This window comes from Macaca thibetana, chromosome 8 (assembly GCF_024542745.1).
Source record: "Macaca thibetana thibetana isolate TM-01 chromosome 8, ASM2454274v1, whole genome shotgun sequence".
Taxonomy (NCBI): Eukaryota; Metazoa; Chordata; class Mammalia; order Primates; family Cercopithecidae; genus Macaca; species Macaca thibetana.
The window spans coordinates 126,304,899-126,588,006 of NC_065585.1; the positions used below are offsets into that span (position 1 = coordinate 126,304,899).

Sequence of the window (283,108 nt, forward strand, 5' to 3'; positions counted from 1 at the left end):
AATATCATAAATAGGGAAATGGTACCGCATAATGGATGTTTTGTATCTCTCTCTCTCAGTTCAGTTGGAGCTAAAGATGGCAAATGCACACCCAACACCGTGCCAAGGGAAAAGTGTCGCCTCCAACAGTGAAGTCGCAGGTGGATGTGAGATGCCTGACTTAGTAGCGCACTTACCAGGGTGCTAACACTGCTGCTATTATTTCCATCCGCATCCCCCGTGCTATGCCGGCCGCGCCTGGGATGAAACACACACATCGAGCTCACGAGACCGTCCTGGGTCTGGAGCGTCTGTGGCAGCCTTTTCCGCCCCACCCTGAAATCCTACCTATCCTGGGACGCCCTGGAAGGAAGCCTAAGGGCGGTGTGGAGCAGCGTGTACTCCCCATCTCTCTTCCAGGAGGCCACACCCAAAACAAGGCCCTCTTTGTGTCTTGGGGAACAGTAGCCGTATAGTGCTTCGCCGACTGCCCCTCTTAAGAGAGAGCTACCAGCCCTCGCCCCGGCAACCCCAGGCAGAGGCCAGTCGCGGCGGCGGCGCAGGTGGGCGCAGGCGCAGAGGTGCGCTCTCTAGGGCCGCGCGGGAGCCCAGGCTCCGCACGCCGCGAGCGAGGCACCTGGGGGCGGAGCCAAGCCCGCGTCCCGCCCACGCCCGGGCGCGAAGCCCCCTCCCCGCGCCCCTCTTGTAGCGCCGCAGACGCGCGCAGGTGCGTGAGGCCGAGCCCGCCGGGGACCCTGCAGACGTGGGCCCGCCATGGAGCACATCCGCACGCCCAAGGTTGGTGGCACCAGCCCGGGCGGAGGAGGCACGGGAGGAGACGGGGGAGGAGGAGGGATGCTGAGCGCGCGGGAGGCCGACTGCTCTGCGGGGTGCCGGCGGAGCCTGGACCGCGGGCTAGGGAGGAGCAGGCAGTGCCTGAGCATCCCGGGGTCTCTGCGAGCCCGGTTGTTCTCTTGCTACCTCCCAGGCCTAGCGTTAGCTGCTGCTGGGCCTGCCCTCTTGGTTTTGGGGGTGCACAGTGGACACAGGGGTGGACGGGAGGGAACCTCAGTTGTCTGCTAATAACTGGGTGTAGATCATCGCTTCTTTCTCCTGGCACGAGGCTTTCTCTTTTAGCTGTTGGCCGCTCAGAGTAGTTGAAAGGGAAATAAGCCGTTCGGTGACAGGTGCAAGGAAAACGAGCTGAATGCAGATGGGCTCCTGCGCTTGGAGGCTTCTTAAATCTAGGGTGTCAGGCCCACCCGATTCGGCCTTCCCAGTCCCCATCCCCATCCTTAGCGTAGCAGCTGCAAGGGGCCTGATACAGAACGGATGATCAATATTCATTGTAGATTGAATGATGGTGTGTTCTTGCCTTTTCCAGTCTGTTTTGTTCGTTAGAGAAAAGGATGCAGCTTATGGATTCGTCACGCACTGGTGTGTTTTAAACAACACGAGCTTTTGCTAATCAACAAAAGCAAATGGCCCCTGATCACTCCAGTGAATTAACATTGGAAACGTTGACCGCTGTACCAAATCTTCCTACTCAGTTGTACTGATAATCTAATTTAGAACGAAAATGATGATCGACGTTACTGCCTGATAACCCTAAACGAGTGAAAGAATATCTTTACAAACCCTATTGGCTGTCTGTTGTTACTACCACCACAGCTCCTTGCGTTTTTGCAGGATGAACTTCCATTCAAAATGTAGGCCCCTGACAGGTCAAAGCTAGGTCAGAGTGGCCATAGCTCAGGTGGCTCCAGGGATCCCACACATTTAAGAGGGGTGGAGTCAGTTGCTTTATGTCCAGAAAGAATTCATTCCAAGATTTTGGACTGGTTCCTGAGTACCTTTTTGTAAAAGCAGATTAAAATGATCTCTTGTCATTGGAAGAAGAAATCTTTTAGTTTGCTGGAGAATGTCAGTTCCGACAGTAAATTTAAACTGTATTGATTTTGCACTAGGGAATTAAATTGTCGCTTCACAATCAGGAAATTGGAAACTTAGAAGACAGTGCTGTAAACCACAGGATAGGTAACTCAAAGCTTTCAGAGTTTAAGTGATACTAAATAATTTATTCCAGACGGATGAATTTAACTCATGGACTCTGCCCTTGCCAAGGGCATTCTTCCTCCTTCCATAATAAAGGGGGCCCTTTGTAAAAGTGATATCTGATGTGGATGTCGATAGCAAGAATGATAGGGTGATATGGCAGTGGATGCCACTTTGTTATAGAATATGAATTTGGGGGAGTCAAGGCCATTTCTGTTCTGTATACAAAGACACCTGGTACAAAGTCACATGTAAACCTGAGTCTCAAGCAATGTTCTTACTCTTAAAATTGGCATTTATAGATACCCTCTAAGCAGTGCAGTACTCGAAGTCAGAAATCGTTATTTATCTGAAAGTGGGAAGAAATTGGGGGAAAATGGAAAATTGTCAGAAGTGTTATTGAATTGAGTGGGTCATTCACATTTGGGATAATGCCGGTGAAAAAAATAAGAAATTACAGAGGTTGGATGGATCAGATTCATTTATTCATTTATTTTATTCCACAAGCATTTAGAACCTTTCATGTGCCAGGCTCTGTGTTAAGTGCTGGGAGCATCCAGGAACTCACAGTCTGGAAGGGGAGGCAGTTGTAAATATGTCAGTGTATGATAGAGACATGTGCCAGGTGTGGTGGGTAGAGAGGGAGACTGGATAGAGGATCAGCTTTGCTCTCAAGGTCAAGGGAAGTCTTCTTGGAAGAGCCCTCTTAACCTGGAAGGACTTAAGAAGGACTAGGAGCATTTTCAACAGTGGTCATGTAGTTGTATAAATATATATTGTAATAAATAATGACAACCCTAAAGAAGCTGAAAAGAATAACAGCGGTCAAAGATAAATGATTCCTTGAGGTTAAATAGCATCCTTCTTTTGTTTTATATTTTTAAGGGCAATATTAATTTTCACAGTCTAAAAGAAAAAGAGAACAAGATTACTTCCAGAGCATGCGGAGTTAAATACATAGTTGTTACCGGTCATATCCATCTTTATTATTTGCTTACATCGTACCTGGTGAAACTATATGTAAATTTCCTTCGATTTCATGGTTTCATGTCTTGGGTTTGCCAGGAGTATATACAAAGTTTGATTATCTGGCCCATTGTGGATTTAAAGCAATATTTACCATGTGGGTAGGTAGAGTTTTAAGAGGAAAAGAATTGTATGCGTGTATAATGTACAGTTGCTTTTCTGTTACAATGGAAGTCATTCACTCGCTGTAGACTGTGTAATATCCATGACAGCCTCTGTGATCTGCTTGAGTCTCTGGAGTGCAGTTTAAGGAGACAGATGCACGTGCATAATCTGGAATGCTTTGCACATATTTCTTTCTGGGGGTGCATGTGTGTTTAACTGAAGCCTTTAACAGAGCATATGCTAAGCAGAGTGCCTCTCTTCCAGAATGGTTCCTTTAGAGGGAAAAAAAAGTTCCAAGGACAAGCTGGTTTGCAGTTGGGTTAAACGGGGGACACCAACTATTACCTGTGCTCATCCCAGTGAACTTCTAGGTTTCTACTTCACTATCTGGCTTTATTTACCGCTCTGAAAACTTGCTGGAAGCTTGGGCATAATTTGGGTTCAAGTACTGCTTAATTAAATGAAAAGACTTCAGGGCTCCTGGAAGTAGCTTGAAGTGTTTGTAGGATTTAGTTTGGTACTAGATTGAGGCAAAAGTTTCCAGGACCTGGTAAATGATCTCTACTTTATATGCTTTGGTCTTTCTGGAAGGCGTTTTTCCCACATGTGTAAATTTGAATTATGAAATAGAATATGTGATAACCTCCAAAACAGACCTTGCAAGTGTCTTCTCTTCCTTTCTACGCCTACCCGCTAGTCTGACACTGACTGATCTCCTGATTTATTTATTTTGCCCTTCTCTAATCCCTTTCTCACAGAGGGGCCTGGATGATGCTTTTATGTCTCAAATTGATCATGCTACTTCCCTTCTAAAATTCTTGAGTGGCTTCCCTTTTTACCCAGGATGTAAGGTCAGAATCCCCAGAATGGCTTGTAATGCCCTGTGTAGACTGAGTCCTTCCTACTTCTCCAGCCTCATTTTGTGAGTCTTCTCATCCACAACCCTCTGACCACAGCTTGTCTTCACAGAGTTCTCCAGTGGGACCGATTCTTTCCTGCCTCAGGACTTTTGCACTGCTGTTCCATCTGGGGGGACATGAGTTCTCACTCTTCACCTGACTAAATACATCATCTTTCTAGTTTCAAATTGTGATTTCTCAGGCTATTGTCCAGCTCCCCATCTAAGTCAGATCTGCCTGTTGTGTTTTATCATAAGACCTTGTGTTTTCCCCTTAGGATCCTCATTACAATTGTTACATTTATTTGAGTTATGTTCATTTAATGTCAACCTCCCCTGCTTGATGGAAGTCCTACGATGGTAGGGATTATATCTTGTTCGCCCTTTGTAGCTATAGCACCTAACACAGTGCTTGGGACCAACTAAGCATGCAGTAAGTAAATTAATTGAATTAGTGAAGAATGCATAATTAATTCATTACTTTTTGTTTGTTTGTTTTTGACACGGAGTCTTGCTGTGTTGCCCAGGCTGGAGTGCAGTAGTGTGATTTTGGCTCACTGAAACCTCCACCTCCTGGGTTCAAGTGATTCTCCTGCCTCATCCTCCCGAGTAGCTGGGACTACAGGCACGTGCCACTACACCCAGCTAATTTTTTTTTTTTTTTGAGACGGAGTCTCGCTCTGTCGCCCAGGCTGGAGTGCAGTGACGTGATCTGGGCTCACTGCAAGCTCTGCCTCCCGGGTTCACGCCATTCTCCTGCCTCAGCCTCCCGAGTAGCTGGGACTACAGGTGCCCGCCACCGCGCCCGGCTCATTTTTTGTATTTTTAGTAGAGATGGAGTTTCACCGTGGTCTCGATCTCCTGACCTTGTGATCCGCCCACCTCGGCCTCCCAAAGTGCTGGGATTACAGGCGTGAGCCACCGCGCCGGGCCCACCCAGGTAATTTTTATATTGCTAGTAGAGACGGGGATTTCACTATGTTGGTCAGACTGATCTTGAACTCCTGACCTCAGGTGATCCACTTGCCTCAGCCTCCCAAAGTGTTGGGATTACAGGTGTGAGCCACTAGTGCCCAGCCTCATTACTTTATTTTTAAGAATTTGCTTTGTTGATCCAGGCCTCTTGTGCATTGTACAGTTGTATACAATTTTACTTGACAGTATAGTGAATCTTATAGTATTAGTGTTAAATATTTGTGGATGTCAGTGTATCTGACATGTGAGATATATATGAAACATATTTTGCAATTATATATATTTTAATGAGATAAAATTGAAATGCAAAATTCACAATTTTTATTAAAGTGCACAATTCAGTGGTTTTAGTATATTTACATATTATGCAACCATCACCACCGTCTACTTCTAGAACACTGTCATCACCCCCAAAAGAAATCCATTAGTAGTTAGCCCATTAGTAGTTAAACTGATGATGTCCATCGAATTACCCATTAGTAGTTAGACTTGATGATAATATCTTATACTTATCTGTGTTGAATATTATCTCACTGAATTTAGACTTTTGCTTATCTCTTAGTCTTTTTTGGTTGCTGATACACGTCTGCTGTTCCTGTCAGTTTGGTACCGTCCACTATTTAATCAACTTGCTTTCTATTACCTCATTCATTATCTTATCCAAGAGCAGAAGTGACTTCTTAAGCCACTTGCCCCCATCTCTCAGAGTCTTGATCCTGATAGCAGATTCACTAGTTCTCTCAGTTTGATGTCATCTAGCAGTTGATAAGTTTGTCCTTCATCATGTCGCCAAAGAGCTCATCCAAGAAAGAAAGGAAGTCTTCTGAAATGATGACAGCGAATCCATGATATTCTTGCTGATGGATGGTTTCCAGTTTTTAGGTTCGTACAAAGTTCCAGTAAATAACTCATTTTAGAACCCTGCCAGAATTAATGTTGAACTCACTGACTTACAATTATACAATGCTGTATTCACCATGGGAAAATAGTGGTCTCATTTTCAAGTTCTGTCTGTGATGGAGGGACATCAGTAGATCCATGAGGCTTGCTTTTTCTTGATCATTCACTGTCAGTATACCATCAGCTCCAAGGGCTAGCTCTTCTTTTCTCTTCCTTTAGCAAATAATAATTTTCTGGTTATAAAGGTAATATGGACTGCATGTGGAAATTAACCACTGTTAATATTTGGGTACATTTTCTTCTGGTGTTTTTTTCTTTGCATACACTAAACATTGTTTGCTTAGAAATTTAGGACCACCCATTCAATTTTGCAGTTTGCTTCTTTAAACGTACCATATTGCAGTGTTCAAAACTTACTTTTAGAAGATTATGTGGGGCTCTTTTTTTAATCCTATGGAAATTTCATCATATTTACCGTTTCCCCATTTTAAGGCTACTATAATACTGTCATGATGAACATCTGATTGTTATCAGCATGTGATTTCTTCCCTAGAATAGAACCCTAGATGGAATTACTGTGTCAAATAAGATGAATGGTTTTATAGTAGTTATATATTACCAAATGACTTTCCAAAAATGTTATGTCATTTAACACTTTCAGTAATAGAATATAGACTGTCTTTCTTACTATACCATTGCTTTATTATTTAAGGTTATTTTTCGCTAATTTAAAGGGGAGAATAGCACTTCATTCTTTTAGTGTATTTTTTTTTTTTTACTAGTGAGGTTGAAGCTTTTCCAAAAATATGTTTACTGACCCTTTTGTTACTTTTTGAATTATCTATATTTTCCCCATTTTAATAATGGGTGATTTAGTGTATATGTATAGTGTATGTATTTCAATAGTTTTATTGAAGTATAATATAATTTATGTAGCATAAAATTTACCTTTCTAAAGTATGCAATTCTGTGATTTTTTTGTATATTCACAGAGTTGTATCACTGTCATCATTATCTAATTTCAGAACATTTTCATTACTCCAAAAAGAAACCCTATCCCTATTAGCAATCAGTCTCCATTTCTCCCTCTCCCCACCCAAGGTAACCACTAAATATACATTCTGTCTCTATATATGCTTGTTTTTCTGGACATTTTAAATTTAATCATATAATATGTGGCCTTTTGTGACCTCTTATTTTCACTTAATGTTTTTAAGGTTTGTCTAAGTTGTAGCATGTACCAGTACTTCATTTCGTTTGATCTGTTCTGTGGCCAATACTGCATTTTGTTTATACATTTATCAGTTGAGGGAGATTCGTGTAACTGTTTTTTGGCAATTATGAATAATGCTGCTGTGAACTTCGGTGATAAGTTTTTGTGTGGACATATGTTTGTATTTCTCTTGGATAGAATTTCATTTCTCTAAGAACAGAATTGCTGAATCGTATAGCAACTTTGTGCTTATCATTTTAAGGCACTGCCAAATTATTTTCTGAAGTGGCTGCACCATTTTAGAACCCTGAGAATAATGTGTAAGGGTTCCAGTTTTTCCATGTCATCCCCAGCTCTTGTCATTGTTTTTTATTTTAGCCATTCAGGTGGGTGTGAAGTGGTATCTCGTCCTGGTTTTGATTTGTGTTTTTCTAATGACTAATGATATTGAGCATGTTTTCATGTGCTTATCAACCATTTTCCTGTCTTTTTTGGAGAACTGCTTATTCAATTCCTTTGTTTCTTTCTTAATTGAGTTTTTTGTCTTAAATTATTGGGTTGCAAAATTATATAATCTGGATACAAATCCTTAGTTATATGACTTGTAAATGTTTCCTCCCATTCTGTGGGTTTTCTTTTCACTGTTTTTATGTTCCTTGAAGCACAAAAAGTTTTTAAGTTTGATCAAGTCCAACTTATTTTTTCTTTTGTCACTTGTGCTTTTGGTGTCATATCTATGTATATTTTCTAGAAAGCCTTTTTCTGATTATAAAAGTCATACATTACAGGAAATTTAGTTCAAAGGAGCAGAAAGAAAATAGCAATTCTGCATAATTTCAAAATCTGGAAAAAATTGCTGTGTATATATTGGCGTTTTTCTTTATATATATATAAAGCAGTGCAACTTAAAAGAGAATAATGTCCATTTTCTCTGTGGGGGGTGTGTGTGTGCATAGTTTTGGGGAATGAGAGCTTGGTTTTTAGTATGTCAAAATATTTTTCTCATGTTATTAAACCTTCTGAAAAGTAATTTTTTTTGTAACCACATAGTCCACATTGTAATGATGACCATATGTTATTTAGTGTCTGGAGGCAATTCTCCATGGCCTTTTGCAGTTTTGCACTTTTGTTCTGAACTATCTTTTCAAGGATGACTTTAGAGTGAACAGCCTTGAAAGAAAGGAATAGCTTCTCCCTTAGTAGCGGAGGGCAGGTTTATTTGCTGTCCAGGGTAATAAAGATAATGTTATCCTCAGGGACAAAGGATTACTTGCATCCTGTTTATGTGATGGGCATTTCTTAACTCTGAGTCTCTAAGGTTCCTTATCTAGGATGCAGAGCCCTGCTGTGTGCAGCATCCATATGGACTGCTCCATATTGCCCCTTAGACTAGGGAGGAGGAACATGGAGACGTAATATGAAGATAAAGCTTATCCCTCCTGGTGCACAGAATACTAATGTCCTTTGTCTCTGACCCAGAAGTCTTGTGTCTTCTGCCAGCAATGAAACACTGGGAGGCTATTTGTTGGGTTGTAAGCAGGCTAAAATTTCAAACACTTCCTAGTTCTTGACAGTTAATCCCCTAGTATTTGATACTTAATTTATCTCTATATTGTCACTATAATAAATAACTGATAGGCCGGACGCCATGACTCACGCCTGTAATCCCAACATTTTGGGAGGCCAAGGCGAGAGGATCATTTGAGGTCAGAAGTTCAAGGCCAGCCTGGCCAACATGGCGAAACCCTGTCTCTACTAATATACAAACCTGTCTCTACTAATATAAAATACAAAAATTAGCCAGTCATAGTGGCAGGTGCCTGTAATCCTAGCTACTCGAGAGGCTGAGGCAGGAGAATCACTTTAACCTGGGAGGCAGAGGTAGCACTGAGCCGAGATCACGCTGCTACACTGCAGCCTGGGCCAGAGAGCAAGACTCTGTCTCAGAAAAAAACAAAACAAAACTAAAAACCTGATAAACACCAGTGTATTTGAATTGTTGTGTAAATCTCTATTACCTCAGATTAAATTTCTCAGGTATATTTTCTGGTTCCATTTCTATATATATTTTAAGGATTTTTGATGCTGTTTGTATGTTTTCCTCTAGGATTGTGTCTGCTAGTATGGCAGAGGAATACCCTTTAAAACATTCTTGAGAATTATAGATGAAGTATGGTTTCTCATCAATTTATGTTTATTTATTTACTGTTGAGATTGAATTTATTTTTTGCAATTATTTATAACAAGAGCAATACAACAGTAGCACTGATAATACGGATAAGATCCATAATATCCATAAGATTCATAGTACCTGGATCTTATTAAGAAAATAATTTATCTAATAGGTACCTCAGTTTCACTATGTCCCAAACTGACCTGATTCCCTCTCGCCTCACACCCAATTTTCTCCTCTTGTACTCTTTCCAGTCTCGGTGATCCACCCTTCCAGTGCTGGAGCCAGTAACTTTGGAGTTATTCTTCACTCCTCTTTTTCTCTCCTCCCGTATCTATTCTAATAGTAAATCCTCAGCACTCTACTTTCAAAATATATCCAGGTTATCCTACCTCCATTCCTACCACCCTGTTCTGAAATACTGTCAGCTCTTGCCTGGTCCCCTTTCCATTTTTGCCGCTCCCCCACCAGTTTATTTTTGCCAGAGATACTGTTAAATATAATTTGGAGCTTGGACTTCTTTCGTGAGTCTCCTTACACCGAGAGCATCCAAACTGGAAAGGAAAAAGTCAAATTATCCTTATTTGCAGATGATAGGATCTTATATTTGGAAAAACCTAAAGACTCCACCAGAAAACTATTGGAACTGACAAAGAATTCTGTCAAGTTGCAAGATACGAAATCAAAATACAAAAAACAGTAGCGTTCATGTGTGCCAACAGTGAACAATGTGAAGAAATCAAGACAGCAATCCTATTTATAATAGCTACAAATAATATAAAGTACCTAGGAAACAATTTAACCTAAGAAGTAAAAGATCTCTAAAAGGCAAACTATAAAACACTGATGAAAGAAATTGAAGAGGACACACAAAAATGGAAAGATATTCCCTGTTCATGGATTGGAAGAATAAATATTGTTAAAATGTCCATACTACCCAAAGCAGTCTACAAATTCAGTACAACCCCTATCAAAATGCCAATGCTATTCTTGACAGAAATAGAAAAAAAACCTAAAAGTTATATAGAATAACAAAAGACCCAGAATAGCCAAATGTATTATGTGAGAAAAGAACAAAACTGGAGGAATCACATTACCTAAAAGGAAATCAGTATGTCCAAGAGATACCTGCACTCCCATGCCTATGGCAGCATTATTCACAGTAGTCGAGATTTGGAAGTAACTAAGTGGCCATCAACATGTATAAAGAATGTATAAAGAAAACATAGTACATATATACAATGGAGCAAGACTCTGTCTCAAAAAAAAAAAAAAAAAAAAAAAAAAAAAAACCCTGATAAACATCAATGTATTTAAATTGTTGTGTAAATCTCTATTACCTCCGATTAAAGTTCTCAGGTATATTTTCTGGTTCCATTTCTATATATATTTTAAAGATTTTTGATGATGTTTATATGTCTTCCTCTAGGATTGTGTTTGCTAGTATGGCAAAGGAATACCCTTTAAAAAATTATTGAGAATTATAGATGACGTGTGGTTTCTCATCAATTTATGTTTATTTGTTTACCTTTGAGATTGAATTTATTTTTTGCAATTATTTATAACAAGAGCAATACAACAATAGTACTGATAGCACTGATAGAAGAAAATCCTGAAATAACACTATAGCTATTGTGATAGGCACCATTCTATAGATTTACATTAAGACGCTTAGACCTCACAATCACCCTAAGAGTTGAGTGCTATTGTTATCCCCATTTCACAGATGAGGAAACCAAAGTTAAATAAGTTAGTGAGCTGTAAGAGGCAGAGTGAGGATTCAAAACCAGGCAGTGTGGCCCCAGAGTGTGTGTTCTTAACAACTCTACCATTTTGCATTTTGATGTTGAGAACAGGAAAGAAAATGCAGTTTAGGTTCCCAGTGGCCTTAAAATGCTATTTCCAGGCCCTCTGGAGTCCTGTTTGCATCCTTGTCTCTAGAGTAATGGGCTGCCTCTATATTATCAAGCATTACCCTTGGTTTTTCTTGTCGTTGCAATTTGATTTTATCAAAAGAACAAACCTCAGTATTGTTTTGATTTAGATCTGTTTAAAGATGGATTATTATCTAATTGTCAGACTTTTATTGCACAATATTTAACAGCTGTTGAGGAGGTGGTCACTGTAATCAAATATGCTCTTACTCCAAAGACAAGGCTGATACGTTTGTTGGAATGAAGCCATCCACTTAAAAGTGTAGCTGTGGCAGTATTTTTTTTTTTTAAGTTTTCCAGGTAAGAATAGATTGTCTAAGCCAAGTAATCACAGAAGTTGTGATTAAACATTCCTCCAAAATCACCCACATTTCATGAAATCCTCACTTCTAACAAGTCTAGCAAAAGTTGAAGTCTGGTTGTCTTGCGTGGAGGCTTGGGTGTACAGAACACACGGTCTGTTATAGAACTTAATAATTCTCATTCATTCATTCATTCGTTCAGTGTTATATATAAATGCAGCTAGCTGTCAGTTACCTTTCTAATTCGGGGGATATGGACTGTTTCCATGTATATGGTATGTGTATGTATGTTACAGAGAAAATGCTATGGAGAAAAATATAAAGAGATAAAGTATGGTGGTTGGGGTGAGTTAGGATTGTTATTTTATATGTGATGATAACTTGGCTTTCTTGATAAAATAACTTTTGAGCAAAGACCTAAAAAAGTGTGGGAACAAACCATCTGCATATCTAAGGAAAGCAAGTTCCAGGCACGGGAAACATCTCATGCAAAGGTGTTGAAAAAAGAGTGTGCCTGGTATCCAGGGAGTAGTGGTCACGCAGTGAGGTCCAGGAGCAGGGAGTGGGGTAGTTGTGGGAAATGAGATTGGAGAGGGAGAAAGGGCAGATCATGTACAGAATTTCCCTCTGGGTGTGAGGAGACCCACGAAAGAAGTCCAAGTTCCAAATTATGTTTAACAGTATCTCTGGCAAAAATAAACTGGTGGGGGAGCAGCAAAAATGGAAAGGGGACCAGGCAAGAGCTGACAGTATTTCAGAACAGGGTGGTAGGAATGGAGGTAGGATAACCTGGATATATTTTAAAAGTAGAGTACTGAGGATTTACTATTGGAATAGATATGGGAAGAGAGAAAAAGAAGAGTGAAGGATAACTCTAAAGTTATTGGCTCCAGCACTGGAAGAGTGGATCGCCGAGATTGGAAAGAGTACAAGTGGAGAAAATTGGGTGTGAGGCCAGACAGAATCAGCTCAGTTTGGGACATAGTGAAATTGAGGTACTTATTAGATATACAAATTATTTTCTTAATAAGATCCAGGTACTACGAATCTTACGGATCTTATGGATAAGTTCCTTATCTTAAGGAACTATGGAATGACAATACAAGACATATTTTATAGGATTATTTTCAAAATCATGTATACTTTACAAAGGTCTCAAATTCTTTTGAAAGTAGTCTGATATAAATAAGTCATAATAAATTCAGTCAACCAATAAAATTCTGGAAAACTCTTTTTTTTTTTTTTTTTTTGAGACGGAGTCTCGCTCTGTAGCCCAGGCTGGAGTGCAGTGGCCGGATCTCAGCTCACTGCAAGCTCCGCCTCCCGGGTTCACGCCATTCTCCAGCCTCAGCCTCCCGAGTAGCTGGGACTACAGGCACTGCCACCTCGCCCGGCTATTTTTTGTATTTCTTAGTAGAGACGGGGTTTCACCGTGTTAGCCAGGATGGTCTCGATCTCCTGACCTCGTGATCCGCCCATCTCGGCCTCCCAAAGTGCTGGGATTACAGGCTTGAGCCACCGCGCCCGGCCTGGAAAATTCTTTAAAAATTTTTTTAAAAACTTTTGTGAGCACATAGTAGATCTGTATATTTATGGAGTACATGAGATACTTAGATACAGGAATGCATTGTGTAATAATCACATCATGGTAAATGGGGTATCTAGCTCCTCAAACATTTATCCTTTGTGTTACAAACAATCCAGTTATATTCTTTTAGTTACTTTAAAATGCTAAATTATTATTATTTAGTAAATTATTATTCACCCTGTTGTGCTATCAAATACTAGGTCTTACTCATTCTTTCTAACTACTTTCTGTACCTGTTAACATTTGCCACTCTCTGCCCTCACCTGCCCCAGACCCCACTCCCTTCCCCAGCCTCTGGTAACCATCCTTCTACCCTCTGTCTCCATGAGTTCACTTGTTTTAATTTTTAGCTCCCACTAATAAGTGAGAATATGTGAAGTTTGTCTTTCTTTAGCTGGCTTATTTCACTTAGCATAATGACCTTCACTCCCATCCATGTTATTGCAAATGACAGGATCTCCTCCTTTTTTAATGGCTGAATAGTACTGCATTGTTTATGTGTACTACGTTTTCTTTATACATTCGTCTGTTGATGGCCACTTAGTTTGCTTCCAAATCTTGACTACTGTGAATAATGCTGCCATAAACATGGGAGTGCAGTTATCTCTTGGACATACTGATATATAACCAGCAGTGGGCTTGCTGGATTGTAGCCTAGCTCTAATTTTAGTTTTTTGAGGAACCTCCAAACGGTTCTCCATAGTGATTATACTAATTTACATTCCCACCAACAGTGTATGAGAGTTCCCTTTTCTTCTTAACCTTGCCAGCATTTGTTATTGCCTGTCTTTTGGATAAAAGCCATTTTAACTGGGGTGAGATAGTATCTCATTGTAGTTTTGATTTGCACTTCTCTAGTGATTCCTGATGTTGAGCACCTTTTCATATACCTGCTTGCCATTTGTATGTCTTCCTCTGAGAAATGTCTATTCAGAAATTTTGTCTATTTTTAAATCAGATTATTAGATTTTTTCCTATAGAGTTGTTTGAGCTCCTTATATATTCTGGTTATTACTCCCTTGTCAGATGGGTAGTTTACAAATATTTTCTCCCATTCTGTGGGTTGTCTTTTTGCTTTGTTGGTTGTTTCCTTTGCTGTGAAGAAGCTTTTTAACTTGGTAGGGCAAGAGATATGGGTCTAGTTTCATTCTTCTGCAATATGGATATCCAGTTTTCCCAGCACCATTTATTGAAGAGACTGTCTTTTTCCCAGTATATGTCATTGGCACCATTTTCAAAAACAAATCCACTGTAGATGTGTGGATTTGTTTCTGGTTTCTTACTCCGTTCCAGTGATCTACATGTCTGTTTTTATGCCAATACCATACTGTTTTGGTTACTGTAGCTCTGTAGTATAATTTGAAGTCAGTTAATGTGATTCCTCCAGTTTTGTTCTTTTCTCACAGAATACATTTGGTTATTCTGGGTCTTTTGTTATTCTATATAACTTTTAGGATTTTTTTCTATTTCTGTCAATAATGGCATTGGCATTTTGATAGGGATTGTATTGAATTTGTAGATTGCTTTGGATTGTGTGGACATTTTAACAATATTCTTCCAATCCATGAACAGGGAATATCTTTCCATTTTTTGTGTGTCCTCTTCAATTTCTTTCATCAGTGTTTTATAGTTTGCCTTTTAGAGATATTTTACTTCTTAGGTTAAATTGTTTCCTACAAATTTTATATTATTTGTAGCTATTATAAATAGGATTGCTTTCTTGATTTCTTTTTCACATTGTTCACTATTGGCATACGTGAACGCTACTGTTTTTTGTATTTTGATTTCGTATCTTGCAACTTGACAGAATTCTTTGTCAGTTCCAATAGTTTTTTGGTGGAGTCTTTACGTTTTTCCAAATATAAGATAATATCATCAGCAAACAAGGATAATTTGACTTTTTCTTTTCCAGTTTGAATGCTCTTTATTTTTTTTTCTGTTGTCTGATTGCTCTAGCTAGGACTTATAGTACTATGTTGAATAATAGTAGTGACAATGGGCATGCTTGCTGTGTTCCAGATCTTAGACAAAAGGCTTTCAGTTTTTCCCCATTCAGTATGATAGTAGCTTTGAGTCTGTTGTATATGTGTTTTATTATGTTGAGGTATGTTCCTTCTATCCTCAATCCTTGGAAGTTATCATGAGGCTTGCAAATACTATCATCTGTTATTTTAAATTGATGACACACTAGCACTGACTGCTTGAGCAAACAGATGTGCAAAAAGAAAACTAATAAAAACTCTACACTTTCACTTCATACTCCCCTCTTTTTAACTTTTTGTTGAATCTCTTGATGTCTTATTGTACTATGTCTTGAAAAGTTGTAGTTACCATTTTTGATTGGTTCATCATTTAATCTGTCTACTTAAGAGTAGTTCACATACCATAGTTCTTTAGGTTGGGACGTTCTTTGTTGTTATCCCTTTGAATACACTTTATATTCCCATTTCTTTCTCTGCCTCCTCTGAGACCAATAACTCTTAGATTTACCCTTTTGAGGCTTTCTAGATCTTGTAGGCATGCTTCATTGTTTTTACCCTTTTTTCTTTTATCCCCTCTGACTGTGTATTTTCAAATAGCTTGTCTTCAAGCCCACTAATTTTTTTTTTTTTGAGTTGGAGTCTCGCTCTGTCGCCTAGGCTGGAGTGCAGTGGCCGGATCTCAGCTCACTGCAAGCTCCGCCTCCCGGGTTTACGCCATTCTCCTGCCTCAGCCTCCCGAGTAGGTGGGACTACAGGCGCCCGCCACCTCTCCCGGCTAGTTTTTTGTATTTTTTTTAGTAGAGACGGGGTTTCACCGGGTTAGCCAGGATGGTCTCGATCTCCTGACCTCGTGATCCGCCCATCTCGGCCTCCCAAAGTGCTGGGATTACAGACTTGAGCCACTGCGCCCGGCCGTTAATTTTTTTCTTCTACTTGATCCATTCTGATGTTAAGAGTTCTGATGCATTCTTCAATATAGCAATTGCATTTTTCAACTCCAGAATTTCTGCTTGATGCTTTTTAATTATTTCAATCTATTTGTTAAATTCATCTGGTAGAATTTTGAATCCCTTCCCTGTTAATTTGAATTTCTTTGAGTTTCCTCAACACTGCAATTTTGAATTTTCTGTCTGAAAGGTCACATACGTCTGTTTCTCCAGGATTGTTTCCTGGTGCCTTAGTTCATTTGGTGAGGTCATGTTTTCCTGGATGGTCTTGATGCTTGTGGATGTTTGCTGGTATCTGGGCAGTGAAGAGTTAGGTATCTGTTGTAGTCTTTACACTCTGGGCTTGTTTGTTGTCATATTTATTGGAACTTTCCAGGTATTCAAAGGGACTTGGTACCAAAGCCCAATAATGCTGTGGTTTTTGCAGACTCACAGAGGTACTGTTTTGGCGGTTTTAGATAAGATCCTGAAGAATTATCTGGATTATCAGAGAGAGAGAGAGAGAGTCTTTTTCTCTTCCTTTATTTTTTCCCAAACAGATGGAGTCTCTCTGTGCTGAACTATCTGGAGCTGGGAATGGGGTGACACAAGTACCCCTGTGGCCACCACTACTGGGACTGCACTGGGTTAGACTTGAAGCCAGCACAGTACTGGGTCTTGCCCAGGACCCACTGTAACCACTACCTGGCTACTTCCAATGTTCAGTTAAGGCCCGAGGGCTCCACCATTAGCAGGTGGGGAAGCCAGTTAGGCGTGTGTCGTTCCCTTCAGGGTGTTGAGTTCCCTCAGGCCCTGGGCAGGTCCAGAGATGTTGTCTGGGAGCCAAGGATTGGAGTCAGAAACCTTAAAAACCTACCTCATGTTATATTGTACTGCAGGAAAGTTGGCCTTCAAAACCCAAGATGTAGTCTTTCCTGCTCTTCCCTCTCCTTTCTGCAGGCAGAGGAGCCTCTTCCGGTAGCCACCACCACCATTGGTCCGTGGAGTTTCTGCTGGCCACCACCAGTGTTCACTTAAAGCCCAAGGGCTCTTCAGTCAGCTTGTGGTGAATGCTGCCAGGCTTGGAACCCACCCTTCAGGGCAGTGTGCCCCCCCGGCCCAGGGCAGGTCCAGAAAGGATGTCAAGAGCCTTGGCCTGGAATCAGGGAACCCAAGGGCCCACGTAGTGCTGTATCCCACTATGGCTGAGCTGGTACCTAAGGTGCAAGACAAAGTCCCCTTTACTTTTCCCTCTGTTTTTTTCAAGCACAAGGAGTCTCTCCCCATAGCCCCCACAGCTGCAAATATATGCTGGGCTCACCTGAAGCCAGCACACCTCAGTCTCACCCAAGGCCCACTGAGTACTACCTGGGTATCACTGCTCATTATTCAGGGCCCAAGAGCTCTTTTGTCAGCAGATGATGAATCCTGCTAGGACTGAGTTCTGCTCTTCCATTGAGCAGGTTTCCTTCTGTCCCAAGGTGTGTCTAGAAATGTCATCTGGGAGCTAAGGCCTGGAATGGGGGCCTCACAACTAACTCTGCCTCGTGCCTGATCCTTTTGTAGCTGAGTTGTTATCCAAGATGCAAAACCATCCTTTTTACTCTTTGCTCTCTTCTCCTCAAGCAGAAGGAAGGAGTCACTTCCATGAGGCACTGCCTGGGGTTGTGAGAGGGGTGGCACAAGCATTCCCTTAGCCACCCCAGCTTGTGTCTCCCTAGGCTACATGCTACCCCAATCCACTGACTCTAAAACCAGCCCAGCACTAGGACTTGCCTAGGAGTTGCAGTCCTTGTGTCCTGGATTGCCTTTCAAATTTACTGAGGACCTGGGAGCACTTTAGCCTGCAGTAGTGAGGCTTGCCAGAATTCAAGTTCTAACCACTGGGACAGGCGATTTCCCTGTAACTAAGGCTGGTCCACATGCTCACTGAGCCCAACACAGCTTTGCTCTGCTATGATAGGGTGGCACTGAATTGAATGCCGCGTCCCCAAGTAGCTGTGCTCTCCTCCCTGCAAGTGCACAGATTCTTTTTCCACATAGGAGAAACGATCTGTGGACTTGGTCACTGCCAGGGGATGGGGGACAGGTTGCCTTGGCAATTCAAGACTGTCTTTCTTGCCCTTGTCAGTGCCTCTTTCAGCAATACGAAGTTAAAACCAGGTACTTTAATAGCTCACCTGATTTTTGGTTCATATGACAGTGCTTTTGTGTGTGTGTGTGTAGTTGTTAAAACTTGGTGTTCCTGCAAGCAGGATGATCTGTGGAGGCTTCTATTTGGCCATCTCTCCTTCCATCCCCATAGTTTCTCTGGAATTTTTTTTTTATGGTATGATCAGCCATATCTCCTGATGGATATTATTATATTATTTAACATTGAATATTTTATTCTATATCATGTACATAAATATACTTATTTCCAGTAGTTTAATCTTTGGTCTTTGTCATCTTCCCCTATCATCTATTAAGATTGAAGTCATAGAGTCTAAATACGTTTCCCAGTATGAGAAGAGTGTTGTATTTAAGAGTATACTGGATGGCTCCTTTGTAATATGAAGATTCTGCTTTGCTTTTTCTGGTTCCTATGTTTAGGTGTTTGCATCTGTTTAAAAAAGCAAACAAATATATATTTGTATACTTACGTACAGCACCACAACCAACCCAATTTAAACAATGGGCAAAGGACTTGAATAGACATTTCTCCAAAGAAAATATACAAATGGCCAATAAGTACATCAACAGATGAATAAACAGAATGTGATATGTACATGCAATGGAATATTATTCAGCCATGAAAAGGAATGAAATTGTGATACATGCTACAATATGGGTGAACCTTGAAGACATGATGCTAAGTGAAATAAGCCAGACAAAAAAAGGACAGATAATATATGATTCTACTTATATGAGGTATATAGAATTCTTAGAAATAAAAAGTAAAATAAAAGTTATGAGGAACTGAGAGTAGGAGAAAATAAGGGTTTTTGCTTAATAGTTACAGAGTTTTTGTTTCAGGGATTGAGAAAGTTTTGGAAATTGATAGTGGTGATGGTTACACAACAGTGAATGTACTTAATGCCACCGAATTATGAAGGGGTGGCCTGCCCCTCCACACCTGTGGGCGTTTCTCATTTGGTGGAACGAGAGACTTGAGAAAAGAAATGAGACACAGAGACAAAGTATAGAGAAAGAAAAAGTGGGCCCAGGCGACCGGCGCTCAGCATACAGAGGACCCACGCAGGCACCGGTCTCTGAGTTCCCTTAGTATTTATTGATAATTATCTTTACCATCTTAAAGAAAAGGAAGTGGCAGGATAATAGGATCATTATAGGGAGAAAGTCAGCAGTAAGACATATGAATAAAGATCTCTGTGACATAAGTTTAAGGAAAAGTGCTGTGCCTTGATATGCATATGTAAACATCTCCATAAACCTTTTTAGTGCATAAAGAGCAACATTGCGCTAGCAAGCAAGCTGCCTTCAGGCACTTGTTTAACAAAGCACACCCTGCACAGCCCAAAATCCTTTAAACCTTGAGTCACCACAGCACATGTCTCTTGCAAGGACAAGGTTGGGGGTAGGGTCACAGATTAACAGCATCTCAAATACAGAACAAAATGGAGTCTCTTATGTCTACTTCTTTCTATGTAGACACAGTAATAGTCTGATCTTTCTTTCTTTTCCCCACAGAATTATACACTCAAAATGGTGTATAGGATATCTTTTATGTGTATTTTGTGACATTAAAAAAATACATTTCCTGGCACATAACCAGTGCTCAGTAAATACTTATTAACTGAATAAATTTGTCGAATGAACTAATACTTAATTTGGCAAATGTATATCAACTATTAGCCTGATAGTGGGTGGCATTGTGGGTCTGAAGTCAGATACTCAGTTAAAATTCTTACTCTGCCACATATGTATATTTTTGATTTTGACATAATTAAAACACTAACATATTTACATATTATAAAATTCATTTAAAAGTATATAGTTAAGTAGTTTTTGATATATTCACAACATTATGTAACCGTCACTACTATCTATGTAATTTCTGAACATTTTCATCACCCCAAAAAAGAAATCTGGTGTTTACTAGCAGTCATCCCTCCTTTCTCTCTCCCTACACCGTGGACAATCTCTAGAGATTTGCTTATCCAGGACATTTTATATAAATGGAATCATACAATTTATGGTCCGTTGTGACTGGTTTCTTTCAGTTAAGCATAACTTAAGGTTTTCAGGGTTCATCCATGTTGTAGCATGTATCAGTAGTTCATTACTTTTTATTGCTGAATAATATTCCATTACATGGATATACCCCACATTTGTTTATGCATTCATCAGTTGATGGATATTCGAGTTGTTTCTACTTTTTATTAGGAATAGTGCTGCTATGAACATTTATGTATAAGTTTTTTTTGTGTGTGAAAATATGTTTTCAGTTCTCTTGGGTATATACTCAGGAAATTGTTACATCATATATGAATGTATGCTTAACCTTTTGAGAGGCTAACAGTTTTTCCAAAGAGACTGCACCATTTTATATTCCCAACAGTGTTGTGTGAAGGTTCCAGTATCTCCATATCCTCAACAACACTTGTTATTATCTCTTCTGATTATAGCTATCCTAATGGGTGTGAAGCGGTATCTCATGGTAGTTTGAGTTGTATGTCCCTGGTGGCTAATTATGTTGAGCATCTTTTTATGTGCTTATTAGCTATTCGTATGTCTTCTTTGGAGAAATGTCTATTAAGATCCTTTGTTCATTTTTATTTCATTATCTTCAACTTTTGTGTTAAGTTCCGGGTTACATGTGTAAAATGTGCAGGTTTGTTACATTAATAAACGTGTCAGAGTGGTTTGTTGTAAAGATCATCTCATCATCTAGGTATGAAGTCCAGCATCCATTAGCTTTTATTCCTGATATTCTCCCTCCCCTTACCACCCCTCTGACAGGCCCCAGTGTGTGTTGTTCCCAATGATGTGTCCACGTGTTCTCATTGTTCAGCTTCCGCTTATAAGTGAAGACATGGAATGTTTGGTTTTCTGTTCCTGCATTAGTTTGCTGAGGATGACAGCTTCTAGCTCCTGTTCGTTTTGTAAATTGGGTTATCTATCTTTTTAATGTTGAGTTGTAAATGTTCTTTATACATTTTGGGTACTAAATAATTAGATATATGGCTTGCAAATGTTTTCTTTCATTCTGTAGGGTGTCTTTCTCATTGTTATCTTTGAAATACAGGTTTTTAATCCTAATGAACTACAATTTATCTATTTTTCTTTGGTTGCTCATACTTTAGGTGTCATGTCTAAGAAATTACCTAATCCAAGGTCACAAAGATTTACACTGTTTAGGTCTTTGATCTGTGTTGAGTTAATTTTTGTATATGGTGTGAGATAGAGGTCCAGATGCATTCTTTTGCATGTGGAATTCCAGTTGTCGCAGCAGCATTTTTTGAAAATAATTTTCCTATTCCATTTAATTGTCTTCGTACCTTTGTTGAAAATTGATTCTCTGTAGATGCATGGATTTATTTCTGGACTCTCAGTTCTATTCCTTTAATATCTATGTCTATCCTTAGGCAATACCACATAATCTTGATTATTATAGCTAGGTATATGATCTTGAAAGCTTTGGTTTTCTCATGTATAGCTTGTTAGAGACTAAACAGAATACATTTAAAGCACTAAATAAAATGGCACATAGTACATTTTAGCTGTTTTTAAGTTATTTTTATAATCATCATCATTGCAAAAGGATGTGGCCACAAGTTTGTATGCTGAAAGAACTTCCATGAAATTTGAGAATAAAAAGAATTTTCTAAATCCAAACATTTCATTTGACCTACTCATTCACTGCCCGCTACACAATGAGTTTGAATATTTTTTCCTCTGGAGGTTCTCTGTAAAGAATGCCTCCCTGTAACCCAACTCTAGTTCACACCCAGACTTTGGAGCACATTGTTCTGTAATAAAAACATTGATCTCATCAAACACATGGATTTTAGGAAAGGTGTCAGGTTTCACTCAGGAAGCCTCTGCAGTGGCCTATGAGACAAAGCCTCAGTGACATCGCCCTAGATTCCTGAAGGAGGGTTTTTTTGGAATGGAAGTATGGAGAAGAAACTGGGAAACACACTTTGACTTTTTAGTGGAGGAAAGTAAGAGGGTAACATTTGTGCTGCCATGAAAGTTTTAAAAAGGGATGCAATTAAGGCACTATTCACCTTGAAACATTTATAGGCTTGTAAGGAATGATAAAGACATGAAACCGTAACCTCCTATGTAAGTCTACTTGAGCCATTATTTATTTATTAGTAAATTTCGACATTTCCCTGTTGAACTCACGTTATTAACTGATTAGGTTTGGTTATCACTTCTGTCTTATGTCTGGAGGCAAAACAGCATTTGGAGTGCTTGTTTTCACAGATGTACATATATTTTCTCATCCTTATTTAAAGCTTATTTTTATTGCTCTTTTTTTCCATTCTGAACAGGACAAGCTGTGAAGTATGCTTGAAATTAAACCTCTTGACCAGACACCCAAGATTCCGTGACTTTGTCCGTGTGATGGTTCAGTTTTATATTCTCATACTGCACTCAGAGGGAGTCCAAGAAGCTCATTTTGTACCATATTTCTTAGGCCAGGAAAAGTCTAAACTATTTTTCGTAATGCCCTTTCCCCTGGTGGACAGCTAGTTGAAGCCTCTGGGAGTAAAAGTACTTCCCAGGACATAAACCCAACCCTTCCTCCCACAACCATTTAAAATGGTTTAAAAATAACCCCCACTTAATGTTTTGTGGCAGGCTATGACAACTTTATAAAAATTGTATGTTTACTTTTCTCCACTTTTTCATTTATTAAAACACTGCTTATCATAGATTCCCGGAGAAATAAATTTATTGCCAAGCTGTGAAAGTAAATTTTATTCCTCATGTAACAAAGCACACATTATTTAGAACATTCAAGGTACAGTTGAACTGTGCAAGTTGCAGTGAACCATTCACCCGGTTTGAGTAGTGGTAGTTTAAGGAAGGGATTCTGCCTTTTAAGCTAAACAGATAAATTTAAAGACACTATTGATGTGTATATTCATTCACTTGTACATTCAGCAAGTATTCCTTGAGTGCTTTCTATATGCCAGATACTGTTTTAGGCCCTGGAGATCCAATGGTGAAAAAGACAGACAGGGGCCCTAGTTTCATGGAACTTACAGTGTAGTAAAGAATTAAAAATAATATTGCAGTTCTTTAAAACAATATACATGTCATAACTGTAAGCCAAGATTTTGGAAAGTCTCCCATTTTTAGAAGATTTTCCCCAGATCCTGCCATCCTCCCCCTATAAACCTTCCAGTTGCTCCCACCCTACTTGGAGTGAAAGTCAAAGTCGTAACATTGTCCCAGAAGGCCCTACAAAGTTTATCCATTTAGTAGGCACCTCATTTCCTACTCCTTTCCCCTCACAGATGCTGATCCAGAAGTCCACACCTCCTTGTAGACCCTTGACCATATCCACCTGTTCCTGCCCAGGGTCTTGTCATTTGTTGTTCCCTCTGCCTGGGATGCTCTCCCCAGATATCCCCATTGCTGGCTCTCTCGCTCACTCTGGTCCCTACTGAAGTATCTAATTATGTTATTAGAGAAGACTTCCCTGGGCACCTGATATGGCTCCATGTCCCCACCCAAATCCCATCTTGGATGTAATCTGCATTGTAATCCTCACATGTTGGGGGAGGGACCTCATGGGAGGTGATTGGATCATAGGGATGGTTTCCCCTTACTTTTCTCCTAAGTGATAGTGAGTTCTCGTAAGAGAAGACTTCCCTGGGCACCTGATATGGTTGGCTCCATGTCCCCACCCAAATCCCATCTTGGATTGTAATCTGAATTGTAATCCTCACATGTTGGGGGAGGGACCTCATGGGAGGTGATTGGATCATAGGATGGTTTCCCCTTTTCTCCTAAGTGATAGTGAGTTCTCGTAAGAGAAGACTTCCTTGGGCACCTGATATGGTCTGGCTCCATGTCCCCACCCAAATCCCATCTTGGATTGTAATCTGAATTGTAATCCTCACATGTTGGGGGAGGGACCTCATGGGAGGTGATTGGATCATAGGATGGTTTCCCCTTTTCTCCTAAGTGATAGTGAGTTCTCGTAAGAGAAGACTTCCCTGGGCACCTGATATGGTCTGGCTCCATGTCCCCACCCAAATCCCATCTTGGATTGTAATCTGAATTGTAATCCTCACATGTTGGGGGAGGGACCTCATGGGAGGTGATTGGATCATAGGGGTGGTTTCCCTTACTTTTCTCGTAAGTGATAGTGAGTTCTTGTAAGAGCTGATGATTTTATAAGGGGCTCTTCCCTTTCCTTCTGTACTTCTCTCTGTTGCTGACTTGTGAAGAAGGATGTGTTTGCTTCCTCACCTGCCATGATTGTAAGTTTCCTGAGGCCTCCCCAGCCATGCAGAACTGTGAGGCAATTAAACCTCTTTCCTTTATAAATTACCCAATCTTGGGTACTATCTTATAGTAGTGTGAGAAGGGACTAATACAGCATCCTGCTGACCCTCCTCACCCAACTGCTTATCCTGCTTTAATTTCCTCTCTAGGAATCTTCTGGCACACATACGTGGTGATGTGGTTCCACCGTATCTTATGCCAAGTTGTAATCCCCAATGTTAGAGGTGAGGCCTGGTGGGAGATGGTTGCATTATGGGGGTGGATTTCATATGAATGGTTTAGCACCATCGCCTTGGTGCTGCTCTTGTGATAGTGAGTTCTTTTGAGATCTGGTTGTTTAAAAGAGCGTGGCACCTCCTCCCTCCCTCTTTCTTGTTCCTGCTCCCACCATGTGAGAAGCTTTACTCCCCCTTTGCCTTCCACCATGATTGGAAGCTTCCTGAGGCCTTCCCAGAAGCAAAAGCCACTCTGCTTCCTGTACAGCCTGCAGAACCATGAGCTGATTCAACCTCTTCTCTTTATAAATTACCCAGCCTTAGGTATTTCTTTATAGCAATGTAAGAACAGACTAATACACGAGGGATTTCTTTTCTTTTCTTTTTTTCTTTTTTTACATATTTATTCCCTGTTTCCCTGCTTTCCCACCTTCAAGTAGAATATAAACTCCATGTGAGCAGTGACTTTATCTTCCCAATTCATGTGTCCCTAGCACTCAGAACACTCTATGTCTGGTACAGAGTAAAGGTGCACAATAAATATTTGTTGTATGAATGAATAAAGGAAACGGTTTAATGTGACTTGGTGTCGACGCTTCAGTATCTTTCAATATCTTTCAACAGCCATGTTTTTTCTTCTCCTCCAGTATTCTCCATTTTAGTTATATGGCCCTACTTTTCACATTTGCAGATGAAGTTTTGTTTTATTTTTTTTTCTTGTCTCTGCTCTGTTTCCTGTATGTGCAACATCTTTCACAGCTGAATCTTAACTTCCTGTCTGAAAAGTCAAATTCAATAATAAAGCATTCTGGGTTAATCATACTTGATTCTACCTACAAGCCATCACATAATTTATTTTTACCATAGTACTGTTAATTTTCATTCATTGGACAAATACTTAGCATCTGTGCTTGGTGTCACGCTACAAAGATGGACAAAAACCTTAGTGCCAATCTTTAAGGATCCTGCCATCAAGGGTTACTGTGATGTTCTGAAATGTGATCATTGTTGTTTCAGGAAACCAGTAAGCCAAGGACCGTGTGTCCCTTTCCTTTCTTCCCACAGTTCTAGTATGAGTGTTTGCCTAGCATTGTTCATTGTGCTGCAGGGAATATTAGGAATAAAATAACTTGGGTTCCCATGAGAATATGATTTTGGTAATGATTAGACTGTACAATAAAGATAGTATGTAATGAAGTAGTGTAGGATAAGTAGAAACCAAGTAGTGATCAGAGATGTCACAGCGATTCAGAGGGCAGTGAATGATCCCAGTGGACTGGGGTAGTTGAGGAAAGGTGTTGCTAAGGAGGTGGATCTTGGGTGTCAGGCTGGAGGGGAGTATGTTGCGCTAGGTAGGTGACAGTGTCCTTTTCTTACTGTTCTTGCTGACCTCAGAGTGCACTGTGACAGGCAGTCGTGCAGCTTTGCTTATTGGGCCTCAGAAGAGGCCTCCACATCATTGGGTCTGCGAGGCATTCTGCTTTATACTCATTTCCCAGAGTGGGAATGAGGGACACTTTAGGGCCGGACTGTAAGAGGAGAAAGAGAAAAATATGATGCCAATTATGCAGTCTGTCCTTGGGGGCTTTGAAGCCGAGGAGGGAGGCATGGGAATGTGTAAATGAGCTGGAACCTGTCCTTGGCCTGGGTGGACGGAGTGTACCCCTTCGTCTTCTGGCACTGGCACTTGCCAGGGGTTGGTGGGAGGGAGAGCATGAGACTTGGGTCTCTCTGTGCCTGGGCTGTCTCCTCCCTTTGGACCAGTAGTTAGTTAGTTCTATTTGGCACAGCTTGCCCTTGGAAAAATGTTTCCCCATAGTTCCCAAAGAGCTATATAAGTAGATGGTTTCGTCCTTTCTGTTAGTGCCTTTGTCAAAAATAAGTCAAATTCAGAATCATTTTAGAATTTTAGAAATATTGTTAAAGGAAAATCATAATCAAATAAGCCTTTGACTTCCTGTATTGCTTCAAAGCAAGGTCTTATTCTCCCAATACTAGTATATGTTTTTAAAATGACTTTATTGTTTTGAACCCAACTATCTTTGGTAGGTCATTCCATACATTTACTCTTTGAGATACAAAGCATCGTGTATTCACCGAGTTACAAAGAACCAGCATCTGTTCTGAATTTATTTTTCTTTTAACCTCTTTTTTCTTCTTTTTCTCTTCTTTGTGCTTGTTGAAAATGGTATTTTTGGTTGGGGTTATTTTAAGGTGGTGTTGAAATAAATCCTGGGACTTTGCTCTTGTTCAACAGTGCATGTTCTTTTAAGCCTACATATCCAGGGTCATCCTATCAAAATAAATTATATGGGCCCTTTGCAAAATTCTCAAGTGCCTGAATTTTTATTTATGAGCGTTGGCTGCTGGCATAACATTTGTAATTTCCCCTGAGCAAAAATCGGCGCTTTTTGCTTTGTTCTGCCTTTTCTAAGAATTTCTTTCACTCTTACTTCTTATGTAGCTATGGCTGTGTTACTGTTTTAGCTTAATTATTCCCCTAGTAGAATGTTTAAAATTTCCTTAAACGTCAGTCAAATCTACTGTTTTAACAATTGTATTGGTAGATGGAACTCAACAACCTGCCCATTTATAACCACTCAGGGTTATCCAAAATCATCAAGATATTTTCTTTACTTTTACCTAAACTAGATACAATAATCCTTATCTGTATAGGAAGTTCGGATGATTTATTTTTCTCCTTTTAAATGCAAATTTCTCAAAGCCCATATTTTTCTCTGATGAGTATAATTTTACATATAGAATTAGAGATTTTAAGTGGCTCAAAAATCGATAGAAATGTGTGTATCAAGTACCCCATTTCCCATGTGGAGGAAGGACTTAAATTTTCCGTCAAATTGGGAAATACATAGATTCTTCACTTTGGACACTGATATACTAACAATCCTTCTGACATGCATAGAATTACAAGATCTTTATTCATCTTTAATGTCTTTTTGTGCAACCAGCATAACAAAACAGTCTAGATTTATTCATTTATCCTTTCCCCCTTTTCAAAGTTGTGTCAAGATTACTGGGATGAACTTTTCTACCAGTAGCTCCACCTGGGTCTGTCTAAACTTCTTGGAATGTGAGTCTATTTGAAACTGGGTCTTAGTCTTCAAATCTATACCTTCGTACTTCACTTAACCTGGCTGAAACTGGCTCTGTCCAGAGTTTGAAGTATGATGATATGGGCTCTCCAGGCTAAATAGATATTGGTAGAGGAAGAAACAGATGCTGGTACATCAGAATACCTGGGATATCTGGGATATCAGAATACCTGGGATATCTTCACATGCACAGATGCTGGTACATCAGAATACCTTGGAAGAATGATCAGTGATGTCTATCATATGAGACTGGTGACTGCTTTGGGAATGAAAGGAGGAACCTGTTTAGCAGGTAAGGTGGGGCCAGGTTGTGGAAGGCCCCGTCAGCAGCAGGGGGAGACCCTGTAGCGCTGAACAGAGAGTGACTGTTTGAGTGCCAACCTGGGGACTAGACTGTGTGGCAGGATGTGCTGGGCTTTGGCTACCCATCATCTACTCTCCCGGGCTCCCTCTGAGGAGCCATGCCTGCTCTATGCTCAGTTTGTATGTTTTTTTGGTGCGTGGCGTACTGCCAATCCAGCTACCCAAATCATGTCATTTCATGACCATACTGAATGGTTTCAGGATAAATGTATGACCAAGTGAGATGCAATGAGACTTGGCTTGGACTCCAAGGAGGGCAACTGGTGCTTTTCTTCATGGCCATGAATGTGGCAGGAGATGGGACAGGGGTAGCTGGAGCCATCATGAGCAGAGCCTGCTGAAAGCCAGCACTGAGGGCCCAGCCAAGAATTTGAGGGTGAGGAGCTAAGTGTTTTCAGCCCCCCTGCCCTTCTGAAGCCAGCCCTATCACTGACCTTTATAGACATATGATCCAATAAAAACCCTTTTGGCTCAAGCCATATGAGGTTGAGATTTCTGTCTCTTGCTCCTAGAAGAGTGCTAGGAGATAGAGGTGGAATCAGATCATCTGTGGGCAGTATTACCAGTTAGGAAGTTTTTGTTTTATTTTTGAGACAAGGTCTCACTCTGCTGCCCAGGCTGCAATACAGTGGCACTGCACCCTTGACCTCCCCGGCTCAAATGATCTGCCCACCTTAGCTCTCTGAGTAGCTGGCACTACAGGCCTGTGCCACCATGCTTGGCTAATTTTTAAAAATTTTTGGTAGAGACAGGGTCTCACTGCATGGTCTGAGCTGGTCTCTGACTCCTGGGCTCAAGCAGTCCTCCTGTCTCAGGCTCCCAAAATACAGGTGTGAGCCACTGCTCCTGGCCAGGAGAGTCTGATAAATAGTCTGGGTTCCTGGCACAGAGCAGGCATTCCACAATTTAGCAGATTTAATTATTTAATTAATTAAATTAGATTTAATTAATTAAATTAAAAGGGCCTAAACTGGTGGGCAGCAGCTCTCTAATTTTCACAAGGTTCTTTCACAAGTAGCTTGCCTTGTATTGTATTTGACTATTAGGCCATTCTCACATTGGTATAAAGAAATATCTGAGACTGGGTAATTTACAAAGAAAAGAGGTTTAATTGACTCATGGTTCCACAGTTTGTACAGGAAACATGGTGGCATCTGCTGCTGGGAGGCCACAGGAAACACAATCATGGCGAAAGGCTAAGAGGGAGCAGATACTTCTTACATGGTAGGAGCAGGAGCAAGACAGAGACAGGGTAGGTGCCGTATACTTTTAAACAACCAGATCTCATGAGAATGAACTCACTGTCGTGAGGACAGTACTCTATGAGTGTTTTCTCATGCTCCTAATTAAGACATACCCGAGACTGGGTAATTTATAAAGGGAAGAGGCTTAATGGACTCACAGTTCTACATGGCTGAGAAAGCCTCACAATCATGACAGAAGACGAAGGAAGAGCAAAAGAGACTTCTTACATGGTGGTGGGCAAGAGAGAAGGCTTCTGCAGGGAAACTCCCTTTATAAAACCGTCAGATCGCATGAGGCATATTCACTCTCACGAGAACAGCACAGAAATGACCCACCCCCATGATACAGTTACCTCCCACCAGGTCCCTCCCACGACATGTGGGAAGTGGGAGAGCTACAATTCAAGATGAGATTTGGGTGGGGACACAGCCAGACCATATCAAGTACCAAGAGGGATGGTGCTGAGCCATTCAGGAGAAACCACCCCATGATCGAGTCACCTCCCACCAGGCCCTACCTCCAACATTGGGGATTACAATTTGACATGAAATTTGGATGGGGACACAGATCCAAACTATATCGACTATATTAACTGTGTTTTTGAAAGAACTTAATTTCGCAGCAGAATGCATTTTTTAAAGAGTTAATTGTTTTAGGCAGCTGGAGAATAGAATATTCCTGTGTGTGCATCCCACCAGCATTTTTCTTCATTTTACTAGAGGTATCTAAGGATTTCATGAAAGGTAGCGTCTCTGTTTCTTCTGGTTATGTGTCATGTATTTTCCTGGATTATGCTCAATTCTTCTCTAATCTCTGACCTCTGAATAAAATAGTTCTGGGAAAAGACTTTCAATGGTTTTATAGTTGTAGACAGATTAAATACTCCTTTTGGAAAAACAGTTGATGTTCTTTATTTCTCTACCAAAAGGCTGAATTTAAAAACTCCTGAAGCTTCATGGTTACCACCTCTTGTTTCAGTAACTTTATGTAAATAGGAAAAAAGTGCTTTATTTTTAAATTGGAAAAACAGAATGCTTTTTTTCTGTAATTATAAGAGATTGTGGCAATTCTACATTGTTTGGAGAATTTGCTATAGCTTCAGTTTTTCTTCTTGTATGTCAGAGTACTTTGCCAGCTGTAATTGGGTAGTTTATGTTTTTTGCATACTCTGTTGTTTCTATGAGTTTAACACAGGAGAAATGAAGTCGTGGACATGAGGTGGGAGCAAGAAGTAAAACTCTGAAGTCTGTGTTATGGATATGTTTGCTAATAATTATTTTATTTATTTATTAATTTTTAGAGATAGAGTCTTACTCTGTCATCCAGGCTGGAAGGCATGGCATGATCACGTCTGACTATAACCTCAAACTCCTGGGCTCAAACCATCTGCCCACTTCAGCCTCCTAAGTAGCTGGGACTACAGGTGCCTGCCACTATGCCTAGATATTTTTTTATTTTTTATTTTTTGTGGAGATGGGACTCTCATCTTGTTTCCCAGGCCGGTCTCGAACTGCTGGCCTCAAGTGATCTTCCTGCCTCAGCCTCCTAAAGTTCTGGGATTATGGCTATGAGCCACTGTGCCCAGCCAATAACAATTATTTTTTATTAACTACTGAGATGTATGCTTTTTTCCCCTCTCTCACACGTGCCGTTCCTTATAGATGGGATCATTTGTCCAGGAACTCTGAACTCAGACTTGAAACATCTTTTTTTTAGCAACCATTATACAGACAGTGACACCTGTCATAAATAAAAGCGGCTGGAGAATTTCTATATGGTAGATGTTTCTATAATTACTGCATGGCTGGTTAGCAGTGGGACTTGGTTCCTGAATGGTTCCTCCAAAGCTGCAGGAGGCCATTGCACCTTTTGATGTGAAACATGCTGGTGCATACCTCAAATCTCCGCCCAAAGAATCCCTGGACCACTGGGAGAACCAGGCCTTTCAGGTTGAGCATGGGGGTTTGCCCCTGCAGACAAGAGAAATGAGCAAGCAGGGAGGTCAAATGGCCAACCACGCTGCTCTGTACCAGATGATCAAATCTTTTGGCTGTAGCCAGAGCATTTAACTTGTTAAACATACTACTCTCTAACTGAAATCTCAGGGACGACGGAGGAGAGACTTTTGAACCAGGATATTTTTCCTTCATTTGCAGTATTAGACCCAGACTGAAGAGGTCAGGTATGGGAGAGATCCAGGGAAGTGGACACTTCTGGTTTGAAATCTGGCTGTGCCACTTTCTAGCTGCGAGGCTTGGGCAGTTGATTGACTTTTCATGCACTTCAATTTTAGCACCTGTGAAATGGAGTAACCATGTCTTTGTCTCAGCTAAGGTTAGAAATAGCATATGGATAATATGTAGCACAGTATCTGATGCTCAGTAGTTGTGTGGTCAGTGGTAAAAGTATTTTCGTTGTTGTTATTACCCTTCTTCCTCTTGCTCCCTCTGCTCGAGGGAAAGGTTAAAAGGAACGCACCCCAGTTCTGCTGCCTCCTTTGCCATACGCTTTTCTGAAAAACTCATCCTGGATTGCCTGGATTTGGCATCAGCACTTAGTTAAGTAGGAACTGAGGGGGTAGGCACTGTTTAAAGGTAAAACAGCCTCCATGCCCAGAACCATCCTCCCAACCTTGGTATCTAAGGGCGACTCCCTTCCCTGGGAGTTTCCACATCCCCCGGGTGGTGGATGTGTCTTATCTGAGCTGCCAATAGGCCCTGGATCCCGGTCCCCATATCTCGGAACAACACCAGCCGCTTGCACATCGTTCTGTCCTAACAGTTTGGTGCCCTGTGAGTGCTTCTTACAGTCAATGCGCTGCGCCCTCGTTACATTCTCCTAATCACTGTGCTAATTATTGCACAATGTAGTAGAACTACTGTGTATTTTACCTGCTGTGTATTTTAAAGTGCAATATTAATGTACATTTTTGTGCTTTACACCTGCACATTTTGTGGCTCATATAACATGTTCTGCTCACAGTGGAAGAACATTGAGAACAAAAGGACTTTGCCTGCATTTTTAGCTTCTCATTACTGTAGTGGTCTCAAATTTTGTTTCCACACAAGCTCTCCTTATCACTCAGGCACTTTCTGACCAAGGATTGGGTATTTCATGTGAGACACTAAGATTGTTCCACATGCCATGTAGCCTGAATATCAACATTAAAGACTGCAAAAAGAAAAGAAGATGGGTGGATGGATGTGCTAAATATATAGATTTTAAAATAAAGTCAAATGAAAGTCTTTATTTTTAAGAGTACAGCAAGACACTTCATCAATTCAGTTTTAAATCCAAATGATACTTAATTATGAGAGATAGAAATAACTCAGGAAATCTTCCCAAGTGCTCTGGGGTTTCTAGCCAGTGATTTCCTAACTCTCCAACAAAAGCAAAAAAGAAGAAGAGCTGGAGATGGGGAAGGAATCTGGAGAATGAAAAAGAGCCACCGTGGCCGGGCAGCTTGTTCCTCCAGGCTGGTGGACTGGGTACCCTTGGCCTTGGGATGCTTATCTCAGTCCTTTGGGACCAGAACACTGGATATCAGTGCAGCCTCTGGACCAGCTTCAGAGGCTGTTATAGCATCATTGCTGCTGTGGCTGATGCTTCCTTTCCTCAGTAAATCACAAAAGTCGTCTTGGCCACCCAGGTTACTGAGTGGCTTAATTTCCAGAAAATTTAATATTGAGTCATTATTGTATGCATTTTCACTGTTGCCATTTTGTATCCTTGTAGGTAGTCTATAAAGTACCACTGGGTCACAACTGCAGTCTGCTAGAATGGAGAGAGACATTAAAGACCTTTTAGGTCCCTTATAGAAGTCAGAATGCAAGGATAATGTCTAAACTGCCTACTCCCGGCAGTTCCATTTCAGAACCAGAACCAGAGCCCAGGCCTTTTGACTCACAAATACTTTTCTTTTCATGTTGGTAGAGTTAGAAAATGTCATGATACCAAATTTAGCACAACAAACTATTTATCTAGCTGCTTTTCTTAGATTAGAACATAAACTTGTCTTTGGTTTTGGCTGCTGCAGAGATTTTGATTTCTCTATGTTAAACAGTCCCTGGATCTCTTCCCCCAGATGATTGACATTGATCTGGAGCCTAATTTATATGGTTTTGAGGACTTGGTCTTCGGCCTGAGAGAAGCCGGTAGCCAGTGCCACTGCTTTGTGTCCTTTTCAATGACGGGCACCCCGGCCCTGCACTTTGGATTCCTCATCCTACAGAGCAACTTTACTTACCCAAATAGTCTGAGATGATTCTGGAACCCTCAATGTTCATCACTTCAATATTTGACCTGCAGGATAGAAAGACCCACATTTTACTAAGATTGAAATTCGAAGGTGGCACAATAGAGGACCACTGAAGAAAGGCTGTGTCTCTCGGTGATTTATGAGGTGTTGCTGATGCCCAGGCAGTGAAGGGAAGGCCAAGAAGGACCTGTGTTGGGTGGCTGGGGTGGCCTCTTCAGACCTGGCCGTGTGCTGGTGGCGCCCAGGGTTTTGACTGAACATTTTCAGCCTTGGCCTAGAAAAGATGATGAAACCTTTGTTTCCTCTCAGTCTAACCCCAACAGAGGAGGGATGGGAATTCAAAAAAGCCATTAAACTGGGGCACAGTCTTTTCCATTGAATCCGTAAGATTCTTGAAGATAGACAAAGACTCTACCTTATTTACCCTTTTGCTTTTTTTTTTTGCAGAACCTGACACAGTGCCACACGTAGGCATCTTTTTGAATGGAATTAGATGTTTAGTGTTCTCTCTCTTTTATTAGTTCTGAGAATCCCCAAAGTCTGCTAGTGCCAATCTTTGGGCTCTTATATCCATTACCAAGCTTTTTGTCTTTGGGTTTATCTAAAAGAATAATATTGTGATAGTGATTTGTGAATATAGTTTTACAGTATAATTTTGTCTTACAACATTCTATTTTCAAATACTGATTTCATGTATAAGATTTCTTACAATAATTATTAACTGACTGTGCTAAACATATTAATTTTGAATAACAATTCTAGAATGACCTCAAAGGCATTTACAAGTGCCCACAGCAGCCATGGTGAAGGATGAACATGGCTTTGAAGTTAGACAGACTTTGATTCTAGTCCGTGTGTCCTGCCCTTTGAATGTGAGGATGTTTTTGCCTATCTGTGGTGGCAGATATCACGAAAATTATGCATGGACCTTTTTTTCTCTTAAGCTCATCAGCTGTTGTTAGTGTATTTTATGTGTATGGTACGGCCCAAGACAATTCATCTTCTTCCATTGTAGCCCAGGGAAGCCAAAAGGTTGGAGACCCATGCCGGCTAGGCCACGCCACCTGTTCCCTGCAAGACCTGGGAGAGTTTATCAAATCTCAAGTTCAACAGAACTATGAAATGGGGATTATGCAAGAACCTGTAATTCAGGAGGTTACTATGGGGATTAACTTCAGCTCAGGTATATAAAGTAATTGTACAGCGTATGGATATCAAATATCGAAAAATATTTGTTATTGTTTTTATTGTTATTTGGTGATTTTTTCATAAACAAACTGACAACTGGGGTTGGCCCGATTCATGAGATATTGGTGGAGTTCTTTGACATAGTTCTTTGAAATGCCTCAGTTCTTTTTTCTTTAGAAGTCCAAAGCTTTCCCCAGAATTTCTGCCAGTTCCCATGGAGGTTTGCATTTTCACAGTCCCCTCTGGCATAATCATTTGCTTCTGAATTAGTTCAGGTTGCAGATCAAGTCACCATCCATTTATGTGTCCTTGGCTTGTCGCACAGCTCTTCCTTAATTACCTACCTCTTCCTTAATTACTCTCCCCTCCTCCAAACCGTCAGTGCATTATGGTATATGGCCAACTGTTCTGAAGATTTTGGCAAAGGAAGGGTGGATACTGCAATGAAACGGTGCCATCAGACAATTTAGATTAGTTTTATTCACTCCATCCTTGGGGATTATTTCCTGTGGTGCTTCACTACCTAATTAAAACAAAACAAAACAAAACCAAAAAAAACACTTAAAATGAGGTATAGGCGTTTTTCCCAAAAGACGAACCGTGCTCGTGTTGGATTATGGTCCTAGGGGTCATTTTCTTTTCTTCCTGTTACATTTCTGAATCTTTAAACATTAAATAAGTAAGTACATGTTTCCTAATTTTTAAAAAGGCAAGTTCTAAAAGCTGGGGGTGAAAGTTTGTTAGGACTGGAGAGACAACATAAGCAGGATAAATCTTTGCTCAGTGATCCCCATCTCCTTCTAATCCGTTAAAATGTATTTCTCAATCCCGCCTAATGGAGTGATTTTATTTCCTGTGTGTATCACAAGTGCAGATGGCCTGGTTGGTAGCACTCATAGGCATCTTTCTTTAAAATGTCTTGACATGCCAGTTGCTTCTGAAAAGCTAACATGGCTCTTGCTGCTCCGGGGTGGGGTTCGAGTGGTCAGACTATCTGCTTCTGCCCACTCAAACCCCACTTTGGCAAAGAGTGGTATCTACTTTCTCAGTGCCTGGGAGTTGGCACCTCAAGCTGCTCTTTCATGGCTTCTGATCCTCGTGCTTCCAGGACCCCTCCTGCTAAGACCACCAGTGACCCCCATGTTCCTGAATCCAGTGGGCAACTTAAAGTTCTTGCGCTACTCTGTCTCTCAGCAGCATTTGACATGGACACTCCCGCTCTCTTAAAATATTCCCTCTGCTTTCCTCTTGACAACAGAATCTCCTGATTTTCCTGCTACCTGTCCATTTCTTTGTTTCTGTCCTTTGCTGATTCCTTTTCTTTATTTAGACCTTTAAACACTGGGTTTTCCTCAGATCTCTTCTCACTCTGCCTGCTCGCCCTGGGTAACCTTTCTTAGTCCATGGCTTCAATTATTCTCTTTTATGTGCTAAAGACTAAAATTTATCATATTTCAGCAAATCTAAGACATCAGTGATGCTGAGAGGCAGCAAGATTTTATGTACCACAAAAGAAGAAAGAAGCACTGCCAACGAAGTGACACAATAGCTTCTTACACATCAATCATCAGATGTGTCCCATTTTTAGAAATACCGGAATGTAAAAAAGTACATCCAAGAATTAATAATATATTGTAATATCTTTTGCATTGATTTGCATAGCCTTTTTCAGAGTACAGATACCTCCTGTGTCTTAAGCATAGTGCTCCTGGGAGCATGCAAATGAGTTGCAACAGTTTTGTTTTGAGAAGCTGGTGGTTTCCTAAGTCTTAGCTCCCCCTAAGTATAAAACTGGCCTTATTACTTTGTACTGTGTACAGCATATTATATGTATAGATGAGATAGAATTAAGTTAGCCCAATGGTAAGGCTGAATTAATGAGTCAGTGGGTCTTCAAGATGGTGCCCAAACTCTGAATTTATTTCATTTTAGATCATTTTCATCGTCTTAGTATAAACTGTGAGGTAGTCCCTGAACAGTGCTTTCTGACTTCATAACGTGTCTAAGACAACTGAATTTTAATTTTTGTAACTCATTTTTAATTGTTAGTGTCTCTGGGAACTCATACCACTGCTGTTCCCCTCCTCATTTCTTTTTTCTTCCTCTGTATCTTGAAAATTGCTTTTGACAGCTCTGGGACCTGTAGGAACTATTGCCAAATTTTGGAAAGCATTACTAAAGAATTATTTCTGTATAAAGAAGTACTATACTTGTTTCAACTAATAAATACTTTGTATCTTGAAAGCTTCCTGATTAATTGAAGTAATCATAACCATGGTTAATTCACTTGATAAAAGCAGCGTGAATAGGCTAGGGCATGCAGGTTCTCTCTTAAAAGTATAGATGCAACAGAAAAAAAAAAACAGATCAAAATAACAACTATGGCAGGGAAAATAAAAGTAATATTAAAATATCAATACATAATGACTATGTATAAATTACATAGTTGTGATTCCAAGTTGGCCATATACCAGGAACACAAGACTCCTTGAAAGATTAAGAAATCTATTACTATTATTGATAATTTAGGACTAGAGTTAAAAAAGCAAATATTTATCCAAGTACATATCAAAAAGGCATAACATTCACTTCTGATTTTTAAAAATCAAAATTCTTAGTAAACTAGGATCAGGTCACTTTCACAATGCAATAATAAATATCAGCATCAAACTCAACGGTAAAAGATGATAAGTGTTCCATTAAAAATGGGTGCACATAAAGAGATGCTCAGTATTGTTAGCTATCAGGGAAATGAAAATCAAAACCACTATGAGATCACATGCTAGGATGACTGTCATCAAAAAGAGAGATTGTAATAGTGTTAGCAAGGATGTGGAGAAATTGGAACCCTTGTATATTGGTGGGGAATATTAAATGGCACAGCTGCTTTGGGAAATAGTCCAGAAGCTCTTCAAAAGCCTTACTATATGAGTTACCAAATGACCCAGCAATTCCACTCCTAAGTATGGCCAAAATAAATGAAAACATATGTCCACATGAGAACTTACGCTCAAAAGTACATAGCAGCATTATTCATGGTAGTCAAAAGGTAGATGCAACCAAAATGTCTATCAACTGATGAATGGGTAAATGAAATATGATATATCCATATAATAGTATATCATTGGGCAACAAAAACTAAAGCACTAATACATTCTACAAATAGATGAACTTGGATTGAAACATAGATTGAGAACATGATTGCTAAGTGAAAGAAACCAGTATCAAAGTATGACAGGTTGCATGATTCCGTTTGTACGAAATGTTCAGAATAGGCAAATCTAAAGAGACAGAGGGTAAATTGATTTTTTAGGGCTGGAGTGCTAGGGGGAATAACTGGGATGTGACTGGTAATGGGTGCAGGGTTTCTTTTTGCGGTGATGGAAATGTTTTAAAATAGGTGTGTTGTTTGCACAATGATGGTGTATACAGTGCTGTGAATATGCTGAAAACCATTGACTAGTACATTTAAATGGGGGAATTATATGGTATATGAGTTGTATCTCAACAAAGCTGTTATTAAACAAGTGAAAAACAATGCAAGAGTGACTGTGGTCTCCCAGCTATTTATAGTTACTCTGAAGTTTCTAATTAATGCTATTATACAAAGAAAAAAGATAAATACTGGAAAGGAAGCAACAAATTATTACAGAAATATTTGTCTACTCAGAACATTCAACAGATTTATACTAGAATTAATAAAAAAAAAAGTTTGCTAAGGAGGCAGTTATAAAAACTCGTTGGGCCTTGGGCTACTATCCTTACTATATAAACAGTTCTTATAAATATGTAAGAAATGCTGATCATTCGGTAGGAAAGTAAACCAGTGATATGAACACCATTTGCAAAAAATACACTGTGATGGATAACCATACAAAAGAACGTGCAGCATATCTGTAACAAAAGAATACTTGTAAAAAAAATAATCATAAGCTCGTAGGTGAGGGGCACTGTTGTTGAATGAATGTCTTTAACATACATAGACTTTCACAAGTCTTCAGGAATTTCACAATGCTCTGGAGTAAATTGCATGACTGCAAATATTTATAATACCTAATTCTTTATTGACCTCAGTAGATCTCTGAAAATTGGGAGGAAGTGAGATGGGACCCTCTAGAGTTACGCCTAGAGGGCTGGCTTGGCTCTAAGGGCTTAAAGGAGACTGAGGCAATGGGAGGTCTTGGGTCCTGTTTGCTCTTCGTGTTCCCAGGAATGTTCACGAGGTCTGCTACTCCCCTGGGTCTCCCCTGGCTGTCCCCTGGAGTAGATGGGAAGTCTGAGACTCCTAAACTAGATCAGGACCACAGCTTCTATTATTTATTTATTTATTTTTGAGACGGAGTTTCCCTCTTGTTGCCCAGGCTGGGATGTAGTGGCGCCATCTTGGCTCACTGCAGCTTCCGCCTTCCGGTTTCAAGCGATTCTCCTGCCGCAGACCCCCGAGTAGCCGGGATTACAGGTGCCCGCCACCACGCCCAGCTAAATTTTGTATTTTTAGTAGAGACAGGGTTTCGCCATGTTGGCCAGGCTGGTCTCGAACTCCTGACCTCGTGATCAAAGTGCTGGGATTACAGGTGTGAGCCACTGTGCCTGGCCTATTTATTTTTTTTGAGATGGAGTCTCGCTCTGTCACCCAGGCTGGAGTTCAGTGGCACAATCTCGGCTCACTGCAACCTCTGCCTCCAGAGTTCAAGTAATTTTCCTGCCTCAGCCTCCCGAGTAGCTGGAATTGCAGGTGCCCGCCACCACCCCAGGCTAATATATGTATTTTTAGTAGAGACATGGGGTTTCACCATGTTGGCCAGGCTGGTCTTGAGCTCCTCACCTCTAGTGATCCACTTGCCTCGGCCTCCCAAAGTGCTAGGATTATAGGCATGAGCCACCGCACCAGCCCACAGCTTCTATTTAAACTGAAGAATGGAGCGAAAACAATGTATTAGTTCCTAAGCTGCCTCATGGAAGCAAATACCATTTTGACTTGAGGGATGAGTCAGTGTTTCTCTGCAGGTGGTTGATCCTTAGCAGTGGTAGGACTGCTGTGCCCTGTGGTCATTACAGGAATGTTCCTGCGGTGGTTATGGTGGATGTGTCTTACTAGAGTCATCATTGCTTCAGTTTTCTCTGGCCGGGTAGAGATTGTCTTGTCATTTCCATTGCATTTCATGTTAGGATGATCTCGGTGCACATATCCTTGAAATTACTCTGCATATAAGAGATGTATGCTTGATAAAAATTGTTTCTAGAAATCTCTTCTAGCAGTTTGGATTTTAGCTGAGTGGTGATAATGCCATTCATTAGAAAGATTGTAAGGATCTTGAAATGGTATGTTTTCCTTATATACACTTCTCTGATACTTTTTTCTCCCATATGTTTGTTTATACTTCCTACTAGTTTATATGGAAGCAAACAGCCTTAAGGCCATTTCTACAACTTAGAAACACATAGGAACATGTGCTGTTTTCTTTTTCATAGAATGTCATTCATACATAGTGTAAACTCAGAACTTTAACACATACGCTTTCTGCTTTAAATTAAAAATGTTATACAATTACAATGGAATGAAAGTGTTGACCATTGTAAAACTCAGACAGGGTATTTTTAATAGGGTCTACAAATCTTTTGTGGTACCTTTAAAGTCATATTTTCATAATTGGTGAATTTTCATCTTTTAATATACAGAATGATACTCTGAGATCCAGTTAACTTAAGGGAACATTTTTTGGCTTTTATTATTGGGGGAATTCTCAAAAAATTGTATTTTGGAGTAAGTATGGGTTTACCCTCTTATTTATTTCGTGATTTGCTCTTCTGCTTTATGGTAACTCTTTTCATCTTGCCGATTTCTCTAGGTTGAAAATGTCCGCTTGGTAGATCGAGTGTCTCCTAAAAAAGCAGCTCTAGGTACTTTGTATTTGACGGCTACTCACGTCATATTCGTGGAAAATTCACCTGACACAAGAAAAGAAACATGGGTATGCTTTCTTTATTTTTAGCTTTCCTTGTTTTGCGTTGTTTGAAGTAAAAAGTTTTTGCCCTCCATTCGTTTTTCCTCGGGGTGAGATGAGTGGGCTTTTGGTGATTGGGTGTTAGGGAACTGTTTCTGGAATGTGTGTTTGGCCTTTTTCTGTATAGTCATATCTACTTGATCTACTTACTCATTTTAAACCCGAATTATTTGAACATCACTAAAGAGAGACTTAGAAATAGCCAGAAGATACAAGTGCTTCCTGTCACAGCTGTCAAGGAGAGATTGAATAATGTCAGTAGGCCAGATTCAGCATTGCCATCCTCTGGTGCTCCATTTGCAATGTTCTCTATTTGTACGGTTGTATGATGCAGCCATTTGGTCATTTTATTATGTTGTCTCAACTTTTCTGGTAATTTTAAAAAGAAAGAAAAGCTAGAGGAGTTTCATCATCAGGTATTTCTGCTACTTATTAATGAAACCATTAGATATTTATTATTATTATTATTGAGATGGAGTTTCACTCTGTTACCCAGGCTGGAGTGCAGTGGTGCGATCGATCTTGGCTCACTGCAACCTCGACCTCTTGGGTTCAAGCGATTTGCCTGCCTCAGCCTCCTGAATAGCTGGGACTACAGTCACGTGCCACCATGCCTGGCTGACTTTTTGTATTTTTAGTAGAGACAGGGTTTCACCATGTTGTCCAGGCTGGTCTCAAACTCCTGACCTCAAGTGATCTGCCCACCTTGGCCTTCCAAAGTGCTGGGATTACAGGCATGAGCCACTGTGCCTGGCCTTATTATTTTTTCAGCAACCCAATGGTGATATCCCTGAATTGTAGATTTCCCTTTTCTATATTCTGTGCACAGTGGTACATTTTTAGCAGAAGGTGGCAGGCACTTATTAGTGGAGGGGAAACTTACAAAATAAAATGCTGCCATTGAAGACTGAGCAGAGAGCCTCCTGTAACACCAGAGATGCACTTCAGTATGATTTCCTTTAAAGTAAATCTCCTCTTTAGAGAGTAGAATGATGGTTTTACTAGACACTGGGAGTGCAGAGGAGAGGGCGGGAATGAGGAGATACTGATCAAAGGGCACAAAGTTTCCAATGAACAGTAGGAATAGTCTGGAAAATGTATTGCACAGCAAGGTGTCCATACTCAATGTATATTTCAAAATCATTATGAGAGTAAATTTCAAGGGTCTCATTGTTTAAAAAAAAAAAACAACTATAGGTAAGTGATGGCTATGTTAATTGGCTTGATTTAATCATCCACATGATGTTCATATATCACAGCATCACGTTTTAGCCCATAAATGTGTACAGCTATGATTTGCAATAAAAATACTAATTTAAAAAATAAAAAGATAAATAAATTCCTTCTTTTGCAGCCTGCCCGACCACCAACAGCTTAGAAAACAACAGTCCCATGTTGATACAGAACTCGAACATTCCATGTGGAATTAAGGAGCATGGTGGCACCTCCCAGCGGAGCCATCTCTAACTTGTATTGACTGCAGAAGTTTATTTTACTGACTTCTCATGACCTTGTTTGATTTTAGCTATAAAGTGCATTCCACATCTGACCACCAAAATGTTTCCTTACCTGGACGTGTGCAAATTTATATGCTGAATGGTTTGCTTCAAAATAACTATCCTGGATATCAGGAAGCTTGGTATTGAAAAATAAAATTATAAATTTAGGAAGTTGGTTGTTACCTGGAACATCTCAGTACTTGTCATCTGAATGCAAGGGTTGAGCTAGCTAGAGGTTGGGGAGTGCGTCTTGTCATTGTTTGAGCCACAACGAAATGTTAGTCCTTGTCATATTCATTAGTTATTTGTGCTTAGCTTATGCAAATTAACATTTGGTTCTAGATTCTTCACAGTCAGATTTCCACCATTGAGAAACAGGCAACGACTGCTACCGGATGCCCTCTGCTGATTCGCTGCAAGAACTTTCAGATAATACAGCTCATCATACCTCAGGAAAGAGATTGCCACGACGTGTACATCTCCCTGATACGCCTTGCAAGGCCAGGTAGGGTAGAGGAACTCGGCGTTTAATACGGAACCTCTCTTAAAAATTCGCAAATCCCATTCAAGAATTTGTTTGGTGCTTAGGAATGATAGGGGTTTAGGGATTGTGTCAGTCTGGTTCTCAGATGAGGACAAGCCTGAATAATCATCTGATACAGAGTTGCTTGTTTTTTAGAGTCTCCCTGGAGTTATTTACTATGTGGGTCTCTTTCATGAATCTTAGTATTCGCTTAATCTTGGTGGGGGTTATAGGATGTTTTCCTTTTGGGGTGAAATTGCGTTTAAGTTATACCCTTGTGTTGTGGTACTCAAGCCACCTTGAATGGGGCCAGTGACAGAACTGACCAGTTGTTTTGTGTGGGAAATGTTATTAGACAGTTCTAGTGCAGTTTTCTCCCTCTTGAGGCTTTTAAGGCTTAGTCTCCATTGCTTTTTTGTTTCTTGGGGTTTGTTTGTTTTTTTTTTCCAGACACTATTGCTCCATTGCCCAGACTGGAGTGCAGTGGCACGATCTCAGCCCACTGCAACCTCTGCCTGCCGGGTTCAAGCGATTCTCATGCCTCAGCCTCCCAAGTGGCTGGACTACAGGTGCCCGCCACCACACCCTGCTAATTTTAGTATTTTTAGTAGAGATGGGATTTTGCCATGTTGGCCAGGCTGGTCTTGAACTCGTGGCCTCAAGTGATCCACCTGCCTCAGCCTCAAGTGCTGGGATTACAGGCATGAACTACCATGCCTGCCCCTCCATTGCTTTTTGATAATAATTTATTTTTTCCAAGGTTGGTACAACTAGACTAGCATCAGTGCCTATTCAGAGTGTGGATCTGCTGATTCTCCTGAAAAAAGAAAAACAAGACTTGATGTAGTAGAAGAACATTTGGATTTGAAAAATATGTTCTCGCCATTGCTATCTTGTTCTAGCCATCATCTTGGGCTCTTCAGATTTATAGCTTACTGTTCGCTTCAAAAGAAGTGTTTCTTGCCTCTCTGTGTGGCTTGTGTGAGTTGTGGTGTTGTTTTCCTTAAAAGAAATATACTCTAAGTTTCTTGGAAGAATACACTGAAAAGAGATCATTTATATAACAGTTGTGTTACACAGAAGTAGTTAATAAAGGAAATAAGATATGTGCTGATAACTGCTTTGCCAAATATGTTTTGATTCAGGACAAGAAGTTCAATTATAAACTTTTCAAGGCATTTGGTTGGATCATGATTTGTCCATATTCTTTGTAGGTAGCTAAGAGCTAAAGTTACTGAATGGAAATGATGCCAGGGAGCTGTCAAAATCTGGTAATTTTTACTTTACACTGTTTCCCTCTAAAGGCAGTTGGTTGAGGCTTTTTCATCCAAGTGCACTACAGGAATGGCAGAGTAAGCCAGAAAAGCAGTTGAACTTTTTGGAGGGTGCACTAAAATTGGAACAGAAGTTCTGGGAAGATGTACACTAGGTTGCACGCAGCAGAGGATGTGAGGAGAATTCTGTGCAACAGTTTCTGTGTCACTGATTAATGGAAGTACTGAGCGATAAATGTGCTCTGAGCAGATTAATGGGATTTAGGGATAGCCCGGCGAACCAGGAAAGGGCTGAGCAGCTGGAAGAGTGAATCACAGGGACCAGGAGGGTCACGGCCCAGAGGCAGCGAGTGCCAGGATTCTTGCTGTGAGGATCCCTGAGGGGGAAATTACTATGTTCCCCCATTTTCGAAAGGGATACTTTTTCCTTAAAAGATGAAGTTTTGGGAGTTAGGTGTTAGATGTAGCCAGAGATCTGACTGGCTACCTTTTCTAAAAGAAATCATAGTAATTCATTGAATCAAAGCCATCACCTAAGAGGAGTTAAAAAGAATCGCCAGCATTTTGAAACATGGGCATTAGAAACGCCAGTTTGCCTAAAATGTAGTGCTTTAGTAAGTGAGGGAAGGCAAAATAGAACACAAGCAGTTCACAGTGCCATGTTAAAGGCAATGCTAAAATTAGGGCATATTATAGGCTGTAACTTTGGAAGCAGGACTTTGACTCTAGAGGGAGATGGGGAAATGTGGAAGGGGTTTGACATGAAACAGTGGCCTTCAGCTGGGGAATGGGGTGGCCTTTCAGAACCATCTGAAGCTATTTTATAAAATACACCCTCCACTGCCTCTAAGGATATGAGAATAAGGGTGTATGTGTGTGGTTGGTGAGGGAGGTGTACTTTGAATTCTAGTCATACAATGTAGCTCTGTCGATATTCTGGTTAGTCACCAACAAAGTTCACATATTTTCAGTTTCTTTATGGACACCCAGCTAACTGTAAGGTTCTATAGAGCAGGGGTCCCCGACCCCTGGGCCGCAGACAGGTACCAGTCTATGGCCGGTTAGGAAGTGGGCAGCACAGCACAGCAGGAGGTGAGTGGCGGGCATGCAAGCATGAGCTCCACCTCCTGTCAGATCAGCGGTGGCATTAGTTCTTTTAGGAGCATGAACTCTATTGTGAACCGTACATGCGAGGGATCTAGGTTGTGTGCTCCTAATGAGAATCTAATGCCTGATGATCTGAGGTGGAAGTTTCATCCTGAAACCATCCCCCCACCACACCCCCATCCACGGAAAAATTGTCTTCCACAAAACTGGTCCCTGGTACCAAAAAGGTTGTAGACTGCTGCTATAGAGGAGAAAACAGTTGTTTTTACATAAGAAGAAATGTTTGGGAATTCATTTAAGTCCAGGTTTCTGAAGGAGATATTTTCAAAGCTGCTGTTATTTAATATTAAAATCAAAAGTACTTTAAAAATAGAAAAAAAAAAAAAAAAAAAAAACCCTGAACCTTAGCATCAGCAGAATGCAAAGGGTGGGGAAGGGAAGAGAAAAGTTTCCAGTTGTTAGCAGAGGGACACAGAGGTGTGAGGTGTTTTAGAACCCGTGTAACTATTGAAAGCGAAATTGCTTCAGACATTCTGCTGAATTCAGGCAACTTAAAGTGAATGTCAAGATTCTCTCTTTACTGAGTTAGGATTTCTGGTATAAGGGTAAATCAAATTATTAAAAAAATTAGAGATTTTATTGGTTTGCTCTTTATGTGAATAAAGAGTGATAAGAATTTGGTCACGGACTATAGAAGATCTCAGGCAAAACATAACATGTCCAAATGCAGGAAGCTCTTTCATTCTTGGTAAAGAACTAACTTAGGTTAAAATAAGGGTGTGGCTCAAATGAGATCAGTTAACCTTGTAGATCGCATGTATTAATAAGGATCTCAGCTTTTCTGATGAAAAGACCCCTGTTTCTCAGGGGGCTTCAGCTTTTCCCATGTCCTCTCTCCTCTCTTCCCTCCAATTTGCCTCCTGCTGTTTATTTTTTGTATCAATTATCTTTCCTTCTTTAGTGTTTGTGGGCGCTTCAACACTTAAATAATCTCTTTTGTTTATTTTCCCCCTTTTCCTAAACTAGTATCTTTTTAGAATCTCACTCCTCAATTCTTTTGGATATTTTTTATTTTAAAAAAATCTCATGATTGAAGTAGTCTCATGTGCTTAATTGGTAACTTTTTATATTCCTTATCTAAGTCATTGATGTTTAAGCAATTTTTGCAGTGGTAATTTCTTTTTTATCAGAGTGTAGCACCTTTTTCCGCTGTTAGCTTTAACAGTCCTAATATTTAATTTCAACACTTGTTTGTTTACAATAGACAGATAAGGTGAGGCACCCTCATTTTTATTTTAAATATGCAAAATCCAATAATGGCTGTATTATCTTCTCACCCCACTCTAAATGGTTTTTCAACTACAGTTATTTTAAGTTGCCTGAATTCAGCATAATGTTTGATGCAATTTAGCTTTCAGTAGTTACTTTGGTTATTAAAAAAACGCTCACATCTCTGTGTCCTGATGACTATTGGTAAGTTTTCCCTTCCCTTTCCCACCCTTCACATTCTGCTGATGCTGATTCATGTTTGTTTTTTCTCTTCATTTTTAAAATACTTTTGATTTTAATGTTACATTATTTGTTGCTTCTCCCAGTTAGTCTATAATGAGAGGCAATTCCTCCATATATTTATCCTAAATATTCTGTTTTTATAACCTTTAACCCGGTACCTAGGGAACAAGCTAGGTTATTTTCCTTCCTTCCCTAATGTTTTGTTGTACCCACATCTCTCCCTTATTTTGGCAGAAGGAGCACCCTTTCCTTTATATGGGAGAGAAGGAGCAAAGGTTGTGTACGGACGCAGCCCCATTTATTCGCCTGGTGGTTCCAAGTTGGGAGTTTCCACCTGATGTCTTGCATTTTCTGTGGGAAGTAGGAAGTGGGGTTTTCTGAGAGTAAAGGAGCCAGGGACGGCAGTAGAGACTGAGCTGCACTGTAGTGCCACAGGCTTCCCTAGGTTAAGGGGAGCACAGTGAACACCGGTGCTAGAATAAAATCAGCAAAAACATGGATCTCTATGCTTGGATTGAGCTCTGCTTTCAACTGAAACACTGATTTGGTCTTCCTAGAAACAGCCAAAATGTTACTCATCCTTAATTTCGTGTAGTGTTTTAGAAATTACCATTTTGCTTTCTGGGTAGAGAAACATTAAAGCTGGACTCCTGTTTCATTAGTTATAGGATTTAAGTAGATAATATACGATACTGTAAATACCAAGATTTCCACATTAACTTTTTCTGAATTTTTTAAAAAATTAAACATGCACATTCAGTTTACTCCCACAATCCAAAGGCATTTTGAGTATTTGCTTCTTATTGGAGGAGCTCTTGTGTAATGGGGCCCCTTAGGGTGAGGCCTTCGGTGCACTTCCTGCTGAAAGCTGCTGGTCACTAATAGCAAAAGATGTTTTATGTTGGGTCTGTTGGCTCAGACTGTGATGGGAAAAGCCAGTGGAACTTTTAACATGCCTGTTTTAAGAGTGGGTAGAAAATCAGCTGAGGGATATGACCTTCCTAGAGTAGGCAAATACTTTCTCTCTGTTCAGATTCTGTAAATATTAAAGATTTGTCTAAAATATAAAAAACTTCTGCATAACAAAGGAAATGGGAGAAAATATTTGGAAGCCATATACCTGATAAGGGATTAATACCCAAAATACATCAGGAACTCCGACAACTCTATAGGAAAAAAAAAAAAAAAACAAGTACTCTGATTAAGAAAAGGACAAGGGACCTCAAGAGAGTACACAAAAGAAGACGTAGATAGCTAACAGATACATGAGCAAATGCTCAACCTCAATAATCGTTAGGAAGATGCAAATTAAAACCACGGTGAGATATCGCCTCGCAACTGTTAGAATGGTCTTTACCAAAAAGATGGAAGATAACACGCTTTGGCAAGGGCGCGGAGGAAAGAGAATGCTTGTGCACTGTTGGTGGGAATGTAAATTAGTACAGAAAACAGATGGAGGTTCCACAAAAAATAAAAAATAGAATTATATGATTCAATAATCCCACTTCTGAGTGCTTACTGGAAAGATTGAAATCTATAAGTCAAAGAAACATCTGCTCTCACGTGTTTTCACATGTTCATTGCAGCACTATTCGCAGTAGCCAAGTTGTGGAATCCACTTAAGTATCCGTCATTGGATGAAGAGATAAAGAAAACATGGGATATACAAATAATGGAATGCTATTCAGCCTTAAAAAGCAAGACATTTTGTTATTTGTGACAACATGGATGGAATTAGAGAGCATTATGCTGAGTGAAAAAAGCCCAACATAACAAATACCACATGTTCTCACTTACATGTGGGATCTATGACAGTTAAACTCCCAGACGCAGAGAGTAGAATGGTGGTTACCAGAGGCTGGGGGTGGGGGAAATGGGGAGATGATGGTCAAAGGGTGCAAAAGCCCCAGGAAGGAGGAATAAGTCTTATTATTTTGAGATCTGTTGCACAGTGTGTTGAGTATAGGTAATAGTTCAGAAGTGTAAATTTCAAAACGCTGAGAGTAAATTTCAGATGTTCTCGTTACAAAAAATGTGAAACACTTGAGGCAATGTATATGTTAATTAGCTTGAGTTAATCATTCTACATTGTAGTCAAAAATCATACCATTACTTTTTACCCCAGAAACATACACAACTATCATTTGTCAATGTATTATGTAAAAGTCTGTAAGCAAAAAAATAAAGATTCTCAAGTCCTAGTTTTTTTTTTTTTTTTAAACTTACCTCCCAGCTAATTGCTGAACATTCTGCTATGTATTTGGCAAAAGTAGAGAGTGAAAGGAACAGAAAATTATGGCATGGGAACAATTCAGTAAAATTTTCATCTGTGCTAGTGGCCCTTTTTGATTTCTTAGAGTAGGCACAGTCTGCAGGCTGCTTCTGGGCTTGCCTGTGGGTAAGAAGCTCACATGACTCAGTGTTGACTGACAAAAATGGGCTTTTCCTGGCCCTCATGTAGAATTTTCCTTAAATTGGGCATGAGGATTGGTTGATCACCCTTTTCCTTAAAAAAGAGAAAATTTCATAATTTCAGTGTCAACCCATCCTGTTGTCTCCTAGTTCAAGAGTGATCTGCTTAATGTCTGTTATAAATTATTCTTGCTGTAATTTATGGATAATTTCATTGCCTCTTCCCAGTGGAAGCAGGTATCAGCCCACACACAGAACACTGTCATAGTCACAGGATGTTTTTCTTCTTCTGCCTTTAAAGCTATTTGTAAATATTTAACAAAGAGATCTTAACTGCCATTATTACCCCGTATTCAGTAGGGCTTCTTTGACTGAGGGAACTGAGGCTTTCTCAAGAGACTCTTCTGGCATCCTAAACAACTAGCATTTGTGGTTAACATTATGGTAGCAGAAGCCTGAGTCATGAAAATGGTACTTAGAGATGGAAAAGACATGTCAGTGTCGAGCCAGCTGTTCCCAGAACAGGATCTGAAGTTTCACATGCTGTCTGCAACATAGCTACGATGATAAGAAATTGATCTGACAGAAAGCATCTGCTCTGGTTTGTGTGTGAGCGTACCTGGATGCGCGTATTTTGTTAGTTGTCCAAATAGTCTGTATTCTAAGTTTTGAAGTTTAGAAACATGACATGGTGAAAGACTGAAATAGAACATAATTTATCTGACTGACATACCACAGTTGCTTCTTACAAGAAACATGAAGAAATCTGGTGCTTAAAATATGACCCTTATCTTTCCTCTTCCATGTGGATGAGTCATCTCAAAAGCAATCAAAACAAGTTTGAAACCTGAGTTTTCATGTCAGGCTGCCTGTGTGTTGCTGCAGCCTCTTGCTGGTGGTGAGATCCTATAATGGGCTGCACATACATGTGTTTAGGAAACTTACATTCTTCACACTGACTGCTATCAGTATGCTAAGGACATAGGAGGACGTAGGAAAGCTATGAGAAAGAAATGTATTGGAGAAAAAACAGGAAGATGAAGGGACAGGAACAAGGAAGGAAGAAGAAGAAGAGAGAAGGATCTGCCTTTGAGGAGGGTGTGTTACAATTAGGAGCAGGCCTTCCGCAGCCAGATGTCTCATTTCAACCTGGACTTCCCAGTTACTAGCTGTGTGACTCTGAGTGAGGGAATGTGCCTCTCGTTTGCCTCAGATTTCTCGTAGGTAAAATGAGGACCATCAGTATTGCCTGCTAACTGGATTAATGCCCTTAATTGCAGCAGAATCTGGAACAAAACAAGGTCTGAGTATCAGCTATCCTTTATTATCATTAGAAATGCTTAGATCTGCACTGTCCAAGATGGTAGCCACTGGCCACAGATAGCTGTTCAGCGCTACTCCAAACTGAGATAGGCGGTTAAGTGTGAAATACACATGAAATTTCAAAGACAGTACAAAACAAAATGTATCAAATATTAATAAGTTTTATATCATGCAGATGTTAAAGTGATAATGATTTGGGGTATATTGGGTTGAATAAAATAGATGGTTAAATTAATTTAACTCTTTTTTAATGTGGCTACAAGGACATTTAAAATGATATAGATAGTTCACATTATGTTTCTGTTGGATAGCGCTGGTCTCTACACTTCCCTTAAATGGCAAGACCGGAGCAAGAAAATCAAATCCTAGATTTTACTGGCGAAAGGGAAACAGTGGGGCTATTGGGCTTCACAAGCATCAAAGGCAATCTATAAAGACAGAGATAACATGGCATGATTGAAAGAAGCCGCATCATGATGTGGCCTTCAATTCACATCCTGTGAGCACAGCGCTGTGCACTATGAATTGTTTTTTTTTTAATGACTCCTATGCAAATGAGCAGCACAATTATGATATTTATGTAGTTGTTTAAAGTTCAGATGTTTCTGATGCAAATGTTTAATATATTCCAGAGTTTTTTCAACTTTGTTATTTTTTCTTTTTTAACACTGTGAGCATGAAAATGTGCGGTTGGCCTGGGCCCGGGCCTGCCTCTGAGAGGCCACCCCAAATCCAAGCTTGATAGGCGTTACAAAAATAGAATCTTGATGCCTAATAAATGCATGTGTTCTGAATTTTTATGTTCCATATTTTGTGTGGTCTGGAAAATATATTTGCTTTTAAAGCAACAACAACAGCAAAAGCACAAAACGGTGATGTCCCTGTGTTCTAAAAGGAAAGAAGGTACTGCCGAGTTCACATACCCCAAGGTCATCTCGTCATTGCTGGGAGGAGGTGGGGGGCCCTGTCCACTGCACACAGGTTGCTCCGAGGAGTGTGCTGGAGGTGGGGGTTGGGATGGCCTCTCAGGGCACTCCAGATGGGACAGAATGTTTTCGGGGAGATTTGCTCTGGTTTTGACTAAGCTTGATTTAACTTCATCCTCCCTTTTCTTGCAGTGAAATATGAGGAATTATACTGCTTTTCATTCAACCCCATGCTGGATAAAGAAGAAAGAGAGCAAGGCTGGGTGCTGATTGATCTTAGTGAAGAATACAAGCGGATGGGCCTCCCTAATCATCACTGGCAGCTCAGCGATGTGAATAGAGACTACAGAGTGAGTGTGTGAAACCCAAACGCTGAAGGCACATGAAATTAGGATTTCAGCTAGCTTAGCATACCTTTATTTTTATCTCCTTTAGGTTTTAGAGCTCTTTGTAGATATCCATGTGCGGATTTCCAGGTGTCTCTTGGTTAGTGCCAGCTGTATGTCCAACCTGGACCTAGAATTAAAACGTTTGAACCAGAGAAGCATAGAGATCACCCCTTCTAGACCCTTCATCTCATGGTTGCAGAACTTGAAACCCAGAGAGGCCAGGGGGCAGCCCTTGTGGACAGGCAGTTGGTGGGAGAGCTGGCCAGGATCTCATTCTCCCATCAGGTCTTTTTATAGTGTAGTGAGTGATTAGTGGGCAAGTCAGGGAGACTCTGATGGCAGTTTGGCACCAGCTCCTCTGGGTGCTCACTGAACCCTTGCTTGGTACACAAGGTCAGCAAGAGGCTTCCCTAGAGCAATATGGCTAGACTCACAGGAAGGAATACAGAGAGGCAGGGAAGCTACAGTGGCAGAATTAATCCTCCTTAATGACAGGCTTACAGATCAGGGGTGGTTTCACTATTAATAAAATTTTAAGATATTTAAGTAACAAAAGTATTGTGAGAACATCCTAGAGAGTTTCCAAAAGGCAAAAAACAAAAAACAAAAAAACAAAAAAAAAACCCACCATCCCATTTTCACAACATTCTTATGTTTTAAAATTTCCTTCAGTTGTTTTCTCTTCTGTATAGTTTGATAACTTTTTTCTTATGTAAGTAATGCATATTCATTTATTAAAAATTGGAAAACATAGAGCAAAAGGATATTAAATCACCTAAAACTGCCATCATTCAGAGATAGCCACTGTTATTATATCTGGCCAATAGGCTTCTGGGATTTTAATGTATATATACATTTTTTATGTATGCACACACAAACCTGCTTAAACATACATAACAAAAATGGAATCATTACATGTGCCTTATATTCTGCTTTTCTTCACATACATATTGCGACATTTTTCTGTCAGTAATTATATTTTATAATATATTTAAAACACTGCATAGTATTATCTAAATATGGCTGTATCAACTAATATCTACCTGCACTCTAATTTTTAGACATTTAGATTGTCATTACTTATTACTATTTTAAATAATGGAGAACATCCTGGTAACTATACCTTTGCCCATATTTTAATTTTTTAAAAGATAGAATTTTAATATAATTTTTATGTCAAAACACCTACACAAAGTTTTGTACCTGTTGTCAAAAATAATTGTGGAAAGGTTGCACCAATTTCTATACATTCTCAGTTGTGAATGCTTGATTCCTTATACCCTCACCAGCAAAGAGTTAAAGTTTTTAAGAATCTTTTGATACCTTGATGGTGGGATGAGTGATTTCTTATTTTAATTTAATCTTTGTATCTTGATTTCTTGAGTTGTAGCTTTTTATATATTGATTGACAATTTGTATTTTATGTCCTGATAAATGACCATTTCCAGTTGCATATTTTGAATTCTGATTATTTTCTTGACCTTGTTACAGGGATTTTCTTGCGGTTCTTTTTTTGTTGGTTTGTTTGTTTGTTTTTTTAAAGAAACAGGGTTTCACTCTGTTACCCAGGCTAGAGTACCGTACGGTATAGCTCACTGCAGTCTCAAACTCCGGATCCCAAGCAGTCCTCCTGAGTAGCTAAGATTACAGGCATCTGCTGCCATAATTGCTTACTTTTTCAAAATTTTTATAGGAACAAGTTCTCCCTATGTTGCCCAGGCTGGTCTCGAATTCCTGGGCTCAAGCAATCCTTCTGCCTTGGCCTCCCAAAGTGCTATAATTATAAGTGTGAGTCATTATGCCCGGTCTCATGAGGATTTGCTACATTGCTATATGGTACTTATAACAGTCAATGAAATGATTGTACAGTAGTCCATCAAATGAATGTACTGTAAGGTACTAAAGTATTTCTTTATTAATACGCATTTAGGCCAGGCATGGTGACTCATGCCTGTAATCCCAACAATTTGTGAAGCCACGGTGAGAGGATTGCTTGAGCCCAGGAGTTTGAGACCAGCCTGGACAACATAGGGAGAACCTCATTCCCACCAAAACATTTAAAAAAATTAGCTAGGCATGGAGGTGTGCACCTGTAGTCCCAGCTACCTGGGAGGCCGAGGCTGGAGGATTGCCTGAGCCTGGGAGGTTGAGGCAGCAGTGAGCCATGATTGCGCCATGCACTCTAGCTTGGGCGACAAAATACTTTGTCTCAAATTTTTAAAAAAGGGCATTTAGATTATTACTTAGACTTTTTTTTTTTTGCCATATGAATAATTCTTGATGTAATATCTTTATGCGTATAATTTCCCCCAATTTTAAATTATTTTATAAGAAAAATCTTTCCAGAATCTACCAAAAGGCATAAAGGGCCTAAATTGCTTTAAAAAATTTCAGGCAGGTGGGACATTGATGTTTTAGTTTTTGATCAGTATTTGTTAGTTTCTAGTGCCTTATATTGCATTCAGAACACATGGCGTATGGAATTCATATTTGGGGAATGTTTTGAAGACTTATATCTTCATAAAACACAGTATTCTATTAATTTTTAATAAATATTTTGAGTCTGGAGAAAATGTGTATTCTCTATTTAGGCGTGAAATTTTCCTTTTATCTAAATTGAATTTCTTATTATTTTGGTCCCTTTGCTCAGTTGATTTCTGATAGAGGTATGTGAAAAAATTCCTGTTATGATTGTGATTGGACATTTTCTCCTTAAGTTCTAACATGTTTGCATTATATATTTTAAAGTTACATGGTTTAGTACGTAATGATTAAGGACATCTTAGTGTGTTCTTTATGTCAATTTCACATATCCCCTTTTCCTGTGAATTATTTAAACTTTTAATTCTATTTTTTTTTTTTTTTTTTGAGACGGAGTCTCGCTCTGTCGCCCAGGCTGGAGTGCAGTGGCGCAATCTCAGCTCACTGCAAGCTCCTCCTCCCAGGTTCATGCCATTCTCCTGCCTCAGCCTCCCCAGTAGCTGGGACTACAGGCGCCCACCGCCATGCCTGGCTAATTTTTTGTATTTTTAGTAGAAACGGGGTTTCACCATGTTAGCCAGGATGATCTTGATCTCCTGACCTCGTGATCCATCTGCCTCGGCCTCCCAAAGTGCTAGGATTACAGGCGTGAGCCACCGTGCTGGCATTTAATTCTATTTTATATGATTATATTTCCACTGTTTCTTTCTCTTTGTCAGAATTTGCTTGGTGGAGCTTTGTTTAACCCCTTCTTTTTAACCTTCCTATGTAAATGTTTTATCTTTTTAAGCTGAGTTTGGTTAGATTGTTTTTTACTCAACCTGAAAATCTTTTTTTGTGGTGAAATATTATCTGTGATATTGTTCTAGATATCATGTATTGTGTGTTCTGTCAATTATGCTTTTTCCTTTTTCATGTCTATCACTGGATGGTTTTTCCCTGTATTTGCTTATAATTATTTCAGAAGTGTATATCATATTGCTTTTCCTCCACTGTGTATCTTTCATTTAGAAAAAAAGTTACTTAAATCATCCCACAAAGTAGAGAAGGAAAAAAAGAAAAAAAGTTATTTATTATGGCACACTTATGACACACACAGGACTTTGAAGAATAATGGAATGAATGCTTGGGACCTGTGTGCTGTATAAGAATGAACATTGCCAGTGCTAGTTAATTTCCCAGATGTTCCTTCCAAATTGTCTCTCGCTCCAGCATCAATGTCTGCAATTTGGCATTGCCATTCCCTTGCCTTTATTATAGCATTTCTACATTTCTAAATATAGAAAGTTCTCACTTAATGTCAGCAGGTTCTTGGAAACCATGACTTTGAGTGAAACGATGTACAGCAGATCCTCAAATAACATCATTTTGCTCGACATCATTTTGTGATATCTATGAGGGAAAAAAGGTGTTGTTTTATGTTCCTTTGCTTAAAGTTGCAATTGCCAACAGCCTGTGAGCATTGTTGAGCAAGGACTTACTGTAGTAGTATGTGGTATTGTTTTGCATGTTTTTATACTGTCTGTACTTGGTCTGCATATGCTGTATAGAGTTCTCTGAAACTTGGCTTTTCACTCAACATGGTAACATTTGTATTTGTGATCCATTTCATTTGACAAATATGTACATAGTTACTACATGCCAGGTGCTGTTCTAAAAACTTGATAAATATTAGCAAATATTAATTCTATGAATAGTATTATTATTATTTCTACTTTACAAATGGAGAAAGTATGACAGAGAGATTAAGTAATTGCCTAAAGCACAGAGAGATTAATAACTGTTGATACCAACAGCTCAGATTCCTTCGTTCTTCACTAGTGGGTTGTATTCCATTTCACAAATATACCATAGTTTTAAAAATTACTCATCCTTCCCTCTTTCTTTTTTTCTTTTATTTGGTGTATTTTGTTGTCATGAATAAAGCTGTTAAGTGGCTGTATATGTCTTGTACTATATTGTGTTTCTACTTAGGAGTAGAGTTTATGAGGTAAAGAGTATATAGATTTGAATTTTACTAGATTCTGGAAAATTCTTTTCTAAAGTGTTTGCATGGACATATTGACCTGCTTGCAAGATATGAGTTCTCGTTACTCCACAGACTCCCCAGCAGTTGGTAGTGATGTGATATGCGCTGGTACTCTTCTTTGTTGACCCCACATTGCACTTCTGAGTATTTACTCTATGGATTTAATAGCATACACACACACTGATACCCAAGGTTATTTTATTTTATTTTGTTTAGTTTTTTTTAGTTTTATTGAGACAGGGCCTCACTCTGTTGCCCAAGCTAGAGTACAGTGGGGCGATCTCAGCTCACTGTAACCTCTGCCTCCTGGGTTCAAGCAGTTTTCCTCCCAAGTAGCTGGGATTACAGACACCCACCACCACAACCGGCTAATGTTTGTATTATTATTATTATTTGTAGAGATGGGGTTTCACCATGTTGGCCAGGTTGGTCTTGAACTCCTGACCTTAAGTGATCTGCCTGCCTCTGCCTCCCAAAATGTTGGGATTACAGGCGAGCCACCATGCCTGGCCCCCAAGGTTATTTTTTTGAAGCATTGTTTGTAATAGCAAATATTAGAAGAAACCCAAATATCTTGAATGGGAATCAGCTAAATAATTTTTGCTCTATCCATGTGATTAAGTTAGTGTATAACCATTAAAGGAAATGTGGAAGATTCCTATGTGCTGATAAAGACTGCTAAAATACATTGCTAGGTTAGAAAAAGCAAGGCACAATATGGTGAATATAGTATAATACCTTTTGGCTTAACAAAGGAGGGAGAATAATAACACGTTTGCCCAAAAGTGATAACCTAGACTGGTGTTGGTAATGGAGTGGATAGGACACTAGGATGAAAGTGGGATTTCTTCTTCTTCAGCGCCACTGGATGCGATTTGGCATTGTTGTTCCTTTGCTTTTATTTATAGCATTTTATGCACCTTTTTGTATTGTTTCATTTATATAACCATGTGGATTTATTAACTGATCTTAACTTTGAGCCAAACTGATTTGTATGAATTGGATCTTAATGTGGTTTTTGCACTGACCTGATTAGCTAGGGAGGTTGAGCTTGTGTTTCTTGGCCATTCATGTTGACTCTTCTGTGAATTATCTACTCACATTTTTGCTTTTTTTTTTCTATAAGATTATTTGTCTTTTTCTTGTTGATTTGTAGTTCTTTCTATAATGTAGTCAATAATTTGTTATAATTTATAGCTCTTGCAGATATCATCTCTCAGGAGATTCTGATACACCGTTCCAGTGTCTTCAGAAGTTTTGAGTTGTCAGTCTTTCTTACTATGTTTTGTTTTTTAGCATACTGTTTTTTGTTTTTTTTTTTTTAATCCTGGTCTGTTTGCTAAACTTTGTCCCAATTCGACACTGTATAAATCCTACAATTACATTTTTACCAATTGTGATTATTATGGCTTTATAATCTTGATATCTTGAAAGTCAGTTCCTTTGACATAATTCCTCAGGATATCTTGAATTTATAGATTATTTGGGCCAGAATGGACACTTTCATGATGCTGAATCTTCTTCATAATTACACTTAAATTTAACAACCATAGCGTTAATCATTATAAAGTATCGGGCTCATGTAATCAGACTAATTTGTTCGCATACTAAAGCTAACTTTTGCAGTGAATTTTTAGCCTTGAAATGAAAGAAAGGAAAATCCAAGTTGAGTAAAGAAAATTGGATACCCTTTTTGTTAATATGACACATCCTTGGGCAAGGAAGAAAATGAGGCTGAACCACATCTTGTGGAATAACGTCTCCTTGGAAATACAGCTTCTTCCTATTTTTGATGAGATTTCCTTGTAGAATTAGGGCATAAACATGACTCATATTCAGTCACTGAAGTCCTACATTGCACAGACTGCAAAACATGAGTTACTCAGCTTTTCTTTTCGGAAGCAACACACAGCAAAACAAAACTAACAAGGAACAAACTGTTTTGAAGCAGAAAAGGTAAAATCCTGCGGGATTTTCTGATTTTGCAAATGTCACTGAAATGGGGGGAAGATGATGTACCCTGATTTGTCACTAACTTAGCAAGAGAATAGAAGTTGTCTTATTTCAGAAAATTTTTGACTGATAATCCGTGGAGAGAGAGATATCCAAATCCATTCCTTTTGCTTTTGACCTCATGGCTGAGAAAATGTTTACTTTTTCCTCCCTTATTTTACAAGTTATCTTATTTCTTCTCACAAATCCTTTGAGGTTGGTGGGTCAAGAAGTGTCATTTGGTGGAAAAGAAATCATTGCCCACGGTGGAAATCGCAGCAGACGCAGAATACAAAACTTAGATTCTAGAACCAATTCTGCTGTTTTCTTTAAGTGTGGCCTTGGGCAGGCTAATTATTATTATTATCTGTATCATCTTACTACCATCGCTATTTATCAGACACTTTCTTATGGTAGTCTAAGTCTCTAAGCTCAGATTTCTTTTTATACCTAACCCTTGTGAAATGATCTTTATTTAAATAAAGTAATTGGTATTCATTGCTAGGTTAAAGTTTTAATCTAACTATCTTGGAATAAAATATAAAATACAACCCAAACCAGTGATTTTATTAAAGCTCATTTATTTCAGTTATCCACAGCTGTATTTTATGTATCGTGCATTATTTTGTTTTGTTCACATATACGTCATTTTATCCTGTTCATAACCTCCTCCTCCTCCCTGTTCATCATAAATTCCTTGAAATAAATTTTAGCACTGAAATGTTTAAGAAGATTGTCTGTGTAGATATCTTTCAGTTTCTAACAACTCTTACCCCAAAGCTCTCAGTCGAGTGATTGGTCCTTGGAGGTCTGAGTGAAACTTTTGGATTGCATCTTAGATGGCTAGTAGCCTGCAATGATACTGGAAGATTCTATCCAGGTTAACAAAGATCAGCTGTCCTGGGCGTGTGAAATCTTCAAGGCCAAAAACTCTTATTCATTTCTGCCCTTGCAACTAAGAGTAATGCCTGGCATATAGTAAGTACTCAGTAAAAGCTTGTCGAATAAGTGAAAGAATTACCAAAAGATTCCTCTTGCCAGGACAGTACCAAGGGATGTGGGCACTCCAGGAAGGTCAATTAATTTAGTGGAGCACAAAGAAAATTGGTTTGCTTATTCATTTTAAAAAATGGTAAAATGATTAAGTTACTAATCCACTTTCATTAACTAAGGCAGAGTCCATGTGAAGAAAATTCAGGAGAAAAACATTTTCCATTCCTCTGAACTTCTCATTTTCTCTCCGAATTTTGTCAGGTGGTTTTCCAAACCAGACAAAATCTTGAGAGGCATACTGAGGTGTTTGAAAATTAGTGACATATGTTGCATCATTGTGTGCATTATTTATTGTCAGAATTTTGACTACAACTCTGTGAGCTTGTTGCAAAAATGACAGCAGGCAATGTTAAGATTGTTTTACTTTTTTCATTGTGATTAAAAAATGCATAACATAAAATTTGCCATCTTAGTCATTTTTAAGGTATAGTTTAGGAGTGGTAAGTATATTGACATTGTTGTACTATAGATCTCTGGAACTTTTCATCTCCAGAACTGAAACTCTGTACCCATTAAACAACTCCCCATTCCCACCTCCCATAGCCCCTGGCAACCATCATTCTACTTCTTGTTTCTATGAATTTGACTACTTTAGATTCCTCTGTAAGTGAAGTCATACAGTATTTTCTCTTTGTGACAGGCTTATGTCACTTAATATCCTCAAGGTTCATCTGTGTTAATGCACGTAATAGGATTTCCTTCCTTTTTAGGGCTGAAGAGTATTTCATTGTATTGACATACCACATTTTGCTTATCCATTCATCATTTGATGGACATTTGGGTTGCTTCCACCTCTTGGCTCTGAATAATGCTCTGTGAACATGGTTGTGCAAATATTTCCTTGAGATTCTGCTTTCAAGTCTTTTGGACATACATCCAGAAGTGGGATTGCTGGATCATGTAGGAATTGTATTTTTCAATTTCTGAAGAGCCTCCGTACTGTTTTCCATAGTGGCTGCATAATTTTACATCCCCACCCGCAGTGCACTAGGGTTTCATTTTATCTGCATGCTCACCAATACTTGTGTTATTATGTTTTCATTCTTTCATTTTTTAATAGTGGCCATCCTAACAACTGTGAGTTAATATCTCGTTGTGGTTTTGATTTTGATTTCCCTAAGATAAGCAATTTACTAATAGTTTCTCCCATTCTATAGGTTGCTTTTTCACTTTTGGTTGTGTCCTTTGATGTATAAAAGTATTTAAGTTTGATATAGTTCCATTTGTCTAGTATTTTGTTTCCTCTGCTTTTGCTGTCATACATAAGAAATCAGTGCCAACTCCAGTATCATAAAGCTTGTCCCTTATGTTCTTTTCTAGGAGTTTAATACTTTTGGGTCTTACGTTTAGGTCTTTAGTCCATTTTGAGTTAATTTTTTTATGTAATACAAGATATGACCCATCTTTATTTCATTTTTGCATGTGGATATCCAGTTTTCCCAGTACCATTTGTTGAAGAGACTAACCTTTCCCCATTGAGTAGTCTTGGCACCCATGTTGAGGAACATTTGAACATACACGTGAAGGTTTACTTCTGGATTCTCTATTCCATTGGCCTGTTAGTCTGTCTTTATTCCAGTACCACACTGTTTGATTGCTGCAAAATAGATATGGCTTTGTACTATATTTTGAAGTTATGAAGTGTAAGTCCTCTAACTTTGTTCTTTTTCAAAATTGTTTTTTGCTATTTGGGGTCCCTGGTGAATCCACATGAATTTTAGGATGAATTTTTCTACTTCTGCAAAAAATGCCATTGAGATTTTGAGAAGGATTGCCTTGTGTCTGTAGGTTGCTTTGCATAGGATGGACATCTTCACAATCTTAAGTCTTCCAGTGCATGAACACAAGGTATCTTACCATTTACTTGTGTATTTAATTCCTTTCAGTGGTGTTTTATATTTTCAAAGTAGGATTGTTATGTTAATTTCCACTTGAGAGTGCTGTCTACTTTGATGAAATCAGGACAAATATCCATGCTTCTAGCTTGGTAAGAGGTTATATCTTCATGTGTTAACTGACATCCTGAATCTGCTCTTCCCAAAGGCATTTTAGCTTCTTAGAGTTTTCCAAGCAAGTGTGCGTCAGAATGCCTCATAACTTAAGCCCTGACCCATGGAACTTTTTCCGCTAAACCCAGTGCTCTGGGGAAGGCAGAAATCCTCATAACTGGTATTGTGTTCTTAGAGGGGAGGCCTCCACCCCTGATGCAAGCCTGGCCACTGGTGACTGGGCGCAGGTTGTTGAGCTCTTGGTCCTGGCACATGCCAAGCCATCAAAGTCTACAAATCTCTACCCTGTAGAGTGAGAGCTCTGGTGCTCTTAGAGGTCAGGAGGTGGTCTTCCTTGCTCCTTTGTGAATCAAGAGGGCCATGAATTGGGGCCAAGGAGAGCGGGCTCTGGGTGTTGATTTTCTCTATTTGGTCTCATTCCAGCTATGGTGCACACAGGGCCACGATGCCAGTGAACCTAGGTGTTTATTTAGCCTTAGAAGGCCATAAAAGGGCCTGGCAGGAGCTCCTAAGTTCCCAGCTTACCTCTTGCTCTTCAAAGAGGCTGTGTGAAATAAGCATGTTGACAAATCTTGCATGTTGCTTACTCTTACTTAATCATGAAACTTTGCAATTCCTTAGTGTTGTTACAAGGAAGAATGTAGGTAATTTCCAACTTACTGAAAACCTACTTATTTCCTTTTAAAAACTGTTGTTTTAGGAAAATGTTGTTGGTCTGGTGCAATGACTACATGTCTCTGGAACCTCAGACAAACAGGTGTGGTCCATGTCATAGTGTTCTAGCTGGCTGACTTCATGGAGGTTCAGACACCAGATTGGCATGGGGGAGGGAGTGCAGTGTTTTATGGCAGTACTCCCAGCTAAAGCTCTCTGGGTCCAAGTTGGTTGAGCCTTCTGTTCTTGGCAGATTTTCCTTCAGAGTGTCAGTGCCACAGCCCATGTTAAACTCTTTGGTAATCTTGTTTCCTAAAATGTCTGGTAGAACCCTGAAATTACACTTCAGGCCTGTGAACATCTCTTCTGTGGCCCTTTTATTTCCTGCTCTATGTTGTTCCCCATTCTGGTAACAAAGACAGTGGAGGCCAGCAAGGGAGGCATCATCACAGAAGACTTTATAAGAGGCTCGGATTTCAGTTGTGGGTTTTCAATCCCTGCAACCCCATCTTCCAGAGTGATAAAGGTGAGTGGAGATGGACACAGGACCTGCAGCTAAAGTATTTCCCCTTGATATGGGTTGCTGTGTCCCTACCCAAATCTCATCTTGAATGGTAGCTCCCATAATCCTGACGTGTCATGGGAGGGACCCGGTAGGAGGTAATTGCATCATGGGGACCGGTCTTTCCCATGCTGTTCTCATGATAGTGAATAAGTCTCACGAGATCTAATGGCTTTACAAAGGGCAGTTCCCCTGCACACGCTTTCTTGCCTGCCACTATGTAAGACGTGCCTCTGCTCCTCCTTCACCTTTTGCCATGCTCGTGAGGCCTCCCAGCCATGTGGAACTGTGAGGCCATTAAACAATATAAATTACCCAGTCTCAGGTATTTCTTTATAATAGTATGAAAATGGACTGGTACATCCCTGTTGTTACACCTACTTGAGGACTCCCTTGATATGCCTAGGAAGATGTTTGACATCCAGGAAGTAAAAAGGTGCTTGACATATCCCAGGAAACTGCCATGTGGGTGATCTTCACATTGCGAAAAGATGGATGGACTGATGTGAAAGCAAAATGTGTTGAGCAACAGTAGGCTCAACTGCTATCACTGTTGCTACCACTAACATTTGTTTTGGATTTAGTGGTTTATAAAGTGCTTTGCCATTGGTGTTACGGGATTTGATCCATCTGTCAACCCCATGAGATATTGTTGCTGCAGTATCACTTCTAGAGATTAGCAGACCACAGTGCATCGTGTAGTTTGGCTTCCCCAGGGTCATGAAGTTGCTCAATCAGAGCCAGGTTCTAAACTGCTGATTTCTGGTTCTGAATTGCAAGATCCTTCCAAGGCACCATTCCACTGTGGTAATCAATCTCAGGGTTGCGTAGAAAGAGTACATCTATTCTTACCACTTATCAAATCAACACATAAGAAACAAAAATCCAGCTGCTACATTGCGTGGTAACGTGCGGCACATTAGGAAATCTGCATGGACCGAAAGGTCAAGGAAGAAGCTTCCCGAAGGAGGTGGAACCTGGATTGGTCCTTGAAGAACAGATGGGATTTGGGAAGGTCGGGGGCAGGAGTGTCTGGGGAGGCATCAGCTTTCGTGGTGTGTCAGGGCCAGGAATGCACGCTGGGCATGTCAGAGCCACAGAGGTAACCTGCTGGCTTAACCAGTGTGCTTGTGTTTTAGGAAAACTGTCTCCCAGGGTCATTCTTTCAACCAAATCCTGGCAGCTCAGGTTTTCTCAGCCAGGATGCAGAATCGCAATTTGTCTCTTGTTGAAAAGAAGGCTTCGTTGTCACTGGTCTTGCACAAAGAGCCCTTGGCGAGAGGGGACAGTGCACGGGGACAACACTAAGGGTATCTTGCATTCCTTCAGAATGATTACATGGAATCAGCAGCACTTCATTCCTCTAAAGTGGCTTTGACGTTCCTCGAAATAACCTCCTCTGTAACATGGTTAAGAGAACTTAAGGATGTACCTATAAGCGTGGTGAAGTGGAATTTCTGGGGGCAGTTTGCAGGGCATTACTAGATGGCCTAAAAATCCCTTTGTATTTTCTGGTGACAGGTTTGTGACTCTTATCCTACTGAACTGTACGTTCCCAAATCGGCCACAGCACACATCATAGTGGGGAGTTCCAAATTCCGGAGCAGACGGCGATTTCCTGTCCTTTCTTACTATTATAAAGATAACCACGTAAGTCTCGAGGCATGTTTTTGTTTGACGCTTTGCTTTTCTTGTTTGATCATAAGCAGGCATTTTCTAGCTGCCTTCTGCTGTGCGTGTGTGTGTGTTTGGATTCTTCAGAAGGTATGTGGATATTCCTGTGCGTGGTATGACATGACACAGCTATGCTAAGTCCTTATCTCGTGTAGCCCTCCCATGTTTATTTGACAGTAACGTAATGATTCAGAAAATGACTCAATAGATTCAGAAAATCCCTAAAGCTAATCATCCAAGTGAATACTGTCCTCTTCTAAGTGGGCACCTTGGGAGGCTCATTGCTTATAATTCAGTTCTGGAGATCTGTGGCAGGCCTATTTTAGAAAAGCCCCTGAAGTCCACTGCCCATTCTTTTTCTCTCTCTCTTTTTTTTTTTTTTTTTTTTTTTTTCTGAGGCAGAGTCTCACTCTGTTGCCCAGGCTGGAGTGCAGTGGTGCAGTCTCAGTTCCCTGCAACCTCTGCCTCCCAGGTTCAAGCAATTCTCCTGCCTCAGCCTCCTAAGTAGCTGGGATTACAGGCACTTGCCAACATGCCCAGCTAATTTTTGTGTGTGTTTTTTTGTATTTTTAGTAAAGAAGGGGTTTCACCACGTTGGCCAGGCTGGTCTCGAACTCCCAACCACAGGTGACCCGGCCTGCCTCAGCCTCACAAAGTGCTGGGATTACAGGCATGAGCCACTGTGCATGGCCTTATTACCTGTTTTTACCTGTGTTCTTTTGAGTATCTTCAGTATAAAAAATCTTTGATTATAGAGAGCATGGGTTTTACTTTTTAAATATTATTTATAAAAGCCAGAATTGGGTTTGTCTGTAATAGGGACTCTAAGTAACAGTGGCTCTAATAGGATAGAAGTTTTTTCTCTTGCATAAAATGGGTGGGCAGGGTGGGCAGTCCTGGCCTGGTAGCCTGGCCCCACCCCACTTAGCCTTCAGGTACTCAAGCTCCTTCTCCCTTTCTACTCTGCCATCCCCTGGATTTGGACATGGCCTGCCTGGTGCAAGAGGTTGCTACAGTACAGTCACCACCCACACATTGCAGGTGGCAGGTGACAGAGGGCTAATGGTGTGTGCCCAGCTTTTTGAGGAAGGCTTCCAGAAACTGCCACATGACACCTCCCTTTCGTCAGAACTGCACAGGACAGGTATGAAAGTACAGCGTTTTGGATGGCCATTAAAACAGCTAAAACTCAGAGTTCCATTACTGCGGAGGATAGGAAAACAGATTTGGACGAGCAAGAATGCTCTTTGCCACCCACTTTTAAAAGGTAGCAAAAAACTACCTTTAAAAAAGGTGGTTTTAAAAAACAAAATGTTATTTGGCTCTGGCCAGGTGAGAGAGAAACTTCAGTTTTTAAGCTAGATAATACCGTTCTGGATTCAAAGCAAGTGAGGCTGTAAACAAAGAGAGGGGAGCATGTGAGTGTGCATCCACGCGCCTGCACCTACAGTCAGGGGGTAGAGCAGGGTCTCAGTCAGATTCTACAGGCTTCCAAAAATATCTTGAGCCATGCCAGCTTCATCAGAGTGAGCACAATAGCCTTCTCTGTTGGCTACTTTGAAGGAAAATATTCATTTAGTGGCGAAAGTTCTGTGAATTGGTAGGATAAAAATTATCTTATTTTTAGTTACATTCATTGCTCTTCTTCTTTTTCTAGCCCTGAATTAGGGTTTAAAGTATTTTATTAACTCCAAATATATTTCAGCCTGCACAGAGCTGGAGCACTGGTTAGAGGCAAAGGAAGATGTGATTTTTTTTTTTTTTTTTTTGCGACAAGGTCTCACTGTCACCCAGGCTGGAGTGCAGTGGCACGATCATAGCAAACTCTTGAGAGCTCAAGGGCTCCTCGTGCCTCATCCCCACAAGCAGTTGGAACTGTAGGTACATACCACCACACCTGCTAAGTTTAAAAAAATGTTTTTGTGGAGAAGATAATTTTTTTTGTGGAGAAGATAATTTTTTGTAGAGACAGGGTCTTGCTGTGTTGCCTGGGCTGGCTTTTTTATATTATATTTTATTTTATTTTTTGAGACAAGGTCTCACTCTGTCTCCCAGGCTGGAGTGCCGTGGCACAATCTTGGCTCACTGCAGCCTTGACCTCCCCAGGCTCAAGTGATCTTCCCATCTCAGGCTCCCGAGTCACTGGGACCACGTGTGTGCCCCCCTGCCCAGATAATTTTTTTTGCATTTTTTTGTAGAGACAAGGAAAGCCATGTTGCCCAGACTGGTCTCAAGCTCCTGTGCTCAAGTGATCTACCTGCCTCGGCCTCCCAAAGTCCTGGGATTACAGGCGTGAGCCACTACGCCTGGCTTTTTTTTTTTTAAGATAGAATAAATAGAGATATGAAATTTCATGATGTTGCACTTGAAATTAGGATACTAGTAACATGCACTTTTTTTTTTTGTAGCATGCATTGATTACAGAAGTAAGAGAGAAGATGAATCCAGGACAGGGAGAGAGGATCTTTTATTGTTGTTTCAGAGGTGTTTTATTGTTGTCTGTAGAATATTTAAAAAGTGAGCACAGTGTGCGTAGCACCTCCCTTTTTATATTCTTGAGACAAGGGACCTTTTGCTTTTTGTCAGTGTGAGTAGCATCAGGATTAAACGTGTATCGTCTGGGAAAGGACAGAGTTTTTAGCAATTAGACCTCAGAAGCGGCTTCTTCCCCGGCGACCTCAGACTCACATAGCTCCATGCCTTCGCCCCCAAGTGCTATTCTTGACTGAACCTCCAGGCCTGAAAATGAACTCACACAGCATAGTTAGAGCTTATGAGTATTCATTTCCCATATTTAAGATTTTAAAGCAGAAACGACTTGAAGCTCTAGCTTCAAGTACTTCTTCTGTACTTCTTTCAAGGTACAGAACAGAGATGTGTTTCGTAGCAGTGCTGCGTGATCGGGTTACCCCAGGGAAGTCCTGAGTGAGCACACACTTGCCCACCCACTCTCCTACCCCGTGAACTGAAATCTATTTTGCAGGTAGAATAATGATCAAATTTGTGTTTTGTAACAATGTTTACATTTTAATATCAAGGTTACTTATATAAATGCTTCTGACTTGACTAGGGCTTTTCCTAAAGGGAAGTTTTATTACCAAAGGTGTGGATTTCTGCGCTCATGGAAGACACTGAAACACCAGAGTAGTTATCTGTGCTGCCATTGCTCAGGGATGGCCGAATAGAAAACAGATAGTCTCCCAGAAACAGTGAACAGGTACATATTCCACACATTTGCTGATCTTTCTTTCTTCTCTTTGGTTATTTGAGACATTTTAGGCTGATGAGTATGTATTCCTACCCCGAAAGAATTTATGCTTATGAATAAGGATGCTACATTTTATAGTGAAGATACTGTTTCCCGCGTACGTTACCAAAGGCACCCTTTTGATTGTGGTGGTGAGATGACGTGCCTAATGTTGGCCACTGGGAATTGACTAGATTAGGAGAAGTTTGAAGTTTACATGATTTTACGAACCTGAAGTTCTGTTTGATATAAAGGCCCCTGCTGAGGGTCCATCTTTCCCTTAGCATCAGCTGTTACCATACATAGTGTGAGGTTGGTGCAAAAGTAATTGCAGTTTTTGCCATTATTTTTAATGGATATGATCACATTCTTTCACCCCCGTGGTGAGGGAGGGATTCCTGCTCTAGGTTATAGGGACAGCCAGACACAGCACTTGACACTGGGCAGATGAGATGAACAGCAATTTTACTGGTCACATATACTCACTGCCAAGGGGAGGAGGACACCACAGTCCATGAAGGGGCACATGAGGTTGCACTGAGGAGCAGAGTGACAGCCAGGGGCTGTGAGAGGCAGGCTGGGTAGTATCAGGAGCATGGGGTCACCCTTGGTTCCTGCCGGAGGATGCAATTAGCTTGTGTGCATCATTCCATGGCTGGCGGGGAACTGAAACCTGCTACCGAGGGACGGGCAGGAGCTGCACCTGGTCTGCTAGATAAGAATTGTTTCACTCGAGAACCTTACCTGCAGGAGCAGAGCGTGGCAGGGAACTTGCAGTGAAGCCATTTGAGACCCTCTCAGTTTTACCAGATGTCGAAGCAACCCATAATACTCATTTTAGGCCTTACCGCACGGGTTATGTAGAGCCATGTGGGCTCCCTTTGAATGTCCAGTTATTAATAGCTTTACAGATCATGGTTAGAGATGCTTAGTCATGTGTGTTCAGAATTCTGTGTATCTTTCTATGATAGTTCCTAGAATTGCTATATCCTTTGTTCTTTATTATGTTACGATTTTTTTTTTTAAGTTTTGCTTTAACATGGTACGCAGCATGGTCTCCCAAATTTACAGTACGCATTTCTAGGAAACAAAACTCTAGAAGATTTCCAGTGAGGCAACTTTCCTTAGGAAAAATACAGACCTTCTTGGTCTCTTTTTATAATGAATGCTTATTGAAACTTCCTATGTGTTAGGCACAGTGCCAGGAGTTTTACAGTGTTATGCCCCTTATCACACCCTGTAGTTTTAATATTTGACCCGTTTTATAGATGAGAAAACTGAGGATCAGAGAAGACATAAATTACCCAAGATCATACAGTGAGTGAGAGCACAACTGGGACTGAAAGCCAGGTCTTCATGCTGCATCTTTGTGTTTTGAGATGGAGTCTCACTCTTGTCATCCAGGCTGGAGTGCAGTGGCGTGATCTCAGCTCACTGCAGCCTCGACCTCCCAGGTTCAAGCGATTCTCCTGCCTCAGCCTCCCAAGCAGCTGGGATTACAGGCGTGCACCACTATGTCTGGCTAATTTTTGTATTTTCAGTAGAGATGGGTTTCACCATGTTGGCCAGGCTGGTCTCGAACTGCTGACCTCTGGTGATTCACCTGCCTCGGCCTCCAGAAGTGCTGGGATTACAGGCATGAGCCACTGCGCCCGGCTTTATGCTGTATCTTAATGTTGTATTGTGCTGCCTGACCTATTTCCCCCCATCGGGGCTTATGTTACTTTGTTAAGAATTCAGAATCAGGAAATACTCTGGATTCAAATCTTGGCTTCCCTATTTATTAACTGCGTGACCTTGAATATGTTACTTAACCTTTCCATGCCGTGGTAACTTCATGTGTAAAGTAGAGCAAATAATAGGTCTTACTGTATATGATAATTAGGCTAATTAAATAAAAATATGCAAAGTTCTTATAATAGTGCCTATCATATAAACACTCAAGAGCAGTAGTAAGCCATCAAAACTGTTGAATATTTTAATCATTAGTAGCATTGTAAATGAGTGCTATCCTTTACGGTTTACATCTGAAGAGTTTTTAATCTGGGCTCCAACATCAGTAAGAAATGCTGCTGAGCAGTAGTAATACTCGTTGGATAATCTGTGTAGGGTGTGTATAGGTGCACAAAAGCATTGAGACTGCTTACCGTTTTGCACAAAATTGAAAACCACATGTTAGCAATGACTGAGTCGAAAAATTCCATTTAGAGCATATCTTTATTAAGAAAATCTAACTACAAAATACCAAAAATGTAGTCTGTTTAATATGTGTGTTTTAATTAATCGACCACATTCCATAGTATAACAGTTCCAATATAGTTCCTCATTTAAAAGTAGCTGTTCTAAACCAGAAGATAATTTGAAATAGTTGTTGTCCCTAAATTGCTTCATTTCATAATTGGTGTCTCACTACTTTAGTGAGTTGTGGTGTGTGCGTTCTCAGATTCTCACCATTTAAATATGTCCCCATCCCCATCTAACCCTTCTGATGGAATCTAAGATTGTCTGGTGGCAGCTGTCCTTAACTAATATTTCTTTTTTTTTCTTTTTTTCTTTTTTATTTTTTTTATTTTAATTTTTGAGATGAAGTTTCACTGTCGCCCAGGCTGGAGTGCAGTGGTGCGATCTCGGTGCACTGCAAACTCCACCTCTCGGGTTCAAGCGATTCCCCTGCCTCAGCCTCCTGAGTAACTGGGACTACAGGCGCCCGCCACCTCGCCCGGCTAGTTTTTTGTATTTTTTAGTAGAGATGGGGTTTCACCGTGTTAGCCAGGATGGTCTCGATCTCCTGACCTCGTGATCCGCCCGTCTCGGCCTCCCAAAGTGCTGGGATTACAGGCTTGAGCCACCGCGCCCAGCCTCTTCCTCTCTTTTTAATTTTTTTTATTTTAATTTTTGAGATGCAGTTTCACTGTCGCCCAGGCTGGAGTGCAGTGGTGCGATCTCGGCGCACTGCAAACTCCACCTCTCGGGTTCAAGCGATTCCCCTGCCTCAGCCTCCTGGGTAGCTGAGATTGCGTGTGTGCATCACCACGCCCAGCTAATGTTTGTATTTTTAGTAGCAACATGTTGGCCAGGCTGGTCTCAAACTCCTGCCCTCAAGTTCTCCGCCTGCCTCGGCCTCCCAAAGTGCTGGGATTACAGGCGTGAGCCACCACACCGGGCCAACTAATATTTCTTTAACCTGGATAAAGTATCATCTAAAGCCAACTCAGAATTATTCTCTTTCCAGGCAGAATTCCCTCTGAGCAGGTGGCAGACCCTGACCCCTTAAAGATCAAAGCAAACAGGACCCCTGTGAAAGCCATGTGTGTCACTTGCTTTCTGGTCCTCGGACATAGCTTGCCTTCTGCTCGCCAAGTCCCTCTTGATCCCCACCTTCACTTCCCCTTGCTCCTGGCCTCACTGTTGCTTGCTGTTCTCTCTGCCGTGCTCACACCCTCTCATCTTTTTCTCCTCCCCACCAGTCAGGAGTGAGCCACCCTGGAGTGACTCTGCTGCTCCTTTGCTTTGCTTCCCACTCCCACACCTTGTCCCCCTGAATTCTGAACCTGGCTGTAGGCCTCAGGCTTCCTTTAACCCGCTCAGTGATTGTCCGTCTCTGCAGAATGGTGCTGGCGCCCTCAGACAATGGCCCTGTAATATGTCCAGCCATTCTGTGGTTCTCCAGCTTCAGAGCTAGTGAGAAATGTCCCCACCTTTTCCAACAAGGAGCACCCAAGCCCTTTGGAGAGATCCAAACCCATGTTAAGTTGTCCTGGGTTGGGCTTTAAAGACAATTAAGCTATGGTTGGACTAAGAGTTGGGGTGCCCCTTCACGGATGGAACCCTGCAGTGCAAGCACCCTGAACAGGCTGTGACATGACAGGACTATTTGCAGTGAAACTTTCCCCTCCGTATTATCTTGCGTGGAGGGGTTCTGTCACTGCCTGCATTCTTTCACACTGTGGACTTACAGTCTCAGTGTAGATGCTTTGTCATTCATGCATTTTATTGGGTGTTTTGTGTTTAATTTAAATGTTAAAACCTAGATTTGGCCGGGCGCAGTGGCTCACGCCTGTAATCCCAGCACCTTGGGAGGCCGAGGTGGGCGGATCACAAAGTTAGAAGATCGAGACCATCCTGGCTAACACGGTGAAACCCCTTCTATACTAAAAATACAAAAATTTAGCCGGGCATGGTGGCGGGCGCCTGTAGTCCCAGCTACTCGGGAGGCTGAGGCAGGAGAATGGCGTGAATCCAGGAGGCGGAGCTTGCAGTGAACCGAGATCACGCCACAGCACTCCAGCCTGGGTGACAGTGCAAGACTCCATCTCAAAAAACAAACAAACAAACAAACAAACAAAAAAAACCTAGATCCGTAAAAGTACTTTGCCACAAAAGCCTAAGTTTTATAGCTGCAAGGTCAGATTTGTACACCTGTTCATAACTCAGGGAAATGTTTCTGCTCTTCTAGATACCATCTGACAGTGCAATATACTCTTCAGAATTGCAGGGTAGGGGACTTACAGCAGAGAATGCAGACTGATTCCAAAAAAAATCCCCCTTATTCTAAATAGACTTGAGTCAGCATAGGTATGTATGTGCCTGCTGTCCTTTGGTATCAAACCTAGAAGCAACCTGGGCTCTCGTCACCGTGAAAGTTTCCTGTTTAGAAGTAGAATTGGTTTTTGGTGTTTGTGATGTTTCTAGATGGGCTAGTAAAACAAAAAAAAATAAAAGGTTGGAAAGCATTAAAAAATAATTTTTATTCTACTAATCTCGCCATTAATAGTATCCTGTACATTTGAGGAGAATGGTTATTTATTTTGTATTTCTTCTTTCAGCAGGAAAATGAAACAATACCAGTGAAAAGGAAAGTAGGTTATTTAAATGGTTTTGAATGTCATAACTTAGATCCTATCTAAACATGTCTACACATTCCTAATATTTTGCACAGAGAGACCCTTTGTATTGTTGGCCCATTAGTGGTTTCTTTGACTTGAATTAAAAATAAACAACGCTTGATTTCCAGAAAGCTGTATCACGTTTTCATAAGCCGAGGTGGACTATCAGTGAGCCAAGGGCTCTTTGTTCTGGAGACACACATAGAGCGTCTCTCATGGGTACAGTTACCTGATGGTGCTGTGTTGCTGTGACCTCTCCCCCTAGGCCTCCATCTGCCGGAGCAGCCAGCCCCTGTCCGGCTTCAGTGCTCGGTGCCTAGAGGACGAGCAGATGCTCCAGGCCATTAGGAAAGCCAATCCAGGAAGTGACTTCGTTTATGTCGTGGACACCCGGCCTAAAGTAAGTGTCACCATTGCGATGCATGTCTTTGCACCTGAGTTGTGAAACTGGAGACGGGCAAAGGCTAGCTGACTGCCATCTCTTGTGCAAAGGAGCGGTTCCTCTGGGCATAGTCAGTGTCTGGGCACCCTGCTGGCTGCTGCCTGGTGGTCTAGTGCTCCTGAAGCCTCTGACTATGCAAGTCCATTTTATATTTCTCCTGCCCCTAGCGTTGTGCTGGGCACACAGGGGCACCCAAATGAATGTGGCTTCATTTTGGAGATTGTGCTCCTAAGTATACCGTATTAGTACTTGGTTTCTTTCTAAAGCAACCCTCTCTGCTCTGACAATACAATTCAGTTTGGAGCTCCAGCAGTTCAATTGTTGCAAAGTACTCACCTATTATTTTTCAAATTCAACTTGTAGTAATCTAGACGTATGACTTGGAAAGATTTATAAAAGAAAAGGTAAATTAAAAAATGTATTTTTTTCATAAAAAGTTCCAGGTGTGTAAAAAGGTGGGTGTAGAAAAAGATCTGAAAAGTTAAACTCTGAACTTGTAAAATTCCACGGAGAAGGGAGTAGGATTTGGGGAGGTAGAAGGCTTTCTACTTGTTGATTGTTAGAAAATTATTATTTTACAATTACATATGTATTAATATATTGATTTTCTAATTTAAGAAAACCACTAGGAAATAATAGATCTAGACATAAAGGGGTGACCCATGTTGATCTTACACTTACCTCCTATTCAGCCTTTTTTTTTTTTTTTTTTTTAAGGAGAATCAGTGTTAAGTCCAGTAAAATTTCTAGTTTTTCTCCTTAGACCCAAGTCTTCTAAAACTCATCAACAAGTGAAGTCCCCAGAGGGATAGACACAAAATCACCTACAAGTGCATTGACTACAGTGGACAGAGGGAGATGACAGAATGAAACATCCCTTAGTCAGCTTGTTTGGCATTGCACTTTTCTAGCCAGTAATGAAAATGTGCCTGGACCTATGACTGAGGAGAAAGATGAACGTCCAGTTCTTTCTCCTCATATGGTAAGCGGAGGAGTCCAGGATGTCCTGTTAAGCAACAAGAGGGGATAGGGAAATTATGTTTAATGTAATCCCATTAAAAAAATTGGGGCTGGGCGTGGTGGCTCACACCTGTAATCCCAGCACTTTGGGAGGCCAAGGCAGTTGGATCACCTGAGGTCGGGAGTTTGAGACCAGCCTGACCAACATGGTGAAACCTCGTCTCTACTAAAAATACAAAAATTAGCTGGGTGTGGTGGTGCATGCCTGTAATCCTAGCTACTGGGGAGGCTGAGGCAGGAGAATTACTTGAACCCGGGAGGCAGAGGTTATGGTGAGCTGAGATCGTGCCATTGCACTCCAGCTTGGGCAACAAGAGCGAAACTCCATCTCAAAAAAAAAAAAAAAAAAAAAAAAAAAAAAAAATTTGGAGACTGTATACCACACACTGTTTACAGTGGTTTCTCCTGTGGGGTGAGAAGTTCATTTTAAGAAACTTTTCACTTCCTAAGTCAGAGTTTGAAATTTTTTTTCAATAAAAAAAGGTAAAAGAGCATAAGGACCTTAAATTTAGTTAAACATAGAGTTACTATATGAATCAGCATCTCCTTCCTAGGTATATAACCAAGAGAAATGAAAACTTATATCCACATAAAAACTTGTATGTGAATACTTCTTCATTATTAGTGATAGCCTAAAATGTAAATAACCAAATGTTCATCAATGGAGAATAGATTTATAAAATATGGTATGTCCATTCAATGGAATATTATTCAGCTATAAAAAGGAATGGACTATGGATATATACTGCAACATGGATGAACTTTGAAAGTGTTATACTAAGAGGAAGAAGTCAGTCACAAAGGAATCATGAAATGCTTTAAACAGGCAAATTCAGAGCTATTGAAAGTAAACTGATGGTTGCCTAGGGCTGTGAGAAGGGAGAGAAATGGTGGGTAGTGGATTTCTCTTTGGGGTGATGGAAATGTTCTAAAAATGAGATCATGGTGATGGTTGCACAACTCTATGGCTATAACAAACACCATTGAGTCATATGCTTTAAATGGGTGAATGGTATTACATGTCAGTGAAGGTATTTAAAAAAGAACATAGGAACTAAACGTTACAACAGGAAGGGTAAAATAGAACCAGCAGCTCACATCATTTAAAAGTGTACACCATTGGGAAGAGGTAATTATAGACACGGTCTACACTCATTGGTGATACGAGAAATCATGAGAACTGAATCCTGTCCTTTGTGTGGGTACTCAGGCCTTGGTGATTTTCACGGATTCTCTGAACCTCATGTCACCAAGTGTTATGATTTGTGTCCAGGATAATAGAATGTGATGTTTTCCTAGAATGAGATCAGTGCCCTACTCCTCCCCTCACCTCAGAACCATCCTGTCTTCTTCGGAGCAAAGCACACAGCGGGAGAGATGTGTGTGGAGTAGTGAGGATGGAGTTCCTGCTCACGGGTGCCAGATGAGCGAATCCTTCACGGAGATGAGTGATGAAACTGACATCACAGCTAGATCACACTCACATTCTACTAGATTATAAGTAAAGGATCCTTTCCTTTTAGATTCTTAGAGTGCGACACACAGATAAAAGTTTCAAACTGGGGGGAAAAAAAAGCTCCTTTGCTGGAAGATTTTCACTGAAACATACCAGAAAATCTGTGGCTTTTACTGTTCTCTTTCAATTTGTGCCTTTCTCTCTGGCTCATTGTGTTGAAACCCTTCCTTCTAATGTGACTGCCTTCCCACCTGTTCTTTGTACCCTTTGTTTAAGCAAGGTGGGGCGTTTGGAATCTCCTGATAGTTACAGATGATTTAATGATTAGCCACTTAGATATACTGAAGACAAGATAAGAAAAGGAAGAGAAAAGACAGGGGCTCTACTGAGGAGAGATTGAGAAGCCCGTTTCTTATCCTGTTTTTTTTTTTCAGATTTAAATAAAGCCAGACAGATTCACCTACTAATTTTAGGAGCAGTGATCCAGATATGTACTGTGTTGTGTAAACCTTCTAGGAAACGTGGCAGCTGTAGAGCCAGGCATATTCCAGATTTAAAATAAATTAATCCAAAGGATTTGATTCGAAGGATATATTTAGTGCTAAGTGTGTTTACTCTCCGCGATGAGTTTGACACTGATCCATTAAAGAAAAGTGGGGTTTCATACAAGCCATGCCCTCTTCTCATGTTTATCCATGCACGCATACTTCACGTGAGTTTTAAACTGTTTGCTTAGAGCTTTTATTCTTTTAAAGATTGTGTTTGTTGATTTTTGTTCCAGAGTGTGTTAGGCCTCCTTGGTAGCCAGGAGACTGAGTTTGCTCTAGAAGGTGTGGACCATGGCAAGCAGGCACTTCCAGGTTTGCTCACAGGTTCCGTTAAAAAGAAAAAGGATTAGGAGGTGACCTGGATCGTTCTTGGCCTTTGAGCAAGGCTAGCCCCACATGGGAACTTCCAGAGCTGCCTGTTCAGATGAAAGCCTCTGAACTGCTTGTTGACATTAAGATTTGGGGAGACACCAGCCTGGGCAACATAGCGAGATCCCCATCTCTACAAAAAACAGAAAAAGAATAGCTGGATGTGGTGTCATGGGCCTGTAGTCCCAGCTGCTTGGGAGGCTGAGGTGGGAGGATTGCTTAAGCCCAGGAGTGGGAGTCTGTACTGACCTGTGATTGTACCACTGCACTCCAGCTTGGGGTACAGAGTGAGACCCTGTCTTGAAAGAAAAAGAAAAAATTGGTAGACAAAGTCAGTGAAGTCTTCAAGCATGTATTGAATGGCAATTCAAAAAAAAAGTATGCTCTGCAGGGCACATATTACTGCTAGGGTCTGGTGCTTTAAGAACATATGAAAGTGTTGATGCAGTATTCGTTGAATTTTCAAATGAGGGCTAACTCATTTTATTGCATCCTTGTTCATTACTTTATGATTAATTTGTTCTGGGACTTTGCTGAGCCTGTAAAAATGCCAGGCACTTTCTTTTTTTTCTCTTTCTTTCTTTCTTTTTTTTTTTTTTTGAGACAGTTTTACTTTTGCCCAGGCTGGAGTGTAGTGGCATGATCTTGGATCACTGCAACCTCCACCTCACAGGTTCAAGCAATTCTCCTGCCTCAGCATCCCTAGTAGCTGAGATTACAGGCACCTGCCACCATGCCCGGCTGATTTTTTTTGTAATTTTAGTAGAGACGGGGTTTCACCATGTTGGTCAGGCTGGTCTGAAACTCCTGACCTCAGGTGATCCACCGTCTGGGCCTCCCAAAGTGCTAGGATTACAGGCGTGAGCCACGGCGCCCGGCCAAGACACTTTCTCATTTAGTTCTTTCAAGAATCCTGGCAAGTTGTGAGGGTTTTGTTTTGTTTTGTTTCTTTTCATGGATAAGGGCTAGAACTTAAAGAGGTTCAGTAATTTGCCCAGGGTCTCTCAGTTCAGGGCAGAACCCAGATTCACATCCAGGCTTATCTAACCCCAGAGCCCACGCTTGCTCCGTTTGACCCAAGGTGTTTTTTCTGTTTACGAAAATTCTCCAGCAGAGCCTCATTACCACGTGGAGGCTCTGTGGGGGTTACCACCTCTGAGCACACACCTGATGAGGCCAGAGAAAGCCCCAACAGCTCCTCTGACGTAGCCAGGGCCAGCGGAGGGGGTGCTGAGGCATGAAGAGAAGGCACTTGCCTCCGTGATGCCCAGCCTTTTGTCCTTGCTTCTTCTCCAGAGACTGCGCTGTGGTTCTGCCCCCTGATTTCACCAGGTCAGTGAGTTTGTAGTTGTGTAACAGGATGTCATGTGGGATGTTTTTCTTTTTCTCTGGAATTAGTGAGTGGGTGGTTCCTACTTGCTGAGTCCTGGGAGGGGTCAGTGGTAGAGATGAGGGTGCCTGAGAGAGGGGAATCTGGGGTCTCACACTTGCTGATGGCCGTCATGGCAGCAACCAGAGTGAAGAGATCTGAGGCGAGGGCAGTGTCCAGTGGCCGTGGAGCAGTCTGTGCTCCCTTCTTTTGGCAGGGCAAGGGCGGAGAAGTTTCCTGTGGGTCAAGTGGACCCTGAGGAAGGAAGTTGAGCATGAACCATCTTGCTTCAACGTTCTTAAAAGGGCTCAGCCGCCAGGCATCTTCAGCTCTGGGTGACTTGGGGTGGGTATGCTGGTGAGGGAAGTTGAGCGGATTGGAATAGGATCAAGCCAAGGTGGATCTCCCATGTCAGTGAGATGTGTACTCTCCACCTCCAAAAACCTGCATCTATACCTGGGGAGATTCAGCGCTTGGACACTATGCCAGAGAGGGAAGTGGTGACCAACTCACGTCAGCCAATGAAGAGAACTGCAACCCTGCCTAGCTTTCCAAAGAGAAATTTACCTCTTCTCTTATCCCTTCTCTGCACCCATCCTCCCAGTACACAGTTAGGGCCTACAAGAAAGACGAGAGGGAGGGAGGGCCGGAGCAAACCCCTCACCAGTCCAAACAGCCTGTAAGGCGGTGGGGGGGAGGAACTAATTTTGCATCATACACGGGACTGGAATTCTAAGTTACGCTGGATAGAGATTTTCCATCTGAATATACGCCTGATGCTATTGAATCTGCCCAAGAGGTCCTTAGCGGATAGAAAGGAGGATTTTGACTAGCACAGTTGTAGAGAATAGTTGCAAGGAATAAAATCAACTCACAAGTTTGTATTTGCACCACAAGTGAAGTTTTTTCCTTTAACCAGTTATATAGGAGGGAGAGAGAAAGACCATCATTTGACAGCCTGTGTTAGGGCAAGACCAAGTCCCCCTCCTGCCAAGATCAGCTTTTATGGTCATTTCCCAACCATGTCAGCTTAGGCACTGTCATTATTCAGGCATAAAATGTAGCTGTGGAAATGGCAGACTCCAGGACTAAGGCAGTGACCACGCTGATAACACGATGAACACAGACTGAGTTTTCCTATGTTTGATTGATTCAGGGTTAGGGTGAGAATCTGATGCTGTTTCTTCAGTCTTGGCCTGCTCTCCCCTGACCTCATTCTGTTATCCGGTCATTTATGCAGTTGCTCAGCCGCTCAGTAAATCTTCCTTGAGTGCCTGTTCTGTACCGGTTTGAAGGATAGGGATATGGCCATAAATGAGAGGCTCAGGGCCTCTCGCGGAGCCTGCATTCTCCATCCCTCCTCTCTTTCAGCGCCGAGGTTTTCAGCGCCCACCCCTCTCTGCTCGCTCCTTATTCCTGTGCATCTTCTCTGTTGTGGACACTAAATCAGCCTCCAGTTTTTCAGTTAGACTTGTTCAAACTCCTGGAGTTGCTCTCCGCTGCCACAGGCGAAGCCTCAGTTCCTTGCTGGGCCTGTTGTAGTGGACCCTCAGTGCTTTCTAGCCTTCCCTCTTGCTGTAGCTGCCACACAGGAACCTTCGTCTTCACTTGGAGTGGTTAGCTCACTGGTCATCTAGAATGCCCTCCCCCCTCTCTCCATCCTTCCGGATTATGTTCAAGTCCAGCTCTAGCTTTCTCTCTGTCACAAAACGTTACCCCTGATCCCCGGGCCAGACAGTTGCCTTAGATTCCAACTCCTGTCGCTGTCACTGTGTCTACCTTTTGCTCAGCTCTTGCCCAGTCCTGGTGGAAGTCATCTGTGGCCACTGGGTGCCATGTGCTTTCCCTTCCATTGCCAGTTCTAAGCTGAAGGCCGCAGGAACAGCTTCGTTTGATTCCACTTAACGCCTGGCCTTAGTAGGTGTCCACAGAGTGTTGACTTTGCTTCATTTATTAACTTCTCTGCACCCAAAGACACTGATATTATCAAACAGCAAAAGAACCTTGTGTTAGGAAACGGTACTTTTCCAGTCCTACTTTTCACCTGTCCCTTGTGTTTCTTAAACATACATCGAAACTGAAGTGGCTTCCTTTATTGCTTTATCTACTTGAGAACTTTTAGGACCTGAAATGAATAGTTTTTCTTTAGTTGTGAAATGGAGTTCTTAGTCAAAGGGACAGAGGGCCGTATTTACTGTAGTAATAGCGATTTGTTTATGTAAGGGATGCTATATCTTACTGCACACACATACGCATAAAATGTCCAGGATAACTTATTGAATTTTTATTAATTGTAAAACCATATCTCCTGCTTTAAGGGTCCAGCTTTTGCTGCATTATCATGATAGGTCCTGTAAAAGAGGTGGAAATCCTAAGAAATTACACTTTAGATGGTAGATGAAATATTGCCACCTTCTGTTCATTCTGAGAAGTGCACACTGATGTTCAGGAGGTTATTTGTGTTGGTCCTTTGCTTTTAAGGAAGACTACCAATCAATTCTCCCAGATCAGAGATAATCAGCTATTTCATAATGTGTACATGGAGTCTTAATTATAGATTAAAGTAATAATATTCTTTTTTTTTTTTTAAATTTTAATAATGCATTATTTTAATATTTTTTCTTGATTGAGGCCAGGCTCTTTATTCTCACAGCATGCCTGGGAGAAAGATGACGCCCTTTTGTAGATGGGAGCAGTGTCCTGAGGGGCTGATGTGCCCCAGCTGATGTCACATGAGCCAAGTCATGGAGCAGGGCTACTACTGAAATGTGAGGTGTCTGCCAGCCTGGGCCCCTATGGCAACGGCTTGTCCTCTGCTGTTTTCAGTTCTAATGCACTTCATTTCTATTATTCCAATTACAAACTTCATATATGCTCTCGGTATCAATGAAAGATTACGGGGGCGTCCAAAGGAGTACTGATGGCATTCCCCTGTCGCCTGCCACGCCGTCTTTCTGCTGTAATTGCTGCCAAATTGCTACCGTTTTCTATACATTTTTATCCTGCTTGATTAACATGCAAAAACTTAAAGACATATCGCCTGCCACGCCGTCTTTCTGCTGTAATTGCTGCCAAATTGCTACCGTTTTCTATACATTTTTATCCTGCTTGATTAACATGCAAAAACTTAAGCTGGTGGAAACGTCTCTGGAGACGTGGTTGCATTCCTTCTCTTCATTTTATTCAGTAATTCCTGCTCAAGGTTTAATTGGGCATCTGAGGGATCTTGTGGGCTGATTAGAATGATGCAGCCATTCTTATTTGATAACATGTTTATTGGTCATATAATACAAGAGGATATAACAATATATAGAGCCTTATTCTGACAGCTGTTTCTGCTGATATTCTTCTGCCAACCTACGGGTTATATGTGGTATTAAATTGGACTGCGTGGTTCCATCACAGAATTCCACATTCAGTTTGGCATCTCTGACGGGGACTGCAAGAGACACCTCCAGAAGGGTTTATCAGTAGACTGCTTTCCAGCGAAGAAAATGTGACCAACACCGACAAATTCATGCTGTTGAATATAAGCTCAGCAGGAGTGCCTGAAGCTATGTAGTTCAGTGCAAGGTTGCAGTGATTCAAATAAGCATATTACGTTTCCGCACATCATTCTGAATGCTTTGATTGGGTATCCATGAAATGTTTTGGTTGTTTCTTCATTGTTTCATCAATGTAATTGATGACTGTTCTGTTTTGCTGACCACTGCAGCTTAATGCAATGGCAAATCGCGCTGCAGGGAAAGGCTATGAGAATGAAGACAATTATTCCAATATCAAGTTTCAGTTTATCGGGATAGAGAACATCCATGTCATGAGGAACAGTCTGCAGAAAATGCTGGAAGGTAAACCATTTCCTTATGCACAGCATTAAAATGCAGTTAAGTATTTTGATGCCAAAAGGGAATAAGATAGTCTTGATTTTCAAATGTTTTTTTGTTTTTTTCACATAGGTGTGATAATTTGGGAAGAATACCATGTTACAATGGCTTTGTAAACACTGAAGAACCTTTCTCTTATTTTGTAAGCATCACTGTGAGGTGGCTTTGTCATTTGGTGGTTAGCAGTCAGGACTCTACAATGATACTTAACATCTAAGGTCAAAGTGCACAGGGATGTTTTTGTTTCTTCTTCATAATGTTAGTGTGATCCACATTCAAGGCCATTTAGGAATAAGATACTCCTACATTTAAAGCAATAACCTTGTATGGAGATCAGGTTCAAAAACTGTATCCTTGCTGAATGGCCATCCGAAGGGACCCTCATTTCTAAACAGCAGCCACCACAATACACATGCATGTAACCTCCTGATACCTCCACACACACTTCGACATGTACGGCAAACACTATAAGACATGTACCCACAGACTTATATACTCGTGTGGACAGGAAGTTAAAGAGATGGATTATGTCATAGAGAAGAGTTATTCATGTAGCCAAGCCAGCCATATGCTGATGAGCAGAAATTCTGCATTTCAAGCAAAACCAGCTTAGTCTGCTGCTTCTGCTCCTTGTGATCGCAGTGACCCCGCTAGGAATCTGTCACTGTAGTCTACCACTTCCGGCTCTGTGAACTGGGAAAAGACAGAGGATGCAGAAACCATGGCCTTGTGCCTTGGCTGTCCATGCAGTGTCTGCGCTTCTGGGGGAAGCCCTGGAGAGCTGGAGCTGGGAGCCAGGGAAGTGGGCTGTCTTGATTGGAAATGCAGGCTCTGGAATGAAGAGGGACAAAAGAGGTGCTGAATTATTTTTTCCAGGAATCCACGTTTGCTCTCAGTTACCTATGCTGTTCTTCGTTTAATGAGAACACCCTAACGTTGGGGTGGGAGAAATCTGAGTGTCACAAACAGGCCTAATTTCCATTCTGTTTCCTGGACTTTCTGGTTCATCTCAGTCATTATGAAACTTTGAACACATCATTTAACTTGTTTGGGGCTCCATCACCTGCTGCAAAATGACAGGATTAGGCCAATACTTTCTATGGGTCTTGCAGCTGTGACAATTTGATGCCCCTCTTCAGCAGAAATCCCTTCCTACATCTGAAAACATCTCAGCCCCAGAGCCATTTCCATCTTCTGTACATAGTTGGCAGTCAGTCTCTCAGGTCACAGTGACAATACCTGGATATTGTCTCAGGTCACAGTGATCATATCCTGGGCATGATTATTTGAGCAACTTAAACTTTTAGAGATTATCATGCACAGTTTGGCTGTTCCTGCTATAAACTATGTTTTTTATGTGTTGAAAAACTGGACTAGCTTGGTACTATGATAGGAAAGGTAGTCTGACTTTAGTCTGAAGACTGTTCATCATTTATCAGGATCATTAAGTTACGCTTTAAAGTTTTTATTTAGTCATTTCATAGGATGACTTGGAGAACATAAATATTCTTCTATACAGAGAGTTGCTCCTACCAGTGCTGACAGCATATACATTTGGCTTTTGTTTTTAAATGGGTAATTCTATGGTTTCTTGTTAGGAGCCATTTCTCCTGCCTTTACGCCTGTGGTCTGACTCACTACTGTTTTCTAAAGGACATGCAAACTGACCAAGTTCCGGAGGGCAGCTGTCTGTTTCATAAGGGAACATGGTGCTTTCACATAACTTTTCCAGCTACGTGCAGTGCAGTAGGCAAGGATATCTTTCTGGATGCCTGTACGTGGTCTTGACCAATGTTTGACTATCTGTTTTTACCGAGTAAATTATAAACCACTGCGGAGGCTGAGCCAATGAGGAAGTGTGGCAATCAGACCCACCTTCTAAGGCTTTCCCTCCTTCAAACAGCTATCCTTGGCATCAGAGAGATATGAAGGTTCATACTGCTGGTCACTTGGTAGGCAGAGGAATGAATGATGCATTTCATTCATGATTATTATTTTCTGAATTATTTTTTTTTACCATTGTTATGGATATAATCAGAATAGATTCTGAATAACAGAAAAGTAAAATTGTTTGCATTCTGGTTTCAAACAGCTCTCTGTGAGCAAGACCTGGAAGATATTTCATCAGAAACTGAAATCTAGGACCAAGTTCACATCCTGTGTAGGTCTGCTATAGAGATGATTTAATTTTAACTTCGATTTGTAGGTTTCAACCAAACTATTTTTGTGGGATCTATACTTCCTAAGGAGAGAAAATGATGCCTTTCAGTCACATAGCAAGCAGTTTTGTAATTTAATGAAATGATTTTCACAATAGTTTGCCTTTTGATAATATAGATGATGGCTTTTCCCTCAAGTAATAAGAAGATACCCTGTATTTTATTTTCTTTTTTTATTTTAAATTTTTAAGTTCTGGGGTACGTGTGCAGGATGTACAGGTTTGTTCCATAGGTAAATGTGTGCCATGGTGGTTTGCTGCACCTGTCAACCCATCACCTAAGTAAGTCCAGCAGGCATTAGCTATTTTTCCTAATGCTCTCCCTCTGTCCCCCACCTCCTCCCAAGCCCCATCCGTCACCCCTACCCCCCACCTCCCCTTTTACCCCCACCCCCCAACTCCCAACTTCCACTGACAGGCCCCAGTGTGTGTTATTCCCCTCCCTGTGTCCATGTGTTCTCATTGTTCAGCTCCCACTTTTAAGTGACAACACATGGTGCTTGGTTTTCTGTTCCTGAGTTAGTTTACTGAGGATAATGGCTTCCGGCTCCATCCATTAAAACAGTCCATAGAAGAGCCTGGAATAGTCGCTTTCCAAGGCCAGGGTATTGTTATCAGCAGAGGTGGAGCTTTTACCTCTTCGGCATCCTGGGTGTTGGGGAGGAAGCGGTGAAGAGGAAGGTGGAAAGGTGCATGGAGTTACCTGCATGTCTCCACTTGTTGAGGTTGTGCGCCATTGGGACACCTCTTCATATCTGCTCCGAAGGTCGGCAGGCACTGATAGGAAAGACACAGCTGGGACATCTTCCTCCTCTTCCAATCAACTTGCCGTCTTTCGGAGGTCACCTAGAAAATATCACTTTCTCCCCACGAGTAGCTTTGTGCCTGCCTACCTTCCACATGACTGTTAGATTAATACTGTTGGCCGCAGTGTCACTGACCACTTATTCATCAATGTATTCATTAAACTAAAAATTGAGCAACTGCTCTTTGCCACACTTCATAAATATTTTCATTTAAATGATTGTATCTAATTTTCACAACAGTTGTGTGCAGTACGTGGTATTATCTGTAGTCTATAGATGAAGTAGCATAATTTTTAAAAGAGTAAACCGTAAGTTGAAACGAACATGTAGATAAACATGTAAACTTGCTCTGGTAATTAGAGAAATGTAAGTTAAAACCTCAAAGTACCACTTGTCACCCAATTTTTTACAAATTAAGATATTCACTACTCAAAAGAATGTGGTAAAACCAGTACCCTAAATATTTATAGTATTATTTAAATTGGTTTAGAGAGACATAATGTGTTTTGTTTAGAGATAGTTTTTTTTACCAGGTTGCTGCTTCTTAGGGACTAATCCAAAATATGTTTTCAAAAAATAAAGAGACAGGAAGGGCATGGAGGCTCATGCCTATAATTCCAGCACTTTGGGAGGCTGAGACATTGAGGATCACTTGAACCGCAGGAGTTTGAGACCAGCCTGGGCAACACAGTGAGACCCTGTCTCTACAGAAAATTTAGAAAATGAAAAAAAATCAACCAGGTGTGGTGGTGTGTGCCTGTAGTCCTACCTGCTCAGGAAGCTGATGTGGGAGGATCACTTGGGCCTGGGAGGTTGAGGCTGCAGTGAGCCATGATCGTGCCACTGCACTCCAGCCTGGGTGACAAAGACTGAGGTCCTGTCTCAAAAATAAAAATAAGATACAGACATGCCCATGTTAATAGTGATGTTTTATTTATAATATTAGAATATTGGAAGCCAAATGAATGTCTAACAGTAGTACTGATTAATTTTACTTCACCTTCTTGATAGAAAAGTTTGCATCCATGAAAAATACTAAATGTGAAGACTATATGTGCTAACACGGGAGAATGTGTACAATGTAAGTGAAAAATTCAGGGCGTAAAATTGTTTGCATAGTCTTATTCACTATACAGTAAATCATATGTCTGAAGAAAGACTAGGAGAGCATGTCCGGAATGATCATTGGATTAGCAAGGAAAGATAAGAGTGATGTTTTTCCCTTTTTCCCTCTGTATTTACAAACTGTGTGCTATGGTTGGTATATTCCTTTTTTAAAAAACGATATTTATTATCTCATGGTTTCTGTAGGGCAGGTGGATGTGTCTCAAGCATAAATGAGAACCCAGGGACCCTCTTAGCATCTTTCAAGGCTGCAGTCAAAGTGGCAGCTGGGCTGCGTTCTCTTCAGGAAGTTTGAACGGGGAAGAATCTACTTGTAAGCACTTATGGTTGCTGGCAGAATTCAGCTGAGGGCCCCACATGTGGGCTGTTCACAGCATGGCATCCTGTTTCTTCAAGGCCAGCAGGAGTGCCTCTCTCCAGTTACAGAGTCTGGTGTATTACACTTTTAAATTGTTTTTTAAAACATCCTTTCCAGTGTCACATTACAAAGCAGTATTTTAACCTAGCACTTTTTATCACATCACAGTGATCCTTGTTGAGTAGTGGTTCTGGTGTAAGACAAGCTCACAGCTTGTGACCACAAGGATCATTATATGAACCGCAAGGATCATTATAACCACCTCACATAGTAATGAAGATACATTTATGGAAGGTTTACTATGTATTGGACACTGTTCAAAATTTTTAAGCTGTATTTACTCAAGTAAACCTTATTGCACTTGTTGCTACTTTTACCTTCATTTTACAGATGAGGAAATTGAGGCACAGAGCCTGAGAAACTTGTTTCAGCTCAAAATAGTAAGTGGTAGAATCACCATTTTTACCTACTTAGTGTGAGTTCAGATGCCTCACTCTTAACCCCTAGGCTTTTCTGCCTCTCGAGATAGTGGGTTAGTGTGGAAGGTGCCCTGGCCTCAGTGTGTGAAGTCCTAGGTTTGGGTTCTTGATTTAGTTTCTGGGTAAACTTGAACAAATCTCATTTTCTGTATTTGTAAAGCAATAAGCAACATATCTTGCCCACTTTACCTCATGATCATTAAAAGGATTTCTTGCAAACTATAAAGTGCTTTCCATTGTAAGGTGGGTATACTTTCTCTTGGGAAGCAGTCATGTATTTGAAAATAAGCACTCAATGAAATGGATACGTTGATGGGTTTAGGTGAATTCAGTCAGCCAGGCAAGTATTTGGTAGGCCCCATGCCTTCCTGTGGGTGCATTTTCTCAATTTCTTTATTCAGAAGTCACGGAGTAAGAGCAGAGTTTTCAGAAGCACAGAAGCGTTTGTCTCGTGATAGGGTCTGTGTGCGATCACGCACGTTCACCAAAAATGATTTAATAAACAGCACATCAGGCCTTCAGGCATTTTCTCAGCAAGTTGTTCTACGGACTTGCACATCTTAGCCTGACAGCGGAGCAGGGGAAGCGAGCCCAGAGCATGTGGGACGCAGGCCCCATGTCAGCTCAGTTCTGTGGGCAATCGTGCAGTCAGGGACTGTATGAAAGGGGGCCAGGCAGATCCATTCTAAAAGACTGGAATCTTTTTAGCAGGCCTCAAAATAGAACCACTTAAAAAAATATTCCCTGACATGATGAGCATTGACAGTGGAGGATGTTTTGTGGCAAAGTCAGGTGGCTCTAGAGATGATACCCGATCTGTTCTTTCATGCAAAGGTTTTTGAGTCCTGATTGATTGGAATCTTCGTTCAGTGTGGAAAGGGTGGTCGGAGGCAGAGCACATGGAGTTGTCGTGGGAGGCACCATGGTGGGTACGACAGTCACGTGTTGGATGCCTGCTCTGGTGTCCCTGCCAGGTTGCCTTGGAGGCAGTCTAAAAGGAACGGCCCCGGACACACCCAGCTCCAGGGTTTCTCTGATAGTTCTCTCTGCTCGGAGAGGAGAGGTGGTGGCTCTCGGTCCCATTGTCCCTTCTGCTCGACACGTTCTTCCGTACCTCATGTCTTTAGGAGTGCTGGCTAATTCAACCTTGAGGAAACGGATGATGGATTCAGCCCTTTGTAGATATTGCAAATTTAAGCTTTTCATTTTGAAGTATTTCCTTTATCACATTACCTGCAAATTTATGCTGTGACATTCTACCAGATGTGAGCTAATGAAAAAGCTGTAAAGGTTGGTTCTTCTCCAGCTTTCTATAGTCTCAGTTTTTAACCATTATTAATTTCCTCAGATTACTTAGCTATTGGAGGAGATAACCACTAATAACCTGAAAATCTAGTCATTTTTTTCTCGGAACTTGGCACCCTGGACTAGGTTTCCACATAGAAAAATCATTTTCCCATTAAAGTGGAAACAGGTCGCTCTACAGGGAAAGAGCAGTTTGTACGGCTTTTTAACAAGTGTTCTGCTAGACCAGCAGCCTGGCAGGCTTCACTGGCTATCGGCGTGGTCATTTAGAGGAAAGAAGTGGATCAAGCATGTGTGCTTTGCCTCTCTGGTGTTGTATGAGGATTTCAAACACAGCTGCTCAAGTGCTGGATGGGATCTGCCCATCTGGACCATCATACACTAAGCACAGAGACATAGGCTACAGCGAGAGTATGGATGCATGTGCGGCGGAATGGATTCCAGCTCAGTGGTTTACTGGCTATGTAACCATGATGGCCTGGTAAACCTCTTGAAGCCACTCTTTCCAATCTGAAAATCGAGAGTGAATCTACCCAGTAGGCAGATTATGCAGAGCCTCAGGCACAATACCTGCTTGTAGTAAGTACTTAACACACAGGAGCAGGGATGGTTATCACAGACGCTCATCTATTCATCAGTGTTGGAGTGTTCTCTATGCCAGGCATGGGATAGGCAAATGCTTCATTCATTCATTCTGAAAGAAGTAACCAGTTTTGACCTAGAACAGAAATCATGGCAGGAAGAAAAGATCATGCTTGTTTATTAGTGATCTCACTGAGGGCCTTCCCTGGGTAAGTCATGGCTGAGTGTTTTAACTGGATGTCAAAGCCAAAGCATTTGACATTATCAAAGGGACAAAAGAAAAGAAGGTTTTATTTAATGAGAGAATAGTAGTTATATTTCTCCAAGCGATGCTTTATTTTGCAGTTCACTGAGACAATTCAAAGATTAATTTTAAAATGTTCACCCTCAGAATTATTGTTCTGTTAACTGTGATGGCAGATTTTCAGAGAACTAGGAGAGTTTCAAAATGAGTGCTTGTAGAAGAAAGCGTAGCCCATCAAACTCAAGACAGATGTGGCTAATGTTAGTGATAAGAGGAGCTGTTTTTCTATAAGGCTCTAGGTGGGGTTTGGCAGTTCAGTTTGCTTGCCAGTGACAATACAGTCTCGAAGTTCCTAAGAGTGTTGGTCCTGGAAGCTTTCTCAGCTGGCATGAGGCGTGCGGAACGACCCCCACCCCTGCATCCTCTACTGCATGTGCTGCTCATTTTACCACTTGAGTTATTGGCAGCCACCATCTCAGTCTTCCGGGATTCCTGGCCTTCTCTCTAGTGCCTGCTGCTTTACATGCACGCCAGACTTTCCAGCCTGTCAACCCCCATCTTTTCCCAGTCTCGACTTCTCTTGTGCCATTTGCTTGGAGTTCCCTATTTAGATTTTAGCATCCCTTAAACCCTACCTTCAGTTCAATTCCTGTTCATCCTGGCTCAGTTTGTATATTTTCTTTTAATTATTCTCTATTTTTTTAGTGAAAATAATATGGAAAGTAGAGTCGAGGGATTTAGATTTCTATCCCAGTGTATTTGCTGCATTGCTAGCATTACTCATGAGCATTAGCTCATAAATGAGCCCATTACTCCTTAATAAATCAAGATAATTCTGTCAGCTGGGCGTGGTGGCTCATACCTGTAATCCCAGGACTTTGGGAGGCTGAGGCAGGCGGATCACCTGAGGTCAGGAGTTTGAGACCTGCCTGGCCAACATGGCGAAACCCCGTCTCTACTGAAAATACAAAAATTAGCCTGGCGTGGTGGTGTGTGCCTGTAGTCCCGGCTACTCAGGAAGCTGAAGCAGGAGAATTGCTTGAATCCAGGAGGTGGAGGTTACAGTGAGCCGAGATCACACCATTGCACTCCAGCCTTGGCGACTGAGCAAGACTCTGTCTCAAAATAAATAAATACATAAATAAAATAAAATAAAAAATAGATAATTCTATCCACTCTAGATGGGAAGTTGTGAAGGTTCATTGAGAGGAAAGCACCAAGCCCCATTACATATGGCAGATGTAACAGAAATGGGCACACACATATATTTTTAAAATAAGAGAGAGGGTCTCCTTATGTTGCCCAGGTTGAAGTGCAGTGGTGCAATTGTTGCTCACAGCAGCCTCCGACCCCTGGGTTCAAGTGATCCTCCTACCTCAGCCTCCTGAGTATCTGGGACTACAGGCGTGCACCTCCACACGCAGCTTTTTTTATTTTTATTTTTGTAGAGATGGGGTCTTGCTACATTGCCCAGGTTGGTGTTGAACTCCTGGTCTCAAGCAATCCTACTGCCTTGGCCTCCCAAATTTCTGGCATTACAGGCACAACCCACTGCACCCAGCCACATGTTTTTTATTTGCTGCAAAGTTTTACACACCTCTGCAGTTAATATTCACATCTTACTGTCCTTAGCACGTGTTAAACCTAAGATAGTACCGGTTACCACCATATACTGTGAATCTGTCGTTAGACACAAAATTCACATTCATAAATACTAATAGCACATTATCCTATGAACTTGCTGCTTGATTTTCTTTAGGCCAGTGGTAGTTAGTATTTTGGAACATATGGTGATGGGCTCGTGTAGGCTAAACACTTTGATTGTACAGGCCATAATTAAGTCCTCTTTGAATGGCTTCACCTGGTGGATGTTCAGTGGAGGGACATTATCATCATTTTGCCAGTTCTCTGAAGACTCTTACAGATCTTGGCTTCATGACTCCAAAATGGGAAAAGGACACAGCCAACATTGGCGGAACTCAGACCAGTGTTGGGCTGGTAATCAAGGGAGGGCCATGTACCATTTCAACTTTAGATCTCAGGATACAGGAAAGACCAACTCCACTGGGTTCAAATGGAGACTTTTTTCGCACCCTCACTGACCCCACCCAGCAATTGTATAGGAGAAAATAAGAGTGATATAGGAAATACCTAAGGCAGATTATCTGAGGCTGATTTTCTTCTAAGTAAATTCCACATGTGCAGAGGTCCTAAAATTATATCTGTTGTCTTTGCTTTTTAATTTTTTTCCTGTAGTTTATATATATTTGTGACATATAGGTAGTCCTGTTATATAAAGCAAATATCACTAGACCTGGGCATGAAACTCTGATTAGTGAGTCCCGTTCTCTGCAGTTTGTGGCATATGTCTCTGATGTCAGCCGAAATGAACTTTGTTCAGCAAAATGGTTTGTAAATATTGGTTTGGGTTTGGCAACAAGAGTGAACAAATAAGTATTTCTACCTTATCCTGAGTTTATCCAAACAAACCCAACAGTTTTATATTTAAAAATCCAGGCGCTAATCGTTTTGGTCTCGAGTGTACCCCCATCTGCCCACGTCTATTAATCATCCGCAGACCTCTTTGCTTTTCACGCTGCCACTCAGCGCACGGGGAAGAAAACACCCGCTCAGTGGTTAACTTTGCTTGAGAACCTGGTGAGGTTATTTTACTTAGCGCACGCAATGTTAATGCTCCTGAAAGCAGAAATGTTAAACAAGGAGCCTTCTTAGTGCTGACGTGGTGAGAGCCACAGCAGCCTGTCCCGTTGCTGAGAGCTAACTGGACACAGAAGCGTGGGGACGTTCTCTCTGGCAGGACATTCTAGGCCTGGTCCTGTGGCCATCCATTCCTCTCTCGCTTTTGGCGCAGGCCATCTCCAGGTTAGCTGGCAAGCCCGGTGTCTTTATTTTTAAACTTGCAGTCATTTCCATGCCTTGTGGGAAGAGAAGGTGGTGAAAAGGATCTTTTGTTCCCGGGCTAAGCGTCAGAGCTTAGATGCCAAGATATTCTTCAGGCCCCCTGAACTTAATAATCAACAAAAATGCTAACTAGCCCTAAGCCCTGTAATGACTGGAAAGTTTGGCCTGTTCAGTGAAAAAAAGACTGCAAGAGAATGTTATCTGTGGAAGGCTTGGAGGAATCAGTTGCATCCTCAGACTTCACGCAGTGGAATGTGTGTATTTTAGGATTAACTCGAACACTTTGGGGCATGGCCTGGAGTTGAACAGAAAGCCCAAGCAGCACGCGCCCAGGGAGTGGTGAGAGCTCATGGACGGTGCTGGAATTTGCCATGCTTCCCACTGGGCCGTGTTTCAGGGCCGTGTGCACAGGCAGAAGTGAGCCTGATGCTTGGAGGGCCCGTCGGTATTGCTGGGCACTGTCATAAGGCGACACATCTCCAGAAGGGCCGGGCTTGCTCAGTGTTACCTCAGGGCTGGCATTTGGCCTTTGTATCAGATTGTGCTGTCTGTCTTCCAGTTGGGTCCATGCACCGAGTTCACAGAAAGACTTTTTAAGTACACCCTGGGTACATTTCTTTATGGAAACTGGCTTCTAGATCATCAACTTCTGTATGTCCTCCTTACGATTATATGACCTGCCTCTCAGAATGCTCCTGGGGCCAGCTTTAAGCCATCTCTCCCTTCCCAGCTCCCTTCCTAATTGCCTTGTTGCCACCTTACAAAAAAAAAACATTACCACCTCCTCAGTCTTGCAATGATGCATCATCTCAGGGTGTATGAGGGAATATGTAGTTTTATATTTTATTTTAGAGGTACATGTGCAAAAATGTTTGAAGACTTCTGATCAGATTAAGCTTCCTTGAGCAATCTAAGTTAATACTGTGCATAGAAGTAAAATGCAGGACACAAGTGCAGAAAATATTTGGAATTTTAAACTTTCTGGTGGCCACATTAAAAGTAAAAAGAAAATTTCATATGTTATATAAATATGTATATGTATATTAATTTTAATAACGTATTTTATTTAACCCAGTATATCCCAAATGTTATTTCAATGTTACCAGTATAAAAAGCTGGTAATGGGGTGTTTTTGCATTTTTTGTGTGTACCATGCCTTTAAAATTTGATTCATATTTGACACTTACAGCGTATCTATCTCAATTCCGATTGGACATATTTCAAGTGTTTCGTAGCCACGTGTGACTAGTGATTACTATAACAGGGCAGCACTGTTGTAAGTGTTAGAAAGCATAACCTTTAAGCTGATGATACTTGGGAACCAAGATTGGTTCATGTTGAATTATGAAAAAAAAACAACCTGAGGTTGAGAGGCATTAAGAGCATGAACTCTGGAGCCAGACTGGAGCCTCGTCTCACCACGTATCCATCAGCTGGGAGACGCTGGACAAGCACTTAGCCTCTGTTTGCACTGGTTTCCACAATCAAGAATGAGAATAGTAAGTGCCTTCCTCAGAATGATTGAGGATTGAAAAGCTAAAGCTAATCTATATAAAGCACTTAGTGTCTGGTACCTGGTATGTAAGTGTTACTATTATTATTATTTCTGGTAAAACCTACCAAGGTAGCCATGCTGTGGTGGCAAAAACTCTAGGTTTGTCTCTCAGAAGACTTGCATTTGGGATGTCTTTCTACCATTGATCACTTCATGCCTTAACTGTTCGGAGCTTCAGCGTTGACATGTTTGAGTGAGTCTAACACCTCCTTCCTCCAAGGACACCTGTGCTGGAGAAACAGATAATAAAATGTGTATCATAGCTACCATTTTCGGGAATCTTCTTTATGCCAGTGTAATGCTTATTTGTATTATTTCAGCTTTACAACAACTGTTTGAGGAAGGTGTTTTATTCCCATTTTATATTTGAAGGCAGCGAGGCTCAGTAACTAACCCTGGTTACCATGTTGAGCGTGGGTAGAGCTGGAGTTTCAGTGCAGCTGTGTCTGCCTCTGAAGCCCTTAAACATTGCTACATGCTATTGCCCATGCATATGTCATGATTATTACTCAGATGTACAGTACATTACTAAACTGTACATCTGAGTAATAATTTTACACTGTTTAAAATCTAAGTTAAACAAAGAGGCCTTCCTGTTTCCCCAAGAGGGCAGAGTAAGCTAATGTGAAATCCCTGCTGATGAAAACATGTGGAAGTGTCAGCGAGTTTGATCAGGGAAGCGGGACAGTGAGCAGGGCTTTGGAAAAGGAGCCTTGTTTTCAGGAGACGTTGGGGATGTAAAGGTGCAGAGCTGGGTGCCTGGAAGAGCAGAGGACAAGTCACTTGTGAAGGCCTGCAGCAGGGGCTGGAGGGGACGCCTATGGAGGCTGCTGCTTCTGTGTCAGGTGTCCCTGTGGGGCACAGAACTGGCCATCAGAGGCGGGGGAGTGAGGTCAGATGGGAGTAGGCAGGGATAGCTTCATCAGCTGCCACTTCACGTCACCTTCCACTGCCTGTTACCTTCCAAACATGCAAAATACCTGTAGCAGACCCTAACCGGGAACCATCCAGACAAGAGGATCTCAGGAAGCCTGGCTGTAGGACCTTACTGCAGTGCCCAACAGTGATTCCTCCTGGAACCACGGGAAGAGTGAGTCCAGACACATCAGGAACACCATCTGTTATGCTTGTGGGAGCCTTCCTTCCTCCTGCTCCAGTTCCAGTAACCTAAAGCCTGTTTCACATGACTGTTCTATCATATCGGGTTCTTGGGGCACTCATCCTGTAATCTTTTTTCCTCTGCCTGCTAGCCATTATCATGAGCGCTGTTCCCTGGTGTGTTGTAAACTTGTCTTCAGCCCCGCTATTTCTGTGGGATTCCACAGAATTGTGGAAGTGTTGCTCCTAAGCAGCGTTTGGTGTAAGTCTGCTGGGTGTCCGTGAGATTCCCAGCCCAAACATGATAATTCCTTATCTTGGGGGCTTCCGTGCATAAGGAAGATGTGTTTGGATCCCAAATATGTGTGAGACTAGGCCCAGGGTTTCAGCATCTCAGGAGAGATTTTTGTTCTCCTCATGCAGGGTCCAGGCAGAGATTGGCTTCCCATCATCATCCTGACGCATGAGTGGATTTTTTTTAACAGCTCAGTTTGCTGTAGGGAATCTTAGTTCCAGCTTCTGCCTTGCACAGGCCCAAAGTAATTTCTTGTTTCTGTTCCAGTTAAATACAATATATAATAACTTACCCACTTCCTCCTGACTTCCCACTAAAATGAGAATGAAGTGGAAAAAAAAAAGCAAAAATACAAAAGGATGAGAGATTGAAAGAGGAGGTGATGGAAACAAAAATATAAAAGCTGCAAAATAAATGGATGAGTGATAAGTAATGACACAGACTAGAAAAAAAAAAAAAAGCTGCAATTTATGGCAGAAGTATGAGAAACCCCAAAGGAAGCCAAACAGAAGTACAGATCCTTTGACAGTCTCTGGAATTCGAGCCATCAGGTGTCTCTGAAAGAAGAGTACTAGCCGAACATTTGCACAAGAAGTTGATTGGATCCCAGCCTCCTTCCTCCCCTGCACTGCCTAGTGAAGCCTCTTTCCACACTTCCACAAGAGAAGATGGTGATGCACTTTCTGGAAAGTCAGCCTTTCTGGAAACGTTTACTACAGGGACTCTGGGATCAGGAGTACCAGACAAAGCTGGAAGAGGGGATGGGGAATGCCAGGCCAAAGACAGGGGTTAAGTGAAAAGTGTAAGTATGGAAGAATGAGACCCATGGTTACTGCCCCAGCTGTCCTCTTAGGACACTGGCATCCAACGTGATGCACTCAGGTGTTCAGAAGATTCCATGCTGGGGCCTGCAAACATCCAAGACAAAGGACTTGCAGATGTCACATCGGCCAAATCCCCCACAGCAAAGCCCAGCAGCTAAGAAAGCCTGCCTATGCACACAGCACACGGCACTGTCAACCAGCCTCCTGTGTCTTGCTCTTACATGTGAATGGATAGGCAAAAATTAGCAGAAAATTGAGGAAAGCTCAACATGCATGACAGAGACCACACCCCCCTAACACACACACACGAGCAAGCAAATTTTAAAAAGTCTAGAAAACAACATTCCATTCAGAGAGGAAAACAAAAACTGCCATTAATATTTTTAGAGAAATAGTATAAGATTGGCAAAACGTAAAGCATCAGCAATACCAAGTATTAGTTGGGATATGGGGACAGGAACTTTCCTACCCTGCTGGTGGGAGCATAAACCACTGCAGCCCTTTTCAAGAGCAATTTGGCAGTAAAGTCATCCCTCAGTATCCAAGGGGAATTGTTTCTAGCACCCCCACCCCGGCCCCCACAGATTCCCAAATCCACACACGCCCAAGTCCCTTACATAGTAACATGGTGTATTTGCATATAACCTATGCACATCCTCCCATATATTTAAAATCATCTCTACATTACTTGCAATACTTAATACAATGTAAATGCTCTGTAAATAGTTGTTACACTGTATTGTTTTTCTATTACCATTATTTTTTGTTGTACTGTTATTTTTATTTTTTTCAAATATTTGTACTCTGTGGTTGGTTGATTCCAAGGATGTGGAACCCAAGAATACAGAGGGCCAACTATGCATGATAGAGCTGAAGATTCAGGAACTCTGTGACCCAGCCCATTTCACTTATAGAAATCCAGGTACAGGGAGACTTTCCACAAGGAGACTGTAGAAAGATTTTTTTTTTTTTTTTTTTTACTGTACTATTTATAACTATTGAAAAAGAGGAAACAATTGTCAACAGTAGGGGGATGGATAAATAATTTGCAATATAGAGTGGAATATTATATAGCTGTTAAAATTAATGAAGTTTATTTACATAATATGGATATCTAAAAGTTGGATAAAAATTGCAAAGACTGATATATATGTAAATTTTAATACCTATAAAATATATACTATTTGAGGATAATAATAGCAATAAGGGCTAACTGAAATAATAACACTTTGATACAGAGGCTATTATTACCATTTTACAGTTGAGGAAACTGAAGTACAGAGAGGCTAAGTAATCTGCCCAAGCCCACACACCTAGTATGTAAGTAGTGAAAGGACAAAAAGTTCTTGGGAATATTAACAGTCTTCAAAGGAAAGAAGCAGGATGACATGAAAACATGAGGCTTTATTTGTAACTTTATTTTTTTAGAGAGAGGATCTGGCTCTGTCATCACCCAGGATGGAGTGCAGTGGCAAGATCCTGGCTCACTGCAGCCTCAAACTCCTGGGTTCAAGTGATCTCTCGACTCAGCCTCCCAAGTAGCTGGGACAACAGGCATGTGCCACCAAGTCTCACTAATTTTTTCTCTTTTTTGTAGAGACTGAATCTCACTACTTTATGCAGGCTGGTCTTGAACTCCTTGGCTCAAATGATCCTTCTGCCTTGGCGTCTCAAAGTGCTGGGACTGCAGGTGTGAGGCACTGTGCCCAGGTTTTTTTCTATTTTGTTTTCTTAAGAGACATCTGGAGCAGTTGTGGCCAATCTGGATGTCTGTTACATTATCATGTTTTTAAAGACTCTTTTTTTTTTAAGACCAGTTTTAGATTCACAGCAAAATTGAGCAGAAGGTACAGAGTGTCCCAAGTAGCCCTGCCTGCACACATGCACAGCCACCTCCATTATTAACATCCCCTACAGAGTGGTACATTGTTGCGATCAGTGCACCTACATTGGCACATCAGTATCACTCAAAGTCCACCATATGGTTCCCTCTTGCTGTTGGACATTCTGTGGGTTTTGACAAATGTTTAATAATGAATGTAACCACTGTCACAGTGGACAGAATAGTTTTCTGCCGTAAACATTCTTGTGCCCACCTATTTATTCCTCTCACAACCCTAACCTGTGGCAGCCACTGATTTTTTTGCTGTCTCCATCGTTTTCCATTTTCTAGGTCATATAGTTGACATCATATAATATGTAGCCTTTTCAAGGAAAAGTTGGCTTCTTTCCCTTAGCACTGTGCATTTAACTTCCCTCTGTGTCTTTTCATAGCTCATCTATCACTGAATAGTATTTCATTGTCAGGTTATATTACATTTTAATCTTTATATGTTTAAATATTTTATAATTTAATGATTAAAACTGTAAGCTTGGGCACTCTCAGCCCATGGCTGACTACCCAGGGCTACAGGGCTAATAGAACCATAGATGCTGTGACTCAGTCTGTGTATTCTTCACTGGCCTTCCACTAAGTACCCTCTTCTTTACCATTCTGCATGTACTTTATCAGACACATAGCGTCTTCCTGCCTGTGACGCTTGGCCTGGGGTGCAGAAGGGGCAACACTGTGACCTTAGACAGGCAGTGCTTCGAACCAGAGCAAATTCAGAGGGCTGTCACTTTACCAACTGCATATTAGGTCTTCAGAGCTATGCTTCCAGCTCAGGGCAGGCATTTGGAAGGAAGATTTTGGAATCTTGCCTGAACATATTCATAATACGGTTTTCTTAGGTTGGGTTTTTTCTGGGAATTTCAGTGTTATTTTCTTCAACATTGTTGTCATCTATGACTCAGAATTTAACTACTTGTGCTTTTTTGTGTGTGGCTTTTATGTTGCAGGAAATCACAGTGAATCCTCTTATCTGCATTCTTGGAGGCAGGGCATCTGATAAATTAGTATTTTTGTTAATGCTGCTATGTGTCCCATATGCACAGAAATTTCAAAGAGTTCACAAAGTTGAATCTGGGGGTTTACAGTTGGAAGGATATAATTTAGTACACCTTCCCCATTTTAAAAAATGAAGAAATTGAGGTTCAGATAGTGGAATAACATGTGCAAGACTACACAGCTCATTGCTCATGGAGTTGGGGGTAGGAAAAAGGGCTCCCTGTTCCCTATGTGTGTTTACTGCATCACAGAGAACAATAAAATAAACAGAAATCTATAGATCATGATTGAATTTCATTGGTTGATTGATAAGACTCCTGAATAGGGTTTTCTACGTCTAAACCTCCACTTTGGATTGCAGTATTTGTGATATGTACTCAGCACACTAGCTCTAAAGCTTTTTAATGCTTTACATTAAATAAAAGAAGCTCCTGAGGTGAAAGTTGATGGTTTATAATATTATAGAGGTGTTTATACACCTGCCTTAGTTGTGTAAATATATATTTCATTGGGATCCTAGGTTTTCTTCATTTTCACTCAATGGGAAAGTCCCTACCCTGATGCTCTAGAATTGGATCAGAGGTATATGTTATTTCTAAGCTTACAGGCCTTACTCCCATTGGGTGGGGGTTACTGGCAAGAGGCGTTTGATCATTTCCATTTAAGAAATTTAGGATTGCTCTGTCTTGTGTTTTTACAACAGTCCTAATCTGAAGTGGTTGGGTGATGGAAACTTCTAAGTGGGTAGGTGCTACAATTACATGATTTTTTTCCCCATTGCACTCCTAATTCAATTATTCCTTAGTAGCCCATTTTTAATTACTTTGCTGGAAAGGCAAATACCTGTTTTCTGCCAGAACTCTTAATGATTTTCATTAATATTAGGATTTAAACTTTACATATATAATAGTCGTAAACAAGTGCTGTATTCCCTGTGACCGAAGAAGGTAGAAAAGTCTTACTTGACATGGTTCCATAGAATCAAGTTTAGTAAACATGGGTATTTATTTTGACTTAAGTCTTCCAGAAAATACCCATTACAACAAAGAAATCATTAGCAAACTACCTATAAAACATGATCATATGTAAAACGAGAGAGTACCTTAATTTTGCTTTTATAACATGATTTATCTTGCAGTGTGTGAACTTAAATCTCCCTCCATGAGTGATTTCCTGTGGGGTCTGGAGAACTCTGGCTGGTTAAGGCACATTAAAGCCATCATGGATGCAGGAATCTTCATTGCAAAGGTATGCAATTGCAGAGAAAATAAATTAAGGGACAGATGAGAAAACCACTGACTTCAAAATGGGTATCCCTCTGCCATGGGCTTCCCTGTCCTAAGCTGCACTGCATTGACTGGGTAGCCAGCTTTGTAGAGCTCCATATATTCTGTGCACTGAAGATGCGATTTTGCTAAAGAATATAGTGCTTAGCTGATAGTATGTCAGCACTGTGATCAAATGGTAGAATATTTCCAGAGTATTCTCTTCCATTAAGCTTAATCCTGGATGGAGAAAAGACTTTTCTGTAGAATACAACCAAATGTGAGTTACTTCAGTGGTGGGGCTTAGGGCTTACATCCAATAGATCCTTCTTTTTAGTCATGGCATAAGCAAAAGTCACATTCCTGTAGCTGGAAGGTAGAGTCCATTCTGCCATAGGAAAATGTTGCTGCAACTTTCATACAAGCTGTTTTGGAATGCAGTGTCTTTTGTGCTGTTAGGTTTTTTTTAAAAAAATAAACTCCTCGGATTTATACCTAAAGAGAACCGTATCTTCCCTGATGCCATGGTATGTTCCCCATTTTGAGGTAATCATTTATTGAAGAAATCTTTATTTAGTGCCAGGTACTATTCTAGATTTTACAGATGCGACATGAATGAGGCAGATTAAGTCTCTTCCCTCACAGAGCTTACATTCTGCTGTGGGAGACAGAGTAGTTGTTGTTATTTTGAGAGGGAGTCTTGCTCTGTCACCCAGGCTGGAGTGCAATGGCGCGATCTCAGCTCACTGCAACCTCTGCCTCCCGGGTTGAAGCGATTCTTCTGTCTCAGCCTCCCAAGCAGCTGGGATTACTGGCATGCGCCGCTATGCCCAGCTAATTTTTGTATTTTTACTAGAGACGGGGTTTCACCATATTGGTCAGACTGGTCACAAACTTCTGACCTCAGGTGATCCACCTGCCTCGGCCTCCCAAAGTGCTGGGATTACATGTGTGAGCCACTGCCCCCAGCTGAGACAGAGTATTAATAAATTAATAAAACTAGAATTTTAGGTAGTGATAAATGCTATGATGAAATCTCTCCCACGTTTCGCAGCGTATGTTTCCTGCCAAGATATTTAGCAAAAAATGATGTGCATTTGCAATAGCAAATAGATACTCTTCTTAGTGGAGATTTTCTGGTGTCATTTTTACTTTTGTTTTTTCTTCCTTTCCTCAACCTTGGATCCATTACTTGACTCTTACCTTTTATCTATAACTTCATAGATTTGTAACTTACAATTTTTTTGCCTTTTCCTTTTTGGAAATGGTTGGGGCCAGTAGCAACTCCAGAATTTCAGTAAGGCTTAATGTGGAAACTCAGAGTGGAGGGAAGAAGTTGAAGGTCCGTTTGCATAGGATGAATGCTTATATTTAGTAAGTACATATGCTTATTGGAGATGACTTGAGTGGTGGCTTCTGGATAGAATGGGAAGGGAAAGCTTTAGCTGCCAGCACCAGGCCACTCTGGCTCTGCCCTAATTAGGTAGGGCCCTAAATACATGAACGAACAAGTGTTTCGTTTTGGCTGTTTCTTTCTGTAGATATACAGTCAAACCTGGCTCTGATGAGAGGTTCTGCCTTTTTACAGCCATTCTTTGTGACTCTTTGCGGATTGTGTGTTTTCTAGGCAGTTTCAGAGGAAGGGGCAAGTGTGCTTGTTCACTGTTCAGATGGCTGGGACAGGACTGCTCAGGTGTGCTCGGTGGCAAGCCTGCTGCTGGACCCGCACTACCGGACTCTGAAGGGCTTCATGGTGAGTGTGGCCACTGGGCCATTCCCACAGGCGGTGCCTTGACCATGGACCCCTGTTTTTGCAACTACTGGCAGCTGCTCTTTTTTTTGCCAGCATTATTTTTCTTTTAGTAGCTCAGCAAGATTAAAGGGGAAGAGATCAAATAGGCTTGGAATAAAGAGATGAATTTCTGGGACATTGAAACCATTTCAAGTCAATGCTACTGAATGACTTTTGGGGCAAATATAAAATATATTTGGTAGTTTGTAAGACAATTTTATACATCATTTGCTCATAAGTATTTCAAGTTTGAGGTAATGTGAATACATAACAGAAAACTTTTTAGAAAAAATATCTGCGGAAAAATTTTTCTATATTGTGTATGCCAGAAGTCCTTGGTAGGCAAAACTGTTTTCACTTCCAGGGTTTGTTTTTTAAGTAGTCCTTCACACCCCTGGATGAGAATACTGAAAATTTCACAGCCTTTTGTTGTTGTTGTTCTTTGCAAAATGATGAGTGTATCCTGTAGAGTTTGAACTTTTTAGGTGGACATCAAAACCTAACAAATTGCTTTCACCTACAGAGTATTGTATAGTTGCCTGGGATGGTGATGTTTTCGCTAATCTGGTGTAAGTTCCTTAAAATGAATTAACCTCTTAACCATGATTTGGTAGAAAGTGCTTCAGTGAATCATGAATCTGTGCTACCGAAGATGCTGACAAAGGAGTCCTAATGGGACGTCTTTACTGCTGGGTCTCCATTATTGAGTAGTATCAGCAACACCCTCGGAAAAGAGCGAAGAGGCGGCCTCCCTCTCTGGGACGTCTTTCTTTTTTTGGAAGTGTCTGAGAACTTCCAGTGACCTGTGATAGCATTGACACCTTGAAGTGATACTCCTGCTTCAGACCCCTGCTGGACTGAGGTCAGGAGGGCTGGATTCCTTCATCTGCATTTGGAGAGTGAAGAGGTTGCCAGTCACACACTGCCCTCAGGCTCTTCTCTTGCACACATCCTTTTCCACCATCAACTCATTCTCATTGTGCCCCATTAAACTTACAACCCAAAGAAAATGTCTCGAGTTGTCAAGAACAGACTTCAACCAGTCCATATTTCTTTGTAGGGGGAAATCTCTGGTCACTTTAGAGCACTGGGGATATTGATCAGACTATCCATATTACTTGACTAAGCATTTTTTAAAATCCAGGCTGGGTGCGGTGTGTAATCCCAGCATTTTGGGTGGTTGAGGAAGGAGGATTGCTAGAGCCCCAGAGTTCGAGATCAGCCTGGGCAATATGGCGAGACCTCATCTCTACAAAAATTTTTAAAAAATTAGCCAGGTAGAGCCCACCTGTGGTCCCAGCTACTTAGGCTGAGGTGGGAGGATCGCTTGAGCTCGGGAGGTCAAGGGTGTAGTGAGCCATGATTGCGTCAGTACACTCCAGCCTATGTGACTGAGTGACATCCTGTCTCAAAAATAAATTTTAAAATATAAGACAATATAAAATGTAAAATACAAAACCAAAACAAAATTTAAAAAAAAATAATCTGGACTGCTTCAGACTTAGAAATTCATGTTAACCCTAATTTCAAAGCAGGGCTGAAGCTCCAAATATATGCCAAACCCCATCATTTTAGAATTCTTCTAATGTGTAGAGAAGATCACTGAAAAACCAACTGTTTTTTTGTAAAGAGGTTGGTAATTTACATTATACTGAGAGGCAGCATCACACATTGGCTGAGATGGGGTTTGGAGTGGAGAGAGCTGGGCTGTGAAGTGGTGTCTGCTTCCTAGTAGCATGATCTTGGGTGAATATGAAATCTCTTTCCTTCAGTTTCCCTTTCTAAAAGAGTGAGAATACCATCCCACAGTTAGATGAGATCATACGTAAAGCAATGTGAACAGTGCCTGGCACATAGGAAGCATTCAGTGGGTGGGGTTCCTGCATTTTTATACATCCATTTACACTTACTGTTCCTATGGATGACCTTCAACTTTGCCCTTGCCATGTGCATCTCTATATCGGTGGATAATGCCTGTTCACGCATTTGCAGGTTGCTCGAGGATGGGGACTTCTGCAAGTGCCTCTAAATTCCTCAACATTATTGGTATGTGGTCTCTTATTTTTTGTTTGCTTCTCTCCATGATATTTATATTCTTTCTTGTGTAGGTATTAATTGAAAAGGACTGGATTTCCTTTGGTCATAAGTTTAATCACCGGTAAGTAATATTTAAGACTGTTGTTTTGAATGTTTAGAATAAAAGCACTATTTCTGAAATTTTCAATTGAATATTTAGGGGAAAATATTCTTGCTTTTGAAGAGTTTGTGTCTTATTCAGAAAGCTAAAATTTTGTTGTATATGTCATATCATAGATAAATGAAGTTATAACTCTGATTCCTCTTGGTAACATTTGGGCAGAACTAACGTTAAATTGTTCTAGAACAGATAGAGAATGCTTGTTCATTAGTTGTCCTAGTGAGGATCAGCCCTCCCTTCCTCCTGCCATTCACATGTGACTTACTAAATTATTCCATTTTAGAAGTCCAGAGATTCACTTTAAGCTGCAAGTTGTGAACTGCCTGTAGAACAGTTTCTCTTTGATCTTCTATAATCCTAAGGCATTTGTATCAGAGTGCATTTTGTCCCAGATGTCTCTGGAGAGGTGATGAAGGCTTCAGAGCCAGATATGTCCAAGTCTAGATCTAGGCCGTGGTATTCACTGTCTGACCTTTGGTCTCTCATCTGTGGAATGGGGATGCCTTCTTTTCACAGGGTTGTAGCATGGATATTTAAAAAATGTAACTAGGCCAGCTGCAGGACTGACCTGTGTAGTAGGCTTTCAATAACTACAAGCTATTGCTTTTGGAGCCACCAGCCTCCTTTTGTCAGTGTTGATGATGCCTGTACTGTGCTCTGGCGTTCTCTACTCTTTGAATCTTAAATGGTATAGCTGTACTTAGTTTAGTCTTTGGTGATAAAATTTAAATTTAGGCAGCAAGTTTCATTAGATAGTTTGATACATATTTTCAGATGTTTTACTGTGTTTTGGTAAAATTCTAAATGCATGCAACTGCTCAAGTATATTTTTGTAGTTTTTTGCTTTTAGCATGAATCGATCACTAATTCTGTGATTTTCAGGAAGTCTATTTTTATAATTTTTTCCAGGAAAGCATAGGAACTCCATTTACAAATGAGAAAATTAAAGCACTCAATTATTAGATAAACTTCTTAACATGGCATTATTTTCAGTTTGGGGTTCTATTAATATTATATGCTAGGCAGTTAGGATCTTCAAGATAGGAGACAGATGACAGAGAGAATATGGAAATGACTGAAGATCAGCTAGATAATTGTTTGATGACAAAAAAATATTAATATTAGGCAACCCTTTTTAAAGCTACTAAACGTGAGAAACTGTAACATCTGAGAAGTTTCTAGACAATTTCCAATGTTCCCACTCTTGGGAAAACTCTGCAACTGATCATTGCTTATTTCTCTTCCTCAAGGTGATGATCCCTTACTAACATGAGGTTCTATATTGTTATTTTGTCTTTGATGACACCAAAACATCCTATTGGATTCTCTGTAAAACTCGCACAATAGTGTAAAGGGCTAAGGAGTCATTTTAAAATCAATACACATTTGAGGAAGAAGATTCTGATGTGCTCTTGAAAAGCAAAGCAAAGGGAGATAAATATACATGTGGAATCTGTGGTCACATGGAGATAAATCATGTGACAAGCTTTAACTGCTTTCAAAATGGGAATATTCCTGGCAACTTGGGAAACCACTATTTTTTTCAAGTTGTCTTTCTTCCTCATCCCTTCCCAACTAGACAGTGCAAAAAATGAAGAGCCCTAAAGTTGTGTGGACTCATAAAGTGCAACATTTATTTTAGAAGTTCTAATGTACTTTTAAGGAATCAATTTAAAAATGCCTTTTCTGTGGGAAGTGTTTTCGGATTTTATTTCTTACACTAACACTTTCTTTTGTAACTATAACATGAACACATCCCTTCTATCTAGACCTTCACTACAAAGTGGCTCTGGAAATTTGAATTTAAAAACTTACGTTTCTACTTTTTTTTTGTTATTGCAACTTTGTAAGGTAAGATTTATTTAGGAACTAGGGCTGCTTTTATGATTGTTCTTGCATTTATGGCTTTCTAATTTAAAAATAAATCTGCCTTAAAAAGTCTCTAATGCTTTGTTTTATAGGTATGGCAATCTAGATGGTGATCCAAAAGAAATCTCTCCAGTTATTGACCAGTTCATTGAGTGTGTCTGGCAGTTAATGGAACAATTTCCCTGTGCCTTTGAGTTCAATGAGAGGTTTCTGATTCACATTCAACATCATATTTATTCCTGCCAGTTTGGAAACTTCCTATGTAACAGCCAAAAGGAGAGACGAGAACTCAAGTAAGTGTTTTGGTGTTTAACTTTTATTTAAAGATTTTGGTGACTGAGAATTTTAGATGGTCTTTCATAATTTTGAAGACTTTTTTCATTTAGTCACATACCTATACTGACAGATTAAGGTTATTTTCTTTTTCCTGGCATCATTTCAGAAATGGTTTAAATGTCATCAACTGACAGATACATACAGTTTCATTTTTCCCCTCAGTTTCTGCCTGATATACACAGACAGCTTGATAGACTTGATGCACGAATACCGAAAAGGAATTTTCTGGAGTCAGAAAAAGTGGTTTTTGCATTTGAAAGGAAAAGGTTAGATACCTTTGGTGGCTATGCTACCATAATAAAAACTGCAAATTTAATTGGGAAAGCAAATATAAAACTAAAGCCATCACTTATTCAGATTAAAACTGTATTGCTTTATCCAAGGGTAAAAGTAGCTAAAATGTGGACTTTAAAATAAGTGATAGTAAAAAACTTAACAATAAAGCGATTTAGGCAGTATAAATGAGAGAACATTTTTAAAATTTTCATAAAATGAAATGATTTTAACTCTGGTGTATACAACATTATCAGATTTAATCTGGGGAATGATCAGTTCAAATGAAATGGACTCCAGTGGTTTTATACTGAGTTGAACATAAAGAAAATTAGTTTTTGTAGTGGATACTAGTTTGTTTTCTCTAAGGAAGCTCAAGTGTGATTCCTGGCAAATGGAGACGATTTTAGAAGGAGCAGAGTGTATCATTTAGGGTCACCTGTTTTCCTATACAGTTTCGTGGTTTCTTGTATCTGACTAGCCAATTCTAACAGTATCTGCTTGGGTCTGAATATGGCTTTTCCACTTACTAGCTATAGGACTTTGGGAAACCACTTTCTCTATTCCTCAGTTTCCTCATCTGTAAATTAAGACATATCTCACAGCAATTCAGTGAGGATTACATGAGAGAAAACATGTGAAACACTTAGAATTGTGTCTGACAAATTATAAATGTCCAATGACTATTTGGGGGAAAAACTTCCCCCAAAAGAACAGCTTAAAACACACACACACAAAAGGAACAAACAAGCAAACAAACAAACTACTTAAAGGAATCGAACACCTTGTCAAGGCCAGTACAGATGGTGGTGAAGTTGAGATTATTACAGTGTTCTCCCTCTGTACCATGAAGCCACCAAGATGATACATTTACCTGCTGTCGAACAGACACGTGGTTTTCAGGTTACAATTATTAGTTCCTTTCCAGCTTTAATATAACATATCTACTATGTGTAAACACCAAAATAGGTCATTTAGAGACTTATTTTCTTTATAAAACAGGATTCAAGAAAGAACATATTCATTATGGGCTCACCTGTGGAAGAATCGGGCCGACTACCTGAATCCTCTGTTTAGAGCTGATCACAGCCAGACTCAGGGAACCCTTCATCTCCCTACAGCACCATGCAACTTCATGTACAAGTATGTAAACCCTTGAGAACTTTGTAGCTATGGTATGAACTTGGATTTTGGTACCGTTTAACAATCAGAGGTCAAAATTTATGAAACACTGATCTTTGAGGCTTTTGTTGGACACAGAAGACACCAGAGGGAGATGCTTACTCAAGCATCTGATCTGGTATTTTTGCCAGTGTCTCCTCTGCCTCTTTATTCCTCCTAATTGTGGAATTTTCTTCAGGAGTTGATGTTTTATAATAATGATATCATAAAAGGTAAGTTCCACCGTATTAGCCAGGATGGTCTCGATCTCCTGACCTCGTGATCCGCCCGTCTCGGCCTCCCAAAGTGCTGGGATTACAGGCTGGAGCCACCGCGCCCACAGAGCGAGACTCCGTCTCAAAAAAAAAAAAAAAAAAAAAAAAAGGTAAGTTCCAATTTTTTAAAAAGCAAATGAAAGAGAATAATGCACATGCCTTAAGTCAAATGTGGAATCACAAGTTTCAACAGTGATCATGACTTATTAAGGTTAGAGCAAAAGTAACTGTGGTTTTTGCCATTAGTTTAAACAACAAAAAGGCAAAAACTGCAGTTACTTTTGCACCAACATAATACCTTGCCTTTTTGTCTCCACTGAATTAAGTCCTAGTGGAAATACTTCCCTTGTGGAAATTACGTTAAGAGTGTATGTATCATGATGGGGAGAGCAAGGTGGCATCCTACAGGTTCTACTAGGTATGTGCTAGATACATATGTTTTTTCCCTTGGCTTCCTTGCTAGGCTTGTATAATATGAAAAAACTCAAAGGTCAACAACAACAAAAAAACTCACGCAGAATAAACAGAAACCCCATCTCTTTCTTCCTACTCACTCCCAACACAGACTTGATGGCTTTTCTTCCTGTATAGATTTCGTTTCTCAAGGTTTTTTTCCCTCAATTATTTCAATCTAATTATTTCCTCAGAATTTATAGCAGAATATTCCATCATACTAAACAAAAGCCTCCATAGTGCACGTAAAACAAGTTTTAAGAGCTGTTGAGATATGACCAATTGGATTGCAACTGATTTATTATTAACAGCTAGTCAACACATATTTTATTGAGGAGCAAACACTGTTCTGGGCACTGCAGATAAAACAATGACACCAAGTTCTTGGCCTCAAAGTACTTTTCTACATAAATAGTGGGTCTAAGGATAACTCTATGATAACACCATTTTTCTCATTTGCACTCCAGTATGCTTTTCTGTGTAGGATAAAAAGGGATTTATTGGTCGGGCGTGGTGGCTACCACCCGTAATCCTAGCACTTTGGGAGGCTGAGGCAGGTGGATCACCTGAGGTCAGGAGTTCGTGACCAACCTGATCAACATGGTGAAACCCCGTCTCTACTAAAAAATATATAAACTTAGCCGGGTGTGGTGGTGCATGCCTGTAATCCCAGCTACTTGGGAGGCTGAGGCAGGAGAATCGCTTGAACCCGGGAGGTGGAGGTTGCACTGAGCCAATATCACACCACTGTACTCTGGTTTGGGTGACAAGAGTGAAACTCTGCCATAAAATAAAAAGAGGGGTTTATTACAAATGTAGATGTCAACTTTTAGTGGTAGTGATAAAAAAGATAAAAGCTGCAAGTTGAAGATTCCCTTTGTAGCTGAAAGATTCTAAATATACAATTTCTTTTTTTTAAAAAAATGTATTATTATTATACTTTAAGTTCTAGGGTACATGTGCATAACGTGCAGGTTTGTTACATGTGTATACTTGTGCCATGTTGGTGTGCTGCACCCATAAATACACAATTTCAAAGTTCAAAACTAACAGCCATTTTCTTAAAAGAAAATGGTTACATGTGCTATTTCAATTTTAGAAAAATGTATTCTGTGTTTTCTAATTCATATATACAAGTAGACTTTTCATAAACTTACTCTCCCCAAAGGCATTTGCTGACCCAAGGAAAAAAACATCAACATGAAACTATTACCTTAAGCAGTGGCTTTTTTGAGGCTGAAATTTGCATTCGGTTATTATTAAGACTGTGGTATCACAGATAACTTAGAAGATTTGAAATGTGAATTTTCAGATTGTGATAAGGTGGTAATGACGCTTTGCCGTCCTTTCCAGGTTTTGGAGTGGAATGTATAACCGCTTTGAAAAAGGGATGCAGCCCCGACAGTCAGTTACAGATTACCTGATGGCAGTGAAGGAGGAAACTCAGCAGCTAGAGGAAGAACTAGAGGCCCTGGAAGAAGTAAGACATACTTGCTTTGTTAATCTATTTTCTGTGCTTATTTCTAGAAGAGCAAGGCTTCATGAAAGCCTCTTAAGATTCAGTGCAACACAACCATTTCTCATGTTTAGCCAGTAGAACACCCGAAACACAACCCCATCCAGGTGAGGACTCAGATAACCGAAGTCCAAACCTAGGCATTTAATGCATTTCACACATCTGGCTTGTGGCTCAGTTCCACAAATTTTTGGTTGTTCCTTATTTTTAGGTTAACTTTTTTGATTACTGTTATTTGGGAGTAGTAAAATTAAATCTTTCTGGCAAAGTGAAAAAGTAAAAGAATAAAATCAAATATATGTACTTATAAAGATCTTTCTCCACTTTTAAAAATTATGTAACTATTATATTAATCTATAATTGGTAATAGGGGAGACTGACTATAAAGTCTATCCTTTGGCTTCTAATAACTTCCCTATACTTGGACAGGGAGGTTATAATAAAATGCTTTTCCTAATTGGATAACTTTGTTTCCAGCGGTACTACTGTAGTTTATGAAAATCTTAGGATTCTGTTAGTCTATTCCAGCAGTCTGGCTCTTTAAAACTGGCTCTTCATTATTACAAAGTCAAAATTCCTTAGGCTAGCATTTGAGATTTTCTCTTTTCAACTTTATTTTCCATGCTAACATTTAACGGTTTCTGCTGCTTATATACAATTTAGACCTTCCTACGTTTGTGTTTTTTCCTCTCACTGTCCCTCCACCTGCCAGGAATGCTTACTAGCCATGAGCAGAATGTCCAAGTTTAAATCTTTCACAGTCCTGTTAAAATGTTCCTTCCTCCCTGAAACTTAGTCTGTTCTCTTACTTCTAACTTTACCACTCCATCCCTGTTCAAGAACGTTTGCCTTTCTGAAATTCTTACATTGCATGAACTCTGCCTCTCTCTGCTCCACTACTCCATGTTTCTTAGGGCTGGGTCTGTATTTATCTCTGTTCCTCACACTGCCCAGCACAGCGCTTTTGCACATAACCCAAATGAATGCTTTTTGAATGACTACATAATACTTGATCTTCTAACACCTCCTCTAACTTCAAAACACGAAATCTGGTGAAATGTACTCTGAACCCAGGTGTTCATGACATGAATGGAAAAACAAAATGTGGTATATCCACGTAATGGAATACTCTTCAGCCAGAAAAAGGAATGAAGTACTGATACATGCTATACCATGAATGAACTTTGAGAACATAGGCTAAGTGAAAGAAGCCAGATACAAAAAGCCACATATTGTATTATTCCATTCTCAATTTATATAAAACATCTAAACTAGGCAAATCCATAGAGATAGAATGTTGATTAGTAGTAGCCAGGGGCTGTGGGGAGATAGGAATGGGGAATGACTGTAATGAGTATGGGGTTTTCTTCTGGCAGGGTAGGTGATGACAGTATTTTACAATTACTAGTGCTCGTTGCACAACCTTGTGAATATAAAAACCACTGAACTGTATACTTTGAAAGGGTGAGTTTCATGGTAAGTGAATTGTAAAAGTGTAAAAGTGTAAAAGTCAGATGATAAACACTTCATTCTTGATTTCTAAAAAATGTTTTTTGAGTTCATGGGATGAGAATCACCACGTGAAACCATGTAGGTATAGAAAGGAGGGAGACTAGGGCTCACTGGGTGCTTCAACTGTGCTCTATTGTTTAAGATTATAGAAAACCTATGTCAAGGCAGGTATTATCCTTACATTAGAGATAAAGAAAGCAGGCCCCACAGGTTTTGTCCAAGGTCGTAAAGCCCAGGTTTGAACTCACATCCCTCTGAGTCCCATGTTCTTAACATTATACCCACTTGGGAGGTAACAAATGCTAAAGGCATGCATATATAGAAAAAGATAAATTATTCATGATTTTTTCCCCTGAAATTGTTATTTCTTTCTTAGAGGCTGGAAAAAATTCAGAAGGTCCAGTTAAATTGCACTAAGGTGAAGAGTAAGCAAAGTGAGCCCAGCAAGCACTCAGGGTTTTCTACCTCAGACAACAGCATAGCCAACACTCCCCAGGATTACAGTGGGAATATGAAATCATTTCCATCCCGGAGCCCTTCACAAGGCGATGAAGATTCTGCTCTGATTCTAACCCAAGATAATTTGAAAAGTTCAGATCCAGATCTGTCAGCCAACAGTGACCAAGAGTCCGGGGTGGAGGACTTGAGCTGTCGGTCTCCAAGTGGTGGTGAGCATGCACCAAGTGAAGACAGTGGCAAGGACCGCGATTCTGATGAAGCCGTGTTTCTCACTGCCTGAAGTTTCCCTTTGGAGTCCCAAAGTAAAGGACACACAAGCAACACTTCCAAAAAGAAGGGAACAAGGTAGTTTATCATAAAAACAAGAAATGGTACATGTCATTGACAACTATTTTAATGCAGCTATGAAAAGGGAAAAAAGTGCCCAGTTCTTGATTTCTTAGATACTGAAGAGGATGTAGTAATTTTATTTATCAAATATAAGGAAAATTATTCACCATTTTGAAGCTCATCCTAGACTATGAAAATTTTATTCACTGCAGAGCAATTACTTCTGTCATTACCTGAAGTGATCAGTATATATCTTCCTTGTCATAGCATGCATCCCTCAAAAAGCCTCCACTCCTTTCCCTCACATCTGTGATCATCATCAATCTTATGATTCACTTCCAGATGCATATTTTGTGTTTTCTAAAGCATCTGACGTTATCTTCCTTTTTGACCCTCTTACACATATTTCTAAAAGCAGGCACATTGTTGAGATGGACCCTTTTTGGTTAATAGATATATTCCTAAGGAGCTTTTAATTGCTTATCTTTCAGGAATAATCATCACTTTAACTTTTCCTGAGATCATATATTTTGAATTGTTAGAATAATTGTGTTGCCTTTCTCTGAGATCTAGAGTCTGTTTCTCCTCATAAAATGTTAAACCTTGTATCTCACTTTTTCTCTAACACTAATTTAATAGCTAACAAGGTAGAAGCAACATTCATTCTCTTGGTCTTGTATATGAATTTAAGTATTAGCTTTCTCATAATAACCTTTTATTACTATTGTAGAGACTACACTATCGACAGTGTGGGCCAGCCGCCAGCCTGATCTCAAAGTATAACATTATAAAGTTAGTAGGGTAAAACATACGTGAGGGAAAATCCAGTTTCAAAGAACTAGAGAATTGGGTTGTCATGTCTGTTTAATGAAGGGAATAGGTTTTGTAATCTATTATTTTAGAAATTATGTAACTCGCTAACATGGTTTAATTAACATTAGTAACATCTCATGACCACTGACTGCTGAAAGTTCTGAAAATAATTTTTTTTTTTTTGTAAAACTGCACATTTGAGGGAGAGTTCCTCCCCTGTCTTATGAGTAAAAAAAAACTTCACTAGGCGACCTAAATGAAACTTAGTGGAGAAAAGTGGCCATGTTTGGACAGAAATAAATGGTATTCACACTGTATGGTTTTAATATATTAGTACATTCTAGAATGTAAAGGATTAATTTAAACTTTACATCAATATTTTGAATACGTGAATTTTTTTATGGGAGAATGTATTACATTTCACTGAAATGACGACAAAGTAAAGAGGGCAAGAAAGCAACACTGCTAATCTCTCTAGTATGAAAGATTTGGAGGGAGTGCTGCAATATATATAAATGAAAAAATGTAATTGTGTTCATCATATTTAAAAATAGAATATATTAGAGAACTGTGATATAAAAGTACTGTTAATGTAAAAAATAAAGCAAGTAGAATTCTTTTAGAATATAAAATTTGGGCATTCTCTGCTGAGCAGTTCCCAAATTAAGTACAAGGAATGTTTATTCATTTTCTGCAGTATACTGTATGTAGTAGGGAATACCTTGCTAAAAGGAAACATAGGATATAGTGGTAATGGCTTTCACATTTTTATAACATAACTCACTTCACAACCTTTTTGGAGCTGTCCACTCTTAGAAACTCTGTTGCCTAATATTGAGGATGCGGCTTTAATTTCTTCCATGTGGCAATGTATGTCTATAAAAACAATAAAAAATTTTTAAAAAATGACAGAGTATGCCAAACAGCACTATGCATTTATTTGAAAAGCAAATAGTATAAATATTTGATGTTTTAAAATGCAGTTTCTAATATGACATCTTCCACATCAGAGTCATAAACTTTTAGTCCCCTCAACTTTTTTACAAGACATTATAATTTATGTAACATGTTTGTCTACTTATTAGAAGTTAACCTAGCACTGAGATTTATATAAAATGTTGCATTTATTGCTTATTAAAACTTTACTTTCAGATGCTTCAAAGAGCATGGCTAACCCAACGAGACTAAAATATCTAATAATCAAACATTTATCAGGAAGTGTTTTATTGAGAGCAGTGGTTTAAAGCATAGGGAATAATCCAGTATAAAATTGATTTGAGGCATATTACTTCCCATTTAGTAATATTTAGAACGCAAATATTTTTTAAATTTGATATTAAATGAGTAAGAATTTTGACTATGACCCAGAAAATCAGTAACTGAACTTTTTATAGAATGGAAGGTGACGATAGAGACAGAAACCGTAGAATAAATTTTTATTCTTTAAGAGCACATTAGTTTACTTTCTTCTAAAAATGAATCTGAGCTGTCCTTCAATTTAAGCATATATATGTGTCATGCACCCTCTATTCCAATATCTCAATTTATGCCTAGAAATTTCTTTCAACTTTGAAGTGGGTCTCTTTAATTTATATCTCACTGATTTAGAATTTTCTGCTATTTTGAGATATTAACCATTAAATTTCCTCCTATGACAAATTCCTACACTGATTAGTAACTCCTAAGTATTCCTCTCTAATTCTGATTTCCATCTCATTTTTCCTGTGGCACTGCTTCTCCAATGTGGCCAATTCATAAGAAAAAATATATAGCCATAAAATTAGAAAAAATGGTCACTTAATCTCTGTTGCAAAAACAGAACCCACATTCATACGGGCATATTCAAATGCAGATTCTTTTCATCCTGGGTGACATATATAACCTTTATGTGAACTGATTTATCTATTTGTTAAATGCAGATAATTGTAATCTAACTCCTGTTTAATGACTGGGTTGTAACAAGGTTATCTAATGAATGAATTTTGAAGGAGAACCTAAGCTGTGTTAACTGGTATAGAATGAAACTGGCATAATAGTTCAACTTAAAAAAAAACACAGAGATGAACTACTCATGTGATTATGTAGAAGATATTTACTCCGTAAGAAAATGTTTCGGGTTTTTTTTGTTTGTTTTTGGTGAAAAGGAAAGCAGATAAGCATCTAAGCAATATTTATCTTTGTATAGTATTTCCACAGTGCCTTATTCTTAGTAGGTACTTAATCAAATAGATAGATCAAATGAATTAATCAAATGAAGGGCTGTGGTATGCTCCTCCCTTGTTATGCGATACACCTGATTTCTAGGAACCTGATTGTTGGCAAAAGATTGAGACTATTATTCCATTGCTATAATTGCTGGGAAAATTAAGCTGTGGTGGCCAGTGCAGTAAGGAAAGGTTTCTGAATACCCAAAAGACTATCATAAATTTGAAACACTCTTACCTCAGTTATCTATAAATCAGGAGTAATAATTATTCCTTCCTCATCTGGTCATTTTGAAGATTTAACTGTGCCCTTAGCACAGTGCCAGGGAGACAAGGAGAGTTATTTTCTGTATCCAACATTATATCTTAGTCCACGTGAATACTTGTCCTCCACAAACAGACTAAATATTAAGCATGTTTTAATTCCAACAAAATAATTTTGTTTTTCCTATAACTTTATTGCCAAAAACATGTACAGGAAGAACTGAAAAATATAAAAAAGAAAATCTATATTGTATGCTGGTGTTGGGAAGACAAATCATACTGGGATGACATTTAAGCGAAATTATGCATTAGTCTGTTGTGTACTTTAGATGGTACCTTACCAAGCCGGAGCTACACAGTTCACGGCATTTTCCTGTATGAGCTTTTAGGACTACTCAAGAAATATGTTAATTTTGTGACACGGTATAGAAGCAAATTGCTGAACATAGTACACAAGAACACTCAATTAAATTCATTAAAAATCAGGATTGCCTAAAAATTAAATTTTATTTATTACTATAGCTTTTCTCTTAGGAAAAGCTAACTCACAGTAAAGGTCAGAAAAGTTCATTGACTTTTTTGTGTATAGATTTACTGTTTATTAACATTAGGAATTTAGGAAACCTATCCAGCCACAAACCTACCAGATACTTATTTTTTTAAAAATTAGCATGAGAGTTTGTGTTGGACTGGTTTAAATGAAAGGCAACTTTTTTTTTTCTATTAGATAAAATATTTACTTGTATTGCTTCTTAAATGCATCTTTAGTTTTAAAAATGAAACAATATATAAGAATAGCTGGTTTATTCTTTTGATTTATTGTAGGTATTAAAAGTTTCTTTTGTGAGATGGCACATAGGCAGGTTTGGTGTTTCCTAATACTATGAATATCTTAAATTGCTTTTGAAAGTTTTATCCAGAAAGAAAGAAAAATAAGGGTTTCCTCACAGTTGAAAATAGTTTTTCAAAAAAGGTTAAGAGGAAAAAAATCTAAATACCACTCTTGATAAAGAAATGGAGCTTCAAGTTAAAAATACAAATTTAAATGAAGTTTTATAAAATATTAAAAACTAGCTAAAATTACATGCATAGGCATTTAATCAAGGTAAGAGGAACAGCAGTGGAACTTAAATATGATAGGATTTATCAACAATAAATAAACATTTCAGTGCAAATAGTGCAGAAAAATTTCTCAAAGTAAAGATCATAGCAATCATTCTAATCTGTACAAAATCAGTCTCAGTTCTGTATACAATCTATACAGGATATCTGTGAATTTAGCCACTGATGAAATGCCAGTTTGCAAACCATAAATATAAAATGGTGTTTAGTTTTGTGTCCCATTCCTCTCTTGGCAGTTCATGTTTCCAGGAAAATCTAGAAATAAAACAATAAAAAAAAGCCTTAAGATTTAAGAAGATAAATATGTATCTCTTTACGTTATCTTCCAATTAAGATTTGCCCATAGTGGCTCCCAGGCAAGATGGCCGAATAGGAACAGCTCCAGTCTGCAGCTCCCAGGGAGACCAACACAGAAGGCAGGCATTTCTGCATTTCCAACTAAGGTACCTGGTTCATCTCATTGGGACTGGTTAGACAGCAGGTGTAGCCCACAGAGGGTGAGCAGAAGCAGGGTGGGGCGTTGCCTCGCCTGGTAAGCGCATGGGGTTAGGGAACTGCCTCCCCTAGCCAAGGGAAGCCTTGAGGGACCATGCAGTGAGGGATTGCACTATCCAGCCCAGATACTACGCTTTTCCCATGGTCTTCGCAACCCGCAGACCAGCCGATTCCCTCAGGTGCCTACACCACCAGGGCCCTGGGTTTCAACCACAAAACTAGGTGGCCGTTTGGCCAGACACTGAGCTAGCTGCAGGAATTTTTTTTCATACCCCAGTGGTGCCTGGAACACCAGCCAGAGAGAACCTTTTACTCCCCTGTAAAGGGGGCTGACGCCAGGGAGCCAAATGGTCTTGCTCAGCGGATCCCACCCCCATGGAGTCTAGCAAGCTAAGATCCACTGGCTTGAAATTTTCACTGCCAGCATAGCAGTCTGAAGTTGACCTAGAACATTCGAGCTTGGTGGGGGAAGGGGCATCTGCCATTACTGAGGTTTGAGTAGTCCGTTTTCCCCTCACAGTGTAAACAAAGCCTCCGGGAAGTTCGGACTGGGTAGAGCCCACCTCAGCTCCACAAAGTCACTGTAGCCAGACTGCCTCTCTAGATTCCTCCTCTCTGGACAGGGCATCTCTGAAAGAAAGGCAGAAGCCCCAGTCAGGGGCTTATAGATAAAACTCCCATCTCCCTGCAACAGAGCACCTGGGGGAAGGGGCTACTGTGGGCACAGCTTCTGCACACTCAAACGTTCCTGCCTGCTGGCTCTGAAGAGAGCAGCAGATCACCCAGCACCGAGTTCTAGCTCTGCTAAGGGACAGACTGCCTCCTCAAGTGGGTCCCTGTCCACCGTGCCTCCTGATGGGGAGACACCTCCCAGCAGGGGTCGACAGACACCTCATACAGAAGAGCTCTGGCTGGCACTTTGCAGGTGCCCCTCTGGGACAAAGCTTCCAGAGGAAGGAGCAGGCAGCAATCTTTGCTGTTCTGCAGCCTCCACTGGTGATACCCAGGCAAACAGGATCTGGAGTAGACCCCCAGCAAACTCCAGCAGACCTGCAGAAGAGAGGCCTGTTAGAAAGAAAACTAACAAAAAGAAAGCAATAGCATCAACATCAACAAAAAGGATGACCACACAAAAATTCCGTCTGAAGGTCACCAACAGTAAAGACCAAAGGTAGATAAATCCATGAAGATGAGGAAAAACCAGTGCAAAAAGGCTGAAAATTCAAAAAACCAGAATGCCTCTTCTTCTCCAAAGGATCACAACTCCTCGCCAGCAAGGGAAAAAAACTGGACTGAGAATGAGTTTGATGCACTGACAGAAGTAGGCTTCAAAATAAAACTCCTCAGAGCTCAAGGAGCATGTTCTAACCCAATGCAAGGAAGCTAAGAACCTATAAAAGGTTAGAGGAGCTGCTAACTGGAATAACCAGTTTAGAGGAGGACATAAACGACCTACCTGATGGAGCTGAAAAACACAGCATAAGAACTTCATGAAGCATACATAGTATCAACAGCCAAATCGATCAAGTGGAAGAAAGGATATCAGAGACTGAAGATCAACTTTATGGAAAAAAGCGTGAAGACAAGATTAGAGAAAAAAGAATGAAAAGGAATAAACAAAGCCTCCAAGAAACATGGGACTATGTGAAAAGACAAAACCTATGTTTGATTGGTGTACCTGGAAGTGACAGAGAGACTGGAACCAAGTTGGAAAACACACTTCAGGATATCCAGGAGAACTTCCTCAACCTAGCAAGACGGCCTAATATTCAAATTCAGGAAACATAGATAACAGCACAAAGATACTCCTTGAGAAGAGCAAACCCAAGACACATAATTGTCAGATTCACCTAGGCTGAAATGAAGGAAGACATGTTAAGGGCAGCCAGAGAGAAAGGTTGGGTTACCCACAAAGGGAAGCCCATCAGACTAACAGCAGATCTCTCTGCAGAAACCCTACAAGCCAGAAAAGAGTGGGGGCCAGTATTCAACATTCTTAAAGAAAAGAATTTTCAACCTAGAATTTCATATCCAACCAAACTAAGCTTAATAAGTGAAGGAGAAATAAAATCCTTTACAGACAAGCAAATGCCGAGGGATTTTGTCACCACCAGGCCTGCCTTACAAGAATTCCTGAAGGAAGCATTAACTATGGAAAAGAACAACCGGGGCTAGCCACTGCAAAAACAAACCAAAATGTAAAGACCATCAACACTATGAAGAAACTGCGTCAACTAATGGGCAGAATAACCAGCTAGCATCATAATGACGGGATCAAATTCACACGTAACAATATTAACCTGAAATGGGCTAAATGCCCCAAGTAAAAGGCACAGACTGGCAAATTGGATACAGAGTCAAGACCCATCAGTATGCTGTACTCAGGAGACCCATTTCATGTGCAAAGACACACATAGGCTCAAAGTAAAGGGATGGAGGACGATTTACCAAGCAAATGGAAAGTGAAAAAAAGCAGGGTTGCAATCCTAGTCTCTGATAAAACAGATGTTAAACCAAGAAAAATCAAAAAAGACAAAGAAGGGCATTACATAATGGAAAAGGGATCAATGCAACAAGAAGAGCTAACTATCCTTATATGTACCCAATACAGGAGCACCCAGATTCATAAAGCAAGTTCCTAGAGACCTCAAAGAGACTTAGACTCCCACACAATAGTGGTAGACTTTAACACCCCACTGTCAATATTAGATCAATGAGACAGAAAATTAACAAGGATATTCAGGACTTGAACTCAGCTTCAGCTCTGGACCAAACGGACCTAACAGACATCTACAGAACTATCCACCAAAAATCAATATACATTCTTCTCAGCATGACATAGCACTTATTCTAAAATTGACCACATAATTGGAAGTAAAACACCCCTCAGCAAATGCAAAAGAATGGAAATCGGAATAGTCTCCCAGACCACAGTGCAATCAAATTACAATTCAGGATTAAGAAACTCACTCAAAACCACACAACTACATGGAAACTGAATAACCTGCTCCTCAATGACTACTTGGTAAATAACGAAATTAGGACAGAAATAAGTAAGTTCTTTAAAACCAACAAGAACAAAGACACATTGTACCAGAATCTCTGGAACAGAGCTAAAGCTGTGTTTAGAGGTAAATTTATAGCACTAAATGCCCTCAGGAGAAGCAGGAAAGATCTAAAATCAACACTCTAACATCACAATTAAAAGAACTAGAGAAGGAGGAGCAAACAAATTCAAAAGCTAGCAGAAGACAAGAAATAACCAAGATCAGAGCAGAACTTAAGGAGATAGAGACATGAAAAACCCTTCAAAAAAATCAATGAATCCAGGAGCTGTTTTGAAAAGATTAGCAAAATAGATAGACTGCTAGCCAGACTAATAAAGAAGAAAAGAGAGAAGAATCAAATAGACACAATAAAAAATGATAAAGGGGAGACTGTATAGGCGTGGTAGGTCACACCTGTAATCCCAGTACTTTGGGAGGCCGAGGTGGGTAAATTACCTGAGGTCAGGAGTTCAAGACTAGCCTGGCCAACATGGTGAAACCCCATCTCTACGAAAAATACAAAAATTAGCTGGGTGCGGTGGTGCATGCCTGTAATCCCAGCTACTTGGGAGGCTGAGGCAGAGAACTGCTTAAAACCGGGAGGCAGAGGCTACAGTGAGCCACTGAAGTCTAGCCTGGGCAACAGAGTGAGAGTCTATCTCACAAAAAAAAAAAAAAAAAAAAAAAAAAAAAAATCACCACTGATCCCACAGAAATACAAACTACCATCAGAGAATACTATAAACACCTCTACGCAAATAAACTAGAAAATCTAGAAGAAATGGATAAATTCTTGAACACATACATCCTCCCAACCAGGAAGAAGTCAAATCCCTGAATAGACCAGTAATAAGTTCTGAAATTGAGGCAGTAATAGCCAACCAACAAAAAAAAAAGCCCAGTACTAGACCGATTCATAGCCATATTCTACCAGAGATACAAAGAGGAGCTGGTACCATTACTTCTGAAACTGTTCCAAACAACAGAAAAAGAGGGACTCCTCCCTAACTCATTTTATAAGGCCAGCATCATCCTGATACCAAAACCTGGCAGAGACACAACAAAAAATGAAAATTTCAGGCCAATATCCCTGATGAACACCGATGCAAAAATCCTCATTAACATACTGGCAAACCAAATCCAGCAGCACATTAAAAAGCTTATCCATGACAATTAAGTTGGCTTCATTCCTGGGATGCAAGGCTGGTTCAACATATGCAAATCAATACATGTAATCATCACATAGAACCAATGTAATCATCAAACAGAACCAATGACAAAAACCACGATTATCTCAATAGATGCAGAAAAGGCCTTTGATAAAACTCAACACCCCTTCATGCTAAAAACACTGAATAAACTAGGTACTGATGGAAGGTATCTCAAAATAATAAGAGCTATTTATGACAAACCCACAGCCAGTATCATACTGAATGGGCAAAAGCTGGAAGCATTCCCTTTGAAAACTGGCACAAGACAACTCCTATTCAACGTAGTATTGGAAGTTCTGGCCGGTGCAATCAGGCAAGAAAAATAAATAAAAGTATTCAAATAGGAAGAGAGGAAGTCAAATTTTCTCTGTTTGGAGATGACCTGATTGTATATTTAGGAAACCCCACTGACTCAGCCCCGAATCTCCTTAAGCTGATAAGCAACTTCAGCAGCCTCAGGATACAAAATCAATGTGCAAAAATCACAAGCATTCCTATACACCAATAACAGACAAACAGAGAACCAAATCATGAGTCAACTCCCATTCATAATTGCTGCAAAGAGAATAAAATATCTAGGAATCCAACTAACAAGGGATGTGAAGTACCTCTTCAAGGAGAACTACAAACCAACTGCTCAAGGAAATAAGAGAGGACACAAACAAATGGAAAAACATTCCATGCTCATGGATAGGAAAAAACAATATTGTGATAATGGCCATACTGACCAAAGTAATTTATAGATTCTACGCTGTTCCCATCCAGCTACCATTTACTTTCTTCACAGAATTAGAAAAAATACTTTAAATTTCATATGGAACCAAAAACAGCCCATATAGCCAAGACAATCCTAAGCAAAAAGAACAAAGCTGGTGGCAGGCATCACACTACCTGACTTCAAACTATACTACAAGGCTACAGTAACTAAAACAGTATGGTACTGGTACCAAAACAGACATACAGACCAATGGAACAGAACAGAGGTCTCAGAAATAACACCACACATCTACAACCATCTGATCTTTGACAAATCTGACAAAAGCAATGGGGAAACGATTCCCTATTTAATAAATGGTGTTGGGAAAACTGTCTAGCCATATGCAGAAAACTAAAAATGGACCCCTACCTAACCTTATACAAAAATTAACTCAAGATGGATTAAAGATTTAAACGTTAAGACCTAAAACCTTAAAAACCCTAGAAAAAAACCTAGGCAACACCATTCAGGACATAGGCATGGGCAAAGACTTCATGTCTAAAACACCAAAAGCAATGGCAACAAAAGCCAAAATAGACAAATGGGATCTAATTAAACTAGACGTTCTGCACAGCAAATAAACTATCATCAGAGTAAACAGGCCACCTACAGAATGGGAAAATTTTTGGAATCTATCCATCTGACAAAGGGCTAATATCCAGAATCTACATGGAACTTAAATTTACAAGAAAAACACAACCCCATCAAAAAGTGGGCAAAGGATATGAACACTTTCAAAAGAAGACATTTATGCGGCCAACCAACATGAAAAAAAGCTCATCATCACTGGTCACTAGAGACATGCAATCAAAACCACAATGAGATACCATCTCACACCAGTTAGAATGGCAATTATTAAAGTCAGGAAACAACAGATGCTAGAGAGGATGTGGAGAAATAGGAACACCTTTACACTGTTGGTGGGAGTGTAAATTAGCTCAACCATTGTGGAAGACACTGTGGCGATTCCTCAAGAATCTAGAACTAGAAATGCCATTTGACCCAGATTCCATTACTGGGTATATACTCAAATTATTATAAATCATTCTATTATAAAGGCACATGCACAAGTATCTTTATTGCAGCACTATTCACAATAGCAAAGACTTGGAACCAACCCACATGCCTGTCAATGATAGACTGGATAAAGAAAATGTGGCACATATACACCATGGAATACTATGCAGCCATAAAAAAGAATGAGTTCATGTCCTTTGCAGGGACACAGACGAGGCTGGAAACCACAATTCTCGGGAAACTAACACAGTAACAGAAAACCAAATAACGCATGTTCTCACTCATAAGTGGCAGTTGTAATGAGAACATATGGGCACAGGGAGGGGAACATCACATACTGGGGTCTGTCGGGGAGTCGGGGACAAGGAGAGGAATAGCATTAGAAGAAAGACCTAATGTAGATGACAGGCTGATGGGTGCAGCAAATCACCATGGCTATGTAACAAACCTGTACGTTCTGCACATGTATCCCAGAACTTAAAGCATAATAATAATAAAAAAGATTTGCCTATAAAATAACTTGACTATGAGGGAATAGAGGTAAGGAATGGATTCTAGTATGTTCATATAAATGAGCAACTACTCTGTGTCTACTTCTTCCTAAGCTGGCAGATACGCAAAGTTGGTATCAAAAATCAGCCCCTACCCTTAAGGAATTTATATTATGATTTGGAAAGTAACATATAAAACAATTCATTGTGAGCACTAATGTTACAAGGAGCAGTAGTTTAACTGGACATAAGAAATGCCTGTCATTTCTTTTCCTATACCCCAGTCCTTGTTTTAGGGAACCTCTCATGCCCCCTTCTCATAATCCACTCCCTCAGCCCAGTCGACTGGGCAGAGGACCATAGGATACCAGTTGCCAGGCCAAATTGACTACACTAGGATGGATAGCTTGCCCATACTGGTTCAGTTACTTTCCCAGAGAATGTTCTGGAACTCCAGGGACTCTTGTTTATCTCCATTTGCTGCTTGAACTGTCAGATGATATAATTAGGAATGGGTGAAGGACAAGTAAGAAAAAAAATCTTTTTTTTGAGATGGAGTCTTGCTCTCTCGCCCAGGCTGGAGTGCAGTGGTGCGATCTCGGCTCACTGCAAGCTCTGGCTCCCGGGTTTATGCCATTCTCTTGCCTCAGCCTCCCAAGTAGCTGGGACGACAGGTGCCCGCCACCATGCCTGGCTAATATTGTTTTGTATTTTTAGTAGAGACGGGGTTTCACCGTGTTAGCCAGGATGGTGTCTATCCCCTGACCTTGTGATCCGCCCGCCTTGGCCTCCCAAAGTGCTGGGATTACAGGCGTGAGCCACCACGCCCAGCCAGAAAAAATTTTAAAAAAGAACAGAGATGCAGAAATAAGATATAAGCCAACAAGCAGTCTCAAAAAAGGTGTGAGAAGAGCTGTTTCGGTCACTAAGTGGCTGTTTTCACTCTCAGGTGACTGTACTTTCCTTCATTTTAACCCTATAATAAATCCCTGTCCTATCCAGTAACATAAGCTTTTACTTAAGTTTGTTGGGGTGGGAACTATTCTTGCAAACAAATGATTCCTAAAACAAAACAGATGCAGAGGAAAAGGAAAGGCATCTTGACATCAGGTAAGAGCACAACCAAAGATACTGTGGTAGAAGAAGAATGTGCCCTGTAAGACAATGCAATGTAAGGGGAAAATGCAGAGTTAAAATGGATGATCTGAAATATATGCAAGATTATGGAAATCTTAAAACCAGAGGAATTTGCCATGGATACCGTCATTACTAGGGATTCATTATAGGTTCTGGAGTAGAGCCAATTTTATCATAAAAGTGGTATTTTAGGAAGATCATTCTGTCAGTGCTGCATAGGAAAAGAACCCTCAAGTCATGGGGACGGGCAAATTATTAGAGTAATCATGGTGTGGGATGGAAATAGAGACTGGCTGGAAGTTCACTTTAGAGGAAGAAATGACAAAGGAGCCTTCTGAGAAATGTTAGCCACGTGATAAAGTATACTCTACACACCAGGTGAGAGAAAGGAACTGACTATAACTTACAATTCTATATTAGGAGGTAATGTTAAAAAAATTTCACTCATGCCAAGATCATAGAAAATATCCAAAAGATTTCTACTAGTTGTATGTTTATATTATGCTTATTATATAATACAAAGCATTCTATGTTACATAGCACAATAGCTATAATGAGAGAATTATGCTTAAGGCTGATGAACAGGCACCATTAACAACATGTTTATTTAAAGAATACTGATGCAATAACCTTGAAACTCAAACCTGAAATACAATTTACCTATAGTGGAGCATGAAATTGGCTGTGCATTGCTATTGCCTGCTGAAGTTTCTCTTCCTTGGCTCTTCTACAGTGGCAAATCTAGAAAATAAATTTTTAAAAATACCAGTCACTTTTACAAAGATATGCCTATTACTTTACTTCCTACAGTATGACAGGAACCTTTTAACTTGTTGGCACTATTTTATGTTTTGAATGTTGAAGATAGCTAATAATTCAATAGCTAAAATTATTAGATTATGAGCAAATTCATTTCATTAGCACTAATGTTACAAGGCGCAGATAATAGTTTGAATGGGACAGAAGTGCCTGTCATTTTGTTTCCTGCACGCCAGTCTCTGTTTTAGGGAACCTCTCATGCTCCCTTCTCATAATCCACTCCCTCAGCCCAGTCGACTGAGCAGAGGACCACATGACACCAATTCATTCTGAATTAGCTAGTAATCTAATTGAATGTTGAAGATAGCTAATGTTGAAGACAGCTAAGACTTTAAGAATCAAAAAAACCTCTTGCTTAGGAGACAGCCTTTGCCTGCAAGCTTCTAGAATGTAAAACAAACACTGATCCTTTATATCAATTATCTGACTATGTAACTTTAAATATCTGTGTTTTAAAAAGATGGATGTAAATTCTGCTGTTAACCAGGAAGATTAACAGATACAAGCTTCAAGGCACAGTTATATATCATTAAAGAGTAACGGACCAGAAATCAATGCCTTACTAACACTATAACCATGTCAGTCACTAACATCTCTGAACTTCAATTTCGCCTCATGAAAAATGGGAATGATAAAATCCACCCCATCTGCCTTAACAGGAGTGTGTGTGTGTTTGTGTGTGTGTGTCTCACAGATGTTTCATAAAGTTTACTAACGAAAGATTATTTTTAAAATGTGATTATTTCAGACAACTTACGTAAATATTTTGGACTGTATTAAAAGGCAACAAACTATTAAGCAGACTGTTTTGGATTTTTCTTTAAATATAACAAATATCAGAACAGAACAGGAACTGTGTCTCAATTTTTAAAAATTATTTTATAATCCCTATAGATCATTCTCTCTTTCAACAAGTGGTAAAACAAGTCATTAAGGAGTATGTTTCAACTATTCGGACTAGATTTACCAGCTGTATTACACAATGATATAGATATTACCATTTCTGAAACAACTATTTTATTTACCTGCTTGTATACTCAGATAAATCAAGTCTAAAGTGATAGGAGGATGATGCTATTATTCTTACGAGGCTTTTCAGGTTCCTCTCACAGCACTCAAAACTCCACTTCAGTAACGTGCTAATGTTTTTCACTCATGAGTATGCTAAAGTAATTTGATATTATGCTGTCAAAAAAATTTTTTTTCCCAGATCAGCACAAAGTTTATTAGCAATTTCTGCTCAGACGAGCCCCTTTCTGACCAGGACTGTTCCTCTGACATACCAGACAGGGAACAGCCACACATACAGGCCCTCACTCTCATTTACTTCTCAAGTCACATCAAAAGGACATCTTAGAGCAATGGCACTTGCCCCCCATGGGGTTCCCTGGGAATAGCTAAGGTGTGTGGCTGTCCAGAGTTCTATGACAGACCTTCAAAGTTTTAAGTTCCAGGTACCTGGTTTTTGCCCAAGTCCACACCCAAGAAATAGAAACCTTCCTTTCGGGTAAATAATATATTGTACAAAAAAAGGGAGATGACAGCATAATAGAGAAATAGCTAAGACCCAGTGCTTCTCCTCCCTATAAAAATACCAAACTTTATCCAATACTTGTCCTCAATTGACGAGTATTACATACTGTTCTCTTTTCCATGAAGCTACTGAGAAAATCATCTATTTCCATCTTTCCCTCCAAGAAGTCTTCTGCAATATTATCAGATTCTTCCTCAGCTTCATGTGCAGCTACTTTCAATCTTGCCTGTAGGGCACTTGCACTACAGCTCTGAAAAAGAAAATCAGGCACTACTTTAATTTACGATACTCACAAGAACTCCTCACAGGGAATGGAAGGAAAGTAGTGGTATGGAGAGGCAATTTATTATGTGCCCTATATAGCCTCTTTTTGAGAAAATCTGCTATCTTATAATGACCCACCCAGGTCCTTAGCTACTGGCTGCAAACTATTAAATGAGAGAAACAGAGAAAATCATTGTTCTCTCCTAAGGATTTACAAATTAAATCACTGTGGTAGATATCTGCTAAGGAGACTCTCCACTAATGACCTCACCTCCTGGCATTCCTGCCCTTGCATAATCCCACCCTTGAGTGTGGGCTGAACTTGATGACTCATTTCAATGGAATAAGGCAAAAATGATGGGATTAAATTTCACTAAAGCAATGAAAGACTGGTACACAGAAAACTGTAAGATACTGCTATAAGAAACTGAAGACATAAATTACTGGAAGACATCCCATGTTTATGGGTTGAAAGATTTAATATTCTTGAGAAGACATTACTAATCAAAGCAACCTACAGACTCGATGCAATCCCTATCAAAATCTCAATGGTATTTTTTGCAAAAATAGAAAAACCCATCCTAGAATTCATATGGAATCTCAAGAGATCCCAAATAGCCAAAACAATCTTAAACAAAGATGACTAATATTTCCTGATTTCAAGTTACTACAAAGTTACAGTAATCAAAACTGTGGTACTGGCATAAAAATATAAAGAACAATGGAACAGAATAGAGAACGCAGAAATAAACCCTCACATAAATGGCCAAATGATTTTCAACAAGGGGGCCCAGTCCAGTTAATGGAGAAAGGAGTCTTTTCAACAAATGGTGCTTGAAAAAACTGGATATATCGACAGGCAAAGGAACAAAGTTGGCCCCTTACCTTACTTAAATACAAAAATTGATCCAAATGGATCACAGACCTAAATGTAGGTACTAAAACTAATGGCCATCCTGCTCAGTGTGGTGGCTCATGCCTGTAATGCCAGCACTGTGGGAGGCTGAGGCAGGCATATGGCTTGAGCCTGGCAGTTCATGACCAGGCTGGGCAACATAGCAAGACCCCATCTCTACAAAAAATACAAAAATTAGCCAGGTGTGGTGGCACACACCTGTAGCCTTGGCTACTTGGGAGGCTGAGTCAGGAGGATCACTTGAGCCTGAGAGGTCAAGGCTGCAGTGAGCTGTAACTGCGGCACTGCACTCCAGCCTGGATGACAGAATAAGAAAAAAATAAAATAAAATAATGGCCATCCTAATGCATGTGGGGTAGTATCTCTTTGTGACACATCATACACAAAAATGAACTGTAATGCACCATTTTCTTATTGCCCTCGCCAAAACTGGTTATCTATCTTTACAAGTATGGCTCACGTGGATGTTTTATTTGGCTATTATGTGCCAACCACCGAACCAGGTACATAATAGGTACTCAATAAATATTTAATGAATAAGTAACTGGAAACTTTTGAAAATATGTTCAGCTTTACCATAATTTTTTTAAAAGCCAAATAAAACATCCACATGAGCCATACTTGTAAAGACAGATAACCAGTTTTGGCGAGGGCAATAAGAAAATGGTGCATTACAGTTCATTTTTGTGTATGATGTGTCACAAAGAGATACTACCCCACATGCATTAGGATGGCTATTATTTTATTTTAGGAATGAAACAGAACAGATTCCTCCATCACGGAACCAACGGTCTACTGAAAGTGGATTCCATATGTTAGAGTGTAGAAGATTCATCATCCCCCCAAAAATTGACTGAGAACATCTAGAAAGAAACCTAGGAATCAGTGTTTGGTGTGTGTTTGTCTTTTTTAAGTGTTTCAAGAATTGCTTCCAGCAATTCTTATATGAATGTTTAAGGATCAGAGTAACTGTTAAAGCAGAATCTTTATTGGACATTTATCTTTCTCCTTTTGTCAGTTTCCTGTTTTTTCCCTTTTCTAATAGACCACTGGCATTAGTATTTGTTGTATATGCTAAAAATATCTGTACCTTTTTTAACTTCACTTTTGATTTCATGATTTTTTAATATATCCAAATTTTCAATCTGTATAGCTAAATATGTCGAGTTTTTCCTTTATACTCATATCTGTTTTATTATGCTTAGAAAGACTTTTCCCACCATAATCTTAAAGAAAAAATCCTAGAAGCTAGTTGACTTTTTATGGTTTCCACTGAAGTTGTTTATCTGTAATACCTTTCTGTGTATTGTATGATACGATGATCTAGCCTTTTTCTAAATGGATACTAAATAGCCAGTTTTATAATTTACTGAATCCTCAATTTTTTCCAACTGATTTATAGAATAAATTATTCTATTCCATAGAAATAATTTTCTCTTCCTATAAAATTACTATACTGTTTTAAATAATGAGGATTTACAGTGTATTCTGACACTGGGAAAGGGAGTTTTGTTCATTTTTTCTTTTTGTTCAAGCTCTTCCTGACTACTTTTACTTTTACCCAGCTGAAAAAATAAAGTTTCAGATGAACTTTTGAATAAATCTGTTAAGATTTAAAAACAAAAACAAAAACAAAAAAAAACCTCTTGGCATTTTGATTAGAACTGTATTAAGTTTCTAGGTTATTTTGGGGAGAATGAAATCTTTTTAATACTGGATCTTTCTTTCAATGAATATATTCTATGCTGCTCTAAACAGTCTTAGAAAACAGAAAACTCAACTCTTCTTTTATTGAATGCCAATTCAATAAAGGTTCCTAACTTACTTCATTGGGTTCACTTCTAAGTACTTTACAGTTTTGTTTAATGAGTTGTTTTCTGTACTTCATTTTGCAGTAATTGCTGCAGCAAACAGGAAAAAGTTTCTCAGTTTTCTAGAATTTTTGATTGTTTATTTTTGGTAAACAACTGTTTCATTTCTTATTTTATACTATACCACTTTTTGTGGTCTTGTTGCAGTACTCAGAACCTCCCAAGCAATGTTAAACAGCAGTGATCATGAGGCATTCCTCTCTTATTCCTAACATTAATAGGATCCTAGACATGTTTAGTCATTAAGTGTGATGTTTACTGCTGGTTTCTAGTATTCTTTTTCAAGTAAGAAATTTCTAGTTTTAGTTTACTATGAGTTTATATAAAGAATGATGTTGAGTACTATGAAAGCTTCTTCAACATTTACAAGGTCCAGTATATATCTAACAGTACTTCAGTTGAGTCTCACAGATTTTCTGTGAAGGAGGACTGCTTAGGTTAGACTCCTAACTAATGTTTCTACTTGTATGACCTCAAGGAAGTTATTTAATCTCACTGTGCCTGTTTCCCTATCTGTAAAATGTAAAATGGGAAAAAGTAACAATACCTATTTCACAGGACTTGGTGTAATAACAGGCCATATATGTAAATAGCTTCATGCAGCACAAGACATATTAATTGCTCAATGTTAGCTATTATTTCCTTATTCTGACAAATGACCATATTATCTGAAATCATTATAAATTTATATTCTCCTTTACCATCTTTTTTGCTGTTGTTGGTTTATATCTATTTTATGTTTTATTTCACTGACTTTATCCAAAGTTCCTGATGTTATAGGAAACAAAGTATTAACTATGAGGTTACTGGTATAATACAAAGATTATGTCCTCTGTTTCCTTTTCATTTTTAAAGATTCCTTTTTTTCAGAAATATAGGTTGAATTTTATAAAATTCTTTCGATTTTCACATAACTGGATTTCTAACAAAACTTATTTGTAGCAGATAATACTACATATTTTTCCTATATTATTCTTTTTAATTTGCAAACTTTTCATTTAAGGTATTTGTAGATAAGTTTACAAGTGAGTCAAAAGTTTTTGTTGTTGTTGTTGCTAGGTTTCACTACAGGGGTTGCAATGGTTTCATAACTTACTCAGAAAAGTTATTTGTCTGGGCCTGTCATAATTTTCTTTTGGAAACAAAGACGCTCTTACATGAGCACAAATAATGTATGATGCCTCATCGAGAGCTGTTCATCTACGTTTAACGGTATCATGTCTTAAAAGGTCAGATACCTCATAAATGGTTTCTGATGATAATGAAAATAAGATCATGACTCATGCACATAAGATTAAAAAAATCTATGGCAAAGGAAAAAAACTAAACAGTCTTACCTCACTAAGTTCATGCTGCCTTTGCATCTTCTTTTCGAAAGTAGACTTCATTTGTGTAAGCAATTCATACTAAAAGAGAAAATGAAAAGGATGTTTTATTCTATTTTTAAATTATATACATTTCTACAAAATGATCACTAACTCACCTTATCTAAAACAGTTTGCCTTTTGGCTTCCAAGCTGGGCTCCAAAAGGAGATTTTTTCCTGTAAGATAAATCTCTAGATTACTTCTAGGTAAAGATCAGATTTTTTTCAGGAAATGTGAGCTGAGGAGAGGGAAAACATACTTGCTAGTTCCTCAATACTTTTTACTAAGTCATCTTTGTCAGTAATGATTTGTTTTAGTTGAGGCAAAGTCAGAAACTGTTCTAGTAATACCTCCTCTTGTTCATTCATATCTGTGAGTTGTGTCACACTAGAAAAACAAAAGAAAAAATGTTAATAAATATCAGACATCAAGTTTTTCTCCCTGACAACTATTTACAATTTTTCAGCTTTATTTTGGTTGATAGGGTTCTAAATAATTTTTACATATACACCTAAGGCTGCCAATTTTAACCTTAAAATCATATAAAACATCAACCACAATGGAACATAAAGCAGTCTGTAATATATTCTCAACAGAATCTGTAAAAGTAAATTCTGGTCCAATGGATATGTTGATGTATCTCCTCTCTTTAAAAATCACAACTGTGGGGAAGTGTTCACAGTTATCCAGTGACCTGAAATTAAAAATAAAGTCAACTTAACTCAGGTAAAGAAAAATGTATGAAACTAAGAGCTTATTCAGCTTAGGTTTCTTAAAATAGGACAGCAGTAATACAGTTCAGTATTTTTTTCTTGTTCTTAATTCTGTTTAACTTAATTGCTTGAGAATATCACTTATTTCTTAAATTTCCCTGATAGGAACCAGACTGACTGATATATAAAATTTAAGCTATTTATTTCTTCCAAGCATAAAGTTGAACATGCTAGTACTATAGTAAATTCAGATGAGTAAAAGTTCACAGACAAGCTAGCATTAGAAGAATTTCTTCCTAGTCATTTCATTGTATGTATTGACGAGAGGGAAACAGAACTGAAAAGAGGCCAGAGTAGTTACTGTAACATTTTGGCTTGTGAAAAACTTTTATGGGAAACTATTCTATCTAGTCAGCTTTAGACCAGGTCAGTGCATGATTCCAAGGATGTGTTGGCCAAAATGCAGTCAGTAAAATCTCCCAAGACTCTACAAGTTACATAGTCTCTGCTAGTGCATAATGTCAATTACTGTAGGACCAGTAAGATAGGGTGCATAAGCAGTCACAACTCCGTTTTAACCTCTCTGCCTATTTAGCTTACAGATGTGTGGCTATCACAATAAGAGTTATAGATACGTTTATGTGTGTTTATGTATATGTGTGTATAGATATTCATAAAATATTTAAAGAAAAGAAATAATGGAGGGCTAAACCAAAAACAAAAATGGGTATCTGTAGGGTGAAAGAACTAGGTGGAGCGGATATGGATGGAAGCAAAAACTTTTCTGAACGTATCTTAGTTTTGACTATGGAGCCATATAAAAACATTGGATAATTTAAAAATGAAGAAAAGAAAAAGCAGTCTTTAAAATTCCGAGAAAATGGACTGCTTTGAAAATAAGTAAACCTGTATATTCTAAGTTATATCAACACCCAGAGAAAAATTATTTGAAGAGATTAAAAAAACAACAACAACAGTATATTCTGGCATGTCATAATCCTAAAGATGACAGAACTGTAAAAAACAAAAACAAAAATTTAACCTGCATTCAATAATCTTAGTAACAATACTGGTATTGTTATTTTGGAAAAGAACAAGGGCCCTTCAGAGAAATGGCTGACTCTAGGTCTGGGAGAAGAAATGTTCATGATGAGCCCATTGCATCTTCAACTTTGCCAGAAACGATACAGAAGGCAACTTGAGTTTCTCACCCATCAGAGCAACTTTTGGAGATGGATAGCGCATCAACTCATTATTGTGAAAGCTGATACTGTAAGGGGAAAAATTAAGCATTTTTCTTGGTCCTGTATGAAGCCTATTTTAGTATAACTAAATATGTAATTGATTAAGTCAGGTTCTTCATAGAGTAATTCTGGTTAATAAATTCTGGTGGTAATGATAAAATTATTAAATCATATTTACGACCCCTGCTGAATTAATGATGGTCAATGATTTCAGGTGCTTTAACCTGATATAATCTTAATGTCACTAAAAAAAGGGCAACCAGACCTCACTGCTGCCTCATGGGATGTAATAGGAAGCATGCACTAATTATGACATAAGTATTGGCAAAAGAATTGAACCTTGTCTACTTCTAGCCACCAGCAGCATAAGACTATGGGAAATAGTGAAACGCCCTTCAATGGTACCACAAGGAGGGAATAAGGAAAAAACAGGATATGGAAGATTTCATAGGACAAATAACCAATTTAATAAACACACACTATGTCTAATATATATGTATGCATATATATACATGGATATGTATTTATTTCCATATTTGTGTACATATATATGAGCATATGTAAATACAAATATGTATATGTCGAAGTGTGTGTGTGTGTGTGTGTGTGTGTATAAAAGAGAAAAGTTGGGGAGAAATGGTTCATTATTAAAAGGAACTTAAGAGATCCACTATCCAAATGCAATAGGTGGAACCTGTTTTGAATCCTGATTCAAAGAAACTACCAACAAAAAGATTAATTACTGAGACACTGGAGAAAGAAGGTAATATTAAAGAATTACCATTGTGTTAGGTATGATGATGATGGTGACTGAGGTTATGGTTTAAAAAAAGGAAAGAAAATCCTTACCTGGTAGAAAAATTTACTGAAGAATTGATGGGTAAAAAGGATGTATTATCTGGGATTTGCTTTAAATAACGGTGACTCATACCTATAGCCCTCCAAGAAAGCTGGACAGAAGGAGGCATGAAGCACGGTGAGCAAAAGGGTTCATGGCTACTGTTGCCACATGATGGATACATGGTGGCTCATTATACTAGTTTCTTCACCTTTTTTGTATTTTTGATGTTTTCATAACAATTATTTAAAAAAATTTAAAGCAAAAAAGATAACTTTAATAAATTAGAACTACCTTATGGGTTATTGTAACCATTACAATGCATATTAACCTTTAACACGCATGCAGTATATTGCAAATATTCATTAATTTATTATAACAGAAGATAATAAATCACTATTTCCTTAAAATGACTGTAAAACACTGGTGCAAATAAATTTAAACTTTTTAAACTATAGGATTTCTCATGGGTACCTGGCTATACACCTTTGATGAGATATATCCTAAAGAAAAAAAGAACTGCAAAAAAAGAAAAAAAAAGTTTAACTGCATTCAGTAGTCTTATTAATAAGAGCCTTATGAGTATCATGAACTCTCAATGGGGGTATAAAGGGTGCAATGCTTCCCAAAACTGGCCAAAAACCATTTTCTTCATGAAGCTTTTTAGAGAAGCAAAGTTCCATGAAAAATGGCACCTTAATTGAAAAAAAGTTTGGCTCTGTAAAAACATCTAATACTTTATAACTTTATTTCTCTATACGTAAAGTTTATCTACTAAAGGAACAATGGGAGGTCTAAAACAGGCCAAGATATATTTTGAAACTATCAGGAATAATGTATTCAAAAATACTTTTCAAAGAATGCAGGCCACATGAGAGAAAGGATCTTGTTATCTTGGTAACTATTTACATCATTATAAAAATCTGAGTATGTACTAGTTACTCAATAAATACAACCTATAGAACCTAAAATTGATTTTTAAAACTTTCCCACTAAGACAACTACAGTACTGTCTAGGAATAGTGAAGATTTTAAAATTTAATTTAATATGGATATGAAATAATGATCTGGTGTATGCTTACAAATAAAACAGACAATGTCACCAACTTTACTCTCCAGGTTTACCTTAGTTCTGAAAGTTCTGGAAATGCATCAGGGACATCTGGCATCTTGTAACCAAAACCATTTTGGCTTGTCTAAAGAAAAGTTTTAAATGATATTAAATTTCAGCCATTTTTTGACTGCTCTCAATTACTAATAAATGTAATCTTTAATGTACTATATCCCATAACTGTTTGCATTATCATATTTTCATCTTCACATCTCACACTGCCTTAGTCTCCCCTTCTTCCTGCAGTCTATCTTTTTTTCAGTGTGGTATACATAGGATTACTTTTTTTTGTTGCTGTTGAGGGCCATGTGAGTACCTGTGTTAGGTAGAGAACTGGTAGTTCTCTTTCTTGTCTAAGTATATGGCTGTAGATTTCACTGGTATATATGAATATTTCTCTCAAGTGAAAGGCATTAAATATAGAAAAGCAATAATTTGGCAACAGTCTGAATAGTTACATGCCTCAGTCAGATGAGACGGTAGGGTAGATGAGTAACTGAGCCATGTTTGATATATATGACTTTTTATCCTTGAGGACCCTTGAAAAGCCCTCTTGTAATTTTGTTCATACTACTAACTGTAATTTGTTCATAACATTCATTAACACAATAAATGAAAGGTTTTGGAAAAAACCAAGTCCAGTTGGGTCTATGTATTCTAAATGATTATAAACTCTGAAATTAGTAATGTTGGATATAGTATGGTTTTATACTTGAGTAATGCTATGGGTGATATTTACTGAGGGTTGTAATTGAAAGGCTTTATACTCCTTTAAATGTTTTATGCCGAAAGTATTAGTCTCTTCCTCAGTAACATTCCACATAGCAACAGTTAAGAACAGCTTAAGAACATACAAGTTTTTAAGCCAATGGAACACTTGAAGCCCTCAGCATACATTAGCAGACCCATCATGTGACATCTGCTGCTCCCACATGATCATTCTTCTGCCTTTGCCCACACTGTATATGTCAGCCAGAGAGATCTACTATAGGCAGCTTCACAAAAATGCCATCTGCTTTATACCTCAATGCCTTTGACAATGTTAAGCCCTCTCAAAGAATGCCTTATGTATTCCCTTGTTATTCTGGCCAATTAATAATGATCTTTCAAAATCTGGCCTCGAGCATAATAAATGCATGCATTTGTTTAGCTGCCTCATTTTTACTGAGTACCCAATATATTTATCAGTACATTTGAGGCACTAAGAAAGTGGTGAAAAAACCCAGAATCACATTTTTTGTAAAGGTAACCTACTAGTTCTACCTTGGTCCCTAGGAGCACTGACCATTCCCCTAACTGTGTCTCTACCAAAACTCTAGCTGTGTCTTCTACTACACTAGAATTATAAGCTCCACACTTAAAATTATTATTTGTTGGTTACCTCTCTGTTACTTGAATTGAAAAACGTGATTTAATCTTTTCATATTTTGTCTAACTTATTGTCTGGCACACGGAGGCATGTAATAAATGTGTGTTGACTGAATGAATGTTTCAGTGGCACAAAATATAGATAACTGACGATACCAACCGGTATTGAAGCATCCATTGTGGGAATGGGTAATGGCAGATTTGAAAGGACACCAAATGAAGGAGCGGCAGGCTTGGCTGTGGTATAACTTGTTGTTGAAGAAGAAACAGTGTCAGCAACAGATAAAGAAGTGATATTCCTGTTTGCTTCTTGTGGAGGATATGGAGGAAGAAATGGAAAACCCTGAGAAGCATAAGGAGGCATCCCACTTGGGTTACTGTATAGACTGAAGAGAAAAAGAGAAGATCATTAGATTAGATTTTATGGATACAACATGTCAAATTATTTCTAAATTGCTCTAAATAACAAAGGTCAAGCACTATATAGATGAAATCTTATAATGGCAGGTGATATTTATTAAATTATATAATGGAATTAAATATTATATAATATTTAATATATAAAGTGATATATATATAAAAAGTGATAAAGTATGACCCCCTTCCAAAAAAAAGAGTTGTAGAATTGTGGTTTCTACAAAAAAGATGATGAATGCTTTAGAAAGCAAGCAATTCAACTTGTGAGAGTAGAAATGGATAGACAGGCCATTTTTGAGTTTTCAGCATTCCAGTGGTATCAATCAGTATCTCCATAGAGGGAATGGAGAGCAATATTTAATCCAGGACATTTATTGAAGTAGAGGCTAACAGCTTTCTCCGTATTTGTCAAAATCTGACTGAAAGTCAAGACTGCTTTTCTAGAACATTTTAAAGTAAAATTAAGTATGCAGATGAGCTTTTAAAATGTTGAAATATTAAAAACAGATGGATATATAAACATGCATGTATATTAGAGTTACATAGCATTATGTACTTGGGATTCAATCGTAGAACAATGTAGTCAATGTTTATTTTTGCAAGATAACAAATATTTTACATTTAAAGTATTTTTCCCCTTAGCAAAGTTTAGAGAACCAGATCATAAAAGCATTAGAGTAATTCAGACCTAGATGCAGACTGAAAATCATCTAAATACAATATATGAATCATACAGTGAGTTTATATGGATCAGGCACTCTAGTGTAAAGGATAAGGGCCTTACAGTTATGTTTTAAATATTAATATACTACTACTAAAATGTTTCCCTTTATATTGAAACATGTTTCAAAATGTAAAATTTTTTATGAGAGTACTATTATTTCATTTAATGATATAACCTGAGTTGGAAATTTTGTGGGAAGAAAACATTTTTTTTTTTTTGAAATGTACATGAATGACACTGAAGTGTATATGGAAAAATAAGCCAGAGTAGAAAGAAAAAAGCCTGAAAAAGGAAGGTACAGAAATATTAGCCCTGTAATAAAGCAAAACAAATCATAAAACCCTAATAACACAACAAAATTTAAAGCATAGTACTACTGAATGGACAGGTAGATCAATAGAACCAGATATAAAATCCAGAAAAAGCTCAAACACCTATAGGAATTGGGATATAATAAAGATAGAATCTCAAATAAATGAAAAATAGAACAGTCAAAAAGTAGTATTGAGACATCTGCCAAAAAGAGGTTGGAGTCAGATCCTCATTTTTACAATAGTGTAACAATCTAATGGATCACAGTTTAAGTTTTTTTTAAAGAACCTCAGAAGAACTAGAAGACATCATCAAAAAATTATAACCTTGAGGCAGGAAAGGACTTTCTGTGAACCCAAATTCAGAAGCCATTACATAAATAATGATAAATCTGGCCGGGCGCGGTGGCTCATGCCTGTAATCCCAACACTTTGGGAGGCTGAGGTGGGTGGATCATGAGGTCAAGAGAATGAGAATCCTGGCCAACATGGTGAAACTCCGTCTCTACTAAAAATACAAAAATTAGCTGCGCATGGTGGCAAGTGCCTGTAGTCCCAGCTACTCGGGAGGCTAGGGCAGGAGAATTGCTTAAACCTGGGAGGAAGGGGGTGCAGTGAGCTGAGGCTGTGTCACTGCACTCCAGCCTGGCGAGACAGCAAGACTCTGTCACACACACACACACAAAAAAGAGAAAATAATAAATCTGACAACACCGAAAAAAATGTACATGACAAAGTCCTTTATGAAACAAATAGCAAATTTGGGGGAAAACTTCTATCACAGAGAGAGGTATAATTTCTCTAATACATAAAGAATTCCTATAAATTGATAAAAAGACAAAAAACCCAAGAGCAAAATAGAGACTAGGATAGTATATACAGATTACAGAAAAGTAAAAGAAAAAAATCTCTGAAGTACAGGAAAAAATGTTCAGTTTAGCTATTACTAGTAAGATAAATAGAACTAAAATTATACTAATGTATTGTTTTCTGCCTATCAATTGGCAAAGATCCATTTGATAACATACTATTTTGGCAAAGGGTATTGGGAAATAGGGATTGTATAGGAACAGAAACTGGTACAACTACTCTGGAGGGCAAGTTTGCAGTATTTGTCAAAACTACAAATGTGCATTACACTTCTAGAATTTATCCAACAAGTAAGCTCACATTTAGGCAAAATATTATATTAAAGATTATTTACTGGAGCAGCACTGACAGCAATGAAGAAGGATGGGTTTTTTAGGGAAGATTAGAAAAAATGAAAATATCTGTCAAAGACTTGCTAAAGAAATTATAATACATCCATAAAACAAATACTTTGTGGCCATAAGGAATAATGAGGAAGTGCCTTAGTACTAACATGAAAAACTTTCCAAAGCCTTATCATTTAGTGACCACCCCCCCCGCAAAAAAAAAAAAAAAAAAAAAAAAAAAAAAAAAAAAAAAAAAAAAAAAAAAAAGACAAGGGCATAATATGCTACCATTCATACAAAAAAAGGGGGAAAATACAATATTACACATATTTTCTTGTAGATGAATACAACAGCTCAGGAATTATATATACACAAACCCAAACAAATAACTTGAGATGTTAATGAGGAAAAATACTGAGCTGCAAGGGAAAAAGAAGTGGCATGGAGATTTTCACTGTATACTCCTTTATACTTTTTGAGCCAGGTGAATGTATGACCCATACAAAAAATTAAGTTTTCTGATCGACTTGTTCATTTCAAAAGATGGCTCATTTTTATCTTAAAATTACTTTTATCTAAAGAAATCAGTGATATGTATGTGAATATAACAAGCTATTTAGAAACAATATAACCTACATGAGAGAGTATTTATAATATCTGTGAATTTAAATCAATAATTCTGAACCAATCTGCTTTGTTTTGAACTCAGTAGCAGGTACAACCCACAAAATAAGAAATGCATCAAACTTGATTTTTAATAATGTGTACTATATCCCGGAACTTATCTGAAATGAAAACAAGTAAACGTGTTGGTTTGTATTTTCAAATAAGATGAATGAGTTTATATCCAACCCTATCACTACAGAAGATAGGAAGTATGGTTTTTGAATATACTTTTTATCTGAAAATAAGGACTGAGGACTCTAGAACATAGATAACAGAAAGACAAAGATGAAGGGAGAGAGCTGAGGTACCTGGAAGTGGAATGCTGCTATGACAACAACAACAACAAAAATCTAAAATGTGGGAGGAGCTTTTGGACCAAGCAGAGGTCTAGGCTGGAAGTTCCCTCAGAAGATTACGGAGGACTAATGGGCCTCAAAGAGGCTGTTAGGAGGAGCCTGGTGGGCCTTTGAGCAGATTGTCATTGCAAGGAGAACTTTATATTAGTGGAAAGTTTACCAATACTGTTGCCCGCAATAACATGGAAAACAGAAAATGTACCTAGTGAAATGGATGATCCAGCTAAGGAGATTTCCGGGCCATGCTGAAGGTGCCACCTGATTTCTAGCTGCCTGTAGTATAAAATGTGAGAAGAGAGAAAGTAAAGAACTGCGAAATATAAAAGATGAGATTTCCTGGATTTGAAAATAAATTTCTCTCTCATTCCTAGCTTCCCTAAGATTCTCAAATTAAGAAACATCTCTAAAGCAAAGTTCAAACCCAGCATGGGCTAGAAGATCCTTTGTTAACACCTCTGAAAGAGCCAAGGCAGTGCCTCAGAGAACTGTCGAGTAAGAAAAACAGCCATTTAGGGCTTCAAAGATTCTTAAAGACATTGTCTCTCAGCAGCCTCACTGGAAGCCCAATAGCATATTTGGCAGAGCTTAGTGGGTGTTGCTTTTGTTTAATGAAATGAATGAAAAATGGATTCATAAGAAAATCATGAGGATTTTAAAGGAATTGTGTCATCTTGGGTCTAAAAGGGACAGAGGGAGTACCAAATGAAAAAGAGGCTATCAGACCCTTAATTTCTATAGGCAGGAAGCAGGCTGAAAAAAACTACGCACTTGGAAACAAGGGCTACATTTTACAGAAAGGAAGAATGACACAGATGGCAGAACCAAGAACCAAGAATTATTCTGTGCAGAATCATTTCCACGAACTAAGTCTTAATAAAAAAAATGTGCCCAGTTGGATTTCAGTACTGCTACGAACCAGTGGCTCCTGTGTGCTTTCTACTTTCTCTCTTTTGGAATCTATAGTGGTTACCTGAGGCTTGTTCTACCACTGTAAAACGGGTGTGTGAGGGGCAGCTACCTTGTCTCTTTAATTCTCTTGTCTTCAGATCAAGAGGAATTGTTCTTCAGGAACACAAGTGAGAAACCTCATCTGTACTTGAATCTTAGATGAAAGAACACAAGCCTGATTTTGTAATATGATGAACTCTGCAAGTTCTTGGGGGAAAGAGGAGAGTGCCTATTCACATATAGGAAAGAGGTGAATTATTATGGCTAGGAGGAAGAATGTGACAGATTGTATTTTCCAAAATGGCCACAACCAGATTTCCAGTCCCATATGCACTTCTTGAACTTTGCTACCCCACTGAGAGCTGAAGTCTACTTTCCCTCCCCTTTCAATCTGGGCAGGTCTAGGTGACTAACTTTACAAAACGCAGCAGAAATGATGCTGAATAACATTCAGGACTAAACCAAAAAAGATAATACAGCTTCCGTTTGGCTGGAATACTCTCTCTCTCGGGATCCTGACCCTCAGAACTCACTCTTGCCACGCAATGAGGAAGCGCAGGTCACACGGAGACTCCACATATAGATGTATCAGCACTAAAGTCTAAGCATTAAGCCAACATTAACGGCCAGACGACACCAGCTAATGCAAAAAGTGGAGCAAAAATAAGCGATTGCCACTAGTCCCTAACCAAATGGTAGATTCTTAAAAAAACATAAATGTCATTATTTCAACCACAAGTTCTTAGGGTAATCTGTTATTCATGTGATACAGTTTGGATGTTGTCCCCTCTAAATCACATACTGAACTGTAATCCCCAATGTGGAGGTGGCGCCTGCTGGGAGGTGACAGGATCATGCGGGTGTATTTCTCATGAATACTTTAATGCCATGCTCTTGGTGCTGTCCTTGCCATACTGAGTTCTCATGAGATCTGACTGTTTAAAAGGATATGGTACCTACCGCCTCCTCACTCTTGCTCTCATCATGTAATGTGCCTCTACCCGTTTTACCTTCTACCAGGCGTAAAAGCTCCTCATATGCCAAGCAGATGACAATGCCATGCTTCCTGTATAGCCTGCAGAACCCTGAGCCAATTAAACTTCTTTTCTTTATATATTACCTAGTCTCAGGTATTCCTTTATAGCAATGCAAGAACAAGACTAAAACAGCATCCTCAGTACGAGAACGTGACTTTATTAAGGAAGCTACTAGAAGGCAGTAAATCAAGAAACTAGGAAATGGCCTGAGAAAGGGAAAAACAAAATCTAAGAAACGGAGAATCCAATACAAGACAGGGAAAATCCCAGGATGACAACAAAGGAAATTCCTTGCTGAGAGTTATGCAAACGTCAGAGAGAGTAACTCAGAATAAGGGAAGAAGTGGAGCACTGAATGTGAAGGAAAAAATGAAACCTAGATATTACCTTACTGGTTTGATTATGTGAAAAAAACGTTTAAAGCATATTTTTCAGAGTTGCTAAAAGCTCTGTGGAAATTTAGTAAGATCTTAAAATTTAAGATGATGTGGAAAATGAAGATGATCTAAAAACCAAACCAAATACAAAATGTAGGTAATTATTAACTCCAGAAAAAAGGCAAAAAATTACACCATAAGGGAAATGTAAACATGGTAACATACTTGGCTCAGGAATGGACAGTATTTAGAGTCACAATAACAAATATGCCAAATATGGAATTACATTAAAAATCATGATATAATTTCACTGAGACAATGAGGAGAAAGGAAGTTCAGTGATAAACAGCTGAAATCTTCATCTATTACAATAGGAGGCCAATAGAATATCTAAAATGAAAGAATCAAGAGATAGAAGTATACACACATTATTCAGAAAGATGTAGGTAAACATTAAAAGAAACAGCTAAAAGAGTAAAACAGTTGCCTCTGAAAGTGTGAATGTATTTGTGGGGATGTAGAAATCAGAGGACTGATTTTTAACATCATTTGAATTTTTAAACTATATTTTGATTACTTTAATGTTAAAATACATGCAGACTTTTTTATTTATTAGAAATATACTTACTAAGGAAATGCTGTTGAAGTAGGAGCTAAAACTGGAGGGTTCTTCCAAAACTCATCCAACAGACTTTGAATAATTTTTCCAAGATCTGAGTGCATGGTAAACTGAAAGTAATAATACATGATGCTTAAAATCACTTTCAGAAAAAGATTATAAAGTCTCCTTAGGATAATGTCACTCTAAATAGTAACTTACTTTTGCAGGTCAAGAATTAAATGAAAAAGGATATTAGCAATTCACAAGTTATAACATTTTCTCATAAAATCGATAACATAAATATCTGGTAATTAGTAAACAGGTTAAAAGTCCATTGAATCAAAAATGGAGCCAAAATATTTCCTTGTTTGACTATTTACAATAATTTGAGGGTTCAAAGGTAAATAATAGAGTATATATAAGTTACAATCTCACAATCAACCATATCATATTGTAAGAACTTTAAGGTATGCCTTAAATATTCAACTTTTTAAAAAATTACTCATGACAAAGTGAAACTTTAAATGCATTTCAGATTTCTAAAATATTTAGTAGAAAAGTAATACACCTATTATATTACCCTGAAATAAATTATCCCATATACATACATTGTTTACTAATGGAGAGGTAACATACACTCCTTGTTTATCCATTAAGTGATGTCGTATCGGTGGATAAACACTGATCACTGGTTTTTCCTGAGGAAACTGTGGAGGAAGCAATCTGGTAGAGCAGATGAAAAACAAAAACAAAGATAACAAAGGTATATTATAAAGTCAAAATCTTAAAATAAAGCTATTTAAAAGTAAATTAAATTTTCACACTTCGATATGGGTTATTTGTAATAAGTGCTCTTTTATGGTGTTGTCTGAAAATATATATAAGAATAAAATTTAGTAACAAGACTAGTCATTCAACACAGTAAAATCTTCATGTGAAACATGGACATGAATTATAGAATATTCTTCATATCATGCCAGTTAGCTGCTTTCAAACACAATGTACCAAGCTACACAAAATCTTAGGTAAAAATTAAATAAGGCATTTTTATCAGGTGAACCATACTAGTCCAGTCTGGCTATTTATTGGACCACAGGTTCTAGCCGTACAATTTTCTGTGGTTTTTCTACTTTGAGAATGCTGTCACGTCTGGGCGTGGTGGTGCATGCCTGTAGTCCCAGCTCCTTGGGAGGCTGAGGCAGGAAAGCCACTCGAGCACAGGAGTTCAAGTCCAGCCTGGGCAACACAGTGAGACCCCATCTTTAAAAAACTAAAGAAGCATTATTTCACTATTTACTGTATTTCTAAAGAGTAAGAGGTTAAAATGGAAAGTAGGAGGATTGAAACATTCTAGCTGTCATCAAGACTTGATTCTATAAGGCTCCCTTCTAAATGCCCAAAATGACATATCTTTCCCAAGTTAGAGGTCAATCACATGGTTTCAAGCAAAGAACAGTAAATTTTCAATACAAAAAAAAAAAAAAAAAAAAGCAGAAAATTTAACTTTTGAACTACCCACAAAACCAAGAATATTGAGTGAAATCTTAAAAAGGAGAGTTTACTAGACATGAAACCCTGTTTCCAAATCTCTAAAACTCAAGAATATTTTACTTTGAATTGCCTCTTTGTTCCCCTGTTGGTTCAGAAAACTATTTGTTGGTGGTACTTTTGAAAAGAAAACTGGGTCCTTGTTCGCCTCTCCTGCTTAGCTCTACCTGGGCATTTGATGAGAGATAAAACTACTTCATTTACAAAGCTGAAGATTTTAAAACTAGTTTGGTAAAAAGGGCATTAAATGGCCTTGGGAGTCCAGTTTGTATCTTGACTATGCTACTTACTAACCATGTTTCTGTAATTTGCCCTAATTTGCAGGGCTGCTGTGAGGATTCAAAAAGCTCACATACGCTTGTAATCCCAGTACTTTGGGAAGCCGAGGTGGGCAGATCACGAGGTCAGGAGTTCAAGACTAGCCTGAACAATATGGTGAAACCTTATCTCTACTAAAAATTCAAAAATTAGCCAGGCGTGATGGCACACGCCTGCAATCCCAGCTTCTCCAGAGGCTGAGGCAGGAGAATCGCTTGAATCTGGGAGGCAGAGGTTGCAGTGAGCCAAGATTGTGCCACTGAGCTCCAGTCTAGGTGACAGAGGGAGACTCTGTCTCAAAAAAAAAAAAAAAGCTCATAAATATCAAGTTAAAGTAGCAGTTATATACTCATGCTTTAATTCACTCATTCAATTAGTATTTAATAAGGCCTCCTACAGACAGGCACTATGTGAGGCAAGGAGAATGTGAAGGTGAGTAAGATAAGGCTCCTGTCTTCAAGTTAGGTGCCTTCTTACGTGGCTCAAACACTTGATCTAGCAGCAGCCACTTAATGCAACCTGAAGTAATCACAATCTTTTCATACTACAGCGCCTCATAGCTGCGTTTAAGGCTAAATTGCTACTTCAGCAATCACTTTGTCCAACTTCTGTAACTTAAGTAAAAATCTCATATTTTTAACTTTTTTTCTTTTTCTTAAAAATGATCAGCAAATCAAATCTAGCTTTGAACTTTCTGGTTGATGTAGTGTATCTGTTGCTGAAATTTGGAATATTTTAACTTGTTTCTGATTTAAAGATGAATCTAGCTCTAATGGCTTTATATATATAACCCCTTTGTTTTTTATTATCATTTTTCAGCATACCTCCAGCTAAGATTTTAGTGCTAATCAATAAAAACAATTACAGTACTAAGAACTAGTATTGCACATTTCTATTGCATTTTCTCTTTTCTAGGTTCTTTCTTATAGCACTATAACTTATAGTGATAGCTTTCGAATATTTTTATTTCACTGAATTGTGCACTATTTTATAAATTATAGTTACTTGAAATAAGTTCACCTTAAAAACTTATTTCTAATAATTAAGAAACAAAACAATAAAAAACTGTTAACTCCTTTTACATGAAAAAGTAGGATACAATTCTACTCACATATTAATGTTAATTGTCAGGTTGTTTATGGTGAATGGCAATCTGTACTCCACATCTTTCTGTATTTCGGCTATACTGCAGGAGAAAATTAAAAAAAATTTACCCAAAGTCATGAAAACATTATTGTTAAAAACGAATGTTAAGTGCTAGTATCTACTAAAACTACCTTTATTTTTAATCACAGAATCTGGATAGCCAGCATAACTTGTATCTTGAGGGGAAGGAAAATGATCATAGTTAGAAAGGCCCATCAACTAAGCACACAGTAATATTCTGAACCATCCAGGGGGAGGGGGATGATGAGGTAAAGAGGAAAGAAAAAACTCTTCATTAATGCTAGATTCATTTATTATCACTCTATCCAATTTACCATTAGCAGAAGCAATTGTGTGCTCTCTGGTTATTACAGGTCAGGAAGCCATATGGGTTTTAACTGCCACGATCCAGCAACATCGGCAGCTGGGGAAGTCTGGGTCTTAACAGCTTGAACTTAAAAGTCTAGATGAGATGCGTCCTACAATCTTATGACAGAGGATGCTGGCTGCTTTCCAAAAACAAATATCCCCTTTTTTCTAAGTAGAGAAGCCTGATTTTATTCTGGGTAGCAATATTCTAGTTAGTTCTTATAGCTAGTTGTTGCTATAGACTTAAATCCCAGCCAAAAGAATGTACAGGAAACTTGCAGGGAGAAATTATAGGAAAATATCTTAAAGGGAACAAAATAATAGACAACTGATACGAGCCCATTTTGCCCTTCCTGTTTTCCTTCTACTTCCTCCTTGGATCTAGGAACTAGACTTCTAATAGCCATTCTGTACCATGAGTGACCGTGAGAATTGAAGCCACACACTAAGGAAAGTTAGACAGAAAGAAAGAAGTAGCTTGGGTCCTTGATGAAGATGAAATTGTCAAACTATGAATTTCTTTTAAGTGAGAGAAAAACAAACTTTTATCTTGTCTTAGCCACCATTCTTGGGTCTTTGGTATTGGCAGCTAATATAATTCTTGGCTTGTAAGTCCCTGATACTTTAACATTCTACATTTATAATTTTGTTTTATTGTTATTTGCAGGCATACATTATTACAACTATAATACACTAGGCAAGTCTTTTGGGGACTCACTTGAAATTCTAACCAATATTCATGATATTTCCAAGGGGGAAAATGCTAAGTATTATCAATGAGGTGAGGTTGCAGAGGAAGCTTAATACTGAAATGGACATGAAACTTCTTCAAGCATGAATACCCTTCAAAGGCTTAGCGTATGAAAAACGATTTGCCTTTTGTTCTTTTGGATGATTTCTCTAACAACTTTATAAAACCTCTATTTCCCTCCGTTTTTGGTCCTTTGATAAAAACCCAGCCTCTAGGACATACAAATCTTAAGATAGCTTCAAAGATTCAAAAATGTTGGGATGGAGCTACAGAAAAACTGCAGATGTAGATAAGCTTTCCTCTTTGATATCCTAAGGAATGGAGTTATCATTTAGAAGAAACAATTAAGAAAAGACTCAAGTGGATACTCAGTATTAGGACTTGAACAATTTTTCTGGAAGTTTTTCTTTGGGAATTAGATTTGGACTGAAAAGCCTCCTCCCTTGTATGAAAACCACATAATCAATAGAATGGGCTAAGTTTTTTATTCCTCTACATTATTTTAGAACCTGAAGAGGTTATTGCTCAAGGAAATAAATAGTGGTCACAAAAGCATCCACCAGTTCAAAGCCAAGTAGAGCATCTTAGTGATTAAGTGCATTGCCTCTCAAGTCAGGCTTCCTGGGTTCCAATCGTGTCTTTGCCATTTATTTACTGTCAAGGGTAAGTTAAGCCTTTTCTCTCAAATGGGAAAGGGAGATGTTAAAAAAAAATCTGTCTACCTAAAAGATTTGTTAGATTATGCAAAATAATGCATGTAAATTCCCCAACATAGTACCGGGCAAACAAGTGTTCAATAAATGTTAGCTATTATTAAACAGGAATTTAGAACATGCAAGTTGGTCCCTCTCTAGATTTACAGTGTTAAAATTTTTTGTTTGTTTTTTGACAGAGAGTCTTGCTCTGTTGCCCAGGCTGGAGTGTGGTGGCATGATCTTGGCTCACTGTAATCTCTGCCTCCTGGGTTCAAGCAATTCTCTTGCCTCAGCATCGTGAGTAGCTGGGACTACAGGTGCATGCCACCACGGCCAGTTATTTTTATATATATATATATATATATATATTTTTTTTTTTTTTTTAGACAAGGGGTTTTGCCATGCTGGCTAGGCATGGAGTTCGAGGTCTCGAACTCCTGACCTCAAGTGATCCGCCTGCCTTGGCCTTCCATTGAAGTTTTAACTCCTCAGTTTTTTAGATGCTGTTTAGATTTTTACAGAAATTTTTCACTGAAAACATATTAAAATGAATTTGATTTAAATAATTTTTACTTAATTGGTTAAAAATGTCCAATTCATTTTCTCCAGTTATGTTGACAGTTACTAAAAATTTTTTATGAGTTTTTCTTCACAAACTAGGTATCACAAATAACAGAAGGTAATACTTATAATATTAATGAGAGTTGAACCATCAAATTCCAAAACAAGTTAATCACATAATCTAGAAATGCATTTTGATTAGCTGCATTAGATAAAACAACAGATATGTAATTGTTTTACCTAATTAAAACAGGAATAATTCCCTAAATATTCATCACAAATGTGATTTTGAATATGTTGCTACTTTAATAACTTTTTAAAAACTTATTCCAAAACATTCATTCTCATTAAAGTTATCACCAAAAAACCACTGTTAACATATTGCTGTATAATCTTCTAAACTTCTTTGTACATTCATAGCCTTATTTAAAATAAAAACATAATTACACGGTCCATCAATTTTATAAGTTACTCTTTTGTCACTCAATTGTGATTATCTTTCCAAATCAGTAAATATTATTTTACAATATCTTTTCTTTTTTTTTTTTTTGAGACATGGTTTCACCCAGTCATCAGGCTGCAGTGCAATGGTGAGATCTCGGCTCACTGCAACCTCTGCCTCCCAGGTTCAAGAGGTTCTCCTGCCTCAGTCTCCCGAGTAGCTGGGACTACAGGTGCGAGCCACCATACCCAGCTAATCTTTGTATTTTTAGTCGAGACGAGGTTTCACCATGTTGGCCAGGATGGTCTCGATCTCTTGACCTCGTGATCCGCCCGCCTCGGCCTCCCAAAGTGCTAGGATTACAGGCATGAGCCATCGCACCTGGCCCACAATATTATTTTTAATGGCCGCATAATTTTCTAGTATATGGTCATACTATTATTTAAGCTATTTTCTACTATTAGATATTTAGCTTGTTTGCAGTTTTTATTCTTATAAAACATGCTTTGATAAACATTCTTAAAGCCATATCTTTATGCTGACAGTGGTACTATTTACAATGTAAATACACACATATATTTTAAAGTAATATTTTAATCACACCACAAGAGAAAATTTAAATGACCTATAAATTAATAATTTCATTTTCTAGTTTCTCTGGGAGAAGAGAATTACTATGGTTTTACCTCAGTGGCTCTGAATTTGTTGGGGCTAAATAAAGCTGTAATAATATATAACTTTGTTAATAAGAATATAGATTAATTGGCATCCTCATTTCTTTGATAGTCCCCCAAATAGAAACAAATAGATCTTAATATGCAATAGAGATTTCAATTTCCAAAATGGTGTCATAGAAGCAAGCTGGCTTCACTTGATGTCACAGAAAACAACAAATACGTAACACTAAGATTAACACCAGCATCCCAGAACTCAAATATGAGGGTCAGTCACTTCTCAGGGCCACAGAGAAGTGAAAAAACTCTGAGCAGATGGTAAGAGAACTGGACTTCCATATCTGTGATGACTCTCCCCATAATCTTCCCAGCACCAAGCATGCGAAAAATTTCCCCTCAACTCGCAGTTTCTACAGCGGAAAAAGTAAGACCGAGGGGGACAATCAGCTTCCCCACCGTTTTGGTTCCCTGGCAGGAGACTCATCCCTGCCTCAACTCACTGGAAGCATCATAGGACTGAAGGGAGAAATATTCCTGAGGACAGTCAGAGACAAAGGGGAGAGGCAAGACTACCATCCTCAACCCTGAAAACTGCTCTGTCGGCAGCCAAAGAAAACACCAAATCAGAGTGCCTATTCCGCAGCTCCATGTTGTAGGAGATATGTTCCACAGATCCCCTGGGCAGGAACCCTTTGCCAGCCTTCCCACACTGTTGGGATATCCCCTTTGGGAGCTACCCCATTAGAGATGGGCAGTGCTCCAAGTATTTACTAGAGCCAAGGCAAATCTGGGTTTAAAGTGCCACTGAGAACCAAAAAGGAGGCAGCAACCTAACAGTAAAGAGTCTTTAAGCAAATATATTAAATAAAGCCAAAACAAGTCAGAGAGAGCAGACCAGAATAAACAACTAATTCTTCAAAGTAAATACATAGATGCACATCCACAGGAAACAAGAGCTAAGAGGGAGCCTGACTTCCCTAAGTGGACAAAGCAAAGAACAAATGACTGACCTAATGAGATAATCATATGTGAGCTCTCTGAAAAAGAATTTAAAATGAGTTTTAAGCAAACTCAGTGATCTTCAAGATAAAACAAAAAATTCAGAAATTTACCAGAGAAATTTAACAAAGAGATTTAAGTAATAATAAAAAATTAAACGAAATGTTGGAACTGAGAAATACGTTTGTTGAACTGAAATATATTAGAGGCTCTCCAGGGCAGAATGGATTAGGCAGAAGAATCAGTAAGCCTGAAGACAGGTTATTAGAAAACACACAGAGAAAGAAGAAAAAAGGCTGAAAAGAAATGAAGACCACCTACAAAATAGAGAAAACTGCCTCAGAAGACCGAACCTAAAAATTACTGGTATTCAAAAGGAAGTTGAGCCAGAACAATGGGTAGAAAGCTTATTCCAAGAAATAGTCACAGAAAAACTTCCAAAGCTTGAGAAAGACATAAATATCTAGGTACCAGAAGGTCAGATACACTAAACAAATCTGACACAAACAAGCCTACTCCCAGGCATGTAATCATCAACTCTCAATGGTGAAGCACAAAGAGAGAATCCTAAAAGCAGCAAGAGAAAAGAAACAAATAACATAAAAAGGAGCTCTAATTTGTCTGGCAACAGACTTCTCAATGAAAACCATATAGGCCAGAAGGCAGTGGAACAACATTTTCCAAATGCTGAAAGGAAAAAACAAATGAACAAGCAAACAAAAACTTGCCATCCAAAAATACTGTATCCAGTAAAGTTATCTTTCAACTATGAAGGAGAGTCAAAGTCTTTCCCACACAAACAAAAGCATGGAGAATTCACCCCAAGACCCATCTTATAAGAAATGCTAAAGGGAGTTCATCAGTCTGAAAGAAAAACACATTAACGTGCAAAGAGAAATGTGCATTTGGAGGCATGAAATCCACTGGTAAAATTAAGTACACAGAGAAACCCAGAATTCTCTAATACTGTAATTATGGTGTGCAATCCACTTGTAACTCCAGTATGAGGCCCAAAACACAAATCTATCAAAAACAACAATAGCTACGACAACCTGTTAGGAGACAGATAACATAAAGATCTGTACATTGAGACAATTAAAAGTCAAAATGTTGGGGAGAAGGAGTTAAAGCATAAATAGTTTTTGTTTCTATTCTTTTTTTTGTGATCTAAGCTATCGTCTCTTTGAAATAACTTGTTACATATATGTTTTTTATAAGCCTCATAAAAACCACAATGCAAAAACCTATAGTAGATCCACGAAAAATAAAAAAGCAACAAATTAAAACATACTACCAAAGAAAGTCACTTAACTACAAAGGAAGACAGTAAGAAAGGAAGAGGGGAGATTAAAAACAAGCAGAAAACAAGCAACAAAATGGAAGAAGTCCTTACGTACCAATAATTAACGTAATAGACTAAATTCTCTCATTAAAAGGCATGAAGTGGCTGAATGGATAAAGCAACAAGACCTAAGAATATGTTGCCTACAAGAAAACCCACTTCATATACAAAGATACATGTAGACTGAAAGCGAAGGAGTAGAAAAAGATACTTCATGCAACTGGAAACCAAAAGGAGCAGGAGTAGCTATGCTAATATCAAATAAAAGAGACTACAAATCAAAGACTATAAAAAGAATCAAAGGTCACTATACAAAATGATAAAGGGGTTAATTCAGCAAACAGATATAACAATTACAAATATCTATGCACCCAAAACCAGAGCTCCAAAGTACATAAAGCAATCATTAATGAACCTAAAGAGAAAGAAAGATTGCAATACAATAACAACAGGGGACTTTCACCCTACTATGAGTAATGCAAAGATCATCCAGACAGAAAATCAATAAAGAAACACCAAAGGTAAACTTCACGTTGGACCTAATAGGCCTAATTGACATTCACAGAACACTGCACTCACTTGCTGCAGAATATGTTCTTTTCATCAGCACACGGAACATTCTCCAGAACAGAACAAATCTTAGGCCACAAAACAAGTCTGAACAAATTCAAAGAAATCAGAAATCATATCAAGTATGTTTTCTGACCACAATGGAATAAATCTAGAAATGAATAACAAGAGGAACTTCAGAAACTGCACAACCACATGGAAATTAACCATGCTGCTGAACAACCAATGGGTCGACAAAGAAATTAAGAAGGAAATTTTTAAAATTCTTCAAACAAATGAAAATGCAAATAGAACATACCAAAATATATGGGATAAAGCAAAAGTGGTACAAAGAGGAAAGTTTACATCAGTAAATGACTATATCAAAAAAGCAGAAAGACTTCAAATAAACAACCTAACTATGCACTTCAATGAACTAGAGAAGCAAGAACCAAACCTAAAAGAAGAAAAAATATAAATAGCAGAGCAGAAATCAATCAAGTTGAGACTAAAAAGTAATACAAAAGATCAAGAAAATGAAAAGTTGATTATATGAAAAGATAAACAAAATCATCAAGCCTTTAGCTAGATGAACCAAGAGAGAAGACCCAAATTAATGAAGTCAGAATGAAAAAGGAGATGCGACAACTGAGACCACAGAACTATAATCACTAGACACTACTATGAATTATATGCTAAAAAACTGGAAAACCTAAAAGAAAGGAATACACTGCTGGACATATACAACCTGCCAAGATTAAACCATGACAAAATAGAAAACTTCAATAAGCCAATAATAATGAGATTAAAGCTATAACAAAAAGTCTCCCATCAAAGAAAAGCTGAGGACCTGATAGCTTCACTGGTGAATTCTACCAAACATGTAAAGAACTAATAACAATTCTACTTATGCTTCAAAAAAACTCAAGAGGGACTACTTCCAAACTCATTCTACAAGAGCAGCATTACCCAAAGAAACAAGAAAAAAGAAAACTACCGGCCAATATTACAAATTAACATACATGCAAAACTCCTGAACAAAATACTAGCAAATCAAATTCAACAAAACATTAAAAAGATCATTCACCATTATCAGGCGAGATTACCCCAGGAATACAAGGACAGTGCAATATATACGCAAATCAATAAATGTGATATATCCATTAATAGAACCAAGAACAAAAACCATATAATTGTTTCAACAGTTGATGAAAAAGCACTCGATAAAATCCTTTGTGATTACAACCCTCATCAAACTGGGTATGGAAGGAACATACATCAAAATAATAAAGGCTATATATGACAAACCATAGTTGACATCATAGTGAATGGGGAAAAACTGAAGGCCTTTCCTCTAAGATCTAGAACAAGACAAGCACGCCCACTTTCAAATTTTTATCCAATATAATAGTGGAAGTCCTGGCCAGAGCAGTTAGGCAAGAGACAGAAATAAAGGGCATCTAAAACGGAAAACAGAAGTTAAATTTGCCTTGTTTGCAGATGACATAATGTTTTGATTGGAAAAACCCAAACACTCCACCAAAAAAACAGACAGACAAAAAACCCTGTTAGAACTGATAAACCAATTCAGTAAAGTCGCAGAATACAAAATTAATATATAAAAATCAGTGGCATTTACATACGCTAACAATGAACAATCTAAAAAAAAGTAATTCTAGTTACAATAGTTACCAAGAATATAAAATACCTAGGAAACAATTTTACCTAAGAAGTGAAAGATCTAAACAAGGAAAACTATAGAACACTGATGAAAGAAATTGAAGAGAACATGTACAAAAAAAATGGAAAGATATTCCATGCTTGTGGCTGGAGGAATAAGTACTATTAAAACGACAATACTACCCAAAGCAAATTACAGATTTGGTGCAATCCCTAACAAAATACCAATGACATTAATCACAGAAATAGAAACAATCCTAATGTTTTTAAAATTATATTTTAGGTTAAGGGGTACATGTGCAGAACGTGCAGTTTTGTTACATAGGTATACACGTGCCATGGTGGTCTGCTGCACCCATCAACCCGTCACCTACATTAGGTATTTCTCCTAATGCTCTCCCTCCCCTAGACCCCAGGCCCTGGTGTGTGATGTTCCCCTCCCTGTATCCATGTGTTTTCACTGTTCAAAATCCTAATCTTTATATGGACCCATAAAACTCTGAATAGCTGAAGCAACTCTGAGCAAAAAGAACAAGGCTGGAGGCATCACACTACCTGGCTTCAAAATTTACTGCAAAGTTATAGTAACCAAATCACATGGTACTGGCCTAAAAACAAACACACAGACCAATGGAACAAAACAAGGAACCCGAATATAATTTACAGCCAACTCATCTCAACAAAAACACCAAGAACATACAATGGAGAAAGGATGATGTTTTTGATAAATGGTGCTGGGAAAACCAGGTAACTGTATGCTGAAGAATGAAACTAGACCCTATCTCCTACCATACACAAAATCAAGTAAGAATCGATTAACGACTTATATCTAAGACCTTAAACTATGAAACTACTAGAAGAAAACATTGAGGAAACGCTTCAGGACATTGTTCTAGGCAAATAATTTTTGTGTAAGACCTCAAAAGCACAGGCATCTAAAGCAGAAACAGATAAATGGGATTACATCAAGCTAAAAACCTACAGAGTGAGGCCAAGGCAGGTAGATCACCTGAGGTCCGGAGTTTGAGACCAGCCTGACCAACATGGTGAAACCCTGTCTCTACTAAAAATACAAAATTAGCTGGGCGTGGTGGTGCATGCCTGTAATCCCAGCTACTCAGAAGGTGGAGGCAGGAAAATCACTTGAACCCGGGAGGCGTAGGCTGTGGTGAGCCTGGGCAACAAAAGCGAACCTCCATTTCAAATAAATAAATAAATAAATAAGTAAATAAAACCTACACAGCAAAGGAACAATCAACAAAGTGAAGAGACAACCCTAAAAATGGGAGAAAACATTTGTAAACTATCCATCTGATAAGGAATTAATAAGCAGAATACATGAGAGGTTCAAACAACTCAAAAGCAGAAAAACAAATAATGTGATTTAAAAATTGGCAAAAGATCTCAACAAACATTCCTCAAACGCAGCATCCAGGGTGTGGTGGCATGCGCCTATAAACCCAGTTACGTGCAAGACTGAAGTGGGACTGCTTGAGCCCAGGAGTTCCAGATCAGTCTGGGCAACACAGTGAGACTGTCTCCAAAAAAGAAAAAAAAAATCATTTTACCCCAGTTAAAATGGCTTTTACCAAAAAGCCAGGCAATAGCGAATGTTGGCAAGGATATGGAGAAAGAGGAACCTTGATACACTGCTGGTGGGAATGTAAATTAGTACAACTAATTTGGAGTTTGCTATGGAGAACAGTATGGAGGTTCCTCAAAAGACTAACAATATCTCTGCAACTTTAGAATCTTAAAAAAAAAAAAAAAATGAAACTACCATATGATTCAGCAATACTGCTACTGGGTATATTGCCAAAAGAAAAAAAAAATCAAAGAGATAGCTGAACTCCCACGTTTATTGCAGCACTATTCACAACAGCCAAAATATGTAATAAACTTAAGTACACATCAACAAATGAATTGATAAAGAAAATATGGCATAATACACAACAGAATATTATCCCACCATAAAAAGGGATGAAATCCTGTCACATGCAGCAACATGAGTGGAACTGGAAGTCATTATGTTAGGTGACATAAACCAAACACAAAAAGACAAACATTGCATACGTGAAAGCTAAAAAAGGAGATAGATCCACAAAGAAAGAAAGTAGCCTGATGATTACAGACGCCAGGAAGGGTAAACAGGAGGGGAAATGAAATGAGTGAGTTTAAATATACAGTTGATAAAAGAATTAAGACCTAGTGTTTGTACACCTATCATGTATCAATTTTAAAAGATTTAAAAATGCAATCGAGGCATTAGTTATGGTTAAGCTTCCTTTTACAGAATAAACAGTAATTTATCACTTTGTTCATATCTATACACATACACACATATACATATACACATATATACACACACACACACATATATTTAAGACAAAGTCTCACTCTTGTTGCCCAGGCTGGAGTGCAATGTTGCAATCTCAGCTCACTGCAACCTCCGCCTCCTGTCTCAGCCTCTTGAGTAGCTGGGATTACAGGCACCTGCCACCACGGCTGGCTAATATTTTATTTTTGGTAGAGACAGGGTTTCACCATCTTGGCCAGGCTGGTCTCAAACTCCTGACCTCAGGCGATCCACCCGCCTCAGTCTCCCAAAGTGCTCGGATTATAGGCACTCAGTGAGCTACTGCGCCCAGGCCACTTAGTTTATATTTTGTATAAACTTTGATTTCATAAGACTCAGTTTAATTGAACACCAACCATATATCCAGCATCTTGCAAGGAAATGGAAATACAGAGTGAATATGGGGTGGTTTGTGCTCTGAATGAGCATACAGTGTGACGAGAAACTCAAGCTACTAAAAAGACCAATTCAAGATAATGATGTCATGCATTTCCCTTAGTGTTGGGTAACTCAAGTGATGTTTATAGGTGAATCTTGCAAATAAAAGATTCAAGTGCTTAGAATAGATGGAGAACAGACAAACATCCTATCTAAATCTCCATGATTCAGATTAAAAAAAAAAACAGATTTTTTTGTTTTTAATTATTATGGATACATAATAGTTATACATATTTATGGGGTACTTGTGATGTTTTGACAGAAGTACAAAACAGATTTTTAAAAAGCAAATCCGAAACAGTGCTGAAAAGCAAAAGCTACCACATACAGATAAATTTTGAGGAAACTGACAAACAAAAAGGATTAAATGTAAGGAAACAAGTGAACATTAAAAAAGAAGAAAAGAAAAAGAAAGTAAACAAAGAAAACAATCACAATCCAAAACATAAGACCAATATAAAGTCTGGAGCAGTTTGAGGGTCCTCTAAGCCCTTGAACTAAGTCAATGCAAACCAAGAGTTTGCGGGGAAGAGGGCAGATCAGGAGCATTTCTCAGAATAATGAATGAACAGGGTGACATCTGTGGAGCAGCAGGTAGGCTAGGGAACCAGCCTCTTTTCCTAGCTTGTTCCCAGCTTGTTACTGGTAAACAGCAGTAATATTTGCACTCAGATTAACACAGAGATAGCCTCTAAGCTAGACCAGACTCCTCAGGAAGTTACTAGCAACTGACTCCCCAGGAAGCCTCCTTTAACATAAGATAACTATTCCAAGACTCCTCAGGAAGTTACTAACCCCATGGAAGCTATTGACTCCCCAGGAAGCCCCCTTTTCCAGAAGATAACTATCAGCTTGCCCTGCCTAAGGACTCATTCTTATTCTTCATCACCAGAAGCAGACTATGGTAAACAGAGTAAGTATTCACAAACAAGTCAACAGGGAACCTCAAATACAGAAGTAAGAATGTCATAAAGGTTTGAATAAAACAAAACCATGCAAACTATGCACCAAATTCAAGAAACTAAAACATAAAAACTCAAGGAAACAGTTAACAGAGCAAAGACGACTGTAAATGTATGTAATTAATATCCTCAGAACAACAAAAGAAAATAGCACTTGCACACACACACATACATACACAGCTGATATAAGAATGAAAAAATTAGAAACTGGAAATTTAAAACAAACAGCTTTAAAAATCGTTCAGTGTTATTTGGAAAATCCTTCATACTACAGCTGTCCTTTGGAGAATGCTGATCCACTTTAGCACATTAAAGACTTTGAGAAATTCCAAAATAAATTGCGTTTGTTTTCTAAATCTGTGTGACACGGACCACTTACTTTATATTTTTTTAATAGAATACTTGATAATGACTGAGATGTACAAAGAGCTATGAAAACACAGAAGAAAGAACCTAACCTAGTGGCAGTGGGGTTTTCTGGAGAAAAATAATATCTGGGTTACATTTAAAAGTGTTAATACTCAGAAAAGTGAATCAGGGAAATAAAGTGTACATTTTAAATGGAGAAACACTATCAGAAAAGCTTCAGATACAGTTCTCTAAAAGTCTCCACAGCCTTTGCCATATATAAAACGTTACTTTGTTTGTTGATATGTTTCCACTAGTCACATCACCATCTTCTGTGACAACCAGGAATCAAGTTAAGGTGGCTGGCCTTTTTTTGACAAGAGTTAGGAAACTACTGAAAGGAGTGACACGGTCAAATTTGAATTTTAGAAAGATGACTCTAGCAGCAACGTGGAAGAAAAGATAGAGGGAACAAGGCTGGAGGCAGAGAAAACTGTTAGAACCTCCTGGTAGTAGACATGGAAGACCGAATGGAAATGGAAGAGGGCACAGGTTTTCGGCTTAGGTGAGCAAACAGTAGAAATGGTTTGGAAGGAGTTCAGGTTGGGGGGAGGGGCAGATGTGGCTGATTTAACTAGCAATGCAGAAATGACTGCCTCATCATAACTTTTTTTTAAAGCAGTTACGGACTAATATTTCTAATGAGAAAATTAACTGAAGATAGCACTTGAGCTGTGTGATATTTCTTAAATGGTACCATGTTTTATTGCATCATACGCTCTGCAATTATACCTCTTAATCACTGGTTACAAATAGACAATATAGTTTAATGTGTCAAATTAAAGTTTTCACTTAATTACAGGATTGTTTGATACACATCATTTTAAAGTTCACTATATAGAGGTCAAAGTGCATTTACAGAGTCAAAATGTTGATATTTTGTAGATTTCTGTAGCTTCAATGGGCTAAGGCATAATAGATGCTTGTAGAATCTTTTATTGCAAAAAGTTAGTGTTATTTCCTTCCATAAAGAAGTTTTAGTACCAAATAAGTACACGAACTAGGTAATACACATTAAGGAAGGCAGCTGCTTGTAGTCTACCAGGGAGTGAATTGCAAACCAGTGAAATGGGTAGTGGGCAGCCCAGCAAAGGAGACAGCTACTCTTCAGCTTGAAGCAAATGTTGCTATGTGGAAACCAATCTCTCCAGATTTTCCATTTTAAAAGAAGAGTTGGAGAGGACAGGGGGTATAGGGGAAATCTTCTGCCTTTTAATTTTGCTGTGAACATAAAACTACAGCAAAAATAACGTCTATTAAATAAAGAAAAATTGGGCTGAGTGTGGCAGCTCATGCCTGTCATCCTAGTACTTTGGGAGGCCAAGCCAGGCAGAGTGATTGAGCCCAGGAGTTTGAGAGACAAGCCTGGGTAACACGGCAAAACCCCATCTCTATCAAAAAAAAAAAAAAAAAAATTATTAGCTGAGCATGATGGTGTGTGCCTGTAGTTCCAGCTACTTGGGAAGCTGAGGTGGGAGGATTGCTGAAATGAGCTCTGACTGTGCCACTGCACTGTAGCCTGGTGACAGAGTGAGACCCTGTCTCAAAAAATAAATAAATAAAAAAGGAAACTTGGAAATCTTAATATAAAAATCTCAAATTTTGACTGTTGATAATCCTTTTCATAAAAATACATAACATGAGACGGGTTAAAACACACACATACATACCTCTCATCACAATATCTCTTGTGTTACCAAGTTTGTATATGAGTTATTATGAGCTGAGAGTCAATTATATAAAAACAAGAGCATGGAATTTGAGTTTACTCAGAATCTCATGAGATGGGGGGGAAAAAGTCTTATAGCTGTGATCAAGAGGTTAAGCTTAGCAACTGTAGGGGAGAACTATCCAAGACCTGACTCTACAAAAAGTTTTAAGGCTAAACATTTAGGCAATTAGAAAGAACAATGGAATCCGGAGACAGGCAGCAAAAGAAAATACTAAACAAATTTTAAAGACTATGGAGAATAGCACTATTATTTTAAAGATATGGACAAGAACAAAATACAGTAACAATTGCTGTTTACATCTCCTGTGTGCAAGATAATATTTTAGGTTATTTACCCGCATCATGCCTAATTTTATGAAGAAACTAACTCTCTGGAATGGACTTGCTTTCTGAATGGAAAGTCAGAAGTAGTCCTGCCAGAGACAAATGAGTTGTAGGTAGGCTTATGAGAGATCCATAAACAATATGCTGGCTAGAAGCTTATAGGCTAAGAGGCAAATATTTCAAGCACACTGATTCTATGCAGTGGAAAGAAGGAATGTAATTTGTCATATGCCTACTATGTGTTGGATACTCTTCCAAATGTCTTACATATATTAGTTATCAAAAATCCTGCATGACAGCAATCACAATTCTTGATCTTACAGATAGGAATTGGAGGATCAGGGTTGTTTCATGTGACAATATCCAAAACATGAGACATTTTCTTCCTCCCAGACATTTCTTACTATTACTGAGAAAACATTTTGAGCAGCTCCCCAGCAGACTTCGCCTCCAACTCCCACTGACCAAGAGTCCCGCTTCCACAGTAACTTGGGGGGAAGGGTGATGAGACCACCATTATTGGTGGAAATGATCCTTATTCACCTCCAGTGGAGGCTGGGTTGAAAGATCCCAGCCTTCACAAAGTATGGGCCCTACAAAGGGAAAAACCAACAGTGTCCATAAAGTCAGCTTCCTTGGGAAATATAAGAAACCGAAGAATTAGTTCTACTCCTGTCCATAAAGTCAGGAATTTTGGTGATAAACCGAATACTGTGATAACTGTTACTCAGAAGAGAGAACATGTTACTTGAGCCCAGCCTACATAATTTCTAGTTTCTGTTTTCACAGCTGACTTAAACACTTTGGTTAAACACTTTTTTTGTCACCTACGACAGTTATCTCATTTGCCCTGCATATTGGTGAGACTTAGACGAAGAAATTTACATAAAATTCACCTATTTTTTTATAGAGGGCTGAGGAAGATGAGGAGATAAGAATTTAAGGCAACTAAAAAGTTCACAATCATTAGAGAAAGGGACTTAAAAAGACTGCTGAAATGAAATTTTCAGAATTATAAGGGGTTAAAAATGGTAAGAGTTGGAAGGGAGATGAGAATGGGGTAAAGAAAGGTTACTCAGTAGAGCAGAAGAAAACATACTTTCATTGCCAAAAAAAGATATTTATCTAATGTCCTTACATTTGGAGAAGAGACATAAAATGAAACATGAGGGAGGTGGGCAGCATGTAACAAGATATTGATATTCCTCATGTAACAAGTTTTTGTACTGTTGATAAAAAAAAAAAAAAAACCCACTGGAAACTCCTTCACCTTTTACACACCACACCTTAAGATATTGATATTCCTCATGTAACAAGTTTTTGTACTGTTGATAAAAAAAAAAAAAAACACTGGAAACTCCTTCAACTTTTACACACCACACCTTAAGATATTGATATTCCTCATGTAACAAGTTTTTGCACTATTAAAAAAAAAAAAAAAAAACACTGGAAATTTCCAACTTTTACACACCACACCTCTAGAATAACCAATCAGTGTCTGCACAAAAATCTTTTCAGTGTAAGTTGTACCACTAATTTAGGTAAATCAGGCAACATATTGCCAGTATTGGGGCTCAGAATACAATACCCCAAAATATCGCACTTTGGCAGGCTGATTACTTTGAATTAAAAGAGTCTGGAGGACCTCAGAAGTAAAGCTCTCTGGTCTGACCACCTCCTGCTCCTCTTTCTCCCTTGAAGAAGTCATAGAAACGAGAATTCCTTTTCCCCTGGGCAGTATGTTACAAACTAGAACCTTTCTTCCCTACAAAGAGACATAAATCTAGAAAGGTCCCTTTCCCTTCCGCCCTGAAGACCCTCATTCCATAGGACTCCAGGCTGGTACACTAGAGGAGGAGGTTATACAGAGAAGCCAAGAAAAATCTGAACAAACAGGCCTTGCTGGGTTTTCCCCACTTAGCTATTACCATTACCATACTCTTTTTGTCCAATCACATTTCTACAAGGCTGTCCATTCTTCATTGAACCTAATCACAAATATAGACAGTTTTCCTTGGGTCTTTGGGACTTCATTTCTGAAGGCTCCCATGGAGGGTAAAACTTTGATTAAATAAATCTGTTATGCTTTTATCTTGTTAACCTGTCTTTTGTTATAGGAGTGTCAGCTGTGCCCCTTATGACTGATGAGGAAAGTTATCACACCTTTTCCATCTTTAACATCAGATTCCATACAGATAGATTATTTTTTACCTCCTAGCTTAAAAATATATGTCATTATTTAAAAGGGTGGACTAACAAGAATAGGTGAATGGCATTTTCCAGGATTGGGCCATTCTTTGAAAACTGGAAGCATATGACCTACTTAAACGTCTCCAGAGTTACTCAAGTATAATCTGTAAATGTGAAACATCTCAATTAAATAAAACTTCCAGTGTTTTTATAGAAGAACTTAAAACAATAAAGTTATTTGTTCGTAACACTACAAAATATATTACATTATCTAATGTAACCATATCCAATCATATGTTCATAATTTCTGGTTCAAAAAATAATACATAAAATGAATCTGTATCCAATTCAGGGTATTTACTGATCCTCTTAAGTCAATTTCAGAACTTTTTATATTAACAATTCCTGCTATAGAATCTCACTTTATCTGGGAGGCCAAAATTATAAATTTCAGATCAATTACTTCCCTTACTTACCAGCCTTAGCAGCAAGAGACTCTGGAGTATTTAAAAAATTAAACTCCAACCTCGAAGAAAAAAATTAGTCAGCAATGAAAATATTTAACATAATACTACATACTAAGGTTTAAAACCAATTAATTCCAAAAGTGTGATTCTAAAAAAGTCTTTCTGCCATAGCAGGACTGGTATAGCATATACATAGTTTATCAAGGTAACAACTTCTAAGGGAACAAACATGTCAAAAATGAGTCACCTTATTTTATAAGCATACCTTGTGAGAGTAGCTCTTAAAGGTCAGTGCAGAATATGACTTGGAGTAAGACTGACTTGTAAGAACTTTGTGAAGTTAATTTTCCAATACGAAAGCCACCAATAATAGTCTGCCATTCTTTTCTATTAAATAGCATAAAATTTCACCTTTTGAAAGTTCTGAACAAACAGAACAATTGAGACAAGGAACCAATAAACACCTAAAGTTCAGTCAGCATCAGGCCTTATTTCAGTCAAACTGATTTTGCAGTGAATTTTTCTATTAACAAGACCATCTAATTTAAAAGTATTCCATTTTAGATAGGAATTATTCGATTTTATTATCTCAGGATATATATTTTTTAACTACGAAAATAATGTTTTCAAAAGCGTTAGGGGCCCGATGAGGTGGCTCATTCCTGTAATTCCATCCCTTTGGGAGGCCGAAGCGGGTGGATAACCTGAGGTCGTCAGGAGTTCGAGACCAGCCTGACTAACATGGTGAAACCCCGTCTCTACTAAAAATACAAAAAATTAGCGGGGCATGGTGGTGTGCACCTGAAACCCCAGCTACTCCGGGGGCTGAGGCAGGAGGGCTGCTTGAACCCAGGAAACGGAGGTTGCAGTGAGCCGAGATCACACCACTGCACTCCAGCCTGGGCAACAGAACGAGAGTCCGTCCCGTCCCCCCACCCTCAAAAAAAAAAAAAAAAAAAGGGTTAGGGACTTAACAATGTTAACACTTAACAATGTTAAGTTTTAAATCTTTATTTAAATCTTTATTTAAAACAGTGTGAAACTGTTCAGTAAATATACTTGCAAAATGCATATAAAGAAGTAGTTCTCATTTTTTAAAACCATTAGAGGCCATAGACATAGGCAATGTAAAAGGCTGCAGCAAACCAATATACAGTAAGAGTTGAAATAATATGAATTGTAAAAACATTTCTAAACTGACCACGATAAAATGAAAAACTCATAGGAAGACAACAGAACAATCAAGACGAACATAAGGTAATTCTTGAGCGTGGGGACTGCACTATGAAAGAAGTGAGAAATGTACAGGCACCGGCAGCTGTGAGATGGGGAGAGGCTGCTGGAACTGGGTAAATCTTAAGAGACTCAAGACTGACTACGTGATACGTGACTCTCAGACGAGAAGTATTCACTGAAGAAAACTCTGGCTTCCCTTTCCTTTGATGTTGCAAGAGTTCTATTTCCCATTCTTTGTGAAACCTGGAGATTACTCTTCACAATCGTATTTTAACAATTCTGCCGACGCGGCAATCAGGTGGGCAACAGGAAAGATTAGTGGGGAAGCCGGGGCAGCAGGGATACTGGAAATAGACTATCAGAGAGATTACAGTCAGCACCGATGTGTCAGGAGGGATGAAGAAATCCGAGTTAGTGGTGCGGCAGGAGGCAGGGAGGGTCCGGAGGAAAACAGTAAAAGGGGGCAGGAGTGGCTGAGCAAACGTGAGACCCAGAACCAAGGGAGGTAAACCACATGAGGAGCTGGTGGGGAGCAGACCTGAGGCGCTGCGAGGTGGTTAGGACAAGCCCGCCCTCCCACCCTACTTTTTCCTCCGGTGGAGAGGCAGCGACCAGTCACCTGGAGTGTGAGTTCCGGAGGGACTCGATCAGGCGCTGTTTCTGCTGCTGGAGGCTGGTGAGGCCACCGGGGGACCCAGCTGCGGACGAGGAGGCGCTCTTGCTCAGGGGAAAGAGCCAGCTCATTCTCCTCGGGTCCCCGGGCCGGAGGCCCTGGAAGGCTCTGGCCTGCTTCTCCCAGCGGCTCGGCCCGGCGGTTCTCCAGCGACAGAGGAGCGGGGTGGCACGTCCGTGGCCCAAGCGCTAGGGACCGCGTCTTCTCTAAGCCAGTCCTACCTGCGCTCCCCGGGTTCTGGGGGACATGCTACGAACGGCGGGAGGCTGGAGAGGGGAACTTGCCGCCCACAACCGGCGGTCCCACCTTCACGGCCCAGACGCACAAGCTGGCCAGTCAGGCAGCCTGGCCACTCAGCGATCCACAACCCACCCCGCCGTCAGCTGCGTGCTCCGCCCCCTCTGCGTGTCGCGTCATCATCTAGCGCCCCCGCCAGGACGTGCGAAAAGCGACGGCGCAGCACGGTACGGCGCAGCTCTTGCTCGCCTTTCCCCTTGCTGGGCGAGAGGTGTCTATGGGGCACCCGCTGCCGCCGCCGCTACCGCCACCGCCACCGCCGCCGGGTGCTGTCTCTATGGCGAGGAGGAGGAGGAGGAGCGCGAGCTCAGCGACACAAGTAGATCTTGCATCCGCCGCCGCCTTGCGGGGGGAGGGGCGGGTTAGGGAAGTAGAAAGGGGGCGGGGACGATGAACCTGAGAGGGTGCGCGATGGCGCCAGCTGGAGTGCGGCTGGCGGAGGAAGGAGTCTGGCGGCGGGTGGGGGGCTGGGTAACTGGGGCTGGGGGGATTTGTCAAGGGGTTGGCGCGTGGTGATGACGCAAAGGCTTTGTACCTGGGGCTTCGAAGTGGGACGGAAATTGGGAGTGGAGGGCGGTGGCCTAGATCCTCAGCTCTTCGTATTCTTTCACGCAGCAGTGCTTGGGAGTCAGTGTAGCTCCAGTCAGTGTTATCAGCACCTTCGCACTGGCGCTCTGCCAGGGAAGAGAGTTATCTATGACTTGAATGCGTCGGTGCCGTCCTCTCGTTTCTCTGGGAACCTGCAGTACGGAGATGCTATCTCCAGTAATGAGAAGGCCTTTGGTGCCTCTTCGGGGCTTCTGGGACTGCAGTAGAGAGAGAGGTGGAGGAAAGCAATGTTAAACTACAGGGTGTTTCCAAATCTGTGTGTTTGTGTGCTTATGTGTGTGTGTATCGGGGTGGGAGAGTTATGAAGGAGGGGTGTCCTGGATTTCCTTTCGTTACTTTCATTTGGAGATTTCGAAGTTACATTTCTGATTCTTCAGAGTTTAGAAGACAGCCATAAAACCCTCTTTTTACCTTTTTTTTTTTCAAATTTATGTGGAAAATGCAGAAGAATTTGAAATTTCCCTGCCCAAGAATCAACACGAACTCTGTTTATAGAGCAGAAATGTGAGCTGTATCTTTGGTAACCAGGGAATATGCTCTGAGTTTTAGACGTTCTATTGTGTTCTTTTTCCCTTCTGCAACTGCGAACATTCAGATAGTTTTCTGTGGCTGTTACTTTTTCTGAGAGCATTTACAAACATTTTTGACCCCTCTAGTCTAGTTTGAATAAATGGCAGTAAAGTAGATCTTGTAATCAAGTCGGATTTTGGTTGTATTGTTAATGAGGAATAAAAGTAAATACCACCTTTGGCATGGTAGCATCTGATCTTGTCACATGTGTATAAGTAATTTTTCATTTTTGTCTGGAAATGGATGGCTTTATAAAGTTTTATGCAGAGTAGCTGAACTCAGATAATTATCTTCAGCGGAAAGTTATAAAAATATGATTAGTATGTATGCATAAAAAAGTTATTTTAAAATAGCTGAAATCAGGACCAGGAAATCTGTGCTGTAGTCCTTTTTTTCCTACAGGCTAGCTGTGTGACCTTAAGTTACTTTCTGAACTTTGATTTTTTTTTATGAGTCAAGAACTTTGAATAAATAATCTCTTAGGTTCCTGCCAGATCATTCTGTGATTCAGATTTGATATATCTGGTCTTTATATTGTTTTTTTCTTTTGTTTTGTTTTGACAGGTACATAAATAAAGGATAAAATATTTTATGAAACAAATCTTCAATCAAGTATAACATTTTGATGCTTGGCATCTAGACTCCCTTGTGCCCTCACTATGCCAGCGGCAACTGTAGATCATAGCCAAAGAATTTGTGAAGTTTGGGCTTGCAACTTGGATGAAGAGATGAAGAAAATTCGTCAAGTTATCCGAAAATATAATTACGTTGCTATGGTATGCCCACAAGCAGGTCTTTAAAACGCTTCATATAAAGGAGGAAAAGGAAATTTTAAAGTCTTGAGTTCAGCCCTTTTGGTGATATTTTTAGGGATTAATTTCACCGTGAAAAGAAAAATTTGTCACTGCCCTCTAGCCAAAAACCATCAGGAATACACCTGTGATTTGACAGGTTGGGTTTATCCCTCACTGCAGTGAGGGAAAACGCACTGGAATTCCTGGGAACCATGGGCCATTTGAATAAGAGGGCGTTAGAAAGGATTTGGGCTTGTGTCAGGTGGTCTTGGGGAAGGTAAGGGAAGCAGGGCTTTACTGTGGATTGGATGTGGTCAGGAAGCCAGGGTAATTCTGTGATTGGATATCTTACTAAGTCTTAAATGAGAGACTAGAATCAGGTTAAAGCTGCAGAGAAGGAACAGTCATTCATTTAGCCAGGATGGAGATACTTGGTCATTTTGTGGTTTGACATTGTTTATTTTTTTGTCCTTGTTTGGACATGATTACAGAGTAGCCTTATTTGAGGTTGAACTTCTGTGAAATTATGTTCAACAGGAGAACATTAGGGCCTAGCTGTGAGTGCCAAATCTGCTCCAAGCAACACCAAAGCCTAGCTGGTAGTACCACATGAGCTCCCAGAAGCTAGGGAGCTCTTTCTCAAACAAAAAAAATCAAATGTGCCAGTGAAATGTGTTGGTCTGCAATTTGTTTTCATAATTAACACTGGAGTTCCGTGAATATACTGTGTTACTAAGCAACTCTGCTTTTGCACGTGCTGTTTAGTCTGCCTAGATTGTCTAACCAGTTAATGATTTTTCTTCTTTACCTTTACACTATTTCTGTTAGCTACCTGTTTTCTGCATCCACTAGATTATTATTAGCTCCATAAAGCAAGTGCTTTAATCGTCCTTTCTCTCCCAGCACCTAGCATAACACATATAGTATCCAATAAAGTGACTGTTGAATTGCACTGAATTTAGAGAAATAGTGATTTCTTTACTGTTTCATAGTGACTTGATAGGTAGTTTTTATTCTTAGCCCTAGTTTGAATTCTAATACTAAACTGATGTATCTTTGTCTCAGTATTTTTAATAAAAATAAACAAATGGATTACTTTGGGGAGGAGCAGGTTGATTGGTTAAAACATGAATGTTTGTAGGTAACATACTGTTTAATAAAGGTATACTTAGCCATGATTAGAACTAAAATTGTTTTCTTAACCAGTGGAAATTCATAGTGATCATTGATTTCTCAGATAATAAAGAGTGGCAACATAGAGAAGTGATAACATCCTACAAGAGTGAGTGGGTAGCATGCTATTCTTGACAACATGCTTTCTGTGGACTATAGAGAGAATATTGTTTCAGCCGGAGAAATTAGGAAGCTAATGATGTTTTTCTTAGGATTTTGGTGTTGAGAAAAACCTTGTCTCAGAGAAGCAATTGGAAAGTACAGGGCGTTTTCCATTCTTTTGAACCAGTTATTCAAGAAACTTGGTTTTAGCATTGGAATACTGTGAGCATCATTTCACGTATCTTTTGGGAGATAGGCATTTATGATTTTCCCCCCTTTCTTGGGTATAGAGTAAGTATTTGGTTACGTTTATCACATGTATCTCATACGTAGTAATTTTTTTGATACATTTAAGAAAAGGTTATTAAGTCTATAGAGTTTTATGGTTCTAAAAAGTGAGGTTCTTTCTAGTTAAAAGATACTTTGTAATTGAATATAAATGTGTAGAATATCATCTGTAGGATTCTTTGATTTGCATCAAAAGTTAAGAATGTGTGGACTGTAGTTTTGACTGTTCAGTACATAATGAATCTTAAAACTATTTTACAGGACACCGAGTTTCCAGGTGTGGTTGCAAGACCCATTGGAGAATTCAGGAGCAATGCTGACTATCAATACCAACTATTGCGATGTAATGTAGACTTATTAAAGATAATTCAGCTAGGACTGACATTTATGAATGAGCAAGGAGAATACCCTCCAGGAACTTCAACTTGGCAGTTTAATTTTAAATTTAATTTGACGTAAGTGGGAAATAACTGTATAACCCAGACTTTTTTTTTTTTAATCTTAGGAATTGATTTTCCTCAAGTATGGTGACATGCTAGGTGAATTTGGTGTAGTTGTACTGAAAATATGTAAAACTTAACATTTCAAAAGCATGGTTTTCTTTTTTACTATGGGAACAAAAAATACTTTTGATGTTAAAGATTTTACATTTAAAATATGACTGCAACTTTTTTTGTATTTGGAAAACTTTGGGTATTGAAAGTACTTCTGATAGAAAAAATAATCTTACCACATTAGTTTAGTTTTACTTTGAAAACTTTTGTGTGCAGTTTGAAATATAGCCTTTTATAATATTTACCCTTCTTGTAAAGATTTTTATTGCAGTCATATTCCAGTTTATGAGTAGATTACATGTCAAATGCAGTAAGACGTTTTTTGGAACCTTGGGTACGTTTTCCTTTCAAGTCAGTACTATATAATCATTATGTTGCCACTTCAGCCCACAGAAGCTCTCTTAATTTACATATAGTAGAAATAGTAGTGTCCTTGACCTGGTGTTTATCGTATGTCAGAATCTGCATTCTAACTCAAGCCCTGGGTCTCCACCCAGTTTCCTTAGTTTTAATATTTCTATATTATTATTAGAAGTAGTCTTGATAGCTGAGGGAAGTTTTAAGAGTGTTTTTGGAGAAGGGCAGATTATTTGCAAACTGTAAGTTGGGTGAATAAAATATTTAATACATTCTCAGTATAGCAGGACCTCAAATGTCATTTTTTTCAACATTGTTTCATGGTAACATTCAGAAAAAATAAAATTGATTTCTGACCCGGGCCACTACCTGTGTGGAGTTTTCCACGTTCTCGTATGTATATGGATTTTCTCCCGGGTCCTCTGATTTCCTCCCACATCCCAAGGCTTTGCACGTTAGGTGAAGTAGTGTGGCTAAGTTGTCCCAGTGTGAGTGAGTAGGTGTATCTTTGTGAGTGCACCGTGCCACGGAATGACATGTTGACCAATGTTGGTTCCCACATTGCGCCCTGAGCTGCCAGAATAGGCTCTGGCTTTCTTCACCACGCAGCTGAATAATGGAGCAAATAATTATCTTACTTGTTTTTATTTATTCTTAAATTTACATACAGCTCACATTTATTTCAGTATTTAATATTAGAAGTATTTTGGTCTTTATCTAGAAGTTTGGTGATTTTTTTTGTGACCAGCAATAGGCCATAGGAACTTAACTCTTGTTTTTATCAATTAGCCTGTGGTAAAAATTGGTTTCGTTATCCATCTTTTGGCTTAAAGTTGCAGTTTCCAAGAACTTACTGATAACGTTAAGTGAGTACTTAACTGTATGTTGCAGTGTTGCATTGTTCTTCTATTTGACATCCCACATTTGTGCCATATATCCTAATATCTGATAGGAAAAATAGTAAAAGAAGCTGTAGGCAATTAATGGTAGTGCCAATATATGAATTCTTTCTTCCTGTTCTTTGTCGAATAAACAAAGATATTTAATATACACAATTTTACGAAAGTAGGGCTTAGGAAAAGCAGAGTAATGATGTCTGTGTTATAGTAGTATGGCTTATAATTACACTGTGTTTAGCCTGACTCTCCATTTCATTCTTTTGGGTTTAATAATATACTCTCTGTTCGGAGACCAAGGCAGGAGGATTGCTTGAGGCCAAGAGTTCTAGACCAGCCTGGTCAACATAGACTCTGTCTCTACAAAAAAAAAAATTAGCCAGGCATGGTGGCTGTGTATCTGTCGTTGTAGCAGTAGGGAGGCTGAACCAAGTGGATTGCTTGAACTGAGGAGTTCAAGGCTGTAGTGAGCTAGATTGCACCACTGCACTCCAGCCTGGGCAACAGGGTGATACTTTGTCTTTAAAAATATCTATATCTATCTTTACACACGTACAGACTACAGAACCTTATAAAGTAAACTTTTCCAACCCGTGGCCCAGGATGGCTTTGAATGCAGCCCAACACAAATTCATAAACTTTCTTAAAACATTACGAGATTTTTTTGTTGTTGTTACTTTATTTAATGTGTGGCCTAAGACAGTTATTTCACTGTGGCCCAAGGGAAGCCAAAAGATTGGACACCCTGGTTATAAAGGGTGAAAAGTATTCCACTCAGACTGATAACCTTTTATAAGAACTACGGCTCTGAAACACTGAAAATTGCCTGCTCTCCTTTTTCTCAAATGATAAACCTTTATTAAAATTAGTTCTTTACCATTTCATTTGCTCCATGTTACTTTTTTTTCAAATGAATTAGTACATTGTTTTTAAATTAGATACTATTGTGATCTCAGTACATGAGAAGGAGGTAACCCATCAGCTTCTCAGTTTGAGTAAAATTGAGTTTCCTTTTCTAGAAACACCTTTGTTCTGGTAACAACTGCTTTCTTAGTACAGCATCTAAGTGACATTTTTTCTTTCTTACTCAGAAAGGACTGCTAAAGTTTACTGCCAAGTTTTGCTACCATTTACACCAGGGGTGTCTAATGTTTTGGTTTCCCTGGCCCACATTGGAGGAAGAATTGTCTTGGGCCACACGTAAAATACACTAATGCTAACAATAGCTGATGAGCTAAAAAAAAAAAAAATTCACAAAAAAGAAAATTCTCAGAATGTTTTAAGAGACTTTACGAATTTGTATTGGGCTGCGTTCACAGCCACACTGGGCACCCACTGGCTGTAGGTTGGACAGGCTTGATTTACACTGATGTTAGGAGATGTTTACGGAGAAGGATACAGTGAAAAACATTAGGTAGAAGAAGTCATTTGGAAGATAAACCAGTAGTGCCTAATATAGAGAGAGCACCATGAAGAGATTCTTGGAAATTTTGAAGAAAGAGAAAATTGGCTTCTTAATGGGGTGGCTAGAATGCGTGTCAGTTACAGTGCTAAGACACTAGGGATTTAGTACTGAGGAAAGTTGGTCATGGCCTTTATAACTCAGTGTTTTGTAACTCTTCTGTTTTCTCTCTATTGCCAAAGTCTAAGAATTAGAATTATTAATACTGATCAATGTATGGGAATTCTCTCCAAACTGAAGTTGGGAGTTGATATATCTATGAAAATTGAAGTGGAATACTGATGAGCTGTGAAGAAGAAAAGCAACCCATGGAAATAATGTCACTGATGAGTCAAAGAGGGTTAAAAATAAATTTTTAAAAAATCACTTTGAGGCTGGGCACGGTGGCTCACGCCTGTAATCTCAGCACTTTGGGAGGCCGAGGCGGGCGGATCACGAGGTCAGGAGATTGAGACCATCCTGGCTAACACGGTGAAACCCTGTCTCTACTAAAAATACAAAAAAAAATTAGCTGGGCGTGGTGGTGGGCGCCTGAAGTCCCAGCTACTTGGGAGACTGAGGCAGGAGAATGGCATGAACCCGGGAGGCGGAGCTTACAGTGAGCCGAGATCATGCCATTGACTCCAGCCTGGGCGATAGAGTGAGACTCCGTCTCTAAATAAATAAAAAGTAATCACTTTTGGTGATTGCAGTATTTCTTGATATTTGAGAGAATTATTTAATAGGATAGTAGAAATTACAGGGCATCTTGGGTTCAGTGGTAACAGAAAGGATGCTGATGCTTCATTTAAGGAAAGTGGCAGCGTAAAGAAGGAGATGGAGAGTGCCATAAGAAGGGAGGCTGGATGCAGTAGCCCATTCCTGTAATCCCAGCACTTTGGGAGGCCAGTTGGAAGCCAAGGCGGACAGGTCACTTGAGCTCAGAAGTTCAAAACCAGCTTGGGCAACATGGCAAACCCTTGTCTCTACAAAAATAGAAAAATTAGCCAGGCATGGTGATGCATATCTGTAATCCCAGCTACTTGGGAGGCTGCAGAAGGAGGATTGCTTGAGTCTGGGAGGTCAAGGCTGCAGTGAGCCGTGTTCAAGCCACTGCTTCCAGGATGATGGCCAGACCCTGTCTCAAGAATGGAAAGCAGAATCAACAGAAGAGTGGTTTTTATTTTGTTTTACAGATAATACACAGACACAGTTGAGTGTTCACGAGTTAAGGAGTTGTATGTTAGGATAAAGATAGGCACTTGAGAAGTCCTTTGAGGAATGGCATGGAATAGCATCTAAGGCATTGGTAGCAGTTAGCTTCGGCGATGAGGCAAGCTGTCTTTGGAGTCTAAAGGAGAACAATCTTCACATAGGTAGATGTAAAGAAAGACAGGAATATTGGTCTGATATTTCTTTGTAAAGCAAGTGTGGGGTGAAGCCATATGCTGCAAGGAAACTGGTGAAGGGTGTTACTAGAAACTTGGAGAAAAAGGGCTAAACCACTTGCATACCTATACCTTGGCAAGTGGCCAAGAATGATGTGAGCCTGGAGAAGAATCTGTTTTTTATTGGTTGCTTATGGTTGCTAAGGCATGCCTCAGTGTGAGCATTGGGACCTGATGAGTGAGATTCTAATTTTTGAGGTACATATTTTTAGCATAGGAAAGCTATGGTGTCACTAGAAAAAAACCAAAAAACTACTTCATTGGGTTTATTCTGTTACTCTTCCTAAAGGATATTCCAGGGGAGACTGACTTTTAAGTGATGTGGTTTCCTTCTGTTTTAAAGTATTTCCATTGTTAGCTTTGTAATTTTTCAGACCTAGAAATAAGTTGATTTCCAAAGGACTAACCATAAGGATACTTTTTGGCCCAAGTGAAATATACCCTATGGTTTAGTTTTGTCAAAAGTGTTTAATAGGAATTCCTTTTGCCAAGAGGTAGAATCCAGTATTCTTACAATTTGAAAAGTAAGTAAAAAAATACTTTTTCCCATATTCTCAAAAATATATCTGTATTTTGGTAGCTTTTTTGTTTTAATATTTCAGATACAGATATACTGTATTTTGGGAACTTTTGATTTAATATTTCAGATACACATATATTTGTGGTTGGAAATATATTTGTGGTTGGAGATGGCTTTCTTTTTGGCTTAAGTGAAGTCTTGAAGAATTGGTTTATATTTAGATTGCCTGGCTTGATTTTATAAGGCAGTCATTTAGGAATCGGATTGTTGGCAGAAGAAATTATTGCTGTTACAGCACAGTCCTTAACTTTAAACAGTGTTACTTATTGGAGCCACTTGCAAGGCTCATCATTTGTGAAAGGAGGCATCTCCTTCTTTAAGATGAAGTGTAGTTTAACTCGTCCACATGAGACGTTTTCTACCAGGTCTCCTTCCTGGTGCTGCTGAGAGCATGGGAGATGGGCATGTGCCCTGCAGCTATGGCTGCAGCTCCATGTGGCAGCCTTACAGTGGCTGCTGAGACTGAGAGTCTCTGAGAAAACTTGTCTGTTACTTTGTGATGGTAGCCCCTGGTGAGTAGAAGACCCTTTTCCAAACCCAGTTAAATGTATTTAAGTATGAAAGGCTGAGTTAATAGTAAAGATTAAAATTGCACCTTTGGACTCTTTGAATGATTTTTTATTATTTGAAACACTTTTCTGAAATAATGACCCTTGTATTTAAATTGCATTTTTCTTGCATATATGTAAACCATTGGAACAGCTGGACTCAAGCCAGTCCTCTGTCTCTTTTCCGGCACTGTAGTTATAGATGTAAGCAGAAGAACAGCTTGTTTGAAGTAATGGCATGTTTGAATGTTGTCTTTCTCTTTCTTCTGCCAGGGAGGATATGTATGCCCAGGACTCTATAGAGCTACTAACAACATCTGGTATCCAGTTTAAAAAACATGAGGAGGAAGGAATTGAGACCCAGTACTTTGCAGAACTTCTTATGACTTCTGGAGTGGTCCTCTGTGAAGGGGTCAAATGGTTGTCATTTCATAGGTAAAACGACTACATTGAAAATGCCTTTTGTTTTTCCATCTCATACTTGCTCCACACTTACCTGGGGCACTGTGTTAGCAATTTCAGGTTTAATTCTAGAAAGAGTTGACTGCCATATAGAGTTGTCTCCTAACTCTGAGGAGGCTAGTGTTGGTCTACTTAAAGGTTAATTTAAACTATGGGATCCATTTTTGCCTGTGAGAAGCATGTTGCATAGTGGAAACAGTACGGGTTCTCTACAAAGTGAAAGACCCCGGTTTAAATCCAGCAGTGCCTTTGGAATTGGTGTTACCCAGGGTTTTCTTTTACTGTTTCTACACCTTAGTTTTTAATGTTCTACAGGGGAAACCATTTATTTACATTTACAAAAATTTATTGAGTATTTACCATATGGCAGGCACTGAGATGAGATTCTAGGAATTAAGCTGTGAATAAAACAGACAACAATTATTTTCCTCATGGAGTTTATATTCTCATGGGGGTGGGCAGACGGTTTTTAAAAATGGAGTTCACATTGATTTGTTAGATAGTGATAAGTACTATCACAAAACAGCATAGAAAATGCTAGGGATGGGTGTGGAGGTAGATTTTAATTTTTTAAAAAATAAAGTGATAAGGCATCCCTTTGAAGAAATACGTTGAAGACTTGTTTTAATGGTCACTAAGATAACTTTATAAACAGTAAATTCTCAATAACTGGTGGTTTTAAGTTCTTTATTGTTATGAAACTAGATTTTTTAAGAGTGTTTCTGGTAAGGAAACTAGTTCCGATTTTGTGAAATAGACTTCCATGTATGAGAAAGAGTTTTCCCATCTAAGTAGACTAAACTGACCACCCAGGGACTAAAAGTAACCTTCAGAATGGTTACTTTCGTTAGGTTTTGAAAAAGCTTTATGTTACATAGATGTTAATACTCTTACACTTGATCCACTTCACACATTTATTTTAAATCTGAGTCTCCTTCTTGGTTTAGTTTGTATCTCTGATCTGTGGGATGTTTATAGTGAAGGATTTCATGTGGGCAACTTTGATGTGTACTAAGCAGAAACTGTTGAGTTGTAGGTACTGAACACACTGATTCTTACCTATCATCTTTTTTTGTCTCTTTTCTACTTGAACCCGTACCTTAGGAGACACAACTTAAGACTCTTGATACAAATAACTGTTTTTTAGTCATTTTTTCTTCCCTAGATAAGAAGATGTAAAAGAACTGGAAAGTATTGTCCTATCCTTTTACTATATATGACATACTTTTTCATTTAAAAAAAACTCCGACAAAATACAGTGCACTAGGCACTGGGGTATTAAGATGAATGAAAACAAACAGGTTTCATTCATGTCTTCTTGGAGTTTAGAATCTAAGTTAGACTGATATATTTAAATATTTATTAAGATACAAGATTTTATTCCATTAAAATCATTAGCTGTTTTCCTCATGTTCTAATCTATTTCAAGTAATAAGGAATAGTTTAGGAAGTTTATAAATCCTAAGTGCTAATATGATCTTAAACTTTTAATGTTTGTAAGCAGATGCCTTATAGGCTTCCTGTCAGAGGTCCTGTAAGGAAAAGTAGACAAGGGATGGATGTGCCTACGTGGCCTGGAAGTGTAGGGAGACAGAAAGCTGTGAAAAAAGGCCAGACAAAGGGAGAAGAGGTCTGGATTTGAGAATGTAGGAGTTTGCATTTTATGATGAGGAGAGTAGTTATTTTTTTACTACCCTTCACTTCTTCCATGTGCAACATTTCCATTAATAATGACTCTTAGGGAGCCACACTGAGAGGAAGAGAATTGTGACGGAAGAGAGGGAGAGACTACTTAATAACATAGTCATTTAAGAGAAGTGAAAATACCTTGTTACAGTCTTATTCTTTGGATAATATATATGACCACCTTATGAAAAAGATGGGATGTCTTGCATTACTTTTGCCTATCGAATGCCAGTTGTCTTGCTACATTTGCTAACTCCTCTGGCCAAGTTTCCATACATCTTTATTTCTCCATTTCCATAGTTATTTAAAAAAGTATTTTGAGACATCTATGGGCAGCTTGATGCTCTTTTGGTGTTCTCAATTCAAATATCAACAAACTAGTATTTTCGTGACCACAGGCTTGGTTTGATAGTGTAGATCTGTGTTGATATCTCTGAATAATAAAGTGATAAAGTTCTTAATACTGTAAAATGACAGCATTTTCCCATTATAGTTCTCAATGTTTGTTTTCTCTGTTCTTGTGTGCACTTCTCTTTAATGTTTTTGGAAGGACTATAGTGTGACTTGCTTAAATTTGAATCAGATAAACTTTTTTTTTTTAATCTTTATGGTATTTATGTGTCCCTCTTCTCTATTCTTTTAACCCTTTTATAGTGGTTACGACTTTGGCTACTTAATCAAAATCCTAACCAACTCTAACTTGCCTGAAGAAGAACTTGACTTCTTTGAGATCCTTCGATTGTTTTTTCCTGTAATTTATGATGTGAAGTACCTCATGAAGAGCTGCAAAAATCTCAAAGTAAGGCTTCAGGTGGCATTATCTATAGCAGCATGCTGTTCAGACCAAGGGACTGTCATGAGAGCCTAGGCTGGGATGTTGTTTTAAACCATATTTTACAGTATTACATTAAATGCAATTATATTATCTGGTCATGTGATTTTTTTTTCTTGCATACATGGTAATTTATAGGGAATCGTTTTTTCAGAGCTTCAGTATGTCTTGGCAGAAGGCAGAATATTCAACAGATTTCTAGCTTAGGTCAGATTCTTGTCATTGCTTGCCAGATTGAAAATCACAAACAAAAACAAACATCAGAGGACAGTGAGGCTCTCATATGCACACCAGTGTGAGTTCTTTCTTTCTCCCAGCACACATAGAATCTCTTCTTACAAGATAGAATCTAAGGTGGCCAGAGATGTGCAGATGTATTCAGTAATGTGGCAAAAGAGTTTTTCTTTCCTTTTGGCTTATCTTGGCTAGAAATTATTGTGTCAGTTCTAGTGATAGGATAATGTTCCTAGGATAAAACTACATAGCTAAAAGGTTCTTTTTCTGGCCAAAAGATGTCAGCTTCTTACAGTTAAGTATGATGGGAAATGTGTAGGTCCTGCCTAGATAGTAGTAACAGTCTGATGCTGCATAATGTGTGTTTTTAAACTCTAAACATTAATTTTTTTGTTTTTGAGATGGAGTCTCGCTCTGTCACCCAGGCTGGAGTGCAGTGGCGTGATCTCAGCTCACTGCAACCTCTGCCTCCCGGGTTCAAGTGATTCTCCTGCCTCAGCCTCCTGTGTAGCTGGGATTACAACTGCCCATGACCACGCCCAGCTAATTATTGTATTTTTAGTAGAGATAGGGTTTCACCACGTTGGTTACACTGGTCTTAACAGGTAAGATGAGAAGCTTTCTTTTGGCCAGTGTTTACCTTTAACAAGGGATATGGTCAGCATATGACTAGAGAAATTTTCAAGAAAGGTTACTTTATGTTTGTAGCAGTAGACTTCTGTGTAATTTGAGGGGACTTACAGTAAGTGAACTTGCAGTAGGGTGTCCCTTACTTGAGAAACAGTCCACCCTGTGAAAGCACACTGCATGCTGAGGCCTACATGTTTTCACTTGACTTTTTTTTTTATTGACATGTCTGTATAATGACAGTTTTCAGGAACAGGGGACCAAATTATTGCTCGTTACGTGGTTGTTACTGGGAAGTTTCTAAGTACAGATACTCTCAATGTGTCCTGAGTAAGCTGCTATGTTAAAATTCAGGTTAACAACAAAGGTGCTTTTTGACCTATAGTCAGCCATGCTGTTCTATTCAGTTCTATTCTGTGTTCTCCTGAGCAGCTGCTAATGATACCTAATCCTCGTGCTATTTTTTAGCACAGAAGCAACTGCTGTGTAAAGCATTGTTTCAAGCTGTGATGCACAGAAGGGCCATTTTGCTGGTGGAGGCCTTAACAATTTAGAGAAGAATTTTTGTTTTGTTGTTGGTGTTTCTTTACTTCACTCTCTATCCTCATTCTCCCCTCCCTTTACTCTCCTTCCCTCTCCTCCCACTTTCTTTCCTTCTGTTACTGTCTTTCCCTTCCTTTCTTTTCACTCTCATCTTTCTTTTTTAATCTTAGCAGTATTAACATAGGTGCATTATAGCAGACCACTCTAAGGAGTTGTGTGCATATACGCATCTTAACAAACAAAACCATAGTTAAGCATTTAGCATATTCTTAATGATTTGGTTATTCATAATGGCTTTGTTTTGTAAAAATTAAGTGAAAACTACAAATGGATGGTGGGAAGTTTAAGAAAATATGGAAACAATGGTGTTATACTAGCTATGCAGTTTTACAATTATTACTGGATTGATAGACCATGAGTGTACTTGATAAATATTACCCTATATATGGTCTGCTTCCCTCCCATATCTAGGAAAGTTATTTACTTGTCATACACCTTGAAACATAATGAAGATACATTTTCCCAATTAGGATCTTGTTTTCTATTAAATGATACTGTTTCTACATTCAACAAATACATTAGTAATTCACATTCTCTGTTTCTTCCCCCCAATCTTTATAAAATTCACCTTTACATACTAAAGTTTATTTTTATTTTGGTCAGTGTCTAAGTTTGTAATTTGTGAAAGTAGGCGTTGCAGTATTTTCCTCTTTGACAAGCAATTTTTATTTCTTCTAGGGTGGATTACAGGAGGTGGCAGAACAGTTAGAGCTGGAACGGATAGGACCACAACATCAGGCAGGATCTGATTCATTGCTCACAGGAATGGCCTTTTTCAAAATGAGAGAAGTATGAAGACATCACTGCCTTTTTCTCAGTTGGTTGTTAGGTTGAGAACATTAAAAATCTTATGACCAAAGATTTTGGGCAACAAGTACCTACTAAGTAAAGATATATTTAGAGATACCATATGAGTTACATCCACTACACTTAAAAGTATTCAAAAATAAGTCATCTTGAAATGTAGTTCAGAAGGAACTCGGAGAACATGTTCATCATAGAACCAAAAATTTTAAAACATAAACTACCTGAGAAATCATGTAGGTCCAACCATATTATTTCTCAGGTGAGAAAACAGGCTAATAACTTCCATGATCAAACACATTACTAGTGGGAAAACTCCGGAGTTCTAACTCCCATTGGTGCTGCTTCTACAAAGCAAGGAATCTTTGTATTAGGTTTCTTCTAGCATGGCCCTCTTTTAGGCTTTAAATTGGTGATAAATATGTTATTTGCTCATGTCATTCTTCAGTGCTTTGAAGATTTTATAGAGAAGGACTCAGGCTTTTTACTGGATTGAGTCTTAAGAGGGGAGTTGAATTCTGAAGGGATAAAATAAATCCAACGTCCTAGTTGAATCAGAAACCCCATTAGGAAAACCCTCCTTAAATGGCAAAAGGCATGTTAGGTATGGAAGAATGGAACTTAATGAACCCATTATTCACTCTTAAGTAATTAAGTGATATGCACAGATACACCTAGCTATAGGTAAACAGGAAAATTGTGCAAAAACAAGTGAGGTTTTTCTTGGCTCTAAGTTTTCCTTTTTGCAAAAATTCTCTGTGGATTTGAGTATATTTTCTCTTAGACATGAAAGAATTGACTGAGACTGAGAATTTAAAAACTTTTTGGAGCAATGTATTGATAATAGAAAGCATTAAAGCTGTTTTGCTAAGTAGTGTTGATTCAGAAGTGATTTGGACTATCCATTCATGACACGTAAACATTTTGTTTTGGAGTCCTTCCCATTGTTTCATTAGATAATTGAAATAACCTTTTAGATTTTTTAGCTTTGCATTTTAAAAATGTCTTAATGGTTTATTTAACTAAAGGTGGATTTCTGGCACTAATTTATTTTTATTTTTCTTGGCTTCTTCAATGACAGTAATAGAGTGTGAATGTTTGGATTTTACTGTCCATGACTTTACAGTTTATTTATAGCCAGCTCAGCCTTGCCTGTAGATTTAAGACAGCTTATGAACCTAAACTTTTTTTTCCCCACCATCATTGGCTTTCTTCATTCTTACTCGAGTATTGTTAAATTAATGGAATAAATATTTTTCCACGATGACAAATTCTTATAAAAATGGTCTAAATGGAAAAGACATGCATTTGTACATTTTTTTCATAGTCTCTTACTTTGGTTTCTGAGCTCTGTACTTTTGAGGACATTAGTTTTACTCATTGAACTGAAATGTGTAGCCTCAAAGGAACACCATAGAAAAGAGCCATCATTATCTCAGTGAACAGTCAGTACTTACATTGCTGAAATATAAATTACAAGTGGTTCCCTTTGGTTAAAATTATCTTTTTTTTTCTTCAAAATTCCTTTTTAGATGTTCTTTGAAGATCATATTGATGATGCCAAATATTGTGGTCATTTGTATGGCCTTGGTTCTGGTTCATCCTATGTACAGAATGGCACAGGGAATGCATATGAAGAGGAAGCCAACAAGCAGTCATGACATGAAATAGTCTTTTTATTTTATTTTGAGCTACACACATGCTTGTATATAGGTTTTATCTCTGGTTGAATCCCTTGAACAATAGACAGTACCTTTCCCCCCCCCTTTCATGGCCCATTTTATTGTCTACCTTTCACTACTAAGTATGACCGTTCCTATCTCAGATCTTAATAAAAAACAAAACAAAACAAAAAACCAAAACAAAAACTCATTCAGGTTAAATTTGGCCTTAATTTAATATACTTGTTAGCAAGCGTGTGTGACAGAGAGTGGGGAAAGCTACATCACTGAATATTTTGATAAACTTTACCTACTTGAGTTTGGTTTATTTTTCCCTTTTCCTAAATTGACTAGCACTGACTGTAATTTATTTCCCTGTTTCATGTCTCTCTCTCCCATTCTGCAGGAGTTTTAGCTATTTGAGATTGTGGACCATCAGTTTTGCACTTTAGAGAGTGTTTCTGACTCAAAACCTCTGTTTTATCAAAAATTTTGTTTTTTCTTGATCTTAGCTGGAAAAATGACCATCTGCCAACTTGACACAGTATTTACTTGGTTTTGACTCACAGAATATAGCATATTCATTGTGCAAACTCGATTCAGCGAAACTAAAAAAAAAAAGACAAGAAACTACTGAGGAGCTTAGTAACTGCTGTTTCTGTACGTAGTGTTTAATCTTCCAAGCACATCTAGTGTCTGTCAGTTTCTAATTGGCATGTGTAGGCTGCTCTGTGACTGAAGAATTTTCAAACCAGCTTTACACCCTTCAGGAAAAATCCCTTGTGATTGGATGTTTAGTATCTGCCAGGAAACTGGTACTCAAGATGTTGAAGCTACAGTTATTTTATGATAGCACACTTCCCTTGATCTGCTTATTTTTATTCCATCACCATTTACCCTTGTCTTTTTTTAAAATTTTATTTTGTAGCCATACTTATGATGCTTTTGATTTGTTGGTTACACAAATCAATTTTATTAAAATCCAAAGATAACAAGTCTTTAGGTATATTTTGTACCAGATTAAATTAGAAGACAAAAATTGCGCTTTCATAGTTGCTACAAAGGTAAATAATGGAGAGATTTGGTACAAAACAACAAATTATATATATATATATTCTCATATATATATATAGCTAATAAAATTACCTGAGGAGTGTAATGCTTGTTTATTTTTTTGTGTATATCTTTGCAATCTATTTTATATATATTGACAAAAGAGACTGTGAAATATTTAGCCATGCAGAATATGTGACCAGACCAGAGCATGTGTAGGAAGACTTTGGTAATCATTAACTGTACCCTGAAATGATGGACTACAAGTTATAATGTGTGTTACCTACACTTCAATCAGTAATATTAGCAAATCTTCAAATGTTAGTCACATTGGTTTGTCTCCCTTGTACATTCTTTATTCATGATATTACAGTGCTGTAACTGGGTGGTCCTTTTTAAACAAAACATTATTTGCAAAACAGAGGGTATTATTTGTTTTTAAAGCTTTTGTAAATAAAGGCTTCAAAATGTTTTCTTATAGATGTTGATGACTGGTGATTTTGTTTTGGAAATACTCATTTGGGGGATATTGTTCATTTTTATTTGGGCAACTCAACAGAATTCAGTAACTTCCTTCATTAACCCTAGATGATTATTAGTCCATTAATTGAAAAATCAGTCTGAGTTTTCTGCATTTCAAGTGTTGGCTTATTCTTGTTCTTTATGAGTACCTCAACTAGCTAAGTAAGGATTTCTATTTCTCCTTTCCAGGAATGCATTTATTCATAAGGATATACTTAAAAGGAAATACATCTGGTGTAACTGTGGCTCTTTAAAAAATCTAACACAATGTAGCAAGTTTCTGACTGGCTGCTTTTCATTTTGTCTTTGCTAAAAAGGAAGTGAAACTTCTTTTCGCTTGTGAGTTCAGTGTTAGTTTTTATTGAGAAAACTAACATTTATAGTTTACCTATTCTTTGAGAAATCGATGTGAAACCTTTTTAGTAGCCGCATCGTTGCTCAATCTCATAACTTGTATCAGTTCTGGCTCTGTCCCTAAAAAGTATAGATAATCCCTAACTTAACTCCTTTCAACTTAATGATTTTTCAACTTTACAGTGGGTGTATTGTAACCCCATCAAAAGTTTAGGAGCTCCTTAGGACCTATGATGGGGTTACAGTTTCTACTGAATGTGTATTGCTTTTGCACCATTGCAAAGTCAAAGTTTGTAAGTTGAACCATTGTAAATTGGGGGACTGTATGCTGTTGTCTGCATTAAATGAATGTTAGTATTTTTTCAGATGTAACCTCATTGTAGGTTGAGTACCTGTATAGTATTTTATAACTTCTGTAGAGGAACATTTTGACTTTTACTGGGTCTAAGCTTTAGTTTATTTTGTTCCAGACAGTCTGAATGTTTGTAGAGTCTAGGTTTTAGATGTAAGATATTTGGATAATTTTTTTAGTGTTCCTGAACCATTAATTACAGACTCATACAGTCTGTTAAGTCTACTAGAGCAAGGGTTGTCAAACTATGGCCCGCAGCCAGAATCAGCTTGCTGCCTGTTTTTGTGTGGCCCATGAACTGAAAATGGCTTTTAGTTTTAAATGGTTGGGAAAAATATTCAAAAGATTATTTCCTGACATCAGACAATTACATGAAATTCAATTTTTAGTGTCTATAAGTTTTTATGGGAATGCAGCCACAATCATTTACATATTATCTATGGATACTTTTTTGCTATAATGGAAAAGTTGAGTAGCTGCTACAGAACCTGTTTAAGTCTGTCTTGTTTCACATTGCTGCTTGGCAAGCTACAGAATCATGGTGATGCAGATATAACCTGAAAGCATTTAGAATGCCCTGTGTATTGCTAGATTTGTTACTTTTTCTGCTACCAGTTCATGCCCTGTATCTCAGAACAAGAAAAGTACACTTTGATATGTTTTCAAGGCACACTAGAATATGGACTATTTTATTATATGGTGGTATGTTACATTTATAATGCAATGACACTGTAACTGGTAAAAGAAGATTGACAGTATCAGACTAACATCACAATATTCCCAACTCGTGGAAAACAAGAGTCAGAAGAATTAGAAAATTTAAATGAAACATCATAGAATTTCACAAAATAAAAATGAGCCTGCAACCAAAATGTTTACAAGTGGCCAATTTGTTAGCCAAGCAAAGAAAACCATTTACTAATGCTGAATTATATCATGCTTGAAGACTAACCAACCCAAAGAAATGTGTCCGGAGAAAATAAGATATCAGCCTTTTGATAACAGTCATTTGAAGAATGAGGATTTTGGACACAACATCAAATGATACCATTAATTCTTTGCCTCTTACTAGTCAGTACTGCCTAGCTTTATTTTATGAGAAACCATTGCTGGATTTGAAGTGACTGAAGAATTTATGGAACTACAAGTGGGAATATTTTCAAAAAAGTTGAGAAACAGTACGACCTGAAGTGGAATCTACTAAGATGTGATGCAACTGATGCTGGGAAAAAAATGCATGGAGCAGGAAAAAAGTTTATTTGGTCAAATTTATAAAGCTTGTGAAAATGTAAGTTGTTTAAAGCCTATAGCTCTTCACTTGATTATGCATCAGCAGGTAGTTTGCAGGAAATATTGGTGTTATTGAACTGGTCAACAGTGAACTTCATTTGCTCTTGTGGACCTAACCATCTTCAGTTCCATAAATTTTTTGTGAGAAACAGAAACTGAATATCCTGATTTGATTTGCCACACAGGCATTCAGTGGCTTAGCAGTGCTAAAGATTTATTTTTATTTTTTGGGTTCTTGGCTGACATTGAAATTTTTCTGAGTGAGAAGAACCATCCTCAAACACTGTTTTTTAACACTGAGTAGCTTTGGAAATTAGCTTTTGCCACAGACTTGAAAATGTTTCTTAATGGATTTGACCTGAAATTACAAGGTAAAACAATATAATATGGTAAATTCATTTCAATAAAAACTAAAATTTAAATAACAAGATTGTCAAGCTGCTTTATATACTTTGTGCTATCAGAAGTCAAAACAGTGCTCTATTGCCAAATCCATTTTTAGTGGATATATTTTCCTGTAGCAGTTTTTTGGACCTTGATGCAGTGCAAAGAAAATTTTTAAATTTTAAAAGCATTTAATTGCATTTGAAGACTTTCCTCTTAATCTTCTGTTGGAAATTAATCATCTTGAATGAATGACATGCTAAAGGGCAAATACCAAAAAGATGAATCCTACAAATGCCTTACAAGTGATGAATATGCTTAAGTAAAATCACATGCTCATGGGTGGATGTGTCAGTATTTAGTATCTCGACCTATTTGTGTGAAAAGACACTTCCAAAGATGAAATACATGAAATCTCATTACACATCGGCATTAACAGATTAACATTTTCAATTTATTCCAATGAGGGAATACCAACTTTTAGCCCAAGTTGAACAAAGTGTTACCTCCCCTCCCCTGCCAAAAAATCCCATTATTCCCATTAGTAGACCTCTATTACTAAAAAAAAAAAAAAAAAAAAAAAAAAACTGTACTCGATATTTTGAGTTTTCAATTTTTAGAATAAAAATTTTGTAAAAGTTTCCTTGTTTGAGTACCTTAGTAATGTCCTTCATGTTATCTCATGCTTGCAAAGCCTCTAATATTTGCTACCTGGCCTTTTTAAAAAAAAAAAAATTAAAAAAAAAGGCCTGTCCACCTCTCTACTAGAAGAAACTCAAGGGTCTGTATCTGTCCTATTTGCTGTTTCATCCACATTGCCAAATGCAGTGGCTCCTCTGGGTAGACAACCTGAGGTGGAATCAAATTATGAATGCATGTTATCTCATGTCTATAAAATAAATGTGTCAGAATTTATAAATAAAGGGATAGGAAACATACTGATTATTGTGTGTCAGTGCTTTGTAGTGAAGGCCAGTTCACACATGCCATTTGCTACGTTGGTGTAATTTATATGAGAGCTTCATTTATAACAATGTTACCTGTCATTTATTTTTCTGTTAAGACATTATAGAAATGTAGGACTGTACACATCCAAGTCCTGCAGAATTTTCATTTCAGGTTTTAAAAGTTAAAAAAAAAGTCACCATAGAGTGAAAATTCCAAAAAACAAGATTCATTTACATTATCACTAGATAACTTCCATTTGTTCTAACTTGTATTATATGATTTTCTATAGCATTAGTCAATTTAACATTTAGTATAAAAGCAATTGAGCAATTTCTCTTTAGAAGTCCATTTCATTGCTTTGTAGTCATAGTCTGTAGGTGAATGAACAAGCTACCCTTCTCCAAAATTACTCTTCATTTTCTTTTTAAAGATAAACTGGTCAATACTCTCCTTCCTGGTATGGAGGAATTTTTTGTACATGAGAAGCATTCATGAATATAATCTGCCCTCTTGCTTTATTGTCAAAGGAGGGGAAATTCACTGCTTTCACACTCTTCTTTTTTGGCTCTTTCTCCCAAAAGATAAGAATCTTTGTTTGGTACCATACCAAGAAATTGGAGTTCCTTTAGCTTCAGACAATATCATCATGGCCCCCAAATTGTTAGGAAATACAAGTTTGCAAGACTCCAAGGGGACTTAATATTTTATATCTTACTAGTCATGTCATAGGTTTTAAGTGTTTTTGACGGGGAACTGTTTCACTCATGCCATATACCTGTTTTGTTTTTCTAAAAAACTAATACTGTAAGTTGTTAGCAGGTATCTTGTATCACTGCAAAACCCATGTATAACAACAACTTGTTCTTGAGCTATATGTGTGTACATAGGCTTTCCTTCCATTCATTGTAGCCATTCTGGGTCTGTCCTCTACTTCTTGCCTAAGTATATGTTTTTAAAATAACTTTAGCACATTTGCATGCTACTCCAAGATTACTTTATAATTAAGGTCGCTTTTTAAAGTACTCAGCTTTCACACAGTAAGTGTTTGATTAGTTCATTTAAGATGTTTTTAATAGTACACTTTAGGGAGCCATACATACTGACAGAAAAAAGACACGAAATCTGAACTGACAAAATAGCCTTGCTCTCATAACTGAGTAAAATACAACAGGAGAACTGACACATTCTGTATTATCTTTAAATTCAGCATCAACAGAATTTTGTGTTTGAAGTAATTACTTGAAGTATATTATGCTTTTTTTTTTTTTTTTCAATTAAGCACCTTTATCCATCAAACAGAAGCTATTAAGTATTAATAATTTCAGGTAGGATTCAGCTCCTGGTACTGTTAAACCTTACCTGGAAGATGCAACATAAATCATAGGTTGTTTTCATAAACCATAAAGTAGTAGTATTTTTCCTGAGCAATAGGGAACTAGCCATAAACCAGGGCTTAAAATAACTTACAACAAGTTTCCCTTTGGTTTAATTGGTACTCAAACCACTCAGAAGATTAGTCTTAACAGACATTTTCCCCCAAATGTAAACAATACAGAAATACTGAATGCTGGCTATGAACAAGAACATCAAAACGATCTATTTTTGAACATTTTTCACCAGTTTGTTTTTTGCCGTCACTTTCCTGCAACAAGAAAGGTCTGCAAATGATTAAGTGTCTTCTATTGGCATTGCCCAGATTATTGTATTTGAACTTTTTGCTGGTATAGGAACAATTCTCACAGGGTGTTGGTGATTGAGCTATTAGATACCTGGACTGCATCATCGTAGTTGTTTGCTCACATTTCAAGGGGACTATTTGAGGAAGGAAAAAGAAATGGGTGCCCTGTTTCAGAGTCTCCTGCAACACTGAACATTATTCTGGGAGATACTTCATGTTCATAGTTCTTGATTCACAGGAGTTTCTTTGAAACAAGCCTACTTGATTTCATCCTTTTGGTGATGTCCACTGTTTACAACCCAGGGCACTACCATAATAAAAAAAATAAATCTTATGGAAAAGAGAAAAGGAAAATGCATGGTTTGCAACATTATAAAGTATAATACAATTTCCTGTGTTCTGTAACACAATAAGATCCTTTGATAATAAATTCCAGAGGAAATCTGGTGGGGAACAGATTGCTCAGTTGTAAAATCTAGGTTAATGTTGGCTTCTACTTAATGCTTTTCATGGCGTTACAAGATCAAATTGCTAAAACTCACAATAAAAAGTAGAATTCTAGCAATTTTTACCAAGACAAAGTGAGAAAATCCTAGTGGTATCTTTGTAAAACAGTAACAAATACTTCAGGTGTGTAACATAGTCTCCTTCCACATATAAGAGGAAATCGGTGCTGAACTGGCTAAGTATGTGGAAAAGAAGTATAAAACATTTGGGATTAAGCCAGGTGGTCGTCTGCTTAGGAAGAACACGTTTCTGCAGAAAGATATTAAACGTGTTATTTGTGAAAAATCCACTTGTTGAAATGTCACTTTGGTCAAAATATTTGCAGATAAGAATCTGTAATCTGACTGTGTGGGTGGGATGGTTGTGCTGGAGTATACCTTCATCATGATTTACAATGTAAACTGCTTTGCATTTACCATTTTCTGAGGTTTGTATCTATGTTTGATCAAAGGTATCAGAACCATCACTTTTACAAACAAGTATCTGACAATATAAGTATATACTAAAGGATACAGTTCAGAATCAGCCAAGCAAGTTTACATGTATTTCAAAATAGGGAAAATCTGCTAGTTTATAACACAATGGAGTAACACGTTTTTCATGTTTTCTTGAAGCATGAATCACGATTACGTGCCTAATTTTTTATAAATATGATTTATATCTTTGATTTCCCTAGTTTTTTTTGTCAACGTATGCCATATTTCCAATAGTTGTCTATTGATTACAGTGTACTTGAGTTTTACAGTCTAATTGTCCTCAGAATCACTGAACTACTACGAAGTAAACACCTTATCTTCTCACTACCCCTCCCCCAAAGACCTATGTTATGACCACACTGAAGACATGAATTTTGCCATTAGTAGCTCTAATAAACTATTAGGAAAATGTATGCTTAAAATAATTTATATTGTCAGTGCAAAGGCAATTTCTTATAGACAGGTAATGAAGGTGATCAACCACTTTATTAGGGTATATTAGGAGTGAATTCATGGATATGAACTTCCTTGAATGCATCATGATTGTATTCAGATGCAACAGTTAATATATCTTTGAAATAACAATCCTCTTCCTTACATAATAGCAAATAACTAATGTATATGAAGCATTGGTACATTATTTTTAATGCAAAATTTCTTAAATCTTGATTCCTATATAGTAAAATCTATAAAAAGAAAAATAAAAATTACCAGTTTAATGGACAATAAGGACAGTTGAAGTATGTGTCTTCAAGTTCGAGTTAAGCCATTAAATTTTTTAAAGCAAATACTTAAAGGTAAATTTTATATAAATATGTACAAAATGTAGATCTATTTATTTAGCACTTTGTTCTCTCAGATAAATTTATATTGCATATCTAATAAGATATGCAAGTATCTCCAAAAATTATAACTCCTATAATTCAAAACAAAACAAAACAACCCTTTAAAGGTTATTCACTGTATGAAAACAGAAAGGGAACAATTACAACAATGAAATTGTTTTAACTTTTTCAAATCTGATTCTAATGTGCATTGACATATATTTAATTGTAGAAAAGACTGGGGGAAAGGGGCGTAACAGTACTCTAGCAGAGTAAAGGATAAAAATCCCTCTTTTTCCCCCTAGCTTCCAGTTTGACAAGAGGGAATACTTAATCGAATCCTGTCCACCAAAACAGCTAATAGTACTGTGCTTTGAAAAAAAAACCTGACTTCATATAATTCTTAATACATCCTGTGCTGCTGTTGGTTTTAAGACTTCTAGCAGTAGCTATAGGTTCCAGTCTGGCACTTCAGGTATTTTTTTAAATGACCAAAACGTGCTCTAAAATGAAAGTTAAAATGTTATCATATTTTCTGAGATTTCTTGAAGCAGATTGTCAGATGAAACTCGTTAGCTTAAAACAAATCTGTAAAAGACTGCAGATTTTTCTACTGTTCGAAGAATTGCACTCTGACTATAAAATGGACTTGGCTGACATTGTTTCCTCCATAAGCACAATTAATATAAAACTATACTTTTAGGAAGGATAAGTAATTGCAAATGATCCTTTATTCCATTATCCTCTGGCCTTCTAGTTTATTTTGTGTTGAATGTTTGGTTTAACAAAGATTTTGAAAAGTTTATCACCATTTTCTCTTGGATTAAATACCAATTACTTAGTTGGTCCAGTTTTAAAAGGTAATCTGCTTTAAATTCTCAAAATCAGTACCAAAAAAACATACAGAGTATTATTCTAATTGTTAACATTTACATAAATTATACTGGACTCAAGAAAACTTTTTAAAAATAGTGCATACAAGGCACAAGAGCTTATTATATTGACTGAAGCTGAACATTCTGGCATCAACAAACACACCATTTTAGTTTATCTCAAACTAAATTTCCAAACAGCATCCATTTTAGTTCATGTTGAACTAACTTTCCAAAAGTTGTATGATTTTTATTTGATGATTTGCATAATTTAATCTTAATAGGTGTTTAAGGAAAAATATAGTTTACCTGTCATAATTTTGATGAGATGAGAAACAAATAATACAGATATAACTGGAGGGTAAATCTATTGACCTATTAGGAATTCTTAAGAGAAATTCAATATTTTTACTATATTCAACAGGAGAAATAATCTAAAAAGAGATTTTTAAAAAGCCAAACTGACAAAAGAATGTCATAAAACAATCTTCATAATTGCTATTGTAAATTTCCCAATTTAAGAAGATTAGAAGAGATGAAAATATATTTCTGATGTAATAGAAATGTACTGTATTCTGACAAAAGTATTCCAGCCAACTGCTTTAAGAGGGAGCTCAAGCTTCAATGTCCACACATTTTCCAGCAGAAAACAAGGGCTGGATTTAACTGAGGCAAAAATGGCTGAAGATCTTCAACTGCAGGCCACCTGGACTCTGTAATGAATTTTCATAATTATCACAGTTCACTCAGTCTGAGGCTGGATTCACACCAGAGGAACAAAAAGAAGTATGCTTTGCCACTTCCACCTTCTTAAAGGTAAGTTTTATGAATAACGCTTATCATTATAATGTGACTTGAAATCTCGGAAATCTTAATATCTTAATAGTCTCCATTTTCAGATTCAGAAGATCAGATCATTAATGGACTTTCTATGTCATAAACTGTGCTACCCATGTATTTGGGTAAAAACTGGTCCTTGAATTTATTCCAAGTTTTTCGGAGAAGATGTTTTCCCTGTTGATTAATAAACCAGAACTACTTTTAATATTTAATAGGAATTTGCATTAGTTGTAACAATGTGTGTATTGGGTCCAAAACATGTTATATTTTAAGCAATGGCTTGGAGATAACTGATCAATTCATATTCTGCATTTCCAGCCAAAGGGATATAGGCATAACTGACCAGTGGCACCTTCCTGTGGGAAGCCTCTTCCATCATCTGCAGCATTGATACCTTGAAATGAAACAGAAAACATGAAACTACTGTGTTAACCATAAACATGCAAAATGAACCAACTCATTTCATAATCTGTTTCAATAGCATCCCTCATTCAAAACTGTTGACCATGCTAGCAGGCTCAGTAGATGTGTTCTTGAATACACACCTCTACATCAATACTGCTCAAACTTTAATATGCATATACAAGAGAGGATCCTATTAAAATGCAAAAAAAAAAAAAAAAAAAAAAATGCAGACTCTGATTCAGTAGGTCTAGGGTAAGGCCTAAGATTCTGCATTTCTATCAGTCTTCCAGGGCATGACAATGTTGCTGGTTTGGGGCTACAATGTGAGTGGCAGGGTTCTATGTTGTTAGCTCTGCATTCATCTGAGGCTGAATGGAGTTGAGGAGTGGCAACTGAGTCGGGAAGGACATCTAGCGAAATGATTTTGAAATTTCATGTGCATAGAAGCACAACTTTTTGTTTTGTTGTTTTTCGAGACGGGGCCTCACTCTGTCCCCCCGGCTGGAGTGCAGTGATGTGATTTTGATCTCAGCTTACTGCAAATTCCGCCTCCCTGGCTCAAGCCATCCTCTCATCCTCCCACCTCAGCCTCTGGAGTGGCTGGGACCACAGGCACATGCCACCACACCCAGCTAATTTTTTTTCTTTTTGTATTTTTGGTAGAGATGGGATTTCACCATGTTGCTCAGGCTGGTCTTGAACTCCTTAGCTCAAGCAATCTGCTTGCCTTGGCCTCCCAAAGTGCTGAAATTACAAGTGTGAGCCACCATGCCCAGCCAGCATTTTTTTATTTATACCATATGATAGGAAAGGTTGGTAAGCTAAATTTAATTTACTTTTCAGTACTAACTATGGGTTTAGGCACATTATAACCATCTGGAAACTGCTGAACAAACAAATATTTTATAAAAAGGTGGTATCATTTACTAATGTAGTTCAAAAATAGGAGAGAAAATATGAAGTTTTTTTGTTTGTTTGTTTTTTGTTTGTTTGTTTTTTAAGAGTCTTGCTCTGTCACCCAGGCTCCCAGGCTGGAGTGCAATGGCGTGATCTCGGCTCACTGCAGCCTCCGCCTGCCGGGTTCAGTTGATTCTCCTGCCTCAGCCTCCTGAGTAGCGGGGATTACAGGCATGCCACACCACACCCGGCTAATTTTTGTATTTTTAGTAGAGATAGGGTTTCACCATGTTGGTCAGGCTGGTCTTGAGCTCCTGACCTTGTGATCCACCCGTCTCAGCTTCCCAAAGTGCTGGGATTACTAGGCATGAGCCACCGTGCCCAGCCAATATGAAGATATTTAATATAAGTTAGGCATATCAATATCAGACTATTATTTGATATAAATACAATTTGAATGAATTGCAAATCTGAGATGCAACGCAGGAAAAAAATTATTTTTAAAACTCCAGTGTCTATTAGCTACTTTAGGGAAAATTAAGAAAACAAAACATGTTACTGCAACTGGTTATATCAATAGAATAGAAACATTACATCAGAAAATCAGGGGTGCATTTTTAGATCTATAGCACTGATTCATGCTGCCATTTTGTGATTATGACTGCTAATGTCATATTTGAATTAATAAAATCAAGTTTCTGTCAGATTTTTAATTTCAATGTTTTTATTTTGTCACTTATCCGTCAAATGTTGAGAACCTACTATGTGTCTGGCATTGTGCAAGGTGTTGGAGATAAACACAATGCTGGTATTATGTCAAAATACTGGGAACTCTCGATGGCTTTTATATATTACCATGTAACTATGTAAAACGCTTAACACACAGAAAAATTCCTAATAGCACTGACCTTAAAAACAACAGTTATTGTAACTGATGTCTTCAAAATATTGAAAAAAATCCTGTGAAATTCTGTTTTACAGAACTATGTTCTGTTTAATATGTTATTTGTGGTATTGGCTAGTGACTCATATTTGCTATAGTTCCATTCTAAAATTATTTTCAGAAATATAATAATGTGTCTTTGCCATTTAATCAAATTCAGATTAAATTTACTATTTTAGCAGTTATGGTCAGTCTGACTTATTGTAGCATCAGATATTCAGAGCTGATCCTGGTCTTCCCAAAATCAGATACTAGTCAGCTGGCAAATTGCCAGATCAGCATTTTGCTATTACAATACATGACTAATTTATCAAAACCAGAGCAAATAAAAACAGATATCCATGAACTTTGATGCAAATCATTTTGTTTTACAAATGAATCTCTTGCTTTTCATAGACTTTAGGATTCTACATTGCAGTTTTGTAAATAGAGAGTTATCTTGCTACCTTTAATATTCAGCTCTGTAAATTGTTTATTATATAGTTGTTTGTTCCAAAGGGGTTCCTTACTATAGCTTTTTATTGACTGCAGGCTTACAAACAGATCATATGTTAAAGAAACTGATTTGGAACTGCTGGGTTTTTTTAAAAAAAAATAAGGTTTAAAGAAAATGATTTGGAACACCTATCATTTTAAGGTTAACATATGCTATAAGGCCCTACTGTGACCCAGAAATGGGAATGACAGTGTGCTAATGAGTACTTTAATGAGATATAATTATATTGCACTTAGACTCAGTGAGAGTTTCCTAATGGATGGTCAAGGATATGACCACTGTATATATTCTGAAAAATGAAGAAAAATTAAAAATAATTACGCTAATTTCTAATTTCACTTTATAAGTGACAAGATAATTTTTACGTATAGTTCAGGATTTTAGGATTGATCCCTGCCACTTAATGCATTACTATAAAATGACTTTTGTTCATCAACTTATTTCTATAATTCATCAAGTTAACCTAAATACCAGCTAATACTGAAGCTAGGTCTGTGCTCAGAAGCCTCAGCATGGCTAATGCAATCTCACAAGTCAGGTAAAAGATCTTCTATATAAGTCACTCATAAATTAATAAAAATGTTTATGGAAACTATTTACCCTAAGAAAATTAGAAGACTGTTAAAAATACAAAATAAAGGGAAAATTATCGTACTTTTGTAAAGTATGAATTTATCTTGCTTGAAGAGTTAAGTCTCATTCTCCATGGTTAACGCAGGATTGCTCATACCTTAATGAAAGAACATAAGTTAGCATTTTTGGTTGCTTTTGAACAAATAAGCAAAAACTTGTTATTCATCTAAGAATTATGAATCCCTTGGTAGACTTCCAAAGGTGCCTTGTACACAATAAGGGTATATATAAGATGGTTATACAGAAACACACACACCCCTTACACAGTGTCAGTTACAACCACTATCTCTTTCTACCACACACACAAAACACTAAAAACAAATATACATCTGAGGAGGTAGAGGAACATAATAATGAAAGATATATTGACCCACACTGCTCACATCAGGTTACATCGACATTTCCAAATTCTTCCTCTACCAACCTCATTCTAGTCAAACCAATCTTTGAGCGCTTTCTCACCTCATTTTTCTTGTTTCTTTTCCTTCCTATACACCATCTTTTAAACTTTAAGTAGTTCTTCATTTCACCCATCCAACTAACAAAAAAATTAATCAAACATGCCGAAGAATTATAACAGCATGTGAAAATTAAGAAACCACTGCTACGTTAATACAAATTATATAAGATGAAACGTGAATCCCTTCTGGATGAAGAGGAGTTGCTTTTTTTCCACTTCTCAACAATTGACCCCCAACTATTTCTCACCTCTCTGCCTCTAAGGAAACTGATGGATTCAAAGAACAAATTGGTGTCATCAAAGTTTGTTTAGGCAATGCCTAGTCCTTGCCATAGATTAGAAAGTGAAATGGCATATTTGAAGGTCGAGAGAGTGACCAAATTATGAATAGTCAAATCATGGGACTCTCTGGGAGGAAAATATATTTGTTAAAAATAAGGCTATTTAAAGAAAGCTTGTATTTTAGGAGAAGACGACTGATAATATATGAAATGAATAGAATATTTACTTGGGATCATCCATTTGTTTTTCACTACCACTAAATCCCAAAGGTTTCTTCAAACTCTCATGTTGTCTGACTTTGGTTCACTACATTTTAAAACATTGACCGGTTTATTTGAAAAGACTAGAAATGAAGGAGAAAAGGTTAGTAGTCAGTCTGAATATTTTCTGGCTAATAACACCTTAATCATAGATGTATGGCTTTAACTCCTTTATGTGGACACCACACATACGTACACACATATGCATGTATGATCACCCTATTTTGTCTACTCCTTACCAACACTGAGAAATAGGTAGTCTTTGGAAAAGAAGGAAGCTAAGTCTAAAAGATGTTGGGTAACGTAACAAATATCACACACTACTGGGAGCCTAAATTAGGATTTTTAAATCAGGTCTGACTTTGAAGCCTTGCTTGTTCCTTGCTAATAAACTACACTGACTGAAGAAAACAAAAGATTAAAATCAACAACAGTAACAAGAGGAATGTGAGTGAGATATGAAGAAATCTCAGGCAGCTGAAGTTATGGTAATTACGCAATAACTTTACTCAGACATTTTGAAATTGGACAGAAATCTTAGAGTAAAAGAACTGAATAATTTAAGGTCCTTTTCAGTAGATATTTTTCTAGTATCTGATTTGATTGTAGTTTTTTTCACTTTTATACTTTATATTTTGAATTTACTTCTATCATTTTACTTGAGGAATGTGATAAAGATTTGGTTCTTTAAACAGAAAAAAGGCAATGCAGATCCATCTTTCACAAAATGATTTTCTGCTGCTAACAGGTATTAACGACCTCATGAATAGTTCTCTGAAAATAATTCTGAATTTAGAATGGGAATCTGACTCCAAATTAAGAAAAAGTCTGTGGGTAATATAATGGATTTTTTTAAAAACCATGTTTACCTTCTAAAAATAAAATATATCAAAAGATAGCCAAACAAGCACACCCTTACCTGCTTTGCATTTTCCTGGGTTTGTGCTGCTCTCCGTCCAAGACTGAGAATCAGTAAGAAGGTGGCTCTGGGACTCTCTCAATGGCTTTGCAGGAAACTGATGGTTTTCGGAACTGAATAATAATTGAATAATCATCAAAATAATCATAAGCTAATTTTTGATAGTAAAGTTGATTGTTTCTCAATGTATGGAACCAAAACCACTTGCAGTGCAAGATGATTGCAGGAGGTACACAAAATAATGTGGGGAATACAAGAAGAAGACATTAAATAGCACTGACTAGTGGTGAGAAAAGTGTTCTCTCTTCAGTCTCTTTTCCTTCTTCTGCTTACGGTAAGATGACAATCTCTAACAGTGGCAAATCTCCAGAGAATAGTCCTCAGCCCCAGGCTTTAGCAGGTAGTTAGAACTTAATAATAGTATTTTATTATCAATTTTATGTATGTATTTATGTTTGAGGCAGATTCTCACTCTGTTCCCCAGGCTGGAGTGCAGAGGTACAGTCATAGCCTCAACCTCCTTGGCTCAATCAATCCTCCCCTATCAGCCTCCTGAGTAGCTGGGACCACACCACCACCCTCAGCTAATTATTTTGTTTTGTTTTTTGTAGAGTGGTCTCCCTATGTTGTCCAGTCTGATCACAAACGCCTGGTCTCAAGTGATCTTCCTGCCTTAGCCTCCCAAAGTGCAAGGATTACATGCATGGGCCACCACGCCTGCCCTATTTTTAAAGTTATATTCTATTTATAGATAAGCTATGCCAGTTTCTCATTTATGAGAGTGGTATAAACTTTGGTTTAAAAATAAGCATAAGTGCCAATTTAAATACAGAAAACTATTAATTTTGTAAGTGATATGTGGATATGGAAGAAAATATGAATGTCATGGTAGGAAGACAAAGTTGAAGAAAAACTGGCCTACAGCTTCTAAAGTGGCCTAAATGGTCTTGAACACGATTTTCTCTATCTTCTTCTGTAAAACTGAAACAAAAAATTTGAGCAAACTATCTTGTAGGAATATAAAACACATCTGAAATTATCAGGTCTTACAAACCCAATGTTCAGTCTGGGGAGTGAGGAGTCTTGTAAGAAGTATTTTCTTTAAAATTTAGGTGGAAATGCCATACATCAACATATTGGATGGCATGAAAAAATATACATAAAAATATTTCACTTAGGAAACATTATTGGCATAGAAACTATTAGTGATGTTTTAGAATGTTCTGAAATAGTAATTGTATAGTATTCAAAAGAAAAAGCTACTTAAAATTCTTTCAAGAATAATTTCACATATTTGAGTTCAACTATATATAGTAACTATTATGTTTTTAAAGGATATATGGGTATGCTTTTTCTTCTTAATTACCTCATATCTAAAATTTTAGAATATTTCAATTTTGTGTAGCTTTAACAACTCCTTATTAAAATTTTGGAGGTAAATCTTAAAAAATAGAAAACAGCCTATCTCCATACAGGTTTAAATATATTATACAAAATATCTTACTCTTTAATTATTACTCTTCAAGAAAGGGACCATATAACAGGTACAGAAGACTAACTAGATCCTGGTTTAGGGACTCTGAAGATTCATTACTGCTAACAGGACTCTAGCAAAGGGCAAGAATCCATTCATTCAACAATATTTATTGAGTACCTGTCACTTTAACAAACAAAATCACTGTTCCATGGAAATTTCACTGTTACTGAGGAAGAAAAATAAATTTTGTGTGTGTGTGTGTATATATCTATATATACACATATATACATATACACAAATGAAATAAGTCAGGTGATAATAAGAGCTATAACAACTGAAAAAATCAGGCTGGCCACAGTGGCTCACGCCTGTAATCCCAGCACTTTGGGAGGCTGAGGCAGGTGGATCACTTGAGGTCAGGAAGTTTGAGACCAGCCTGGCCAACATGGTGAAACCCCATCTCTACTAAAAATACAAAAGTTAGCCGGGCATTGTGGTATACATGTAATTCCAGCTACTGGGGAGGCTGAGGCAATAGAATTGCTTGAACCTGGGAGACAGAGGTTACAGTGAGCCGAGATTGCATCACTGCACTCCAGACGGGGTGACAGAGTGAGACTCTGTCTCAAAAAAAAGAAAGAAAAAAAAAATTAGTGTAACAGGAAGTGGCAGAGAAAGTTACTATTTTACAAAGGGTTATCAAAGACTGCCTCTATTCTGAAGTTACGCCTGAACAGAATATAAATGAAGAGAAGACACAGCTCACTCAGATCTGGAGGAAGAATGGCAAGGAAAGGGAATTAGCAAGGACAAGGCACTATATAAGGAACATGCTTGGTCCATGTGAGAAACAGCAAGATCTGTGTGTCTGAGGATTGTGAGTGAAAGGAAAGTAAAAAACAATGACATCCAGAAGGCGAAGGGGAGAGGATTGCTTGAGCCCAGGAGTTTGAGGCTGCAGTGAGCTATGATCACAGAACTGCACTCCGGCCTGGGCAACAGGCTGTTAATAGAGACAGGAAGACTCTGTCTCCATTAAAAAAAAAAAAGAATGACTGTTTGGGGTCAGATCAGACAGTCTTGTTAAGTGATGGACGGACATTCATTAGCTTTTATTCTGAGTAACATGGGAAACTAACAGAGCTTTCAGTAGAAGAGTGACACAATCTGACATATTCTGAAGGGAAAATAGATTGGAGTGGGGCAAAAATGTTAGACCAGTTAGAAAACTACTGAAGTAATCCATGGGAGCAGGGATGACGGCTAGGACCAGGAAAGACGCCTTGTAGGTCGTTAGAAAGTATTCAGATTATAGATATACTTTAAAGAGACATCTGATAGGATTTGCAAATGCAGTAAATACAAAGTAATTGAAAGAGAGGAATCCAGGATGACCCCACAGTTTCTAGCATGAACACATGGGAAAATGGAGGTCACTAATACTGATATATGGAAGCATGGAGGAGATTCCGGTTTAGGGTGGTGATGAGGGTACACATGGCTGGGAATCAAATTCAAAGTTCTGCTCTGAACCTGTTTATTTGGAGATGATTTTTAGGTGTCCAAGTGCATATGTCAAGTAGACAGCAAGATATTCAACTCTGGAGTACAGAAGAGAACAGAACTTGCCACAAACATTTTATATGGGCTAAACATGGGAGATAGTACAATCCTACAGAAGAAAGAGACTTTAGCTGTCTAAATCTGACCTCAACATTCAAAGGAAACAGAGCCCTCAAAAGATTACTTCTTCAAGATCACCTAGTTGGGTAACAGTGTCAGAACTAAGATTTCTCCCAAATCTCATGGTGCCCTTAGTGGAAGGAGAAATATTATCTCTAAAACCAAAATAATTTCTTAAATTATTTAAAAAACACAAAGGGCAAAAAAGTATTATAAACTACTACTGAATTTTGTAAAAGCTTGAAACATATTCTGAATAATTTATTAAAACTAGATTTTTCTGCACTGAGGTATATGAAAAACTATAAACATTTAGCTCTGTGGGATTTTCAAGCCCAAATGCACAAGGCATGATCTAGTAAAAAACTCTGATGCCCTTGAATGTCCCTGTGAAATACATACACCGGGCACCTTCACTAACTGGTAGGGTCTGGCTGTACATAGCTCACTCTAGGGATGGGGTGACAAATACCTTTCATCTCTTTTGACAATTTAAAAGGATTTTAAATATAAATTCCTTTTAAATTTAATTCCCAATTTCAAAGGGCAGAGGCAGGAGGATCACTTGATCCTGGGCGGTCATGCTACAGTGAGCCATGATCACTCCACCGCTCTCCAGCCTCGGTGACAAGTGAGACCCTGTCTCAAAACTAAAACTAAAACAAACCAACAAACAACAACAACAAGTACTTTAGAATGGCTACCAGGAACACCGCCTTGAGGTTTATGGGGTCACTCCAGGCTCCCTAGGAAAAGGTACTGTGATCAATAAGAAATGTTCAATATGGAGTGTTGGTGTGGATTACTGTGTATGTGGCACTGAAGCAACTAAAAAAAGCTCTAACATTTAATGAAGAATTATATTATGGTTATGCTTTTGCTACTGGCTTTCATTTAAAAATTAGAGGAATGGTTATACTCAAATCTGTCACAAAGATATAAAAATTGGTGTTTCAAACCATTGGAAATTCATACATAGCATTTTAAAAGTTTAAGTAATTTTTCCTTTTGCCAGTTAGTAGCACATTCAGAATCAAATGTAAGGTCTTTCCGAGGCCAACCTCAAATTCTTGATAGTCTGGAATCAAAACAAACTTAAAGCTGGAGCAAAATCCTCCAGACAATGAATTTCCAAGACTCTGGCTCCTCTCTCCACAGAAATGGCTCAGATAATCTTTAGAGGTCTCTCAAGGGCACTAAGCCCATAATATACATTAAAATGGAATTGTCAAGAAGGTGTGTGGGGATCCATTTGATCTCCAAAAGCCTCAAGTTTCTTTACCAGTTACCACAGAGAGGAAAGACAGGGCGGGTCAGGGGCAATTTTACCCTGTCTGCCTAACTGAGCAGTGGGTAGCTAACTTTGACTTACATTTTTTTTTCTTTTAAGCACTACATTTATAAAATAAGATTTCAGTCAACCAAAATGTATAGAGAATTAACACCTTTTTACTCACACTTAGATTAATAATACCATTTTACAAGTATAATTGAAGCTTCTAATGTATCCCTCCTCAATCATACTTTCTTTTTTCCCTCATTTCAAGTGGAAACCATTGCAGGAAATTCTCTTATGGTCTTAATTTTTTTTTCAAAGGAACATGTAACCAAAAGACACAATATGGTAAAATACATTATTTGAAAGTAAAATGAAAAAAAAATATATGAGATTACTTTTTAGCTGTGGAACTCAGCCCTGCAGGAGTAGATGGTTGTTCAGGATCCTGGTTAACAAGGCAAGTTGGAAAGGAGCAGCCATCACCTAGACTAGAATTAAAACAAAAATTTAGAACTGAACCATACGAAAGACAACAGAGTGAAACCCTGCCAAAATGCTGATGTCTGAGAGTAGAACATGCTATACTATAGGCAAAAAAAAAAAAAAAAAAAAAATTGTGTATTAGACATTGAGTTCAACATAGTGTTTAGGAAGATGATGAATTAACTGACTTCTACGTGATATTACAGTGAATCACAGAACAATACTTTTAAAAAATAAGAGTTCCTACACAGAATTGCAAGTCTATGGAACTAGAGGCTTTTCCTGAAACTATCTTTTGCTATATTATTTTCATTAGTTAGAGCCTGAAAATTTTCACAAAAGAGTACCTTGAAAAAATGGGTAGCAACCAGTACTTCTTCTCATCACCAAAAACTTGTCGCATGTTTTTACTGAAACCCAAGCTGAATCCATTCTTATCTGTTCCATGTCGAAATACTGGACTTCTGAATGCCTCTAAAAAAGATGGTAAAGGAATCACATGAGTAAAGAACGTATTTACTAGTAATCCTGAATATTTAGCAATAACTGAAGTAAATGAAGAAACTGCAAATCAATGGCTAGCTGACTGTGAGTGCTTATGTGCCTATCAACACCCCTGAAATACAGGGTGTCCATTCTGTTTTAAAATATCATAAGATGTATCTATTTTAATTGTAAAATATGCCTTTTTATTATAACAGTACATATGCATTGTAGAAAATCAGAAAATACAAACTAGCAAATAAATTAAAACTGCATCTTCTGAATCTTTTGAACGATAGATAAATGGATGGATCCACAGATATAGATATACAAATCTACAGGTGTATTTTTTAAGAAAACCAAAAATGAGACAATGTTTTACATACATTCCACTTGTTTTTCAGTAAATCCATTTTTTTTTTTTTGAGTCAGGGTTTCACTCTGTTGCCCAGAGTGGAGTACAGTGGTATGATCATAGCTCACTGTAGCCTCGAATGCCCAGGCTCAAGTAATTCTTCTGCCTCACCCTTCCAAGTAGCTGGAGTAACAGGTGCCATGCCACCATGTCTGGCTAAGCATTTTACAATTTCGTTGAAACTGGTTCTCATCTAATACAATTTTTCCAGCTGACTATAAAATGTACTTTTGAACTAGTCTGTCCAAACCACGATCCAGTCCAGAACCATGTATTGCATCTGGTGATGCTCATTCTGCATATGAAAGCTGGTTCAAAGAGGCTCTGGGACTTGCCTAAGGTCACACAACAAACACACACAGAGTGAGACTTGAATACAGGTCATCAACATTCCTTCAAAAATACTACATTTTCTTCTTGAATCATGCTGAAATGCAAAATCTAACATTTTATTTTTGGAATATGAACATGGAGGTATAATGATTTTTCTCCATTATGTTAAAAAGGAAAATCTAACCAGCAGAATTAGGCACTATGAAAAAATGTGGTCATTTGCAAGATCCTTAGCATTCTTCATCCCAGGATATACAGTTTTTTCTAAAACATTTCATAGGACCATATTATCCAGGGGAAGTCCTTTCAGTGCTACAAGTTAAATCTAGAAGTTTCCAGAAGTTAAAAACCTCTAGAAACAATAAATTTACTTTTGACGAATTATAATTTAACTGCCTAACACATAATTTGAAATAAAATTCCTGGGCTTAGAAATTACTTTATTTTATCAGTAGTTTCACCCTAATAGTATTTGGTGTAATGATTTAATTTCAGAATTCTGTAATGTTTCATTTCAGAATACTGAAAATGAACACTAATTGACTACGCACTGTAATTAATCCTCATTGCATATTATAATAACCGAAGCTCACAGCTTGGAGTGTCCTTTATGATCATAAGCATTTGTGGTCCTGGTTGCATTCTCAAACTCCTAACTTTGGCCTAGAAACTCTACATAGCTTAGTCCTTGATTGCCTCTCAAATCTCATTAATGTATTTCTCAATCTTTAGCGTTCTATGCTTCAGCCACATGGAGTGTTTCTCAAATATTCCTAGTTTTTTTTCTCTTTTCCTGTAGGGTCTTTTATTTTCAATTGAGGTGAAATTCACAGAGTGTAAAATTAGACTTTTTAAAGTGTTCAACAGAATGTAATATATTCACAATTTTGTGCACTTCCCACCTATATCAAATTTCTAAATATTTTCATCACTCCAAAAGAAACTCCATATCCATTAAGCTGTCACTCCCTACTCCCCTATTTCCTTATTCCCTAGTAATCACTAATGTGATTTTCCTCTACAGATCTACCTATTCTGGATATTTCATAAAAAAGGGAATCATAATATGTAATCTTTTGTGATGGACTTCTTTCACTTAGCATGTTTTCAAGGTTCATCCATGTGTATCAGGACTTCATTCCTTTTTATGGTTAATATTCCATTGTATAGATATGCCACATTTCCTCCATCCTTGGATGGGCATTTAGGTTGTTTCAACCTTTTGATTATTGTGGGTAGTGCTGCTATGAACAATGGTATACAAGTATCTCTTTCAGTCCCTGTTTTCAATTCTCTTGGGTATATACCTAGGAGTGGAGCTGCTGGTTCATATGGTAATTCTATGTTTAACTTTTAAAAGAATTGCCAAACTGTTTTTCACAGTGGTGGCACCATTTTATATTCCCACAAAGTAGGAAGGTTTCAATTTCTCTACATCCTCACCAAGACTTTTTAAAAAAAAATTGTAGCCATCCTAGTGAGTGTAAAGTGGTACCCCAATGTGATTTTGATTTGCATTTTCCTAATGACTAATGATGTTGAGCATATTTTTCTGTGCTGGGATTTCTCAAACAACAAATAAATGATGGAGTGAGATGTGAACGAGGTCATCAACATTCCTTTCATAATACTACATATTCTTCTTGCATAATGCTGAAATGAAAAACCTAAAATTTTATTTTCCCCATTTGTATATTTTCTTTGGAGGAATGTTTGTTTAAATGTCTATTCAAATTTTTTGCCAATATTTTAACAGAGGTGTTTGTATCTTTTTGTTGTTGAGTTACAAGATTTCTTTGCATATTCTGGATAGTAGGGCCCTTATCAGATAATGAATTGGAAATACTATTCTCCTTCTGCAGTTTGTTTTTTTACTTTCTTGTGTTTTTTAATGCATGTAAGTTTTTAATTTTGATAGTGTAAGTTTCCTATTTTTTCTTTGTTGCTCATGCTTTTGATGTTATATCTAAGAATTCACTGTCATATTCAAAGTCCTGAAGATTTATCCCTCTATTTTCTTCTAAGAGTTTACAGTTTTAGCTCTTTCATTTAGGTCATTGATCCATTTTGACTTAATTTTTTGTATGATGTGAGGTAGGGATACAAGTTTATTTTTTGCCATGTGGATACTGAGTTGTCCTTGTGCAACTCAAATATATTATTCTTTCTTCACTGGATGGTTTTGGCACCCCTGTCGAAAATCAATTTGCTAAAGATGTATGGCTTTATTTCTGGACTCTCAATTCTATTTTATTTGTCTATATGTCCATCCTTATGCCAACACCACACTGTTTGGATTACTGTATGTTTTATAGTAAGTTTTGAAATCAAGAATGTGAGTCTTCCAGGTTTGTTCTTTTTTTGGTGAATACTGTTTTGACTATGTGGGGCTTCTTGCCATTCCACATGAATTTGAGAATTGGCCTTTCCATTGATGCAAAAAAAAAAGCCATTAAAATTGCAATGAATCTGTAAATCACTTTGGGTGGGTAATACTGCCATCTTAACAATATAAGGTCTTCCAAGTCCATGAACATGGGATGTCTTCTTTAATTTGTTTCAGCAATGTTTTGTAGTTTTCAGTGTGCTAGTAGTGTTATATGCACCTCCTTGGTAAATTTATTCCTATTTTATTTGTTTAGATGCCTTTTCAAATGGAATTTTCTAGATTTCCTTTTTGGGTGGTTTATTGCTAGTGCACAGCAATATAACTGATTTTTTTCATACTGATCTTAAATCAAGCAAATTTCATATTTTGCTTATTAGCTAAGCATTTTAATTGTGAATTCCTTAAGGTTTTCTATACATAAGATCATGTTATCTGTAAATTAAAATAGTTTTACTTATTTCTTTTCAATGCCTTTGTTTCTTTTCCTTGACTAATTACTCTGGCTAGAACTTATGTACAATGTGGAACAGAAGTAGTGAAGAGGAGCATCCTTGTTTTGTTTCTGATCTTAGAAACAAGGCTTTCAGTTTTACACTGTTGTGTATGATGTTAGGTGTAGATTTCTCACAAATGCCCTTTATCTCCTCATCAGGTTGAAGGAGTTCCTTATTTTTCCTAGTCTAAGTACAATTTTTCTTAATCTTGAAAGGATGTTGGATTTTGTCAAGTACTTTTTCTGCATTAATTTTTTCCATACTGATCTTAAATCACGCAAATTTCATATTTTGCTTATTAGCTAATCATTTTTGTGAATTCCTTAAGATTTTCCATTTTTATTTCCTTCATTCTATTAATGTGGTATATTACCACTGATTGATTTTCATATATTAAACCCTACTTGCATTCCTGGGATAAATCCCTCTTGATCATGGTTGTGTAAGCCTTTTAATATGTTGTTGGATTTGGTATGCTAATATTTTGTTAACAATCGTTTCATCTATATTCATATTGGTCTATAGTTTTCTTGTGATGTTTGTGTCTCTGGTTTTGGTATCAGGGCAATGTTGGCCTCATAGAATGAGTCAGAGAGTGTCCCCTTCTCTTCTAATTTTTAGCAGAGTTTGAGAAGAAGTTAATTCTTCATTAAGTGTTTGGCAGAACTCATCAGTTAAGCCATTTTGTTCTGGGCTTTTCTCTTTGTTGTGAGTTTTTTTGATTACTGATTCAATCACTTTACTTCTTACAGGTCTGCTCTGATTTTCTACTTCTTCTTGAGTCAATTTGGTAGTCTGTGTGTTTCTGGAAATGTGTCCACTTTATCTAGGTTGCCTAATTTTTTGACAGACAATAGTTCACGGTATTTTCTTGGCCTTTTTATTTCCATAAAGTCAGTAGTAATGTCCTCACCTCCATTTCTGATTTCTGTGATGAGTCTTCTCTTTTTCTCTTGCTAGCCAAGGGATGTCATATTTGTTGACTTTTTAAAAAAGAACCAACTATTGATTTTATTGTTTTTCTATTTTTTAATACTCTATTTCTATTATCTCCTGTCTTTATTATTTCCTTCCTTCTGCTGACTTTGGTTTTACTTTGCTCTTCTTCTAGTTCCTTAAGGTATAAAGTTATTAATAGAGGTATTTCATTTTTAAATATAGTTATTTACAGCTATACATTTCCCTGTAAGCACTGCTTTTGCTGCCTCCGATATCTGTATGGCTTTTAAACATACATGTTCTGGCTTTTTCTATAGCTGACTTCTTAGGTTAAGTACTTTTTGTTGTGATAAGCTCTCCCCTGACCACTCATTCTACATAGGCTTCCTTCCACCATCCCCATCCTTTTATTCATACCTCAGCATCCTTTTATTTTCTTCAAAGCATTTGCATTTTGTAATCACTTTTATGTTTGGCTATTAATTTTTGTGCCCCTCACTAGACTGTTTTGCCCCTGCTCACCACTGTGTGTGTGTGCGTGCGTGTGTGTGTGTGCGTATATATATATGCATATATACATATAAGAGACAATCAATATATGGAATGAACAAACCTATATGTGTCTAAGTGATATATCAAAAAAATAATGAGGAAAATAAGAATGATTTTTACCACTTCAGGGCAGGTTGGCATTTAATCACATAGCAACTGTCAATGAATGTTGGTATATGTACTTAAAGTTCTGTCAACTACAATAATTGGATACTCACCTAATGTAGATTTATTTTTGCTGACTAGCCAACAATGATAGCCAAACAGAGAAGACAAGCTGACAGAAAACATAGCTGCAGCAAAGAATAAAAACATAATATGGAACTTGGCTTGAGTATCAGGTAGGCCATTCTACAAAGAAAGGAAGAAAATAAAATGTTTTGTCAAAGGGATATGTATTCCCCTACTTTTATAAGTAAATTAGTAAGATTTTTTCTTAAAATTTTTCTTAAATTTAATATGAAAAAATATGTGGCTTTATTGTTAAAAGTTTAGGAAAAATATGTATACATTTTGTCAGACTAAATGTTTACCAGAATATGTATATGAAAATGATATTAAAATTTGGAATATTAACTTTTTTTCATAACCAAATCATAGAAAATTTATGGTAGTATATGTATAAACTGTAAAAGTAAGAAGCAAGATAAATGGAACTAAAAAATGTAGTTTTAAATTTATTAACAGAGTATGTTTTGTTAACATACTACAGAATCACAAATGTTTAAAAAGTTTCATTATAATGCCAGAAAATGAAGGCTAACTGGCACAACTTGGTTACTATCCTTATTGATGTTTTACGTTACTACAAACAACAGCATCACCTAAATGAATACATGTAACAACACATTCACAATAATGCTTCAAGCTATCTTAAATAATAGGACCACAGAAAAGATCAACACCAGTGCATAACACCTGTCTAAAATAAATCTTAATATCCATGGGCTGAAACAGTCCATCTCAAAGAAAACCAGTTAGACTCTCCTTGTTTATAAATCCAAAGAGACCTGGAATGGCTCTAGAATGGAGGGGATGGGGCTATGGACACATAGTGAAGCACCATGGCTGCCAGGAGGTGGCTTTTCCTCACGTTTCAATACCCTGGAGTACCTGACCGATTGACACAGGTCACAAGACCTCACTGACAGTTTTCAACAGCAGCAGTTTTTTTTTTTTTTTTTTTTTTTTTTTTTTTGACAAACAGTGAAAATTCTGATCATTCCTTTTCAAATGTATTTGTGGTTTGAAACTAAAGTCATCCGCAGGAAGGAGAAGCAGTGAGGTAATGTTCTCCCAGACATTCAGTAGGGATCATTTTTCAAGCTGGACACTGAAAGACTCCTTGAACACTAGCAGCAGGCCTCTTCACTCATGTCTTTCTATGCTTAGCAACAGAACTGGCACATAGGAGGCATTCCATAACTCTTTGGTATTTAATTTGGTTCAGATCTCATATAAGTAATCTAGCAATTTAGAAATTCTTACCATAATAGAGTTAATTTAATGAAAATAATAAATCAATCCTGGCAGCAGATAAATTGATTTTTTACTGTCATTTGGTGTTCACAAGGAGGACCTCTGGATATCCTAAATCCTCAATGTTAATTTCTTTTTGCCTACATTTAAAATATATAGTGTATAAAGCCTAATCAAGAAATACTGAATAAAAACTCAGGACATTATAGGCATAATAGTTTAAAAAATAATCTTCTTAAACATAAAGAAAATACTTCTATTTTTAAATCCTGAAAAAATCTTATATAGTCATCAATTCTCGTTATTCGCAGTACTTTTGTTTTATAAAGTTTCCACAAACATTGAATTTGTGAATACTGAAAAACTGCTCCTAGGGAAAATACAAGGTTAAGTTTCTGTGAACTTCTGGTCACAACATCTTTGACAATTGATCAATGCGTAACCTTGTTTTATGTGTGTTTCTGCTTAAATGAACCTTATTTAATATATACTATTGATTTGTTAATATAGAACTCATAGCTAACAGCACTATAACTCATGCCTGAATTAAGCTTATCTAATACATGTATTTTCTCCATAAGACACATCAGTTTTCTTTTGCTTAGAAACATTAGACCACACTTCAGCACTACACTTGAAGACCTTTTTTTGACAGCAAAATCACCAACAAAAAGCACAAAAATGGAAAAAAGCATGGCACTAAATAGACTGTGGAAAGCACACTTGTTTACAGTATGAGAGCTGAAGCAAGAAGGCAAAAGCGTCGTCTTGTTCAACCTCAGCTGGGAACGGGCACGGGGGCAACTCAATGTTTTTGCCACTCTGCACATGTCTGCAGATGACGAAAGCTGTCAGTATTGATGTGGGGGTTACAATTACATTTTAGTGAATTAACAAATATAGAATCTGCGAATAATGAGGACTGACTGCATGTCAATGAGCTCTAGTCTATAAAATCTCTGTCTGAAATAATTCTGTCCTGCAAAGCCTACATCATTATTGTATACCAAAAAAAGAGTTACCGAGTTAATGACTTACTGTCCAAAATTTGATAAAATACTGTAAATCGGTTGCCGCAATAAAAAGGCAGTAGAGCAGAGAATAAGCCAAGAAAAGGAGAAAGAACTTATAATTTGAAAATCCAACACAATTGTTCACCCTGTTAACAAAACAAAAACATTTCCAGTGAGTTTTACATCTTCAACCTACGTGTGCATATGCTCAAGCAAGTGTTCAGCTTCCTCTCGGTTTTAATTTATTGGCATTTCTTTAAATATAACTCACAATATTTCTTCATGCATACAATCATTTAAAAATCCATTTCACTAAAGAGAAATTTGCTTCCATTTTTAAAACATGATATTTAATATTGCTTTAGCCAATCATAAACAGTGTAACTGCATGTCATGTCAAATTACGCAAGTGTGCACATCCCTCAAAGCACAGAGCCCGTGAGAAACCTCATCAGGCCAGGCAGTTTAGGTGAATTTACTAAACCCTTCCTCTATGCTATCTTTGGGTTTGATTTCCAACTATGATTAATTAAGTCAACATTTTTCAAGTGTTCCCAGATTAGATGGAATAGCTTCACAGATTACTCTTTGCATGCCATCACTGAAGCAAGCGGACTGTCAAAGCATATTAAATTGGAGCTTTAAGAAAAGAAGTAGGCCAGAGAGTTAGACAGCTGGGTCAGAATGCCCATGTAACACTAAGTAATGATGCGGCCCTGAGGAAATCATCAATTAGAATTTCATTTCTTTATCTGTAAGTTAAACACTCTGAGGTCATTTCCAAAAGTCGGCTCTAAATATGCTATAATTCCAAACATGGAAATTTACAAATCTCAGTTCTCACTCCAAAGTCGTTATCTGAGGGGGGATAACTCAAACTACTGTATCAATAAACATAAGTACAACTACAATTCATTTTTATAGGCTCACTTTCTTTTTGTTAAGATTTTCCTTTTTTAAAAAATTATATTTTATTTTATTTTACTTTAAGTTTTGGGATACAAGTGCAGGTTTGTTACATAGGTAAACGTGAGTCGTGCGGGTTTGGTGTATAGATTATTTCATCACCCAGGTATTAAGCCTAGTACCCATTAGTTGTTTTGCTTAGCCCTCTTCCTCCTTCCACCCTCCTCCCTCCAAAAGGCCCCAGTGTGTGTTGTTCCCTCATCTGCGTCCATGTGTTCTCATCATTTAGCTCCCACTTATAGGCTTATAGGCTCTCACTCTCTTTCTATCAAATTTTTGGTTTCCTTTTCTTAAAGACAAGGGCATTACTGGATGACCTTGTGTCAATGTGATACAACACCCATGTGGAATTGGCTAATAGCTTCATGGGTTGAGTAACTTCTTGGTTAACCGGTATAATGAACCTATTAAATAGAACATACACGTTTCCTTTTCCAGTGTTCAGCCTATTGCACAGAACACACACATATTGTTTCCTTTTCTCGAATGTCCTTGTTCCTGTTCTAACGTAGGTAAAAATCACCTCTCTCCACTGACTTAGCTACTAAGATGAAACACTTTTCTCTCTAGATTTGTAAAAATGAAACCATGTTCATGTGAAAAAAATGTTTTTACATCATCTCCCTCAAAAAATATGAGGTAAAGGGAATAGCATTAGATTTAGTAATTTTTAAACTTAAAGGTCTTTTGGGCGCGGTGGCTCATGCCTGTAATCCCAGCACTTCGGGAGGCCGAGGCAGGCAGATCACAAGGTCAAGAAATCAAAACCATCCTGGCCAACATGGTGAAACTCTGTCTCTACTAAAAATACAAAAATTAGGTGGGCATGGTGGCATGCGCCTGTAGTCCCAGCTACTCCGGAGGCTGAGGAAGGACAATCACTTAACCCAGGAGGCAGAGGCTGCAGTGAGCCGAGATAGCGCCACTGCACTCCAGCCTGGCAACACAGTGAGACTCCCTCTCAAAAAAAAAAAAAAAAAAAAGAAAAGAAAGAAAAAAAAGAAGCCACAAATTGTGGGTGCACATTGTATGGAAACAGTTACATCTGCATCTCTAGAGGTTCCAGTGGGGGGATGCAAGCCAATTGCTGAGGTTGCCTTTTATGGTGTTTGAATGGAATCTGGCAGGAAATAATATTGTAAACAATGAGTCTAGTCTAATTGTATCCTGTCTCAAAAGGATACAGGATATTCCCTTTGCATACTTATGTTGGTTTCAGGGGGAAAGAATGTGTAGGCAAAAGCTGGGGTGCTTTAACACTTTGGACAACATGGGTGGGCACGGTGGCTCACACCTGTAATCCCAGCACTTTGGAAGGTTGAGGCAGGGCAGATCACCTGAGGTCAGCAGTTCAAGACCAGCCTGGCATGGTCTTGGTGAAACTCTGTCTCTACTAAAAATACAAAAAATTAGCTGGGCATGGTGGCGTGTGCTTGTAGTTCCAGCTACTCGGGAGGCAGACGCAGGAGAAGTGCTTGAACCCAGGAGGCTGAGATAACGCCACTGCACTCCAGCCTGGATGACGAGCAAAACTCCATCTCAAAAATTAAATAATATAAAAATATAAAAACTAGCTGGGCATGGTGGTGCGCGTCTGTAATCCCAGCTACTCAGGAGGCTGAGGTAGAAGAACTGCTTGAACTCGGGAAGCAGAGGTTGCAGTGAGCCAAGTTTTCACCACTGCACTCCAGTCTGGGTGACAGAGTGAAATTCCATCTCAAAAAAAAAAAAAAAAAAAAAAGACTTCGGACAACATAGGTGTAAATAATGACTTGTGGACTAGGAAGAGATTGGAAGGGATAGAAAAGATTGTTTCTCTTCCTGAAGGAATAGAAGTAGCTTTTGTATTAAATAAGAAAGAGTATTTTTATAGAAAGAAAATGATTTTGATCACAGATTTTATAACAACTAATTTAGCTTTGCTTAAGAGGATGGTACAATTTGCCATGTTAGAGCTAGGGACACAGGAGGTCAGTAAGTAAAGACCATGTATTTTAGAGTTTAATATGTATATACCTAGAGTATGTGCATGTGTATGTGTATATGTGTGTGTGTGTATATATAAAACTAGAAGAAATATAGTGACATTTATTTTGAATAATACCTTACTGTCTTCGTAACAGACAACTTTTGGCTAGACATTTTAACTGCCGATTGCTTTATAGACTCAATTTGAAAAGGAAGAAGACTTCTTCTGAATCTACTTCTCCATCTAGAAAAGGAATGACTTCACATGGAGAAACAAAACGCGTTCTAGGTAAATATCCTTCTTACGTTAAGTTCAGCGTAAAACACACCTGTTGGTCCTGTTTCCAGGCAATTGCTTTCTGACTTTAAATTGGAAAAAGAACATAATACACTGGAAGGAGCGTGGCCTTCGAAGTAAAAAAAAAAAATTTCCTATGAAACTTTGAGCCCACTCTTTCTCTTTTCTGAGCCTCATTTTTTTTTCCCTTGTAAAATGAGACAAATATACAGGAGGCGGAGCTTGCAGTGAGCTGAGATCGCGCCACTGCACTCCAGCCTGGGAGACAGAGCGAGACTCCATCTCAAAAAAAAAAAAAAAGATAAAATAAAATGAGACAAATAATTTCTACTTCTTTCTTCACTGTTTCAAGTATTACAGACTATACATATGGCCTCTAGAACATAATTGGCACTCAATAAATGGAAGCTCAAATAATTTGTTTTTGTGTTACTTAACCTTTGGCAAGCATGTGAAAGTATTATTAATATGATATAATTAATTAACCAAAATTTTACACTAAAGGAAAAAATACTTTGATAGAAAATCCAATAAAGCAAATACTATGGAATCTGTTTCAGTTAAAACACAAGTATGAGATTGATCCCCGGAATTCTGGTGGGTAATCTTCAGTGGCCAGAGCAGAGACTAAGAAATCATTGCAAAATGGAGAGGTATTATTGATTCAATGTGTCAAATGTTCAAAGCTGACAGATATTAAGGTCAAAAGACCTGTTTAAAACACCTGTATAAAAAGGCTGCCCCAGCCGGGCGTGGTGGATCACGCCTGTAATCCCAGCACTTTGTGAGGCTGAGGCGGGCAGATCACGAGGTCAGGAGATCGAGACCACCCTGGCCAACACAGTGAAAACCAAAAATACAAAAAAAAAAAAAAAAAAAAAGCCAGGCGTGGTGGTGGACGCCTGTAGTCCCAGCTAGTTGGAGGCTGAGGCAGGAGAATGGCGTGAACCCAGGAGGCAGAGCTTGCAGTGAGCCAAGATCATGCCACTGCACTTCAGCCTGGGAGAACAGCGAGACTCTGTCTCAAAAAAAAAAAAAAAAAAAAAAAAAAAAAGAAAGGCTGCGCCTGGGTCTGAAAACATCCTAAAAGTACTATAAGTAACTGTCATTAGACGAATACATTCACACAAAGCCTGTAGAAAAAGACTTTTTATGTATTCATATAGAAGCATTTCCAGAATATATTAAGTGAAGAAAATAAAAAGAAACAGATTCAGTCAATAATGTAGTCACTTGTACTAAAAAAAAAAAAAAAAAAAAAAAAGAGGGGGGTTGGTAGGCTACGCACACATACGCACACATACATTGAGATCTGAAAAGTGCCATGACATTGACGACCCTGATTCGCTGTGTGTAGTGGAAGAAGGTGGGAGAGGGACTGGAAAGAACATGGCCACCTGTTTTATTTTTGAATTTGGAACCAAAAGCATGTTATCAGCTATAGACTTTTTAATTTAAAATTTTATTTTATTTTATTTTATTTTTTATTTTTTATTTTTTTTGAGACGGAGTCTCACTCTGTCGCCCAGGCTGGAGTGCAGTGGTGCAATCTCAGCTCACTGCAAGCTCCGCCTCCCGGGTTCACGCCATTCTCCTGCCTCAGCCTCCTGAGTAGCTGGGACTACAGACGCCCGCCACCTCACCGGCTACTTTTTTGTATTTTTAGTAGAGACGGGGTTTCACCGTGTTAGCCAGGCTGGTCTCGATTTCCTGACCTCGTGATCCGCCCGTCTCGGCCTCCCAAAGTGCTGGGATTACAGGCTTGAGCCACCGCGCCTGGCCTAATTTAAAATTTTAATTTGAAATTTTAAAATTACATACAATGGCTGCTCCATTCAGCTGGCACCAAGTGAGTATTAGACCCTTGGCATCAAATCCTTCACAAGTCAACATGGCTGCTGCTTTCTGCAAGGGAGTACCCAGAGCTACAACCATGGCGGGGACAGTGGATGCAGCAAGGGAAGTGATGGGGAAGAGAACGATGACACGGGTTAAAAGGTACCGCAGTCAGTCCATTCACCTTCCCGCACTGCCAGCTAAGGGTGGAGCAACAGCAGGTGGTGTGTAGGTATGCCACGTGAACCTATTTTTAAAAATACTAGGGTCCCATTTCTGTTGTTCTCCTTCACTTATTTAACAGGACCTGTGAAAACTGGAAAGGCTATCAAATTGTAAGTTTCTCACGAGGCCAAATGAACTGTTGATTTAGAAAGATTACTATAATGGTAAATTATTATTTTCTCTTTTTGTAATTTTATGAGTACAGCGTGGGCATGGGAAGCTTTATAGGTATGTACTGACCTGATTTTTTCCCGCCTCTCCACTCCTTGTCATCACAATCCCTTATAAAGGTCAGAAAAATCAAAATCAACGCTATGCCTCTGATGACTAGCACTCTGCTGAATATATCTGGAGTATACAGTTATCCAGAGAGGAGGGTGCTTAATATGGTTTACCCCAAAGCAGACCCTGAGGCAAGAACTTGGATACAGTTCATTTGAGACAGAAGGATAAAGCATTTTTTACTGGCCAGGCTGTCACTGGATGAGGGTTGCTCCTGGAGGTATGAATGCCTTGGCACTTCTGGACTGCCTGGCTTGTAGAGCTGAACAAAACTACCCAGGTAGAAGAGACCCCTCAGGCAGAGAAGAAAAGAAACACAGGTGCCTGAATGGGGAGCTGCCAGTGAGTATGGGAGCTGTTCACCAAGATGCCATGAACTCAACAGGTGAGTCATGGGGATACAGGTGGGGCATTGACAGCAACTGCAGGGGAAATCAACATATGAATGTAAGGAGAATGAAGAAGACATTGGATGGGCGTGGTGGCTCGTGCCTGTAATCCTAGCACTTTGGGAAGCTGAGGTGGGCGGATCACAAGGTCAAGAGTTCGAGACTGGCCAATATGGTGAAACCGTCTCTACCAAAAATACAAAAATTAGCCAGGGGAGGTAGCGGGCGCCTGTAATCCGGCTACTCGGGAGGCTGAGGCAGGAGAATCGCTTAAACCCAGGAGGCAGAGGTTGCAGTGAGCCGAGATCGCACCACTGCACTCGGGCCTGGGCGACAGAGCGAGACTCTGTCTCAAAAAAAAAAAAAAAAAAAAAAGAAGAAGAAGAAGGCGTCTAATTAAAGACACGGGGGGAGGGGGAACACTTGTTGGAAGAAGAAAAAAAAAAACAGAAAAGAAAAGTGGGCGGGGGGCGAGTGCAAAAGAATGAATGCAAGTTTCAGTTAGTACAAAGGGGGGTTACTTATCGAGACCTGTAAGAAGAATGCCATTCTTGTATGGATTGACTAGCCTGAATACTTTATTTTTTTTTTTAATTTTTTTTTTTTTTTTTTGAGACGGAGTCTCGCTCTGTCGCCCAGGTTGGAGTGCAGTGGCCGGATCTCAGCTCACTGCAAGCTCCACCTCCCAGGTTTACGCCATTCTCCTGCCTCAGCCTCCTGAGTAGCTGGGACTACAGGCGCCCGCCACCTCGCCCGGCTAGTTTTTTGTATTTTTAGTAGAGACGGGGTTTCACCGTGTTAGCCAGGATGGTCTCGATCTCCTGACCTCGTGATCCGCCCGTCTCGGCCTCCCAAAGTGCTGAGATAACAGGCTTGAGCCACCGCGCCCGGCAAGCCTGAATACTTTAAAGGAGAAAATCGAGGTGGAGAAAAGAAAGAGGTACAATGGTGAAAGATACGAGATACCATAATCCCTACATTCCCCTGGGACTCTTTCCTGCTGCTAAGAGAACTGTTCCCTACATATATTTCCCCCTATACCTACTGTGGACTTGTGGGCATGTCTACCTTTCTGTAGAGCCATCCCTGAAAGAAGGCTTGAAGAGTAAGTAATACTCATGCCCAAATCCAACCTGGCCAGCAACTTGGGCATGACTATCAAAGACATGTGTACACTGAGATGAAAAATTATAGGAAAAGGAAGGAAAATTAACCTTACTAATCAGATCTTTCAAATAATCCTCTATTAAATTACCTAATTTCGTGACTGAGAAATATTAACAAATATTAATGAATTCTATGTGGAAAATCTTGTTTAAATGTATGTGTGCATTTGTATATCTGTGTAGTTGGTATTCTACTCCTTAATGTCAACTTTTGCGTAAAATAAATTGTTAAAAAGCTTTAGATGACGTAATTCTTTATAAAAACCTTCCAGTGAGGTACTAGGTCTAATTTACGTGTACATCTTTGTGTATATTTCTGTGGAGTATTCTGGAATCTCTATGTTTATGCACATGCATACAAAGAAAATCCTTTGTTCTGAGCTAATATGTGATATTAACTTTTATATTGTTAACCACTGGTTTTAAAAGTATTTCATGGAAACTCCCTTAAATAAAGGCTCTTTTAAGTTAATCAAACAAATATCAGAAACTAAATCTGAAAGTTCCTGCTATGTCAACTCAAGTAATATTTCATTTGTGAAAAGATTTACATGGGTGATTCAATTTATTAACATTTATAAGGGACACAAACTTGTTTAAATATACAGTCAACTCACCATGGGCAATGATGATCCATCTTCAAAATACATCTAAAAAACAAAGCAAAACACAAAACCCAATACCCCATGAAATTTAATCATATTACATTATAAAAATATAAATTATGGTTAGTTCAAAGAGCTGTGGCAAGTAAAATATTGCAAAATTATTTACTTATCTAAAAATTGGATAATATCAGAAGTTCTCATCTAAAATAAACACTATAGCCAATTCTTATAATAAGGTAACTTGAATTTGAAATATACATGCCTAAGATGCAAAGCAACTCATTTTCTAAAAACAATATAATGTATTAATATACAACTATCTTACGCTAAAGAAAGAACAAAACTGCAATGGATTTACAGAAAGTCTGGATAAAACTTCTTCAATATCAATCCTGACACCAAGTCATACTGTTCTTGGAGTATATTAAATATATAACAACATCTGACTGTCATGAAGTCAACTGAGTTATCTTTTTAAAAATGGAAAACACTCATAGAAGTATTTCCTAAATTGAACTAGCCAAGTCAGAACTGCTAAAAATCACATATTTCAGGGCACCGTGAATCTGGGGGCAAACTGACACTTGACTGTGGCCTCAGGCCTCACTGGCATGAATGCCAGTGGGTTATCCCAACTGTATTTCCTAAATCAAGGGCTGAGAAGTGAGAATATGGAGAAGATAATCAGGAAAACAGTGAGAAAAGAAACATAATGAAGAAAAAGACCACCAGCATGTAGATATTTTAGAAGTTAAAGGTTCTCTTACTTATCACAGACGGAGCAGTGATGGCAGCGATCTGGTTTTATAAGTTGGCATCTGTCACAGTATCGGATGGCTAGGGACAAAAAGCTCCACTTAGTCTTAGAGTTAACACTGAATTGAATATACAATTAAATGGCTTTTATCATCTCTTCAAATTTAAATTTTAAAAAGCATATAAAATTTAAATCTGGTAAAAAAATAAGAGATCTGATGCTGTTTAAACACAAAAATGGAATGACTTGCCTACAGCCACAGTTCTCTGGAGGTTTCACAAGAACAGAGAATCTCCTAAGGAAATTTTTCTGATGTTTTTTCAGTTGTCAGTAGTTATAATAAGTGAGTCAGAAACAAATATAAGTAACATAAAAATCTTTTTTTTTTTGAGATGGAGTCTCACTGTCGCCCATGCTGGAGTGCAGCGGTGTCATCTCAGCTCACTGCAGCCTCTGCCTCCTGGGTTCAAGCAATTCTCCCACCTCAGCCTCCTGAGCTGAGTAGCTGGGACTACAGGTGTGCACCACCATGCCCAAGCTAATTTTTTTGTATTTTTAGTAGAGATGGGGTTTCACCATGTTGGTCAGGCTGGTCTCGAACTCCTGACCTCAGGTGATCCACCTGCCTCAGCCTCCCACAGTGCTGGGAGTATAGGTGTATGAGTCACCACACAGAGTCACAAATCTTAATGAGTTTTTCTTTCTTTCTTTCTTTTTTACATTTTTATTTATTTTATTTTTTAGGGACAGGGTCTCATTCTGTCACCCAGGCAGCAGTGCAGTGGTGCAATCACAGCTCATTGCAACTTCTAACTCCTGGGCTCAAGCAATCCTCCACCTCAGGTTCCCAAGTTGCTGGGATTATAGGCACAAGCCACTGTATCTGTCCATTAAAGAGATATTTTACATATTTTTTTCATAGTAAGTCTTTGAAACCAGTGTGTATTTTATACTTAGAGCACATCTCAATTTGAACTGCCCATATTTTAAGTGCTCAACAGCCACATGGGGCTAGCAGCTACCATAATGGGCAGCAGAGGTCTGAAGCCACAGAAGTTCTGGGCAAGTCTTGGTGGGTAAGCATCACTAGTCCATGGACATCAGTTGTAAGACAATTATTTAATTGGATAGTTGTCAAATTACCTTAAAGTATGTCCCAAGTAAGAGATTTGTTAATTTACTACATTTGTAAGAAAATTTTAAAGAGAGATAAAAAATTATACCAATACCTAAATGAAATTTTACATCACCTATATGACTGTTCTAAATTTATGAAAAAATACTTGTAAAAGTATTCATTTTATATTCATTACAGACACTGCTGCCTTAAATTAAATACGTATAGGAAAGTCTACAATTAAAACCTTAAACATGAATACTACTATAAATCAAGATTTCAGCAGTTCTCACATCTTCACTGAGTCATAACTAAGTAGGCAGAACAGGATTAAAGTCAGTTCTGATTTCCTTGAGATCTCTTTGCCCACAGTGTTATTCAGGTTTCCATTCTGTTTTATGGAATCATTCAGGAAAGATTTAACAGCAGTGCAAGAAATAACACAGTATTCTGAAATGAGTGTTTTACCATTTCAAGTATATAAACACATTTTCTTACAGTCACCTTAATGATGTTATTTGCATACCATTGCAAAGCACCCATTATTGACATTTACCTCCAGACATGGTCCTGGTATAGATGGGAAGATCCTTGGCTGCTCGCCTAAGAACTTCCTGATGGGCTTCTCCTCTTGGCTCTCTCTCCAACAATTCTTTCTCTGCATAAGAGAGATGGAACTGTGGAATACATTTAAATTTTAATCAGTATTTTCAAAGAAATAACATATTGGTTTTCTCTACCATACCCGGAAAAGGGTATTTATAAAATATTAATGGTATATTGTACATTCAAAGAGACAATAGAGTTTGAAATCTGGGCAAGTCTGTTCACCTTACAGGTCATTCACTTATGCATCTAGTAAAAGGGTATAATACTAGTAATCATAATACCATTATACCTACTTCCTCTGGTGTTTGTGTAACTCAAAAGGAACAGAGTACATAAAAATGCTTATAAACCACAGAGTTCCAACAAAATATTAGTTATACTGATAGATAAAATGGCCCAATGAATAAATAAAACTCAATGAATAAATTTTTCATTTAGATCATTAAGAACAAATGTAGAAAATCCATTAAGCATATTTTCTTATTTAAGCGAGTTTTAACTTAGCGATAATCCTTACATGAAATCTCCCACAGCACTTCTAAAGGGTCTAATTATTTATTTTACTTCTTATACTGACAATTTGGTCCAGCTAATTTTAAAATATTTGAGAAAAATAAAATTTTGGCTCCTGTTTAATAATATACATATAAATATATATCTTACACACACACACACACACACCCCCCTGTATAAATTTCTATAAATGTGTGTCAGGAGACATGTACAAGAAAAATCTCAGTATCATTGCTTGAAATATAAAAAACCTAAACACAACTCAAATGTCCATCCATCAAAAGGATGATCGATAAACTGGGGTATGATATATTCAAATAATGGAATAGTACCGGCATTTAACAGTTAATAAACTATAGTTGTGTATAGCAAAGCAAAGAACCTCAATATAATGAACATTAAACAATCTTCCAAAACATATATACAATGATTCCATTCATCTAATTTTAAAACCAGCAAGCTAAAGAACATATACATTGTTGTTCAGAGATACATATACATGTGAAAAAATTATAAAGAAAAAGGAATAGAAAATGCAGGATAGTTCTTACATTTTGAGGAATAAAGGGAAACAGCTGACAGACGCACAGCAGAGATGGAAAATGTGAACAGTGTTTGACATACTGGCTCGGTGACTGCTTACATGTTTTCACTTGATTATTCTTTAAGAAGTGCATTATATATATGTTTTTGTATATATGCAATAATATGCATGAAATATTTTACAATTTAAAAAACTTTTAAAAAGTGATATGTCAGTGAAATAATCTACTATAAAGACAGATGCACACGTATGTTTACTGCGGCACTATTCACAATAGCAAAGACTTGGAACCAACCCAAATGCCCATCAATAATAGACTGGATAAAGAACATGTGGCACATACATACCATGGAATACTATGCAGCCATTAAAAAGGATGAGTTCATGTACTTTGCAGGGACATGGATGAAGGTGGAAGCCATCATTCTCAGCAAACTAACACAGGAACAGAAAACCAAACACCACATGTTCTCATTCATAAGTGGGAGCTGAACAATAAGAACACATGGACACTGGGAGGGGAACATCACACACCAGGGCCTGTCAGTGGGTAGGGGCCTAGGAGAGGGATAGAACTACGATAAATACCTAATGTAGACGATGGGTTGATGGGTGCAACAAACCACCATGGCAAACCTCCATGTTCTGCACATGTACCCCAGAACTTAAAGAATAATAAAAAATGCTAATAAGCCACTGACGGACTATTAAATTTAAAAAACGGGGAACAGGTACACTCTGAATATCAAAATAAAACTAGAAAGGTTTTTGTCTGCAGTATCTGTATCACTGATAGCAGCTCTGGACCCGCCCAGGGCCTGAGGAAACTCTCCACCCTGAAGGGAAGGACACAAGCCTAACTGACTTTGCCACCTACTGACTGCAGAGCCCTTCAGCCTTGAGTGAACATAGATGGAGGAGCCAGGTAGTGGACACAGCGGGCCTTGGGCGAGACCCAGTGCTATTCTGACTTTGGGTCTGACTGAGCACAGTCCCAGTGGTGTCGGCCACAGAGATGCCATGTCACCCCTCCACCAGCTCCTGGCAGCTGAGCACAGAGAGAGAGAGGCTCTGTTTATTTAAAAGAATGTAAGGCAGAAGAACAAAGTCTCTGCCTGGTAATCCAGAGACTTCTTCTAAAGCTTCTCCAAGACCACCAAGGCAGTACACATCTACCAGTCTGTAAGAACCACAGTATTACTAGGACTGGGGTACCTCCTAGTGCAGATACAGCTTAGATCACAACACCTAACCTGGAAAGCCTTCCCAAGGAGGAGAAATACTAAAATTTATATGGAATCACAAAAGACCCAGAACAGCCAAAACTATCCTGAGTAAAAAGAACAAAACTGGAAGATCACATTACCTGACTTCAAATTACACTACAGAGTTTAGTGTAAGGGAATAACCTGAATAGCATGGTACTGGCATAAGACTAGCATTTGCACAGAGTAACCAAAATAGCACGGTATTGGTAGACCAATGGAAAAGAAGAGAGAACCCAGAAACAAATCCACACATCTACAGTAAACTCGTTTTCAACAAAGCTGCCAAGAACACACACTGGGGAAAAGGCAGTCTCCAATAAGCGCCGCTGGGGAAACCAGATCTCCATATGTAGAAGAATGAAATGAGAGCCATCTCTCTTGCCCTACACAAAAATCAAAATGGATTAAAGACTTACATCTAAGACCTCAAATTACGAAACCAGTAAAAGAAAGTATTGGGGAAACTCTCCAACGCATTGGCGTGGGCAAGGATTTCTTGAGTCATATCCCACAAGCACAGGCAACCAAAGCAAAAGCGGACAAATGGGATCGCATCAAGTTAAAAGGCTTTTGTACAGCAAAGGAAACAATCAACCAAGTGAAAAGACAACCCACAGAATGGGAGAAAATACTTGTCAACTCCCCATCTGATAAAGGATTAATATCCAGAATGTATAAGGAGCTCAAACAACCCTATAGGAAAAAATCTAATAGTCCAATTTACAAATGAGCAAAAGATCTGAATAGACATTTCTCAAAAGAAGATACACAGAGGGCAAACAGGTAATATGAAGATATGCTCAATATCCATGGCCATCAGAGAAATGCGAATCAAAACTACAATGAGATATCGCACCCCAGTTAAAACAGCTTTTATCCAAAAGACAGGCAAAGGGGAGGTGCAGCGGCTCATGCCTATAATTGCAGCACTTTGGGAGGCCAAGGCGGGAGGATCATTTGAGCCCAGGAGTTTGAGGCCAGCCTAGGCAACACAGCAAAATCTCGTCTCTACAAAAAATAAATAAAAAAAAAAAAAGATAGGCATGGTGATGTATGCCTATAGTCACAGCTACTTAGGGGGCTGAGGCGGGGCTACTGCTCGAACCCAGGAAGTCAAAGCTGCAGTGAGCTGTGATTGCAGCACTGCACTCCAGCCTGGACAACAGAGCAAGACCTTGTCTCAAAAAATAACAATAAAATAAAATAAAGGCAATAACGAACACTGGTGAGGTAGTGGAGAAACGGGAACCCTTGTATACTGTTGGTGGCAATGTATAAATTAGAACTACTACAATGGGTTTCTCAAAAAGCCAAAAATAGAGCTACCATATGACCAGCAATCCTACTGTTAGTGTATACCTAAAAGAAAGGAAACAAGTATGTTAAGAGATAATCTGCACACCCATGTTTATTGTAGCACTATTTCCAATAGCCAAGATTTGAAAGGAACCTCAGTGTCCATCAATGGATGAATGGATAATGAAAATGTGGTGTTTACTTACACAATGGAATATATTCAGTCACAAAAAAAAGAATGAGATCCCATCATTTGCAACAACATGAATGGAACTCGAGGTCATTACGTTAAGTAAAATAAGCAGGGCAGAGAAATACAAACTTAGCAAGTTCTCACTTACTTGTGGGAGCTAAAAATAAAAACAACTAAACTCATAGAGATAGAGAATAAAAGGATGGCAACCAGAGGCTGGGAAGGGTAGTGAGGAACTGGGACAGAAGTGGAGATGGTTAATGGTACCAAAACCAAAAAAGTTAGAAAGAATGAATAAGGCTGGGCACAGAGGCTCACACCTGTAATCCCAGCACTTTGGGAGGCCGAGGCCAGCGGATCATTTGACGTAAGGAGTTCGAGACCCAGCCTGGTCAACCTGGCGAAACCCCATCTCTATTAAAAATATAAAAATTAGGGCCAGGCGCCATGGTTCACGCCAGTAATCCCAGCACTTTGGGAGGTCGAGGTGGGCAGATCACAAGGTCAGGAGTTTTGAGACCAGCCTAGCCAACATGGTGAAACTTCGTCTCTACTAAAATACTAAAAATACAAAAGTTAGCCGGGCGTGGTGACATACACCTGTAATCCCAGTTACTCGGGAGGCTGAGGCAAGAGAATCGCTTGAAATCGGAAGGCGGAGGTTGCAGTGAGCTGAGATTGTGCCACTGCACTCCAGCCTGGGTGACAGAGTGAAATTCCATCTCAAAAAAAAAAAAAAGAAAAAAAGAAAAAAAGAAAGAATGAGACCTAGTATTTGATAGCACAATAGGGTGGCTACAGTCAATAATAATTTAATTGTACTTTTTTAAAATAACTGAGTATAATGGGATTTGTTAACACAAAATATAAATGCTTGTGGTGATCGATACCCCATTTACCCTGATGTGATCATTACACATTGCATGCCTGTATCAAAATACCTCCTGTACCCCATAAATATATATACCTATTAGGTACTCACGATTTTTTTTTAATTACAAAGAAATTTAGAATGTAAAGTGCTTGAATTGGTGTAATGGATTGTTCTCTTTTTTTTCTTTTTGCCTGGTCTCTATTTTCAAAATATAATTTAGTGCAGTTATATTACTTTTACATGGAGAAAACCTTACCAATGAAAAACTATTATCACTTTAACAATCTTGCTATGAAAAGGGCAAATTTTAATTCACATGTTCTAAGTTCAGGACCCTCATTTTACAAGCGAGAGGTCTCTAACAGCTGATCAATTAAAAGAATAGCCCAAGACCTTGCATTTTATAAAGGCAATATTCTAAGGTTCTTAACCACCAAACAAGGGCTCTTTCTTCCTAACAGTAGTCTCCAAACTCCTTTGATCATGTTCCCCTAACTGCAAAAAATTAAAAAATTATGCGAGACCACACTGCTAACAGATGAGTATTTATTGGTAATATTCTTTTTTTCTTTTTGTTTTTTGAGACGGAGTCTCGATCTGTCGCCCAGGCTGGAGTGCAATGGTGCGATCTCAGCTCACTGCAACCTCCGCCTCCCAGGTTCGTGTATTGGTATATACTTTATCAGCTAATATGTTATGTACCTCATATACAAAACTTTAAAAATACAAATATTAAATCATATGTACAAAATTTTTTGCTATATTTTCCCCCATGCTGCAACTGAAGTCCTGGGCACTCACACCCCATTGTGCTTACTCTCCATACTAGAGCATGGTGTAGTGGAAAGAAAGTGTCCCTGAGGGTTGAAAGGACTTCTGTCTGAAACTTAGCTCTCCCACACAGTAGCACTAGATACCTTAATTATTTCCTGCTCAAAGCCAATGGCTCCATCTGTAAAATAGTAAAAAATAATATCTATCTCACACAGTTGTATGAATAAGGTATATCTTTTGTAGAAAAATCATGCAACAAAGCCTGATGCTGTTATAATGTCACTGACTGTCATCAGTTTTGACTGCTCCTTCAATGCTGTGTGCTCTCTTCTGTGTTTGTTTCATTTCCTTTTGACACTCTGTCCAATCCACTATTTCAAACCTTCTCTACTCTCCCAACCCTTAATTAACCCACTTACCTCTTCATTGTTAGCCAGTGATGTCATATATAATGTTAGAGAGAAGTTAGAAGTCACTTCAACTTCCTGCCAAAGCCATAAAAATAAACCTGCCTCTGTATGCATAACTTCTTCCCCACTTTCAGTCACTTAAGAAATATCTCCTGAGTACCTTCTACAGGTCGGACACTGCTTTAGGCCCCGGTGATGAAGCAGTGAACAAAGATAAATTTCACGCCCTCATGGAACTTACATTCTAGTGATGGTGTATTTTTAAAAGTATTCAACAAATAAATATGGAGCGTGTTGCATGATGGTAAATGGTAAGGAGAAAAATCCAGGAAGGTAAGGTGCAGGGAATACCGAGGGTTGGGGGGTTGCTATTCTATGCTGAGTCATCACAGATAGCCTCAATGATAAGGTATCATTTGTAAAAAGACATCCAAAAAGTGAGAGATTTGCCTTGTCTTTTGAAAGGATTACTTTGGCTACTGTGTTGAAAATACACAAGAGGAGGCCAAAAACAAAAACAAAAACAGAAACAAAAACCTGTTAAGAGGCTACTGCAAATGTATAAACGAGAGAGGACGGTGGCTTGGACCAGGGTGGGAGCAGGGACTAGTGCGGGACGTGAGTTCACACTGTGGCCATACCCTGAGGGTGACGGTATAGAATGTTCTGATTGACTAGATGTGGCATCTGAGAGAAAAAACATAGCCAAGGATGACACCAATGTTTCAGGCCTGAACAGAAGAGTGAAATCGTCATTACGGAGATAAGAAAACTTTAGGACTAGGAGAACTGGGGAATTAAACGAGAAATGAGAAGTTTGTTTTCAGTTTTGTTGACCCTGAAATTTCTATTAGATGTGAAAATAGGTAGCTGGAAATGTGTCAGGTGTTTATTAGCAAGCACCAGGCTAACATATTAATCTGAGAGCTGCAGTACTGGGGTGACACAGTAAGTCAGAGAAATAAACGAAATCTACAAGGGAATAAATGCAGGTATATAAGAAAAGAGGTCCAGGGATTAAGCTCTGGAACATTCCCATGCTTTGGCAGTCTAGGAGCTGAAGAGGAACCAGCAAAGGAGACCAAGAAGGAGCTGCCAGCAGGAATGGAAAAAAAATGTATTATTTCAGTGAGAAAGGGGTAAGAATATTTTGGAAAGGAAATAATGCCATGTTGTACACAGGAAACTACGTGCAGTTAAGAACTACTAGAGTATAAAGTGGAAAGTCAGAAACTGAGATAAGAGCTGCTATTGCTAGGCAGGACAGACTGAGCTTTCCCCTGTGGGATATGTGGAATCGCAATAGACACAAGCAGTAGAGGGAAGGCGGTACATCGGTTTTTAGGTGGACCACTCCAGCTTCAGGGTATTGGATGAAGTTATGCGGGGTTCTGGGGAGGAAAGGTAGGCAAGGCTGTAAACAGAAAACCTTAAGATAGTTTTCCAGTATAACCAGACAAACATGGCCAAAAGTAGATGACAGGCCATCAGGCACAGATCTAAAACGAGAGAAACATAATTATCATTATAATATGCAAATACAGACTAAAATTACGGTATTCACAAACGATCTGTTTTAAAATAACCAAATTACCAGGAGAAGAATACAATGTCTCAGACAAGGGAGACGATGAAGACCCAGAATTAGAGCAGTGATAAACTGACCATTAACTGACACAAGCAAGAGATGAGTCACAGTCTGGGGAAGGAGAAGGTGATGACTCCTGTTTTTGATGTTTTGTATTTGAGGTGTCAGTGGAATTATTAAGAAGCTATGCTTGGCAGGGGGCACATAAGTTTGAAATTTAAGGGGCAGTTTAGAACTCAAAATAGATTTGGGAGTTATCAATAGGGAGGTTGTATGTAAACTACCAGAGTGGATGAGATTACCTATGATAGAAGTCAGTATTTTTTTTCCAACCTACTACTAAGGACAGGATGAAGGTAAGAGAGATGATGGAAAAGAAGCAAATGTGGTAGGAGGAAAGAAAAAAAACAGACTGGGAAAGAAAAGGAAGTGGAGAATAGAAGAAAAACAGGCGATAGATAGATAGATAGAGCATTCTAAGCCAGGCATACCATTAATTCTGTGCAAATATCTGGTTTTTACTATCCTCTCCCAAGCCAAATAGCATATTTATTGGCTTTTTTTGACCAAAGTTTCATTTCAAACTGATTACTTCAGGAAACGGTCTACAGTGATGCGTTTTTTTTCTTTTTTTTCTTTTTACCTTGGCTTACTAAAACTACACCAATACCACTGTTAGCAAAGTATATTTTTATTCAACAATGTACTGGGCTATCTGCCAAGGACACAAAAATTAGTGAGACACAATTCTTTGCCCCAAGAATGTTTAGCCAGGATGAATGATCCACAGACAGACAGAATGATCTTTTCAACACGTAAATCTGATCCATCACTCTACTTAAAACCCTCTGGAGCAGAGATTGCTAGCTGTCTCTCAGTAACCAGCTTTCTCTTCTTCTCTCATGTTTAACATGGCCATCGAGAAGAAAGTCTGCACTCCCATCTTCTGTGTGGGTAGATGTGGCCATATAACTAACTTCTAAATGTAAGCTGAAATGACATCAGGAATGTCTAGAAAGTGTTCTTGAAGAGAAGGACATTTACTTCTCCTCTTTCCTACTTTCTTTAGTCTGCTGGCTGCAATGTAGATGTGATGGCTGGAACTGCAGCATCCGTCTTAGACCAAGAGGGGGCCTTGGAAATGGAGGCTACACGTGGCAGAGAAACAAGACAGAAGGAGTGTGGGCACCTGGAAGCTGTGGACTAGCTACGACTTTTTCAATGCAGAGAAAACTAACTAAGCCATTATTTTGTTGTTATTGTTTTTCTGGTGGCTAGGAACCAACTAATACACCTTTAATATGATAATTATCACAGAATTATGTCTACCTTCCAGCTCTATTTTATTATCTATCTTTGTCTACCTATCCATCCATCCTGATGTATGACTGTAAAGCGGAAATGGAATTCATAACAGATTTAATACAGAGAATGCAGTGCTCATCGGGTGAAAAATAGTATTTCCAAGTGAAAATTCAAGTATTTATTAAGACATACTAATTTTTTAATCTAAAAAGTCACTACACTCAATAAGTGTGCAACATTAAAAATAAAATTCATTCTTCAATAATACATCAGTATTATTGATTTCTATCTTTAGAATAATTTTGTTAATATTTTAACTTACTTCTTTTGAAGGATTCATTGGTAATGTAAAGATAGTTTTCCAGTATGACCAGACAAACATTCCAAAAAGTAGATGATAGGCCATCAGGCACACAACTAAAATGAGAGAAACATAATTATCATTATAATATGCAAATACAGACTAAAATTATGGTATTCACAAAAGATCTGCTTGTTTTAAAATAACCAAATTACCAATTATAATAAATTATGAAAGTTCCTTTACTTCACACTAGAATAAACACAACGATTTCCAAAGCCAAGAGTTTTTAAAAAAAATTCCTAAATGCATAATGAGATCTATGCCCATGAATAAAAGCCTCCCATCTGTAGACAGACCATCTATTGGCAAAATCACTGACAAGGACCTTTTCTAAATTGTAAATATAAGGCAGTTACGCCTGCAACTTTAATTAGCAAACACTGCATTAAAAACAAGTGTTAAAGCACTCAGGCTTTAAGAACTTTGCTTTAATGACATAGATAACAAAGGCAGTTCCTACTTGAGAAGCTGTTTGCTTATTTCCTTGGCTCTAGTCAAAGCTGGTGTAATGATAACATATTTAAACGGAGAACCTCTGGATAAGCGGGAGTTCAAGTGTCTTATTTATCACACGGGACAATTGTTTTAAAAAAGTGTTCTGAATACTTTTTTCAGTAATGCATATAAACACATTCTGGGTGGTGTTAGAAAGTCTTCAAATACTATGCAAAATTTTCTTTTCTTTTCTGTCCTTTTTTTTTTGAGATAGGGTCTCACTCTGTCGCCCAGGCTGGAGAGCACCCTGGGGCTCAAGCAATCCTCCTACCTCAGCCTCCTGAGTGGCTGGAATTACAGGTATGCTCCATCACACCTGGCTACTTTTTGTATTTTTCTTTTTTTTTTTTTTTTAAGCAGCGACAGGGTTTTACCATGTTGGCCAGGCTGGTCTTGAACTCCTGACCTCAAATGATCTGCCTTCTTTGGCCTCTCAAAGTGTTGACATTACAGGCATGAGCCACTGTGCCCAGCCCAAATTTTAAATATTAATTTTGTATATGGTGATAATGATTCCTTCTGGGTAATACATTAATACACAATTTAATTCTATAAGACATCATTGAACAAAATATGCTAATTTAAATATAGCATATTTGGCATTTTAAAACTTTAATAGCAATTTTTAATTTTTCTAAAGAATGATGATACTTACAGAATCATTAAAAATTTGAATTATTCAATAAGGCACTTAAATCAGTGTGAGATGACTAAAGCCCATGATACTTTTCATAAATTATGTAGGTGAGTCAGTTACAAGTTAATAGTCCAAATTACGAAAGGAAATTGTTGATATCCCTATACCTCAAAGCCTTAAGAATCTCTGGCACAATGACAGCCATTTCAGGATAGAATTTGCCAAGTGTCTGACAGAATTCAATCTGCAAACTTAAGAGAAATGAGATATCTTTAACTCTAGCTTGTCTTCACATTCTCAAAGAATAATTTATTAATCCCAACCAAATCTAAGTGAATACAATTGTTTCTTTCAAATTATTTTAAAAATCTATAACATTAATGTCATCTAGCTTACCTTGTTCACCAGTGTTTTCCATGGACACTGGAAATAGAAAAAATGTAATAGGTTATATGAAGCTTATAGCAAACAGGGCTTGACACAGACATAAGGCATTTAACTAGCTTAATAATTTGGCTTCCCTTCAAACCAACATTCTCTAAACATTTACTCAATTTTATTTGGAGGAGAGGTGAGCACAGATTGGAGAGAGGGTGGAGGAAAAGGCTGGAGGCTGCAATCAGCCATGCCTCCATTGCACACTTCAGCCCTGGCTCCTGCGCTGCGGAACAAAACTTGTCAAGTGTGCCCCTTGGGGGTCTTTCTTCTGTATCATTTGGTTGATTGGTTTTCCTTCCAACTATAGAGTTCAGATAAAAGCAGTGCTCTCCAGGTCATTACATTTCCACAGGCATTTATTGCTCTTGATACATTGGCAACCACCTGGTGAGCTTTCCACAAAGAATAAAATGTTGTGTCCGCAGCAGATACTCTTTCTCCCCCCCTTATTTCTAAAAGTACAAATGCTTATGCACAGTGATTTTACGTGCTCCCTATTGCACAATGAGAGAGAGGCCAGGCAGTGCTGGGAAACTGCCGTTCCTCAGGGGTTGTTGTAAATATTCCAAGCTAGCAGGTATTATGGATTAGGACAGGGGCCACAAGTGCTAAAGCAAGCTGCAACAAGAAGCTGTATTTAGTAATCGAGACATTTGTATGCCTTTTGTATTGTCTGTGTGTTTTCCCATTTGGTCTCTCTCTTTGTACAAGAGTCTTTGGAAGTTTTGCCCTATCTCAGCTGTACCAAGTCTGACTCTGTATATTTTTGTCCTTATTCAGCTTTCAAAATGGCACAGGATCTCAGGACTTGGTGCTGGAATGAAATGCCACCGCCTTCTGAAGTCTGGAACCAGAGGGTAGTGTGAGAAGTTTTGAAGATTGCACAGTCCAACCAATCTCCTGCCCAAGACAGCTATTGAATATAAGTTCAGGCATTTCTAGAGCTAGCAGGAGCCTGTAGTTTTTTGGAGGGCAGCCCGTTCCATTATTGGATTGCCCTAAGAATAAGAAAATTCATCCTTCCAGTGTTTTGAAATTTGCTGCTTTGTGACTTTTTCCTGTGATATCAAGGCTTCCAAACCATAGCAATAAACAGAAAATCTAAATGACAAATCTTCACATACTTGACGTTATTGTGTCCCCCTTAAACGTTCTAGTTTAAACCAACTAATATATGGTTTCCAGATCTCTTACCAACCTAGATGTGGCATCTGTAAATGCTTCCTAGCTTCTCCACTCCCTTTAACATTTCTGATCTCCAGAATGAGACAGGCAGGCGTGGATGATCTTTGACTCACAAGTGGCCTGTTCTACAAGTCCGCTTGTAAATCAGAGGCTACTCAGAGTTTGCTTTCCCATTGAATCCCTGAAGCGGCTCAGCTGAGGGCACAGGAAAGGCTTGAAGCAAGTCTGTTTTTTAATATCTGAACCTACCGCCCCAGCTATGCATTTCCCTCTAGACACGGACTACCCTGTTTTCAAAAGCGCTCCAAAATTGACAACTCTTTTCCGGATCAAAATTTCCAATCCTTCAGGGGAGCTAATCCAAGGAAAGGAAAAGCAATTTGACTCCATTTGTGCATTTATATACAAACAACCCTTATTAACCATTCCAGAGGTGCTGGTGCTTTCATAAAAATGTGTTTGCTACTCCACTGACTCGAGTTGAGAGAACTGAAAACTGTAAAACAAAATGACATTTTAAAAAAGGTATAGTTGGGGGCTGCGCACAGTGGCTCCCACCTGTAATCCCAGCATTTTGGGAGGCCAAGGCCAGCACATGGATCACCTGAGGTCAAGAGTTTGAGACCAGCCTGGCCAACATGGCAAAAACCCCATCTCTACTAAAAATACAAAAAATTAGTTGGGTGTGGTGACATGCACCTGTAATCCCAGCTATTCAGAGGCTGAGGCAGGAGAATCGCTTGAACCTGGGAGGCGAAGGTTGCAGTAAGCCAACATTGCACCACTGCAATCCAGTCTGGGCGACACAGCGAGACTCTGTCTCGAAAAAAAACAGAAGGAAAGGTGTAGTTGGTATGAGTCGCTAATCTTTTTGACCTGGACCAATACTTTATTAGCTTGATATGCATTCAAAGACTTTGTTTTTAAGGTTTTTTTTTTTTTTTTTTTTTTTGCCATTCACAGCTTGCTTTTCCCTAAATGTAATTCAAAATCCACAGAAGTTCTATTTTTAAAAAAGTACACAACTTATACATAAATACATGCTTATAGTAAATAATTCTGTAACATTTGTAGAATGGAATGGAACAGTTCAAAAGGCTGTATCCAATTACACTTTCACCAAGATTATGAGCCTGTTCAATTTCCTGTAAACATAAGCCTGCTTGATATTTGTCAACATCATAGGCCAAAATAAAAATCATTATTTTAGCGTTCATTACCATTATTATTAGTGCAGTTTGGCATTATTTTTAAAATATGATGACTGGGATTTCCTTTCTCTTCTAAGTGAATGATTATTTTTCTGTTGGCTTACTTAGTTATTGAGAGCCTTTTATGTATTCTGGACAGAAATCTCATATCTGTTATATATACTACAAATAAAGTTGCATATAGCTATTTTAAATGATTTAATAAGTACTAGCAACATTTTTTATCACTTGCCACTGGTTAAGTAACATTATCAAAGTTTGCAAATTAACTTATTTCATTAACAGATATAGACTATACAAGGTTTTGCTTTGTGATACTCAGGAAATGAATGTTCTCTCAACCATGTTTACTTAGTTAGTAAATTAGTGATTTACCTTGTAATTTTCAGTTTAATGGCAGAGTTGTCAAGTTCAAAGTTTCCTTTCTCACAGTGTAAAAACACATACAAAGTTATTGTCAAATGCAAATATTTTTGTTCAAAAGTTACTGTTTAAGATTGCTCAAATTTAGCCTCAAACACTTTTCTAATACATATGTATATAAAGATAATATATGAAAAATAGAGACTCATTTTTGAAACAATATAGATAGTAATCAAATATAATACATTTATTTATAACAATACAAAAACTAAATAGCAATACTGAACATAATTGGGACAGATCTTCTAAAAATAACTATTGGTTTTTATGTGGATTTTGAGTTTTAATTCAGGATTATTTAATTTTCTTACTTCACAGACAGAATTTCAGTTTGGTTAACAGTGATGCTGATATTTATTCTCCAATTTTACCATGCAGAAATTTCAAGTGTTGCATAGCCTTCTTTATCCCATTTCCTTTAAATCACATATTGAGATAAATTAATAGTTATTTCAATTTTAGTCAACAGAAAAGTGAGGTTTACTCAGTTTTTACTAAAGCAAATGAGCTTTATTCTCAAAGTCACAATGAGTAGTACATTAATTCTACCTTAGAAATTCTTTTATTTTCAATTTAAACATTTCCTGCATGTCACAAATATGTTACAACTTCGAGCTCTGCTGGATCATATTAAAATTAATTCCTCTTTGAAACACATAGCATCTGCCCCATAAATGTGAGTAAGAGACTGACTTAGACAAACAGACCATGACAACTAATCTGAATCACATAAAAGTGGTATATCAAAGCGGACATATGTATTTTTGTGTGTGTGTGTGGGCATGGAAAACTCAAGAGAAAAGTTATCTCTATTACCATGTTAGCTTAGCACACTGTAGAACTCAACTCATAGTTGACAAAAGCGAAAGTAATCTCTTCCGTGAGACGAAGAAAATGCCTCTCTAAAGAGACAGAGAGGGAGAAGACAAAATAGTTCCTGTCCCTTTTAAAAGGAAAAGGTTGAGGGAGATACTCGCTTCAACTGGGCTTCAAGCAACTTTGAAAACAGAAAGGGTCTGTAACTTTACAGGGTTCCCTCCACCCCCACCTTGGTTTTGGCTCTTCCTCAGTACTGTACTTTTTTATAGTTGAATTTGTCAAATTGGAAAAGAGACTATTACTAAGCCTAACAGCGCCAAAGAGCAACGGCTCGGGATAAAGAAGGCAAGGTCCAACCCTGCCTCTGCCACTTGCTTGCTCACACAAGCTATCCCACTTACTCCACTACAAAGTGAGGGTGATCGCCGCAGCAATAGCATTAGGGCTGCAGTGAGGATTCAAAGGGAAAAAAAAAGAATATACTTAACATAGTGCCCGGTGTATAGTAAGCCCCCATGAATGTACCATTATAATATATAATCTTTCATTTCGATAATATTAACGGTAATGTATAACATATAGGAAAGGGGGCTAAAAAATGAAGAAAAATTACAAAGCGAAAAGTAATATTTGTACAGGCTCCTGAAATAATTAATTGCAAAATGTTGAAAAATAGACTTTGCGAGTGAACATAAGAGGTGAAAAATAATGTAAATCTGAATCATCTTATAAGTCAATTGCCTTTTTATACGGATGTATCATTTCAGAAACTTGTTTAAACCAAAAAGGTGGTATTCATTCTTAACAGAGTAATGATGAGACATTAAAACTTCGATCTTCATGTGCCAGTTAGTCCTTTTGAGAACTTAAATGTGAATCTATTTTGGATAAGCACTGTTTAACTTAATGAATAAAAACAATTACTTTTTAAAAAAATAAAAATAAAAACCTAAATCTTATATTCACCCCAAAGAAGTCAGGTGCAGTTTATTCCTGGGAATTAAGAGCATTACTATTATTACACTAAAATATTTACCAATCCTACATCTGTGGATAGTATCATTCACATCATCTAAATACACACAATCATAACACTGTGAATCACAATTTTAATTTTAATTTCAAACACTTATTTGCCTGGTTTTATCTTGGATTAGCCTAATTTCTTTTTGGTCCATGTCCTACAATGATAATATTTTGCTTTAGCAATTTCTAATCTTCTAATATACCTCCAGAACTTCAAGTTCCTCTGTGATTAATTGTGGGAATTACAGCACTTTCTTGGCCCTGATGGTATATAGGAAGAGACAAAGTGAAAAAGGTAAATTACTACTGTAGTTACCAATAATGTTCCTGTTTGCCCAAAGTAAAATTATGGCCTTCAGGAATCACATTTTGGGCTGGGCAGCCCATGCATGTAATCCCAGTACTTCGGGAGGCCAAATTGGGAGGCTCACTTAAGGCCAAGAGTTGGAGATCAGCCTGGACAACACATTGAGACTGTGTCTCTACAAAAAAAAAATTTTTTAATTTGCTGGGTGTGGCAGCACTGCCTGTGGTCCCAGCTACTTGGGAGACTGGGGCAGGAGAACTGATTGAGCCCAGTAGTTCAAGGCTGCAGTAAGCTATGATCACATCACTGCACTCCAGCCTGTGCGACAGAGCGAGACCCTGTCTCTCAAAACAAAAAAGAAGAAGAAATAAAGAAAAGCAAAGAAAGGAAAGGAAAGGACAGGAAAGGAAAGGAAAGGAAAAGAAAAGAAAAGAAAAAAGAAAAGAAAAAAGAATTTCATCTTAAAATGTAGAAACATCATCAATACCACACAGCTTGTAGTTTGGGTCACCAGTTATATTCTCTGGCTGCGCTTTATGCTTACCTCCTCCACCGCCACTAATCATTCCTACAAGAAACAGAGGAGAGCCAGGCACAGTGGCTTAAACCTGTAATCTCAGCACTTTGGGAAGCCAAGGTGAGAACACAGTTTGAGGCCAGGAGTTTGAGACTGGCCTGGGCAACATAGTGAGACACCATCTCCACATAAACTTTAAAAATTAGCCAGGCAAAGTGGTGGCCACCCACGGTCCCAGCTACTCAGGAGGCTGAGGTGGGAGGATCACTTGAGCCCAGGAGGTTGAGGCTGCAGTGAGCTGTGATCCTGCCACTGCATTCAAGCCTGGGCAACAGAGTGTGACCCTGTCTCAAAAAAAGAGAGAAAGAAACAGAGTAGGACAACTCTGTTTGATAAAAAGGCTGAACTAGTCAGTCCTCAGTTTAGAATTGGTAAGACTGATAAGAGTGATAGTTTTTTTTTGTTACAGCATTAATTGTTCTTTAAGAAATGCTTATGTAAAAATAAAACAGGTAAAACTGAAGTTAAAAAGTGAGATTGTCAAAGTAATAACCAATAATATAGAAAAGGATGACAAACTGCTTCTTAATACAACCTGGCTTAAATGAAACATCCTTTCAAATGTTTACCTCCCTTATCTCTTTTGACTGAACTATCAAGCAATCATTTAATCCAGGTGTCGGTAAACTAGAACCCTTGGTCCAAATACAGCTAGATGCCTGTTTCTATATGTAGAGTTTTATTGAAACATGTATGCATCCATTCACTCACATGGCTACCTGTGTGCTACAATAGCAGAGTTAGGTAGCTGAGACAGGGACAGTATGGACTGCAAAGCCTAAAATATTTACTGTCTAGCCCTTTATAAAGAAAGTAGTCCAGCCTCTATGTATTAGGGTTCTCCACAGAAAAACATTTAATAGGATATGTGTGCATGTGTATGTATATACTGTATTAGAACTGATTTAGTCTAGAGTGATTCAAACTCAACCTGGATTAAAAGCAGGGGACCATCTCAAAGATTATTTATTATGATATAAAGTGTTACTGTCCTAAATGGTATCTATTGAGATGCAGCAGCCCAGTAAACTGATGGTAACTTAAATGTAGTTGAACTTTTATTCACAAATACATCCAAAATTAAAGCTTTCAGATACCAAACTACATCTTCATAACAGACAAAAAAGTGTACTCCCCCCTTTGAATTAGCAAAGAACAGTTACGTAAGTGTTTTTAAACATGTGATTTTGGCATATTTTATTGCAAATTTATATTGCTGTGATTTTAAAATTTATTTTCTTAATCTGAATTTTCTTTTTCTTGTCTTCAAATTCAATCTCTCTCCTTTGAAAGAATAATTTACCTTTATTGCTCACACAGTAACTTTTCAATATAAAACTGCTATGCAGTTTCCAGATTCATTCTGACACAGGTACACCCTACCTTCAGCTAAGATATCTGATAATGAAGAATACCATACACACACATACACACACATCCCAAAACAGAGACTTGGTTCTAACGAATGAATCTTAAGGATAATTTTATAGCCAAGCTCCACTTTTTTTCTGTTTATCTTTACCTCATTTACTGAGGAACATTAATTGACTATACCATGCTTACACTGTTGAGAACAAAATGGTAAATAAGATTTTACCTCTATGCTGAAGCTTAGCATTTGTGATATTTTAGTTAGAAATAAAAACTAACTGAAAAAACATGTTTATGAAAACATTTTCAGTTAATTCACATAAGTAGCTCATATTTAAAACATTATGACAAAAATACTTTCTGCTTTATTATCTTTATAACATGCTTTAACATCTCCTTTCCCAACAAAATCTGTCCCTTGACTTCATGTCTCTAGCTGCCCATCCCACTTTCTGACCTTTTCACAGGAAAATTTAACAATCATCCAAAATCACTGTCCCTACCCCCAACCTCCTTTTACCTCCTCGTTCAACTCCAACTGGTCTAATTCCTCAGCATTCCACTGCAATCACTCGTGTCAAGGTCACCAACACCCTCCCTAAGCTAATTTTCTGTACTCAAATTACTCTAACAGAATTAATTATGCTCTTCTTTTGGAAACAGTCTGTCAAATTCATAGTGAATTCTTCGACAAAATTGGCCAGGGGAACCCCTTGAAGCCAAATCCTTTGTCCTTTTAGCTACTTTCCAAAAATCTCCGGTTCATTTTTAGTGTATTAGAGATCAAAAATGACACTGCTTCCAGACCTTATTTAATGACATGCAAGACAAATGTTATTCACGTTAACATTTTCCGTTTAATTGCGACCATACCCTTTTCTTCCTAATACGTTTTTTGAATTTATTTTCTCTATAATCTATCTACTTATAGTTTTAAAAGTCTTTATCAAACTGTTTCTTTTTTTTTTCTTTGCCGTCCTCATATGTCATTGTGATTTTAAGCACCTGCCTTTCTCTCCAGTCTCACCTCACACCTCTTTCCTCTTGTGCATGATGCTTCTGTCACTCTGGGCTTTTTTACATCTTAACCAAGCTAACATTGTACCCTGCCTTGATCCTCTGCACTGGCAGTGAACTGGGTGGTGGGAGACGTGGACTCCAGCCCAATCCTCCCAATGTGTGTGATCTTGATCACGGCACTCAGCTGAGTGGTGCTTTAATTTTATTGTTTCAACAAAAATTTTCACTTTATCTTGAAGGTTTCTCTGGCTACAAAATTATCTTAAATCCTACCCTGATGTATTCTTGGGGAAAAAATCTTGACTTTTAAAGGCCTAAGGCAAAAGTCATTCTAACAATAAATTGATCAGTAAATTAGCAGGAACTGCTTTGTCAAGGACAAGACAAGCAGCTTCAGAATACAAGCAACAGTTAAGGATAAAGGCTTCAATGGTACAAAACTTGAATCTCAAACACATGGTTTTCAGTTTGTACCTTCTCAGTTAACATATAAGCCAGTCCCGATATTCCTAACAGTCTAACCACAAACAAGGGGCGAGGCAATTGAGTTCTTCACTGGATCCCCACACAGTTCCTTGAAAACTCATTTTGCAGTAAGAAAATCATGATCTAATTTAAAACGCAATTCAATGACATCATCTCACTAAAAACCCTCCCAATGGCTTTGCACTCAATTTACAGTAAAATAAAGTCCAATCTCCTTACTGCAGCCTCAGTGGTCAAGCATGATCTGGCTCTTCCTCCCTGTCCTCCAAGACCACTTCTGGTCACTAGTCCCTTTGCTCACTAAGCTGCAGCCACACTGAGCTCCTGTTTCGAAAACACACGAAACCTTAGCGTCTTTGCCCAGTCTGAAAAGCTCCACACCTGACTCCACGCCCGGCTCATTCTTTATCATCCTTCAGGTTGCAGTTTAAATACCAGCTTTTCCTGTCTGGTTAGACCCTGCAATCGCTACGGCAATACATTGTTTCTCCCTTAGCATCTCACATAACCTGTATTTTCATCTATTTGTTTCTTTTCCATGCCCCACACTGAGGTTTGATCCTGTCTGATGTTTTACCTTGAACAAGTTATTTAGACTCTCTGAACATTATCGCAATGTTTATCTCACCCAGCTCTTTTGAGAATTAAACTAGAAGGTAAAAGTACCTAGAATAGAATTTGGCACATTATTTAGGACTGTTCATCAAATATGGAGGATAAATTCATCACTAAACTGTGACATGTTAAGAGTAGGAGTTCCCTAAAGTTTAGTGCTAACAGTTTATTAACAATCTAAGGGAAGAAGTACATAGAGAATAATTAGCATGTAGTAATGCTAACATTTTCTGCATCGTGAAATGCCAGGTTGTTAGGAATAAACTGCTGGAAGACCTTTTAAGGGTGAATAAGCAGAAAAATGCAAATAAATTACAATGTGGGCGAATTAGTAGAATGAGAAAAAACTAAACCAGTAAATTTGTAAACTTTTGCCCTACCTCTCCCAGAGCTCCTTTACTGTCAACCCCACCCATACCCGCAACCCACTACTCCCCGTCTAGATTCTAATAGGGTCTGGCATGCATTGGTCCTATGCCAACACCCTATGGCGTTTGATAATTTCCCCAGCCTCTACCTCAGAACACATATCTAAACAGTTATACGGAGCTAAACTATGTGCTAGAAATTATCAAAGAACTATGGAAAATGGCCCAGAAATTACCGGCAACCTTTTCCTGAAGACTAGCACAATGTGGCTGGGCGCGGTGGCTCACAGCTGTAATCGCAGCACTTTGGGAGGCTAAGGCAGCTGGATCACTTGAGCCCAGGAGTTTGAGACCAGCCTTGGCAACATGGTGAAACTCTGTCTCTACCAAAACAAACAAACAAACAAAAAAACTCCCACAATTAGCTGAGTGCAGTGGCGCTCGCCTGTGAAGCCAGCTAGTCAGGAGGCTGAGGTGGGAAGATCCCTTCAGCCCAGGAGGCGGAGGCTGCAGTGAGCTGCGATAATGCCACTGCATTCCAGCCTGGGCAACAGAGCCAGACTATGTCTCAAAAAAAAAAAAAAAAAAAAAAAAGGAATCGCACAATACCAAACACAAAAATGAACAATACTAAGTTAAATCATATAAACCAAGGTATGGGAAGTCTCTTAAGGGTAGGTTATGATCCAAAATATTCGTTTTCTGTGGTTTGGCCTCTAGATCAGCCATCAAAAGCTTCTGCATAACATCATTAACAATATAACAAAAACTAGTGACCCTGTGTTAAGGGAAGCCTACTGAGTGCAACATCCAAACACATCTCCCTTCCAGCACAGCAGACCCGAGGCTGCCCTGATTTTCCTCCCTTACCTGCTGGGCTATGAGATCAGGTGTTCCTCCCATTCCAAGTCTTTGGTGATAATACCTGTATTTGCTACAGCTGTCATAACAAAGTATCACAGACTGTGTGCCCTAAACAGAAATCTCTGTTCTCACATTTCTGGACTCTAGAAGATGGAAATTTAAAAAAATGTTTTAAATTATAAATTAGCAGGGCATGGTGGCATGCACCTGTGGTCCCAGCTACTCAGGAGGCTGAGGCAGAAAGATCGATTAAATCTAGGTGGTCGAGGCAGCATGAGCCGTGATTACACCACTGCATTCCAGCTTGGCAGACAGAGCAAAACCCTGTTAAAAAAAAAAAAAAAAAAAAAAAAAGAAGAAAAAGAATTGAGCTCAAATTGAGGTGTCGGCAGGGTTGGTTTCTTCCTAGGTCTCTCTCCTTCACTTGCAATGACCACCTACTCTCTGCATGTTCACGTCATTTTCCCTCGATGCCTCTCTGTATCCAAATTTCTTCTTTTAAAGACGGCAAGTCATGTTGGGTAAGGGCTTACTCTGATGACCTCGTTTTAATTTAATTATTTCTTTAAGGACCCTTTATCCAAATACATTCTGAAGTCCTGGAGTTCAGTACTTTCACCTAAGAATTTTGGAGGCACGGAATACAGCTTGCAGCATCCTCCAAAATCAGACTGCAGCTTTACAGGAGCATTTGCTGAACGCTCTCTATGCCAGGAATTTGCGCTGCCTTGACCACCCAGATTTAATCAATCTTTCTGCCTCAGCCTCCTGAGTAGCTGGGACCACAGGTGCATGCCACCATACCTTGCTAATTTATAATTTTATTTATTTTTTGTAGAGATAGGGTCTCCCTACGTTGTCTAGGCTGTTCTCCAGCTCCCGGGCTCAAGTGATTCTCCGGCGTCAGCCTCCCAAAGTGCTGGCATGACAGGCATGAGCCACCGCACCCGGCCTTGTGCTCAATTCTTTCAATGTTGATCTCATTTAAACCTTCCAACAATCTGTGAGGTTGGTATTATTATCATTTCAAATGCTGAGAAGACAGTCTCACAGCGGTATGACTTCTGAAGTCACCCAACTCATGATAGGATCTACAGATGGTCCTGTTTGGCCGCAAAACTCATGCAAGGATTCTGTGTGGCCTTCCAGGATCTGTGACATCGGATGCCTCCCAGCCACTGGGTTGCTTTGTCCTGGGCAGCCGTTCCCTTCCTTGCTTGCTCCCAGTTCTTGGTCTGTGTTTGATACTCTTGCCACTCCCTGCTACTTCTGATCTGGGTCACTCTAGAAAGTAGGGTTTAAAATGTCCTCTTCTTGTCACCCTTGCTCCACAAATCAACTTAAAACCTCTGCAAACATATAATTTTACAAACTTTGGATACAAAAAATTCAAATATTTGGCCATATTTCAGGATAGTACCTGAATACGGACTTGCCTAAGCATCCCACTTCAAGAATTTGGGGAGGAACAGGGCTCTGGGTTCCTAGAGGAACAGCAAAATGATGATACTAGAAAGAGTTAAGAGATGGAATAAGAGATGGAATAGGGGCTTCCTGACCTCCATCCTCAGCAGAAGAGAGGAGGAATGATAATTACTCCAGTTTGTACTACACAGGCACACTCCTAAAACACATACCTCACATGGAGACAATGACATTAAGGGAGACAGAACATGGATCTGTCCTGGATGGTAACTCTTAATCCTTACATTTATGAAAGTCTCCAGGTTATAAGTGTTTCTCTCCCCACCCAATCAGCAACATCATTTCTTTATTATTATAATTTATTGCGTTGAGAAGACTTGAGATCTACTCTCTTAAATAATTGTAAGTGCATAATATCGTATTGTTGAGTATAGGCACAAGGATGTACAGCAGATCTCTAGAACTTATTCACCTAACACAACTGAAACTTTATACCTACTGAACCGCAGCCCAACCCCATCTCCTTCTCCCTCCAGCCCCTGGCAACCACCAGACGGTCTGTTTCTTTTAGCTGACTTTTTTAGATACCTCATACAAGTAGAATAATGCAGCATCTGTCCTTCTGTGACTGGCTTTTTCTCATTTAGCCCAATGTCTTCCAGGTTCATCCGTGTCACACGTGGTGGCATTCAACATCATTTCTGTAGCAATTTGATGACCAAATCATTGCTCTAAATAGCTAAGCAGCTCCACCCGACAGAAACAGATGGTGCAAAATCTAACTTATCTAATTGAAGGCTGGGTAAACATTTACTGAAAGTTTGTATTTAAATCATTAGCAATGTGTGGGTCTTTCAATCTATCGGTTCTGAAAAAGGAATAAAGACATCACCTCATAATGATGGCCTTGAAAAACTCACTGCCACTTTCATCTTGGCAAAGGGAAGGACAATTTCGGAATCACTGACTAGCACTAAGCAATGTAGATAAATACGGAAATCTGATCTCAGGGCTGGTCCCCTGATCTTAGTGTCCTCATTTCAAAGCTTACTCAATGGAATCCTATAATCCCTGTCTCAGATTAAAATAGAAGAGGCTCCCAGTGCCAGCAAGCTGTGCAGATCTGAGAGCAGGTTTAAGTTTACTTCTCCTGTTTAGATACAGTTGTATGGGTCCTTCCTTTTCTACACATGGCTACAACTCAACTCCAAGTTCCTATAGTCACTGAATCTTTTCAGCTCCCACCCCCTTCCTTTCCAATTCCAGATGCCCTTCTTGAGGAAAGACCAGCAAGGCCATGACTGACTCCTTAGAACCATGTAAGTCTACAGTGGATCAACACCCTCAACAAAGATCTGCCTACTTTCCACATAATGGTTGTCTATGATCAAGGCGAATGGCAACTAGAGATTCATGTCCTGAAATACTCCCCTTATTAGTCAGAACCAAAATTTTAGACTTGGAAGTGCCTCAATGATTATTTTGTCCAATGTAACAGTCAGCTTTCTTATACATGTGTGGATGTATTTATTTATTGGTAGTATGCAAAAAGTCCCACATGATTCCACTCATAGGAGCGACCTGGAACAGTCGGACTCGTGGAGACCGAAAGTAGAATGGTGGCTGCCATGGTATATGTATATTTTCACATGTATATTGGTTATTTCATCATTTAAAAAATATATACAATCAAGTAGAAATAATTTTTATAGAGTATTTTTTAATGTCCTTAGATCAGTTTCTTATTATCTGGTATACTCAGAAGTATCATAGAGGACAATGTTGAGAGTTCTTTATTTTTCATGATCAAACGTTAGCTATTTGATTTATTAAGCAGAAAAACCAATGCGTCTTTTCTGCATCTCCAAGGAAACAGGCAACGTTCTAAAACCATCTCACAGGGTTAGGAGCTATATGTTGAGTGCTATACGACCAGAGTACACGCACACGTAACACATTTAAAAATTAAACCAATTATTTCTAGGTTCATAAAACTATTTGACACTTATGAGTACTTTACAACTCTCCAGAGAAACAGACTACCTAAGGATGTAATTCCAACCTTTGTATTTATGAGTTCATTGGAATAAAATTTCCAGTAGCACACCTGAAGAGATGAATTCAAAGATTTAAACCAACACTAGCACCAGCAGTAACTGCTGCACGATAGCACTAGGTCACAATATCCATTAAAACATTCAAGAGTATCCAGCTATTCACTAGCTCACTCTTCAGTATCGGGTCATCAAGAAGCACCATTTTCTTCTGTAACTTCACTGTCATACATTCATAAAGTAAACATACACAATTTTTCTTTGATCCCAGCTGGAATTATAAAATGCCTTTCCCTTCTTATTTGCAGCAAATCATACTCTCGCCCAACACTGCCTTCACCTACAGCATGAGCCCAATCTCTCTGACAGCAATTGCTGAAACAGTATGTATATTCAGTCACAGCCAAAATAAATTTGACATTGTCATTATCTGGCTACCCACAGTTGAAAGATTTCCAAGACTACTGCTTAAAGACACAACATATTGTAATAGTGTAATGTTATACAAGTACCACCTGCTTACATACGAGATGTATTCATTAACGTAAGTGAGAAGTTCTAAAAAAATTATGCAAGGAATTGAAGAATCCAGTCATCAATATTTGGAATGAGTCTCTTCCTCTGCTCAATGTGTAAGCAGCATCTCAGGTTTCCCGCCTGTATCTCTCCCCTAATTTTACGTATGGATTTATGCTTTCTCTCACTAAAATCATTTCACTTACTCTGGGTCTTCGGGCAAAACAAAAACCTCGCTCTTCATTTATAAACCATGTTCAGTCCCTGTGCTGTGGATCAGAATCTAGTTCATGATTAACACCATACATTCACGATGCATTGACGATGCATTCACGTCATATTTCCCCCTCCTCCTCACCCGCTCCTGTTTACCAGTTTGCATACCATTTCCACTTGCTAATATGTTCTTTCAAGATTAAATTTCCATCTGTCACTTATGTGCTCTGGACTCTCTGGCTACTCAAAAACTGTTGTTGAATTCCTGCCTATGTACAGTAAGCCACAGGCTCTCGAGTTTTCTGCCCTGGGCATGTCTGATGACCAGCAGTCTCATAAGGAACACACTACCCAGTAATGAAGGCCACCATATGGGCAACACGGGATTCTTCACAATCCCCTGCCCATCAGCTTTTTTGCTGAACCACGAAATGGCAAGATGGTAAAAACAAAAACACAAAAAATCAAAACAAACCAAAAACCTGCTGCAGTGACATTGATACATCTCATGGATACCTCTAGAGACCTTCAAATTTGGACATGTTTACAAGGGCATATATAGGTTTCTCTGGAATGACACTTCCATCAAAAATCACCTGCTCCAGAAAAACAGTATGGTGTCCTCAAAAAATTAAACACAGAATTACCAGATGACTGACCAATTCCACTCTTAGGTATCTACCAAAAGAATTTAAAGCAGGGACTCCAACAGGTATTTCTATACATTGTTCATAGCAGCATTATTCACAATAGCCAAAAAGGTAGACACAACTCAAACCACCATTAATGGATAAACAATATCTGATATACACATACCATGAAATATTATTCAGCCTTTGAAAAAATGAAATTCTCACATATGCTACTCTGAAGATATTATATAAGTGAAATAAACTAGACTCAAAAGGATAAATATTGTATGATTCCACTCGTAGGAGTGACCTGGAACAGTCGGACTCATGGAGGCAGAAAGTAGAATGGTGGCTACCAGGGGTCGGGGAGGGCAGAATGAGGGTTAGTGTTAACTGGGAGAATGAGGGTTAGTGTTAACCGCACAGCAATGCAGTTTGGGAAGATGACAAAGTTGGAAAACGGACGGTAGTGATGATCGCACAGCATTTTGAATGTACTTAATGACACTAACCTGTATACTTAAAAATGGTTAAAATGGAAATTTTTTATGTTATCGATATTTTACCACAATAAAAAATAAAATAATCATCTGCTCTAGAGCTTATTCTCAAACCACAAATTAAGTTAAAAATCAACATTATCTAAAGTTTTCTCACCTCTGGTCATTTCCATGCTGAAAAGTTTTCATTGTTGTTTAATATCTCAAAAAAATAACCGAAGTGATAAGCAGAGAAAAACAAAGCTTTGTTGAGCTGTGTATGCCTAGCTAGGCATTTCTGCGTGCTAAGTGGCTCATTCATGAGTCTCCCCAGATTATCAGTGCTTGAGATTCAAAAGAATGCCCAGCCAAAATTCCAGTCTTCGTTGACCTTTTCCAGTCAATAGGAAATAGATGAAAGAGAATGTAAAATCCTCAAACTCCAAGGGTCTTGGATAGTAGCTTGATACGTGTATCTATCTTGGATATATTGCCTTAAATCAGAGTTAAATTATATTAGGTATACTCTAAGAAAGCTGAGACAAGGAAAAAGAAAATTGAAACATATGTTAGAAGGTCTTTTTAAATCTAAAAAGGGTAACAATTTTAGCACATTAAGGGCGGGTGGGGGTTAATTATCTGAAAACTACTAAAATGGACTACAGTTATCTCTAGGAAATGCTGTTGGAGTGTTTCCTGCAAATGCATTTCACTTTTTTTTGTGGTTATTTTATAAGTACACTGGGGCAAAAATTTTACATTCTAAATTGTTCTTATTTTTTTTTTAACTATAGATATATGAGGATATTACTTATTCTATTACACTTATAAAGATAATTTATCTTTTAAATTTTCAAGTGAGTTCTACAATTAATTTTATCGTCTAAATTCTCATTACAGATAACATTTTAATGTCCAGAAAGAAAAAAAGGTTTTTTATTGTTATATGTGAAACCATACAAATATTACCAGCTTGTTTATAAACATCTGGATGATCAAACAGTAAAAAGCCAAAATAGATAATCCCCTCATGTAGGATTCAACATTCTTTGTTGCTTGAGATGTCCACCCTGCTCAGTTCGAACTGAACAAGTTCAGCTGGCACTCACCCTTTGATTCATCCAAGAAACATACGTCCCAAATGTTACTACGCGTTAATATTTATGTTAGGCACCCGGGCTATAAGGGTGCATAAACCAGATATGGTTACCGCTCATGAAATTTTCTGTAAATTATTTTCAGATAATAAGAAAAGTTAAGCTTGCCTAACAGAGTAAAGCCTTTTAAATTTGGATTGAATTAATTCAGATATCCCAGCAACTCGTACACTGGTATACGAGATTCTTTTTGGTAACCTTGTAAGTTACACTGAAAGTCATCAGAGTCAGTAATAAGTTCAAAACAAGGGTTCAATGTGCACACTGTTAAATTCTCAGTCCTCCCCCACTTGATGGTTCAGTACATGTGGCAATGTTGATTCCTCCCTCCTCCTTGATACCCTTTCCTCCCCAGGCTTCAGGACACCACACTCTCTGTTTTCCTTTCCTTCACTGGGCGCTCCTTCTCAGTCTTCTTTGCTGATTCCTACTCATCTCCTGAACTCTCAGTGTTGGTCATCTTTGGTCCATTTCTCTGCTCATTTGCATTCTCACATGTAGTAGAACAAATGTACCCAGTGCCAAGTCTTTAAATCCACTTATATGCCGAAGACTCCCGAATTTATTCCCGCATTCTATACCTCTCTCCCAAATGCCAACTTCATGTGTGCAACCGCTCACTCAGCATCTCTATTTCACGACAGCACTTCCATTCCAGATCTAATGCAACCCTCCACACCACCTAACTGATGCCTTCTGCATATCACCCTTTCGGTTTTTTGGGTCAAAAACAATGGAATCATTTTTTGATTCCTTTCTTTCTTACACAACTCAAATCTGTCTGTAACTTCTGCTGTTGCTACTGTAAAAATACGTCCAGAATCTGATCACCTCTCACCATTTCCAATGCCCATGCCATGGTTGACACGATCATCGCTCACCTGGATTGATGCAGTAGCCTAGGTCCACAGCGGCCAGAAAGATCTTTTCAAATCTAAGTCGCCGCACATCACCCCTGTACTCAACACCCTGCAGTGGATTCTCATGTCACTCCAAGTAAACCCAAAGTTCTCACAGTGGCCTCTGGCCTGAGGCCCTCCAAGATCTCTGCTTTCTCCCCACATCTCTGACCTATCACCTACTTCCCTTTCCCTTGCTTACTACACTTCAGCCAAAATGACCTCCTTGCTCTTCCTCAAACATGCTGGGCTGACCGCTGCCTCTATGCTTGTAAATCAAAGTCCCTTGGCCTGAGATACATTTCTCCACAATACCCGCATGGTTAAATCTTTCAGCTCCTTCAGTTCTCTGCTTAAATTTCATGAGTCCTTCTCCTTCTCCGGTCACCGTATTTAAAATTGAAATCTTCCTCTGGCATTCTCAGTCCTTCTTGCCCTACTTTTTGCTTTGTGTCATGCCACTGATGATCCTCTAACAAATTATCTAATGTACTTACGTTTTTTATTCGTTTTCTGTCCCCTAATAAGAAATGTAAGCTCCAACATCTGTCAATAGATATTTTTTGAACGAATAAATTAATAGGGTGTCCAATGAATTACGGATGGTTAAAATGCATTCAGTTCTTGGATTTGTTAAAGGGCAAGTTTATGGGAGGCTACGGTGAATCACTACCCTCCTCCCTCTTTGACTGGCATACAGTTCTTTGTTCTGCATATCTTAATTTTCAGTAGGTACCAGTTCTGGAATAAGTTGCATTTTATTAAAATATGCTGTAATTAAGACCTTGATTAAGTCAAACTGGTCCCTGCCCTATATCTTTTCCCATTTACTGACCTCTCTGGAGATGCCCTGGCTAATCACTAGTCATAGTTAAGTACATAAATCCCTGACTGCCTTTCTTCCTAAAACAGGTCACATGGAGTTGCCCACTTAGTAATAACTTGATCACAAATTAGCCCCTGGAATTTGGAGCAAGCTTATGACTTTCAGTTTGAGGCTCATAATTGAAATCTTTTTCATGCTCTGCAATTGGCCTCAGGTGTCCCTCATCACAGCTCCAGCTCGGCTGTTCCGGACTGGACTGTCCTTCCCACTAAAATACTGCCAGCAGGCTATGTACATTACAAACACAATGCCAAATCACACCATTCCTCACACCCCTACAAATCTAGTGAAAAGCCATACTTCAATTCAGCTACTACCTCTCTGAGAGGACTCATGGGATCCAAAGGGATGAGGGATACAGTTCAGTCTGAATTTTAAGTCACCCTACTCCATACACACCCTTCAAATATGATGAAAATCCATTCACATAATGCAATAAACACAGGGACAGAATTTAATGTTATCTGTACATAAGAAAATAGGTAATCATGACAAAGCCTTTCTGGTTTCCCAAATTTCTCTGAGTTATAATCACATAAAATTCTTGACACTATATGACCTTAGTTTTATAAGGATTATATCTTTTATAACATGATCATGGAGATAGACAACTACCTTGAAACTCTTTTATCATTTGAATGTTTGGTTTTAAAAGAATTAAAGTTTTTTCTATTATTGTTTGGTGTACATTTTCCTGACGAACTCCTCCGCACCATTCTGTTCCTCTGGGGCGGCAATGCTAGGGAATAAAAGGCCTAATTAATTTAAATACGGCAGGAATGCTTAATTGTACACTTCACATGAGGAGAAACTTCAGGATACCACAAAGAAGTACTGGCAAAGAAATAAAACCCAGCCAACTATAAAAGCACTTATTCATTGGCATTTTTAAAAAGTAATCCAATCAATAACATACCTCGAATGAACTACCATTAAGGATGCACTTTAGAGTCAAGTGCTAAGGTGACAAATGCAGCATATATTTTCACTTACGAGTATCTCTCAAACAAAAATGGATTTTATAACACTTCAGGCAACTAATATTTATAACTGAATTTAAAAGTCATAGCCAGACAAAACGTCAAATTAGGAAAAATGCTACATAAATGATATAAAGTGTGATATTATCATTTTGAAAGGAAAATTCTCAAGCAATCACGTCTGGTTTCTTTACAGCTATCCTACTCTTCTTAAGAAATCAGAGCATCTACCTCCTCCTTAGCACCCCTCCTCCTACCCCCTGCCTTGATAATTTCACTCTTTTCGCTTTTGGCATTTGATTGAAACAACAATCAAGACAATTATAAAAAAATTCCCTTAAAGGAATTAGGAAAAAATTTTCAACAATTTTCTAATGGACTATTAAAAACCTCATTCAATTATTTTATGCTTTCATTATAAATTCTCTGTAGTATTTCTAAATGGCAATATGTAGTAACAGAATTCCACATAATATTAAAACTGTCTTTCTAATGATCTTTGGAATATTGTTTTCCCAACAGACAGCATTAAGAATCTATGCCATATTCTAATCTGTCATTCTGCAAGTTAGACAAGACAGAATTTCTACACTCATCATGAACAGTGCTGGAGTCTCAGGGGGCCCATGAATCCATCGCTTCCTGGAGAAGAGAAGGCTGGGTGATGTGATACATCTGTCAAAACGCCGTGGTATAAATCAGCAGTATAAATTATGAAATGTAAGTATGCTTCTATTTTTCTGAGAAGGAAAATCACAAATTCTCCATCAAGATAAAAAATAAAAACAAATGAAACAAGAAAATCAATGAAGACCATCTCATGGAGAACCCCTTGCCCCCACATATACTCATCTCATGGAGAACCCCTCGCCCCCATATATACTCATCTCATGGAGAACCCCTCGCCCCCATATATACTCATCTCTGGGATACATTTGTCTTTTTTCTCCGGCTAGCACACTTCTCACCACGGTAACGAATAAAGATCAAACACCTGAGCTCGCTGGACCATGCAGCCTGAGATGTGGGCGCAACCACCTCAGCCCTGCCAGCTGGACACTGCCCAGGCTGGAACACTGCACCCGCTGTTACTAGGTTGGGGGAGCAGTGGTGGTTCCAGTGCTCTGTGGTGACCCTGCCAGGGAAGCAGCTCTTTCCAAAGGCCGTTCCTCGGGTGTAACGTCAGCTCCACTTCACCCACCTGCCCTTGGTTTCTGTCCATTTCTAAGCTAAGCTCTCCAGGCTCGCCGTGGAGTCAGAGAGTTGCATTCACGCCCAGTTTAACCTGCCAGGTCACAGGCCCTGGGCTGAGAGCAGAGTAAAAGTGGCCCGAGCATTGGGTAAGAAGCGAGGGAGCTAAAACAACCTCCTACTTCATAGCAGAGGCAAACACTGCTGCTTATAATCTTACTCTGAGGCTACGTCAACCACTAAATATATGTGGTCAGATCTGTAACTTGACTTAAAATTCACTTCTACTTAGGTGCTCCCCAAAAGCTCTTTATACCTCCCTCATTGTTTATCCTTCTCCACTGACTCAGCAGCCCACTTACATGTCTAGAGTGAGACGTTTTGCTTTCCATTTCCGCTTTCCTACCACTCTGCTGCGGAAACGGCATCCGGAAAGGGGGCAACCCCTCTCCTCATGCCCAAGCCAGCTAGAAAGCTTTGGTTTTGGGTTTTTTCCCAGAGGTTGTGTTTTTTTTTTTTTTTTTTTCTTGGCTATTAGGAAAAGATCTCTATTAAGTTCTCTTTTAAATCATTTCTGTGGCGGGAAATGCCTGGGAAGTAAATGCTTTTGAATGAACCCTACTCAAGCCCTTAAGCAGCTGCCTTCTTTCTAAGCTCATGGAAACACACCTTCTCTAGAGACAGTTAATTATCTTGATTTAAGAAACCATCCCGTCAGCTTCTGTTTAATTACTGGAAACATTCCTGCAAGTACAATTTAACGGCAGGGATGACATTCTTAGTAAGCAATTGCAAGCAAACTTTTCTACAATAAGCCTCAGTTTAAACTGAGGTTTGACCCCTAGATCCTGTCCTCTCACTTATTTGCATTATACAACTGAATAAGACTAGCTAGAAACCACGAGATTAATTCATTCAACATTTATTGCGCATCTGTACATGCTAAGACTGTGCTAATTGCCTTACATGTTTCTCTCTAATAGGGTTTAATAGCAAATAGTAATGCCGCATCGTCCAGTACATCAAAAGAAAAGGAAGTCTCTGACACACTAAATGGAGCCAAGAAAGCATTAAGCAGAGTCTTTTCTCTGACTCCCCTTCCGACCTGACCATTTATATGAAATTAAAACGGCAGCACAGATCAAGGGTTTGGAATACATCATATTTTATCCATTTGAATTTTTAATTTGAAGAAATGTTGAGTTTTTATCACCCTATTCACATAAATTCAAACCTTTAAAATATTCAACAATATCAAGAAAAGTCACAGAACTAATATATTTAGAATCATCATGCCCAAGGTAATAATTTTTTTTTTTTTTTTAATTTTTTTTGAGACGGTCTCGCTCTGTCACCCAGGCTAAAGCGTAGTGGCGTGACCACAGCTCACTGCAGCCTCTGCCTCCCGGGTTCAAGCAATTTCTTCTGCCTCAGCTTCCCAAGCAGCTGGGACTACAGGCAGGCACCACCACACCTGGCTAATATTTGTATTTTTTGGTAGAGAAAGGATTTCACTATGTTGGCCAGGCTGGCCTCAAACTCCTGACCTCAAGTGATCCTCCCACCTCAGCCTCCCAAAGTGCTGGGTTTACAAGTGTGAGCCACCGTGCTGGCCAACCAGTAATCACTTCTAAGGTGATTTGGGCATTAAATGTTTTACATGCATCAGTTTTCTATGGATGTGCCTTATATTCCCCTTTACACTATTTTAACATTTAAAACAGTTGGCAAAACCAAGTAATGGCAAAAACTACGATTACTTTTGCATCAACCTAATAGAACATCTGTATTCCCAAGATCTACTGCCTGTCCTTTTTTGTAAAAAATGCTTCATTGTCCTACACAGTTTTTAAAGTAATAGTTTAAGTATCAGGAATATCAAGATATTAATAATATAAAGTGACAGTTTAAATCAATAACAAGAATACATACGTTCTTCTGTGCAACTCAAATTCATTTCATGGTGGAAAACAATCGAGAGCCCCAGCAGACTCTATCCTGGAGCCTGCAGTGGCCTTGAATGAATGGAAGGTCATAACTTCACAGAATCCAAGTGGGAGGCTTTATGTATTTTGTTTTTAGGGATGTTTGTTTGCTTGTTTGTTTAAAGGAATGAAAACATGGCTGCGTATCTCTCAAACTGATCCCTAGGTATTATAATTACTGTGGAATATAATAGGCTGCAATCATTGCTGAGGGATGTTTATTAATAAAGACAGCAAAACTGTGAGTAAAACCTCAACAGCCCAGTGGTCTAACTTCCAACGTACTCCAAAGCTCAGCAAACTATTGCCCAAGGGCCAAGGTTGGCCAAATATTTTTGTTGAATAAAAGCCACGCCCATTTGTTAAAGTCTGTTCTATGGCCGCTCTCTACAATAGTAGAGCTGAGTGACTGGAACAGAGAACATATGGCTTGCAAAGCCAAAAATATTTACTATATAGCCCCAAACTACAAAGCCCTTTAAAACTCTGAAATTGTATAAAGACTGCTGGCTTATTTGCAGAGCTCTGTCAACTCTTTGTAAACAATAATAAAGTTAAAAAGAGATGCTGAATAACTTCATTGGGCTGAGAGATTTGGAGAGGGGTTTGTTGGGAAAAGGAGACATCTGGATATCCACATCACAGCAGCTAAAGTCATAGTTGACACCGCCGCTAGGTAACTTGGAGGAAGAACATTGAACTTGTGGCAACTGTGGAATTTAGTTTTAACTCTTTCATTTAAAAATAAAGGAGGGATTAGCCTGGATGACCTTTAAGCTTTTCAATCTTCATGATTGTTTAAAATGATGTAACTAAAACCATACGCAAACTCAGAACCATGTGAGTGCAACATCATAATAAATGTCCCATAGCACCTGCCTAAGGAGCAGGAAAGTAATACATTTTAGAAAAATGGGAATTGAACTGGTTACACAAGGGTATGTGGAAGTTTCTTGTGTACTACTGACACTTTTCAGTAAATTTGAAATAAAGAAAATGGTATGAAATACTTAAAACAATTTAAACGTTAGCACTTAAAAGGGGAAACTTCAGTGCCCTTCTTCAAGTAAAGTTAACACAGCGGCAGCCCTAAGGGATCTGTGAAAACATACCCAAACCATGTCGTGTGCTGACTGAATGGCACTGGGAAAGATGCGGACCACCCTCACTCCCTCCCATAGCGCATCCTGAAGTTCCCCTTACAAATGTTACCTTTTTTATCTTTTTATCTTAAGTAAGTTTATCTTACTTGATGGAAATCAACCTCCTATCTAAAGAGAGCAAAGACAGTTAAGACACAAAAGAAGCCAGCAGTGGAGAGAGGGACTAGAGGGACAGGGGAGAGGGAAAAGGAGTGGTAAGGGAAGGAAAGGATGGAGGGGGAGGAGTACAAATAGAAGAGCCTTGTTAATCAACAAACAAGATAAACGTGGTCCAAAGGATTAGCAGTAGAACTGTCTTTTGTGATCTTTTCTTTGGCAGAATAGGAAGCTGACTTAACCAAAAATACTTGACTCTCACACAATATATGTACATCCCATATATTTTACATATACACATATTCCACAAAGAGCGGTTATTTTTATGAAATACAAACACTAAGCAAAAATTATGCTAACTGAAAAAGTGCCTAGAGAGCCACATACATCCACGTTGTTAAATATAGAAACTAACTGTAATGAGAATCATTATCTCCAGTTTCCAAGGATACCAGGATAAGCACTACTCCTAAATTGCAGTTCATTCAGCAAAGGGCACAGAATAATTTATATTCAGGGTCATCCCTAGCTGAGAGCAGATGTGGAAGGAGGACCAGGGTAAATCACCTTGTTTCTTCTATTCCATTTGCTACCTCATCCAGCTCCCAGCACCCGACCCCCACACTCTGGTCCCAACCTTGGCCAATGTTTTATGCAAGACATTTGGAAAATCTGCTTGTAAATGGCAACTTCCAAGAGGAAAAGAATCTTCAAAAGGCAGGGCAGTCCGAGATGTGATTAATGCTGGGGGTGGGGTGGGGGCTGGTATTACCATTTGCTTTGTCTGTGAAAAGGAAAGGAGGCTGGTTTTGTGTGTCAGTCACACTAGTCGCCATCTTTCCCAGTGCCTATGAGAAAACTGTACAGTTAATTTCAACTTCCCACTCAACCAAGGCTATGCAAAGCTTGCCACTCATAAACTGCCATGGTCTCTAGAATCAAATTCAGCTTCAACTTGTTCTTCATTCTTAGACTCTAGGATCTGGATCTTTCATAACAATTACTTTTTGTTTCTACAGCAATAAACATATAAAAGCTACTTTCTGAAAACCTAGGAGCTATTGCCTCTGAATCATTTATTTGTTTATTCAAGACCACTTACTGTTGCTTTCAATGTCGCAGGCATTGCGCCAGGCCAGGCAGACAGGCACTGCGCCAGGCAGGCAGGGACAAGAAGTGATAGGTAAGGTATCAATAATAGGCCATGACAATTAGGCAGTTTTAAAAGAAGCATTCTTCCTCTTAGTCAAATCGTCACTTACTGAAATAGTGATGTGGATTTTATGGACACTCGAGATTTGTCTTATATTCACGGAAAGTACATATAAACACATGATTCATAAATAATAGCAATTTTCCATTTCTTTCCTTTTCCATCACCTGTCTACCCAATATAATAGTAAGGCCTGCCATGTAGCACCTCAGCTAGGAGCAGACATCCTTCTAACGGGCAGAAAAGCTCTCTCTCCCTTCAAATGCTTCCTCTAAATGGACATGAGACACTGCCAAGATAAGCGTCTTAGCTTAATGTGATAATACAGGAGAATAAGCTATTTTGATAATGAAGCCCTTCTAGCATGTCCCTTCTTTGCAGGTTATAATGATACTGTTCACTGTCTTTAAGAGGATGAAGGAATGAAATACAACAAGGTTCCCAACAGTTATGTAACATGTACAGTCTATCTCAATAAGGCAAGCTATTTCAATATTAACAGTCAATACAAAATTTACCTCACGTCCTTTCCTATATATTTTAGATGACTTGACGACCACATACCTAAATGCATTCTCATGATGATGCCTGTACAGCCTCATCTTTTCCTAACAGACTCAAGGTTTTTTTGGATTATTAAGCTTGTTTCTAAATCCCTTAAAGTAATAATAGCAAATTGCAAAGCTATCAAAACCATATAAAATAAAAGTTAGTCTCGGTTCTCTTAAAACTTACATCAGTGATTATTTTGATGTATCATTATGACACTTTCTCACAAGGAGCAACATTTTGAGGTCAGATAGCTTCAGACAAGATTTTATGTCTGAATCTTGAGGCTTTGAAAATGCTGAGGTTGTGAAGATTCAATATAATAGGCCAATATTTAATCTTTTCCCTTGTCCCACCCAAAGCTAGCGCTTGGTAGGGCAAAAACATAGACACTTGGTTAGGTGGAGCACCAAACACAGAAAGCATTCACAAGTCACTGTCAGAAACGTCATTCTCTGCTTTAACATCTTTTTCTGATAACCCAGACCAGTTTTCATAAAACCTCTGTAGGTAGAAACCAGCTTACATTAAGTGACATCATTGTACTCCCTACTTGTGCATAATAATCAACTTTTTAAAAAAATTTAATCTTCAGCATTAGAAGTATCCTACCCACCAATTCAGGAACCTAGAACTCGGACTGGAGCCACCTGGCTCTCTGGATGTAAAAAACCTCAGACGATCACCTCTTTTTTTCTCTCCCTACTGTTCAAACAACTAAATTATGGTTTAGTGTGATGCACATGTCCTCAAAAATACTTTCTAGTAGCTCACCTCCTCCACATCCTTTTTAACTAGAAAAGTGTCCAACTGGCAATCCTCAAATCATAAAAGCAGCAAAAACGCCCGAGCGCTGTCACAAATTTTTAACGAGTGGATTGACGCCAACCAGCAAGGGATCCAGCTCCGCCGCCGAGGCCAGCACCCCCGCGCGGGTCTGGCGCAGCTCGGGGCCGGGCCCAGCTCGGAGCCCTTCGGCCCCCGGCTCACCTCGCCGGCCTCGGCCTCCCCTGTCCACCGCGGTCCTGGGGACCGTCCGCCCCTCTAGGGGGTGTGGCCGGGGCGGCGGCGGTGAGCGGAAGGCGGCGGGAGGCTCGGCGGCGAGTGCGGGGCGGAGGCGACACCGTAACCCGAGAGTCGGGGCGGGGGGGAGGGCGAGGGGCGTGCGCGTGGAAGAAGCTGCCCGAGGCTGCTTTCGGCAGCGGAGCCGGCGGGACGCGGCAGGTTGGCGGCGCCAGGGGCGCATCCGGGGGGCGAGAGCGGAGGCGCGGCTGAGCGTCCCGGGACCGTCGGGGTGGGCTGAGCTGAGGGCGCCGCGGCGGGGGGCACACTCACCGATGCACAGCTGGATGGCGTAGGCGTAGTAGGACCAGCCGAGCAGGAGGGTGATGAACACCACCGGGATCCAGTACAGCACCCGCCGGCACCGCCGCCTGGCGCTGCTGCCCGGGCCCGAGGGCGCCATCTTCCAGCCGCATCCACCTGCCCAGCTCCGCCGCCGCCCGCGGGCCTGGCTCCGGGGCGGGCTGGGCGCGCCCGGCACCCCTGCCTGGACGGGCTCCTGGGCGGCGGCGGGGTGCGCTGCGGCCACTGCCGCCGCCGTGGCGCTAACTCCCCATCCCGCAGCCCCGAGCCGGCGCCGCGGACTCCCGGCTCCTCAGCCCGGCGGAGGCGGCGGCTGCGAGCGGAGGACGAGGAGGCGGAGGGGGGCGGCGAGGCGGCGGCGTCGGGAGGCTGTGCTCCGCCCCCGCCGTTCCCCGCCGCCCGGCCGCCTCCCCTGGCGTGGCCGGCTGCGCCCTCGGGCGGGCTCTGCGGGGATCCGGGGCCCTCGCTCGGGCCACCTCGGGGGCTCCCACCGTGGCCCCGCCGCCTCCGGCTCGGCCTCTGGATTCCGGGGAGGCGGCGGCTGCTCGGCGCTGGCCCCCGGGGCGGAAGGGGCAGCGGCGGCCCCTCCCCAGGCGCCTGGCACTCGGGGCAGTTGGGTCGCGGGCGCTGCTGCGCTTGGCGCAGGGCTGGGGTCGGAGGCGAGGCCGGCGGAGCAGCTGCTGCGCGCGGGACCTGCCGCGACCCAGGCGCCCTGAGAAAGTCTGCAGCGCGGAGGCCCGCGTCCCCGCAGCCGGCGTGGAAACCTCGCGCTTCAACTTGCGGGTCCCTGGGAGCCCGCGGGGGCCGCGAGGAGCCTCCGTTTACTACTCGGGCTTTGGGGGGAAGCAGAAATGCACAGCGAAGAGGGGGTGCCGAGCCGGCGTCTGGCATGGGAGGGGCTGTGGAGAGCGAGGAAGAAGCATATTTGGTTGTGAATCCAGGCACCTCTGGAGTTAGAAACACAAGTTCTTTGCTCTGAGAATGTTGATTCTTTGGATAAGTGATTGAGTGACTGTGACAGGGGCCGTTCCCACTGTCCCCTCCCTGGAGTACGGTGGTTCCTTCCACCAAGTATTTATTCTTTTCCTCAACCCGCTCGTCACTACTTTCGTGGTGGCAATTCCAAACTTAGCAGATAGCCTATTCCAAAGCGGTTCCCAAAAAACACCGTAAGGGAACCTAAAGGTAGCCCAAACCTCTGATTTTACGATTCATGAAATGGAAAATAGACAAATGCCTACTTTGCTTTTCCTTCATCTGATTATGAACGCACCTGATCCCACAGGGAAACACTTCAATCAATGAGTGTATGTAAATTATGTGCATCACTACTATACATAATAGGCACAATTTTTCTTAACATTAGTGAATATGTGTATTTACACCACACAGCAACCATAGTGAATGAAATTACTTCTTATTCATGTATAGAAGTTAAAAAAAAAAAACTGATTTACATGAATTCAGTCAAAGAAATTTAGCTCTGGTGTCTGCGATTATCTTTCTGTGACTGGATTACACAACAAGCTAATCTCTCCTGAAATAGCTACTACGTTACACACACACTCCACATCTCTTTCCATTTCTCTTCAAAAATGCATAGAAAATGCCAGTCAAGTTTCTATGGGACTTTAAATAATTGAGAGACATTATGTCCCAGTGAATCACTTGATTTTGCTTTAGCATTTGATATTCTCTTTGGGTATTCTGTATATTAATATGAAAATATAACTTCTCTGGATGCCTTAATGTTTTTCATGGATATGAATCCTGTGTTCCCCCAAGTCAAAAGAGAGTAAAAAACAGGAATTAAAAGTTCCTCCTGGGACTGAAAGACCCTCACAAAGAGAAGCAAATCAGTGATTGAAGGTCAATAGAGACGATCAAAGAACGAAAAGGAAGGGGTCGGATTTTTCATACTGGAAACAGTGGAGAAATTGCAAATAGTGCCTCTGTAGATCCTGAATGCGACAATGCCCTGTGCTCTTCCTCCTCTCACAGTCTTACAGGCTTTTGAAATCGGAAACGGAATAGCATTCTGCCCAGTTTTCACATCTTCTACCCTTTTGGAAAAGTATGCAGATACCATATCTTTGAAGGAGCTACATTTTTATTACTCATCTAAGATGTTGTTTAATTGTTCCTATTTGTAATAAATATTTGGGAAATATTTTCAACCTTTTCTGTTATTGCCATTTTAAGGATACTACTTTTACTGGGTTTTTCAAGCTCTCTTATCTTAAAACAACAAAAAAAGGATGGAGTAGGAAGAAACATCTCCAAAGCCACAAGATAGCAGGATTGATCTCTGCGTAGTCTCTAATTAGGCGTAAGCACGCATGCACAAATGTAAGCTCTTTGGTGAGTAGCCAGTCTCTAGATACTGGGCTTTGATGAGAGTGGAAAGGTAACTTTTATCTTGAGGTATAGAGAGCCTTTGATTTATTTTCTTTTTCTTTAGGACTTTACATCAACAACAACAACAAAAAAAATAATTTGAAGGTCGTAGACAAGAAGAAACTTCGCTAGAGACTTACTCTTTAGAAATACAGAAGATTCAACTCACAAATTTTAATTTAGATGTTTAATAAGCATAAGAAATTGTACGTTTCATGTATAACTGTGATTAAACTGATACGACCATTTATGAAAAATAAAGCCAGCCACAGCAAAGGAGGAAGAAGGCAACGCTAAGGAAAAGAAGAGGCGAGCGGACAGCCAGGCAAGAAGGAGGGTGAGGGGAGTGACTGAGAACGGGAGAAAGACTCTTGCTGGGTTCACCCAGTCCCTAATGACCATGACTCCATCCTCACTAGGCCTCTGCCTGTATGCTCCTTGCACTCAGGGGTCTAGCAACGTCATTCAACTCTCAAAATTCCAGAACTGATCCTGCCCCATGAAGGAATCTTTTTTTGGTTTTTTTTGGTTTTTTTTTTTGAGACGGAGTCTTGCACTGTTGCCTGGGCTGGAGGGCAATGGCGCGATCTCAACTTATTGCAACCTCCGCCTCCCGGGTTCAAGCAATTCTCCTGCCTCAGCCTCCCAAGTAGCTGGGAATTGAGGTGCCTGCCACCATGCCCAGCTAATTTTTTGTATTTTTAGTAGAGACGGATTTTCACTATGTTGGTCAGACTGGTCTCCAACTCCTGACCTTGTGATCCGCCCGCCTTGGCATCTCAAAGCATTGGAATTACAGGCATGAGCCACCATGCCCAGCCTAGGAATCTTAAACGTCCCTCCTCTCCCTGCAGCCCAGTCCCCCAAATTCTTGAGTTCCCAAACCTCAAGTCTACCTTACTTTCATGATTAACACTGTTAATCTTCCTTCTGCTTCCAGATCCAGATGAACATTTTAACATAGTCCCTTGCATAGTATGAATCAAACATAGCATGCTAGCCAAGCCCAAGAAGGCATGGACGCACCCGCTTCTAGAGAGCACAGATCCCCCTGAATGTTGCCTACACCAACCTCATCTCAAGCTTTTCAGCCAAACCACCTACCAGAAACTTTATTAGGACACTGCTTGATATTTACTCCTTCCTTTTGGGAGGGTTCTTAGAAGGCAATATTGCAACAAGAATTTATCTTTTAAATATGAGGTCAGTCGTATTAGTCTCATGTATATGAGACGTTGATTGTCTTGATTTTGCTAAGAGGGTATGATACTTCACAAACACTTCAAGGAGTTCTAAATCTTACAAGGATTGGAAGCAATGAAGCTGAGGTCTGGATCTATGTCTTATTTATTCATGGCTCTCCCATCCTTACTAGAGTGGTCTGCATAAATACTGATAGATTCTCTTTCATTATTTTCTCAAACTTAATCTTATCACTCTTTTAGGGGAGAAGAGCTCTTTAGAAGCCAGCAATCCATGACATCAGTGACTCCAGTGTCAATGTGCATGTTTATAATAGTGGTCAAAACATTCTCTATGGGAGAATAATAGCATGACTAAACCACATTGTGTTTCTGGAGATAATGTAAAATAAAAGGAATCGTGCTTAGGGAATGTAGGAATGAAGTAATGCTTAGATATATTTTGGCTCTCAGAGATTTATGTTTGCAATTCAGCTGTAATTATACTGAATAAAATGGGAGATAATTTCAAAAGCCTAAGGATGTCTCTGTATACAGTTGATTGGGTCGAAACATTGGGAAAATGTAAAGTGGAGCAAACTGTTCCTGGCAAACCTGCCTTTCAGGCACACTGGGGCTTCCACGGTAGCATTAATGTGTCCTGCCACTAGATGGCAGGCACACACTAAGCAGTGCCGCACTCTTCACCTATGCTCCATAGATTTCAATAGTATCAACCGTTAGCTTAAGCAAGGCAATTATAAATGTGAATTATAACTTCATGACCAATTATAAATCATTGTAACTAATTATAATTATGTTGTAATTGGCCAGGCCCGGTGGCTCACGCCTGTAATCCCAGCACTTTGGGAGGCCAAGCCGGGCAGATCACCTAAGGTCAGGAGTTTGAGATCGGCCTGGCCAACATGGTGAAACCCCATTTCTACTAAAAATACAGAAAATTAGCCAGGTGTGGTGGCGGGCACCTGTAATCTCAGCTACTCAGAAGGCTGAGGCAGGAGAATTACTTGAACCTGGGAGGCGGAGGCTGCAGTGAGCCGAGATCACACCACTGCACTCCAGCCTGGGTAACAAGAGCGAAACTCCTTCTCAAGACAACAAAAAGTTACGTTATAATTATACAATTTTTATATTATAATTTAATGGCTAACGATTAATAAAAATGCCAACCATATTCAAAAAATTTTAAAAACTTAAAACATTTTTCTATATAGCAAATCATTCTGATTCTGCGCCCACTTCTTTAGAATTTGCACTAAAGTCAATCTCTTTGGAAATAAAACAGGAAATTTTCATTGAAATAAATACTTTTGCTTACACCAATTCCCTTCTTTGCCCCTAAATGCGGAGGGGCACTGTTTATGAACCCAAAAGGTAAGCAGACATGTCCTTCCAATGGACTGACACAGCTATACCGTGGATCTCTAAGGGGTGATACAATGACCCAAGTTCAACTGCAGATTATTAGAAGTGGCCATTGTGGAATTGAAAGCTGAACAGCCAGCAGAGAGTGACCAAGGGCAGCAGAATTCTGCAGTGTAGTGGCAAGTGTCCAGGGATGGTAAGACCAGCAATGGCATCGTGGGCTGACTGTTCTTGGTGGCAAGATCTTGGCCATGCACCAGCTTCCTTTGTTCCAGCTCAAGCTTGACTTGCCAGGCTTCCTTTTGATTTTGGAGGAGTGCCCATATAATTGCAAAACATTTTTTATGTAAGTCAACTAGAGTTGACTTGTGTTTACAACCAAGAACTCTGACTGGCACGTAGTTTTAATTTCATTCTGCATCTCATTGCTTAAAGAGTCAGTTTCAGCTCAAGGAGACAAAGGCACCAAGAGAAATAGGGATACAGGAATTTGGGAGTGAAGAAGCTTACTTGTTGCCATTCAAATCACTCTCTTGACCTGCATTGTCCAATAAGTACCCACTAGCAACATTTGTTGCCACTATTCAAATTTGTTGAAATTAACATGAAATGAAATTAAAAATTTCTTAGTTGCATTAGCCACATTTCAAATGCTCAGTAGCCACATGTGTCTAGTGGCTACTGTACTGGATGCTGCAGATCTAGAACGTTCCATCACTGAAGAAAGTTCTGTTGGACAGAATTGGTTAGACGTTTTATCTTGTCTGAATATTCATAAGGCTTTATATTTGTAAATGTAAGGAACAAAAAGTCCCCTATGTAATAATCCCTTCACTGTTGTATAGAAACAAAAATGAGAGGTAACAGGAAGTTGAACACAATTTTACGTTTTTGGTACTAGATTTCTTCCTTTGAAGATGAATCTAAAGAGTAAAGAACCACCTTTTCGCTGTGTCTACTGTGAGAATGAAGACCATTCTCTGCAACCAGACTGTCCATATTCCAGAAAATGTAGATATCACTTCGAAGGGATGCCCAGTAATTGCGAAGGGCCCTAGAGGAACCCTGTAGAGGGACTTCAATCACATCAGTGTAGACCTCAGTCTCCTTGGAAAGAAAAAAATGAGGCTCCGGGATTGACAAAAAATGGAGGGGGAACAGAAAGGAATGGGCTGCTGTCTGCACTATTTGTAGTCATGCACAGGACATGGTCAAGGATGTTGCGCTGGGCTTCCGTTACAAGATGAGCTCTGTGTGTACTCACTTCTCCATCAATGTCGTTATCGAGAAGAATCGGTCTCTGGTTGAGATCCGAAATTTCCTGGTTGACAAATAAATCTACAGGGTTTGGAGGAGGCCGGGTGTTGCTTGTTCAGTATTTCAAGCCCAGAAAGATGAATTCACCCTTGAAGGAAATGACATTGATCTTGTTGCAAATTCGGCTGCTTTGATTCAGCCAGCCACGACAATTAAATAAAAACAAGGATATCGGAAAATGCGTGGATTGTATTTATGTCTCTGAAAAAGGAACAGTTAAGCAGGCTGCTGAATAAGACCTAAGAGTTCTCCAGCTACAGAAACAAGATGCCGGATGATTCCTAAGACCTATTTGTGATATTTAAATGATGCAATAAAAGACCTATTGATTTGGGGGAAAAAAAGAAGAATAAGGTACCAGTTGGATCATAGAAAAAACACTATACATAGATTTCTTCAACCCAAGGCTTATATACACGTGATTACTTTAAAAGTACATGCACGGAGAAACTTAGAATGTTCGGTCCAAATTTCTCTACATAAAGCTAAATATTAAATTTAGATTTTAAACCAACAGTGCTTGAAGATATAGCTTTATTCCTGGATAACTCCAGCCTTGAAACACAGAATGGTCTCTTTATCCAGTGGCCATTAAGACCCTTTCTGTTCTGTTGGTTGAGCAGGTAATCACTGGGGGCACCTGAAGAATAACTGGTTATATTCAGTTCTGTCTCTGTCAAATTGTACGCTAGGTAAGTCATGTCGGGTTTTCTGTACCGCAGATGTGAGTGGAGGTGGAGTCAACGTGTCTTGCCCAGCGGTCTATGGAAACCCACATTGGCTCTGGTTCGAGACACGCTCCCCAGGAGGAAAAAAAAAAAAAAAAAAAAAAAAAAAAGAAAATACATCAAATAAGTTTTAATATTTAATTTTAATAAGTATGTCCAAGTATTGTCAAAGACTTTAAATGTAAGTTGGACATGAAGTTTAATTACAATTTGTAACTGTACAAGGAAAAAAGTCTAACCACAGTTTTCTCTGGCCTTCAAAAAGAGCAGGCAAAATAAAGAATAAATATTTAATGACGGCATTTAACAAAAAAAGGCATGTTGGCTTTGGATTTGTAGGAGAAAAGTTTTATCATCAGGGATTCTTCCATCACTAGAATTTATCCAGTGTAATCATGTCCTATAAGACTTTGAGTTATTATTTTCAGGTGATAGGCAGTGTGTACTCTGAATTTATTTGGATTATTTCACTGGTTGATAAAACCTTTCTCTATTTGCTCATATTTCAGTCTTTTTGATAATGGGCCATGTCATGTGAAATGCTAGGTTGCTAGTGGAATATCAATAACCTTTATATCTGGAGTATGAGACCGGATCTGTTTTTGTTTTTCAAACATTCAGTATAGATGTTGAGGGATCTGAATACCAATGATTAGAGATTTGGGATTTTATGTTTTCATAAAAATAAGAGGTTTGGGTAATACATTTTTATTCCTTTAAGCTTTCTTTTTAATTCAATAAAATGTCAAAGATGACATTTTTTAACTTTCAGGAATCATAAAAGATTTGACAACTTGGCATAATCACTTTGCGAATTGTTGAAAGAATATGTTGATTTAATTATGGTGTAGAAATTACACAGTTCTAAAATATTTTTTAATGAGGAGAAAAGGTAAATTGGACTATATATATGACGTGACATATATATATGTCTGTGTGTGTTTCCAGTGGTAACAACAGTGACCTATTCCTAATTATAGAAATTTATGATGACTGTTTAATAAGCAGCGTTTTGGAATATGAATACACAAACCTGAATGCAAATTCCAATGACTGAAACTAAAGTTAAAACATTAGTATTCCACTATTTGGTTAAAAATCAGTAAGCACTGCAATGAATTGTATGATGCTACCAACACTGGAATAAAATATCTAGCTCAGTTAAAGTTATTAATTTATTTTCTTTATAAAGAGGTCAGTTATAACTGTTTTCATTGTAAAACAGCTAAAGTATCTGATGTTTACAAAATTTCAGAATCATGACCCTATTGAGGCTGCTTAAATATGACTAGAAATTTTTCAAAATTTTGTAGTGTATTATTTGACAAATATTTACTAATTGCCTGCCATGTGTCCAGATATTGGTGATATTCAAATTTAAAAATTAAAAATTACAGGTGTGGTGGCTCACACCTGTAATCCCAGCACTTTGGGAGACCGAGGCAGGCAGATCACAAGGTCAGGAGCTCAAGACCATCCTAGCCAACACAGTGAAACCCCATCTCTATTAAAAATACAAAAAATTAGCTGGGCCTGGTGGTGGGCGCCTGTAATTCCACCTACTTGAGAGGTTGAGGCAGGAGACTCACTTGAACCCAGAAGGCAGAGGTTGCAGTGAGCCGAGATTGCACCATTGCACTCCAGCCTGGGCGACAAGAGTGAAACTCTATCTCTCTCTCTCTCTCTCTCTCTCTCTCTCACACACACACACACACACACACACACACACACACACACAAAATTAAAAATTTAGTCTTTAGCTTCAAGGAGCTTCTGGTCTAGTAAGGAGATCAATGTGCAAACATTTTCTATAATAAGATAAATGCACACTGCAATAATAAGTACATTGGCAGCAAAGGAGAAGTGACTCAATGTGCCTGGAATAGTCAGGAAAGCCTGGAGAGAAAAGTAGAATTTGTGCTAAAGCTTAAAAAACATGTAGGAGTTTGCATCATGGAGAGAGGAAGGATGGTTTCCCTGTGCAGGGAATGCCTTCTCTTCCTGAGAGGCGCATTTTGAGAACTAGAAGAAAATATCACACTAGGGATTTCAATGGGAGGAATTTAAAATAGGAAATAAAATTCAAAGATGTTGGAGCAGTTGAATGAACAATTAGGAGGAGGGGAAACAAACACAAAGATGACCAATTGTAGAAAGTCACTGCCACCTCCAGGGCTGGAAGGACAAAGGGAAGGTGGTGTCACTGCAGCCCAAGATGAATGATGGGTCGCCTGGTGGTTGCTGGGGACCATGGAGGTGATTTAGCCACTACTACAGACGTAGCCTGAGACACAGAGAGAGAGAGGAGAAAGAGAAAGAGAAAGAGACAGAGAGAGAGAGAGAGAGAGGGAGACAGAGGAGAGAAGAGAGGAGAGAGAAGAGAGAAAGACGAGAGAAAGAGGAGAGAGAGAATGCAAGTTTACCTGAAAGCCAGATAGTATGAGAGCATGGGAAGTGTTGTTTGCAGGGGTCAGTGCCCTGTGTATAAAGTGAAGCAAAAGAAAAATAAACAATCTAAGACCAAACAGACAACCAACTAGAACAAGCGAGCTTAGAAATCCCCACCTGGAACACCAGCACTTTGGTTTTGGGAGGCTGAGGCGGGCGGATCACTTGAGGTCAGGAATTCCAGACCGGCCTGGCCAACATGGCAAAACCCTGTCTCCACTAAAAATATGAAGATTAGCCAGGTGTGGTGGTGGGTGCCGTTAGTCCCAGCGACTCGGGAGGCTGAGGGAGGAGAATTGCTTGAACCTGGGAGGCGGAGGTTGCAGTGAGCCACTCCACTCTGAGCACTCCACTCTGAGACAGAGGGAGACTCTGTCTTGATAAGAAAAAAAAAAAAAAGAATAGAAAAAAAATGAAATCTTGAATTGGGACAATGGCAAGAGGGATGGAGAGGAAGAAACAGATTCTAGGAAAGGCCCAGAGACCAGTTAGCTAACAGATGTGAAAGACAGGAAGGAGCAGGTGTTCTAGATTCTGGAAAGGAAAAATCTGCAGAAAGGAAATCCAGAGGAAAGGCTTTCAAGGTAAATGGGCCCATCACACTCCATGGGGCTCACCATCAACTAAGGAAGAAAAAAGTCTTTGGCCACCACATCTACCGTTAACTACAACCTTCATGAGACTGTGACCTCCAAGTGAGATGCAGAAAAGAGACACAGATTTGGGAAGTAGGAATGGTTATTTCTGCTTCAGCGGAGTGTACATAAGCCCAGCCCATTTGGGTGTTAACTGAGGTCACATCTGAAGTTTTCTTTGGGGATTTGATCCTTCTATCATTCCTTTGAGTGTTTAACAGCAACTCTTTCGTTTGGCTCTGGTTTGCTTAGCCCTGCAGCTAATCGGAGAGGGTTAGGGCTGCGGCTTTGAAAAATTATTTCATTCTGTGCATCCTTTCTTATGCTACAGATGAGAATACAGGATCACGAAGAAATTAGACGAGTTGCTCAAGGTGACACAGCTATGTGGACAAGCCAAGAACCCAGGTCTCCTGAGGTCCAGCCTGCTGTTCCTCCCACATCACCACGAGCACAAGAGGATCAGCTTGTTATCTCTTAGACTCCAAGTGTGGCAAGCTTCATCAAAGAAGCTAAGCCCAGGAATTTAAAATTCACAGCGGGAACCAAGTAAAATGTCATGGTTAGGTTTTATTAAAAGAATATTAAGTGGTTGGGCACGGTGGCTCACGCCTGTAATCCCAGCACTTTGGGAGGCCGAGGTGGGCGGATCACGAGGTCAGGAGATCGAGACCATCCTGGCTAACACGGTGAAACCCCGTCTCTACTAAAGATACAAAAAAATTAGCTGGGCATGGTGGCGGGCACCTGTAGTCCCAGCTACTCGGGAGGCTGAGGCAGGAGAATGGCGTGAACCCGGGAGGCGGAGCTTGCAGTGAGCTGAGATCGCGCCACTGCACTCCAGCCTGGGCGACAGAGCCAGACTCCGTCTCAAAAATAAATAAATAAATAAATAAATAATTATATATATATAAAGTATACCCAGGATAGTTGATATTCTTGGGTAAAAGATCTGACCTAGAAAAAGCAGAAGAATCACTCAGGGGCTACAATGCTGTGGCACTGGGGGCATGACAGTTATTCATTGTGTGGGGCTGTCCTGAGCACTGCAGGCCATTCAGCACGTCTGGTTCCTCTGCACAACTAAATACAGGGCCACCCCCTTTCCTAGGCAGTATGGCAAACAAAACCATCCTCCTACTGAGTGGGGATTGGAGGTGGGAGGGGGTTTGGAAAGAGTACCGGCTTCTAGACAACCGCTGATAGACTAAAAAAATGGTACAGAAGTTCCATCTTAAATAGGCAATGGTGGGTGGGGTTATTTTTACCATCATGTTCTCTCACACAGAAAAAGAATACTTTCATGTCAACTATATAATGAAACGGTCTCATTCGGAAGAACATTAAATTGGTTTCCAGAGACAGTGAAGAGAAGATAAAGTTTTATCATGTTTGCACTGCAAAGGAATGGTCATATTTCAGGCTAGATATTTAGAAATATAACTGAACTACCAGTGTAAGAGTCTGATTTTCCTCGGAGGGTTGCAACGGAAACATCTGCGTTTGAATTATACTTCTGTCACCTGCTAGCTGTTTGAGCTTGAGCAAGTTACTTAAATTTTCCAACATTTCCTGAGACATTTCTTGTTTCCCAAACAAGAAAACAGGGAAAGCAACATGCGAAAGTCTTTTAACAGGTCCATCCATTCATCCATTCAACACATTTGGATGACTTCCTGTGTTCTAGGTATTGTGCTAGGCGATGGTTATATGATGTGCAAAAAAATAAGCCCAACCAAACCAAAAACAAGGGGCTTGCCTTCGTGAAGTTCATAGTACAGATAAAGAAAATGTCTGCTTCTACAGCTCTTATTTGAATGGGGATAATTCTGTCAGGAGGTCCACTGGTGTGAGTATCATTGAAGATGTCCTACTGGTTTGTACACTGTCTCTGCTTAAATAACACTTGCTATGAGATGTATATTAGGTTGGTGCAAAAGTAATTGTGGTTTTTGCCATTACTTTTAAAGTGGTGGCGTACACCTGTAACCCTAGTACTTTTTGAATTTTTATTATTATTATTATTTTGAGATGGAGTCTTGCTCTGTTGATCAGGCTGGAGCGCAATGGCAAGATCTCAGCTCACTGCAACCTCCGCCTCCCGGGTTCAAGCGATTCTCTTGCCTCAGCCTCCCAAGTAGTTGGGATTACAGGCACCCGTTACCGCGCCTGGCTTATTTTTGTATTTTTAGTAGAGATGGGGTTTCACCCCCTTGGCCAGGCTGGTCTGGAACTCCTGACCTCATGATCCACTTTCCTTGGCTTCCCAAAGTGCTCGGATTACAGGTGTGAGCCACCATGCCCGGCCCATCCCAGTACTTTTGACGGCAAACACCGCCATTACTTTTGCACCAACCTAATATATTCAGATACAAGAATCAGTTTGAAATGCCATGACCTAAACCACAGGCCGTCTGTTTGTGTCTAAAAGCGCAATCATCCTTAATTAGTGCGTTACCTGGACATGTTTCTGTGAATGTTTTGATGCCAAAATATATATTCCTCAAATACTGCTGATGTAAATTTTTAGTATAAAGGTACAGATTGTAAGTAAGAGCTCTGGAATCTTCTCATCAAAGCAGCACATGGTCCAGCTCTGTAGCACAGTCCCGTTATTGGATATTTGCATTTGCGCCTCTAGATGCCTTCTCCACCCTTCTTTGTGTTATGGAAGGCTCACCCCTTAAGATCTAGGGCTCCTTTGTGTTCTGGGTTTTGGTTGGTTCAACCAGTGGAAGGTAGGCAGTGGATCAGAGGCCAGACAAGAATATGAGGATGTTCGTTCGTTCCACCTCCCCCAGCCTGACACCGAAGATCACAGCTTCTGTGGGATACAGTACCTGTCTCTCTTTGTCCCTCAGGCCTGGGGTGGGGGTGAGCACCTAACTCCCAAGGGTGCTCAACCACACTCTGTCAGTTTCCTTTAATTAAATTCTTCTCAGTTGCCACGCTTGAGTGCATCATCTCTTCTCTTACTAATATAACACCCCCACAGCCTGTCAATCGCAGTACAGTCTATTTTTGCTGAATAGAAAAAAATATATACCTCATTGGCCAGGCGTGGTGGCTCACGCCTGTAATCCTAGCACTTTGGGAGGCTGAGGCAGGCAGATCACTTCAGGTCAGGAGTTCCAGACCAGCCTGGCCAACAAGGCAAAACCCAGTCTCTACTAAAAATACAAAAATTAGCTGGGTGTGGTGGGAGGCACCTGTAGTCCCAGCTACTCAGGAGGCTAAGGGAAGAGAATCACTCAAACCCAGGAGGCAGAGGCTGCAGTGAGCCGAGATCGCACCACTGTACTCCAGCTTGGACGACAGAGCAAGACTCTGTCTTAAAAAAAAAAAAAAAAAAAAGCCTACTAAATTCCTTATTTAGAAAGTCAATATTATCTTTAATTATCTCTTTTAAAATAAAAAATAACAAAATTATATATAGCAGAACAATACATAACAGTTATAGAGTAGAAACTTTGAAAACAGAGAAAGACAAAATCTTCCCATGATTTTACCAATTAGCACAACCATTGTTATTTTAGCTTGTTTCCATCTGGTCTCTTTTTGTGTGTTTTCTTTTTAGAGCTGAAATGATAGCCTACACACAATTTTGTGTTCTCATAAATATTTCATTACAAACATTTTTTTCGTGCTACTATACAGGCTTCAGAATTATCTTATTAAAATTTTAAAAAAAAGTTTTTTGAGACAGGATCTTGCTCTGTTGTCCAGGCTGCAGTGCAGTGGCATGATCATAGCTCACTGCAGCCTCCAACTCCTGGGCTCAAGTGATCCTCCTGCCTCAGCCTCCCAAAGTGCTGGGATTACCACCATGCCCAGTCTAGAATACTTTTAAATGTTTGCATAGTATTCTATTCTGTAGAAGTACTATAATTCATTAAACCATTACCTATTGCTAATTATGTAAGTGTTTTCTAATTTTTCACTGGTATAACATACTATAAATAAGTTGGCTCATCTAACATTCCCTTTCTATTTTGTTGTTTTCTTTGGACAGGGCCCCAGAAGTAAAATTAAATCAAAGAGTCAAACAGTTTGCAAAACTATGTAGCTGTGATGATTTTAAATATGTGCACAAGTTCTTTGATACTTCGCCTTTCAAGAAGGCGAATCCCCTACCCTTGAGTGATGAGTGGACTTAGTGTCTTAGTCCATTCTGGCTGCTATAATAAAGTGTCACAAACTAGGTAGCTTCTAAACAACAGAAATTTCTTTCTGATAATTCTGGAGGCTGGGAAGTCTAGGATCAAGCCACTGGCAGATTTGATGTCTGGTGAAGGCCAGCTTTCTGGTTCCTCAAAGATGCCTTTTCTCTGGACTCTTACATAGTAGAAGAGGCCAACATGCTTGCTGGGGCCTCTTTTATAAGGGCACTAATTTCTTTCATGAGGACTCCATCCTCAGGACCTAATCACCTCCCAAAGGTTCTGATATGTTTCAGCTGTGTCCCCACTCAAATCTCATCACGAATTGTAGCTCCCATAATTCCCACGTATTGTGGGAGGGGCCCAGTGGGAGATAATTGAATCTGGGGACGGTTTCCCCTTACAGTTCTCATGGTAGTGAATAAGTCTCACGAGATCTGATGACTTTATAAGGGAAACTTCCTTCCACTTGGCTTTTATTCTCTCTTTGCCTGCCATCATGTAAGATATGCCTTTTGCCTTCTGCCATGATTATGAGGCCTTCCCAGCCACGTGGAACTGTGAGTTCGTTAAACCTCTTTTTCTCTATAAATTATCCAGTCTTATGTCTTTATCAGTAGCATGAAAATGGACTAACACAGGCTCCACCCCTGAACACTGCCATCACCTGGGTTAGGGTTTCAACATATGAATTTTGGCAGAACACAAACATTCAGACCATAGCACTTAGTGACTCACTTCTAATGAATAACATAAAGCAGAATTAATAGTGGGCAGTTTCAAAGACTGGTTCATAAAAAGACACCGTGGCTTCCTCCTCAGCTTCACATCACTTGCCCTGTTAGAAGTTAGCTGCCCTGTCATGAGCAGACCCACGGAGAGGGCCGTGTAGCAGAGGATGGGGGTCGCCATGTGAGTGAGTGTTCTGGAAGTCAGTCCTCCAAACCGCAGTCATTCCTTCTGATGCCTGTAGTGTGAGCCAACAGCTTGACTGCATCCTCACCAGAGACCTTGAGCTTGAATCACCCAGCAAAGCTGCTCCTGACTGACTCAGAAACTGTGTGAAATCATGAAAGCTTGTTTTCTTCGGCTGCTGCAATTTGGGGTAATTTGCAATGCATCAATAGATAAATAATAGAGCAACAATGGAACTATTGTTTTGGAGCATTTGTTTAACTCAGTTCAAATGTGAGGCACTTAAAGAGCATCCCAACTCCAGTTAATCACAGCAAATTACTGCCATTTAAGAGACATGCAAAGAGCCAGTGAGGGACATATGAAGGATGAAGAGGGAGAGAAAAGGGAGAAGAGAAAAAGAGAGGAAAAAAAGGAAAAAATAAGTTAGCAAGAGAGGGACATGGGAAAGATGACTACGTGTCCTAGTTTAGCTTGGATAGTCCCAGTTTGTAGCACTGTCTTGATGTGGTTCTGAATAGAGTCCCTTTTCACTTTCAAAAGTGTCCTGGTTTGGATGATAAATTATATGACCCTAGATATAGGTCAATAATACGCCTTCCCCCAACCCAGTTCTTCGCTTTAATACTCTGTCTTTCCCTGATGCCTCTTGCCCAGTCTGCTCCAGCTCCACCGCACTTGCTCAGAGTCCTAAATTTCCCAGCAAACCACAGTCTCACTGGCACCTCTTCCATGGCTTAGAAGCCACCTCTGTTTACTTCCCAGTATTCCTGCATCACAGTCAGGAATTCATCATGGTGGTGAAGAGCTTGGCTTAGGAATTAGGCAAACCTGGGTCTGAGTCTTGGTTTTATATTTATTGCTATATAACCCTAGGGAAATTATTTCACTTCTTTATGCCTCAGGTATAAGCTGGGGCATATATTATCTACTCTCTCATAGGAATGTTGAGGATATTAATAAGAGTATGTACATAAAATGCTCAGCATACTGTCTGGCATATATGTATGTATACATATGCTAAGCATTTTATATGCATATGTGATGACTATATGTTAGCTACTATCAGCATTTAGTACCCGAGAAAAAAATCCATCTCATGGAGATGCTTTTTGTTGTTGTTGTTTTTGAGACAGAGTCTTATTCTGTCACCCAGGCTGGAGTGCAGTGGTGTGATCTCGGCACTCTGCAACCTCCACCTCATGGGTTCAAGCAATTCTCCTGCCTCAGCCTCCTGAGTAGCTGGGACTACAGGCGCGTGCCACCATGCCCGGATAATTTTTTGTATTTTTAATAGAGATGGGGTTTCACCGTATTAGCCAGGATGGCCTCGATCTCCTGACCTTGTGATCCGCCTGCCTTGGCCTCCGAAAGTGCTGGAATTCCAGGTGTGAGCCACCGCGCCCGGCCGGAGATGATTTTTAGTTGTTGGGACATGTATCTTATTAGAAAACTCTCAAGTATGTCATTGTATTTATTTGTTTTAATGTTAGGAGGCAGAAAATGTTAGGAAATGTGTCAAGCAGTAAAGGAAAAGTCAAGCAGACAATATCAACCCTTCAGGCTCGATATGCCTTACTTTGCTTATTCATTCATTCATTCACTTACACATTCATTCACTTATTTTTTAACAAATATATATTGGTTATCTTTCAAATACCAGGCACTATGCTAAGCACAGGATTAAACAGCACTTTTCAAAAAATAAATAAATACCCTAAAGCTTGATTCCCATTTCTTAAAGGAAAATCTTACATTAAAAAAAGGCTGTTGTGTGGCAGTACTAAGTAGGGATTTGAAGCCAAATTGAGAAATTATATATACACACACACATGTTTTTCTGATGATCAAATCTTTCAAATTGACTTTGAACAGCAGGAGCAATTTTCGGCTATAAAAAGGAATGTATTTTAGCTTTTGACCTAATGATTTAAAAAACAGAGGAACCTAAGAGTGGGAAAATGCAAATTATGTGAATATATAATTTGGCATCGGTGATATATCAGCAGAAGGAGCTGCTGACAGGAAGACATTTTTTTTTCTTTTTAGCCGTAGGCATTCCTCATTTCTGTTTTTAGGAACAAGGAAAACTAGTGGACAGAAATATCCCTGGTTACATGGACTACATATTTTACATGCACAGCATAAAATATTTAATAAAACGAAGGAGGTGCCTCAAAAATCGAGACCTCAATAGATGAAGGTGGTCACAACAATTAAAATACATCCTTTCTTCCCCCTCATGGAACAGGATAATGAGGTATAGAAATAATATATAGGATTGCTGTAAACTATTTGGCAGCATTTGCCAGATGAAATTTTGAAAAAACATCTTTTCACTGTCTTCATTCCACTTAAATAATGAGTACCACATTATATGTTTTGATAGCCCATGAATTTTTATCTTTATTTTAATCGTTAAGGTCAAGTTAGCATTGATTACTAATAAGCTGATTCTAAATGAATAGTATTATTTCAGGAATAATAGTAACTAACGTTTATTAAATGTTTACTATGTGCTCAGTTCGGTGCTTTCAAGGCAATTTCCCATTTAATTCTCACCACCACCCAAGGACACAGCTGCTATCATGATCTCATCTCACACATGAAAAAGCTAGGGGTGGAAAGTGTTACGACCTTGTTTAATTGCAAAGGAAGTTAGCAAAACAGCCAAGATTGGAGCTTGGAAAAGTGTGACTCCAGAGCCCACGCTTACCCGACATGCTATTCTTAATGGAAGGGCTCATGTAGCTCACCTGTTTATTCATATTTTCTAATTTGTTCTTTTTGAAATAGTTATTCCTGTTCGGATTCCACTTTTAATCCTTGCCCATTTTCTCAATTCTATGCAAGGCTCATTTAACTTTATAGTTATGCAAGTCCACACCTGTCTGAATGATACACTGGCTCATTCATTTAGTTGAAAGGTAGACACCAAATTGATTTTTAAAAAGACATAGGAACCTAATTGAAAAAAAATTCATGAATCACCTTAATGAGGAATTGGTACCAGGAAATCCAGTACAGAGAACCTCAGACAATTTGCTTTTGGAAAAGCTCTAATCAAGCACATATTCATCTGGACTGAAAATGCCTCTCTAGCAAGACATTGTGTGATAATGAAGTACGGGAGGTGACAGCCATTTCAGTCACTTCTAAACAATTATTTCTCATTTTTCTGTGTCTGAAGACGATAATATGTATATTTATTACCGAAAAGTGAGGTGACCAGTATTCTTTCCAGCATTGGGTAAATTAAAGACAAAGTGGACATCCTTTGCAAATTCTTGCATTTTTTTTCTTTGCAGCTGTTGTTCATCATTTCCTTCCCTAATTTGTTCCAAGACTAGCTGGCTTGTCACGGTTGTTTCCTCGTGCTCCACCACTCTGCCATGACAGCTGAAGGTATGTTCTGTGTTCTTTAAAGCCCCAATTTTTTTCCCCCAAATAGCTTCTGCCTCATGCAAAATAAAAACATTATAACATCTTGCTATTATCTATTTTATATACATTTACATTCTGCTGGAGTTACACCCTTTTTAACGCAAACCTATTTGGAATTTGGTTGTTGAGTCCCTAATTCTTACTGATGAAAGTCAAGAAATCGATGAGACAGTTAATCATAACTCTTTAAACATCAAATTCTCTCAGAGTTTATCACTATGTGGGTGACGTCTTTGGTATCATGAGCCTTTTTACCATCTTAATATTCCTTCCTCCATTATAATTTTGAGAAAATCAAAATCCACTTCCATGTAATAGAAAACATTACTCTTGGCTGGGCGTCGTGGCTCATGCCTGTAATCCCAGCACTTTGGAAGGCCAAGGTGGGCAGATCACAAGGTCAAGAGATCAAGACTATCCTGGCCAACATGGTGAAACCCTGTGTCTACTAAAAATACAAAAAATTAGCTGGGTGTGGTTGTGTGCACCTGTAGTCCCAGCTACTTGGGAGGCTGAGGCAGGAGAATTGCTTGAATCTGAGAATTGGAGGTTGCAGTGAGCCGAGACTATACCACTGCACTTCAGTCTGGCGACAGAGTGAGACTCTGTCTCAAAAAAAAAAAAAAAAGAAAAGAAAAGAAAAGAAAATATTACTCTTTCCCTTATGTGTTTCTTACCATCCTGTATTTATCCAAACTTAGACATACTTGCATACTGGCCCAAATTTCCGTATCCCAGGAAAAGATAGGCTACGTAGTTTTTGAAGCCTAGTGTGAAATGAAAATACAGGGCCCTTAGTTTAAAAAAAAAAAAAGGCAGGAAATAGTGTGGTTTAAGGTGTTAAATATAAACCTTTTTCCTTCCTTCTGTGGTTTCTCTCAACTTGTCATAGGGTTTTTTATGTGCTATTTAATGACATTCCAAGTAAATCAAATTAAAACAAAATTAATACAATGTTTTCACAGGCACTGGGGAGAAAAAAAATTAGTATGATGTTTATTGCTTATATTGGGCAATGCCAGTTTTAAATGCAAATATCAGAACATTTAACTCCTATGTGGAATCACTGAAATTACATAACTGATACCTCATGGCACTGATAACCCAACCTACAGTAGACGGGCAACCCCAAGGGTATTACAACCTTCGGGCTAGAAGCCCTTAAGTACTTGGATTGAAGATGAGTGAAAGAAAGGTTTGGATGGGCGCAGTGGCTCATGCCTGTAATCCCAGCACTTTGGGAGGCCAATGCGGGCAGATCACGAGGTCAAAAGATCAAGACCATCCTGGCCAACATGGTGAAACCCCGTCTCTACCAAAAATACAAAAATTACCTGGGCGTGGTGGCACATGCCTATAGTCCCAGCTACTTGGGAAGCTGAGGCAGGAGAATCGCTTGAACCCAGGAGGCGGAGGTTGCAGTGAGCTGAGATTATGCCATTGCACTCCAGCCTGGCAACAGAGTGAGACTCAGTCCCCCCACCAAAAAAAAAAGAGGTTTATCTCCACTGAGTTGTAGTACCCAGTTCGCTACAGCCTATGCACCATGGCACTGCCAGCCTAGGATAGAATGGCTTCCACCATATTCTGCCTGAAGACTTTCTGGGTCATGTGTGTCCTACCCGACTCCTATCTATACCTGTACCCAGGCCCCTGTTAGGGGATGGAGACTGAAGGCAGTAGCTGGACAGGGTGGGGAGGGTGAGGCCCTTGGCAAGGGTGAGGCCCTTGGCAAGGCAGAGGGTAGCCAAGAATCCTAGGAAGGTGGGAAGGGAATGGGAAGGAGAGCTGTGAGTGAGCAGAGGCTCTATTCCCCTGCACAAACTCCATTTTCCCACTGACTTAAAAATCGTTAAGAATTTCAAAAGGGTGACTGCGGAGGATTATAACCCATGTGTGGGGCCCTTCTGACATGGGGCTTTGTGCAACTGCACTGGTCACAGGGCCATAAACCCAACCCAACTGTATGAGGGACTTAGTATTTAACCCAAGGAGATAGGTATAAGCAAACAACATCGCTTTACAATGAAATTATGAAAAATAACTTTTTTATTGTTGCTGTCCATACATAGAAATTTAAAAATACCTATTTTATTTTCTTTAAAAATATATGAGAAATGTCCCTCTCATGAATATAAGAAAACTCTTAGGGAAATAGAATTTTCCCTACTGTAACCATATTGTAGCCTACTGGTTAATAATAATGATGATGATATTAGCTGAACATACCCTATGTGTTGTGTGGGACACTGTGCTTGGCATTTTATATGAATTTACTTTATGTGAGTTATCTCAACTATGTCCTGTAACATGCAGTGAGTACAATTTTTAGCTCTACTTCATAGATGAAGAAGCTAACATAGAGAAGTCAACTTGTCCAAGACCAGAAAATGAAAAGAATGATCTATTTGAGTTTATTACAATAATGTAGAATAATTTAATATAGCAAGCCTATAAAAAGATATATTACATCTGGAGATCAAATTGGAAAAATGATATAATCAATTTATCACTGAGTGCTGAAAGGCATTTTAGATGATTAAACACTCATTCCTTTATCTTCCAAATCCAGGAAATAAAGGATACTTTCTTCCGATCAACAGCAAAATGTTAATTTGAAGGATTATAGGGGTCATCCTATTAAAACGGGAATTCAAAAGATTTCTGCTACCTCTATTAGTATTTTACACTCTTCTGGAAGCTGTGATCAATGCAATAATACAGGAAATAGAAATAGAAGCAATAATGTAGATAGGGAAAAGACACATTTGCCCTAGTTTGCATGTAATATGACTGCCCACCAGAAAACCTGAGAATCCCCTGAAAAACTTTCAGAACTACCAAGAGTTCAGTGTTGAACAAATAAAATCAGCTGCTTCTCTGTATACCAACAAAAATAAGACAGAAAATCTAGTGAGAAAAATGTCCATTCTTTTTTTTGAGACAGTGTCTTGCTCTGTTGCCCAGGTTGGAGTGCAGTGGCACAATCTTGGCTCACTACAACTTCCACCTCCCAGGTTCAAGCAATTCTCCTGCCTCAGCCTCCCAAGTAGCGGGACTACACGTGCCCTCCATCACACCTGGCTAATTTTTGTATTTTTAGTAGAGATGGGGTTTCACCATCTTGGCCAGGCTGGTCTCAAACTCCTGACCTTGTGATCCACCCGCCTTGGCCTTTCAAAGTTCTGGGATTACAGGCATGAGCGACCGCGCCCAGCCAACTGTCCATTCTTAAAAGCAACAATAGGTATGCATATTCTAGGAAAGACCATAATTGTAAGAAGCAGGCATGACTTGGATAATGAAACCCATAAATCTTGGCTTGCAAGAAGAATATATAACTAAACTCAATTAATTACCACTGAATGAAATGGTATAGTATAAAGGTGTTGTGATGGTTAACGTTATGTGTCAACCTGACTGGGCCATTTTGTGCCCAGATATTTATTTGGTCAAACATTATTCTGGGTATGTCTGTGAGGGTGTTTTTGGAGGAGTTTAACATTTAAATTGGTAGACTAAAGCAGACTGCTCTCCCTAATGTGGATGGGCCACATCCAATCATTTGAAAGTCTGAAGAGAACAAAAAGGCTGACTTTCGGCCGGGCGCAGTGGCTCATGCCTGTAATCCCAGCACTTTGGGAGGCAGAGGCGGGCGGATCATGAGGTCAGGAGATTGAGACCATCCTGGTTAAACACAGTGAAACCCCGTCTCTACTAAAAAATACAAAAAATTAGCCGGGGGAGGTGGCAGGCGCCTGTAGTCCCAGCTACTCGGGAGGCTGAGGCAGGAGAATGGCGTGAACCCAGGAGGCGGAGCTTGCAGTGAGCTGAGATTGTGCCACTGTACTGCAGCCTGGGCAAGAGAGAGAGAGGGAGGCTCCGTCTCAAACAAACAAACAAACAAACAAACAAACAAAGAGGCTGACTTTCTTCTAAGAGAATTCCTTCTGCCCAACTGCTTTCACGCTGAAACATGAGCTCTTGCTGGATCTTAAGCCTGCCAGCCTTTGGACTAGAACTACACCATGGGCTCTCCTGGTTCTCAGGCTTTAGGATTGAAACAGGAAAGATAAAGTCTGCTCACCTGAGTCTCCAGCTTGCCACCTCCCCCTGCAGATCCTGGGATTTGTCAGCCTCCGTAATCACATGTGCCGATTTCTTATAATAAATCTCTTTATGTACATCCCATTGGTTCTGTTTCTCTGGAGAACCATAATACAATTGTCAATCAGTCCAAATTAATTTATAATTTTAAAGTGATTAAATACAAATCCCATTTGGAGAAGATAAAACAATTCTAATATTCATCTGAAAGGATAAGCCAATACGAATGGTTTTTAAAAATTATAAAGAAGAGGAATTTAAGTGTGGCTATTGAAGACGCAGGCACACTAGTCTTACAAAATAGTCTAACATATTATAAAGTAATTAAAACAATGGTTACAAGAACAGCCAGATAGTCCAAATGAAGAGAATAGTTTATTTATTTACATCCCCCCACAAGGAGTATGTTGAAATAGATTTAGGTATGTAAAAATCTTTTTAAATATTTAAAATATAATTTGCATGATATTAGGTGGCAAAAAGGAAGAATTATTCCGTAAATAGTGCTGGATAGGTTGGTTAGATATTTGTGGGTCAAACAAACTAGGTCCTCATTTTTTACCATGTAACAAAATTAGTCCTAGGTGGATTTGTTTTAGTTATATGCAAAGAAAATACAAACAATAAAATATATGACAGAATATTTATTAAATTGGAAGAGGTATTTCTAAGCTTAAAAGCAGTAAGGAAATGGGAACTAAAAAGATCACATCCAAATACATAAAAATGAAAACCTTAGAGAGAGAGAGATATATATATATATAAATAAAACTGAAATAATACATTGGAAGAATACATGCAACTTATAGGACAGCCAAATGATCTATATATTTGATATACAAAAAGAGTGAATGAATAGATTTAAAAAATATATATGGCAAAAGACAGAAATAGATAATCCATAAATAACAAAAATCTTAATGGTAAGCAAAAAATGTCAATACCAAAGGGGTTTATTTCTAGTTTCTGTTAATAGTGGAGCAGTTTGATTGGACTAATCTTCCAATTAAAAACAAACAAACAACTAGATAGTGCACTTTCCCCATCATAACCGGAATACATGGGTTCAGGAATCAAAAGTAGGATGTAAGAATGGCTCCTCTATTATATTTGTCTTAGTCTGTTTCTGCTGCTATAACAAAATACCTTATACTGGGTAATTCATAAACAGCAGAAACTTATTTCTCACAGTTTTAGAGACTGGGAAGTCCCAGATCAAGCAGATTCACTGTCTGCCAAGGGCTTGCTTTCTGCTTCCAATATGGCATCTTCTTGTGGCTCTTTCCCTGGAGGAGGGGGTGAACAGTTCCCTTGTACTTCTTTTACCAAGGCACTAATCTCATTCATGAGGGCTCCACTCTCATGACTTAATCACTCCCTAAAGGCCCACTTCTTAATACTATCACATTTGTGATTACATTTCAACATATAAATTTTGGGAGGTCACCAACATTCAAATCATAGCAACACCTAATAACACACTTGCAGAATATTTCCTTCTTCTTCTGGCATCTTTGAGCTCTGTCATTTCAGAGATCTGAGTTCTTAAAGGGAACATGGCTCCACCATGAGACACAATGATTCCACTGAATTGGAGAAAGATTTCCATTTGGCTATTTTGGACTCTTCATGCTACTGAATCAACAGGCAGAAAGGTGGATTGCTCTGCTAGGTGGAGTGATTGATCCCTACTGCCAAGAGGAAACTGGGTTGCCTTTATACATTAGGAGCAAGGAAGACTATGTCTGTAACCCAGGACACAGTTTGGGGTGTATATTAGTACTCCACATGCAACAGAAAAGTGTAGTAGAAAAGTACAGCAACCAAAATAAAAGGCAGGATAATTGAGGACTTGGAACTTTCAGGAATGAGAATTTGAATTACTCTACCACGCTCTGGCTGAAGGTGGGCGAAATCAATCAATAGTAGAAGGAGGAAGCCATAGGTAACAATTATGACCTTGTGACCAACTGCAGCAAAAAGGGCTGTAGTCATTTTGCGTATTTCCTTTTTGCTTTTCATATGTATGTACTTAAGTATATATGCTCACATTTTCCTCTTTTTGCTCCTTTTTATTAAAAAAAATTTTATATGCAAGTTGCTAGAGGTTAAGTTCACAATTAGTCTTTGGGCAACAGGCTATCCAGTGGAACTGTGATGATTCTGAAGGGCAATTAATATAGCCACAGCACAGTATGCAATGATTGTTGCATCTCCTCATTTTGAAGATGATGAGTATCCTGTTAGGTGAAACGTGGAGTTATTATTGTATGACATTCAATTGTGTATAGAAGGTATATATGGACCGTGAGCACTCATAGGGGCAGACTATGCTGTTTATTTCCTTTTAGCTCCAAATTCACCATATTTTGGCCTACTTTGTAATAAATGAAGATAGAGTTTGTAAATATTTCTCCTTTGCTAGCCAGGCTAGTGTTAAACCTTTTCAGTAGAGGGTTCTGGAGGGATGCTGGAGGAGGAAGGGATTTTCCTTTCCTGGTTCTGGTATGGCTCACTCTCTGGGCTCTTGTAGGGTACACTCCGCCCTCCCCTGCATGCTAATTCCGTGTGCTTTCTCCCATGCTGCAGGCTGCAACTTTCTCACGTGTGCTGCTGGAGATAG

The 283,108-nt window shown here is 38.9% G+C and overlaps 4 protein-coding genes and 1 pseudogene across 11 annotated transcripts; 3 read left to right on the plus strand and 2 right to left on the minus strand.

Annotated features, from left to right (window-relative positions):
• Window positions 1-643: 643 nt before the first annotated feature.
• MTMR7 (myotubularin related protein 7) lies at window positions 644-113,416 on the plus strand. Of its 2 annotated transcripts, XM_050801818.1 has the most exons (14): window positions 644-777; window positions 40,760-40,882; window positions 42,757-42,919; window positions 51,684-51,841; window positions 64,182-64,310; window positions 72,733-72,867; window positions 81,387-81,519; window positions 99,395-99,504; window positions 101,149-101,274; window positions 103,422-103,471; window positions 105,472-105,672; window positions 106,991-107,131; window positions 109,231-109,357; window positions 111,282-113,416. In XM_050801818.1, the coding sequence occupies exons 1-14, from the start codon at window positions 754-756 to the stop codon at window positions 111,642-111,644; spliced, it is 1,983 nt and encodes a 660-aa protein (XP_050657775.1). In that variant the 5' UTR covers window positions 644-753; the 3' UTR covers window positions 111,645-113,416. The 2 variants fall into 2 exon arrangements, with proteins under 2 accessions (XP_050657775.1, XP_050657776.1); XM_050801819.1 differs by lacking the exon at window positions 101,149-101,274.
• A 2,286-nt stretch (window positions 113,417-115,702) lies between these two features.
• On the minus strand, window positions 115,703-165,183 carry VPS37A (VPS37A subunit of ESCRT-I). Its single transcript, XM_050801825.1, has 12 exons — window positions 164,736-165,183; window positions 145,907-145,981; window positions 143,538-143,652; window positions 142,957-143,057; window positions 136,457-136,682; window positions 134,943-135,013; window positions 131,282-131,409; window positions 131,140-131,198; window positions 130,994-131,062; window positions 126,712-126,855; window positions 124,913-124,993; window positions 115,703-116,352 (listed from the first exon to the last, which is right to left on the minus strand). Exons 1-11 carry the CDS (start codon window positions 164,858-164,860, stop codon window positions 124,913-124,915), a joined length of 1,194 nt encoding a protein of 397 aa, XP_050657782.1. The 5' UTR covers window positions 164,861-165,183; the 3' UTR covers window positions 115,703-116,352.
• CNOT7 (CCR4-NOT transcription complex subunit 7) lies at window positions 165,180-182,888 on the plus strand. 5 transcript variants are annotated; one of them, XM_050801831.1, is made up of 7 exons: window positions 165,180-165,405; window positions 166,830-167,041; window positions 168,884-169,077; window positions 174,720-174,881; window positions 177,249-177,393; window positions 179,569-179,679; window positions 181,227-182,888. In XM_050801831.1, the coding sequence occupies exons 2-7, from the start codon at window positions 166,925-166,927 to the stop codon at window positions 181,353-181,355; spliced, it is 858 nt and encodes a 285-aa protein (XP_050657788.1). In that variant the 5' UTR covers window positions 165,180-165,405; window positions 166,830-166,924; the 3' UTR covers window positions 181,356-182,888. The 5 variants fall into 5 exon arrangements, with proteins under 5 accessions (XP_050657788.1, XP_050657791.1, XP_050657786.1 ...); XM_050801829.1 differs by lacking the exon at window positions 165,180-165,405 and adding an exon at window positions 165,473-165,557; XM_050801832.1 differs by lacking the exon at window positions 165,180-165,405 and adding an exon at window positions 165,636-165,909.
• Window positions 182,889-191,651: 8,763 nt separating this feature from the next.
• On the minus strand, window positions 191,652-280,551 carry ZDHHC2 (zinc finger DHHC-type palmitoyltransferase 2). 3 transcript variants are annotated; one of them, XM_050801827.1, is made up of 13 exons: window positions 280,466-280,551; window positions 230,648-230,674; window positions 229,078-229,172; window positions 219,938-220,058; window positions 218,275-218,344; window positions 217,517-217,549; window positions 209,795-209,915; window positions 207,496-207,628; window positions 202,020-202,146; window positions 201,585-201,677; window positions 196,751-196,863; window positions 194,852-194,926; window positions 191,652-191,849 (listed from the first exon to the last, which is right to left on the minus strand). In XM_050801827.1, exons 2-12 carry the CDS (start codon window positions 230,667-230,669, stop codon window positions 194,886-194,888), a joined length of 969 nt encoding a protein of 322 aa, XP_050657784.1. In that variant the 5' UTR covers window positions 230,670-230,674; window positions 280,466-280,551; the 3' UTR covers window positions 191,652-191,849; window positions 194,852-194,885. The 3 variants fall into 3 exon arrangements, with proteins under 3 accessions (XP_050657784.1, XP_050657783.1, XP_050657785.1); XM_050801826.1 differs by lacking the exon at window positions 280,466-280,551 and adding an exon at window positions 257,738-258,549; XM_050801828.1 differs by lacking the exon at window positions 280,466-280,551 and adding an exon at window positions 257,177-257,253.
• Window positions 263,591-264,284, plus strand: LOC126961441 (60S ribosomal protein L9-like; annotated as a pseudogene).
• Window positions 280,552-283,108: the final 2,557 nt, after the last annotated feature.

What these genes read in the sequence shown, in the direction of transcription:
- MTMR7 (XM_050801818.1), top strand. Translation starts at nt 754, where the DNA reads ATGGAGCACATCCGCACGCCCAAG. An exon ending in ATGTGAATAGAGACTACAGA is followed by an intron (nt 51,842 to 64,181) that starts GTGAGTGTGTGA and finishes TTCTGGTGACAG; the next exon opens with GTTTGTGACTCTTATCCTAC. An exon ending in CAGGAATCTTCATTGCAAAG is followed by an intron (nt 99,505 to 101,148) that starts GTATGCAATTGC and finishes TGTGTTTTCTAG; the next exon opens with GCAGTTTCAGAGGAAGGGGC.
- VPS37A (XM_050801825.1), bottom strand. Translation starts at nt 164,860, where the DNA reads ATGAGCTGGCTCTTTCCCCTGAGCAAGAGCGCCTCCTCGTCCGCAGCT. An exon ending in CAATGGATGCTTCAATACCG is followed by an intron (nt 135,014 to 136,456) that starts GTTGGTATCGTC and finishes ACTTTTCTTTAG; the next exon opens with ACAAGCCAAAATGGTTTTGG. An exon ending in GCTTCATGGAAAAGAGAACA is followed by an intron (nt 124,994 to 126,711) that starts GTATGTAATACT and finishes TTTATTTTCTAG; the next exon opens with ATTTGCCACTGTAGAAGAGC.
- CNOT7 (XM_050801831.1), top strand. Translation starts at nt 166,925, where the DNA reads ATGCCAGCGGCAACTGTAGATCATAGCCAAAGAATTTGTGAAGTTTGG. An exon ending in AATATAATTACGTTGCTATG is followed by an intron (nt 167,042 to 168,883) that starts GTATGCCCACAA and finishes ACTATTTTACAG; the next exon opens with GACACCGAGTTTCCAGGTGT. An exon ending in AATTTTAAATTTAATTTGAC is followed by an intron (nt 169,078 to 174,719) that starts GTAAGTGGGAAA and finishes TTCTTCTGCCAG; the next exon opens with GGAGGATATGTATGCCCAGG.
- ZDHHC2 (XM_050801826.1), bottom strand. Translation starts at nt 257,867, where the DNA reads ATGGCGCCCTCGGGCCCGGGCAGCAGCGCCAGGCGGCGGTGCCGGCGG. An exon ending in GGAAAACACTGGTGAACAAG is followed by an intron (nt 229,173 to 230,647) that starts GTAAGCTAGATG and finishes CTCTCATTTTAG; the next exon opens with TTGTGTGCCTGATGGCCTAT. An exon ending in TACCAGGACCATGTCTGGAG is followed by an intron (nt 218,345 to 219,937) that starts GTAAATGTCAAT and finishes TTTTGTCCCTAG; the next exon opens with CCATCCGATACTGTGACAGA.